At 40.1% G+C, this 259,493-nt stretch overlaps 3 protein-coding genes across 4 annotated transcripts; 1 reads left to right on the top strand and 2 right to left on the bottom strand.

The window, feature by feature from the left end:
• Positions 1-454: 454 nt before the first annotated feature.
• Positions 455-22,578, bottom strand: ecpas (Ecm29 proteasome adaptor and scaffold). Its single transcript, XM_059338610.1, has 49 exons — positions 22,426-22,578; positions 21,517-21,647; positions 21,125-21,241; positions 19,488-19,606; positions 19,178-19,327; positions 18,902-19,079; positions 18,541-18,680; positions 18,152-18,230; positions 17,918-18,037; positions 17,690-17,775; positions 17,525-17,600; positions 17,375-17,424; positions 17,213-17,279; positions 16,923-17,045; positions 15,730-15,833; positions 15,253-15,376; positions 15,073-15,153; positions 14,760-14,967; positions 14,354-14,445; positions 13,804-13,938; positions 13,525-13,696; positions 13,090-13,262; positions 12,828-12,929; positions 12,484-12,607; positions 11,706-11,851; positions 10,918-10,972; positions 10,632-10,746; positions 10,435-10,503; positions 10,203-10,320; positions 9,922-10,089; positions 9,715-9,794; positions 9,290-9,395; positions 9,006-9,053; positions 8,789-8,907; positions 8,362-8,512; positions 8,179-8,244; positions 7,970-8,059; positions 7,782-7,848; positions 7,608-7,699; positions 7,438-7,504; positions 6,450-6,647; positions 6,103-6,314; positions 5,982-6,025; positions 5,703-5,895; positions 5,443-5,590; positions 4,175-4,280; positions 3,958-4,046; positions 3,800-3,871; positions 455-1,448 (listed from the first exon to the last, which is right to left on the bottom strand). The coding sequence occupies exons 1-49, from the start codon at positions 22,445-22,447 to the stop codon at positions 1,309-1,311; spliced, it is 5,532 nt and encodes a 1,843-aa protein (XP_059194593.1). The 5' UTR covers positions 22,448-22,578; the 3' UTR covers positions 455-1,308.
• A 2,811-nt stretch (positions 22,579-25,389) lies between these two features.
• Positions 25,390-59,485, top strand: kdm4c (lysine (K)-specific demethylase 4C). Of its 2 annotated transcripts, none has more exons than XM_059338591.1 (22): positions 25,390-25,507; positions 27,727-27,892; positions 28,298-28,473; positions 29,775-29,889; positions 30,614-30,807; positions 34,911-34,960; positions 36,330-36,433; positions 36,708-36,845; positions 37,061-37,254; positions 37,550-37,782; positions 37,901-39,972; positions 40,634-40,745; positions 41,932-42,113; positions 42,845-43,082; positions 45,354-45,430; positions 45,910-45,965; positions 46,092-46,200; positions 52,536-52,730; positions 53,270-53,440; positions 56,750-56,869; positions 58,142-58,234; positions 58,380-59,485. In XM_059338591.1, exons 2-22 carry the CDS (start codon positions 27,749-27,751, stop codon positions 58,545-58,547), a joined length of 4,941 nt encoding a protein of 1,646 aa, XP_059194574.1. In that variant the 5' UTR covers positions 25,390-25,507; positions 27,727-27,748; the 3' UTR covers positions 58,548-59,485. The 2 variants fall into 2 exon arrangements, with proteins under 2 accessions (XP_059194574.1, XP_059194580.1); XM_059338597.1 differs by having other exon boundaries at positions 37,898-39,963.
• An 8,110-nt stretch (positions 59,486-67,595) lies between these two features.
• ptprdb (protein tyrosine phosphatase receptor type Db) lies at positions 67,596-243,849 on the bottom strand. The gene is made up of 44 exons (XM_059338579.1): positions 243,726-243,849; positions 243,445-243,557; positions 214,279-214,304; positions 197,419-197,494; positions 196,066-196,110; positions 146,661-146,810; positions 132,024-132,169; positions 128,862-129,003; positions 122,452-122,640; positions 121,166-121,174; positions 118,511-118,528; positions 116,752-116,862; positions 114,933-115,202; positions 113,743-113,852; positions 113,054-113,251; positions 112,612-112,737; positions 112,359-112,506; positions 112,091-112,236; positions 110,985-111,129; positions 109,754-110,056; positions 108,460-108,653; positions 106,773-106,799; positions 106,001-106,118; positions 105,090-105,677; positions 104,631-104,725; positions 103,123-103,379; positions 101,928-102,018; positions 100,779-101,003; positions 100,530-100,690; positions 98,964-98,975; positions 98,232-98,344; positions 96,651-96,692; positions 95,955-96,052; positions 93,238-93,361; positions 90,288-90,463; positions 86,116-86,235; positions 84,381-84,535; positions 82,442-82,727; positions 76,233-76,411; positions 74,475-74,601; positions 73,542-73,667; positions 73,305-73,459; positions 71,644-71,779; positions 67,596-70,980 (listed from the first exon to the last, which is right to left on the bottom strand). The coding sequence occupies exons 6-44, from the start codon at positions 146,743-146,745 to the stop codon at positions 70,912-70,914; spliced, it is 5,820 nt and encodes a 1,939-aa protein (XP_059194562.1). The 5' UTR covers positions 146,746-146,810; positions 196,066-196,110; positions 197,419-197,494; positions 214,279-214,304; positions 243,445-243,557; positions 243,726-243,849; the 3' UTR covers positions 67,596-70,911.
• Positions 243,850-259,493: the final 15,644 nt, after the last annotated feature.

Genomic DNA, 259,493 nt, shown 5'->3' with positions numbered 1-259,493 from the left:
AGAGCGCTACCTAGGGGCCGATCAATAAAACCTTCAAGGGTTATCCTCAGGAGGGCAAAACGGTAGGCGAAAATGGGAGTGGCCTATATCACGACATTCAGCACAACTCAGTGAACGCGTGGATATATGTTTATTGAATGTGTGATAAAGTATGTGGAAGTTATTAGCCTAAACGCACTTTCCTTTATTATAGCGCCACCTAGTGGTGGAAATTCAGGATGACAATAGATTATACATTTTTTCACCATGTCTGACTTATAAAGTTTCATGAGTTTTGGGGTATGTTCAGGCAGTGAAAAATGCGATCATTTGGGAAGAAGAAAAAAAATAATCATTAGAAATACAATAGGGACCTCACAGGTCGTTGCCTGCTCGGGCCCTAATTACAGCCTCTTTAGATAAAAACTCTTAAATAAAAATCATTCTGTATTAAGACACAAACAGCCACTTCTCCAAATCATCAAGGTAGTTTTATTTTATCAGGGACAAATTCAAACAACTATATCATCACTTTAAACTTAACAGCAGTATTTTTATTTTATTTTTTTATTCCCAAGACTTAACAAAATTGGCACTTTGCAAACAGGTGAAAGAAGATCATTTACTGTACAGCATACAGAGAGATATATCCCCAACACCTCAGCTCTTTTACCACGCCTTAGCAGCAGCGGTAAAACAGCGAGGAAGAGTCCACCCCCCTGAAAAGTGCAACTTTGAACGAAAGTCGACCGGGCAACCTTCTGCTGTTATGTTGTGATATTTAATAAGTAGGCAAACCCACAACAGTAGTAAAAGTCCCCATTTTGGGGCTATAGATATACAGCGTCCACAAACCCAACACATTGGTTTATATAGCATTTATTATTATGTTACTGTCCATTTAAATGAACCAAATAAAAGTTGACACGTTACAATAATAACCTCGCCCCTCACCACTTGTCACTGAGTTCAGGCTCAGAGCAAGTTGTGTCACTGTCGCCTCTGTTCAAGCTTCAAGGTTAAGCTTCGTCTGCCACACATGTGAATCAGTCTGTCAGCTTGAGTGGCTTCAAAACTCACAGGTAATAAGGATAAGTAATGCAATGACAGAAATTTGTGAAGAGAAGATAACTGCATTAAAGAGTTCAGACAGAGGAGTGTGTGATGTGTTTTGTTTGACTGATAAAGAAGTAAAATGAAATGATGCTCTCCTTTGTTGTACTCTGTTTGTGACTGTGTGTGTGTGTGTGTGTGTGTGTGTGCGTGTGTGTGCGTGTGTGTGCGTGTGTGTGCGTGTGTGTGCGTGTGTGTGTGTGCGTGTGCGTGTGTTCAGGGTTGACTCTGGATGTGTCTACGCAGCTCCTGGGCCTTGTCCCTCAGGTCAGGTCTGCTGTCGGACTGCAGTGTTGACAGGGATCGCTGCAGCTGCTCCCGGCTCTTCACAGACACACAGTCCCACTGTTCGCTCTCTGTCAACACGACACGGGGAACAAGATTATTTCATCAGTGTCACTTGGATTAAAGTGCAGCTCAGGCCGCATATTTCGGTCCAAACCTGACCCGAGACCAAGAGAGAACTAGCCGAACCCAAAAGGCATTTTGTCCTTTATGTTGGAAACGAACCTGAGCTTGAAGCAGTGTATGTGAGATGCAACTCAGAGTTTGTGTTCAAAAATAGAAACATAGAAAAATATAGAAAACATGTACTGATGCTCATTAGCTGGTTGTGTGTATGTCTGGGGGAGTGTTTATCATTTGAAAATGTTCTTAGAAATGACAAAATGTTGGACACAAAAATATGAAAAATATGTTGTCTTGTAATCATATGTGGGCTGGGTATTATAATACTTAAACAGTAAAAACTTACTTAATTCATTATATGTATTTATATATATGAAACCATTTGCACTGATATTTAGAGGAAAAAATTGGCAGAAATACAGTAGTGTTAAGTAGCAGTCCAATGTGACTAACCAGATTAATCCAGGTTTTTAGTATATTTTTTATTGCTACATGGCAAACAAGGTACCAGTAGGTGCAGTAGATTCTCAGAAAACCAACAAGACCCAGCATTCGTGATATGCACGCTCTTAAGGCTGTGCAATTGGGAAATAAGTTGAAAGGGGTGTGTTAAAAAAATAGCAGTGTGGCATTCAATCAGTGAAAAAACAGGTGTGAATCAGGTGGCCTCTATTTAAGGATGAAGCCAGCACTTGTTGATCATGCATTTCTCTTTGAAAGCCTGAGGAAAATGGGTCGTTCAAGACATTGTTCAGAAGAACAGCCTACTTTGATTAAAAAGTTGATTGGAGAGGGGAAAACTTCTAAAGAGGTGCAAACAATTATAGGCTGTTCAGCTAAAATGATCTCCAATGCTTTAAAATGGAGAGCAAAACCAGAGACATGTGGCAGAAAACGGCAGACAACCATCAAAATGGATGGAAGAATAAGCAGAATGTTAAAGGCTCAGCCAATGATCAGCTCCAGGATGATCAAAGACAGTCTGGAGTTACCTGTAAGTGCTGTGACAGTTAGAAGACATCTGTGTGAAGCTAATCTATTTACAAGAATCCCCCGCAAAGTCCCTCTCTTAACATTTACATTTAGTCATTTAGCATTTTATCCAAAGCGACTTACAGGAAGAATAAAAGCAAACAATGAAGGTATAGTGCAAAAAGTGCTATTAGTGCATCAATAAGTGCTAGTGACAAATTCTTTAAGGAGTAGAATTATCGTGTGGTGCTAGGAGAGAAGATGCTCTCTGAAGAGCTGGGTCTTCAGTAGTTTTTTTTAAAGGTAGAGAGGGACGCCCCTGCTCTGGTTGGAACTGGTAGTGTGTTCCACCAGCGGGGAACAAGAAATGCTAACAGTCTGGATTGCCTTGGACCAACGGGGGGTAGAGCCAGCTTGTGTCAAGTTAAAAAAAAGGTGTACTGAAGGGCCATGTGCAGAAGAGGTTACAATTTGCCAAAGAACACATCAACTGGCCTAAAGAGAAATGGAGGAACATTTTGTGGACTGATGAGAGTAAAATTGTTCTTTTTGGGTCCAAGGGCCGCAGACAGTTTGTGAGACGAAATACTTGAAGAGGTCATGTTGCCTTATGCTGAAGAGGACATGCCCTTAAAATGGGTGTTTCAACAAGACAATGACCCCAAACACACTAGTAAACCAGCAAAATCTTGGTTCCAAACCAACAACATTGATGTTATGGAGTGGACCTTAATCCAATTGAGAACTTATGGGGTGACATCAGAAATGCTGTTACTGAAGCAAAACCAAGAAATGTAAATGAATTGTGGAATGTTGTTAAAGAATCTTGGAGTGGAATAACAGCTGAAAGGTGCCACAAGTTGGTTGACTCCATGCCACACAGATGCGAAGCAGTTATAAAAAACTGTGGTCGTACAACTAAATATTAGTTTAGTGATTCACAGGATTGTGAAATCCTAGAAACAAAAAAGTTTGTACAAAATAGTTTTGTGTTTGTAAAGTCAACGGCAGACACTGCTATATTTTTGAACACACCCCTTTCAACTAATTGCCCAATTGCCTTAAGAGCATGCATATCATGAATGCTGGGTCTTGATGGTTTTCTGAGAATCTACTGCACCTACTGGTACCTTGTTTACCATGTAGCAATAAAAAAATATACTAAAAACCTGGATTAATCTGGTTTCTCCTGACGGGTTATATGTTACTATAAATCTGCCTAAGATTGTACAAATACATAGCATTGAAAATCCAGAAGAGCAACCCTGCCCTTTAAGAAAATGTTTTGCTTCATTTGTCAGTTACAACCAAAGAGAAATACACTTACCTCCAGTTCTCTTCACAATCAGATCCACAACAGACAGGGCCTCTGTCCTCACTGAGGAGTAACTTTTGTTTTCTGTATAAAAAAAACACAAACTTGGTGATAAAACTGAAGCATATTAGACTATGATTCAAAGTACACTGAAACGGCGAGGCTCTTACCTAAAGGGTAAGTGAGAGCAGCACAGGTCTCTGTGAGGATCTGTGACAATGCATTGAAGTCTTCACTGCCCTTCTCTAGCAGCAATAACCTACAGAGAGAAACAGCACACGTGTTTAGTCCAACTCTTATTATGAGCATTCTTTGATCAGCTTCATCAATTCAGGGTTACTTTCCAAAAACAAATTAAGGGAAATTGTTTGTTTATTTAGTCCTTACCCCTTGAAGTAAGCTTTCATGGACTGCAGAACACCCAGCTGGACTTTCCAGGTGCTCAGCTTGAGCTTGTCACACATCACACTGCACACCTCCACCTGGAAACGAGCTGCACACAGAGACAGTGATCACAGAACAATATTACATATATTGCATTACATAATTACATAACTATAACACTTCCAGGGATTAAGGCAAGAACAGATGGTGAGCCTGATCACAGACATGGTGTCTGAGAACCTAAAGACCTGAAACCGAGTCCTTGACAATAAAGTCGAGCCTTCGGGATGAAGCAACTTAATTTTTGTCAATATGGCAATTCTGCAAATTGCCGTATTTCATGGCAAAAAATTCAAACCTTGATCACCGGTCTTCACTGAGTAGGTTTGTCTCATTTCAGTTTATCGCAGTTCTATTTAGCGAATAACAAACAAGAACGTTTAAAGAACCACCATCTTTTGGGTATTATTTAGTGAAAAGTACCAGAGTGGGTGCAACATGCAAACAATATACACACATCTAAATGTAAGTATAAACTAGACAATGGGGAGAATATAATACGTAATAATCATACGTAATAAAATATGGATTTTATCCCTGACCAACCACCAAACAACATATTCTTTACAGTAGCTAAAAATCACTGTCGGTAACATAAACTACTACAATGTCTGAAAATGTAAAGAGTAGTTTTCTTTGCATCAGTTAACCCACCAATCCATTTTGGAGGAAGGCTGAATTTTTCTCTGGATTTGATTCATACAACAACATTAACTGAGGCAGTGTTAGACGAGCGACTCCTGTGTTCTGCAAAGTAAAATTACAGTTTTTGTCAATGGACTCTGTTGGCTTTGAAGAAAGCACAGTCAAGGGCTTCAGTTACACCTGTGTTACCTTCACAGAAGTTAAACAGAGATCTTTTTAAGCCTCAAACTTTGCTACATACTATTAAGATTTCTTAAGATTAAGGTTTAGATTTAGATTCCCTTATTCGTCCACGCTGGGGAAATTCAACCTCTGCATTTAACCCATCCTTTTTTGACACACTAGTGAACACACCATGCTTAGGAGCAATGGGCAGCACATTACTTAGGTTAGGTGCCTTGCTCAAGGGCATTTCAGTACTTGATCTGCCAGTCCTGAAATTCCTAACCTCTAGGCCACATACTGCCCTCGTTGTTGTAGGAATAACAATGCTATTACAATTACTATTTGTCTATATACACAAAATTCATTATGTCAAGTGTGGTCCAGTTGTGTTTGTTACTCACTCTGAGTCTGTGGGTTTCTGGGCCAAGCCTTTCCAAGAGTCTCAAAAGCACAGAGCAGAGCTTCTGTCTGCAGCTCTTTCTCCTTCACATCTCTGTCATCGTCATCAGCCAGTGACCTCTGTGATGCACCGCCCTTCTCTGGGCAGTTCTGTTGGACATCAGGAAGACAGATTGAACACAGTTCTCCATAAAAGCGATGTCTTCCAACATGGCGCTCTAATAACAAACAGGCAATATCAGAGAGAAGATGTGATTTTTACCTTCTTGATCAGAGGGAAAAGGATCTCAACCATGTCGCTGAAACGGTCCTCCTGGCTGCTGTGAAGCACGTCTCCGGCGCAGCGAAGAGCAGCCATTTTATACACCAGACTCTCCTTGCGACATTCCTTCAACACGACCTCCAGCACCTCGGGGATGCTGGGTTGGCCCGCACAAGGCTTCTTCAGCTCCGTGCTAAAAGCCAAAGAAATAATGGGAGCAATTAGGTATAAAAAAACAGCAAATTAAATTTATTGTAAAAGTTTTACAAGGAATCTCACCTGCATTTGGAAAGTACTGATCCAATGGCTTTCAATAGCTCCTCCTGAAACCAAAAAATACATTAATTAATAAAAAAACAAAACTCTTTTTTTTGCTGCTGTTTGTGTTGGTAGCTATTACCTTGCCGGCCCATGTGCGTCCGGAGAGTCCCTGCATTAAAGCTGTAAGCACCATGCCAAGGTGTGGTGCCACCAATGAGCCTGTCTGTTCCTTGGCAACGGTTGCCATGGCAGCTGCACCCTGAGCTTTCATCTTCCAGGACTGAGACTGCAGCGCCTTCTGTGTGATCGCGATCAGCTCCGTCATGTAGAGCCTGATACCTCCGAAGCTTCCTAGAATCAAAGAAAAGTTCAAAGAATAAAAGCTGATGTTTCCTCTATGACAAAATACATGCAGATGTTATGTTTGGACTGTGTTTTTAGTATATACCACATTCCGAAATGCACGTCAATGTAAGTGTTTCCTACCTGGGACATTCTCCTGCCACACCTCAGACCACAGCGTGGCATCATGGCTCTCTCCTTTCTCCTCATCAGGACCTGGTGCCTGATGCATACCCAGGAAGGCCAGCGGCAGAGCCACTCCTGCATGGCCCTTCAGTACATCTGGACTGTAGTGGCTGATGGCGTGCATGATCAACGCACATGATGACTTGTAAACAGGCTCTGGGACAGGGAGAGAGAGCGTTGAGAAAAGTGAGTAAAAAAAGTAATTGTTTGCTTTAACCCGCTGAACCACACAAATCTGCTGTCAGGATTGAAAAACATGTTTCCATTGTTTTCCTCATTTATCATAGCCAAAACTTTCAGACCTGTTAAAATTAAGGTTACCGTGAAATTTTCAAATTCTTTGAACAAATCTTGTGTGACGAATGCTTTCATCAAGAAAAACAACCAAATTGAAGCTTAAAATAGTGATATTTTATTCTACAGGTCATTGCTAAAAATACATTATTAAATCCTCGGCTCCAAATTGCAACTGTGAAGCCATGATTTACTCGAATGAGCTCAGTCAAGCGACAAAAATTTAGAGAAACTTCGACTGAACTGCAGGCTGTTTACACAGAGCAGAGAGGAGAGGACAAGAGAGGTTATAACTAGAGGTTGTAGAAATGTAGAAAGTTCAATATGTATAACATGTAGAGCCCACATTTTTTTCCATTATTGGTAACAGTTGTGGAAAGATGTTGTATGTTTAGAATCAGTCTCTAAAATTTTGTAAAATATATTATCAGAGAAACACATTTTTTAATGATTTATGCCATTTTAATTGTTTTAATGCACAGAGAACAATTTTATGCTCTCCCTAGTTCTATCCATAATTTTGCTTTTTTCACTTCAATTCAAAAACAAGGCCACAGTAAGTAAAAATGTGACAGGGGCGGTTTAGATTCAGTCAATGCATATAAAGAATAATTATATTTTGAGGAAAATAAAACATCTTCTGCTGTCTTACCTTCTTTCTCCAGGTACCAGCTGTTGAGCTTCAGTAGCAGTTTTTCTACACTGCTGTCTTTCGCGGTCTGTCGGGAAAAACAAACACAACAACCCATGCTTACTTAGCCACTGAGACCTCCCTATGGTGTAATTAATGTAATGAAAGTGCTTAACAGACGTGATGCTCACCCTGACCAGGTGTCCCAAAGCAAAGGCAAATGCTTTCTGTACTACAGAGCTTCTGTCATGGATACCATTCAACAGGGCGCTCATCAGTTTACCTGGAAACAACAAGATACCTTTGTTCACCTGAACCAAATAATAAACACATTACAGGAGCAGATGAGCATACTTGTGCTTTACCTGAGTGTGGAGTGAGGTCCTGGGGGCACTGCACTGTGAGTGAAACGATTACACTAGCACAGCCACCCTGTGTGGAAAAAGAAGACATACAGATCAACAGGCTGACCTGATACTGTCATACAATCTATTAATTAGTGACTGTGTGTTTTTGTGTGTGTGTGTGTGTGTGTGTGTGTGTGTGTGTGTACCTTAGTGCCCAAGCCAACTCCACTCTTGAGCAGCTCACAGAGCCTGGGAACCAGCTCTCCCAGCACAGAAACATCGAGGTGCTGCAGACACTGAGCACAGGGACACACAAGACGCATCCTTACAAAACAGACCTCAGACTGAATCGTATTTTCTCTCCTGTGATGTCTTAAAACTGAACCATTAGTTTTAGGACATTTTCTCTTCTTACCATGTTAACAGTCTCCATCATTGGAGAGGACTTGGCAGCACTCAGCCTGGCAGCGTCCATGGCACTCTACATAAGAAGAAATAAAAAAAAAAGTCATGACAATGTGAAGTCTAACCTGAGAGAAAACTTTCAGGCTTTGGTAACCAGATGCTGGGTGAGGACACGGTAGATGCCTGAGGTTACCTTTTCTTGCTCTGTGGCTCTGAGACTGAGGTAGTTGAGGACCTGGGGCTCCAGGGTGCTGAGGGCCTCCAGAAGGGCCGGGATCAAGCGGGCCGCATGAGGCTTTAGTCTGGCACCGGCCGTCTTACTAATCTTCACCAGGGTCTGGATACTGGAAGGGAATAGAAGAGATTGGGTCAGAGATAATAAGGCAGATCATGCTATGGCACAAAATTACGAGACAAGAAAAGAAAAAAGGCAAACAAAAAAGCCATACTGCTCAACATCATGACATGTTGGAAAACTCTCAATGCCTCAGTGATTATGATAATCTGGTGTAATGTTGCTGTGGTTGAACAACAGTAGGAAAAAATGGTTTTAACGATATGGTTATGCCCCGAAAAACACCCAGTTGGCCATCTCCCCCGACTTCTAAAATGTTGGTTACCTTAGTGTGCGGACCTCGGCCACATTGCTTACGATGCCTTTTTCCAGCAGGGTGGGTAACATTACGGCCACAGTTCTCTGGGCTGCAGAGCCGGTAGACTCACACATACGAGTACACACCTGGACAGAAAGTGAGACACACACTTGTACATGCATGTGTAAACACAAAAAATTACAAAGATATACACACAGGCCAATACTGTGACAAATAACTTTACCTTGCTGAGTGTCTTCAGTGTCAGGTCTGCAGCTTTCCTCACAGATTCCTGAAATGCAAGAATCAGTCAGAATAAAAAAAGAATGTAATCTGATCTAGTTTCAACATGTTTGTAGTTATTCTGCTGTGTGTGTGTGTCTTTGTGTGCGTGTTGTCTACTTTACATTGTAAGTCAATCCATAGTTTTTACAATGTTTCTCTGCAATGTGTTTAAACTATTAACAAATTCCATGTATTGCTGCTGGTGAATTAAAGCAACAATGAGTGTGATAATTTCCTGCTCACCTTGATGTCGTCAAGGACTCTGAACAGTGTCTCCCACATTTCTGCCAGGTGATCAATGAGGTCATCAGCTTGGCGGCCACGGATGAGGTCATTCAGAGCCAGGCAGCTGTGAGTTAAATGAATTTACTTTACATTATAGTGTAGGTCTCTAGCTGACATTCATTACAAAGTGTGCAATAGAAGAATTAATGGAACTGCTAGTTTACCACAATTACAATATTCTTGATGGTTACTATAATTTCCATACCAACAATAATTAAAAAAAAGTCAAATAAAGAAAAAAAACTAAGAAGAAATTGAGTATTTAGCATTCAGCACATTCAACTACCAGGCTAAATAAAATGTATAAAAGAAGAAAAGTGGATAATAGTAGTCTTACTAATCTTTAAGGAATTTGATGTTTTGTGTGTGTGTTGTTACTGTACCTGGACTCGCGTACTCTCCAGGTGTTACTGGTCAAGTTGGAAATGACATCCTGCAGGATCTCCTTAAGATACTTATCCACCTGCAGCACAAAAGAACAGTCCAACATGCTCCCATTACTTTTACACCAATTTTTGTTTATACATGCATTATTATTTGTGAGAATGCATTTGTGTGCATGTCTATGTTGCACAAGACTAAACTCCTACCAGGGTCTTATCAGTGACTAAGGCATCCCAGATGCTGGTCATGGCCTGACGAATGCTCAGGTTGGGGTCAAACTGGTAGCGGTACAGGCGGGGCACGAGCTGGGGCAGGAATGGAGCCAGCTGCTCCCCGGCCTTGGCTGCGATCATGTGGAAACCAAAAGCTGCTCCCTGAAAGGAGGAGAGGAGAGGTGGAAGGAAGGGTGAGACCACGACAGACAGTGAGGGGAAGTGGCATATGTGGCAGATGGGAAAGAAGATGAGGATGATGTAGAACATGATACCTTGCGGGAGTTCCACATGGCGTGATGATTTGCCAGGTTCATGAACTTGTAGACGAGATCCGGTTGGTTCAGGTCGCTGGCCAATGAGCAGAGCTCCTTGTATGTGGTCAGGCCATGACTGCCAGGAGATATAAATACAAGAAGGTCAATTTGTGCAAACAAATAGTGCATCTTAGTATTTTCATTACATTTTGAAAGCAAAAAAACATTTGATAGTCATGACATGACTTACCCATCAGGTGTTTTCCCCAAACCTTCTCCCTGGAACACCTCTGTATCTTCTGATACAGCATGTTTTATTCTGTTTGCAGGGATAAAGAACAATGTTCACATAATGAAAACATTTGACCTTTTTATTCTTCCCCTGCAGAAAGGACACTAAAACCTCCCATGGTTCTCTTGTTCCTCCTTTACTCAACCACCACTCACCTTTTTCCAGTCATGAGTGTTTCCACCAGTGTAGACACCAGTTCCTGCTGATCATCCTCTCCGCCCATCTCATAGACGAGACCCAGGCCTTTGGACGCCACATCCTGACTCAACTCTAGATAGATGGATGGATGAAGAAATGGGTAGGACAGAGAGCAAGGGGTGACGGTGTGTTTTGTAATGTTGCACTGATGCATTTAAAAAGCATTGACTGCTCTAAGTAATAAGCATATTACTCAGATTACAGTGACAGAAAGAGTAAAAGTAGACAGGAGTCTCTTCTTACCATCGGGGTCTGATAGAACAGAGATGAAAGCCACCTGAATCTCCTTCAAATTGGACTGTGGGAGTAAAGAAAAAATAATTAGCATTACAAACACAAATAATTTGACATATGCACACCAAGTCTAGGCAGTACTGTTTTGAGTAGGCTTTGGCTCCATGCAGGTAAAAATGATGTGTGGAGACCAAAAGAGTTGGAGTGCACTTGTCAAAAGCCTTTGCCTGTCGTCTGAGGACGATTGAACTTTTTATAAGCTTATTTTTAGGAAACATTTAACTGTATACATCATACTTGGGAAACAATGTGATTATAGACGTCGTCTCTCATATTCCTGCATCTAAAGTTGTTCATCAGATTGCAATGACTGGCCAATGTAGAGGAAGTCGTGGCCCGAATATCTGCTGGCGTCACCGGAAACCCCAAAATATTAGCCTTTGCCCCCAAAGCTACCAATAGCTGATGGGAGGTTATAGCTAAAGGAAATTAATATTTACAGATAAAAGATTTTGTAAGGATTTGTGACTGATGTGGGAAAAAATTAAAATACATAATAGCCTAAACTTGAGGCTAGATCTGACATTTTTTTAGGCTTGGTGTGCAAAGGTCTTAATTCCAGATGTTACATACCAAAAACAAGGGACAGTACAAATATTTGAAATCACAAAGACAAACTCCTCTTTACTTTCATCACTATATCAGGCTTGGAAAAGCAGTTAACCCTCTTGTTATCAGAGTTCCTTCTTTGAACTGTGACCCTGTTTCTCTCTAAATTAATTGCACAATACACCCACCGTGATTTCCTTGTGCTGGCTGAGTTTCTTGACCAGGGAAAGCAGCCATATGCAGGATGCCTGTCGCACATGAGGGTTCTGGCTGGGTACATACTTGGACAAGATGGATTTGAGGACCCAAGGAACCATGTCATTGTTTTTCACATCTAATAGGGAAAGTAAGAGAGTGGAAATATTGTTGAGGGGCAAAAATGAATATTTTGAGTTCCAATGAAGGACAAATTGAGCTGTAGATAAAATTACACATTTATTGTATAAAAATGAATGCTCGGGAAAAAAAACATTTTCAGATATCTCATTAATAGCTAGCAGAGCTGTAAGACAGAAAATATGCCTTTCATCATCATGCATTTTAATGTGACAGCTACTGCATAAGCAAGAGACAATCTTACTGTTCAATTGAAAAATAGCACTGTGGACAGTCAGTCTTAATACGTACTTGACAACCAAATAAAATTTGTGCAAACGTAGTTTGAAAAATGTCCTAATTCACTAGCTCGTTTGATGCAGATGTTTCACTCAAAATGTACTAACAATTCAAGTCAAGTCAATTTTATTTTTATAGCCCATTATCAGTATCACAAATCTGGTCGAAGGGGCTTTACAATGTGTACATGCTACCCTCTGTCCTAAGACCCTCGACTCAGATAAGGAACCCCCCTCAAGAACAACTGAGAAGGGATCCCTCTCCTTGTACAGACAGAAATGCAAATAATGTCCTGTGTAGGGAATGACTGACATAGCAAAATCTAACTACTACCAAACTAAAAATACTGACTGAGTGGTGGGCTGTACTGGTCCTCAGTGCAGGTCCATGGGTCTCTGGCAGCTCCAGAGCTGGTGCCTATTGCAACACTGGTTATTGCCTCTCCAACTGCAAACTGCAGCTCCACCTGTTTGGCCTGAAGAAAGAAAAATGGAACAATGTGAGAAATGTCTCATGTCACTAATGATCGCACCCCCCAACAGCTTCAAAAGAGGACCATGTCAATTAATGTTCATAAATCTGCCAATAACTGAAGGTTTGATACATCAGCTTGAGACATCTTGACTAACAATGCATGTTAAATAGGCTGTATTTGCTTTTCTGTCAATGCTACTGTCAGTGAGTATGATTTATACCTCTACAGAATCCATGAGACCCTGCAGCAGCTTCTTCTGGTGAGGGAAGTCTCCATCTCCTACTGGTAGGTAACCCAAGGTCTGGATCGATCGCTCCTTCATCTGGACCATGCACATAAACAGACAGATACAAACCCAATTATTAAAAGATATGAGTAACAAATCTTTAAGCTTGACATCTGATGCATCATAAATACAAACAGTTGTACTTGTCATCACTGAACAAAACATTACTTCCTCCTCTTGTGTATTTCATGGTTACCTTTGTGCTTTCCTTGCCAGAGGGGATGCGAGCCAGCAGGTTTTCCACGACTGCCAGTTTGGTGAAGCCTTCGCCGTCTGCAGGGATCAGCAGGGCGCCGTTACGGCCAATTTCTCCCAGAGCTATACAAGCTGCTACAGCCAGCAGTGCACTACTGCTGTCCAGGAAGGAACCTGGAGGGACACACACACAAATAGACAACCCATTTAGACAGGAATAATTTGTTTCATTTAATTAAAAGTTTGCTGGTGAATAAGAAATATATTGTGCCAGAAGAAGGAGATAAAGAACAATTTTCTTTTACATCTCCTCTTGATCTAGGCCAATAAATCAAGTTTTTATATCATTCATCATTTTATTGTACGCTAGCAGCTGCTATAGCAAATAAATGAAGTCTAAACTGCAGGAAATTGTTGCAAAAAGTCATTTTCATACCAATTGTCTTGGTGGCCATGGCAACAAGTTGATCATCTCCTTGGGTGGTTATGCTCATTTGCTGCCCCATGTCGGGCATAGAGTCCTCAGAGGCGACAGCTTTCTTCCTGCTCATGTACCTTCCCACCATGTAGCCGAGAGCCAAAACAGCCCCATGCTGAGTCTCTGGACTCTGTGGTTCAACAAAACCAATAAAACATTTACACAACATAATAGTGCACACTTTAGACTATAAAAAACAACACTTTTCAAGTGCTCAGAAGGGACAAAGTAGCATACATGGTTGTCTTTGGTGATTTTGAGCAGGTTGTGCACAGCCGTCTGCAGCTCGTTGCCAGTCATGGTGGAAACCACCACAGCATACAGCTGGGCTGCGAGCTCCCTCATGTCCTCTTTATTTGTGTTCATCAGGCTCTGGAGGAGAAAACATCTGTTATTACAGCTGAATGCACAGACAGCAGAGAAATGTGAATTAGGCTCAGGGCTTTATCACAGGACAGCTAAGTGACGGGGCTAATTGTTTAGTGGAGCTGATATTTGTCTCACTAATGAATTAGAGCAAAATAAATCTAAAATGCCTCCATCCTACATCTAAACAAACACATAAATAAAAGAGAAGGCCATGCCCTGTCTCACATCGTTAATGAAAGTAAATAATATTTTCTGTAATTGCCCTGTGATTCAAATCGGCTCCAACACTTGATGGGTTCATCCTCTGCTTTAATGAAAGTCAGGCCCGTAGTTTTTAGAAAATCCTTCTATCAAACAGACAAACAAACTGAACTTAAAAGATATATCCTCTTGGTGGAGGTAATACTGAAATACTCACTTTAATCCAGTCAATTTTATCAATAAATCTGGGAGCCAGTTTCTCCGGGCAGACGGACACCACCTCCAGTAGACAGTACATAACTGGGATTCCTGTTGAGATTAATAATGGAAGTGCAATTAATAACACAAACAGTATGTTCCCAATCAAGATTAGCAGGACAATCATTCTGTTTTTTTTCTCAATATAACATCATACAGATTAATATATAAAGAATATGTAGACAATATAACCAAATATATTACTTTTATTAGGGTCAATAAACACCAAAAGCTCAAATCTTTACCACTACATTGAACTTAATTCAAGACACGATTCTTGAATTAATATAAGTGTAAGACTTCTAAATGTTCTGTGAAACCCATCATAACTGGCCCAAAGGAAAGAGCATGTTACGTTCTCTCACCCCCAACAGCAGAGAGCAGCTGCTGCAGCAGATCCATGTAGACATAAACAGAGTTTGGTTCTGAACCCTTCGACTGAGACTCAGAGGACAGCAGCGTGTCGACGTAGCGTCCGATGGCTGGTGCATCATCCTGCATGTCTGCCAGGCGCATGGACATGGGTGTGACTCCGGCGCTGTGAGCTAAACACATCCTCAGGTAGAGCACGATCTGGGAAGATGGAGAAAAATCAGGTGTCCGCAGCAGAAAGTTCAATGTACTTTCCCAAAGATACAAACAACAGGTCACAACAGGCTCATCATGATTATTATTTACCTCCCCAAACGCAGATGGGTTGAAAGGAATAGCGGAGGTTCCAACAATGTACTTAGCTGGGGTTTTGATCCTCTGAGCCGCCTGACAAAATAGAGATTCATGATTTATTTTTAGCAAAAAAAGGGGTCAAAACTGTGTGTTTTGTCCACAGGAGAATGATAAACAAGCAGAGAGCCTCACCTTCTCCTGGACATAGGCCACCATGTCAGTAAAGGAGGGCATTGGCTTTGGTCCCTCCTTCTCAGAGATCTTGGTAGGAAAAGCTCTTAGCACCCTTTGGGCCTCCCCAGCCACCTCCTCCCTCCTAAAACACAGAAAACACACCCATTTTATCTACTGCAAAATGGTTCAAGGGAAACTTTGGTATTTTCAACATGGTTCCTCTTTTCACCTAATGGGGAAAGGAATTTTTAAAACTGGCCCAGTATTGAGCAAGAGTGCTGCAGCCGGCAGCTGCAAAACAGACACAAAACCATGGTACAATAAGGTCCAGGTTGAAAAGCACCAGCGTTTTCTCCACATTTGAACCATCTCACAAGTTATAAGTATCCCTTGGTGTATGATATAAAAAGTGCAATCCAGACTAACTAAAATGCTGATAGTGTGATCATCATTAATCTACCATTATGTAGAAGTTTTCTTTGTTTTAGGACTTACGGGTCTCCAGCTGCCAGCAGCAGCAAGTATCTTGATGGCACGTGATCTGGACCAAACACTGTGCTGGCAAACTTCATGGCCACCTGGCGAACTTGCACCTCCGGCTGCAACAAAAACAATAATCTTGAGCTCTTTATTTGCATGTGCCTACTTTTTATTAATACTATTTTTATTGTTTTTTCAATTTTATAAGCACAAACAAAAACAATTCAGACAACAAGGCACAAAACAAAACAAAAGAAGTCCCACCCCAAACTAACAGAGAGCGTTGGGCTATATATTTCTATTTTTACATAAGATAAGTAAGTAAATAAAAAGAGGACAGGAGACAGGTAAACAAAGAGCACATATATAAAATAAATTAAAGGACAGACAGTCCTCGTCTTCCAGGGACAAATGAAGAGTTACAGCTTCTGTAAGAAGAATGCAATGGTTCCCAGATCCTCCTGAACTTGTCCGATTTGTGATTAAGGTCATGAGTCAACTTCTCAAGAGGAATAAGAGCAGAAATCTGTGATATCCACATGTCGACTGTAGGGATCTGGGGAGTTGACCATCGCAGCAAGATACGTTTTTTTAGTCAATGACAAAAGATTTATCAACAAAGATTTGGTGTCCGTGCCCGAGAAATTGTCTGAAGTATGATTAAATAGATGGAAAGAAGGAGTCAACAAAAACTGTTTACCAGTGACCTCCTGGATTACAGAGCGAACCCCCTTCCAGAAAGTCTGGATGTGGTCACATGACCAAAACAAGTGGATAAATGTACCTTTGTGTATATTACATTTATAACAAAGGTTGGAGGTGTTAGGGAACATTCTCTGGAGGCGAACTGGCGTGTAATACGTTTGGTGAAAATGTTTTAAGTTCTGTTCATGTATAGAGATGGAAGTACATTTAGGAAAAATTCCGCTGCATATCTTATCCCAGTCTACAGAATTAAATGTCACCTCCAGTTCGCGCTCCCACAACAACCTCAGAGAGTCATAGCCTGAAGGATTAGAGTAAAGTAGCAAATAGAATAGAAAAAAAAGGAAAAAAAATAGATCTTGGATATCAGTCCTTTGGGAGATTTGGCCAGAACTATAGTGTTTTCCAGCTCTGACAGTCTGCATGTGCCTACTTAATATATCTGTCAACATTAATGTTGTTGTCCTTATAAACCAAATATCTATTTTCATGTGTAAACTCACCTTTCCAATGTATGCAGCCACCAGGGCCTCCATTAGGTTCAGCAGTGCCCCCTGTAGGTTGGCATAAGCTCCAACCATCATAGACAAAGCTTCCTGGATGGCAAGACGGACATCAGGCTCCTCCTGAAGATGTCAAAGAATTATGGAAATATCAGTATCAGATACACTATTTTGATCTTTTGATAATAGACGCAAAGAAAATAAATGTGGCGGTTTTCTTTAAATGTATTGTTATGTGCTGCGTTTTTATTGCATTTAATGTCAGATTTTTTAAAACATCTTTCACCTACCTTGCACATGGACTCAAAAAACTGCTGTACGAGTGCAATATCCTTTGTGAACAGCTGTGGCATTCGGCTAGAGGAGACAATATAAAACATAGAACATTTATGCATTATTAAATCCCACACCAAGCTGGCAATGTTGAAAGAAAAATAGTTATTTCTTTATACCTTGACAGCTTTCCAACAGCAGAGTAGGCAACACACAGTAACTTAGGATCCTGCAAAGACAAATGTTGTTTAGTAGGCTGTGAATATATCAAATGAAACCGTAAAAGCAGAAACTGCAGTTTAAATGTGTGTTTTCATGTGTAGATTCACCTCCTTGTATTCATTGATGAGCTTGGTGAGACCATTCAGCAGCATCAGTCCCAGAGGTTTATTAGTGTCGGGGCATCTGGAAAACACAAAAGACCAAATTATATTTTTCAATGTCGCTCAATAAAATTAAAAATGGGTGAGTCTAGAAAAAAAAACTTTTCTTACACCATGCAAATGTGATGGACAAACTGCAGAGTGAGAGACAGAAGTTTGTTGTTGGTGTTGGCTCCGAACAGACCATCATACACGACCTACGGAGGAAAGGAAAGGAAAGGAATGACTGTCAGAAACACCGGAGCGATTCCTTGGAAATTATTTCAGCCTATGCTAGGATTGCTTTGAAAAGAATGGAGAACACACAAACGTACCCACAAGCATTGACAAAGAGCCTACCTGGATGTTAGCTGGGAAGCACTCGGCAGCGAGGCGTGATCGAAGAAGATGTGGCAGGATCTTTAGTTTGACTCTTGTGCTTACTGGCTCATGCTTCAGCTCTTGCTTCACATTGCCTCCCTAGAGTACGTACAAAACAGTAATATATATAATTAATGTAAAAAAAACAACAACAACAACAACAACAACAACCTCCCGGGTGAAGTTTGAAAATGAAATGTTGAGTTTACAGACCTTTGTTTTAAGAGGAACATCACCAAGATACACCTTGTACATCTTGTTGATAATAAGAGGATTGTTCCAATCGATGATGCTGAAAAGTAATAGAAGAAGTACACAACCAATTACATTCATTTGTATTATTGCACAAACGTAAGACTGCATAAAACCCATATAATGAAATAAGAGATGTGCCAGGAGAGGTCAAGAAGTCTCAGGTTTACAAAAGACCTCCCCTGAACTTAAGGAGAAAAACAAACAATAACTGCAATGGGAAAATTGGATAGAAAAACAGAAAACTATAACTAATAGCTACTAACTAATAGCTAACATAATTCTAAAAAATAATTTATAACAAATAGTATACAAAATGAGTTACATGTAGGTAATTTTGTTTCACCTACCTCTGTTTGCTCTTCAGCTCCAGATCAGCTGCAGTGGCCACACTGTGTCGGGTATCACTTGATGCCACCACCAGGTGCACCACTGTCTCCACCTCTGGGACTTGCTTTGCTTCCATGAACTTTACTATGCCCAGCTTACACTGTTGAAAGAAAATAAAGAATGAAGCAATTCTAAACATTATGAAGCCCTTAAAATACAGAGGCACAGACATCAAAATGAGTTGAACATCTATTATCTTAGTTCAACTTTAGAGAGTGAGGAAAAGAGTCAAGCCTTTTCAAGAAAGCATAAACAAACATTTAACCTGCACAAACTGCCAAAAATACAGCACATACTCATCCTCCAGCTCAGTTACTTTACCTGCTCTAGCTGCTCAGCGCTCCACTGGGCCTCTCCAATCACCCTCTTGGCAGCATAGACACTCATCCCCGGGGGAGGTTGGGGGAGACCCTGGCCACCTGCACCCACTGCCCCCTCTGCAGAGCTTCCCTGGGAGGAGGAGGGAGCAGGGCGAGTCGGAGATTCATTCAGCACAAACCTAGAGGAGCCAGGAAAGGGAGAAGTCAATATTCCTGTTTAAATGCTTAGTGTTCTGAGGCCATCATACAATACCCAAAGCACACAGCATAAACTCACCCATAAGGCATCAGTAAAACATCCAACATGAACTCCAGCAGCAGCTGCACTGTCTTTGGCCTCTCAGTTAAGTTAAATGGAGTAGCAACCTTGGAAATGTCTGCAGGGTACTTCATATAGTAAAGAGTAGGGATCAGCAGGTGCATCAGGCTGAGAGATGAAAGAGAGAGCAAAGTGAAATCATAGTACAACAAGGAAGGAACAGAGGCAGGATCTGTATTTAACAAGTAAAAAACAGGCTTTTTTTACCTTGTGCATCTAAAGGTGTGTGTGTGTGTGTGTGTGTGTGTGTGTGTGTGTGTCTCCTCACCTGTCCTGCTGTGGCTGTGGTTTGCCTTCCATGGCAGTGAGAAGGGTCGGGGCCAGCTCGCACTGTTTTCCCACCTCCAGACGTGGGTAACCCATTTTGATGTAGATGATGGTGAAATTCTAAAAAATACATACATAGATTAAACAATAGTGGTGTCAACAATAATCGATTCGGCGATGCATCGCAATGCGGGGCATGCACGATTCAGCATCGATGCGGCAAAGTGCTATAATCGATTATGTTTATTTCCTGTCCTCCAGTGGAAATTTGTGGGGGACAGGGTGGGAATTTCACGACCCCACTCTCTTGCCTTGATGCCCTGTGAAAAAATGTTCAATTTACGGCCAAGGTGGCCTTTGCGCCCCTGTCAAAGTTCCAGTAAACACAACGCTAACCCGACCCACTCCCTGTCCTTAGAGACATGCGCATCAACACATGGCTCATTTGAATATTCAAATGAGCCATGTGTTGATGCTCAGCACAGGTAAGCTAGCGGGACAAGCTGTTTTGATATGTTGTGACTGAAGTATGTGGTAGTATTTGACAGAACTTAACATTTACGTTTTTATAGAAAGTACTATTGATAGGTAATTACCATTGTATTTGCCTATTTAAAGTTGACTCGTTAATGTTATATTTTTGTGTCATGAAAACTAGCGATAGCTAGCTAGTTGGGATATCGCTAACTTCTTCCCTACCTCAGGAACAAGGGGTCGACATTTAGCTAATGTAAATTTCACCTCAGCAGGTTCCTTTTTTATGGCAGGAGGAGGCATTTCTCTTTCCTTACTTTTAGATGAACTCAGGCAGGAGATTCATTTTGCCATCTTTTCAAAATATAGCCAATAAAATCTGTTGTTATTAGGCCTATCTGACTGCTTGTATTGCCTCATGACTGACCCTTGTTGTGTGCAGTATTATTGTGATGCATCGCAATGCATCGTAGAATCGAATTGAATCGAATCATTACCTGGTGAATCGTAACCGAATCAAATTGTGAGGGCAGTGCCAATGCACACCCCTATTAAACAATCACCACTGCTTAAACAAAATCAACATCTAAATTACTTACTTAAATATTAATATTTATTCCAAATGCTGGTGCTCCTTTTACATGTTATTAAAACCCAGATGAGGACAAGTATATATGATATAAGTTACTGTTACTAGCTATTAATTATCTCTTACCAGTCAACAGTTAATGGTCAAATGGTAAATGGTAAATGGACTGCACTTGTATAGCGCTTTTATCCAAAGCACTTTACACTACAGACTGCGCTCATTCACCCGTTCACACACACATTCATACTGGTGGCCAAGGCTGCCAGGGCACACTGGTGCCACCTGCCACCATTGGGAATTCATTCACACACCAATGAACGCAGCATCGGGAGCAATTTGGGGTTCAGTATCTTGCTCAAGGATACTTCAATATGTAGGCTGCCATGGTCAGGGATCGAACCACCAACCTTCCGATCAATTAAATAGTTACATAAGTAATAACTTTTTGCTTTTTTGTCTTAATAGGGATTGCATGTACCCAAAAGTTTTGAAAACGCTCAACTCCAGAATTGTATTATGAATGCATATTCGATTTATGGCTTCATAAGAACCACATTATAATATTTAATTCTTACCGTCACAAAGGAGGCAGCTGCAGGATCTTGGTACTGCACCAGCAAAGTTTCTACTGGTAGCTGTATCTTGGGCCTGCTTTTTATCCTCTTGTTCAAGTGGACCAACAACTCCATTACCTAGCAGAAGGAGGACAGATCATAAGTTGGAAAATCAGACTCACTGGCTAAAGAGAAAGATGCAAGCTCCTTACAAGCACCTTTGCCTCAGGAGGGCCGAGTCTGTAGCATGCAATGGATGTTTTATTAGTTTATCTTACGTTAAAAAAGGTTAATATTTAAGAGGGAGGTTCTGATGGTATTGGACTGCAATGTATTCAATTTTATCGAGTGTGGCTATGGAGCATGGTCATTGTAATCTCTTTAGGCACAGAGACAGACAACACCTATCTTACTTTCTTCCGCACCCCCTCCTGGACGCTGGAGAGTTTGAGGAGCACAGGGGGCAGGAACTTAGAGATAATATCCTGTAGCTGTTCATCTGTTTCTGCATGGCCCAGGCGGAGGAATACACGCTCCAGTTGATCTGTCAAAAAAAAAAAATTATCAACACCTTGATCAACCCATGACTAATTTTGTGAAAGAATAATTACTAAACATGGGACCTTTAAAGAAATCATTCTGCTATATTTAACTCGATGACAGCAGCTAAATGTCCATTCAAACATGGAAGGATAACCCAATGGGTGTGTGCAACCACATGCAATATCACTATGTGCGACCTTCAGGGGAGTAATGTAAAACACACCAAATCTTAACAGTGAACTAAAAACAGAAAGTCCTAGTTGTGCTGTGAGTCTCGTCCTGCCAGCTGCAGAGTTGGTGCAACCATCACCCAGCCCTGCCTTCTTTCTCTTAGCATGTTTCACCAACCAGCTAGCTACATCTACTGACAGACTATTAACGCGTTTCATTTCATTCTGACACCACATCTCTGGCTTCTAACAACCACTGACACTCTGCGTAGTTAACCCTGGCTGCTCTAAACATTCAAGTTGTGAATCTACGCCTTAAAAGTTTGATGAATGGAAATATATTAATAGCCTACGTGATAGATTCATTTTGACCATGACTGGGCAAACGGCCTCTCCTGACGTTAGCATTATAGCTAACTGAGTAGCTAGCAGCTAGCTAACCGCTCCTGCAACAGTTTTTAACAGAATGAAGCTTAATCGGTAGGCTACTTTAAATAAAAACTCCGATTTTTAGACAGAAGCAGCCCCGTTGCTCACAAATTTTTTTGACAGCCACAAATGCGGCATATTAAGAGATATTAGCCACTGATAACGCAGAGAGAAACTTACTGAGTTCATCCTGGGCAGCCATGTTTGCAGAAAGTCATTAGCGACCCGCACAGTTTACTGAGTGCCACTGCACCATAAACTGTATATGCACTCACTAGTGCCACTCCTTCATCATCCAGACACTAATACTGCCAACATTAAACCATCTGGAGTCACCAAAAGCACCAAAGCATGACTTCTTCATCACATCCAGACTAGAAAACAAAGCAGCGTGGCTGTAAACTCCATGAGGCCAGTTTCAGTTTGATGATGATATACCATTTATATACAGTCTATGTGATATACCAAGTAAAACTGGAGACAAGGTCAAATATATTTTGTATAAAATGATAGAACTGGATGTAACCCTCTTATATGTTATATTTGCAACTTTTGAAATTCTTTATTGAGCATGATAGTGTTTTGAAAGTTAAAAAAAGATTCAAAATCACATTTTATGTTGGACTAAAGGATTGAAAAAGACACACAATGACAAAAAAAGACACAAAATGACTAAAAACAGACACAAAAGACAAAATGACCAAAAAAGAGACACAAAATGACCAGAAAAGACACAAAATGAGAAGATAGAATGACCAAAAAAACACAGAAGACACAAAATGACAAAAAAAGACACAAAATGACTTACAAAGACACAAAAAGACATGAAAAGGATTAAAAATTTGACAAAATAGCCAAATACTCCATAGAGTTAATCACAATGTTTTGTTGTATGCATACATGTAACCAAGATTTGTATGTATGGCAGTCAGCCAGTGCCTAATTAAACATATTGACAGGTATGCATATGAATACGTGCTTGAGGACTTCATGACCACTACAATCATACACTATGCAATGTTTCTTTATATTTCATATTATTTATAATTTAATAACATGCTGCTGTAATCTATTGTTTTCTGGTATGTCATACTTAAACACACATATAAATATCATATGTACTTATATTTTTGACAATACAAATACTTCCCCATGTCAGGACCCAGCAGCTATAATCCTGTAATTTATGTATAATTTAGATTCTAAAGAATGCTATAGGGATTTAACAGTTTGATAATTTAAATGTGTATTAATTTGTGCAATAATAATTTAACTGTCCAATGCTCTAGTTTAATCTGGCTTTAATACTCATCTTGTACATATCATATATTGTACATTTTAACTAATATTATTTTTAAACTATTTCTGCATTTTAACTTATGATTTTAACATAAGTTAAAATTAGCATTATTATTTATTGACACTGTTGTCATATGTTGCATTTTTGAAACATGTATTTCTCATTCCTATTAAATATATATATATATATATATATATATATATATATATATATATTGTTGTTGTTGTTGTTGTTGTTGTTGTTGTTGTTGTTGTATATTAAATGCTGCTGCTACAGTTTCAGTATTGTTCATGCTGACTCACTGACACATTTTCATAACTAACTGATAAAATGGCACCGATAAAATAGGGTCATCATAAACACCTGTGCTTCTCCTACTGTCATACATCAAAACATCCTAAGGTGTAAGAAATTTTAATTTGAATATTCAAATTTGCTCATTAGGAATTTTTCCAATATTTCAATAAAATTAAACAAATCAATTGCTCTGTTTTATCAAAATTAATGAAGTTTGAATCCAAAGTTAACACATTAAGTGTATGTGCATTTTTTTTGCATTTATTATAGAGGGGGCAGTGTACAAAAAATAAAACAGATATTTGTTGTCTTGACAGCCTTTTTGTTAGTTGAATTAGAAAGTAGTTTCCCATATTACTCAAAATCAGCATAGCTAAATTTAAATTTATGAACAAAAGAAACGGCCAGGGCTCAATGCCAAAACAGGTGTAAGACTGAATACTGATGAAAGTTTTTGTTTATGTTTTTTTTTTTTACTTCTGCATGTAGTGACTGGAAGGGTAATACTTTGGCAGGACACCTCCTTCACATCACAATTGAGATGGAGCAGTACAGGTGAAATAATTATTATTCAAGACTCCAAGAATGAAATAATCATGATTTTTTTTAGAGTAAGCACTACACGGTTCCAATCTCAGCTGTGGAAACACTGGTATAGCTGTCTTTTTGTAAACCATTAATTTATCTAAGGTTATTTTTTAAACATGACCTTTTATAGTGACTTGTATGAAACTCATTTTATGTATTGTAATGTTTTGTTGTCTTTAATCTGGACCCTGAGTCTGAATAAAAAGTTTAATATATTTAAGAAATAAATGACTTAGGCAATTTTGTAACATGCCTTTGTGACTTAAGCAAGATATGGTAACACTTTATTTTGAAGGTGTCTACATTAGAGTCAGACAAGCCTGTCAGAAACATGACATGACAAGTATCATGAATGTTATTTCAAAGTGTCATTAATGTTCATGACACGTCCCATGTCATGTTTATGACACACTCATGTCACTCTTATGTAGACACCTTAGAGTAAAGTGTTACCAATATTAGTGTCAACAATAAAACAGTGATAAACTAAACTGATCACTAATCTCCCTCTAGCTCTTCTTTGCTGGGTTGTTATCTGATGCCTATGAATGTGGCAAATTGTCAAAGAAGTGATGATCTTAAAGGGGTAAAATCACATGATCTGATCAACTGAGGATGTAGCCGATTTTACCATAGGTGACCGGCGTCATGAGGAGATGATTTAGGCAAAAAAAATAAAAATAATTTTTGACAAAAAAATGACTTAAGCGATTATTTTAACAGTGTGACGATATATAGAATTTAAAAAACCGATTCCAGCATACAATAAAACAGTTTCATGCTGTAGATGCAGGTGCACTTTCCACCAGCATTGGCTGCGTCCCAGTTCGTGGACTCTCCTGCTGAGCCGCAGATCTCACAGTGCCTGGATGAGTCCACCACAGCACGGCTGCCTTCATCACAGACGCGCCGGTCAGCACGCTGTCACGGCGGAGCTGCAGGAGTAAAAGCGGACTGGGACGCGCTCTCTGTCTCTTCTGTGTGCAAGAAGCAGCAGTAGCAGCTGTCATGTGAATCAGCTGGACGAACGAGGAAGGGGATAAATAACAACACGACTCCGTCTTTTTCTAAAGCAAGGTAAAATACTATACACTTTTACGGAAACGACGTTTGATATAGTGAAAAAACAAGTGCCTGGTAGCCAGCTTTGAGCCACTTGAGCAGAAAGCGTTGAGCATTTGGTGACTCCTGTGCAGAATTAGCCAAGCTATCAACAGCTAACCATTAGCGCTGCCAACCAAATAAGTTGGGACGCGCTCCTGCCAGTGGGCATCTCGCACTGTGTGCTTTGTCATTGTTCGTCTGTGTGAAGCTAAACATGTATGATATGGAGAAATGATGTATACACTATTTTAATGTAAGACTGAATCATTTGTATTGCACAAAGTCACAGAGCGAAGTAGCTACGGGCCTGTCTGCAGCCACCTTGCGAGGGGCATTTAAACCCCATTGACTTGAGCGTTAAGAAGTTAGCTAATGTGGTAGCTAGGTTAGCTTGATAGCTAGCTGTGCTTTCCTTTCCCAACTGCTATCCTCAAGTGCTTTCGAGTCAGGTCTCATGAATGAATTATTCAATTTAACTCAAATACAGCCTAGCGGGTCTACCGTCTTAATATAAGTGAGCTAGTCGGCAGAGCTAGCAAGCGGCGCCTGTTGTTCAGCCATTACTTTGCATCATAACAAAACGTAGGCTAGTTGGCTTGTTAGCTGGCTGGGCAGACAACAAAGCTCAGTCAAGCAACAGACGCTCATGTAGTATTAAAAGCGAAACCGCAATTCCACTGAGATTTATTTGCCCTAGGGGTTAAACAGGTTTGTTTTAATTAATTATAGGCCGAATATGCCCGATTAAGATAATCCATGTTTTGAAATGCTTGTTTAACATGTGAACAAAGAGTAAGCCAGGGAACACATTGTGTCCAAACACTGAAGCTGAATTTATTCAAAACTTGTTACAGCCCTGTTACATAATCCGGTCGCACGCCATTATAATGTGGTTTGCAGTGAAGCAGCGTTGTGAAGAAATGTAAGGTTGAAAACCACAATAGCATCACCCGGGGTTGTGTGGTCCTTTGTCTGAATGCACAGTTAAGTCAGAGTTGGGAGTGGGATGGGTGGATGGGACAAAATCTGAAAAGGGGTTTTGGCATCAGGAAGGATCAAAGGACCAAATCGACATTTGTTGAATCTCTAGCTCCATCTAGTGGTGAACTTCTCACCATCACACAAATAAGCTGCTTTCTAGTGTAGTCAAACACCTGTAAATTACAACCTGTAAAAAATTGCATCTAGTGGCTATATATATTCCACTAGTTTGAAATTGTAATAGTATAATTCAATGCATCAATTAAAACATCACTGCAAAAGGTACATAACTATAAGGTGACATGGATGATTAGAAGTCGTTAGAAATGCTGGACACATGTAGAGTGTGAAATGGGTGCTGTAGATACAAATTAACCAACATTTTATTGAAATTGCAATATGGACTATTCAGAAGGCAGGAGACGCAGAACTTTTAATAGCAATATATGTATTAAAATTCCATTTTGAATTAAGTATTGTGGTGCTGCAAAGGTGTCCTGGCCTACAAATTGTATTCTACAGACCTAAGAAAAAACGAAAAAATGGTGCCGATCCTCACAAAAAAAAAAAAAAAAAAAAAAAAAAAAAAAATATATATATATATATATATATATATATATTACTATATTTTAATGAAAGAGTGACTGCATGATTTTTTTTTCAAAATCATGCAGCCCTAATGTGTACAGACCTTTTTTTTTTTAGATGGGTCTTGTTGTTATTGGATTTGATTCTGCTATAAATGTACTCAGCAGCCAAAAATAATTGGCAACCAACACAAACAGGTGACTCAGAAATGTATGATAAAATGTAGTAATACCAATTGAAGAAAATAATGGATAATATGAGAACATTATGTTTATATGAAGACACTAGATGAATCAATCCCCATCACATTAACACTTTAAACAAACAAAGGTTAAAAGCTTTTCAGATATAGTTACATTTGGACAGTAATCATTTCTTTTAGATTCTCTAGTTTTCCCATTTTCTGGTTAGTTATATATATAAAAAAATACATTACCTTTATTACAATTTACTATTTTCCCCCAGCACAACTAAAAAAGTAATGTATATGTTTTTGTGTGTGTGTGTGTGTGTTTTTTAATCTTTGCCAATATCTGTCGCCATAACAATTTACAAGCATGTTATAAAATATAAGTTGATGATGATGGAGCACATTTTAATTTTTTTTTTCTTTATTTCCCCAGGTAAATCTGGTAAGGTGGCAGGATGGCGGGAGCAGAGGTATTTACCCCTGCAAACCCCACCTGCAAGATTATGACCTTCAGGCCCACCATGGAGGAGTTCAAGGACTTCAACCAGTACCTGGTTTATATGGAGTCTCAGGGTGCACACCGTGCAGGCCTGGCTAAGGTAGGAAGCATTATTAATCTCAACTTGGACAAAGTTTCAAGTTCCTCACAAAAAAGTGTTTGTCTAGATCTGTGAGTGATGGACCTCATTATGCCCACCAGGTCCATGAGTCAAAGTTTTCTCTCCTGTGGGCAGACAGTTTGATGGCTGTTGCAGAGGCTGATTATGCATCATTTTGTACTAAAGACTGTTTAAGTCAGCAGATACAGACATTCAGACACATAATTTGACATATTTAAATACAATAAGTAATTGGCTATGTGCCCTTTTGGACACAGTGGGTTAACTGCTGCTGATTCCTAATGATGAAATAATAATGATGCAGTGTGGCCTAAAGTTACTAGATAACTCTATTCCTGTTTCATCTTTCAACAACAATCCTTTTCTCTTATGTTTGTCCCGCAGGTGATTCCTCCTAAGGGCTGGAAGCCCCGTCGTACCTATGACGACATAGATGATCTAATGATCGATGCTCCCATCCAGCAGATGATGGCTGGCCAATCAGGGCTCTTCACTCAATACAACATCCAGAAGAAGCCTCTTAACGTGCAGGAGTTCAGGAGATTGGCTAACAGTGACATGTGAGTTTTATTGAGTTATTTAATTTTTCCCCATCATTTTTCTCAATGATTATATTAGTGGGGAGGGAAAGTGCTTACTTTCACACAGTCTATACATTCTGGTGTTGACAGAATAAGGGCTCTAAGTTACGGCTGGTGAAAAGCAACGCACAGCACAGCGCAACTGTCATCACCAGTTTCAGACTGATGCAGTTGTCATTTTCACGACTGTTAGGGACAAATGTACTTGTGCCAGTCTGTGCTTCCATGTGCATGTTGGTCTTAAAATGAGATGGGGTCAGGCACATTGTTAGTGCAATGCTATCTTTGGACAGCAAGAAGCAAATGGCCAACAAAAACCTGGTGTAGAGTCAATGGTGCAGTATTTTCCTGTTATTTAAATGGTGCATAGGATTCACAACACACATAGGTTTGTTACACACATAGGAAAATGCAGAAGCGCTCCTTTCTCCTCATGTAGATCAGTGCATTTGCTCATATGCAGTAAAATGGAGCTGTTGATGGGACAGAGGATTGGGAGATGACTGTCTCCATGTAAATGATAATGCTCCAGGTGCAGGCTCACCTAACTTTTAAAGGGATAAAACAGTAATTGGTTTAATTCACATCATGCCCAGAACACACTTATGATTTAATTTTCGATTAAAATAAATACAAATAAAATATTTCTCCTTGCGCCTCAGTTGGTCGCCTAAATGTAGTTGTCCACAGGCTGCACAATTTACAATGTCAAAATATATATTAGTAGAATACAGAATAAGCTCTCGAAGAGGATTGATTACCTGACAAAGTGGCTGATGGAAATAGAGAGATACTTACCAACCGCATCAATATATGCGAGTCTGTTTTTATGTTGATTTATCATCTTGGATAGTCTGTTTCCAACGTAGCTGTTTAAATTAAAGTAAAAAAGTAAACAGTATTTTTAGATTTAGGGAGTTGTACTGCTGGTGTTGCTTGCATATTTGCCTTAAATAAAGAAAAAAATACCTTTTTATAAATAAACAGTATAAATATTTTTTTTATTGCTGATCTTACATAAACAAAAGAAAAAGAAGTCAGTAGGGAAGAAAATGAACGGCAGATTAGACAGTGGTTAATGTGTTAAGTGCCAAAGCTTCAAGTTTTTAAATCCTACATTTAACTGAAGATTGAGTTAGATGAGTGGTTTAAAAGTGCAAGAGTGGTATTTGCTCAGGGTATAACATTCATCTGATTATGTATCATGTGCTGAGGTTTTTATTGTAAATTGACAGATTTACACTTCACAGTACCAAATGTCTCGTGATTCTCCTCCACAGGTACTGTACACCCCGCTATCTGAATTATGAAGATCTTGAGAGGAAATATTGGAAGAACCTCACCTTTGTCTCTCCCATATATGGTGCTGATGTCAGTGGTAGCCTCTATGATGAGGTAGACGACTTTTCTTCTTTTGTTGATCTTTTTCTGTTTTTATACCTCTGTTTCCACACGTGTGTAAGAGCTATGTCTTAAGACACATTAAAGAATATAATTTAAACATTTAAAACTCAAACTTTTCTTGTTAGTTACATTATTCAGTAACACTTTAAGATTTCACATTTGTTTTGTGATTAAATTGTATAAGTTGTGCTTCTGTAGACATATAAATGACATCATAGCCACAACTTTATTAGTCGGAAAAGACAGACTCAAAAGTCTACGGAGCAACATTGTTTTTTGACACAATTAAAACACGTTTTGTACTGTAACTTTCACTTCAATAAACAGTTACAATGTACAGTTACCTTGGAGACATGTTTTAATTGGAGTTCATTACTTTATTTCCTGAATCTCCGTATGGTCACGGGTTCACTGTTTTTAATTGGCTCTGCCTGAAAAAGGAACAATGGAAAATGCTTTGGTGGACTTGACATAAACTTGCCTGAATCTAGCCGTTTGGCTTTAGGTTGGATTCATGCAATAAACTATTAAACGTATCACTTGTATTCTGCCCTAAGCTCTATTACGAGGTGGGGGATTTGACAGCTGGCCAACCTGATTCACAATGAGTTAAAATCTACTTTATGTAGCTGATCAAGATTGGATTTTAAAAAAAGATAAATAATACAAATTTGCAAGATTGGGTTTTGACATCCAGTTGTTTCTAATCTCCTAGGATGTGGAGGAGTGGAACATTGGCCACCTGAACTCGGTCCTGGATGTTATCGAGGAGGACTGTGGTGTATCCATCCAGGGGGTAAACACTCCATATCTTTACTTTGGCATGTGGAAGACAACCTTCTCCTGGCACACTGAAGATATGGACCTGTACAGCATCAACTACCTCCACTTTGGAGAGCCCAAGTCCTGGTTAGTGTGGGAGAGGGATTAAGCGGGTAGAAGCAATTTAATGTAATCCGGTACAATTCCACAAAATATAGACTGAAAAATTAAGGGCTGCCCCATCTTCCTCAATTAGTTGACCAGTTGTTCATTTTGGTCTTAGTTGAGTGAGTTTTTTTTAGTCAACAGACCCCATATCATAACACTCCAGCATCACACATGATTGGACACGCATACCAGTTGCAGAACGAATCAGAAGTATGCTTAAATACAGAAGAAAACTTTAATCACAGGAAGAGCTGTAATCTGTTTTGAACATGTCGTGTTGTGGTGTGGGCTGCCAACACTGAAAATATACTCATAAAAGTCTTTTATACATATACATTACATTATTATTGTATACATTTACATTTTTATACTTGCCTATGCACGAGTGACAAGTTATTATAATATCCCTTTTTAATGTCCCTTTTTTTTCAGCATGCACGCACATTGTCAGTGTTTGTGTATAAGTAATTGGTCTATAAGTTGTTTTTTTATGCCTTTTTTCATGGTGAATTACTTATTTATTTGCTAAACACAAGATTTAAAGTGGTGCTTTTGCATGTTTCTTTGTTTATCAACATCAACTAATCGATTACAAAATCTTATGAGTGTTAGTTGACTAAAAACTTCTTTTGTCAAGGACAACCCTAGAAAATAACTCCTAACACCTCTATGTTACAGTGGAAACTAACCGTAAAATCTTCGCAAAAGCATGCGTTGCAATAGTTACAACACTGGTTGTACCACCAGTGCCTTGTTTATGTTCACGTCCACTTACTTTTCTGAGGGTACTGATGAAGACCTTCGTAGCTATAACCACTGAAACGCTTGCATGTTAACCGCAGTGAACTGGATTTATTAGAGCTCCTATCTCTACTTTTTTGTGTTATCATGACTAACCATTTAACCCTTTAAAGGTTTTGGCTTTCTCAACAGAGCTGTCATTTTAAATAAAAAAAGTGCAGGCAAAAGAGCGATACAAGTACGCGTGTTTAGCCTACCATTAGCTTCTTCAGTATTTATATATGTGGTGCATATTTATGTAAAACATTAGGAATTGTTCCTTTTATTTGTGTAATCTGTGTTGTCACTATTCTTGTAAGGGCTGTGACTTATTTTTGATCCTGTCAATCATTCGGTGCGATATGTTAAGGAAATGCAGAGCAGGGTATGCAGTATAGTATGTGTGGGAAAGATATGCATATGGGGATTTGTGTCACTTTATGTGTCAAGGCTACAAATTCCACCGGTAGCACTCTCCATTCAAATCTTTTTCATGATTAAAGTGGATTTAAATGGTGAATAACATGTAATGCCCTCTTTCAATTAACACAGCTATTCTGTTGCAATTGGCCCTAGAGGTTTGTTCCCTTGGTGCGTAATTGCACACTGATGAGGTGGTTAACTGCAATAACTGACTATACTTCAGTCCAAATACAAGTGAGAATAGAAAAGGTAAAACATATGCATCAGCAAGGACATCATGGAGCAAGTGTTTATGTAGCTTTGTTAATCTCCAAGGGCATATGCATGTGATTAGATTTCTCTGAAGCTTTCATTCTTTTCTGTGCAGTGGAGCAAGGCAAAATTGAATATCTTAACCAGTCATCCATATGTTATACTTTGTTCCTGTAAAGTTACCTCAAACACGACAACACTAATTAACACCGTGAACTAGGTGCTTAGCAGAAGTGATTTCTTTAACTACTGCTACTACTGTCAGTTACACTCTCGTCATGTCTTCATTCCTTTGCAAGTAACGACTTGATGCTGTACACTGACAGCATGATTTTTTTTCTCTTTTACTGAGATGACTGAGGGATCGGGATGTGTTTGGGGGGATGAATCATAGGGATGAATGCAACATTGCCTTTTGGGGATGTGGTGTCCAAGGATTTTTTGTTGTTGTAGAATTTAGGGGCATATAGATGATAGAGTTACTGGATTTTCTCTGGAAAAAAAGGAAATTAATTTTGTTATGATTTATACGATAGTCTAGGATCATCTTCGATGGATAGTCTAACAAGTATACAGTGACTGCAAGAATAATTTACTAACTGAGCCAGATGGCAGATTTTAAGGCATAGCTTCAGTGTTTACATACTTTAACCCTATGAATCTCAAGCAGCCTGCTTTTAAGAAGAAAGGAGAAAACAAAAATGTCTTTTCTGCAGTATAACACACACTCACAGTAAAAAACAAAATTGATGCATTTTTTCGACAAATTGGAATCAAATGGGAAAATGTTGCGTTTAAAAAATTCAAGTGCCCACAACTGTAGCCTTTTAATGGAAAAAATGGGGCTACACATGCTTTTCATGTTGAACTATTTTAAAGTCCTAACAACCTTAACTTGGTCCCAATTTTCTTGTCCTCCCCTCTCTGACTAAAGTTCTGTCTGTCTACACAGGGCAAAGTTTGGCTGAAATTTTGTTTCATGACAAATGTTGGTCTCAGTCAAATCATTCATGACTTCCCAGTTGCTCTGAGGAGCGCCAAATTTGATGTTTTTTAAAGGATGTAGTTAGGGCAAATGGTTATTTTTGCTGAAACTTTAAACATGACCTGGAGAACAAAGTTGTTTTTTTTTTTTTTAATGAAATATCACTATTTGAAGCTTGGATCTGCTTAATATTCTTGATGTGTTTGCCATATATGAAATATTCAAGCACTGTTGGAAATTTAGAAGTCCAACATTAATTTATGTTTTCATCCTTTCTGGCTATGATGAATGGAGTAATTTTTTAAACCTTTTATTTCTAAAGTTGCTGAACTATCTAGTTTAAATTTCATAGATAAGGCTGTATTGCCTAGAGCAAAATGTACTGTGATATGATCCGCCACAGAAAATGTAATGCACAGGTCTAATTATTAAAGAGTTTGCATTCTTTAAGAGAGCTCAGTTTAGGGAGGTTCTTGTTAAAATAATAAAAGTGAAAGAAGGTGAAGAATGCAGGTAGATCAAAATGGAGTTTGCTTTTTATTTCTTTGTCAGCTCAGCTTGCTCCATTTCTCTCTCCTTCTTGCCCTGGAGGGAGTTATGCTCATTAGAGCAGTGAGCCCTGCAACCCCACAGGGATCAGTGTCACAGCCAGACAGTGACACACATATACGCAGAAACACAGACATGCACAGAAACACAGACGCGCGCACACACACACACGCTCACACACTCACACACTCACAAAGAGCAGCCTGATGATCCAAGTACCCACACACATGCATACCCTTATCATCTAACACACACACACACACACACACACACACACACACACACACTGGCGTACACTCTTTCATCTCGCTGCTATTTTGACATCTCGTCCCTGGAGGGGAGCGGCTTAAAGATGCACCTCTCTCACCTCGTCTCAATCCCCAACCCCCTCCAACTCCCCATGTCACCTCCACCTGAGGTTGCCTCTCCCTCTCATCCTGTCTCTCACTGCTCTGTTAAGCTGACAGGTGATATGACGATAGAAATGCCACAGACCTGAGGGCGGATGGTGCTAGTCAAATGGAATGCCTAGTCAATCCTTGAGGGAATTCTGTCACGCTCCCTAGGTTTCACACCGGGAACTTTTGGGAATTAGTTTAAATTCAGATTGCGTCAGCAGCGTGGCAGAAAATGCAAAAATAAAGTCAAATAGGATCTTTAACTCAACAGCAATCATTACTAGTTGTTTTGTTTCTATCAGAGATGGAATTAGGCTCCATATTTTGAAATACAGTATTGCAGAAATAAAGACCAAATACATTAGGGTTCTGAATGTTCAATGGTTAGCATTTGCCCAGAAATGATAATGGCAGGTAATAAGAGTAATCTTATCTGTAAATTTCAAAATACATTTAAAAAAAGTTAAATTTCTATCTTTTAATAAACAGTGCACTGCAGGAAAAGGCTCACCAGCCCTCTTACAATTATTCACGTATCCACCACTTGATGGCAGTCTTGAAATAGTTATAAAATTTGTCTGCAACTGTCAGTGTTTGCTATGGTGTAGGCATAATGAACACTACATGTTCAGTATTTCCCACACACAGTCAAAAATAATTCAGTCTGCACCATATCTATGTGTTGTCTCTAACAGGTATGCCATCCCCCCTGAGCACGGGAAGAGACTGGAGCGTCTGGCTACAGGTAAAAGAATAATTTATATTCTCTTTGTATTCTCCTTATAAATGGAGGCGGGAGAGGTAATTAAAAAAATATTAAATAACGACTGCACCATACAGAAGCACTAAACAACAAAGTAGAGCACATAATTTAAACTCAGCAATGAGAGGGCACCGGAGGTAACGGCAAAGCTAAAGAAGCAGCATGCTAATGAGCTCTGGCTACAAACATGCAGAAACTGCTCATAGTAGAAATGTAAATGGACAAAGACGCTTCATGTATTGACCATCCACTTTAGGAAAATCCATACTGTAAAGCATTAGTAGACTAAAGAACCTGTAATGCATATGATTACATTTACAACTAAATATTTGTTAATGTCAAATGGGTCTAGGATTACAATGCTGATAACGTCACTGGATAAATGAAAATCAAAAAACAGGAAGAGTTTGGTTTCGATTCTTCATTACGCCTCAGCAGAAGCAACACAGAACTATTAACTGAGATTGTCGGAGGCAATGCTGGATAAATATCATATATTTTGGTCCTGCTCTCTGGCTGCTTACTGGAAGAATATCCATCAGACATTAGACGACTTAATAAGAGTCACGTCCCTTTAAGATGCAAAGATAGAACCCTTATGATGAGTCTTCTGGCTCCATGTAAAAAAGGCCATAACTGTGGCTGGATATATGGTCACGGTGGAATAACTTATAACTTATTACCATTCCATACCAAACCACTCTGTTTGGTACTAGCAATTGATGCTTGTGATAAATGGCCAAATGGGAAGGAACTTCATTAAAAACCAAAACAAACCGCAAAAAATAGAAAATAGAAAAAAAGAAAAAAATGCGGAGAACTTAACCACAATTATAGCAACAGAAGAACATGCTTTTTTGTCACAGACCGCCAATTAACAAAGGCAAAATGATGAGATGGTAATCTGAAATGAATTTTAAACAATTTATAGTCGACAATTAATTTTAAGTCATTTATAAGAAAAACTCTCCTGGTTACATATTCTCTGATGAAACATTGCATTTTTTGTAGTATAAATATTGCATATAAAAAATAATCAGAAAGACGAAAATATTAAATATTTCTGCTTTATTTTATGATAACTTGTCATGGATATTTGTCATATCTATGTATGTTTTATATACACAATAATTGATTTATCTTTTTCATTATTTTATCTGTATTGTTGTAACACAATATAATAATATATGTACTGATAATCATCAGTTTCAGTTCTTATGAAAATAAAAAATATAACCGTAAGGTTGAAAATGTTATAACCACTTTAGGCTTTTTTTAATGTATGTTTTTTCCCCCCCTGCCTGTCTCACGCTCTATGTTAATGGTTTGTTTTTGTGCACATTTTTGTCAGGTTTCTTTCCCAACAGCTTCAAGGGGTGTGAGGCTTTTCTTCGTCACAAGATGACTCTAATCTCCCCTTCCATACTAAAGAAGTATGGCATTCCCTTTGATAAGGTAGGCTTTCAGCCCCTTTGAAAAATTACTCTTGTGTCCTCATCTTCTTGCCGTTTATTTATTTACCAAATTTCTGGAAATAGCAGAACATTAGCAGTACTCGTTTCGACTGATAGAAATAGAAATGGTAGAATTCTGCAGTGGCAGTTCTTGTTTTCTTTCACATGCTAATTTTTGAAAAACAGGACAGTTCAGTACTTTTTCACTCATCTTATAAACCAATCTTGACCCCTGTCTTTCTCCCTCCCTATCATCACCTATCAAACATTTCCAGATTACTCAGGAAGCTGGAGAGTTCATGATCACCTTCCCTTATGGCTACCATGCTGGTTTCAATCATGGCTTCAACTGTGCAGAGTCTACCAACTTCGCCACCCTTCGCTGGATAGACTATGGCAAAGTAGCCACACAGGTAACATTAATGTGAAAATGTTCCTGAAAACTGTGCACCACTTCATGTTTTTGGAAAGTCTTAACACAGATTTAAATACAGTCATTGTAAAAAGTCAGTCATACAGAACAAAACAGAACACAATATATTATAATTTATCCTTAAAAGTTACCACTTTTCACAATTTTCTAAAGCAGAGCCAGTATTTATCCTCCTCCTCTTCTGTCTTTCCCTAGTGCACATGTAGCAAGGACATGGTAAAGATATCCATGGAACCTTTTGTGAAACGTTTTCAACCTGACCGGTACGCTAACTGGATGGTGGGAAAAGATTCTGCACCTCCTGACCACTTACTTGCAACACCCAGCACAACACCGGAGCTGCAGAGCTGGTTGCAGAGCCGGCGCAAGAACAAACCTGCTAATAAAGGGTACTGATTTATATTTGGACAATGTTTCTTCTGTTTCCTATACTATGCTAGCTAATGGTGCTAATGGGGTTTCCACTTCGGTAATTGCTGCTCTATTATGGAGCTCTGCAGTGTTCAATGCATCAAAATCAAGGTTGTTGCTAAACACTGACTATCCCACAATGTGAAACAAATCATTTTTCAAACGCCAATGTCCCCTAAGTCACAAAATTCCACATTTGCGTTCATTGATTTTCAGTGTTAACTGTGATTTTGAGTTTGAATTTTATATGGTTGTCTCTCTCCATTCTCACAGCACCACGCACTCTCGTATGCGCTCGAAGCGTCTCAGAACCACAAAGGAGCCAATTGGCCTTGATGGCAGCTCAGCATTGCCCAGCAGCAAGAGGAAAGGCCTGGGTGGTCCACCTGGGCCCAAGGTGCGAAGGTCTGTGGCAGGGACAAGCTGTGAGGAAGAAGAGGAGAAAGAGAAGAAAAGGGAAGCAGAGTCAAAGCACAACCAAAGTCAGAACTCTGTTCAGCTTTCTGGTAAGACATGGTAGTTTGGTGTGCATGCCTATTTTATTATATTTTGAAGTTCTCTCAATAATTTTAAAGTCCTTGATTACTTGATTGTATATTATCTCTCTCCTCTTATCCTCAGCAGGTCCTTGCAGACAGATGTGTGTGGTCAAGGTAAACCGTGTAGAGAGTAACAGTTTGGGATTTTCAAACAAGGAGCCATCCCATAACTCTCACTGCAGCCCCATTCCCTCCCCTGCTTCACCAGTGAAGAATGACCTTAAGGCAGAGACGGACACTCATATTGACCCTCATTGCCTCTCAGGGTCAGGGGTCACTAGCAGGACTCCTGAAGGACTCAGACAATGTCCTGAAGCTACGCAGATGCATCCGGGAATTAATGAGCCAAGGTGTTGCTCCCCTGAACCACAAGACCTCTCAACTTCTCAGGACTGCTCTGTCAGTTTCCCTCCCCTGGAGGCCCATAACCTCAGCTCACCTTCCCACACAACAAGCACTTCTGCTGAGACTAAGATGAGCTTGTGCCCCTCCAACCGAGCTCAGACATCTAGTTCCTCATGTAGAGAAGGCACTTTAAGCCCAACACCAAACACTGACAGCAGCATGGACACGGGTACTGAGAAATACACTAATAACACTGCTAAAGCAGAGAAAATGGACACAGCTGTTGGTAGGGAACTTATCAATTCACACTCCACTACAGAAGCACTTTATAATCTCAAAACTGAGCCAGTAGAGGGGGATAGTTACACATCATGTGGCTCCTTCTCCCCTTCAGGACACAATTGCAGTTTGGAAAAAAACAGCACTGAGGAAAATCTTTTCCCTCCTCTGCTACAGAGGAATGCAGTGGATATGCCACAACTCACTCCAGAGCCAGCAGATAAGGATGGAATCTGCCCTTTGCCACCTGTACTGATCCAAGAGATGCCCTCCCTCACCCCGGCTGATGATGGGCTAAGCCACGCCCCAAAAGTTGGATTGTGCAGTCACCAGGTTGCGCCTGTGCTTCAGAGGGAGACGCCAACGGGCTCTCCGTCCTCAGCCAAACAGGAAGAGAGAGAAACTGACTTAATGATGTCAAAAGAACCTCTTACTGTAGAGCATGCCAACAAGTGGCATTTAGATTCTCCATATAATTGCGAAGGGTCTGCAGTGTCTGGCTTAGAAGGAAACACGGCTCATTTAACTACCACTGCTATGCACAAAATAACATCTGGTGGTGTCCATGAAATGCTAACAATGCCAGGAATTGCTGCAGAAAAGGTTCATACAAAGTTGGAAAATGTTGCTACCCGTCCGACTGATGCTTCTCCTCGCCAGCTAGTTCAGAGCTCTGCACCTCAAACAGAGCAGCAATACAGCTTAGCAGAGTTGGCAAGTAAAGATAACTCAAAGGACGCAGCTCAAAGGGACAATGTATTCAGTCTGAGCAGTGGCTGTCTTTTACCCGGCACCACAAACAATAATCCCCCAACCCCTTCCCCTCCATTATACACTCAAAGTGACTCAGCATTACAGCTCCAGCACCACACTACATTCTTTCCTTCACATTGCACTTCTGAGAATCCATACATGGATCCCAAACCTTTCTCCAGCAGCATCTGGAAAAACTTCACCTCCCAGGGTCCTGCAGTGCTCATCCAGAGTCTGCACCCAGAACTCCCTTCTGACTTCACCCATGACCCCCTCCCTTACACCATGTGGACTGAACCTCAGTGCAAAGAGGTCACAGACCTGGAGGACGCAGAGCAAGACCTCCGTGAGTCAGAGAACCAGGAAGAGGAAGGTGGGCCTCTCACCTGGGCCCAGCTCGAGCCCACCTCGCTGGTTTCAGTCGGTGCTGTTGAGCCGTTGGGGCTTTGTGGAGATTATGAGCTCCACAGAGGGGAAGCAGATGGGTCTGAAGCCCTTTCGTTGTGCAGGGAGCTGGGGAGACAAAGGGAGGCAGAGGAGAGTCTACACTCTGCTGTTTCCCCTCTCAGGATGGGAGGAGGAGAACAGGATGGGATGTCTGATATGGAAGAAGGGGGATCTGATGGCGAAGAGGCAGAGCAACAAAGTAGTGTCAAGGGAGAGAGCAGTAGTGACTCATCTGATGAGGAGGAAGAAGAAGAAGAAGAAGAGCAGGAGGAAAATGATACGAGTAACTGCGAGTGTGATGAATCAGGCCTGGAACCTGGGGAGGTTTGTGCCGTGAGTGCTTTTACACACAATCATACACATTCAAGGGTGAATTCACAAAAGGATTGCATGGCTTGTGGCAGCTAAATGAGCACACATAAGACAAATTCAAAAAGCACCCGCAAAATTGCTTTCTGTGCAAATGGGCAGTGCTAAATTTCTGAAAAATAAGGTAATTCTATTTAAATGATTACTCTAATAATTTCTGCTCTCACCTTTCCCAAACCTTACTTACATTTTTCCCTAACCTTTTTCTTCGGGTGGATGTCACTCTGGCTCTGGAGCTGACCCTCGTGGTGTCTGCAGCTGTCCGTACTTGCACGCTTGGTAGTATATTTGGGACTTCATCTCTCAACACAACAGACGCATTAGCTTCTAGTGCATTATAATGTCATATGGATGATTGCAATCAGATGCACAAAAAGGGCAAATTACACTCGGCTGATAAACTCAATTGGCATATTTGTGCTGTAATATCATTAGTTCAATATCTTTTGTGACACAACCTGAGATGATGGGGCAGATAGTGGTTGCAAGTCATATGCAATTCATGGTGCTATCAGTGGCCGCAGTCCATTCTTTGTGAATTTTCCCTCAGTCTTTTCACTCAAGTTTTGTACAAATACAAATTATTTGCACTCTAATGCCTTTCAATGGTGCATGTTCATGCCAGTACCCTGCCCTGTCAGTGAAGAGGACCGCTAAAAGCTGGCGACACCCACTCAGGAAACCTACTGCAAGGGCTGTACCCACTGCTGTCAAACAACAAGCTGTCAGTGATGATGGTGGGAACTCACTCACACACACTCAGTTCACACAGTTCACTGAAAGGTATTGTGAAGGTTATGCCTTAAAAAGACTCCAAAATTCAAATAGTGACACATGCTGTAAGCTAGCTGTAAACCAAGAGCCTTGCTCATTTCAATAAAAACCCAGGGACATTTCCTGTTGTGGTTGGTGCTCCATAGAGGGTGGCACCAGGCCAGAAACCATGATCCCTTGACTTGTGCTGCTTGCATTGCAGTGGACTAGAAAACAGTTGCTATAATTTTTTCCTATTTTGGAAACCAGAACCCGATTTTTAGCATGCTTACAAATCATGACACTTTCTCTGTTAAAGGTAGTTTAACTTGCAAGAAAATAGGGTCAGGAGGAATAAGATTGACTTTGTTATCTTAATACACAACATTTTAAAGAGTATGTAATGTCAGGTAACATTTGTATTCTCCCTCGGCGTAACTTTTTATAACCACTGAACCATTTCGCTCTGCGGTCCCTTCCTCCCATTCTCATTTTTCACATTTTATGTCCCCCCAAATGATTCGTCTGACGTCAATGCACACATAAACCAAACAGATTTAACTCTCAGGCCTACCACAGTAAAATGACCTAGTGATAGATACTCTATTTGTTTTCATGGTTTTAACAGGGTAGAAGGGAGGGCCCCTCAATTAAACACTACTAATGCACATATACACGCACAGTCACATTCATTATCTCCATGGTTGTGAAAAAGGATGAATAATTCAGCAGGCATTTTAGTTGTTTATCCCTGAGCTTGAAATGACCATGAAATGACCATCGCTGTGAGAAGCCTTTTTTTATGATGATGAGAGCTCTTAATCATTTTTGGGTAATTTTATAAACAGACAGGCTTCTATTCATCGTAAATGTTTTTGAAGTCACTGGAGGATATTGTCGCCACTGAGGATAGATTAGATCTGCCTTAGCAGCGAGTCTATTAATACTGCTGAAGTCAATTGTGAGAATGATGCGTACTATGTTTTTGATATTCAGGGCACACAATTGTTTCAGATTCGGAACTGTTTGTTAATTAACAAACTACCAGACAAGAGAGATGCATTCTGTATTGTTTGAATCATCATCTGGGCCATAGAAAAAAAAGAAGAAGCACCACTTGAATAGATAAGTAATTGCGAGGTTGTAAGGCTTTGTTTTGTCTCCACTTAGAGCCCCCTGAAGCAAGCCTGGCGGAGGAGGAGGAGCAGGAAATGGAGGCCTGGGCAAAGCCCCTCATCTACCTGTGGCAGAACAGGAAAAGCTGCTTCACAGCGGAGAGGGAGCACAATGCTCATGCAGCCACCATGCAGCCATACTGTGCTGTGTGCACACTCTTCATGCCCTATTATCAGGTAAAGCAGAGTTCAACAATAACAAATAACCAGTGTCATTTGGTGGATGCTTGATTCAAAAACACATTATGGTTTCATTACTGCCTATATGTGTTGAGCACATGCACTTTAAGATATGATTGTATCTCTTAGCTACTGAGCTGAAGATGCAGGAATCAATACTAGCAGATCACATTAAGTAAGACGCTTTGCTTTCGCTCCTTAAGCCCCACGGGATTTATTTCTGCCAGTGAGGCGGGGTGTTTTCAGTTTTACCTGTGCTTAGGGATGGGAATTGATCAGATGTTATTGATACCAGTGCAGAAAAAAGGAGGCCTCCACAGGTTTTCGGCGTCGGTGCAACTTTTTTATTATCTCTCTGTCTGAACACAGAATCGAAACTAGCATTCTTTTTCATTTGTGCTTTCTTAGTTAAAAAATTATGTAAAAAAATACATACTGGCATCAATAAAAGGAATTGATATGCTCAGAGGCATATGATTCTGATTGATTGGACAATTTGGAACCAGTCCTCAACTGTAAGTTATGAATAGAGCGATGATGGATGTCACACGGTTTTCCTGCAGCTTATTATTGTCTTATTACAGAACGAGCCCCTGGCTAAAAATTCCGTCCGGAACAAGAACTTTAATTATGAGGGAGTAGGGGAAATATTTTATTACCCACTTACCTCAGTTTTATTAAAAAAGTTCTTAAGAATAACAGGAAAATCATCTACATTTTTTTTTTAGGCTGAAGACAAAGCAGAGGACAATACACTTATTAAAGCTGAGGACACTTTCAAATCTCACACGGAGGATGGCAATCATCCCTGTCGAGGTCTGAGAAGGACCAAGCCCCTGGTCCCAGAGATCTGCTTTTCGTTCCGGGAGCAGAACTGCCCCCCAACTCCCACTAACCCTCTGCTGCAGGAAGATGGCACCTCTCCCCTGCTGTATTGCCAGGGCTGTTGCCTGCAAGTCCATGCAAGTACGTACGCACAAGAAAATCATGTAAATGTTTGTGTGAGAGAGAGCATGGCGCGTCCTGAGATTGATTCTGGTGTTTTTAGTTTCTGAACTCACAGCATCTACTTACCTCACCAAACCACATTGTTTGTTTCTACATGTTGTGCTTGTTTTTCTGATGTCATTGTAAGAGGGTCAGTGGGTTTGAGCTCTGACTCCGTCTCAATGTTCCACCCCCTCTCCGTTTCCCTTTCTCCCCCTCTCCCTGCGGTTTGGAGTATTTTATTTCCTTCGTCAGCCGAATGAGGGTGAATCCTCTGTCTTCACCACACATACTTCCTGTCCAAAAGCCCCAAGCCAACGGAACAAGGCTTCACACACACACTCTCAAAAACCCCCGGAGCCATTCTGTTCCACCGGACACACAGACACGATACGCCATTCACACACTTTAACAGCCATACGTCTCTTTCCAAATCCGTTCACATTTTGTCAATATCTTAAGCTTTCAGCTGGTCTTCTGCAGACACACACACATGCACACACTTTTTGAAAGTCTCACACACTGTCCCAAATCCGCAGCTTTGAAATGACATTGCTTTTCTGAGTCAGTTTCAATTCCTCATACTTTCCTGCCACTAGTGTTGATCCCACCTCATTTTTAACTCTGGAGGTTCTCGGTGTTATGTATTTACTGTGTGTGTATGTTTGTGTGCGTAACTGCTGTACACTGTAAGTAGTGCACATGAATTTCAAGGCCTTGTGTGAGTGTGTGGAGGTACAGTCGTGTGGGAGTAGGAGCTTTGAGTATATGTCATCCGACACTGATGAAAAAGCCACAAGTTTGGTTTCGAGAACCAACAATAAGTACAAGTTGATGTTGCTTTCCCCCCGTCCTGTTATTTGAACTTGGGAAAGGAAAGAGAGGTGCGCTTGGATTTTAAGTTTGGTTTTGGTGATGGATAGTGGGGAAAAAGAACGGAGACATGAACACGTATACAGACTTCAAGTGTTTCTTACGAAAACAAATCCCCCGCCCCCCTGGCTTATGTGTCTAAAACCTCTATGGATTTTAACCAGCTGTCAGCTTTGTAAAGAATCACATTTGTCTTACTTTTGAATTCAAACTGTTTTTTTTGGTGTTTGAGGCCACCAGCATTTATATCTTTATAAAACATTTCTGCTGTTCTGACACACCAAGGACCCGGACCAAAACTAAACAAAACAACAATATTTACTTAAGTGGCTGTTTCTTACTACTGTGTATGTTTGTGGTATCTGTCAGACAAGTCATTTGGGTTACAAAGGGCTAGCTGCACAAGTGTCTGAAAGGAAAGCACGCTGACACGCAACTGCAAGTCTGGCTGTCGTACAAAGAGCTCTTTGATAAACAGATGAACACACAAACAGATGCATTTATAAACAAAGATGCAAAGACATACCTCTTCCTCCTGCGTTTCTTGCTCAACCACAACAGTTACCGGCTTACACACACACACACACACACACACACACACACACACACACACCATAGAGCTCTCCATTTCCACTTAGTCTGCAATACTGTGTGTTTCTGCATGAAACAATACCGTTATTCTGTTAAAAATCTGTGGAAACAATGTGGATGTGGCATTTTATTCTGCTCTTTGTAACTGATTATAGACTTACAATCTGCTGTCATTGCTGCTGTTTTCTGCCAATGGATTGTTAAAACACTGCCGTCAGGTTAGAGTAAGTCAGTTTAGCAGTATTTGAGTCTTACATTTTTACATACAGTTATATCACAGTGATGAAAAATAACTTTACATTATTCTGTATAATTTAGAAATGTTTTGCTACTTTATACTTCTACTACACTACATTTTGGAGGCAAAACTCATACTTTCTACTCCACTACATTTATTTGCTAACTTTACTTAATAGTTATTTTTAAGATCAGATTATTATACATAATATAAATAAACTATAATTTGCTGCATAGCAGTATACAAAGTGATCAAAATTAGCTCCACCTTTGCCAGCTTCAACACTGAAGAGATGCACACATTAATGGAAATCCAGTAAAATAATATGTATTGTTAAGAAATTGCCCATTCTTCAAAATGAGTACTTTTACTTCTGGTACTTTAAGTATATTTTAATGTTAATACTTTTGTTCTTTTAATTAAGATTTTAAAGATAAAGATATTAAAGATTTTTAATACAGGAGCTTTACTTGTACTTTTACGAAATGCTTCTTCTTCTGTTTATATATTGTTCACCCCTAATTATCATCAATCGCTTCATCCTTTAGGTTGCTATGGTGTTGCTGCAGATGATGTCAGCGAACAGTGGTCGTGTGATCGCTGTTCAGAAGGAAGCTTTACGGCAGTAAGATGATGTCACTTTTCTTTAAACTGGTGTTTTTAGAATTGTAATTATAAGCACAATGATTTTGGGTGCAAGGCCGTTAGACAACAGCACAAATAAAAGAAGCAACATTTACACAATGACTATAAATATATTCAGAAGGACAAATATTTGATCCATGAGTTTTTGTCCTGATGATGGCCTTGCGAGATCCAATTGGAAACCTCGTCCTTCAAAATGAATGCTTGGTTTAGAGTCAATGTAATCTTAATAAATAGGCTTGATAGATGACTAAATGTGATTCATGTCCTCACCATTCCTTTCAAAAAGAAGTTGCTATGCGAGAACAGATTCTTTAACTGCATTTAGATTGAAAGTATCTATTTTGTGCTGAAAACTAAACTGCCTTTTTCACACATACATGCATAGGGATATTGGCAAGCAGATTAGAAATATCATCTTTTCACTTACTTACTTGTCTCTTTCTTATGTTTTCTCAGGAATGCTGTCTGTGTAACCTCCGAGGTGGAGCTCTAAAGAAAACCCAAAACGACAAGTGAGACTGGCTTTTGTTCTGTGATTAGCTCTGCATACTTATCTCTGATCTCCAGAGCTCAGATGAATGAATTGTCTGCGCGTCTTAATCATCCTAATGTATTAATTTGTTTGTGTATGTGTATAGATGGGCCCACATTATGTGTGCAGTAGCACTGCCAGAGGCGAGGTTCAGCGATGAAGCCAAGAGGAGTCCCATTGACACCAGTAGGATCCCCATGCAGCGATATAAACTGGTGAGGAGAGACGCACACATATATACACACATACACATACATACTGATGCAGTGCTGGAATTCCCCAGGTCCTTGAGGACTGGCTTGGTCTAATTAATGAAGTGTTCACAGTTCTAATTAACAATGTGAGACGAACATGCCCGCAATCAAAGCGAGATAATTAACCACTGGTGGGTGGGAGTGGGGGTTTGTGTATGTAGGGCTGTCTGTGTGCGGGTGTTTGTCTATACATGTGTGGCTGTGTATCTGTCTGCCTGTGTGTATCTGCATGCATTTGTGCATCTATTGTGTGTGTGTGTTTGCTTAATGAGAGAGCTGGAGTGTGTCTCAGCAGACCTGACATGCTGCCACTATAGTTAGCTCTGTGCTGCAGGCACCATGATAGCTCAGCAGAAAGCAAATTGTTGGAGAGGTACATCCCAATGCGAGATGGATAACAGAGACCAATGCTGCCTGTCCATTCACTGCCTACATTATTGTTACAGAAATCAGTATTGCATGTAAAGCAAGCTTGTATGGTTGATCAGGGCAGTGGGTGGGACTCTCTAAAACACAACTTGCATTACTATCAGATTACTTATTGTCCAAAGTTGTAAGTAAACACATAATTCATGTACAGTATGTGTTGTGTGTGATAATCAAGGTAATGTTAAGAAAAATGGGATAAAATGAGCATCAAATTTAAAGTAATCCGCAAATCTATTGCGTGTTATTCAAACTGTTTTATAGGCATGAATTCAATATAAAGATAATTTTGGGGGCTACAGTTTGTGGAAATCTTCAACTGTATTACATTTTACTAAAAGAAAAATTCTACTATTTATTCCGTGTTGCCACGGCAGGATATGGCTCTACTCGACTCAACTTTTTCTCTTTTTGTTTTTCCACTGATGATGGTACCCCCTCACTGTAGGCAGACTTCTAAGCTGACAAGCTCTCCTTGACAGCACTGCGTGAACCTGCTGTGACATCATCTTCAATGTGACACTCGCTGAATCCCAACCAAATATAGGAGCATTTGCACTTTGTCAATTGTGCAGCATAGTTTTGAGGGCTGCCATTTTTCAAAATCTGGGTCAAGTGATTAAAAAAAACCTTTAGTCCCTATCAGCACTATCCACAAGTTCAACTTCTTTCTAATGAAAAGCCAGAAAATGCTGTGGAAGTGCATTACTGGTCAACCCTCATTCACTACAGGTCTCTGGTGGTCTGTTGGTTTAAGGAGCAGTGTGTAGGATTTTATTGCATTTTGCAATGACACCCCTCCCTTTCCAAGCTATGGCAGAACCTATGGTGGCCTTCAGGTAATATAAGGATTCAAAAGCACCTCTCTAGAGTGAGTGTTTTTTTCATTGCAGTGCAACAAATTGGATTTCCTTCTTTCTTCCTGTTCCGGTCTCTCTGTAAAGCAAGTTAATTCAGCAAGGTCTACTAATAAACCCTCAACTCAGTGTATAAATGCTTCAACATTGGAACACCAATGTCATACTCCACCATAATGGAACCAACCAGTTGTGGTTCCAACATGAGTGCCTACCCAAAAATAGATGAAGGGATGCTACTGCACCAACTTTGAACGGGCCATTAACTTTGTGGACACAGTGACATTACTCACAGCACAGAGTATTTACAGGGATATGGTTCATATCTGCTCTCACCACATTGAAATTAGGCTCATTTGGATATGAAAGCACAGACCACAAAGTGTCAGTAATCATATCCACAGGCCAAAATCTGAACAAAAATTAAAATTATGGTCCGGACTGGAAAGGGCGAGAAGCTCATAAAAAGCCTGTGACATTACCTTAATGATGGCAAAAATGTTTCAGATCTTGTAATGATCTGAAAAAAATTGTGAAGAAACAGTGCTTCCTTTCTTCAGCTCTTCGATGCTGTTAAATTTCCCAGTGTCAATCTGAGTTTGACACCACAGATTACCCTCTATGTAGCTAAAAGCACATGTTTTGATAATTCAGTATATGCGGTTTCTTCCCTTGGAAGATGCATGTGACCTGAAGATACAGTACTTTTTTTTCACACATAATGATGACACAAAATCTTTGCTTTCTCCTGCCAATTTCTCAGTAATTAACATGCTGACACAAGCACTTTTTGGAAGGACGCATGCTTTAGTTGATGTTAAAACAGATGGGCCTCTTTTAAACAACCCCTTTGAGTTCTAAATGAAGATAAAAACATGAAAAACGGCACAGTATTCTAGAATAAATAAAAAGCCCCTTCACACATCCTGTAGTAGAAAAAAACCCCATTAGTGTTATGATGACATTGATTTTTAACGTAATTGACATTTAAATTGAGTGAGATTATGGGTGGTATACCTCTCTCTTTCATCCTCTTCATCATTTTGTACGTTCACTCCACAAGCCACGTGTTTGCATTGGACCCATTGCACCTGCAGCAGCCCAGCACATTCATAATTTACTATCACACGCACACAGGCGCACACACATACACATTCATTATTTACTGTGGGAATGTTCTTAACGCATGGCTCAACACAGGCACCCAAATACACCCTGGAGAAGTCACAGGAATGGGGAAAAGTGGGTTAGACTCGCATATGAAAACTCATACACATAAAAACTACACTGACATATTTAGATTACTTTGTTTTTACACAAATGTTTTTTCCACCAATAAATGTACATAAATGCTCATTTACACACACATGAACACGTCCCTTGACACGCACACACACAGGGTGTGTTGCGTGCCAGTCAGAATCTTGTCATGTTGGCCTCAATAGGTGGACGAGACAGTCAGGTCAGTTCATCAGCAGCACACTGTTGTCCATAATGGAGGAGCTGTGGGAAAAGGCTTTATGAAATGTAGGCCAAGTTAGTCACCAAGAAAAGCACAGAGTAAAAGTTCCTCATTTCAGAAATAGAGGAGTTGTGAAGCAAAAGAGGCTCCATTAATAAAAAAAGAGGATAAAGTTGCATATTTTCATAACCCATTTTAAATTAAGAATAGTCTTTTAGGGTTGAAAGAGGAGACTCTGAGAGTCTCTCAGTACACAATACTTCCTGATCCCCCACTGATATCTGAATTAAGTAGGCTAAGCTGATAATTGTAAAGGCGAAGCCAGCGCCACTGTTGAGGTTAAATTTAATTAATGCTGCCTAGGTTAAGTAATTAGATCAGCTATTGATTCTTCAAAGAAATGAACAAAGGGCACTTATTTCAGAGACTTAGCTGATAAGGACAGGGACTTTAAGAAAAGTTTTGTATTGGCACTGCAGCACCTTCTTATCCACCTATCAAATACTGCTCTCTCCTCTCCCTCCTATTTTATGTACCGGGAACTGAAACATCTTAAGGGTCCTTTTTAACCTTTCCATGCCTACCTTTTTTTTTTCTTCACATATTTGGCATACCAAAGTGGAAGAGCTTAAAACAGAAGAATGTAAGGCCGAAATACATGTTTAAGGCTTTTTATTTGAAAGGCTCGTTTAGCATGTGGCTTAAACACAACTTAAACTTCATCAATTCAAACGCGGCTCAAAAAGTTTTGGTCCACCTCTATACTACTGAGACATATTTACAAAATTATAACTAGGACATGTTTTATGCCAGAACTATCCAAATCACCACATGCCATCTACATCCTGTCAACCAAGATTATCAGACCTCTAGGTCTAACCTTATGCGAGTTTTTAGTCTGTAGTGTCACTGGTGTCCCTGAAGCTCACCAAAACTATAGACTGTGCATGAGTTATGGGGTAAATAAATGCAGCTTAAACTAATAGCCGGTGGGCAGCTGGGTTTTCTGAGGTTAATATTGAAGTATCTCCATACTTGCAAACATGCTGTTGAGAGTAGACCTCTCATGTTCTTCCATGGATAAGATAGTGATGACTTGTCATCTTTCTATAGGCTAGACTTCATATTTACATACCAGGTAATTCCCACTTGAGCTCACTTACCACTGAGGCACATCCACTAAGGAGTTTGTCTATATATAGGCATATTCTCTACCGGCATGTATGGATATTTCAGTATAGATTCACAGGAATTAGATTAATGAATAAATTACCTTCAAAGAGATGTGAAACCGCACTACAAGAGAGGGGAAGACGGGGCAGGGAAGCGAAGCGAAAAAGAGAGCATAGATGGATGTTGTATTAGGAGAAGAGTGGGGGAAATGGAGTGAGATGGGAGGGATGCGAAAAAGGGGTGAAAGAGGAATGCGAAGCGAGTAGGGCTATAATGGGAGGATGTCGTCATTCTTTCCCTTTAGTGGGAGAGCCTAGGATTTGTGGGAGAGAAGGAGAGGCGAGATGCCACAGCAGAGGAAATGGACTTGATGGGCTGTTTGGTGCAGAAAACCGAGGGATAGTCTTAAAAATTTTAGGTGCGAGTGTGTTTGTGCATGGATGCGTGGCAGTGTTTGTGTGTAGGGTGTGTGAGTGTGTGTGTATTACGTCCTTCATTGTGCACTTGTGTACCACTCAAAGACCTCAAATGGGGAAACAGAAAATACCACAACATAGACATTGCAACACTGGTTTGTTGTGGAAACCTCAAATGATGTCATCTGATTGGTCTTATTTGAGGGTTTCCTTGTATTGTAGCAGTGAAATAACATGTTTCTGTTGACTGTGTACAACAGGGTGTCTCTCCCTTGCCTCATTTTATTTTAATCTCTCGTATCTGTTTTGTTTACACCACCGTATCCAATAACAATGAGGAGATTTTACAGATGTGTTTATTTGGAGCACATGATGGTTTTGAATGATGTTCAAGATTCGTGAAATAACCGAGCGATGATTCACTTAGCGACCCTTTGTCTTGTTTTTCCTGAGCTCGTATTCAATTCGGATTTAAAAAATTTAATTTCACCCTGTTCCGAAGGCTACACTATAAGGTCAGGTTTTCTTCAATGCAATAAAAACACTAAATGACAGTCTTTTTAATGTTTTTTAGAGCAGAAAGTGACATTGGAATGAAGGAGAAGAAGTGAAAGAAGGTCTCATACTCAGTGTGGAGTTTTTTCAAACCTTTTTGTGAAACTATATTTTACATTCTCCACCTGTCCTAAATATATGCAAACAGCAAAGCAGACATCCGAGCTGTGTCCAAATTATATAATACATTCAACACCCAGAATACATTTAACATACCTGCATAATGAATGTGCTGCATTTTACATACTATACAATTCAGTGTGTAGAATGTATTATTCATCATTTATATCTAATCTTTTCATCACTAGCAGAATTTAATCATTACTTCAAAGAGATTTTCTCACCATTTACCATTGATAAACATTCATTGGAATCGGCCAACACAGCCTGTCTGTTTTCCTAATGTTTTTTCATCGTTGTTGAGAAAATATCCTTTAATTGAGTACATTTGCCTACCAAAATAGCACTTTTTAAAATGCTAATACAACATACTATATTTGTAGCGTTAAAGGATGAGGCTGGTTATATCCTATATTTTTCTCATTATCACCAAATCCAGTAAAAAGACCAAACCAATGAACCACACTGTTGAACTGACACATTCACACACTTCATTATGTTGAACATGGGCATTGTAGTTTGTTTTATTTCAGTAAAATATTCAACAAAGAACCATATGTGTATTAATGCACAGGTGAAAATAATCCCCAACAGACACTATTTACTCCCATTTGTGTAGCTTAGGTGTGAGCTCCAGTGCCCAGCTGTTAAAGTAAACTGCTTGGCCTTTATTTAAATGAAACTATATACTGTGACCTGGTTATGGTTTAAACAATGAACTGGGGGGAGTGCTAGTTTGACATTAAAAAAAGGAAAAGAGAGATTAAAGCGTGCTTCCTCCTTAAATAACTTGGACACAGCTAGTTGCTGTTTGTTATATGTTCCAATGCACCCATATAACAAAATTGCATCCTCAATTACATTTCAAGGGAAACTTATTTTCTCACAGATTACGGCCATAGTTTTAATCACACTGTTAATGTTGTGAATTGAAACAAAACTGGTTGGTTAGGTTTAGGAAAAGATCACCGTTTGGGCTAAACTAAGTATGTTTATGTAACGATTATGTAATGATTTGGCAACATTAGGCAACGATGGTTTAATACGGGACACAAAAAGTCCTGTTTTTATGTGTCCACTATGTGGACTTGTGGGCTTCTTGCCGGATTTGATTAGAAATGCATTTGTGATATGTCAACAACAAATGTAATCCAGGAGAAAATACATTTCCCTTAGAACGTAATAGACCTAAAGTTTCATTTTATGGGAAAGTAGTTTCTTAGGAGACCGGGCTGCCTCGTCAGTCAGTGTTTCGTGTTGACAGTTTGATCTGGTCTGTGTTTACAGAAGTGCATCTATTGTCGTAAGCGCTGTGCGGGGAAGCGGCAGGCAGGGGCTTGTATCCAGTGCTCATGTGGCCGGTGTCCCACCTCCTTTCATGTGACCTGTGCACATGCTGCCGGTGTAATCATGGAGCCTGATGATTGGCCGTATGTCGTGTCAATCACCTGCCATAGACATCAATCACGGAGTTCGTCAGCTGTAAGTTATAGGACAGTTTCCTGTAGCTGTTATGAACCAGGCTGTGCTCGGCTAGAATGGACATGGCAATGTGTTTGCACTTTGAGACAAATATGAAACTTTTTATGTAATTTGTAAAAGATAAATGGGCATAATTGGTTGTAGTGTAGACACCTTATGATTGGTGTTACTCTTACGCAGTGTAGTAGAAGTTGGCTTATGAATTTTGGTCACATTTTTGGTCACATTTTTTAAAATAAATGCAAGTAGAGTGAAAGGTGCAGTGGTGGTTCAGTGTAGCAGTATATAGATATGCATATTGAATTTTTCAGAGCTGTATTGAGGTGGTGGCTGAATGGCTGAAATTTCTGGACAATTAAAAACAAAACTATCTGTATTGCCACTTGATATAAAGGAAATATAAAGTTTGTTTTCTTGCAACTAAAATGAACAGTACTGCAGTAATCACTGATATAATGATGTAGCATCATAGGAGTTTTAACTTGTACTTGTATTAATTGTCATACAGTATTCTAATTGTTGCTTTCTGTCTATACCAGAAGCAGCGAGCGTGCCAAGCTTCCATCTCACTGGGCCAGACGGTGATCTCCAAACACAAGAACCTGCGCTACTACAGCTCAAAGGTCACGCAGATCACCTCCCAGATGTTCTACGAGGTCATGTTCGATGACGGCTCCTTCTCCAACGATACCTACCCCGAGGATATTGTGGTGAGAATATGTTTAATTAGAGACACGCTCAAGAGGTCACCACCCAGTTGTGTGAGGTCGCATCCGATCTTAAAACCCTCTCGTTTAAAAGTAGCTTCCCTTTTTTTTGAGGAGGATTATTGGTTCTCAAATGGTCATTGCATGAGGGATTACACATAAGCTTGTTTTAATATCTTACTGTAAGGTGAGCAGTTGCAATGTGATACTTTTTTCCAAACCTTTCTGCAATTAACGTGAAACAACATGGATTTCTGAAAAGGCCATTCAAATTAAAATAGAATATCATGGGATTGCTGAGTTGCCATGGTAGCAGCAAAATAATCACTGACATGATGAGTTGAAATTCATTGATTTGTTCAAGTGATTATGGTAATGACCAAGTCTCACTGGGTGAGCTTAACACTGCTAAAGAGAAGTAGCTGTGACAGACGCAACCACACACTTCTGTGTGTTGCTGTATTAGTGAGGACCTTCCTCGAATTTGCATTCAATCCAGAACCGCAGCTTTAATTGACCAAGTGTTCCTCAGATGTGCAGCAAAGTGTACGCCCCCCTTTTAATTCTTACTCAAAAACCCTTAAATTCAGTGATTAAATTAAATTATTTTTTATTTAGAGATTAATAGGATGTTATATTACACCAAAGTAATGATAAAATGACTCATCCATTTATCTGATAAAATTATAAAATCAAGCTGCACTATTTTTTCAGCAGTGGAATAGATCGTAAATAAGGTGTATTAGATGCAGGCTTACTTTGCCTTAGCTGGCTTAACAAAGTCTGAAGCTCCCATCAGAACGGAGCCCATAAAAGGGGGCGATTGGTGGGTCTGTTAACTCCACTACTACTACAAAATGGACTGATCCCTTTGTTGATAATTTCTGCCTATGAAAAGTTTTGAAATTTGAAATAAATGTTCCAGCAAATGGCAACTCAGTTGCTGCAAATAACGCAAGAGAGGAATGCAGAAAAATAATACATCTGGAAATGCATAACTTAGCCGTGCAGCATAGTAACCATGACTTTTCAGCCAGGATTTAAAAAACAAAAGCAACCTTGGTGATGTGTAAAACTTTGGCTTTAGGCTTAATATAGCTTGCTTACTCATTCATCTTGCTTTATGGTACTAATGTTTGGTCAACATTTTATAACCGTATCTGTTTTATAGGTTAATGTTTGGAAACATTTTTACCATCCAAATATAAAATCATAATTTTTGTTATGACTTTTTATAACATAAAAATAATAAAATAAATAAATAAATAACATCATTTTTTGATGCATTTAAAAATACACATCTCTGCGTCTTTCAGGGAAAACCTGCTGCATTTTACAGCATCTTGGACATCCTCATCCGTGTGGATTGTTCAGTCTTTTAGTGTGTATACAGTCCGTGAGAGAAACTGGACATCAGTCTTAAAAATGTGTGAAATGAGCTTGTATTGTTTGTCTTATGGTTCCCATATATACAGTAGTGTTCAATATAATAGCAGTCCAATGTGACTAACCAGATTAATCTAGGTTTTTAGTATATTTTTTATTGCTACATGGCAAACAAGGTACCAGTAGGTGCAGTTGATTCTCAGAAAACCATCAAGACCCAGCATTCATGATATGCACGCTCTTAAGGCTGTGCAATTGGGTAATTAGTTGAAAGTAGTGTGTTCAAAAATATAGCAGTGTCTGCCGTTGACTTTACAAACACAAAACTATTTTGTACAAACTTTTTTGTTTCTAGGATTTATCAATCCTGTGAATCACTAAACTAATATTTAGTTGAATGACCACAATTTTATAACTGCTTCACATCTGTGTGGCATGGAGTCAACCAACTTGTGGCACCTTTCAGCTGTTATTCCACTCCAAGGTTCTCTAACAACATTCCACAATTCATTTACATTTCTTGGTTTTGCTTCAGAAACAACATTTTTGATGTCACCCCACAATTTCTCAATTGGATTAAGGTCCACTCCATAACATCAATGTTGTTGGTTTGGAAACAAGATTTTACTAGTGTGTTTGGGGTCATTGTCTTGTTGAAACACCCATTTTAAGGGCATGTCCTCTTCAGCATAAGGCAACATGACCTCTTCAAGTATTTTGACATATGCAAACTGATCCATGATCCCTGGTATGGGCATGTTTCTCCTACTATGGTGTTGAGCCTATTTATCGCATATCATGATGCTTGCACCACCATGCTTCACTGTCTTTACTGTGTACTGAGGCTTGAATTCAGAGTTTGGGGCCCTTGGACCCCAAAAGAACAAATTTTCTCTCATCAGTCCACAAAATGTTCCTCCATTTCTCTTTAGGCCAGTTGATGTGTTCTTTGGCAAATTGTAACCTCTTCTGCACATGCCTTTTTTATAACAGAGGGACTTTGCGGGGGAATTTTGTAAATAGATTAGCTTCACACAGACGTCTTCTAACTGTCACAACACTTCCAGGTAACTCCAGACTGTCTTTGATCATCCTGGAGCTGATCATTGGCTGAGCCTTTGCCATTCTGCTTATTCTTCCATCCATTTTGATGGTTGTCTTCCGTTTTCTGCCATGTGTCTCTGGTTTTGCTCTCCATAAAAAAGCATTTAAAAAAAGCAAAAGCATTTAAAGCATTGGAGATCATTTTAGCTAAACAGCCTATAATTGTTTGCATCTCTTTAGAAGTTTTCCCCTCTCCAATCAACTTTTTGATCAAAGTACGCTGTTCTTCTGAACAATGTCTTGAACGACCCATTTTCCTCAGGCTTTCAAAGAGAAATGCATGATCAACAAGTGCTGGCTTAATCCTGAACTAGAGGCCAACTGATTCACACCTGTTTTTTCACAAAATTGATGACCTCACTGATTGAATGCCACACTGCTATATTTTTGAACACACCCCTTTCAACTTATTGCCCAATTGCACAGCCTTAAGAGCGTGCATATCATGAATGCTGGGTCTTGTTGGTTTTCTGAGAATCTACTGCACCTACTGGTACCTTGTTTGCCATGTAGCAATAAAAAATATACAAAAAACCTGGATTAATCTGGTTAGTCACATTGGACTGCTATTATTTTTAACACTACTGTATTAACATTAAACACTTATGTGTTTAAAAGGAGTTTTGAAATGATGGTGATTATGTTTGCACAGCAGAATTATATAACAATACTCAGCAGCAGGAAAAAAGACTGAATCAAGTCTAATCGCAACATTAACCTAATAAAAACTTTAAAGAGCTCTTTTCAACATCAATCTATTCACGTTTAATTATTTTTAAAGACATTTTGACACACACTCTCTTTATTTTCTTTTATCTTCAGAGCAGGGATTGTATGAACTTGGGTCCTCCTGAAGTGGGGGAAGCTGTTCAAGTGAAATGGCCTGACGGGCTGTTTTATGGTGCCAAATACCTGGGATCCAACGTATCCTACATGTATCAGGTATGTACTGCACTATAGACCTACACAATCGTGATAAACGTAGAAGAAATGATGACCTGTTTTTGATTTAATAGTTTTTCCGTGAATGTTGAATTAAATTGCAAGCTCAGTTATGGGTCCAAGCGAGGCAGCAGTAAACTGGTTGAACTCCCTCAACATCAGAAGCATCGTGACTCCTCTGACGTCGCTGCATCCCCAGGTCTACGTTTAGAGAGGGGGATAGCGAGAGAAACAAAGAGGACACTTGAGACAGAGATTGAGGGAGGTGCTGAAGTCAAGGTGACTAAAGAGGAGTGCAGATGAGATGGAAGATGATGGGAGGATGAAAAGAAAGATACATAAGAATCAAAAGCTATTCAGACACAGAGTGGAAGCAGATGGGAGGAGAAAAGGGAGATGGAGAGAGCGAGAAGAGGAGGATGAGAAGGAGGTGACAATCTGCATTATTCAAACTCACTGAAATATTCACCAAGCTAAGTCATGCGGCTTCCACTTAAAGCTTTATTTAGTTGAGCTGGGCGTCAACCATTAGTTATGCACAAATGCATCTGTGACGCACACACTCTGTTTCAGATGGGGCGAATTTTAGAAAGAAGCTGAACAAGAACTTTCCATTGTCAAGGTGTGTTTAGGAGTGAAATATTTTCAAGCTGTTTTACTTCAAGATCTGCACGGCAATCAAAAACTTTCATTTCTTTAGCAGAAAACATTTGTTTTGGAGAGGAGAGGTAACGAAAATAGCTTTTTAATTTTTTAAAATCAACCACATTGAAAAGTTTGTAAAGACTTACTGATGCATCGAGAGAGAGGTGTTTTTTGTTGTTGTTGTTTTTGATTAAATTGTTTCATGTTTATCTTCCTTTAAAAGAGACCTGACATGTAATTTTCTATTACCAACACAAAGATCACAGCCACATCTGTGACCGATGTTCAAGTCTTCCACTTTTAGGAGATTATGAACTGACTCCGTTGACAAAAAACAGTAATTTTACCTTAAAGAGCACAGGAGTTGCTGGTCTAGCGCTGCCTTTAAAACAGCCAAGCACAAAAAAAACCTGAACTGATCGAGGCAGTGGGAGACGAGCAACTCCTGTGTTCTTCAGAGTAGAATTACTATTTTTGTCGACTCCACTGCACAGAATTTCAACTATCCATTTAACTTTGTGTGTGTGTGTAAAAAAAAATAAAAAATAAGGCAAATTGTAAACCTATTTCAATAAATATGCTCAATTTCTGTAAATAACTGCTGAATACTTTTTCATGTGGTCTCAGGTGGAGTTTGAGGACGGGTCTCAGGTGCTGGCAAAAAGAGAAGATGTCTATACTTTAGATGAAGACCTGCCTAAAAAGGTGAAACGTAGACTTGTAAGTATTAGACTTACTGGGCAACATATTAACTGTAAACCATAAGTTTGATACTTTTTCATGGCATGAAAACTAAAACATTTTCTTGCCACCTGGAAGGCTTTCGTGTTTACTCATGCTGTTTTCTCATGTCTCGTTTTTCCAGTCCACAGCTTCAAGCATGCGTTTCCAGGACGCCTTCTTCACCACACAGGGGGAGAGGAAACGGCAGAGAACACCCAATTCACGCTTCCAGAAAGACTATGTGGCCCTGCCAGGCCTCCGTACAACTGCCAAAAGCACATGGGAGCAACGCAGCCACAAAGGGAAATGAAGTCATGGAGAAGGATCAATGACAAATGAATGCACTGAATTACCAGTGGATGTGGAGGCGAGGCTGTTTGTGTGCGAGTGTGTGTGTGAGAGTAGAGCGTGTGTGTGAGAGTATGCTTGTGTGTGTTTTGGATCTACCTCCATCTCAACTGTTCCCTGCAAATAGACAAGGGAATGGTGTGATTTGGGTTAGATGGATGTTACCTTGCGTGTGCTTGTACATTATACATCAGTGATTGGTGACTGTGACCGGCTGGAGAAGAGCTGGACAGCTGGACTTTCACAGACTGGGTTTACAGAGGGCCCTGCTGCCTCCGTTGCCTCGTGCTTTCACCTCCGTCAGGGAAAATAAACGTGACTTACATTTGTCACATTACCCTTTTTTGAAATAAATGACAAACTTTTTTTCTTTGTACAAAATTCAAAAAGTGAGATTTTTCTAAATAGCTTGCCTATGGTAGCTTTTTGGGGGGTCTGTTATTTCCAGTTTTGATTTTGAATATTTATGCACTTTGCTTGTAGTATTTTCCTCATGTCTTACTGTTGCTCCCGCATGTTAAACATTGTCTTTTAACTGCTCCTGCTGGAGTCCAATGACACTATAATGGCTTCCTCTCTGCATTTTCTTCATCCGTATGGATAAAAATATGTACATAATTTAATTTGACAGTAAAAAATGAATCTTTGCTGAATTTAAAAAAAGAAGAATTGACCATAGGTTAATCCCTTCCTAAGGTGAAAGGTTCAGACAGGAAGCCATGCCTTCGTGTTGGATTCTGTGCACTATTAACGTGAAATGCTACTGTTGCTCTGTTGAATGAAACACATTGTTGAAATTATTTAAAATTTGTATTTATTTTTGGCTTGCTATAGTTAAACTATTGCTAACTGCTGTAAGGAAAACAATAAAAAAATACATATTTGTCCTTTTTTTTATTAAATTGTCAAATTATTTTGAGTAGGAATGAAATTGGCAATTCCAGGTGCAGTGAAAAAGATGGTTTGTGACTCTTCAATGCATGGAAGGATGGTTCAGATATATTGAAGTGGGTTTATGAGGTATTTATCCAGGATCAGTAGATGGTGGTCTGCACGGCCCCAGTTTGCAGAAGCGGTGGAATGGGGGAAGAAGCAACATGTTGGCCACCAAAAAAAGGCCCCTCTACAAATTTTTTTGGACATCTCATAATATGGTGTTTTTCTGTATTTTCTGGTCATATTCTGCTATAATATGTATCAACAGACTATAATTGACCAATTTCTTGCATTTTTAGGCAATTTAAAATTTTGACAAACCATTTTTTGAGGGGGTCATTTTTGGACATCCCATAATATGGTGTTTTTTTTCACTATTTTTGGACAAACTATACTACTATATATAACACAAGAGTATAATTGGGCCATTTCTAGCAATTTTAGGCATTAAATGAGTCCATTTTTGACAAATCGACATACTATAGTATGACTTTTTTGATTCAGTTTTTGAACATCACTTAATATGGTGTATAATTGGGCCATTTCTAGCATTTTAAAATCCCATAAAAAGTAGTGTAGTATATCTATCATAGTATAGTTTGTTGTTCATAATATCATAGAAAAGGTGTAGTATTGTATATCGTTCAAAATCATTAAAAAAAAAGTCAGTACAGTATGATAAAATATCATTAAAAAACTGGTTGAACATCATTAAATGTGCTAAAAAAAAGTAATCATTTAGTATGCATCATACCAGAAGACCCTGCAGCACATAATGAATGCAGCTAGGGCCTCACTTCCCTCCCTTCTGGACATTGACACATTGATGCTACTTTGCCTTTAGAGAGAAGGAACTGAAGCTGTTATTTCTGCTTTCTTCAAGGCGACCAGACTCCATTGACAAAAACAATCATTTTACCTTGTACATGCCTTTGTCAATAGATCTGCACTCTCCCTTAAAATTTGGGAAATACAACAAAAACAAGCAGTACTGAACGGGCCCTCGCAGTACACGCGTGTCGGGGCATGCTGCCGTCAGGGTGTGTGCGTTACAGGGGCCAGTCTATACCACCCCTATGAATTTCATTGCCTTAAGTGTTATAGTGTGGCCACGGTACCAAATATGAAATTAGACTGCCACCACAGCGCCACCTCTAATCCTCATACAGTGTCTGAAGGAGGACTCTTAACTGATATGTATAAGTTAGAAGAGGCAGGTAGCAATGTATGTAACTATGTAACTTTATACTTCTACTCCACTACATTTTGAGGCAAATATTGTACTTTTTACTCCTCTACATTTAGCTGACAGCTTGAATTACATTTCAGGTCAAGATTTAAAATGAAAAACATGATACATTTAAAATTATTACCCATTTAATAAATTAAACCACTTAAAAGTTTATTAGGTAGTTAAAATGAGTGGAGTCATTTCACAGTGTGATATTAGTACTTTTACTAAAGTAAAGGATCTGAATGCTTCTTCCACCACTGTCATTTTTACTTCTTTAAATTTTTTTTAATTTTTAATTTTTGTATTATTTTTATTTTTTTATTATTATTTTTATTTATTTTTTTATTATTATTATTATTATTATTATTATTATTATTATTATTATTTTTTTTTATTTTTTTATTTTTTTTAATTTAATTTTTTTATTTATTTTTTTACTTTTTTACTTTTTTTTAAATTAAATTTTTAATTTTTAATTTTTTTTAATTTTTTTAAACATTTTTTAATTTTTTAAATTTTTTTAAATTTTATTTTCTGCGCAATGCGCAATGCGCAATGCGCATGCGCATGCGCATGCGCATGCGCGGCCCCTCTGCGCCTCTGCGCATGCGAGGCCCAACCGCGCTTCTGCGCATGCATGGCCCAAATACCCTTCTGCGCATGCACGGCCAAATACGCTTATGCGCATGCGCGGACCAACAACGCTTCTGCGCAGAAGCGTATTTAGACCGCGCATGCGCAGAAGCGTGGAAAGACCGCACATGCGCAGAAGCGTATTTGAGCCGCAGAAGCACAGAGGGGCTGCGCATGCGCATTACGCAGAAAATAAAATAAAAAAATAAATAATAATAATAATAAATACATTAATTAGTTAAAATTAAAATTAAAATTATACAAAAATAAAAATCTAAAAATTTAAAAAATTAAAACATTTTTAAAGAAGTAAAAATGACAGTGGTGGAAGAAGTATTCAGATCCTTTACTTCAGTAAAAGTACTAATACCACACTGTGAAATGACTCCACTCATTTTAACTATCTAATAAACTTTTAAGTGGTTTAATTTATTAAATGGGTAATAATTTTAAATGTATCATGTTTTTCATTTTAAATCTTGACCTGAAATGTAATTCAAGCTGTCAGCTAAATGTAGAGGAGTAAAAAGTACAATATTTGCCTCAAAATGTAGTGGAGTAGAAGTATAAAGTTACATAAAATGTACATAAAAGTACCTCAAAATTTTACTTTAAGTCCAGTACTTGAGTAAATGTACATAGTTACTTTCCACCATTGCTACCTGCCTCTTCTAAGTTATACATATCAGTTGAGAGTCCTCCTTCAGAAACTGTATGAGGATTAAACGGATAGTTTGTGCGTTATTATACAAAACTTGGTACAATTATTGTCAATGCCCTCCTGAGGATAACCCTTTAAGGTTTTATTGATCGGCCCCTAGGTGGCACTGTGGTGGCAGTCTAATTTCATATTTGGTACCGTGGCCACACTATAACACTTAAGGCAATGAAATTCATAGGGGTGGTATAGACTGGCCCCTGTAAAGCACACACCCCGACGGCAACCTCTCATTGAAAAATAAAAACTCAGTCAACCAAATAGTAAAGTGGTCTAGCAGACTGATTTGTGAGCCACAGCTCAACGTGGAGACCTTGTTCACAAAACAATTACAGCGCATTACTGGTTCAATTTTAAATGACAATTCCCATCCATTGCACACAGAGTTTCAGCACCTCCCCTCTGGGCATAGGTTTACAATCCCTAAGAGTAGAACAAAAAGACACAAAAACAGTTTTGTCCCTGCTATGCTTTGCACAGGTGTTTATTTATTGTTGCTTTTATGTATGTATTTACTATTTCTATATGCACATTTTAACCTTTATCTACGTTTTTGCAGCCTAAACATGTTTTATTTTATTTTGCTGTTTTATTTTGTTTATTTTTCTGTCTTCTTTTTTTTTTAATCATTCGAAATCATTCGAAATACAATAGGGACCTCGCAGGTCGTTGCCTGCTCGGGCCCTAATAATGCTAAACTTCTAGTAAATATATGGTTGGTTTGGTGTATTTATTGCAGGCTGCAGACAGTGTTCAAAAATTACCTTCAACAATGAGGTGCCTGAGCTGCATGTGCAGGTGAACGGCTGAAACACTGAAGAATATGGAGCAGAGTGTTCTCGGCAGATCCTGTGGAGCCTGGCAGGAACAGGCAGGAAGTGAAATCCAGGAGGTTTCTTAAGTGACCATGGCGAGGCTTCAGAATGCTTTGTACTCCCATGGAAACCACGACGGCCCGCTTCAGAGGGCTCTTTGTGATACCGAAGCCAAAGAAACAAAGAGACAAGTGATTCTCGATGAAAAAGCCGAGCAAACTCCGAGTTTCAAAACTTAAATTCCCAGAAAAGCAACTCCTTGACTTTCAGATGTTGCGTTGTGAACGTTGTCTTCAGTGTGGTGCAATGTAACAAAGTACATTTATTTGTACTTTGTACTCCACTGCATGTAGCAGATAGCTTTAGTTACTTTACAGATTAAGATTTTTATTTCCAATATATTAATAGTTTATTAAATGTTTTCTCAGAAATGTAACTACTCAGTATGTAGACTCACTAGACTAGTCTAGTGAGTAGAGCAAATATTACAAAGGTCACAGGGGACATTTTTTTAGTTACTTATATAAGTAACATTTTCAAGGACTTTTCATTTAATAGAGTAGCCTATTCTACAGTGTGATGATGTATTTCTATAGCAAAATAATACTTCTTCTCCGACTTAATTTAATACTAGTTTTGTGTTCACTGTCCTGAGAGACAAATATATTTTCCCTTGTGGGTTTGGACCTCATTTAACAAGAGGCTAGAAAGAGCTGCATTACTTTGCCCTAAATAATGTGGTTTGTTTTTGTTATTTAACGCCATCACAAAGGTCAATTTCATTCTAGAGCACCAACAACAAAGGGGTATATTTTCTGTGCACCATATGTTGCTGCATTGACACAGGATCATGATAAAAATATGACAGACAGCCAAATTGAGATGCTCATGGCTCTAAAGGACCGAGCAAATCTTATTCGAGCACCCTACACAGCCTAATAGAGGAAATGTTGAAGTTGTGAGAAGTGAGCGGATGACACAGCTCATGGCAAACACAACAGAGGCAGCAGAGCTTCAGAGGCTGCAACAGGGAGAAGACGACTGATCTGTAATGTTCAGCCCGAAGCCCAGAAGCAAGACGGCCTCTCTGCAGCCTGGTGGAGACGTTGGAAGATAATTCACACTGCTTCACAATGACAAGAAAGACATGAATGAGCAGGGCCCTTTCAGCCGCAACTCTCCACTCACTGCAGACTGTAGCCTCAATCTGTTTCCCAGCAAGGATTTAACAAGACTAAAAGTTTATAGCAATGCAAGGAAGCACTCTGAAGCTGGAACACTCATTACACTGCCAAAAAAAGTTGCTGAAAAATTGCTGGATGATGCTGGAATACAATCAGAGGCAATAGAGTTGCTATTTTTAGCAACATTATCTTTCTTATACTTAAATTAACAACACTGAAACTGCATTTTTACAGAAAGTAACAGTCCAGAGAGCTGCAGAGGAACATAATGTCATCAACTTTCAAATAAAGTAAACTTTCAAATCATTTTTATGCAATCCCAAACAAACTGCTGAAGGAAAGGTTGTCCCCATGAGGCATGCTTGCTTCTTTGATCAGAGGATTTGCCACAGCTGAGACAGCTCACAGGGGTTCCTCCCACACAGGAAGCTAGGTGGAGGAAGATTTGCAGAATGTGAGGTGTAGTTTGTCATAAAAATTTCTCAAAAATGTTATAGTATGTCATGAAAATGTAATAAAAAGTCATAGGATAGTATACCATAAAATGGCATGAAAAAGTCAGTACAGTCAGTAGTATCACGCTCAAAATATCATAAAAATATCGTATTATAGTATGTCGTTCAAAATCACATGAAAAGAAAATGTTATTCAAAATTATGTAAAAAAGTAATAGTATACTATACTATCATTCTTATCAATTGTCAAAGATGCCTGTTGAAGCTGGATGGAGACATTAATGGTTGTAAGCCATTAAACGGACGGACTGGACCTCTGAAATAATCCGAAATTGTCTGATATATATGTATTATTTATTACATATGTGATTGTCTAGAGCTATTGTTGACCTTAGATTCCTGCTCTAGTGTAGTAGTCATCACAGGTTGCAGCCACTCTGCTTTTAAATGTTGAGCTGTGTCTATGTATGAAATTACTAAATAGTATTTAAACAGTGAATGAAGAATGAAGGACAGTTTCTTTTACTTTTTCTGCTCTGACATCCAACGGAACGGCAAGACATTATTACCCCTAAAACTTCTCTGTTTTCCTCTGTTTCCTTATTGTTTTTATAGATTGCAACTGTTTCCCTCTGAGTTTTTTTGCCAGCAGTCTGTGCACACAACTGCCAGCTAAGTAGCCGATACGTTGGCCCCATATTGGTCTATAATTGACCCATTTTAAGCATTTTTAGGTATTTGAAAATTTGACAATTTTTGAACAAATTTGACATACCATAGTATGGCCTTTTTTTGAGGGGGTCATTTTTAGACGTCCCATAATATGGTGTTTTTTTCACACGCTATTTTTGGACTAACTACATGTATCACCAGAGTATAATTGGGCCATTTATAGTATTTTTAGGCTTTTTAAAATTTGATCATTTTTGACAAAAATCGACATACTATAGTTTGTTTTTTTCTGCGGCGTCATTTTTGGACATCTCATAATATGGTGTATTTCTGTCATTTCTGGACATATTATGCAGAGTACAACTGGGCCATTTTAAGCATTTTTAGGCATTTGAAAATTTCACCTCTTTATTTTTTTGAAGGGGTCATTTTTTGACATCCCATAACATGGTGTTTTTTTCACTATTTTGAGCAATCTATATGACCACATGTATCACCAGAGTATAATTGGGCCATTTCTAGCATTTTAAGGCATTTTTTAAAATTTGAGCATTTTTGACAAAAATTCAATGTCACATTATAGTATGACGTTCAAAATTTCATAAAAAAGTAATTTAATAGTATGTTGTTCAAAATCATAAAAAAGTCATAGTATAGTATGTGGTTCAAAATCATGTAAAAAAAAGTGGTTGTATGTCATTAAAAGTGCCATAAAATATACCATACCAGAAGACCCTGCAGCACATAATGAACGCAGCTGGGGCCTCACTTCCCTCCCTTCTGGACATTAACAACACCTGCCCGGCCCACAAAGCCACCCGCATTGCGAGTGGCCCCAGCCATCTCTCACACAGCCTCTTCAGTCTCCTGCCATCTGGGAGAAGTTACCGGAACCTCTGAGCCTGCTCCAACAGACTGGGTAACAGCTTTATACATCAGGCTGTCAGGATGCTGAGCTCTGTCCCTTTCTGCCTCCAAAAAGTCTGGACTGTAACCTAACCCATCCCACACAGCCACATAGCCACACAGCACTATACAAACACAAACACACAGCGACACTCAGCACTCACCACTCTGTGCAACACAACATAGGACTGCCGCTAATTACCCATCCTGTGGATGGCATTTTCTCTCTGTTCACACTATATTTGTTCTTTTTTGTGTATCAGTATGCTAGTATTTTAAACCATTGTTGTTTTGATTTTGATACTTGTATACAGCATTTCATTCCTCTATATGTCCAGTACATATGATAGAACTGACAATAAAGTTGACTTTGATTTTTCATAGCATTATTGGAAGTTTAAAAAAAAGATAATAAAAAAGGGATAGTATAGTGTCATAAAATGTCATAAAAAGTACAAATATAGTATGTCATAAAAAGATTCCATACAAATATTACAGTATAGTATGTCACAAAAATATCATAAAAGGACCACATGCTATAATATCTCACAACAAATTAACTGAAAATAAAGACTTCTCATAGTTTGCTTTCAAAAAGATTGCAAAAAATCACAATAAAGTATGCCATAAAAAATCAAAGCATACTATATCATAAAATCCTATAAATTAATATAGAATTATGTCCGTATGAGCATCATAACTGACACCAAAGTGAAGAGGGCTTACTTCTCATTGTGATGAATCTTCAGCAAGTTTAAGTCTCACCAAGTTATTTTTTTAACTTATAAATTACTGAATAACTGAGACCAATAACTGCCTGGAAGGCAAAAAGTCAACAAATGTAAGAATGCATGCTGAACTAAAGGAAACTCTACTTGGTTACAGTGGTTAAAACACAAACATGTTCCTTTCAAACAACACAAATACAATCCTTGGCCTAATGTCACGCTTATGAGTCATTTTAGTAGGAGCCATAAAAGAAGAAAACACTTCATTTGAGATGTTTGGAGTTTGTTTCTGTAGCATTACAACAGTTCACTTGAAAACAGAACACCGTATCTGCCCAAAATCACTAAAATCTTGACATTTCAAGCTGCTGTTTATATCTCTAAGTTATTTAAAAATGTAGTATTTTTTAAAAATCTATCATTTCACACTCACTTTTAGTGCACACATCAGCTAAATAAAATGTGTTTTTTGATTATTTTACACATAAAAAAAATATATAAAATGTAAATATATGACATATACAGTAATATATAATAATTAAATAAACAATTTAAAAAAAAACATATAAAAAGAAGATAGTAGGCTTAGCCTGGGAATTAAATACGACAGACCTGTAAAATAGTTTGTGTTAATTTAATGATTGATAAAACCCTAATGAGTGAAATAGGCGGGGCCATCACAGAATGCAGACTACAACAAACCGATGTACAAAACGACAGCAGTAGCAATTATTTCACTTGAGTTTATTTGTAACAAATGAAACTTGTGTCGACAGAGAACAGAAATCCATACAGACCTGTTTTTCGGTTTTCACACACTCCGAGAACCAATGTAAGAAAATAAAAAGCACTTGTTGACTCGGAGCAGAAAACAAACCAAAAAAAAAAGAAAAAAAAAAGTTTACATTTACAGACCAATTGGAGGCTATTGATCCAAGTAACACACCATATTTTCGTTTTATACAATTTATAAACTCCAGTTTTATCCATCTACATGATACATTGGGGGGTAAAATAGAACACTTTTTTGTGAAACTTGTCTTTTGTGGTACAACAAATCCACAATGTGATGTATTGCACATACTGCTGTGCCATAAACTGTGATTTCAGGTGCATCCTTTTATTATATCACTCTGTATATCTGATAGATTCTTATTCACTCTTTATCATTTATCTATTTATTTATGCATTTCAATTACTCTCTGTGTTTTGTGTTATTTACATATACACAACCATGTGAGCATTACAGGGTCCGTCTTTACTGAGTTCAAGTAAAACTCCTTTGGGAGGGGGGAGGGGCTATCAGATAATAGGATACTAGTATTAGTGCATAGTACAAAGAGAGAAAGTGCAAGTCTTCCCATAACAGGTACGACCAAAGGGGCATCTCAAAAGTGGTACCATGCATACAAAAACGACAACAGGGTTACTGTAAGATGGTGGAAATCTGTCAACGATCCCTTATATGGTCAAGCGTTAATGGAGATACAAAAGAAATAAATGATGATGTGTGTCATTGGAGACGTAGCACCTGAACTTCTCTCAGCTTTTGTCATTAAAGGAAAAATATGTAACCATAGAATTAATGAGGAACACAGATTGACATATTTTTAGGTGGAGGGCTTCAGGTGTGGTTGATTATTTTGCTTTTTCTCCCAAACTGACAAAGTTAGCCACTGCCGTTCAGCTTTATATAGATTCCTACATAGCTGAGTAAGTATGACTTGTCTGAGCCAGCTCACAGTCGGTGCCAAAGTCGCCAGTAGGGGCCAAAATGTCATGGCAGGCGAGCTGAAGTCTGAGTGAAAGAGTATATACACAAAGCTTGTGCAAGTGTCCCAGGAAAGAAAAGACGGAAAGCTTACTGTCGACATACAAACTTTTTTTCCCCTGTCCAAAAATGATCAGATCATCCTGCTAATAACCTACTTTGAAACCACATTTTTCTGTCTCATGTAAGACCTTTTTCTTTTTGATTAAAAGAGATATGATAATGTCGCTGCTGGGTTGAAATTGATGAGTATAACTATCCAGCCTACAGAGCCTTCCATACAAAAAATTTCACAGCCATAAACAGAACACACAAGATACTTTCACATACTATAACATAACAAAAAATCATATGCACAGACATTCGGTTTCACACGTACAAGCACACATACATAAAATACACAAAAAAACCTTTAAAGTAACTTTATCAAAATAGGCGTGTAATATAAGGCACTAGAAATCTAAAATCAAAATACTTATTAGATGCTGTTTGAAGTATGAGTTCGATCATTCGTCGGTTGCCGTGACTGACAGAAGGATGACATCATCTACTGGATTTGTGACATGATAAAAGATCTACTTCCTAAGAGGTCAGAGGTCGTCCCCCTCTGTTTGGACACGTTAAACGGTGGCGATATATCAAGCGTAACATCCTTGTGTCTGGAAAATGATGCACCATCATTATCATTATCATCATCATCATCATCACCATCATCATCATCATCGTAATGGCATATAACTGCAGTTAGTGACTTGACACAAAAATATATAATACATCTACTTATTGCACACTGAATCAGACAGAGAGAAAAGTCATAGGTGAGCATTCCAGTGAGAAAATTGTTCCTTCCCCGACCCCCTCCCCGTTTTCTACATCCCTTTCTTGCTCCCTGCTTGAGAAATCTTTGTGAAGCTTATTTGGACACATAAATATTTTTTTTTTTTCATACTTTGCTTTCTGTGCATACTCTCTGTAGTTCTATCTGGCTTTCTCTCAACCTGCACACAGAACAACTTGGCGAGATTATTCTCGGGGGCTTCGCGGTAGCAGCAGGGTTAATGCTGCACCTCCGTCGGCCCCTGGGAATTAAAAAAATGGCCGTCTTCTCTGACACCTCAGGCCAGATAGAAGTGAGGTTGAGAGTCCTGTGTGCATGCGAAACATTTGTGTGTTTTTTTTAAAACAGAGTGGGTAGAGAATACAGGAGAGTGACACTCAATGGTGGTGTTTTTCATAGATTTGTGAACATTTTCCACACTAGATTTGATTGTACACTTTAAAACAGTACCGTATCACTTTAAAAAAATCGCTACAGCTCATTGGATTACACAGAAGAAAAAAAATACAATTTTGCTTTTGTATGGTCAGTGGGGACAAGTCATAAATCTGTAAAAACAGAAAAAAACAGAACGTGCCATAAAGAATACCCAGTTTAAAAAAAAAATCAAGATAGTCTCATATCTATATTTTTTTTTCTAAAAAACTAAATGAATATTTTACTTTGTGGTATGCATGTTAAACCTCTCTCATGTTTCCCTTATCCTAAATCGTGAAGCATAAGGTTGAACTGGTGGTTTTTATTACTGTATGGTAGAAATATCTTCTTTTTCATTCACAAGAAACGAGAGTCTGTTTCCAAAACAAAACAGAAAAAAACACTTCTTTGTGTCTTTTTTTTGGGATGTGTGTTCTTTGTCTTTTTAATACTGTGCTCTGTGTTTTCAGTCTCCTGTTGGCAATTCTCTGGTGCTCAAAAGTCCCAGTTCTTTCAGTCCACGAGGCTTCCATAAGATGGATTTTGTAGACTCCTTCCTCAAGATAGAAAAAAATCTAAATTTCCTGTGACAGCTAAATACTGTAGCCGGGTCCTGTATTTAGGTTGGTGATGCTACACTGGTGGTGGACGAGGTGAAAGTTCCACACCCAAACAATGTAAAGCAATCTGGGTGCTCACAAAAGCACTGAAACGAATAAAAAAATCAATATTTGATCAAGTATTCTGATTGGAACAGTGGTTGAAGTTGCTTCTTCAGACTGACCAATGGGTGTGTTTGGGCTGAGGGTGGAAGGAAACACCCTTGTCAAGCAGGTTGCTATGGCTCAGTTAGAGGTGCTGTTTCTGGGTACGGGATAAGCCGATGGTCCCCCTTCACTTTGCAGGTGGTGGCGAAAATCTTCAAAGACACATTGCAGCCTAGTGCATTAATTCAGGTCGCATCTGACCAGAGAAGAGTGCACTAGGTGGGATGTGGCATGAGAGATGGCCACGCGGGTTTATGTTGCATAGTGATCAAAGCTTCCCAGGTACTCCAAACTGGCCCGGTAGCAGAACTGGTACTGGTCCTGGAGGAGAGGCGGAGAGAATACCAAGTCAGTAGCTGCGTTTCAATTGAAGTTGAATCACATTTTGAAATGTTGCATTAAAGAAAATGCGGATTAGGGACGTTTCCATCAACTAGTTTAGAGCAAATAAACAATGCTGCATTAACGTACTTTCACCAGAAGATGGTAGTGTAATGTGTTGCTGTAGGCTAATCCGTCAGTAAACAGTAGTAGAAGAAGAGATTGAGCAGGTGAGGAAAAGATAATGAAAAAAGAGGTTGCTCGTCGGACAACTTTGGCCACCCATGAGAAAAACATGTCTTCAGGAATTAGATTAAATTGGGCAACTTATAATTGTTCTTTCATGTCAGCTCGTCTTGACCGAAAGAACAGTTGTGAGTTAAATGTTTGCTATGGCAGAACTCAATCGGAAAAAGCGTTTCTATCTCCCGTTTAGTGCATTAACTATTTTTCAAAAAAGACATAAAACACCAAGCGAGCTTAAAAACTTTAATTCGTTTTTTAAAAGTTTTTTTTTTCAAATTTCCGTTACAAAGTTTCCGTCAAGCCTTTCTCATGCGAATCTTCAAAATGCATTGATGGAAACACGGCTAGTGACAGAGCAGATGAAACAAGTGATAACAGATAGAGCATGAGAGGCAGGCAGAATGAAAACAGGCTCACCTCTGTCTGAACGGTGGCAGGTCTCTGGGTGCGCAGCATCTTGACAGTCTGGAAGATGTCCACCACTCCCTCGTACCTCATCCTCTCCAGCACGATGCTGAGCGTGATGAACACACCGGTCCTCCCTACTCCAGCACTGTTGGCCGACAGGAGGAAACATATTTATATACTGGATATATTTAGAGCTCTAACACCTGTAGTCATGTATAAAAAACTGCCATGTTCACCATCATACATAGAAGCTTCTCTCACTGGCTATGCTAGCAGTGACCTGATTTTTTGCTTTCACATTGCAAAGATCAGACACTGTTTGTGCTATTGATGTATAAGCAGGAGAAATTAAATTGTTTTTGAACTTTAACAGAGACACATGCTAGTAGTGCCCCATGACCGTGTGGCCATGTGTTTCTCATGAGGCCAGTGTGTTCTGTAGTTCTGTTCAATGTGAATGCTGCATGTTTACATTACATATTTACATTACAAACACCAGCAGTGTGACAAAATGCTGAGCAGTGTATTCTGCCCCGAGTGCTATTCATCCAGTGTTTTCTGGTTGCCAAGAATTGAAAAATGTTCAACATTACCTCTTCAACTCAATTGAATATGTTCCAGCATTATTTTAAAGCAAATTTAAATAAATGTGTTTTTTTTACAGCATGCTTTATAGCTCCTATTCCTCTTAAGTGTACCTTAAAGTCACTTGGCATGATTCAACCTGTTAATTATTCACACCATCTGCTTTACCGTCCTACATTACTGAAGTCTGAAGAGATGCAATGCATTTTGGGGCGATTGTGTATATCCAGTAAGACATTTCTCACATACACAAAATCCACATACTATGTTTTTGAAACAAACTACATTTACATTTTACATCATACTTTGTATCAATGATATGTTAGTATGCAATTTTGTCCATGTTTATTTTTCAGGACCTGACAAAAACTTTTTGCATGTGTCAAAACATTTTAGTAGCCTGTTCACATCTACCCTATACTAACATAATATAAAATAAATTATATAAAACGTTTGTTGTGTGAATGTGTTTCATCAGGTGAATACAAGGCAAACTTATATAAACGGTGGCCCATAAAGTTGGAATAATTTTGTTTCCGGACACAATGCTCTGTTAATTGTGGTTTAATTTTCATTGTGTGTCATTGTTCATGTTTGGAATAGATTGACAATAAAGTTTTGAGATGATATACACTTTATCTGTCAAGAATAAATCACATTGTCACAATCAATTCATGGAAAGAGATAAAAAATATATTTTATTCCCACTTTATGAGCGACAGTGTATATACAGGCATGGAGAACATTATTATACCACCCTTTTTCTTCCATTTCTTGTTAATTTTAATGCCTGGTACAACTAAAGGTATATTTGATATCTAGCCATTTTCCATGGTTTTCTTGATAATAACCAAAATCATTTTCAAGAAAACCAGGAAAATGGCTAGATATCAGCTCTTAAATAGAACTCTTATGAGCTATTTTTGTTGTTATCATTATATTTGTCCAAACAAATGTACCTTTAGTTGTACCAGACATTAAAATGAACAATACATTTTTTATGACTGTATATGATTGCTAGATAAATATAATGAATGTTCCAATAAATGAAAAACAGAAGTGTTAGTAGGAGGAATGAGTCTTACCTGCAGTGCACAGTAATTGGCCCGTCCTGGCCAAACTGTTCTTTAGTTTTGTGCACCTGGCCAATGAAATCAATGAATCCCTCCCCTGACTTTGGCACTCCTTGCTCTGGCCAATCAGTGAACTGGAACTGACGAACTGTCCGCGATTGGCCGTCCTGGAGGAAGAGAATTCGTTTTGTTATTTTTTACAAATGATACCCTCTTTTTACACACTTAGTACACACAGCGATGACTCACCCTGGCATCAGTGACTTTAAACTCTCGGAGGATGTACTGGGGCATGTTGTACTCGGCCATGGGATCCACCACGAAGTACTGGTACCTGGCTGAGCGCTCGGCGGGCCAGTACTGGTGACATTTCTCCTGCAGGAGGACAGCACAGAGGCTTCTGTTCAGAGCTTTGCATTGACGGATTCAGTGCGTGAGGAGAACAATTTCTGCCTACTTTGTCATGAAAATTTCTTCCTGACTCAAATTAATTATTCACTTGAAGATAGTCATGTGGAAGATGAGATATAACTCACACCATTATCTCTTTCTCACTCCATCACTGTGTTGCTCCCATTTTCAACGCTTCATATACTGTTTTTAATAGCTAAGACTCATCATTTTTTTTTTTTTTTTTGATATTCGCAAAAAATAGCTACAAATTTAATCTTGCAAAAGGACAAAAGTTTATGAGAGTTCTCGGTTAATAGAGAGGGGGAACAGAATAATAGAGGACACGTTTAAAGGGGCTGCTAATCATGCTGCAGGTCAGGCAGTTAATTCATTTCCTTACATTAAAAACTTCAAATAATGATCCCTAAGAATAGTGATAATGTAAGTTTCAGTACGTTGTTGGGTAAAATTGATCATGGAATCACAAATCGCGATATTTGAATAATATTTTGAGTCGATATGTTTTCAAACTTTTGCTGCAGCTTATATCAAATAGTTTTTCTGTCTCTTTGTCTAGACTTTCCTTCTGAGGATTTGTACCCTTTGATTACACAATTTCTCAGTATTTTTTCTGGCACAGACTTTGAGCTTTGATCCTTACAATCACAAGATTTATGAGCCCTCACACCCGCGGAATTAGAGGTTTGATTCCAAGTAAAGCCAATCCATACTGACACATGTAACCTACATAGTTTACTTTATTACACAAGCGTGTGTTAGTATTCGTACCCGTCCCATTTCTCTCAGTTTGGTTAGCATGACGACGATGGTGGAGTTGTGTTCCCACAGCATCCTCCAGTAGTCCTCTGTGGTCTCAGCCAGCGGGCCTTGGGTTGCAATGTAGGCCTTCTGCTGCCTACAAAGACAAATAGAATTACTAGAGAGTTCACAATCTCTGTAAAGATCTGCATACAGTAGCTAAATGAACTAAACCTTAAGGGGAGACAATGCAGGTGAATAGGGTTATTTTCTTAACTTATAGATATCACCATGAAACCTCCCCAGTTTGTTACTTACATTAAGACTATATTTTTTTGTATTATAAGTTTTCTGAAATTGCATGTTTAGATTTGCAAATTAGGTGTTAACTCATTAAATATGCACCGATTTGCATATATATTTCCAGGACACAAATCTTAACATTGGATGAGGCAAATTTCAAAGTTATAATTTTTTTTTGTTGATATAAAAGTTTCAAAGATTTTTTCAGAGAAGGACATTTTGACCAGAAAATACTGTCAAAAGCCATAAAGCATCAATTTTTTACATTAAAATCTAATATAAATCAGGGTATGAATGATATATAGACAAACCTTACTGTAGAAACCTTTAGAATATAATTAGGAATAAAATTGTTCAGTTTGTTGCTGAAGGTGAGATTTATGGCTCAGAGTACAAGAAAAAAACTCATATTGAGAAAAAGGCCTTTAAAGGTTTCATACATTCTTAATGGAAATGACTATTCAAAGACAAAATATTGAATCTAAATCACAGCAACAACAATACAGAACATCTAAAACACATAATTTGTGCAGGAGAGTGGGAGCTCTCTGATGATGCCTGGGACTATGTTGGTTGTATTAGATGCTGCAGTAGAACGTTAACGTTTAGTGAATTTATGAGAAATCTACAAAATATACAATGCTTAACACATTTATCAGACCATCATAAAAAAGAGAAACCATAAATATTTTAGAAATCTTTCAAAAGCTTGTTTTAAACTAAAATTGTTATTGTTATTTATTTGCCAATTAACAAACTGAATTCTCCTTTTAAAACCCAAATTTGAGCCGCTCACCGGGCTTCTCTGAGAAGTCAGAAATAAATCAAAATAAATCACTAAAACTAATTTTTCTGTTCAGGAATGCAAGTAAATAATAAAACTTGACATCTTAATCAAGAAATAATAATGTGCTTTACTTTTTTTTACAGTTTTCTTTTGTAAAACAGTAAAATTTGAAAATTCATAGATAACAATAATAATTATATTTGAGCATTAAAAATATCATTTTGGTTAAAGAGTTTCTACATACAGGTGTATTAACCATTACAGAAACATAAAAAATGATTTTGGTAATAACTAATACTGTTAATTTAGGACAGCTGTAACACAAACTGGTGGTCTAATAAATGTGTTAAGAACGGTAGATAATATGGGAAAATAGTCAAAAACCTCAAAAATGTGTTTTTGCCTGTAGTGTCTCTCCTTAAACTTAAATGCACAGTCAAATCAAGTCTCAATCAAAACAGCAACAAAAGACGAACTAAGATAACACCAGGAAATAGCATGGGGTCATGGGAGTTGTATTTCTCTGTATTTAAACATTGTTGTAAACATTTGAGATAAAAAATGACATACAACAAAAAATATAACATTGGTCTAGTCTTTTTTAGACATTTAACGGCAGAAAAGTTTATATTACACCGTTTAATGCATTATGAAAAGATAAACATGCAAAATCACCGTTCTGGTAATTGTTTCCTGACCTGTATCCATCAATGAAGCTGGCGTTGATGTAGTCAGATCCCTCCACCCCTCTGATTGGCTGCAGACATACACGTGTGGTCTCGTAGGGCATGATGTTCACCAGGCGGTTCTTGAACTTGTTGCATGGCAGGTTGGCACTCACAAACCTCGATGTGTGGGCCTTGGCACTGGCCAGACGCTGGAACAGAAAAGAAATCAATACATTTTATAATATGACATTGACTGACGAATGAAGAAACTCTTACAGATACTTAAAAATGGGCCTTGGAAGTAGTGTGGGGGAGAGCAGACAAAACACAAAGGAAATGAAGAAAGGATGTAATGGAAAAAAAAAAGAAAAGATGGATTGAAGGAAGGGAGAAGAGTTCAGACAAATTCAAGGACCTTATTCAAATGTATTTAGCACAAGCCTTGGTTTTCCCCTGGCATCCTGGACAACTGAGATTAGAAAATCAGCTTGACTCGGCAGGCCAGGGGATATTCAGTCAGACAACTTCAATTGAATAAACAAAAGAGGGGCAACACAGGGGGACAAGGGCAGCGGTAAGGATTGGGAAAGGGGAACAACGTAATAAAAAGAAGGAGAGGAGGAAGAAGAAAATCAAGAGTCGGGGGGCAGGGAACCACAAGGCCCCACACTGTCTCTACGCACATATGTGAACCACAGTTGATCCTTCACCAGCAAGAAAAAAACCCTGGAACACACACATTCATATGGATACGTGCAGACAGACAGACACGAACACATACTGTACACTCTCTCTCACATTCAACCATTGGATGACATGGCTCTGAACGTAGGACAGAACAACAGATAACAGGCGGAGGGAAACCGCAGACTCTTGGGGGAAACAATGGGGTCTCATGAACTGAGCCCCGACCATCGGCGGCTACCGGAGCGCTGTGGGAGAAACAGCAGTACCTTATTTTCTTACAGACAGACCGAGCTGGAAAATCCCACACCGACCACAAGTTCACCAGTTCATTTAGTTACTCTGAAGCGAAGTTTCCCGTGCCAACGACAGTAATTCGTCTTGTGATTTGGTTTCAATCTGACTCGGTCTTATCAATAAAGTCTAGCACACGCAAAACTTTTTGTTGCTTTGATTCATGCCCTTTATTTTCTCCATCTGTTAAGCTTGGATAAAATCATGCCCTGTTGGCAACCTCTTTATACTCTCTGTGAAAGGAAACAAAAACAGTGTGCCTTACAGTAATAGGGTGTTGGATTACCAGAAGCTGCCAGAACAGCCTCATTTCTTTCTTTTTCTCACACACATGCTTCAACTTTCCTTCTTATTTGAGGGATGCGATGCTGCCTCTTTGTGAGATACTCCATCCTTTTTGATGTTTTGTTGATGAAGGTGGAAAGTGCCGTTTCTGTCCCGTAAGTGTTTGAATGAGATGAAATCTGGTGACTGGGACACCTCTGGCATATGTTTTACATCAATAGAAGGCTGAGCAAACAGTTCAGGGAGCGCTTGGTTCATTGTCATTCTGAGGAGACCGCTGCCATTAGGACAGGAATGCCGGAGCGTAGGATGAAGGAGATTGCTTAGAGTGGCTTTGTGTTTACTTTGCCCTCTGAGCGTCTGAGCAGACATAAGCCATTCCAGGAAAAAATTTAAGCCACCTGCTTTCAATATATACCTGTATGGCTGAATTCTCTTTTCACACAGCCAAACTAAACAGGTCTGCTGAAAAGTCATCTGGCAAGAGGTAAATATTGCAGTAAACAAGGCCAGAATTACAGCCTCACAGGTGTATGCCTCCATCCACCAGTCGAGTTGCAGTTTACATCCATGTCTGTCTACACTCATATACCTATGGAGTGAAGAATTTGAAGGAATGTAATAAAAGGTATTAAGTGTATTTTGTTTTTGTAAAATGAAAGTCATCACATGTATACTTCCAGTGAATAAGTTCCAGTGAGAAACATGCTCTGAGACTATTATAGTACAGAGGACTGATTGAAATATGAATGTTGCTGCAAAGAAGCTACACATTCTAAAATGTGAATGCTTCACACACATCTTCAACCTGGCACCACAGAAGATCAATATAATAACTGCAGTTTCAAGGTGGAAACCCAAGATAACTGTCACCAATTCAGCATTCGTACCAAAATGTGAAATATGGTCACAATCTCCACTTCTGTTCCTGAGTTATGGCATGGAATAATGGCCAGAAAGGTGGTTTTTGACCTTTGACCTTTTGGATATAAAATGTCAACACTGCATCATTTTATCTAATTAGATTTGTGTGAAGAAATAAATGACAAATTCATTCTTGACAAATGCCCCAGAAACTTTAGACTTTATAAAAAGTTGGTAATTTTATCATGAGAGTCTATATATATATATATATATATTTATATATATATATATATATAATGTAGTACTGTGCAAGAGACTTAGGCAGGTGTGTGAAAAATGCTGTAAAATAAAAATTTATTAACAAAAATGCAAAGTGAGTGAACAGAAGGAAAATCTAAATTAAATCAGTATTTGGTGTGACCACGCTTTGCCTTGAAACCGGCCTTTTTTCACACCTGCCTAAGACTTTTGCACAGTACTGTAGATATTTTATTTATATTTTTTTAGAAGCTCTTTTTATATTTATCATAACTGGCACTGACCAAGTTTCACTGTACATTTACAATGACAATAAAGGTATTCTATTCTATTCTATTCTATTCTATTCTATTCTATTCTATTCTATTCTACTATTTTCTATTGTATTCTATTCTAGCAGTTTTTCGGAAACTTAAACACTAGCTTTATTTTTCCAGCTCCGAATGTTGTCTATCGAAAAATGATGTTGAAAACATCTCAAGTGTGGTCACAGTGACCTTTAGCATTTGACCAAAAAAACTAAAATCAGTTCAAAGTCCAAGTTGAGATTTTTATTTTGCCAAATTTGCAGTAATTGCCTTCAGGCGTTTCTAAGATATTGCATTCACGAAGATGGAACTGACATGAGGTCACAGTGATCTTTTTACCACCAGAATATAATCATCCTTAATGGATGTTTGTGTCAAATTTGCAGAAATTCCCTCATGCTGTTCCTGAGACATTGGGTTCACAAGAAGAGACAGATGGACAACCCTAAAACATAATGCCTCTGGCCAAGGCATATTAAATAAAGCTAGAATAGAATGAAAATAACACCACTCAATAACTCTCCATTATGTACTCACTCTTCTTGTTTCTGTATTGATGCCTGTGTCCAGAGTTCTCACTTTGAATTCTGAACAGCTCTGTCTGAAAGAGGCCATATGACCTTTCCGTAGGATTTTTTTTATAAACTGCAACTTCCTGGCCTACATTATTTAGTCCTTCTGTGTATATCCATCAAAAGTCCAAAACTATGATGCTCTCTAAAACCCTCAGCAGCACTCTCTTACCTTGGATTCAAAGGTGCAATCCCATAATCCCCTTCAAATCCAACCATGCATCCTGAGTATATGAATCTCTCAGCGGGGGAGCTGTTAACAGCCCTGGGAAAGATGCTCAGTGACTATCAAGGTCAGGAAGTCCAGGTCCATACATACTGTATGTCCTTGTGGAAAAAGTTGAGAGAACCCTGTTCCTCTGAACATCTCCAGCAGCTCCAACAGATCTCCTCCAGGCTTAGCCTGTTTGCTGTTTTAAAGGTCAAGAGTTTAATCTGAATCTCAACCTTTAAGTCAATATGGTGCAGTGGTGGAAGGAGCATTCAGATCCCTTACTTAAGTAAAAGTATGAAAATTACTCCACTACAAGTTAAAGTCCTGCATTCAAAACTTACTTCAATAAATGTACAAAAGTATCAGCATCAAAATGTACTTAATAAAGTATCAAAAGTAAAAGTACTCGTTAATGGACCCAGTCATATTGTTTTATATATTGCAAATATATTATTAGACTATTATTATTAATGCATTTATGTAAGCAGCGTTTTACTGTCATCAAGGTGATGGTGCATTTTAACTACTTAATATACTGTTATGTGGTTTAATTTATAAATATAAGAAATCACTTTAAATTGATGATATTTTTTCATGTGGAACTTAATCTGAAAAGTAACTAAAGCTGGCAGCTAACTGTGTAAAAAGTACAATATTTGCCTCTAAAATGTAGTGAAATAAAGTAAGTAACATGTGGAAATTTGACTTGAGTACAGTATACTTAGTTAGATTCCACCACTGATATGGTGGAGGTACTCAGAGTCATGTTAAGTTCCAATATTTAACAGTTAAATGGGAAATGAGAAAACTTGTGTGATGCAGTATTAAGTTGCAGAACAGCTACTAAATGGAGCCTGAGGTGAAACCGTTTCATGAAAATCACTGACATTGTTTGATGTGGGGCGTTCCAGACATGCGAGACACAGAAATGTTTTCTGTTTTAACTGACTTTGAACTACAAACTATGTCACTGTGTATTTGTTCCAGCTAGTTTGGCAAATATGTGTTGTTCTTTAAAGCTTCTTTCATTTAATTTAATTGACTTTCCTGTTTATTTTCATTGGCCGTTTTACTACGCGATGCAAACTTAATTTTATAAGTTTGGGAAGTAAAATTATGGGATCGTTATGCAACCTCCTTTCTCTGTGTTGTTTTGTTCTTGAGCTGTACTTGGGCCATTTGACATTAAACATGTCACGAAGGCAATGTTTGACGAAAAAACATACTTTATAGAGTTCAACATTTGGGGAAATACCCTTATTCCCTTTCTTATGGTGAGTTCAATATGAAGCTTGTGCCAGCAGCCGGTTAGCATAGCTTAGCATAAAGACTGGAAGAGGGGAAACAGGTAGTCTGTAAATAAATCTGCCTACTAATGTCTCTAAAGCTCTCTTCTTAAAGCATGTGCAAGAATATTCCCTTTCCAGATAAGAGTAACTTCCTTCAGTCTCTGGCAACCTCATTTGACAAAAACACTCAAGAAATTGTTATTCACATAACATTTTACAAATAAACTAAACCAGATTTAAAGTATTAGTTAGTGAACTTAAAGGCACAATGTGTAGGATCTGTCTTTATGTGTTTGTAAACTCATGATTCATTCAAATTTGACAGGATCTCTGCAGATACAGACACAGCCTACGTTTCTGGTGATAAGTGATGACTGAGAGGGATTATTTTTGTATGTGTCTATACATGGACACATTTGGAAGAAATATCCTACTCATTCAGCCTTTCAGAGTTGTTGGTAGGCTGGTGGGTTAACTTTGGAAAAAGTTAAGCTAGCTGGTTTCTAGCTCCTGACAGCAGCTTCATACTGAACGGAAAAACACGATAGTGGCATTTTTTTTTCTCATACAACTTGGCAAGGCAATTCCAAGCTATTCCTTTTTTTCAAAAGATTTTTTTGGGCTTTATTGATAGAGACAGAGTGAAGGGGGAGACAGAGGGGAAGACATGCGGGAAAGGGCCGCACGCTTACGAGGACGAGGAAGTTGTAACCTTCGGGGCTGAAAAATGAAGCCAATGTGTAAGTTTCATAAACTGCAGTTTCTCAAATGGCCACTTGAGGCTGGCTCCAAAAATGAGTCAGTCACAATAGAGCTCTATGTTAAAATGCACAACTTTACAGCAGAAAAAAACACGTTTACACCCTGAAGGCAAAAACGGTTTTGAACTCTATAGCTAATTTCGTCATGCATGGGGTGTGCAATTTCATATAACTGACTAAAAATGATATTAAGGGTAAAAGTTGTGCATAATCAAGTGGCCACTTTGAGTAACAGGCAGGTGTCTTTTGTCGACAAATTGATTGTACTAAAAGACCCTCTCTATGTTACATTACATTTTGTTTTAATGGCCTGTTTTTCACTAGCAAGAATTAGCTTGAACATAGTTAACTATAGACTGTAATTGCACCGTGCAAACCAAGCTAGCAGCTAGTAATATGAGGCTCCACCCTCTTGTCAAAATCCAAAAAATCCAAGACGGCGACGGTCAAAATACCTATTTCGAGGCTTCAAAATTAGTCCACAAATCAATGGGCGATGTCACTGAATATCTACAGAATAAAATTCATAGATGTAGTAAAGCGGTGCCTGATGTCTGGCCTTCTGTATAGTGATGGGGAAGATAAAGGTAACTGTCCCTTTCAGAGACCAGTGAAGTGTCACATTACCATCATTCATTTGTTTTATGAACCATCATAAATCAGTCAGAGCTAGTTTTACAACCCTCAAGGACTTGGTGATTAGTCCTCACCTTGAACTCCAGCTCCATACCGGTCACATTCTCTCCTGGTTCAATCTGCGTCAGCCTCTGGATGTAGGAGTACAGGTTCCTCGCGGGGACTTCTGTGTTCCCGCAGGTCACAGCCTCCAGCAGTGCATCATGAATGAAGATGTACTGATCCTCTGTCTGGACCATGTAGTTCCTCTGGGAGCGCATCAGCGTCACATGGCCGTAGATGTCGATGGTCTTCTCGTGCTTGATTCGCTCCGCCATGGCGTCGATCACAATGAAGCAGCCTGTGCGGCCCACTCCAGCACTAGGGTGGAAAAAAAGGGAGAACAGATGTTGATGTGATATTCTCACATACTCTACAGGGGTATGAATTGTTGAGCAAACAATTTTTCCGAGTGTGTGCTGTGTCTTCAAACCTTGTACAAATCTGGCCCTGTTGCATATTGCAGAAGCTCTGACATACTGTGCCTAAATAAACTAAGTATCACAAAGATGCCAGCCAGCAATATTTCCAACAAAGGACGTAAAAATTGACATCAGCGATGAGTCAGCATCACCGTCTGACTGGCATTAGGAAGATATCCTCTCCTATCGACATACAATCCAGAAATATAATACATTTAGCTGCCCACCCAAACACTTCACATTTTTGCTGCGCTGGTACCTAAATGGTGAAACACCCTGACCAAGCAAGTTTCCGCAAGTGTATAAAAACCTTTTATATGGTTAAATTAATACCAGTGTGTATGTGCAGGTGTGTGTGCGTGCGAGCAAATGCGTGTGTTGTTCAGGTGGAATGAGATTCGGTCCATTGTTTGATACAGAGGCTGGTTGATATGTTAAGGCACATTATGATGGAGTCTTGCCGGGATAATTAAATTTGACTGATAATCCTGTTAGATACTCCATCTGACTGCTACGGAAGATTAGGAAGAGCTCCTCTGCTGCCAACCTTTTCACCCCCCTCCTCCCACCCTCGTCTCCCTGCCGCTTTATCTTCTCTCCAAGTACCCTTCCAACACTCTCACACCAGCCCCACCACTTTTTCACTCTCACGTTTTTTTTTAGAGTCCATTTTCTCCCCACCTTTCCTTTTCTTTAATTCATCATTTCCATTCACCGCGTCCTGGATTTGACCTCACCTTCTCTCTCATTCTGCACATATCTCCTCCTCTAACTCCCAGTCCCTCGCTAACTCTCCCTCTCAATCATTTCTCAATCCCCTTTTCTTCCCTTCCTTCCACCATCTTTATACCTCGCTAATTCTTCCTCCCGAGAGCTCCGTATTCCCTCTGCTACCCTCTATCTTCTCTCCTTCACTCCCCGGTAGGAGCAAACATCAACTTCATTCCAGCTCTGGAGCTCATCACTGTGCCAAGACTACAATGACAAGTTTCCAGAATCTTCCTCCAACCAACACATGAGCCTCCTGCTGCTCAGACAGACAGCAGCTCGTTTGAATATAAACTTATGAACCCAGATCTACCACCAGCTTAAACAGTAAACACTGAACACTGAAAGCTACTTATGGGAAAGAAGGTCAGCGTGGTGGCTGCCATTGTTGTAAAACCTTAGAGATGATAGCTGTTGTTTATGGAGGAATGTGGGTGTCTCAGCCAGTGAAGGTGGTTTGGGGTTTGCATAATGGCAGGTCAATCTCATTTGAGTTCAAGACCTTTGAATGATTTTCTACAAGTGCTCTTGGACTCTTGTTGATTTTCACAGTGTCCCAGCATTATAAAAATGATGTTGCCAAGTAAAACCCAAAATAACACATAAGTGTTTCATGCAATCACACAATCTTTTTGGTCAGGGACCACTGGATTGCTTCCCTTGGTGATTTTAGGAATTATTATTATTACGATAATTTTCTAAACTAAACCAATAGAAAACATGGATAATCACTGACAGACACACACACACACACACACACACACACACACACACACACACACACCTGCAATGGACGACCATGGGACCCGCATCAGGAGGGTTGCAGGCCTTGACCCTGCGTAGGAAGGCCAGGAAAGGGGTGGGGTGTTCAGGCACCCCATGGTCCGGCCAAGCAGTGAACTGAAAGTGACGAACTTCACGCTTCTCATTGGAGCCGCTCTGGAGAAGAAGACGGACATTAGAGTTAAAGCTGCTTTTACTCTTCCTTTTTGCTTTTGTTAGCAAACATATAGTGTCAAACCAAAAAGCCCAAAACCCACAAAGTGCATGTCTGGAAAGGGTGAGGTGGTTGGGGCGTGCTGATATATGATTGGGCAGGAGTACCAGGGGTGATTCCAGGCCTTTCTGCAGTCCCACTTTTCATGTAATACCACCTGTATTGACATTTTGTCCAATGTTTTCTATGCCAATTTCCAATGGTTGAAGTTCCTATACCCTGTGACTAGTTCTTGGTCGCCCCTGTGCCACCTCATTTCAAAAATCCTGGAAATGCCCTATTTCCGACTTCCCTGGCCTGTCTGTGACACCCAGCTTCAGGCCAATTTGTTCCCACTAAAGATGCAAATCTTCAAAAACAGGTTTAAAGATTTTTCCACATTAATTCCCTCAAACAGCTCGGAAACAATACTTAAACAGGATTAGATATATTTTTTTGACTGTCTTCCAGGCATGGATTCTTGCACTTTTGGTGGCCCAGTGAGTATTTAAAGCTGCCAGATTGGTGTATGTGGGACTGACTGAACAGCGCCCATGTTCCTGGTAATAATAACATCACAGAGAACAACAGAGTGGCTCACTGATGTGCTTTTAATAGTTTTTGGTCAACAATGGCGGTCTGTGGCACCGAAGAATAAACTGCAGTAGATCAGGCTTTGGCAACACGGCCAATACTTGTTAGTAGGATCAATTCATTGTTGGTTTTGGTGTTTTTCTGTGATTCGTTTACCACAAGAAAAATATAGAAAACCACCAGACTTATCCTTTGATAAGCCTGTTCACTCTCTCAATACACTGTGGGTTTATTGAACCTGACAGGTGGTCCATTTTAGGTGAGACAATAATCAATCAAAATGTGCCTTTTCAATTCAACTAATAACTCTAAGAAAAAATAGGTCACTATTATGAATGATGAATCCATTTAAATCTCATTTGAAGGGTCATGGAAGTAAAATGGAAGGAGTCTTTTTCTGTCTGTCTATGTCTGTCCTTTGACAGTGTTGAGTATGAGCTAATGAGATCAAGGAGATATATGTATTAGTAGTGTGTTGTGTGTATTTGGTGTATTATTTGGGAAACTTTTTAACTGTTACATGAAAAAATGTCATGCTGGGTACAACTCACTATCCTCATCTCTTGCTACAGTTCATTTAAGGACAGATGAAGAAAGACCAGAGATGTTACATTGTAGCAAGCTCAAACATTTCAAGCATCAGCGTTGCATTCTTCTGAATTTACACATTTATTCCAGGAAATAGCCCCGTCACAAACAGCTAATGAAGCATATAGTCTAGTACTGCATTGCATAGCATCCAGCTTCTAGTATTGAATGGCACTGCACTGAAATGTACAAAAAAATCTTCTGATCTTATGTGGTTGTTCATTGTGTAAGTGCATACTCATGTACAAACTGTGACATGGCTACGGTATCCAGCACAAACACACAAACTAGTATGCATAAATATTTCAACAGATCAATACACACACAACCCCATTACACATCACTGCACATGTCATGTTACCTTGTAAAGAGCGAAGGTCCTGACAGAGTAGGTGGCCAGCTCCACTGTGTCCAGCAGAGTGACCTGGATGAGGCCGTAGGTCTCTGTGCCCCGGGTTGGCCAGTACTGATCACACTTCACCTACAAGGGGAAGAGGGCAGAGGCTGTGAGAGATGCAGAGCAGTTTGTATATCTCTGCACACATTTTTGAGAAAGAAGAGAGAAAGAGACTTGGGTGGGTGCGCTCGTGTACAGAGGCAGAAGAAGGGTGTTGAAGCAGATCAGTGAGAGTTTTTGCAAAATTCAGACAGTTATGTTTGGAAAAAATGTGCATATAGTGACAACAACCCAGCGTGTGAAAGTGGTTTTAGTAAGTGAAGAGTGACAGAGAGAGAGAAAGAGAGAGAGAGTCCTGCTTATGGGGTGTGATCACACTTAAGTTGCGTTTTAAATGTAAGAAAACTGTGTGGCATGAAATTGCCATAGGTTGGTGGGCTCTCACAAAGCTCCACCACAGAGCTGGAAAAGCCAAGTTATACCTAAAGTTCAGCCTTCACATATTTGATGCTGTACATTGCCCTACATTCCAACCTCACAAATCTCTACAAAACTACACCCCACACACCAAATCCCAGCATCCCTGACCACCAAAAACACCTAGAATTCCCCTGTATAAAGCGGTCATATTTGTAGTTCTTCCACTCGGCCTGGAAGACCACAGAGGAGAGAGGAAAAAATCCCAGAGGAGGGGGAAAAAGGGGGAGGAGGAGGGCCTTGGCAGAATCAGGCCAAACCAAACGCTATGTGCTGATCCCTCCAGTCCTCACATCAAAGACAGCAGGGAGCTCAGCTCAGCTCGCTCTGCATTCCACTGCTCCAGACTGGGGATTATGCGTTTTGGCCCAGGACGTTCAGGCTGTAATTACAGCTTTTCAACTGTTGTTTTCCCACCAGACCTTGAGACACTGTGGGGACAGGAATGGTCGTCTATGTAGGGGGGCCAGACCCCTGCCAAAGACTTAAAAGGATGCTGGGTAAATACCTGGTTTGAAGACTATATTATCTATTGATATATTGGCTAACAGCTTAGCTGTGCCCTGCTCTTGTGTGGTTTGATTAGTGCTAAAAGGAAGAAGTCTGGCAATATTCCCACAGTGGGACCATCTGTGATCATCTGTGTTGTAAACACATAATGGCATAATGTTGAGAGGTGTTAAATGAGATTAAATCATTTTTCTCCAACAAGCAGCCCACTACTCCCTCTAATAGTAGATATGGAGGTAGTGGGCTGATAATAAACAGCTAAGTGTGTTCAAATAAACTGTTTCCACTGTAACATAATGTTGTCACTACTTTATTGAATTTAGAAAATATAAAGATACGTATTTATTCACAAACTAAAGATACATCATGTTTACGAGACAGTTAGAGCCTTCAGCTTATAATTAGGTTCTCTGCAGTCCTTCATTCTGTATCGACTCTGCAGCAGAACTACAGGATTTCTTTAAAGGCTACATCCTATCTTGCATAGCCAATAGACAGGAAAATAGAAAAACAGTTGTGGGCGTGATCATGCAAACTGTAGACACTAATGTGCACTGTTTCTGACCTGCAGTGGTTACAATAAAACCCATTTCAGACCAAGTTAACTATGAGTGCCTTGTGGTGAGTAGAAAACAATCCTGCACTCAATGCTATTGCACGGAAAAAAGAGGAGGGGAGGGGGAGGCAGCAGAAAAATAGGGGCATTGAATAGAGAAAAAAGGTAAGGAGAAAACCATGTGAGGTGAAGTTGCATTATAAAAAGGGGTTAGCAAAGGAGAGAAAGAGAGGTCTTGCCTTAGAGAAGAAATAAGAGGGCATCTGAGGGTCAAACAGACACAACAGAGACAGTTGGAAAAAGTTGAAAAGGAAACAGAGTTTTAACACAAGACACAGGTTAATAGGGAAAGAAGCACAGATGAGAGGAAAGGATCATTTTCTGAACAGGGCTCTGGACATAATTGGTTAGCACTTTATCATGATTCATACCTCAAGCCATTCGTGTTCATTTTATTGTAACATGACATTCTCATTACATTGAATTTTTACTCAAGTGCTTATTCTGTTAACAACGGCAAAATGCCTTGAAGCTAAATGATTTTCTAATTCATTAACTACCCCCCATTTAGCTGTTTTTGTAATTCCCCAAGGTCTTGCTCACAATTCTGCTTTATTCTATTTAACTTGGTCACCATAGTAATGATGAAGTATTTTGGTTTATTCTATAACCTATTTTCATAAATACATGGCATATCCGGGTCCATTCTCTCCTTGCCCGTCCTGTTCTGCTGATTCCAACTGGACTTTAAAACCCTGAGAATTGAACATCATGCCTGCCCTGCATTGTACCTCCTCACTGCTGTCAAACCAACCATATCCAATCTTATTCAACTCTAACCTGACTGTACTTTATTCTTCTCACTTTACTGTAATATAACCTTCAAAAACTTACCTATATTCTACTTAATCACATTCAACCTGACATACCTCTTTCACATCCAATCCTGGCCATTTATATCCCATTATCTTACAAACCTTCCAGTATTATATTCAATCCAGTTATATTCTACTAAACCAAGTCCTACTGGGTTGTCCAGTTGCATTTTGCGCTACATGTAACCACTGTCCTTCTGACATTTCCCCAATCATCTGAAATGCAGAATGCTGCAGGGATAGCAAATAAATAATGCACTTCATCTGCAGCATGTAGCCTACTTTCTCGTGTACACTTACATAGACCAAGGAAATGAAGGTCTACCACACTTGTTTAAAAAAACAAAACAAAACCATCTGTCAGGATTTGAAGCTTGTACTACTTCTTAGTTTTTGGCATTTATTGTAAAATATTTATTCTTGACAATAAAATCTAATCCATGTTGTCTTTACAGAATGTTTAACATTGCACCTTGCAAATATTGAGGGTCAAACGGACACCATAAATGGTCATGTCGCTCTCTTCAACTACTGCTTAGCTTACAATGTTTGTCCTGCATACCAAGACTGGTCTCATTCCCTCATTGTCAAATCGAACAAGCCACCCTTTAGTGTCTGTTTGAGATGCACAGCGCTTTCAATTAACTCCAATGTAAACCCATCAGTGGCAGTATTAGACGATTTACTAAAAAGAGTAAGAAAGACCGTGTGGAGCGTGGAGGAGGACGTGTTGGTTTGACGGCTCAAACTAGCGCACGACTTTCACCCAGGAGATCTATTTGTGACACCAAAAGTCAGTGTTGACGTATTTAAATTGACAACTTAAGTAACATAAAAAACCATGATCTTTTCCTGAACATAACTATGTTGTGGACATAATTCATCATGCTGTATTATTGACATGTATTCCCCTACTCAGCGATATATGCTTTGTGTCTTGTTCCGTGTAATAGGGATCCTATCTCTTTAAGGTTGCGCACCTTGATTGTTTATATCACATGTTGAGTTTGGTTATTGGGAGTGAATGAATAAAAGACACGCCGTTGCATTGCCAATGTGAGAAATTGTCTCTTAAACTTAATTTATCTCTATTTCCACACTGATGATCCTGACGTTTTTCTACTGGACGTGTTCCAGAGACATACCAAAGGTAATGTTTTTTTGGTCAAATTCTCAATGTTAACATGTTTTCTGTATTTCAAACTGTGACTGTAATGCAGCATGCTAGTTTTACACGCAGGGCTACCCAGTATGTTGCAAAGGTAAAGTCAAGGGGTCCAAGCATCCGTATGAGACCAGTTGGGAATGAGAACAGGTCGGCATACCCTCCCTTTTTTTTTTTTTTTTTTTTACATTAATTGACCGTACCCTACTACATGTACTATATACTTTACTCTATCCTTCACTTATGGCAATAAATTGTTTCCTCCCATATGATAACCTACACCATTTATGTCTTGTGTTCTGTGCAGCCTACAATCCTGTCTAAGCGTTTCCCCAAAAATGCTTCTAAATATTTCATCATGACATCCTAATATTAGCCCCTCTCCCAATGTGACCTATCCTATTCCCTTTTTTGCCTGATTCTATTTTATTCCCTCCTCTCCCCTTCTCTTCTCTCAAGCATCAGCCTTGTGTTCATTTAGCCTTGTGCTACTCTGCTACTCTGCTCTTGCTGCTCCCGAACTCCCATGTCAGTCCATCCCCCTTTTTCTTACCCGTGACTTCTCCTCCAGCTTGGTCATCATGATAATGTTGGCTGTGTGCTGCTCCCAGACCATCCTCCAGAAATCCCCGAAGGTCTCAGGAAGGGATCCCTGAGTGGCGATATAGGCATTCTGACGGCGGTAGCCATCAATATAGTTAGAGTTGATGTAGTCACTGCCTGGGACACCTGCATAATGAGGAAAAAGTGGAAGTTAGGGAGGATGGTATAAGAAAGATGGAAAGAGATGTGTGCAAGGTGAGGCAGAGAATGAATTGTGATGGATTGAAGTGGGAGAGAATAAACAGAGGGGAACAGGTGGGTGAAATAGATGCCACTGATGCTGAAATATGTGTCTCTACTGCATCACATGTATGATAAATCACATCAGGGTTGGATATTTCGGCACTGATCACATGGAAACATTTTCTTCGCAGATGAACCTGATTATTATTGTGATTCACAGGGAAATAATCTAATCTATATAGATTATTTAAAGTATACTGTCATGAAGCAGGTTTATGTCCCAGTAATAAAGGGTGGAGCTCATCTGAGGTCATGGCAGGGAGATTAATGTTTTCACATGGCCAAGCGTCCTTTGGTGTTGGATTGTTCAGCCGTCTTGTTTTATAATACATGCTAAGACGATCATGGGCCTAATCTGAGTATACTCTGGATGTGTCGCTTTGAATGGCAATATGACTGTAAGGCCGTCTCTGTGTAAGACTCGGCTGACACTGCTTGTCCTGGAAGGGATTGTGTGTGTGTGTGTGTGTGTGTGTGTGTGTGTGTGGTGTGTGTGTGTGTGTGTGTGTGTGTGTGTGTGTGTGATGTGAGAGACCATCTGTGTGTGTTTGATTTAGGATCAGTCCTGCTCATCTGGGGCCTAATACCATAATCCCAAAAATCACTGAGTCACAGCTCAAACATGCACACATACACCAAAACACCAAAGTACACACAGAGACATACACACAGACATGTACGCGTGCATTCAGCCGTGACCCGATTCTGCCGAAGTGGGACACAAAACTCCTTTTGAGTCGTCTGATAGCAGTTTAAATTTGAAAAGATAGAAGTCAAAGAGCAAACAGTAGAATGCCGACAGGAAGAAACTCCTGCAGCTCATTCTCTTCTAGCAGCAGCTTATTCTATGAACACGACTCATACAGTTGTAAACCCCGAGCCTCCATCACACACACAGACACACCACAGGCGTGCACACATTTAAAAGACGGAGGGGTGTTTACACAACTTATTTTAAATGGGATGGGGACAGACGGTAAGGAGAGCTCCTAACATATGTTTATCAACCTCAGTCTTTAAAAGACAGCTTGGCTAAATGCTTTGATGTGCTGCAACTTTATTGCAAGGGACTACAGCAGAAGCACTGTGCAGATAAAACACACACACACACACACACACACACACTCACACACACACACACACACACACACGCACACACATACACACACACATGCACACACGCAGTTCCAGTCACTTGGTGGCTACACTGGCTTGGCAGAGAGTGTGTGTTCATGCAGCATGTGTGGAGGAGACTGGGAGCAAAAGTGCATATCTGTGCTTGTGCACATCCTGGGCATGTGTTTTAAATATCTAGTAGAGAGAGAGGGCGAGAGAGAGAGAGTGTGTGTGTGTGTGTGTGCGCGCTCTTGTGTGTTTGGACATGCTCAAGAGTATATGTGTTTTCTAAGCTGAAAGAAAGACAGACAGCCAGGGCTCCAGGACAGGCGGGGGTGGAAGGGCTGCTCACACATGCTCTGCCCAGATAAGGCTCATCTGTTTGGGCTTGGCCTCCCACTGCCTCCCTCTCTCCACAGTGGAGCTGCCAGTTTCTCTGCCTCAGGTCTTTCCCAGCTGAGGTGGGTGAGTGTGCTTCAAAACGCACACTGAGAACAGGACTGAGACTATTTTTTCTTCTGATTTTAGACGGTTTTAAAAAGACAAAATCTAGTAAAATGGGCACAGCATGAAAATATATATGTAAATATGCTATTAACAAAGTGTGAGCCTAATGTATCTCCATAAGCATTAAAATGGTTAAATGGGAGACCATTTCAGTTGTGTGATGTGGTGAGACAGTGTGTAGAAACTGCACAGTTTGTGTAATTCCTGAAATGGTCATTTTTATGGCAGATGCAGGCACAGCCTTCTGTGTGTGTTGTGTGAGAATTGGCAGTGAAATGCATCTTTGGACTATTAATATCCCATCCGTCATGGATAGCAGCTCTCACACCCACCAATTTATACAGATTCACTCAAACACCATGGATGGATTACTGAACAGGTCTACCGGGCACAGGCTCAGGGGCCCAAAATGTCAGCCACCCGGCCTTCACCTGCAAAAAGCACTTAGGTCCTAAAAGCACCTGCGTCCAAAGGACTCAACTTAATCCATGGCACTTACTCATGTTTTTTTCTTGACTTCATCATTGCTTGTGTTTTGTGAACTCTCAAATGTATGTCGCTTTGGATAAAAACGTCTGCTAAATGACAGTGTAGAATTGTAGAAAAAAGTGGACAAAACAACTACAGACAAACACACAAATCAATTACAAAATGACTACAAAAAAGTGGCAAAACAACCCCAGACAAAAATTAACAACAAAAAGACCAAAACTATTACAAACCGACACAACATGACAGCAAAGAGACAAAAACAACAACAAACAGGGTAAACATCAACAGCATGTCTGTGCCCAGGGGCCCATTGACTCATAATCCACCCATGTCAAACACATGTATTTCTATTCTTGTGATAAAGAACAAATGATGAATCTAGTTGTCAAGCACTCCTCTGTTCCCAACCTTTTAAAGAAGTAACAGAAATGCCGTCACTTCCTTAATATATCCTGCCTGCCAAGTGAGTCCTCAAAAAATAGTAGTACAAGAGTGCTTAGAGACACACACACACACACAAACGCATTGGCAGCGTGTCTTACCCTCAATGCTGGAGAGTATGACCCTGGAGTGATCATAGGCAATGACGTTAGCATAGCGGTTCTTTGGTTTGTTGACCTCCAAGTTGGAGTTCTCCCATGTGAACTGCTGACCGGGGTCGATGGACTGCAAGATACAAGAGACAAGTTCAATGAACAAAGAGCAAACATCCAGAGAAAATAACCGAAAGAACCACTTCCAAACTCCGCTATGTTTGATCTTTTTTACTTCTGCCAAGGAGGTTCAGTTTTTCAGTTTGATGTCTTTGTTTGTCTGCTTTTCAAACAGGATCATGGAAAAACTACTGCCCAGATTTTTTGGTGATGGAAGGGTATAGCATGGGCCAAAGAGGAAGCCATTCCATTCTGCAGTGAATTTGAATCACAGGGTGGAAAGATGAATTATTTTTCAATATTTTTTGCAAGCAGGGCCAAGTGATATGACGAGATCTATGGTCACAACAATAAACATTTCTATGTAAATATTTTTGTACATCGTTACTATTGCAGTATCAATAAACCAAGGGCCAAACTTTGTTGCTGTCACTGTAAGATTTTGGTTGTAAGATGTGATAAAGACTAGAATTCTACAGTTAGGGAGAAAACTGTGGAGGAAGTGAAGCTTATGATCAGAGTAGTCACTCTTATGAGTCACATTCAGTTCACTTCTATTGTAAATTAAATTGTGAAAATGAACTACTCCTCATTTTTCTGGGGACCCTCTGGAACTTCCACAAGGACAAACCACTGATTTGTAAGTTGTGTTACGTTCTTATCTTTCACATTGGAGTGAAGTTGGAGCAAAACCTGAAAGAAGCTGTTTTACTGACATGGAGTATGGTGTAAACAAAAATAAGATTTAACATGTGGTTATTTATTGATAGATTTACCACCCAAACATGCTATATTGTGATATATATTGTTATGGAGATATGATATATTGGGATAGAATATTTTGGTTGTGACGCTCAGATTGAATTGCGAGTTAGGGCATTTGGTCTTAACTGAGGTTCTCCCAGTGTCCTTCTTGCCCTCTAACAGTATAATGCATATGCCATAAGCATTACCACTCAAAACTGAGTGTTGGCAAGGATGTTATTATTTGCCTCAAAATAGCATCTCGAAAAGCCAGCTTGAGCTTACAAGACTTGTCCAGTGTTGCTACAGCAAAACCTCCCCACTATAAACCACGTACAAATTGAAAATTAGCTATTGAACTTGGACCGAAATTTCGGCAAATATGATACGTGTTTCAAGAAACACCAGCGATGTAGGGACTTTTCCGCTCTTCACACAAAAAAAAAGAAAAAAGAAAAGAAACTAGCTACCAGAGAAAGATGATAAAAGCACAATAAATTCCTCTGGGAGAGAAAAGATGGTTGTGTTAGACCAACACATTAAGTTCCTGGAGGGTAATTACAGTGTAACCATCGCTGTTAGCTGGGAGAGGCAGACATGAGGTCATTATGGGGCTGTCAATGGAGAGGGACGAAGAAGAGAGAGCCAGGCCAATTTAGCAATTGTGAATATTTTACGACACATAATTATGGTTTGGTTGGGGGAAAAATGGACAGGAGTGGTACTGGTTGAGTGCATGCATGTATGTGTGTGTTTGAGACTGCTTTCCGCATGCTGCCCTACATCATGTGTGTCTGATTATTACACCGCAATCATTTCTGGCCTCTCTCTCTCTCTCTCTCTCTCTCTCTATCTCTCGCTCCCTCAATCCCTCCTCCATCCATCTCTCTCGTTTCCTCGTTAAGGGTTCAATACCGAACAAAGCACACAGTCATGCAGAGAGAATGTGGGGCTCAACAGAGTGGTTCCAACTCACACCACAATTACATACAGCTTCTCCCTCACTGTCTCTTCCACCCTCCTTTACCCTCTCTTCCAACGCTTTTCTCCCTAAAACATCCTTGCTCTGTTTTTCTACTCTTTGCATAATGTATCCTTGTCCTCCTCTATATACGTATCTCTGTCACACGCAATTTATCTCTCTTGTGGTAGCCAATTACAGCCTTATGTCTACTTCTTCACCCAGAGGCCACCGGTCTAAAATGATTTTTTTTTTTTGCGAGGAAAAGAAAACATTTTTACCCCTTTAATAGCTCTCTGTGGAGCTCATTGTAATGCTAGCACAGCATGTTGGGAAATATCTCTACTGATGTGTTTTTTTCTTATTTAGTGCCACAGTTCAGCACACCAAGTTCGGGCACATCGTTATCTACAAGTACATGGCTTTTTTGCTCCAAATTAACTGTGCTGCAAGTTGAAGGAAACTAATCAAGAAGGGGCTTTTTTGTAGAGAACACTTGCTTCCTGTATCTCTTGGTGAGTCTGCTCTCTGACGTGGACTCTTTATTTCCATCTATGTTGCTCCTCTTTCTCCACCAGAGCGTAGAAATAAGGGCTTGATAACCATCTGGCTGTAAGCAAACTCTCTTTGAGCTTGCAATTTCAATTTCCCTCTTGTATTTGTATAGATAACGACAAGACAGTGGAGGGAGGAAAATGTGCTTTATCTTGTATCGTTCTATGAAGACAAATCAAAACTGTGCGGACTACGTGAGGCTCAATCTACAGCGCTCGCTGCTGAAATTGAAACTGAGCTTAAAAAACATGTTGAGTCGACGATAACTATATGTGTGTGACTGCATCAAGACCAGATGAATTTCCCAAGTTAAAGATTTTCAGGGACAGATAATCAGCATTCTTACCTCGTACTCTTGAGAGAACTTGAGATTGTCATTTGCCTTGAGGCGCTCAGTGTGATCTGCCAGCTCAGAGATGGGGACGGGCGGGTGACTTGCCATGCCTGCCGAGCACAGAAATAGAAAAAGAGGCCATTTAGATACATGAACAACCAAAGTTTTTTGGAGGAAAATGTTAAAAGTGAGGATTCTCAGAGGTGGTGTTGTTTAGTGTTCTGTCCACAGTCAGCGGAGGAAGCAAATGGAGGTGTTTTTTTTTGTTAAGTGACCATTTTCTCTCCAGGCAGACAGAAAGAACAATGTGCATGTTCTGAAAGTTACTGAGGCACAATAACATGTCCTCAGAGTATATGCACACTGCTGGTGAAGACAAAAAAAGACTATGACACAGGCGGTTTAAAATTTAGCATGAAAAAAAGAAAAATTGTTTAAAAAAAATAGGAAAGTATTCCGGAGGCATTTTGATGAAATGTTGTCAATTCAAGCAGCTTCATCCTATATGGGATGGAAGGTTAGTTAGCATGAAAATGGGAAAGAAAGAAAAAGAAAGAAAGGAAATAGAAAAAGAAGGAAAGACAGAAAAAAGAAAGAAAGAAAAAAGACAGAATTGAAGAAAAGAAACAAAGATAATGAATGTGGTAAGAAAGAAAACAGTGACAGAAGAAAGAAGAGAAGATCTGTGGCGGACTAAGAACAACTAACTTGACAAACGGCGATAACCGCGGTACACTGATACACGGTAGGCTGAAAAGGGAAACAACACCAAAGTTAATCTTATAATTGCAACGTTTTCAAGAATCACACATCAAACTACACATTGTGTTTGTGCCTGTTAGGCTTGGGTGGTATCAGACATTACGTTATACCAGGGTCTTTAGAAAACCTGAAGGAAAAAAAAAATCATGAAAAATACAGACACTTCTTCTTGATCACGAGATAACGTACACAGTGCATGCCACCAGAGGTCAGTCTCTATTGGTGGAACAGAAAGTTTCTATCATTCTTCCAGCCAATTTAACATAAAACCATGCTAACTTCCCTCTAAGGAATGCCTCGACCCAGCGGCTGCTTTTACAGCTGTGTTAATGAAATTCCTGTTTTCAGGTCTGGCTAGCTAGATTGTCCATCCACTCTCCACCCAGCCAAACAAACTTCTAGCAACTGGAAGTGAAAGGAGTATGTAGTGTAAATTTACTACCTCTCTGAGTGGGAAAAGTGGATCAAAGACCAAGTCGAAGTTCCTTTTAGTTTTCTTTATTATCAAACATCAGAATACACTGCCTAGGTACAGTGGAGGAGAACTTTGTCAATTTCAAGGCTGCTGAAATAAGGTGTGTAAGGTGTTCTCTCTGACTTTTCTGTCTGTGTGTAAGATAATTTAATTCGAATGTTCTAGCCAATACGCAACGCATGTGCATGTTTTCCCGGGCACGAGCATGCTGCTAAGTCTACTTTTTAACCTTAAAAGGATACAACCTATACTTGTTTGTATTCAAAAATTCCAACGCCTCTACTGTCTGACAACTCCCAGATATTAAAGTTCAAAATTATGGTTTGAACCAGTTGTTACATGGAGACAAAAGGCAGAAGCAGAACTCTTATATTACAAGTAACATAAATTATACCATTTGTAGAATAAAATATACTACAAGTACAAGACTCTCACTTGCCACCAGCCCACTGTAGGGCTCACTTACATCACCAGTGTAGCCTGAAAGCTAGCTAACTAGCGGAAGGCTGTTAGCTAGCTTGCTTTCATGCTGCACTAGTTACAGAAAATGAGCTCAACAAAGTTGTCACTAAACTTGCAATAACAACTTGCTGTGACAAGAGAGTGTGTCAATTTTACAAATTTAAGCAGCAGGCTTGTCAGTTAGCTAGCTTAAGTCCTCTTTTGAAAGATAGTTGGCTCTGGGCAACGTTCATTAACATGTAGCCTAATAGCTGCGCTGCAGTGACACACACCTGGTTGAACGTTTTCCTATATTTCCAAGTATTTAAACTGCAATGTTTGCAAGTATGCTAACTGCTTATTAGACACACAACACTGTAGGCTGGACAATGCCATACCTGTTACAATGACGTCTGTCACCAGGAGCTCACTTTTTTATTATTTTATTTTTTTTACCAGCTTTATTATTTGTAGGCTATATTAATCTATTAATTTATTTCCAAAAGTCATATACTGTATGCCCCCATGAAATGTCTGTTCATATCACAATATGAAAAACTAGATACCGCCCAAGCCTAGTGCCTGTATGTGTACAAAGGTGTGTAGTTAACCTGGAGTCTGGAAGTTGATTCTGCGTAGCTCCACAGGATCAGTGGGATGGTGCGAAGACATGGCTTTGCTGCAGGGGAAACTGCCCTTCCTGCCTTCAGCCTCGGCCCTTTTCCTGGAATAACAGATCAACACACAGCAATTTACATGCACCTCATCCTGGTGAACTGAAACCTTTTACTGCATGAAAAAAAAGGCTAAATCTTTGAAAATGTGGGATTTGTAATCATTCGTATAACCTCAATTTTGGGGGGATTTGCGTTTAAGTAAATGGTCCAGAGAAATGTTACATTTCTGGGAAAAGCTGCATGAAATTGCTCCTTGGACATTTACAGGGATAGCTGTAATTTTCAGAAAATTTCTGTTTCAAATTGTAGCAGAGCTTTGGTTGACTGCTGGTTTAGTATTGCAGCTTTTTATATGTTAATGACTTTCTCTGACTCCCAGAGTTAAAGTGACATCTTTCTTTGCTTTTAAATGATCGTTTCATTAAAATCATTGATATGAACAAACTCATGCAGTGCAGTTGTCATTGCTCCCTACTCTGAGTACTTACAATTTGCTTTTATGCCTTATATCTTTATTCAGTGCACTGTAGGTTACTTTAAAATCATCAAAGAAACATCAAGGTAATTTGGACTCTGCTGGGATCTATTATGTGAAGCGTTCTTTGGCTTTTCAAGGAAAATACCCCTGCAGGACAGAGGGAATGGTAATAAGTAGTGTTTGTTTACCTGTCAGGTTTGCTGGATCCAAACAGGGAGAAGAGCAGATAAAAGGACAGACAAGGATGAATAACATTAGTGTCCAATGAAAAAAGGCAATGCTGAACTCATCGCTCTATCCCTCTCATTAAAACGATAAAACTTCTTATTACAATGTTGGATAAGTTAAATAGCCTCCTATAGATATAGAGATAAACAGTGGATATAAAGCTAAATTAAAGAATTGCATACACATCATCTCCCTGTACATTGTCTTACTGTGACATCTACTAAATAATAACATACATTGCCAAGTGCAACTCAGCCACAAGTGAGACATTAATGGCTGTGGATCACCACATTTAACACTCCAGGGCTTTTGAACTCTAGATGATTACCATCAAGGTTAATAATTTCGCAATGCCACATCAGTCACAGCAATTATTCATGTGCATTAACAAAGCTCCAGCCAGCAGAACAGATGATTATCATGAATAATGCTAATGCGAGATAATGTTATCTTCCCCTATCTGTTATTTTAGCAAATGCTAATTCCACAGTTTACAGAAAACACACAGTTGCATTTCTTTTTGAACTTGTGAGGTATACTTAGATGTGATTAGTAAACAAACAGATGTTGGGAAGTTAATGTTGTTGCTTGCAGCAGTACAGAAGAGCAACAAATATAACTTAATGTCAGTCCTGTAGGTTACATAAATAATGGAAATACATAATGAACCAGCTGGGCTTTGCTGCTTGGTTCTGGAGTTTTGCATTTAGTTAGGTCGAGGCTAAGTCTGAAATCTAGTTCCAGATTATTTTACCCTGAAAAAAGATGTTTTCAACTGAAGGCGTAATGTGAGGTAAAGATACTGTGTGAGGTGAGAGACAATTAAAGTACTTATCCTTAGCACCAGATTGCCAAGATGTGCATCAAAAAGTCAAGAGCCTTCTTTGAGTCATAACTCAGCCAAATCTAATCACACAGACATGCTACGCATATTGTTAGATTAAGTTTGATTTTCTCTTTTCAAGAAAGTAATATCATTATATCTAATCATTTTATTCCTTCATGAAACAGAAATGAATTTGAGTTTCTGACAACTCTGGAATTTCACTGCAACTCAGCATGTTTACTTCAGTAATACAGTTAAAGTTGTCTGTACATCCATTGGTGCATTGAAAACAGCTTATTCAGCATACTTACAATGTTGCCAACTTGAAAAAAAAAGGGCTCAAGACTGTTTCTCTTTTTTTGCTTGATTGTGGGATTATAGTTATAATTAAGGATTATGAATTGTGCGTACCTGTCTGAGAGATATCTTACATGATTTCTAGTTAATGACCGCAATATTTTGAGGTGAATACACAGAGAAGCAAGCAAAATTTGAAATGAAAATAACTAAATTCCTGTAGAGTATCTGTTGTCCTTCTGTATAGAAGTAAGCTGCCTTTCTAATTATTTTTATTTTTCTCAAATTCTTCAACGCTCTTGATCTTTCATCCCGTCTCTTCCTGACTTTGCTCTTTTTCTCACCTGTGTAATAGTTTATTAAACCTCTTTTTATCTGCCTGGCTGCATCACGCTGTCCTTACCTCTTGAAGAGGAGAATGGCAATGACAATGCAGACAATGAAGATGACCGCCAGCACGGGCCCCACCACCCACAACAGACCCTCTTCCTCGTCTACGATTGGCTGAGGATCCACATCCGATGAGGTCACGGGGTCAGAATAAGGGCTTGTGGCGAACATAGTCTGGAGGAGGACATGGTTTTATGCATTTAGACAGAACTGCATTTAGATGGTTAACTAACTGTAGGGGTGTGTTTGTGTTTTCACTCACATTCTCAGAGAGGTCGAGCAGTGCGAGCACAAACATAACATACTCGTGTCCGTTCAGCAGTGGACGGTTGCGGAAGTCACCATAGTTTCGCCCGTCACCTAGAGTGAACTCCACGGGGAGGGTCTTAAAGTGAGCAGAGACATAGGGCTTGGGATCTGATTGGCCGGCCTGTCTGCGGATGCGGAGGGCGCGACTGACACTGGTCCTGTTGATCTCTTTCAGGAGCTGAAAGGGAAGACAGAGAAGAGGGAGTAGGGTAAATATCATTGAAACAAAGGTTACAAGAAAAAAGAGATGAGACATGATAAAAAAAAATGGGGAATAATGCACAACTACTGGGCAGAAATTTAAATGACTATATGTAAAGTTTCAACAAAGTCGAACATCAAAGACAATCAGCTGGTGCCAAATTCTTGGACACAGTGAACGCAATGTAGTCATAGTTCTAAAATAAACATTTTTTCCCTGAAAAACAATCATTTGCTCAGTTTTTTGAGATTGTAATCCTTCATTTTTATAACCAAAAACTGCCCTGAAAAAGAAGGACAGTGTTGGTAATTTTACCTCAAACAAAAACCCTCATCAGTGAAGGGACAATGGGCTGTATAGAGCTTTATCACCTAAGCACAAATGTCTTCATCATCAACTGAATTGCTGCAGCATTTATCCACTGAGACAGTGGGCACCATAAAAACTCTATTGAAACTAATCTTGCACACATGAATGTGCTTTCAGAACAGCGTAATGAGGCGATGGAGTCTTTAGAAAAAGGCAGGAAGTGGAATTAGATGGGAAATGTAATGTGAAAGTATTGTTTGGATTGAACAGGCAATGGACGGCCAGGTTGTCTACCTTCACCTACCAAGACATAAATAGTCTTATACAACCAACAGAGGCAGAAAAAAACCCCAACGTGCCTGTAGACTCAGTAATATTGCCTATTTATGTGAGTTCAAAATTCAGTCGTTTAGGAATTAATTGGATTAATGGTAGCGCTTGGTCCATACATGGCCAAAAATATCCAACATGAAAAAGTACCTATGTCATAAAAAGTGTAAAAAATAGCCCTGTTCATCATCATAATTCCACAAGATCTTTATTATGACCGTATTTTTAAAAGCTATTTAGTAGAATAAGCTCCTGTGTCACCTCATCCAGGTTCATCTGGTCGGGCTCCTCCCAGGGATTCGAGAACTTCCCCCTCTGCTTCTGCAGTGGCACCACCACCACATAGTAACCCCTGAAAAAGTTGAAATAACAATTGAATTATATGATTAAAAATGAAAGAATAAAAACCTCTTTAAAAGAAGAAAATTCATATCTCGTCTGTTGTAAAATCAAAGCACATCTGGTGAGGAGTATTGCATGATTAATACAGTATATTGGGGCAGCAGCGGGAGCAGCAGCTGTGACACCACACTCTAAATCTGAACAGCGTGGTTGTTTTTGGAACAGAGGGCCATGTCTGAAGACACGTGTGAGACAAAAACAATAATACCACACTGGAGTAGGGGAATTTTTCAGAAGCAGTCAGACCATAAGCACCCGCCAAGCAATGAGGGCACAGACACCGAAATCATCCATGTGTCCTCAATAGATGACTCACTCCAGTGCTCCGTGCTTCCACTTAAGCATACGGTACTATTGAGTGCCGAGTGATACAGTAGAAAGTAGCTTATTTATGTCAGATGTGGGAAAGGGGGAATTTGTTGGAGCTCAGAAGCTAAAATAATGTCTGGTAGTTTTGCATTTAGAGAGGAGAGATAATTTTATCAGTGTAGAAATCTCCCAAAAACTAATCACATTTTTATAAAAACTTAAATTGGGTTTTATTATTGCCACCAAGTAATTTCAGTATCCAGTTTAGAACAGTTTGTGTTACTATCTTCAAAGCACCTATAATGAGAACGACTCTGAAATAGTAAATCGCTGTTTGGGACTCAAAGAACCTCCAAAGCACTTTTGATGTGACGGGACAAACTGGCTGTGAGAACATGCGAGCAGCAGTGGAGTGATTCAGGTTGTGCTTCAAGGCAGAAGGACTGCTTTCACTTGGTATCTATATTTGTTCTTGGTTAAAAAAAAAAGGCAGATGAGATTATCAGCTTTGTGCTTTCATTTGGCCTGTTGTGGGAGTTCTCAGACTTGCTTTGTTGCCAACTCGGAGAAATCCCTCCTGATCGACCAATAAATGAAAAGCAGCAGCAGGAGGAAGAAGTGAAATGAGAGTAAATCCTGTCCAGGTTACTATTGAAAATACTCACATCTAGTCATTACACTAAACTAAATTCTTTCCTTTCACTCTCTTCCATCTCTGTCACCTCTTCTCATCCATCATCACTACCTGACTTTGGCTGTGGTCTGCACAGTCGGCAGCTGCACTGTCACCATGCCATCTGCGTTGGTCTTTCCCACCACTGTGGGTTTGGTTTTCAGAATGTCTGGGGCGGTGGTGGCGGTGACGCGGTGCTGTAGACCCCCGGCGCTGTTGGCCCGATTGGTGAGCAGAAAGGAGTACTGGGTGTCTGGCTCCAAGCCAGTGATCAGCTTCTGAGTCTGCTTCCCGTCCACTTCAACAGACTGGCCCTTTCCGTACAGGATCTAGAGGGAGGTCACATAGTTTGAGAGATTAATTCAAATAGAACATCAGGTAAAAGCTTGGATGTATGGACAGAAATGGATACAGCTTTGGTGCCAGGGCCCCATTCATTCCTATGAAAGTGCTCAGTGGCACATGAACTTCAAAAAAGTTTGACTTAAAGGTTTAAGATCTTCAATGGCTCTTCTGCCTCTAGACTTTCCAAAGGTTATCAGATTCATTCATTCATTACCATTAACCGATTATCCGCATTCGGGTCGCGGGTCACTGGAGCCTATCCCAGCTGACATTGGGCGAGAGGCGGGGTACACCCTGGACAGGTCGCCAGACTATCGCAGGGCTGACATATAGACAGACAATCACACTCTCATTCACACCTACGGACAATTTAGAGTCACCAATTAAACCTAAGTGCATGTTTTTGGACTGTGGGAGGAAGCCGGAGAACCCGGTGAGAACCCATGCTGACACGGGGAGAACATGCAAACTCCACACAGAAGAGCCGCAGGCGGGAGGTGAACCGGTGACCCTCTAGCACTACACCACCGTGTAGCCCGGTTATCAAATTAAATTCTAAAAATAAAACGAGTCATTTCCTGGGGGTTGTTACACTCAAAAAATGTATCCACTGATTTCCACACGTCTCTTTCACAATGTAAGGGTATGGGGAAAAGTCTTTGGGCCCAAATGCATCATGTAACAGACCTGGAAGTTGATTTTAGACACCGTATACAGGCGTAATTGGCGTCATTTTCAAATAGTTCCCAATGCCTTTATTTCTAGGTGTTTATTTCACAAGCTTTAATTTGTTATTGCAGCTTTTCTATTGGTGTATTTATTATACTTTGAGTGCAAAGTTTCCATCGCTTGTAAACTAAACACCTCAATCTATTTTACATTAAAAGACTTCCTCAAAGCTACAAAATTAGTGCCAAAACAATACAAATAAAGGGAACAAAGCTTGTTCCAAAATGAGACTGGATCTGGGGTTTGCTTTCATATTTGTTGAGCCGGGCAAGACAACAACAATTTCTGCTTAGTATACCGAGCAGAGAAAAATTTGGCAACAAAAGAATAAATAAGGCTAAATAAATTAGGTTGAATTGGCGGTGTGAGTCATTGTGGAACAGGTAATGTCATTCTCACCCCTCCCCACACTTGCAATATTTATTTTTGCACCATTTGAGACCTAGCCTGATTGAACTTTGTTTTTATTCAACTACATTTAAATTATAAAATGCAAATCAACTCACAGTGAACGGCTGGGCAGGGTTTTTGTCTCGGATCTCCCAGGACAGCAGAACAGAGTTCTTCATGGCAGCCTTTACTCTGAAGTTGGTGGCAAAAACTAAAGTAGAAAAAATAAAACAATTGACCATGAATATGAATCCAGCTTCATTTAATCTCACTTTCCTTACCTGTGTATCATTCACTAGTACCAGTCTCAAGCTAGCTACCTGCTCTGATCAACACACAGTGAGTGTGACTGGACAGGGAAACTCGGCCAAGACTCTTACCTTGCTTTGGGAAAAGGACGTTGGTTCTAAGACTACAGTGACAAGACAACGAAAAAGGACACTTAGGATGTTGTCACCAGATGTGTGTGTGTGCATGTGGGACTTAGTGTGCACAATGTATGCACCAATGTGCTGTTAGGAAGCGTGTGTTGCATCCTGAGCAATGAAGATGGGTTGTCAGAAAGTGAATCCTACCTTGGTCCAGCCGCTGCGTCCTAAACTGGACACTGGGGCTGAACGGCCCGGGGCCGACAGCTGTGAACGCGCACAACCTGACATCATACACAGTATCGGCATTCAGACCCTCCAAGACAACACTGGACCCTGGAGCGGGCACCACAACTTCTGAGGCGTTCCCTCGACTGTTTATATCCTTGTACAGGACTGAGTACTTCATGATTTTCCCATTTTGCTCAATTAGCGGGACTGATTTCCAAGCCAGCCGGAGGGAGTCTGCAGAGGCCTCCTCTAACATAATATTTTCTGGGAATCCACTTGGAGCGTCCTCTAGAGTCGCCACCTCCTTTACAGCCTCCTCTCCGTAGCCCATTTTGTTACGGGAAGAGAGTCTGAACACGTAGTTGGCTCCCTTGTGGATGTCCTGGGCGGTGTAGCGGTTCTCCTTTGTGGGGAACTCCACCACCGTGAAGGGAAGGACGTCGATGCGGCCGAAGGTGAGGCGGTACCCCAGGAGCGGGGTGGGCGGGTTGGGAGGTGGGTACCACTGAAGCAGAGCAGTACCTGAATCAGTGGCAGTCACCGTCAGCTTTGGCTTCTCAGGCACTATGAGGAGGGGAACAGGGGGAGCAGGAGAGGGAACAAAATGATGAAAAGATAATTAGAGGATAATTGCAAAGCATATTATTCATAACCTCAAGCAAAACTGCAAAATATGATTAATATGGCACCAAATGACTTGCTTCTTTGTAGCATATCAAGGTGTGACAGAGTGAGACATTAACCAATTCAATGATTTAATGGCCTCTAATGATCATTAGTGATGCTTTAGTCTCAAAGATCATTACTAGTTATGTGTGTCTGTGTGTGTTTTTCTAGCTTTCTGTCTTTCTCTATGCTTGCGTAAGAGTAGATGCGTAAATACTTACGTGGTAAGGCGCTACAGACGGTAACGGGCTTGCTGCGAGCACCATCGCCCTTGGCAGTGTAAGCCCCCACGGATACAGAGTAGGAAGTATCTGCCTTCAGGTCTCCGAGAACCACCTCCTGCACAGCAACAAAAAGCATTGTCAGCTTCAAAAGGCAACTATTTCTGTGTGCCCTCAGGGTTCTTATTTAATAAAAAAGTCTGGGTCAAACTGGTCAAAAAGGTACAATCCTGTGCTTTGTGTCTGTAGCTGTGCAAACAGTTATTCACCTCTTTTCTTTTCTCAGGCCACGTTTTGAAGTGACTGAGCAGCTGATTATTGGAAGACAGCAAACTGGATACGGTTTGTGATTAAGTCAACAAAGCAACGATACCAAATTATCCCAACAGAGCTCCAAATTTGGTTTACTAGCAACAAAAAACGTCATTTAACTACACAGACACTCAAAACTCATTTAGAGTCTTCTCCATCTAAACAATAAAAACAACATTTTCTTCAATTCTGGGCCTGTGGAAGGCATAAATAATAAGGCTACTTTTCCCCACAAGTGACTCATATGATCAGTTATCTATGTGTTTTTCCAGAGTCTCTTATTAAAAAACCTGGAGAACACACTTTGCAGAAATGAAAAAGGGAATTCCTGTTGGGGTTTAAGCCCTCACTCTGGTCATAGGAGATTCTAAAGCTACAAGCTCATAAGTATGACTCATCTACTCTCTGTGCTCTGTTGTTATCACTATTAAATAATAGGATTAAAGAAGGGTTTACTCACATATTCAGTTGAGTCATCGTTTTCCCACTGAACAGCAGAAAAGAGAAAAAGGAGAGAAGGAAACAATTCTTAATATATGAACTTAGAGAATTCACATTCAAGCTAAATACAACATCGTTAAGTGCTGTAGAAGTATTAGTTTGAAATTATCAGAAGTAATTAGCACTTATAAATAGATTTAGGTCAATAACATATCCTAGACAGAAATCCAATAAAGATCAAAATGAAAATACACTTATTTGCTTTCTAGCCGAGAGTGAAATGATGAAATAGATATCGCTCTCGTGTGTGCATTAAATATGAAGCAAAACGGCCTTAAAAGCTGTTTGATCACACAAACGAGATATAATGTGTTAATGAGTGAGCTTAACAAGTGCTGGCAGGCAGATTTTGTTACCTTTGGACAGAATCAGGTTTCAGGTTTTTCTAAAAAAATTGTTTTATTCTAAGTAAAGCTAACCGTCTCCTTGATGAAGTTTCGTATTTAACCGTCTGAACCCCACAACCCCCCGGCAGGTTTGAAAAGGGTTGTTTTCTTTTTCTTTTTTTACTTCAGTTTTTTAAATTTCAGTCCTGGAATGAATCATGCGTGACAAATGCTTCTGTCTGTAAAACATCTGAGCATTAAATATTGATATTCCATCAAAATCACTTTACATTAACTCTACAAGACTCATTTCAGAGTTCACCAAATACATAGTGTTTGCACTAGATTCCTTTTTCCTTACACACTCCAAATAAATTAACAAACAAATTTAGCTCACATTATTTTCTTTTACATCATTTATGGCATTGCAACTAAATACATCTTTGTGTCCCCTTCTTTTAGCCATGATTTAGCCATTTCCATAGAGAAGCAGGACTATATATATATATATGGTGTTTATTGCACTGAAAAAACAAGCAGTGATAGGAGCGAAAAAACGCCTTGAAACTATCAGGGGTTCAGATGAAAATGGTATTGATCACTCTCAGCAAGAAGGTGAATAGGCATATTCCTGAAATGTCAAAATGCTTCCTTTGAGGACAGTTTCTCGTTAATCTATTAATTTATTTCGATTCAGTCATCATTCCTAATTACACGGTTACCCATAAAGTTGGAATAATTTTGTTTTTTGGACACAAACCTCTGTTAATTGTGGTTTGTGGAAGACATTTATAAATAATGTTTTGAGAAGATATACATTTTATCTGTCAATAATAAATCACATTGTCACAATCATTTATATATCCTTTATTTAACCAGGTAAAAAAGTCTCATTGAGATTTAAAAAATCTCTTTTACAAGAGAGACCTGGCCAAGAAAGAGGAAAGAGGAAAAAAACATATTTGATTTCAACTTTATGAGCAACCGTGTATTTCATAGAGGGAGTAGTTATGGAAGCTGTGACAGATTGTTGCATTATGTTTTGTGCAGACAAAGAATAAGAAAAGAAGACCTTGAAGGATACTTGTTTCATCTACAGTAATACGTTGATGGCCATATGCTGCCTCTCTCATGTATAAAATTTATCGAGGTAAATCCATGTGTTGAGAGAGCTCATCATTTCTTTATAGCTTTAAATTAACTGTGAACTTAGTATGATTAGAATAATTATTACTGTAATAATAAAATGGTGCTCAAATAAAATATGGGTTTTAATAGGCAATCATAAAAGAGTTTCATGACAGTGTGTGTTAGTGTTACCTGAGAGTCCTCTATGAGGATGTCCTTGATGAAGGGCTGACCCTGAGGTTCTCCGTAGTTCATCCTCACATAGTGGACTTGGTAGCCTCGGACCTGACCGTGCTGCCGTTCGGGTACCGGTGCTCGCCATTTCACCCTAACGGCTGAGGCGTTCACAGTCTCTGCCTCCACCCCTCGCGGAGGACCACTTGGAACTAAAAATGCATTTTGGGATAGAGTTCAAGGGTCACAGATGATGGACACTCAAACCTCTCAAGTAAAGGCCTTCACTTTTTCTAATCAAAAATATATTGGTTTCACGGGCAGATAAAAAAAAAAAAATACCCAAAAGCTGAAAAAATTTAAAAATACAACCCTCCAAAAAGTCTAAAACTGCTGTGATGTCAGGGAAAAAAGTCAAAATAGTAAAAAATGAGAGTGCTTGAGGAAAAACATGGAGGAAAAAAGCAGTGGAGGATAAGAAGCAAATGTAGAGAAAGATAAGAATGGCAGATAGAAAAGGATTGGTTGCCATGGGCAGATAAACAGTGGCAGGCAGTCAAAGAGAAAATACTGTTATCAAGAAAAACCTCACTACTGCCAAGAACTACACTTCTACCAAAAAGAAAAAATATTTATATATATACTGAAAAAAATGGAATGCCTCCAAAAACGAAGGAATTGGGAGTTTTAGATGTTAAGCATAAATATTAAAAATATTGCTGGAAAAATACAAATTACTCAAGACACAATAAATTGAGTTTAGAGCATTGAGTTAGCTTTGAGATCAAATAATTGGAAAGAAGTTGGAGGGGCAGTGAGAAAAGCCAAGGTGCGGAAAGGCCAAGGTACAGCCACAGCCAGAGGGTTTGTTTTGGGATTGTTAGTGGAGAATAAAGTGGGAAATCCCAACCATCGCATTTTCCCCAAAAAATAGGGGATTTTTTAAGAAAAGGGAAACAAGATGCTGGTAAAAAAAAAAAAACAGGATAAAAACAGCTTCTGGAGAAAAAAGGGTTGCTGTTGACAAGAGAGAAGCAGTGGTGAGGGAGCAGCAGGAGGAGATTTCCGGATGTTGGCGGTTTCTGGCGGTTATGAAGGAATAAAGGAGAGGTTTGGAGGGTCTGACAGTGGTTCTTTAATGCATCACCCATTTATATTGCAGCTCAAGGATAGACAAAATGCCTTTACAGACCAGAGGAAGAAACTTGCTGTTAGTTTAGGGTGCTTTGAGCTCATTAGCGCTATGTTAGTGCCATTGTTAGTGGGGCGGACCATCCTAAGACAGGCAGGGGGGTTTGTTTTAGGAACATACCATCTTCCTCGGTGCGGATAAGCAGCTGTAAACTCTCCGGTCCATCCCCAGCTTCCGTCTGCGCCCGTACTGTTATGCCATACTCAGTCCATTTCTCCAGGTTTTCCACGAGATACGGTGAACTTTCCGGAGGAATTCCGTCAATTCTTTTAGACATTTTGTTGCCCTCGGTAGTGGAGTACTGGATGGAGTATCCCGTTATGATGCCGTTCTGAAACTCCAGAGGAGGTGGAGCCCAACTTACCAGGACGCTGGTAGAACTGGGACTGGTGCATGTGATGTCCTGGGGAGGTGCTGAAGGAACTGATTGGCCAGTTTTTTGAGGAAGCACAGTAGGGGTTGTTTTGGGTAAATGTTATTTGGTTGTGTGTGCGAGTTGTAATTGGTGGGTGGAGAGGTGAAGGAGTGAGGTTTGCCGTGAAGGAATGGGGGATGAAATTGAGCAGACGAGAGACAGAGAACAAAAGACAAAAAAAAACATAAAATGAAAACAAAACACTGGAGAACAGAAAGCTCTTACGAAAAATGACCTCTGTGACTAGAAAGCAAGATGGCTGAACAGAGATACTGAATGATGGGCGTCAACTTCTGTTTGGTAGAAGTGCCTGATTAATGAGAACGAGTGGATGACTTAAAAGAGATGCAACACGAAAACACTGACTAGAGCTTTAACACACAAACATACCTGCCCATAACTTACTTGTCCTTACAGTCTACCCAAGCCTCTGTGATCCATGATGGAGCTCTTATCTCTATCTACCTTCTTACCTTGTTACAGACCTCAGATTGGTAGCCAACAAATAAACTATTGTAACTTTACTCTCAATCGCTACTATATTGGCTATGTGGGATTTAATTCTGATTATTATGACTAATTATTTATTTAGTAAAATATTTGTTGAAATATCAAATCTGAGGTCAGTTAAGGTCTGGATTCATGACGTCCCTTTGTGACAATGCAAAAAAGTAACTGCCAAATGTCTTATTGTCTAATTGTTTCTAATATACAGATCTATGATGGTCAAATCAAAGCATTTTTAATATATTTCTGGTTCAGTTTCTGCATCAGTTCTCATTTTTGCATTGTCTAAATAGAAATCTCTCTCTCTCTCTCTCTCTCTCTCTCTCTCTCTCTCTCTCTCTCTCTCTCTCTCTCTCTCTCTCTCTCATCCACACATGCATGCATGCACACACACACACACTCTGCAGTAGTATTTGTGGTTGGACCTACGCGTCTGTGGTGTGTCGATGGACACTTCATTGGTATATGCCCCAATCCCATGCTTGCTCCTGGCAGCCAGTTGGAAGGTGTAGGTGGAGAAAGGCTTCAGCTTCGTCAGCAGGTAGGAGTTGGTAGGCTCAAAGCTCACTTTCTTCTGAAAGGACATGAAGACAGTGGGACAGTGGAGGACGTAGGTGGTGAGAAAAAAAACTTCATATTAACAATTTCAACACGATTTCAAAAGAGCAACGTGTAAGGAACTGTTTTAGTTGATCTTCTGTTTGCCCATCCGTCTATTTATACATCTGTTCTTCATTTGCTATTATCAATCCATGAATAAACAGTGACCCCTTGGCATCATTTTTAAACCCTTTGCCAGGCAAAGAACCATATTTGGTAACTTCAGCGGACATCCAAATGGGGTTCCGATGCCTCTCTGTGAGGTCGTAAAACCACATAATATAATAGTTAGAATAATAAATAAATTGACCTTGATTTGCAACATGAGAATTAAACATTTTGAAAAAAGTCACAAGAAGAAGTCTTCCAATATCCCCCAATACCACTTGGTTGGGTGGAAATTTTCAGTTTCCAAGTATGGAAACGCCCTATTTGGGGTTACAACCCTGGTTACCCATTTAAGTCTCATTTTTCGGCGTGTTAGACTTATATAGAGCTCCCACCACGTTGAAATTTAACCTAAGCCTAAGGTTTAGGCAACAAAAGGTTAAGGTTAGGTTAAGGGAAATATTCTAATTTGGTTTAATACAAATTAATTTGTTATGTAGTTTATGTTCCGTACATAAGTACATTATGTAAGCACTGACGTAAATCACTTAAAATAAATAAATGTTAACTTTTGGTTTCACATGGGGCACAAATCGTGGTCTCCTGGGTAAAACTATGTGCTTGTTGGACTGACCCACCCAACCTGATCTTCTCCCTTAGCTGACTTTTCTGCTTCATACTATGTGACCTGCATGTGCAAAAGTGATACCAGAAGATTTAAGTGCGTGGAGCCTCATAGTTTGATAATTAGAACCACCCACCAAGCATCTGTACGTAATGAGTTTAGAGTGAAAATGCATTGACCAATCCTTCACCTCCAGTCTTACCTCCTCTGTGTCGTCAGCTCGTCGATAAACCAGTTCATATCCTGTGATCTGGTTGTCAGGGCCACCCTGGGGTGGGGCCACCCAGGACAACAGGATACTGGTCTCAGACTTGGCCTCACCCTTAAATTCTGAAGGCTGGGATGGAACTACAGAGGTGAGGAAAACAGGATTAGAAAAACCAAGTTAAGAGAGTTTCTGTCTTTTATTCCTGCAGATGATGAGTGTATGCATCTTCAGTACAGCATGATAGCTGACATCACTCTCTTACCTCCAGTCTTGGCTATAATTTGCAGGTCCTGGGACAGGGGTCCGTCTCCTACAGAGGTGAAGGCCAGCACTCTGATGTAATAAGTCTTGTTAGGAGTCAAACCCTGGATGGTGATGAAGTTGGCGCTGCGCACCATCTGCTTCTCCCACTGCACAACACACAACACAATGCATGAATACAAGTTGACTCACAGATGTTTTAGACACATGCAGGCAAGTTATCAGTCACCTGCGATTAATAAACAGATACACACCTGGTTAACTGGCAGCGTGTTGTCTGAGGTGTAGTAGACTCTGTAGCCCACCACCTGTCCGTTAGGCTCCTCTGGTTCATCCCAGTGGATGATTGCTGTTGTGGTGCTCAGCATACGACCTCTGACCTGCAGGGCAGACAAGAAAAACTTCAGCAAACCTGTGCTGGGATAAAATGTACAGAAATTTTACTGGAGAAAGTTTTCTTGAAGAAAGTTGCGTTATTATATTAAGAACCGAATGCAACTGTGAAAATTACACACAGAAAGCATCATTTATGTAACAGACTGTTAATCATGCACAGCTAATCATACAGTGCCGTATAACAACCAAGCTTGAGGTGAAGTTTTTGTAGAGAGAAACAATAATAATAGATTGAAACAGCAAAGTGGTTATTATACAGGAGTAAAATTGCATCTTTGCTTTGTTCAGTCAAACCCTGACCTGTCGAGGAGGCGAGGAGGGGGCCTGCTCGGCTGTGCGAGCCTCCACCACATCGCTGGAAGGGCCCTGGCCAATGGTGTTAACAGCCGCCACACGAAAGTCGTAGTGAGAGTACGGGCTGAGGCCGCCCACGCTGTAGCGCGTTGTGGCGATTCCATCAATCTCTTTATAGGGGTCCTCTGACCCTTTGGCACGGTGCTGGAGGAAACAAGAAGGAAGAAAAGGAAAAACATACTGATTTAAAGCAAAAACTTTTCGCACAAAGGAAGCTCTATGTATAGCTCTGTTTGACTATATATTCTGTATATGCATCTATTAAACAAACACCACGCTCTTATAAACCAATTATATATGAGACACCACATATCCTGACCTGCTTTCAGTGAAAGGAGTATTCAGTCACTGCTTCCGTGCAGCAGTTTGTGTTTCATTCTTAACATTTCATTCATTACTCCTTGTGGGCAGAGAGTACTCCAGACACCACATTTCATTTGAGCACTTTGGTGACTTTATTACTGTCAGGAGAGACAAGGAACTCTTTTATTTTGCAGCCCTACTTACTGATTTAAGCTGTTAATAACAGTTTATGTTCATATAAAATTCTAGTGCTGCTTAAGCCGCCTTAAGTTCTCTGTCCCGAGATCGTGTGTGCACATGCAGCAGTGCTCCTGTGTGTGTTAGTTACACACCTGTATGATATAGTAGGAGACCGGCTCAGGGTTGCCAGAGTCCCAGGTGAGTGTGATGCTCGTTGCGGTTCTCTCCGTCACCACAGGGGTACCAGGGGCCTTCGGCAGAGCTGAGAGACAGAGACAAAAAAAGAGATTTTACAAACTATCCCTTTATCATTAAGAAATCATTAGATAGAATCAGATTTATACCATCACTCTGGACTCATAAAACCAGAAAAACAACATCAAAACATTTGAATGACAAGATCAATATCTGTGAATTATACAATGAGCATGATCTCAACAAAATTACGAGAATTTAGACAAAAAATATAAACTTAATCAGATACAGTCAGCTCAACAAAATGTTAAATTAAATCAAAATTACACCATTTGTGTACAGGCAAAATTAAACGCAGAGTAGAGGGGAGAGGGGAGTAAAGTGGAGACTGCAGTCAGTTTTCTTAAAATAATTAATAAGTAATAATAGTAATAAATGTAAGATTGCATTGTCTTCCAAGAAAAAAATGAAATATTGAGATATGCTAGGGCTCATGTGGCTGAAATGCTGTAATAAAGCAAGCCGTGCTTCTGTGTATGACATTATTCATCATTATTTCAATACATATGATAATACATGTATTTTAAATAATAGAGAGTATTTTCATTCTTTTCTCTTTTTAATGCAATTACAAAGAAATTAAGAAATGAGTAACTATGATTTATTCTGTTTACTGTATAGACTACCACCATTTCTTTATGCATTTATAACAAAGTAATGATATACTATATTTATACAGTACAATACTTGTCTTACAACATAAGTTATTAATGTTAACATGAATATATTTATTTGTATTTTAATTAATTTAACCTTTATTCAACAGTACGTTTCCAGTTGAGATTCAATATCTCTATTTCAAGGGAGTCTGCAGCATAAGAAGTTTTACATTAAAGCACATATTTACACACACACATTTGCTCACTATTTTTATTTTATATTTCTTTTCCATCATTTTTTTTCTTCTCATTGAACAACACGAAGAAGAGCTACACTGTTTTGTCCTTTTAAAAATACTCTGCTCTCATGAAAAGCATGAGAAAGTCTCACTGGAGGCAAGGTCGAACCATCACTTCCTCTCCTGCTCACATGCTCTCCTCTCCTCACACATAAATAACGCTCCTCACATACATGCTAACAAACCCACCTTTCACAATAATCTGCGCCACCGCCTCGATCACGCCGAGCGTCGACATGGCGACGCAGGTGTAATTGTTTGACTGCCGCACGTCAGTCAGCTCCAGGACGTTGCGGCCGATGGGCATGTCATCCTCGGGCGTCAGGTCTTCCGCTCCCAGCATCCACTTCACGTACGGCATGGGGGAGCCCACCGCCACGCAGGTGATGTTGACGTTCCCTCCTGGCATGATCTCGCTGTCCGCTGGGGGGATGGAGAAGCGAGGGGGGACACGACGCACTGGACCAGACAGCGATGAAAGCAGGAAGGCAGGAGAAGAGAGGTGATTAGAAATTCATGAAGTGCACAGTGAGCTCAGTGTAGGATGATTATTTTTTTGTTTCCATGTGCTCTGAGATGAAGTTTTATGGCATTCAAAGAAGACTCCAAGCATTCACACAGTCTGGTACATCACCACGAGGGTGCATGTGATATCAAAATGTTTTATTCATGGTGTTTTTAGGTGTGCTCCATTAAATATTTTATGAACTGAAACACAAAAGATACTCACAAAAAAAACCTCACAGCAAACACACATGCACTCACAGGGGGAAAAAAAAAGAAGAGGAGCGCCGGGTACAGTATATCTCAAAAGAGTAAACTGTACAGGAAGGTTTAAACCTTCAGTACGGCACATAAAAAACAGCCGAAACACACAAACACAAATGGCAGTTTAATGGAAGAAAAGAAAATACTCAGGAGAGACTCAAAGAGCCACACAGTCGTTATTGTACCAACCTTCTCGCAGCTCTGCAGAGGGAGGGAGGACAGAGCATGGTGGGAGGAGGAGGAGGAGGAGAAAAAGGAGGAAAACAGAAAATATCAGAGAAGGAGACAGGAGACACAGAGAGAAAACAAGTTAGACAAAGGAGCATGGCAAGAGAGGTAACAGACAGAGGGAAAGCCGAAGAGAAACAGGAAGAAAGGAAGAAATGAGGAGAGCAAAAGAGAGAAAACAGAGTTCATAGATGGCCGATGTGTCGGTGAAAGCCTTCCTGTTTAAGGCAGCCTCCACAGCCGGCTGTCTCCATAGACCGCCTGTCAAACACTCACTGAGCAGCACTGCAAGATTTTACTGGCCCTGCAAGCACTGTTAGACGCACATGACTGCCTCTGTGCTGTTTGTGTGTGTCCGCGCACGTGTGTTTATGTGTTTTCTCTTAGTGTAGCGGAGACGTGAGCGTTTCTGTGTGTGCATCCAATCGTGTGTGTGTTTGTTTCGTATCCCTGGGAGCAATGTTGGAGTCAGAAAAGCATGCTACGCAGTTTAAAGCCTTTATTTATTTTTTTTATTTTCAGGGGTGGGCAGACAACAGAGCAAAAGGCCACGGGAATAAAAATGTCTGCAAGATTCAAACATTTCGATGGGAATGTGTATAGTGTGTGTGAGTGTGCGTTGAAGGAGACAGTGCCGGAGGAGGTGAGATGCCTGTCAGATTTTGGGCGAAACACAAGTCTTAACCAGACAATGATTTGCTTTTTCTCCGAGGTCTAAAGGCTAAGAAGGGAGGGCAAAGAGATTAATAGCCTGAGTGAAACATTCAGCCGAGGCCTGAGCTGATGTAAAGGAGCTCTCATTTTAAAAACCTTCCTGTTTTATGACTCTACAGCTAAGAATTATATAACACAGCAGGTTTAATAGCATCATATCACATTATTATGATGAGCGCGCAGAAGAATGCATGTATATCTTCTAAGAAAAGATGTCGCAGTCTGAACATCCATCACCAACCTCATATCTAAGCCCTCTAATTGGACCAACATTACTTACACTTTACCCCACTCTTACCTCTGACATAGAGGTTAGCCGGTGTGGAATAGCGTGTCCCATCGCTGTTGGTGGCAACACACTCATACTTCCCCTGGTCTGACTCCTCACTCATCTCTATCTGGAGGGCACCTGGATGGATGGAGGGAAGGAGAGAAAGAGTAGAAGATAGATAGAGGAGAGAGATAGAGTCACATAGAAAGATAGTGAGGAAGAAAGAGCAATTACACAACAGTGGAAGACATCAGATAATTGGGTCCATAAATACACCAACATAGAAATGGTAAGAACTGCATAAAGTGTAAATGAGTCTGAGAGAGTTTCCAGCAAAAACAAGCTGAACACAGGGCTAAAAAAGGGGAGCCAAATCTATTGGGAGAAATTAACAAGTTTCTACCACTGTCAGCAAGAATCTGCCCAAAAACAAGGGTCAGCTTCCTGATTTAGAAATGGGAAGGAAAAAAAGTAAATAAAAAATAGGACTGATACAAAGCCTAGAAAAACTGAGAATGCCGTCTCCATGCAAGGCAGAAACAAATAAACCAAGCAGCCAAAATGTGGAGAGATCCAGTCACCAGGACAGTGTTTTTAAAAAGCTCTTTGCTGAAAATTAAGATGCAGTTATATTAGGGAGCAAGTCATGTTTCAGTTTTCAAGGATAAAATGTGACAAAGATATTGCCATGGCAATAAGATATCCCCAACCCTTACGGATCCACCAATGGGATCAGGAGTGTGATGTCACTTTAAAACACACTCAATAAGGAGGTAAAGACATCAACCGACCTCCATCAAGGCCACAGATTGTTTTAAAAAAAGGAACGACATACGCAAAGCCTTGGGAAGGGACCGACGCTTTCTCGCTCCCTGAAAACAGAAAAACTGTCAAAAAAGTCAACCAGAGGTTCTTTAAAGATGGTGTGGTAAGGCAAAAAAGCGCCCAGAAAAACTTTATCAAAAAAGTGGTTGTTTGGGGCTTTTTATCAGCAATGAGAGAGAAAAGAGAAAGTAATGGTAAAAAATCATGGAGGAAATGTGTGTGTGCACGTTTGTGTGTTTATGTGTGCGTGAGCACGCTTATGTCTGCAAGTGTGTCTGAGTCTTTGCCATCTGGACTTTTCAGGCTGAGCGAATAACAGCTGGGAGGGAAAACAAAACTGGGACGTTTGATTGGGCAAATATAGACAAGGTAGAAGGAGAGGCCAGGTCAAGTTTAGTTCAAGACCCTCCCACAAAAAAAAGGAAAAAAAAAAAGAGAAAGAAAATCAGTTCACAAAAAATAATAAAAAAGCAAACTAATAGAGGTAAAAGTGATGCTTTGTCACCTCAAACTAAGCAACGAAGAAATAAACACAAATTGTAAACACGTCATGCTTTAGACTGAAGTAGATGTAAAAAATCTAAATGATGTTAAACTGAATACTGAATACAAAAGTGAGATCACAACATGGCGAGGAAGGAAGCGATGGATTCCTGTGTTATAGAGTGAACGTCGATGCTGAGATTGAAAAATGAACGGATGAAGAGAGGATGAAAGACGAGAAGAGGGGAGGTGATTAAAAGTCATAGTGTAATGAATTGTTTGCTCAATTCCAGTTTCCCCCCTCTTGCACCTACTGCAGATCTGAAGCAGCTGGATGACTTTTACCAATATGGAAGTCTCTTGGACTCAACATGTATTGATTAATCCACCCAGAGCTGCTTTTTCAGATCGAGTAGGAACCAGGGGGTTGAAAAGGAATCAGGCCACTGTGTCATGTTGGTCCTCCCAGCAGTCTTACCTCGTATGGGCGTGCCACCTGAGTGGGCAATGAATGCACGAGATTAGAGAAGGAGAAGAAGAAGAAAATGTTAGTACCACAGGAGGGGAAGGGGATAAGGAAGGGAGGGACTTGGGGGGGAGGTAACTTGGAAAGAATCAAATTAGAGAGGAAGACTCAAAATATAGATCCTTAAGAGAGTGAGAGGAAGAGAGAGGCATAAAAGAAAAAGACAGAATAAATAAAGACAGAATAAGCCTGAGAAGAGAAAGACAGAGACTAGATAGACAGAGTGACAGAGCTATAAGGAGATGGGTTATTGATTGACTTCATTGACTTGCAGCAGGGGCAGATGTGGCTGTGGGAGTAGGGTAGTGCACTCATCTGGGTCTCTAAGAGCTGGACTGGGACTCAGTACACTTAACTGCCCTGAGACTTAACCTGCACTTGTAGTCCACGTAATGTAATCCGGTTTGTAATATGCTCTGTGAATATATTTAATATCTGTTCCTAAAGGAAAAATCCACCCTCCAGTGCTTAAACTCTGTTAAAAAAAACCCTGGCAGTGTCCCTACATCACATTTGGATCGATTCTTTTATTGTTCTGCGTTCCTTCCAGCCACAGCCGAGTCTGACAGCAGGGACATTTTCAACAATCTAAAACATCAGCAGTAAATGTCAACTTGATGTCTGGGCCCCTTGGAATCAAAGAGCAAGGGTGTGTTTGTAGACTTTTAACTGACCATCAACCATCTTACATCGGGGGGTAAAAGAGGAATGAGGGGACTTAATGGACCAGAATGCAATACAGCCACGAGACATGTGTACCTTAAGAGGTCCAGGGCTGCAACTTACAATTTATTTCATTACTGATTGATGTGCAAGGCTTTTTTTTTTGGGATAATCAATTGATAAATTAGCTGAAAATGTCAGATAAATGCCCATCTAAATGAACCTGAAAGTGATGTCTTCAAATGTCTTGTAGTTCAGTTTACAACTGTGAAAAACTAAAATAAACTAAAATTCTCACATCTCAGAAGCTAGAATCAGAGAATGAATTATGATTTAAACAATTAATTGACTATTTAAATGTTAATGATGGTAATTTATCTTCTAACACTTGACTAATCAAATAAATGACTGATTGTTTCAGCTGTTAAGAGGCAAGTGGTTGATCACACACACACACTAGATACACATGCTGTTTACATCCCAGCCCTATTCTCTCTGACATTACAAAGCATTCTGGGAAATTAGGGAAATCACTAAATGTAAATAATGAAACACACATTACAGCACTTTGCTTTCATATAACAGTGAAGAAGTATTGAAGGGTGGTTTTTCTTTAACTGCTTTACTTGTCTACTCTCTATTACGGTGATGTTAAAAGCTACAGCTGTACCAAATAGTTGGCAGATTCAAAGCTTTTTAAAATTATTATAATGTTGGCATTCAAATTCTAAATGAACATTTGAATGCTGATCTATGGCTTGGCTATCAGATAATTGGCTTAGTACATCATTGCTTATATTTTGGGGCATATTTTCACATGTAACTCACTGAAATTAAGGTTGATTTCAAACAAAAGCAGAGTTGGTGATTGAACAGTGGAAAGACTATCCAAGTTTTATTTGGTTTCTGTTGAATTTGAAAAGTTTGTTTAAGATGAGTTAACAACATAATTAAGCAAGTCTTGATTTGGTATACAGAGAAAATTGAATTCAGCAAGAGTATGGTTGCATAATTGTGTTTACTAAGGAAAATAGGTGTATGAATATCTCCTTTATTGACATTTTTTGAGGTATTTTGTTAATTTCTTAGACTAAATAAACTAAAAGAGCTTGTGGACTCATCGGTAAATCTCCCAGCTGAAGGTCTAAAGGGAAGATGTCATAAAATATGACTAAAGACATTTAAATTTAAACTTGAAAACATCAATAGAAGCCTCAAACGTAAAATAAAAAGACATTCAGTACAGCCTTATTAAAAACTGCATGTGTCCATTCACTATCAGAGCAGTAATAACCAGGTTTGAGATAAACATACTACACTGAATATCACGTCTACAAGTCTAAAACCTGGTCGCCATTGATTTCCTCACAGTGGCTCCACCAGAGGCCTACCTAACAGCCATCCAGAGCTGATGGCTTATTGAGTGGTAACTCTATACAGCAGAGTGGAGAGAGTAAGTGGGTGAGTGAATGACAGAGTGAGTGAGTGAGTGAGTGAGTGAGGGGAAGAATTATTGAATAAGTGGAAAAGTAAATAGGTGAGTGTGAGGAGAAAGTTATTGTAGTTTTTTTGGGTGTGGAAAGGCTGCAGGTGCACAGGTGAGGGTGAGGCCAGCTACCTCTAAGGTGACAGATATATCTGTGAGTATATGTATGTATATATCATATATATATAGATATATGTGTAGATACATGTGTAGTTTGTAGCATCTATAGTATATTTCTTTATTTTTATGAAAATTATGTTTGGGTGCTTGTGATTATGTGTTTTTGTGTGTGAAATATATAATCTTTGTGTGTGACTGTTAGTAAAATGCATGCCATGCATTTTAATAACACCTCAACATTGTAAAGGTGAGCAGCAGCAGCGACAGTAGCAGAATTTGTGAACAGTATATAAGAAAGTGGACAGTGAGGGTGTGGGCCTCGGAACAGAAGCACTTACCAAAGGACTCTGTGGTTAAAAAGATACAAAGAGAAAAGAAACAGCATAGACATGGCATTACAATCGGACCATTGGTTACACAGAGGAGTTGAATTAGAAGAAACACCTTGAAAAAGCACTGGAACTCCAGAAAAAAAATCATGGATATCGATTAACTACACAGAACTTTGTGATTAAAAGAAGTGTAAAAGTATTTTATAATCATTACATAGTAGAAGCAAAGCTAACATGAAATATTTGACATTTTAAATTGTAACAGTTGTGTAAGTATTTCTAATTCTATATATTTTTTGTGAAAAACAGGTCAAAATGGGGGTCTGAGCGGGGCGTTGGGGATTAAGCCAGAAAAAAAAAACGGGGACAGAAGCAAAGAGGTTGTTATCCATAAAGAAGCCAGAGAGTTGGGTGTCCAATCACAAGAAAGGGATTTGGGGTCCACAGTTGGTCCCTGGAAGCAGAAAGGGGACTGAGGAGGGAGGGGACTTTGCTAACAAGTCGTGATTTTACACACTACTGTGGCTATTAAAAAGCTTGTTGAGATGGATTGAGTGGCTTGACTGGAAAATAATTTATTTTCTGTGTTTTTCCAAGTAATTTGTCTTTGAGTTTAACAAATTCTGTCAATGTATTTTCTCAAATAACATGGACGCAATGTCTGTGAGTCAATTTCACACCCACGCAAGACACACTTTCCATGAAATGAGGAAAAACAAAAGGTTATTTGTTTGTTTAGTCACAGCAGTGAGCCATCTTAGAGAGGACATTCCCTCAGCGCATGCCACCATCACCTGGGTTTACCTTGCAAATTCTGTCGGAGGAGAAAATTTGTTATGACTAGAGTCATCTTGTGCACTGATGCGTGCCGTTGCAAATAATTCATAACGTTTGTACTAAGTGAAAAATTAAACCCTTCGTGATGGTGAATTGCACGGGAAGACCTCAGAGTTTGGAGAAAAGCGGAGAAAAGTTGGGAGTTCACTGTTTAAGGCTTTAAAGAGTTGAGAAAAGTTGGCAACCACACACAGTCAACTCAGACCACAGCAGCGGAGAAACACAGCCAGTAACCACGGCAGGAGGAGTGCGGAACAGCAATAAGAAAAGGGGTGAACGAGGGCAAGAATAACAGACATTTTGTAGGAACAGAAAATAAAAAATGGGTTCGGGGGGAGTAGATATTGAAAGAGGATGATAAAAGCAAAGTGGAAGGGAAAGAAAAGCTTACGGTGGAAATAAAAACTTGGGGTTGAGGTGAAGGGAAAGAATGGAGGAATACAAGAATTGGTTACCTGAGCGGAGCTGCTTGATTCGTCCGTTGTTATTGGACGTGTTGACCGGCAGGAAATCCTTGAACCAGGTAATTTCTGGGTCAGGGTTGCCGCTAGCAGCACAGAGCATAGTGGCGGTCCGAGAACGCTCCACCACTTTCAGCTGGGGACCCATGTCTATGGTGGGGAACCCAGAGGGCAGCTGGTCCTCTGGAAAGATCAAAAACACAAGTCAAACAGAGCTGAAAAAACAAAGACACACCATCACCAGTCATTTTAAAACGCATTGATTTGAATGAATTTTTAACAGGATCTTTTATTATTTTTATCACTATATAAAGTGTTTAGTATAACAGCAGTTTTTCATAGAAGCAACTAAATCCTCTTCAGACCGATAGCTGATGGGTTCCGAAATTAAATAACATTTCGTAGGTGGATTTTGTTACTTTCAGACAAAACCAGGGTTCAGATCACACAAATCACTGACAAACAGATTAAAGAAAAAAATCTTTCCCACAGCACCACGTACCCTAAATGGACAATGACACATCATTTGCATCCTGTCGCCACATGTTTTACCTTTAAACTATTTATTATCTTTTTAGACTATTTATTACATGTGCAGTCTGAATGTCTTTATTTAAGCACCTTATATATGAGAGCACACGTAAATGCCATTGTATTTTTTTTTTAAATACAATGACAATAAAGGAAATCTTAAATTTGTTTCCACGTTTTCTCTCATCATAAAAGCTAAGCTAAGCTAGGCTAAGCTAACAGTGCTGGCTTTCCCTGCATATCGAACAGATAGATAGAGAGTGGTATCAGTCTCCCAATTTACTCTCAGTGAATTAAAATATTTTCCAAAATGTCAAACAATTCCATAAAGCCATCCCTCTGACATTTGACATGCACAACAAGTCAAAATATGAAGCCTCACACTTGAAGAGACACACCTTCAGCTCAGAATTGACACGGTGGAAAAGGCTTTAAGGAAAGCTGGCTGGTAAGTCAAATTTGGATTCAATTTAGAGGCCAAAAAATGTTTTGACTTGGCCTTGAGCCCAGTGGCAAGACTTTTAAGGAATACAAGGTCATGTAAGTAACATTTCATCCACCCCTGACAAACTATCTAACAAAAGCTCTAGGCGAAGGCTCTTGAATAAGAATCAATTGAAAATCGGATACTCTCTATTCTGCTGGGAGTAAGTAAAAGTTGAGCTACACTTTTTTGTCCCGCTCAGTCTATCGCACACAACCTTTTCACCCCTTTGCATGAATCAAATAGGCGAGTCAAATAAAGATGTGTCCACTGGGACTTGCACCCTTTTGGGATGGAAAATCAAATGTGAATTCAAAGACATCCGAGGCAATTAGATCAAACATGAAGAGTTGTTCCAATGTGAAAAAGGAAATCAAAGGCAGTAGGCCAACTTCATTCAACTGAAGTGGGAGATTTCAGGGAGAGGAGGGGACAATGCTTCGAGGAGGCGGGGGATCAAAGATAGCTGAACTCAGACAAACCGAGAATATGCTGTATTCACCCTTGGAATCAAATGGGTTCAGCGAAAATCACTTTTCTAAAAACAAATTCTTAACTTTGTTCAAGGCTGCACTTTGAAACTGCGAGGTAAAATGTCAGATTCATGAGTCATCTTTAATAAAGTGGATAAAGATAGACATAGTGAAAGAAGACAGATGAGCTAGGAGCATGGATTCCTGCACGTGTTTGTTTTTGATCTAGAACCCCCCCCCCCTTTTTGTTTTTTTATTTTTTTTACCCAGAATCCCATGTGACTTTATCCCTCTCAACCACACAGAGCCTCATTAACGGGAAATCCTAGCGCTGAACCTCGCCAAGGAGATGCTAATTCTGGTACTAGCCCATCGAACCATAGCCGACGGGTCGTGAGACATCGGCTTTGCAAGTGCGTGTGTGGCCTTTTAACAGCTTCGGTTTCAATCAATCACAGAGCCCGACAAATGGAAACATGGACATAATAAACCAAGAGAACAAGATGAGAAGGTGTTTGTGTGTACCAGTTTGTGTCTGTGTGGGCGGGTGGAGAAAAAAGGGCAAAAGTGCAGAAAAAAAGAGTGAACGAATTGCAATACAGTGAGACAAAGAAAGAGTGACAGAAAGGAAAACAGAGAGGGAGAGAGCAAGAGGAAAACAGACAGAAAGAGAGAGAGAGAGCACAAGGGACCCATACAGCATAACAATCCTGATTCTCTCTGCTTTCATTATGCAAACGCTTACTTCAAAGCCAGCCCCTTGTAGGCAGGAATAATGCATTCTATTTCATCTACCTGGGGTGGGACACTGCACTGAAGCATTGAGGACGCACAGTTATAATGCTAGTCCCTGAGATCATGCATCTTTCTCTGCCCCTCTTTTACAACCACTCACCCGTGCATGAAAAAGAAAGAAATGTGGATTTGTAGGTATGTGTGTGCAGGAATCTGGAAACGTAGGTAACTAGCACATATATTCCTGTGCAGACAAAAAGCTTTTTTTTTTTTCAAATTTAAAGCTGACAAGGTGTGAAGTGATATGTGAAAGTGTTTGAGGGCTGATCGAATCAGCTGATGCACACATACACACACACACGTTAACACACGCACATTACCAGCTCTCCGCCATCCATCAAGGGGACAGGTGTAAGCAACACCAAAGTGTGTTTAGGACAGAGCTGCTCCACTGTGTGTGTGCATGTGAGTGCAGCTGAACAGTTAAGTACCCCCTGAGGTCAGAGCAGATGCGTAACCCTACACTCCCTTGTTGACGGAGCCTTCCACACATCCCACTGTTTCATTTGGATGTGCTCCCACTTCTGTGTTTCCACTGCGAGAGATCCAGATAATTTCACAGCTCATAGAAAAGCCCAGTCTCACAATCATGGGAACTGCAGCTTGAACACTGTCCTCTTTATATGAGACCCAAAAATGAAATCCACACACATCGCTTGCCGGGTTTGTCATCTGTAAATCTGGAATATCGCTGGTCAAGTCTGGACGGACAATTCTGGGAACTAAAGCATGAGATTGGCTGCTGTGTCAGAAGCTCCAGTGTAATAACTGCACCTGCAAACAAACCTGTTTCTGTCATTCACAGCTGACTCGGGGGATAACCAGTATAAGTGATGGATGAAATAAAATTAACGCTTGGGATATACTGCAATCCAATACAACAGCTGTACTAACGCAAAACTGATTCCTACATGCTACATTTTTTGATGATTCACGTCCGTTTTGATTCATGAGACCACAGATTGTTTCCTTTCTGCACCTCATTAAGTTGTTTTGTAGGTCTCTTACATCGACATGCCCATAAAGGGATTGTTCTGGTTTTTTCAAGTGGGGTTAAGTGAGGTACTTATCCAGAGTCAGTGTGTTAGATGGAGGGCAGCACACCCTCACTTTGGAGGAGCAGGCAGGAGTGCCGACATGGAAGCTAAGCAATGTACTGCTATGGGAGAGGGCAGCAGCAAAACACATTTTATCAACCTTAAAAAAAATCAATACCAGTGTAAGCATTTGCTATATTTAGGATATTTTCACTACTTTACCTCGCCGACAGACAGCCCTGTTAAGTTTACATTGGCGGAGCTGAAACTGTCATTGATGCTCTCTTAAAAGCCACCAGACTCCTTCGAGAAAAAGTATAATTTGACATTGCAGAACACGGGAGTTAATGGCTTGGTGTTTAGTTTGTTTGGGGTAGTGATTGATTTTAGAACTTTGTCAGTCATTTCAATATAGTACGACATATTCTTTATGATGACTGGCAGTAATATATGGGATTATAATATGGGAAATATGATCAGATGGTTTTACAGTTTCAATCATTATAACCTGTCTTATTTTTTTGGTTTTGGCCATTAATCCTATCAGTTATAATAACTTCACGACAGAAACCTAGATACTTTTTGCAAAACTTACATGAAAGAGGCACAAAGGTGAACAGTCAAAGTATCATCCAAACTGTCAACTACAGTTTACAGTGCCTCTTTCTGGTTCCACTTTCACTTACATTAGCAGCATTTCAGCTGCACTAACTTTCTGTTTTATCTTCAAATTTAATGGTCTAGAAACTCTGGCCTCATCAGACTTCATTGTCGCCATGTTGAAGATATTAGCAAGTACTTTAACTGTAGAAAACACAAATCAGGACTGTCCTATAATGGAAATTTAAGAATGGAAATGAAAACTTTACAACTTTGTCTTTCCAATTTCCAACTTCAGTTTCTGGACCGAAGAAGACATTCAGATTAATTCAAACAGACGGCCAACCATGAATTATACAGTATCGGACTGTACACTGGATCCCAAAGCATATAATTGCTCTCAAGTTCATTATTATTTCAGCTATTGTCAATCACAGTCGTTTACTGGAAGCCAAGATTTCAATTAGCCTGGTTCTAATCCTCAGTAATTAAGCCGGCTGACCTTAACACCGGATCCCCCCCTGTCTGACAGTCAGTCAGTCAGTCACTGGAGCTGTGTCTTTACAGAGCCAGGGGAGACAGGGAGACATGACTGACAAGACACTGTGTGTGTGGGTGTATGTTGTGTGCATGTGGGTGTGTGTACTTTGCAACTGACATTTGGACTGACAGTATATCAGGGGCTATTAGCTGCTCCCAGGTGGCCTCTTATTCATTCACAACACAATGACTCCTCAGAGGAGAAGAAAGAAGCTAATCACTACATAAAGACTGACTGTCTTAGATTGAGGATATGTTTGTGTGTGTGTGTGTGTGTGTGTGTTTTTGGCCATGTATGCGCGCATGAGTGGTTACGTCCTCGATAAAGATTAGACACGAGCAGATAGCTTCCATCAAGGGAGGCAGGAAAAATCAAAAATAGATGCAGGGACACATAAGCAAGAGCACATACAGATGCACACACACACACACACACACACACACACACACACACACACACACACACACAAAGACAACCATGTGAGACAGGAAAAATTCTGGATGGATGGAGCGGAACAGCACAGAAGATGCAAAGAGTGGTCTGGTGTGAATAATTTAGAGGTTGCTGTGTAGTGGACCTAAGAGCATATGGAGAGACAGAGGGAGAGAGGGAGGAAAAAGTGTATAAAAACGTAGAGAGAATGGGGGAGAGTGAAAGAAAGCACAAGAGAGAATGAACTTGGGGAGACGAAAAACTCAGACAGACAAGGAGAGAAGAGAGTGGAGGGGAAGAACTGTAGACTATGTTATTACCCCTCAGAGACAAGAGAGAAAGAGAGAGACAAGACGGTAGAACAATGGGCTGCACGTCCTTTCCCCACGAGCATGTACTGTAAAGGCAGGCGATGTGATTATCCACACTTGAGCAGCTTCACTCACTAAGACACTCTTGAGCTTCAAACTACCGGTACATAATGTTCTCCTAATGGACTCCACTAACACTAACATCACTATCTGCATTAATGGACTCTTGCTAACACTAACAAAAGTATCTACCGCAGTGGACCCAGGCTTACACTTGCACATATATCTACATCTCCGAAAACATCCAACAAGCCTCCACTTCTTCTGCATAAATTGTTTTGATGTTGGAAGAACACCAACAGAGAAATATCACTTGAGACTCCACAATGTGTAAAAACCTGATTCCGACTGGATATTACCTTAAAGTACCCCGGCCGTAAGGATACGGATAAACTTTAATTTTTACCATCAGAATTTATGACGAGCCACAGGGCAGTTGGTGTTAAATCATTCTAGTTATTTGCAGTACTCCCTCTGGATGTAGATGCTAAATTCAAGCACAAACCTCTAGGTCTGAAAAGTGAAGCCCACGTGGAAGTGCCTTAAACCTGCATTTTTTCTAATGACCAGCAGGGGGCGACTCAATTTGCTGCAAAAAGAAGTCTGATTGTCTGCACCACTGTGCTGCCGGTGTTTCCAGTTCATCAAAGTTAAATGCAACATTATGACCACCTAGAAATGTCCTGTTTACTATTTGATTATAATAAAACAAACTCTAAGAAGTCGACTGTTCATTTTTGCACCTTGCTAAGCACTCTAGCTAGCTAGCACTAGTTTATAATCTAGCTCCAGCCATTCATTCATCAAAATTTGTTTTACTTTGGGCTCCAAAAAAACAAAAAGCAACGCCCAAAAACTAGGTTGGCAACGGCTAGAATGAACGTTTAAAAATGGTAGTCCATAAACCAATGATGTCATGTTGGCTATGTCACAGTCTAAGTCAGTCTAAGAAAATTACAGGGATGTTATTACATATAGGAAACATTAAAATGTGACTGCTTTAGTTACCATCATAGTCATGTATTTATTATGCGGACATGATTTATGTCCAGATACAATATTGTGATTTGTAATTTTTTCCACAGCACTTGATAAACTGTTTTTGACAGCTGAATGGAAACAATGTGTGTTTACACTGACCTCGTAGCACACTTAGTCGGGTGGAGGCAGTGATCTCTCCTGCAGAGTTGGAGGCGTGACATTCGTAAATCGCCTCGTCTCTAGGGGTCCTCAGTGGCTGGATCCTCAGGACCGAGCCAGACCCGTCGTCAAACTCTATTACCTGTTGGTGGGAATGATGTTAAAGCAGCCTTAATCAGTATAATATATGCATTAACAATGGCTCAAGATATGTAAAGTCAAAGTTGAGAGTCTTCGGTCCCCCTTTTAGCTCATTGTTTCAGTTTCACAACCTGCAGCTTTATTGTTTTGGTTTACTCTTAATGCTTTCACAAGTAATTTTTGCTGCTGCTTTTTTTTTTAAGCTGAAAAGCTTTAAAAACCAACTGCATATTACCTCCCCAGCACCAGCCAACACACTAAGTCAGCAAAGAGCTGGTGAACACTGTGGAGCATTTAGCAGCTACAGATCCAAATATTTCCCTCAGGAGTTAGTGGAGACCAAAAATGGAGCTTAAGGAGAGTGAAAAATAATTTCCCTTGCATAGCTTAGCTCAAATCATTTCACTTTTGGTACTAGGAGGAATGTCTGCACTTTGTCAGTTGTACATTGTACTGTGCGGTGCATTTTGCAGGATGACATTTTTTAAATCTGGGGCAAGCAAGTAGAAAAATTGCAGTTGCTACTGACATTAGCTTGGCTATTTAAAAATGGTAGGTTTGTGCAGACAGTATTGTGTTGCCCGAGTTTTGATTCTAATGACAATTCTCTTGACCAATCACTGTTCTGCAGTGTTTTAAATCGATCTTCTAGAATCGGCTCAGCTAACTTGGAACCTGAAACCTTAAATGAAAACTTAAATGATGATAATATGTTGTGTTCAGTAACTGCAGGTTTAAAGAAATTTCCTCCAAATTCATACAGGTTTATAACATTGCACTGTACTGCAGATAAAGTAGGGACATGTTTGTTTAAATGTTGAGCTGGAGCATTGGACCCTGCCTGGTGTTTGTGTTTAGTTTTAATTTTATCTTCAATACTGTTTGCAGCTCAGTGATAAACAGTAATGTTCAGAGACAAAAAAGCCTTTTCCTAGTTTTTAATTTGCTGAGGGAAGCTGAGGGGACGGAGCCCAGGAAGTACCAGAGCACTAAGTCAGGTTTAATCCATGGCCACAAAGCATACCTGGATCCATAGTGTAAAATCAATCACTACACACGTTTAAATAGATTTCAGCTAGGACCACATAAGCAGTCCACTGATGACTCAAAGTACATTTTCACTGAATTAAAACAATAGAGAAGTGATAGTTAGGATTTAATTTGCCCTTGATTATCTCTCATATCCTTTTTCATATTTAGGATATGTAACAACTTGATTTTTTTCTCAGAAATACTTGATTGTGCATTTGAAATGCTCTTTCATAAGTTTTAATACATGCACCTATTAGAGCAGGATTCCGAATTCTGAGAAAGTTTCCACTGACTTGAAATCCAATAAAAAGAAATCCCTCAACAACTCCTGACAATATACAGCAAGTAGTCTCTGAGTTTATATGGGGTGGATTAAAAATAAAATATCTCCCCGAGTGATTTAATCACAAACAGGAAGACACTAAGATGAACTTAAACCTGGGAGGAAACTCGACTTATTAAAGTGGAAAAGCACCCTGAGCTCAGAATGACACTGACTGGGGAGGAGAGAGGCTGGTTCAACATCTCCATCTCAGAGTGACGACTGAGGTGTGGAAATAAATCAAAGGTTAGAGCCTTCGGGAAACTAATAAGACTGATCATATAAGAATCTCATATACTGTAGCCCAAGGCATCATCTGACATATGAAAGAGTCGGCGCAGATAGAATTTCACACAGTTGTATAACCTTTGGAGTACAAATGAAGGAAAGCAGGTAAACTGATCAAATCCTTAACAGAACAATTTTTGCTTTATATGCAAACTGGTAATAGATGGTGTTCATGTATTCCTCTGCCCCTCCCTAAAACAAAACACAACACTCATTATTGACTTAAATGTCAACTTCCATTGTAATAAATACAGTGCCAACGATGAACCTTTCTCACAGCCGCCTTGTCATAAAAGAAAAGCACAGGTGTAACTAGTAACATTAATGATGGCTCACTTCCGTTTAAGCAATTTGAAGGAGTCAGTGTGCAAAATACCAAGACTCTGAAACGGCATAACCTCATATAGTTTAATTATTTATTAATCAGATTAATAATTTTGTGATTTAAAGATGAATTATTCTGTGAAAAAATTAACCAGAACCCAAGGTGAAGTCTTTAAATGTCTGCAAAAGTGTAAATGTTTTCAGTTTACTATCACCGTATGACTTATGAACATAAGACATTTTGGGAAAAAGACTTGTAGCTGTATTCAAATGCTCCTTGGACGGTTCAATTTGGGAAGTCGATCTTTGGACTTCTGTGTGTTTATGAGCTTTAAGTCATAATGTAAAAAAAAAAATGGACACAAAGAAGATGTATTGTATGATATTGCGTTGAAAGAAGGAAATGAAAGCTAAAATATGCCTATACCTATGCAATACATGAATTAATAGAAGATTTTTAGATCAACTCTACATTTACTTTTGTCCACCAATGTACTGTGTAATATAATGTCAACTCAGCAAGTTCTGTAGCAAAATGTTCACCTTATTATTTAAACGTATAATTAAGATATTTCTGACTGCTTATTAATTTCTTGAACAGAGTTTGATGAGATTTCTTTTATCTGTCTGTCAAATATAAAGCCACAGCCAGGATGTGCTTATATCAGTTTACCCATTACATCTTGTTTGTTTAATTAGTACAAAAAAAGGACAATTAATGAACAATTTATGGTTTTTATAGAACAGTTTTGAAATTTTCTTTCGATTTAATTTCCACACAAACCAGCTGCCATTTTTAGCTCTGCAGCCATTATTAATGCTGTGAGTTACACCTGTGTTTGACAAGTCAAAATGTGTGCTGTGAGGGGTGTAGCATATAACGGAAATCAAACAACGAGAACTGACAGCACTGACAAGTCTTCCTGCTTCATTCAGACACGCCTGTTTTACACAGCTGCTCCACACAGCTGTTGAACCTGAGACGTGGAAAAAGGTATTACGATCATAAAAAAAGACAGAGTTGAACTTTCTTCTTTAAAATGTCTGCTTCATACCTCAAATCTCTGGTTGCTGACTTTTTTGCCTTTCTTGTTCCAGACAATCTTGGGTTGGGGATCCCCCGTGGCCTGGCACACAAAGGAGGCCACTCCCCCCTGGACTCCTGTTTGATCTTCTGGGGTTCGTGTAAACCTGGGGGGTGCTGTATGGAGAGAAGTAGAGAAAAGTTTTATTGCTGTTTGTGTCAATGCTCTTACCATATGACAACCATTCACAATACCATTCCTACGATCATAAGACGTGCACCTACATGTATTCTCTGATGGATTATGTGTTTTTCTCAATGCACTCAGGCTCCAGATATCTACTTGATATATAACTGGAATACTTTATTCACACGTCTGTGGGTTTGAGGTCTCTGTTGTACTACAAAAGGAGTGTGTGAAAGGGGAATTCCAGATATGTGTGTGTGTGTGTGTGTGTGTGTGTGTGTGTGTGTGTGTGCATTTCAGGTGCAAAAGAGGACAATGATGCAGTCACTAGGATACATTGTTGAGCCCTGTGTGTGTGTGTGTGTGTGTGTGTGTGTGTAAATTCTTGGAGTACATGTGGTACGGTCTTTCAGTGTCACTGTGGGTGGCTTTGTGTCTGTGTGTATCTCTTCTTCTGTACACGTGTGTGCACGTTCCACCATGTTTTCCCTCTGTCCCTGTACCACCAAAGAAGCTTAATATTTCTGTGCCATAAAGGATTTATGAAGACTTACTCCTGACATGACCACTAAAGCCCCTCATTCCGGGGACGCCAACAATATCATAACCACAGCCTCCGCTGGATTGTGACATCACGACATCAAAAAGATTCGGCACGTCAGTCACGGCACGTCACCGCCAGCTCGCCTAATGGCATTCCAGCCAAACCAGAAAATCCCTACTTAAGGGCTTACCGCCAACCGCCCTGACAAAGGGAGAGAAATTGCTTTTTGCTGTTTAAAAGGAGGGAGGGAGAGAGGGAGAAAAGCTAAGCTTTTCAGAGAAGGAGAGAAAAAGAGAGAGAGCGTGTGTGTTAAAGGAGTGGGGAACAGAAGAGCGAGGGAGATAAAGGGAACGAGCGAGAGAGACAGATGGAGAGAGCGGGATGGGTAAGGAAGAGAGAGCATGAACAGCAGAAGTGGAGAGGGGAAGATGAGCAGGAGGCGGATACGAGAGAGAGCGAGTGAGAGAGAGAGAGAGAGCGAGAGAGAGAGAGAGAGAGAGAGAGAGAGAGAGAGAGAGAGAGAGAGAGAGAGGGTGAGATAAAAAAACAGTGAGAGCCAGAGAGAGAGAGCGAGCCAGATGTACTGGCAAACATGGTCCGAGAGCCCCAAGCTGCCCAATCACCTCTACACCTCACTGGCTCACGGCCAAATCTGCCTCAATGACTGAGTAGAACAGTGTGTGTGTGTGTGTGTGTGTGTGTGTGTGAGGGAGAGAGAATGTGTGTGCACTTTTGTTTCTCCTTACTTTCATCCTTGCACATGCCTTTATGTACATATTTAATACAGAAACTGTGCACATACTATATATATGAGTGTGGTTGTGTGATTTTATGTATATGTATTAGCACCAAAACATGCTGTGAGAGTTTTTTATTGTTATATTATTGTAACTTTGATATTTTGATGGTAACCTTTAACTATTTTCTAGTTAGGTGGGAATGATCACTTTTGCATCGTTATTAGTCATTTTAATTAAAAATTATACTAAAATAATCATGGTGTGATTTTTTTGTTAGGATTTGTACCAAACAAAGATATTTTATAAAGTCTCTAGAATATATTGCTCACAATACTTAATTCAGAATGGTATTTAAACATATATTTGAACTTAACTTTTACTATGATTTCCTAAAATGTAATTTATCATAGAACCCTACTGTTTTCTGATATCATTTAATCAGAGAAGCAGTTTTCAGATTAATAAAATCATCTAAGAATGAAATTAATAGTTAATTGCACTCTTGGTATGTAAAGTATATAATTGCATGCACACAATTTCGACATGCATGCCATGATACTGTACGTGTGTGCGTGATGCATGAGTGAGTGAGCAAATGTGCGTGTGCCCATCTGAGAGAGGGGAAAAAGAGAGAGGGAAACGGAAAGAATGAGAAGCGGGAGAATCGCTCTCTTAATCCTCTTGCTAATCTCTCCCCCACAAAACAAATGAAAAGTGTAAAGCCAGCAGAGCCATACTAAAAGGCACGGTAGATCTTTCAATTGCTTTTTTATCTTTCCCCCCTTCTCGTCATCTCTCTAGCCCGATCCCTCTCTTCATCTTCATATATCTCCTGTTTAATTGTCTTACGGTCTCTCTTTCTCATATTTTTGCCCCTTTATCTTTCTGCCCGCTCCTAATTCTGTGCCAGTGAATCACCCCCCCTTCACAGCTGCTCTCCTTGCTCCCTCTTTCATCCTCCTCCTTGTTACTCTTTCTCCATCTCCTCCTTCCATCTCTGGGGTGTTACATAAGTCTTCCTGTCACATTGACTGACTTAATGAGGAGGGGTGGGGTGGAATGGGGATGGGGGGGGTGCAACCGTATGCTCCACACTTCTCCCAACTCGCTCTCGCAATTCCTCTCCTCTCTTATTTTTTCTCCTCCCCTACACTTCATGGGCTCTCATCCATCCATCCCTTTCCCTTCCCTCGCTCCACCACTTTTCCTCCACATTTATCCTCCCTGTTTGCCTCATTTTCAATCCTCACTCCACTCCTCTGCTCTCTGTTTATGTTCCTAACTGTTGTGGTCTTTTGCCAAGATCATCAGGGTCTTTTTGGTCGTGCTGCTTGGTAGGATTAAGCACTGACATTTAGGCCAAGAAAGGGAGGGCTCAAGCTCGAAAGGGCAATTCAATATTTGTAGCTTTTTGGCGGAAGGAAGAGATGCCTGCAGGTTTATTATTTCATTGATATAGGATGAAAAAATAAGCTAGACTTTCACACAAGAACTTGTTCTAGCAGAAGCCATGTGCTCAGGCGCTCATGCATGTCGGCAGGCGCTCCTCTTTTCCCTCAATATGACCCAAGATGGAAGTGAAGGGAAACTACAGAGTGGGTCAGAGAGACTTAGTTGGAATTAGACAGTGCCAATCTATCCCCTCTTGGATGTGTGTGTGTGTTTGTGTGGGGTGGATGGAGGGTGGCCTACATAAAGGTCGCCATATAGTAGATCTGATCTACACAGCAGATGGCAGGGATTACAAAGACAGCTCCCCTCTCCGGACCACTTTCGAGTCGCGGCTGAAAACGTGTGATAAACTTTGATTTCAGGGTGAAAGATCGTCTTTATGTCGTGTCGAAGAAACTGAACTAGAATAAATGCATTTGGGTAGCGCAGAATGACGCCGACCTATAATAAAAACTTCACATAAATGGCTTTGACTTCTTCATAGACATATTGCAGATGTGTCCTCTGATATACAGGTAATAAGTGAACTGATTCTGCTCCGCTTCTCCTCCAACTGCTGCTTCTTTTTTTTGTTTTAATTTAGTGAACCGTGACAAATGCAACACCACTTCTGGATAGACTCTCCTTAAATGAACCTGGAAAGCTTAATGGGGCTATGGAGGTTCACTGGAGTAGCAGAAAAAGACAAATAGCAAGACTAAATGAAGCTAATGACACTTTGTAAGAGGCTACAGGGACATACTGTAGCTGGCAGATGCTGTCTTAACCTAGAGGGACACGGCGAGAGAGCTCGAGTTTGTAAGAACAGATGCTAGCACAAACCTTCAGGGAGTATGATTTACGAATATAGTGTATTAAGATGGGAAAATTGTATAAATCTAAGAATGGGAAGTACATATTTTTTGGAGGAAAACAGATGGAAGTAAGCACAAAGGATGCATGTCTCAGGTTGAAAAAAGTATAGTTCTAAAAGTGTGATAAAAAATGGGCTGCTATACTTTTGTACCACACCGAAATGTATAAATATGAAACACACAATGAGTGTGTTTTATCCTATTATAATTAGAATCTGGTTTGACTTATTCTGTTCTCTGACCATCATATCCACTAAGTTAAATCATAATGAAACAAGACGCTTTTGTAGTTTATTCTGGGACACAGTGTGCTAGGTGATCTGAATTCCGACAGATCTTTTCCAAAACTCTGCAAAACATTGCAATTTAGGTGCCCTCAGGCCTCATATTGTGTGCCCTCAATCACTTAGCTAATCTGATAGGAAAAAGTATAAGGCAAACAGGCCTGTCTCAACAAAGCAAATCAACAAAAGCAACGGACTCTGCAGCACAAAATGGACCTACTCTGTCTGATACTGCCGTTATCAGTGTTACAAGCTCTGAGATGCTGGATTAACAGTGATGACAGTAATGGAATACATGGAACAGGATTATTTAAAACAAAGAAAGTATGTGTATCTGTATTCTGTTACAGCTTAAATTAGTGGTGTGTTAAATACAGTCTTTAAAAATTAAATAGAATGATATATTACTAAAGGGGTTACCTTATTACCTTTATTTGTTTATTTGCTGATTTGTATGTCTGTTTGTCAGCAGGATTATGGAAAAGCTACTCCCCCTATTTTCATAAAACTTGTGAAAGGGTGTAGCATGGGCAGAAGAAGACCAATTACATTTTGGAGCTGATCCAATTTTTTTTACGAGCATCCATCAAGTTTGTTTTTGTTTTATTTGCTCAAAAATGAAATTGAAGCACACAACGCCAGCCAGACTTTTACTATACACTTATTTGATCTTGGTGATTTTTAACAATATATATTTTAACCAAAGGATTTAAGTCATTGAATGTTTGCAGAATCAGAGAAACAAGCTGAACAAACATTAGCAGCAGCTCGGCCCCTTTGCTGGCGGCTGAACAGTGTCGGAGAAACACAGATTTTGATGTGAATCTGTTATTTTCCCAGTGTTTTTACAGGTTTAAATCACCATGTCTGTTTGTTTTAGAGAGAAAGAAACCTAATTCTGCTCCTGGTAAAAACCTCTGGAACGTTTGGATCTTAAAGTTATCAGAGAAACAAGCTGAGCAAACACGAGGCAGGAACATGCCGAACAGCATCACAGAGATTTTTTTCAAAAGTGAAACTGCTTTATTCAGTGTTTTTACTGGTTTTAATCACCTCTAGAGTCTGTTTGTTTTAGAGAGGAGGAGACCTCTGCTGACACTTAGGCCCCAGATAAAAACCACACGTATGCTGTGATGGCATTGGTCACCTTTGTTGCTGTCTTGATTGAAAGATCACTTGCAGCAGAATATGTCATATTGTAATTTGATTTGAGTAATCTAATGGAATACGTTACAAATTAAATTTTAAGCCATGTAATCAGTAGTTTTTAATGTAACCCTCTCACCACTGTGGATTACCAACCAAGTCGAATATCACAGATAAGAATATAGATTAAGTAAGCTTTATTGTAGTTTTAGCAAAAAGAAGCAGATGTTAACGATAGCTAATCCTGCATGTGTGTGTGTGTGTGTGTGTGTTTCAGCTGAATGCTTGGCTAAATGGTTATTGAACTTCCTGATCAGATATCAGGGGCAGTCCCCTCGGACACAGAGGATCATGGCTGTTTCTGAGTCTGTTTGGACATGTGTTCATGTGCATGAATAGCTTTTGTAGGTATTCTTGTCTGCATATTGGAAGCGTTGATCACATCTGAAAAGGCTGCCCTGGATGTTGGTACAACTTGCCAAGCATCTGTGTGTGCGCCTCAAATTTCCCTCTGTGTGTGTGTGTGCGTGTGTGTGTGCTCATGTCCATAGTTAGGCACGTAATGAGTAATTTACAGCCCTTGCCAGGGAAAGATCCAACTGCACAGTGTTATATGTGGTGGTGGGCGGTAAGCTGATGACTCTCTGAATGAGGACTGAGTCAGGCTTGTCAGACAAGTTGAGGAACGAGGCCAATATCGAGGCCTTGAGCCAGGGCCGTGATAGTCAGCCTCGAGTGTGGGTGGGCAGCTGGCCAGAACCATAACTTAAAACACATTAACATCAAACAGACACATTAAGAGCAAATTATCAGCTGCTCGCTTTCGTCGTGGCAATGAAATTGGATTGCTGAGGCCAATAAACACGGAGAGACAGCTATCATCCTTCTGCAGCACATATAAGTGTTAATTGGCAAACATTTGTTAAAATGGGCCATTTCAACCGAGAAAAATTAAATTACACACAATAAAGTGCCATAACTTTTGATAAAACTTCACATTAAATATAAAATGTTATTCAAGTTTCATAAAGTTTGAGTGCCCATCTGTGTCAGTGTCAAAACTGAATCTGGAGTATTAGATTATTTATTTCAATGACACTGTTTTATTCTCATATCAAAATCGCACACTTACGGCTTCTTTGCATGCATAGATCTGCAGCTGCTCAGGCGACTTCCAGCTGACGTCACCAAGCATCACTGTTACAATGATGCAATAGCAAAAGAATCAAATGCACTTTTACTGCTGATAGTAATGCATGTCCAATTAGCGTGCCACTTACCCACCATGGCAGCCCCAGGGTCTGGCCAGTGCCGAGTTAATCAGGGTTAATTTGTTAGAAACACAAGGGGAGGAATTAATCAAATGGGGTCTTCTTTTATACACAGATCATTAGAAACACATGGGCTACCCACTGGGTGCACAACTTTACTAGGTCAGGGCTGGCTTCCCATAAAGATGAACAGAGGGTTTTCTCAGTGCTGGTCGCAGCGGATTATTCACGGACCACTGCCCTGCTAAGTTAGAGCTAAGCTGATGCTATCCAGGCCTCTTCACAGACGGGTGCACCTGCTAAGCTAATGCTAAGCTAACGCCAGTCAGATTCTGTTAGTCACAGATGGGCGCACAGCTATGCTAGCTGCTAATAGCCTCGCTCCTGTGAGGTTGGCGACGCAGCACACTGAGCAGCAGCAGAACGGCTTCATTCTCTCTCTCATCAGCACAGACTTTCCCTCTCTCTTATCTGCCTCACTCATGGATTTACTTTTATAGATAATGTAAATCCGTGAGTGAGGCACACTTATTGAGGGAGTCCAACTGAGCTGAACTTTGCCACAACTGAGCAGGGGTCTTCGACATTTTTCAGGCCAAGGACCGCTTAGCCGCTTTTTTCCCTTTTTCAGAGACTATAGCGGGCTCAGATTTAAGGCTATACAGATACTGATATCTGAACAAACAGAAGACTTAAGGGTCCAAAGGTCTTGGTGTATTTGTGTAATATTCTGGAGGGTTTTTTGACCATTTTTAACCATTCTTGATATTAAAATAATGGCCTAATTCAGCAGCATATGTGTGTAACAATTAGTATCAGCCCAAAAATTGCTGCAACAACTTATAGGACATAATTGAGTATGGGTATGGACTTCAGAAGGCCCTAAATGAATGGTCCGAGCCCTTATACACCTTAATGGGTTAAATTAATTGATTAATTAAGTAATTTTTATTAAAATTTTTGACCGGAACTTGACACTTCTATGTAGCATCTACTGTTGACCTGCTATCTCCCCCTAAAAATCCACTGCCCACTACCCACAATTCTCAATAAAAGGGGGCAAAATTAAATAAAAGAATAATAATTGACTGACCCTGATTGAAAAGTTATAAGACAACCAATTGTGACTCCCAAGCATGTTCATACACTTGATAATTAGCCAATATGTTTCAATAATTAATCTTTAGTGGACTGGTGTTATTAATGATAGGCTACCTCTATAGCCAGTACTGGCAATAAACAGTTAAATAATAACATAACTGTGACTGCCATTTTAATTATGTGTATATTACTTCTGAAAATGTTTGTGATGTGACCCATTTCTGTCACTTTCTATGCAGAGATATTTGCACCAGAGTTGATGGAAAGAGGTCGTCAAGCATTTAAATTAGCCGCTTTATTTTTAAGGTTTAATGTCATATTCCGGATGAGCATGAGCCGACACATCCTCTGAGAGCTGAATTTTAATACAATGCAATAAATTATTCCAGAAAGCATACCATGACTTATTTAGATAACGACTGAAATGATTTTTGTTGATAAGTGGCATGTTAATTAAGAATAAGGAAAATAATTTCAGCACAATTAGAGTTATGCTTGTTTCTTGTGTTCTTTACTCAACATCACTGTAGACTTTTCTGCAGTGTCACTGCACATTTAATTCCTCTTATTTTTAAATAAACAACTGTCTAACCACATTAACCCTCTCAGAGTCTTCAGGGTAAAAAAATGACCTGTTTATTAATTTAACAGCCGAGAAAACTTCCTAAATTATTCTTTTTTCCCCCAGCAGAATATTTGATGACATTTCCTGGCCTGACCCTAGTATTAATAATTCTTTTTTTTTTTTCAAATACAAAATGAGGAAAAATATTGTCTTTGCGTCCGCTCCTGCATCCCCAAAACTCGGATGTTGTATCTCATTTGTTAAATATTTAAGAGCTGTTTCCCACTTAAACAAACTAGATAAAATGTGTTGATTAATGTATAAAGTTTTTGCTTTAACTTATCATGAGTTGATTGTCTTAAATTAACTGTTTCCTGTGAACACTGAAGTGTGTTTTAAAGAGCCACTATGTACGTAACCAGCAGTAATTGACTCACAAGTGACTCCAAAAATAAAGCTAGCGCGTCACTATCACACGCTGAGCTGTGACAAAGCATCGCTACCTGACAATAACAGTTCCACTTGGCAATGCTATGGGGGGAAGTTATCTGTTTGTTTCCACTTTAATTATTTTGGGCCAGGGTAGCTGTTCTCCCCATTCTCAGTCTGCTAAGCTAAGCTAACCTGCTGCTGGCTCCAGCTTCAAACTGAATGGACAGTTTTAAGAATGGTATCAATCTGCTTAACCATATAAATGAACTGCACAAAGAGCATATTTCCCAAATTGTTGAGGTATTAATAAAGAGATCACTGATGTGGCCGAACAAGGAGTTACCTTGTTAGCTTGTGAAAAACACTTTTTTGCTTTTTGCATAAAGTTAATACATTGCTTGTTTACTGCATAAAGTACATGTTCTATATTTTTTTTGTGGTTTGAATGTATTTTGTGTTTAAAATTAGAGTTTTTACTATTTTTGCTTTTACTGCTATATTTGAGGTTCTCCACATTAACATAGTCTTATCATAACATGTATTCTTACCAGTAGCAGCTCAGAACCAGATAATTTACTGCATTTTATAGAACGATGAAATTAATATTGAGCAGAATTTAGTTCAGAGTATTGGTCCAGCCCTCCACAACCTTCACAGTATCTCATTTGGCCCCTTGGGAAAATTAATTGCCCACCCCTGGTCTATAGTGTTACATGTGAGGCAGCATTTTTAAAGTATCTAATTGTTTTCCATGCATACAAAAAACGGTCAAATTAGATGGTAGAAAAGAAATGCAGAAATGATCTTCAAGACTTGACCAGTGTGTTGACCACCAGAGGCCTTTTAGTCATTTGATCATCATTCCCCAGCCCACAGGAGAAATCAGCCAGAGCCTCCATCAGGGTCTAAACTGCCCAGAGCAGATGTTGACATTTTGTACCCTGGTTATGGGGAATAATGTCAACCAAGATCTTGCTTTTTCTTTGCACTTCCAGCGAGTCAGGCAATACCAATCAATCACAGAAAAGAAACGCAATCCATCCAAGAAAATAACTGCTTGATTCGGTTTCACACCCTTAACTAATCCCCCGGGGCGGGAACCTTTAACCTTTGTGACCTGCCTCTTCATCTGGTGCCAGTGAATCCTGACGGAGCCTCATCCATCAGCAACAAGGAGCCACGGAGCTCGCACGAAACCAGATACTTATTGCAATCTAATCTCTTGTCTACTCTAAGCACTACATGTGCTTACATACATATACATATAAAACAGACAACCGCAAACATGCTTACAGGGACTCACAAACACACATAAACCCTGACTGATATGTCAAGTCACAAATCTTTTCGACACATGTACTGTATTACAGCGTCTCTGCCTACTTAAGTATGTTAAAAGTGATGAGTAGATTTATTTACATCGCCCAAAATCACTCATCACAAATCTTCCTCAAAGGACATTATAATTTCTACAGCCCACAACACTTTATACTGCATCCTTAGAAATGATGGTGTCTTTCTAAAGTATCATCATTTGTAGTGTCCATAAGAGCAAGACACAGACTCTATAGTTGTTTCGCTTTTTGTTGCTGTTTTGAGTGTCTGTAGATGTTACGCATCTATTTGGTTTTTTGTCACTTTGTTATTTTAAGTCTCATTTTGTCCTTTTTGTAGCTGATGTGTGTGTCTTTGTAGCTGTTTCATGCTTCTTTGTAGCCTTTTTGAATCTCTTTGTAGTTGCTCTTTGTTTCTGTAATTATTTTGTGTCTCACTGTGGTTATTTTGCCCATTTTTATAGTCATCGGGAGTCTCTTTGTGTTTCTCTGACGTGGTTTTGTATTTCTTTGTAGTGTTTGTGTGTCTCTTTGAAGCTGATTTGTATCTCTTTGTAGTTATGTTATGTTTCTGTGTGGTATTTTGGTTGTTATGTGTCTCTCCCACTAGGCACGTTCAATAATACATCCATCAAGATGAAAAAGAAGCTATATTGTGTGTATGGATTTGTGGCTTTTGACAAGATATAGTGCGCAATTCAACTGGCTCTAAATGTACTACAACTCAACGCTTTTGTTTTATGTGGTAATGAAACATTTGCTGATGTAATATGAAAAGTGAAATCTAAACTGAAACCAGCTTGGACCTTTGAACTTAGAACCTGAGGGAAAGCTGAATGAAATACTTGCAGGTAACCAAAGAAGGCTCCTGTCTAAGCACCCTGTGTTCAGTGCCTCACTCATGGGCTCCCAAAGTAAGCAAAAGTGCTGTCATTTTGGGAGACTGACTCAACCACCTTTCAGATTCCAGTCACCCTCAAGTGTCATGTGAGTGCTGGCTATATGGCTGAATGTTGACAAGTCAATCAGTCACCACATTCTGTCCTTCCAATGTTCTGCTCAGGTCTAATATGTCATGTGTGAAAATGTCATATTTTGAGTGACTGAGAAAAACTTATTTCTAATGATGTCTTTGTATATGTGTGTGTGTGTTTGGGTGTGTGTGTGTGCGTGTTTACATCAAGCTGAGTGGAGAAGATGAAGCTGGAAATGTGCAGCTTTTACGACACTCAAATGATGTTTCACATTACCAAGAGCCTCCCTAGGCAGAATCCTAAACCACTCTTGCTTGGTTTTAAAAATGTACAGTCTGCTTACTTAAGCACTGGGTTGCAACTCAGCATTGCTTCCCCTACTGTAGCATCTGAAACACACACACACACACACACACACACACACACACACAAGGAGTTGTATATCAGCTGGAATTTTTATTGTTACATCCGAGCTGCGAGGAGAAGGACGACAGCTTGTTGGTTTTGGGGCAAACGAGGGTCAGCAGAAAGAACCCTGTTGTTGCATTGTTTCCCGTCGCCCTGAATGACACGCCGAGAGATGCATTCTCTCGCACAGGGCATCTCCCTGCGTACATGGAGCGGTGGCCCAGTTTGCGACGGGATCAGGGCATTACTCTTAATCCACCAGATAGATGTCATATGCACGCACGCGCACACAAACACACTGAGGAACAAAAATGGTGGCGGAGAGAGAGATGGAGTGAATAGAGGGAGTAAAAGAGGCATTTATATTAAAAAAAATCACACACGCGAAGCTGAGTGTGCTTGTATTGTTAAACCAGCGCTTGTGTGCAGAATGCACATATGGTGCGGTGTCATGCAAGGTTTCCAACCATGCACATGGGATACGGTTCCATCTGATTGCATCTTAATACCCTCGCTCCACTAGTGTGTATATGGGTGTAAGTTGTGCAGCAAGCTTGTGTGCTGATGGTGTCAAAGTTTAAGAAAAACTGACGCCTCTGTCCAGACATAGGCTAAAATGTGGCCTCTATTTTGTAAAACCCAATTATGCTTAAAATATATTCCATTCGTTTGGCACTAAGTTTGAGTGAAGATAAGCGCAGCTGAAAGCAATTTTTTCAGAGTGCATTTAACATTTCAAAACATGAAGACACGCGACGAGCAACAAAGATGTCAGTGTCCCAGCAGCCGCTGTTTGAATCCTCAACATTCAAATCTCTGAGTCCCCACTGTTGATATTAAAAGAGGCATTGTACGTCATACACAATGAGATAAAAAGAGAAAAGAACAGCCTTTCCTCCCTTTCCCCCCCTCAAGCTTTCTGTCCCTCCTTTCTCACCAGATTATATGGATGTGCTGAGAAAAGGCAGAGAGCGAGCGAGAAAAGAGCAATGGAGAAAGTCACAGCGAATGAGACGAGGGCACGGGCGAATATGGACAGATGAGACAAAGTACGAATCCTTTTCCACCCTCTGTGTGTCTGTGCTGCTCCCCTAACCGCCACAGTGGAAGTCTGGGAGCATCATCGTTTTGATGGATGACTGGGCCTTTACGGGACGACCCTGGAACTTACACAGGGGACAAGAGGGCAGGAGGCTGAAAGGAAAACAAGAGTGGTTTGTGGATGTGTGTGCTTTTACTCGGCGCTGTGTGATGGTGTACTTTTAAAGCATTGCAGGAGTGGGATGGCTGCCTCAAGCCTGTGTGTGTGTGTGTGTGTGTGTGTGTGTGTTAAAGCGTGGCAGTGATATATGTTCAGCGTCGTACAACCGCAAGCTTGGAGCTACGCTGCATTTTCCTGACTGTGCCGAAACATGCTGCATGTTTTGTCTGGTTTACAAACATATTTTTTTTTTACCATCATAACATATGACACATATTGCTATTTTTAAAGCAAATATGCAAATCAAAATTCTACAAGAGACCATTATTACTGAGGTCTCTGGCAGCCTAGCGCCCAGATGTTTAACAGTCTGTATGGTGAGCTTGAATGACCTCCTCCTCTGTCTCTTCCATTATTCTCTTTCAGTCTATCCCATCTTTAGTCCTCCCACACTCCCCTTCTGTCTTCATATCTTTTATCCTTAGTCTCTCCCCAAATCAGGCGGTTTCATCAGCGCTGCTGTGAGATTCAAAGCCGCATTTGTCAACCTGACAAATTGGCAGAGAAGTCATGCCTGGCCAAGGCTTTCTCTTACTCAGGTTGAAACCCACACCACAGTAAGTGTGTTCACACGCGCACCAGTAACCCAGTAACAATCAGGTTTTTGGAGTATCTCATTCACTAGTTCTTATGTTTAAATCATATCCTGGTTTTAGAAACCTGGATAAACTCTTACTGTATCTATTAGGTTTTGGGAAAGCTGTAAATGTCGTCAGCTTTAGTCATACTGCATTTAACCATAAAATAGATAACGTCTACATGCTGAAAAAAGACTGGCACTGGTTTAATGGGGAATAAACTGATTATTGCTTGTTACTGTTGTCTTCCATTATGATAGGTTGTATGATGATGATATAAAAGATGTGTCCAGAAAGCCAGACACAAAAAGGGAAAGACGTCACGGTTGATCAGAAAACTGGATAATGCCACAATGTCTGATACAGGGAGCTGGTTCTACTGGGGTATATTGAATATGTGAGTATTAGCTTGTTTTTAATTCTTTCGCCTTAAAGGACCAGTGTCGAGGGTTTAGGGGGATCTAATGGCAGAAGAATTACTTTATAATCAACTGACACTGAGAATTGTTGTGTTTTCGTTAGCTTAGGATGAGCCCTTCATATCTACATAGGAAGTCCACCGTGTTGCATTGCCAGAGCGAGCTGTACCCATGATGCTCTATGAGGTGTAACAGTTAATAGTGTGTACATGAACTACTAATAAATAGGACCGTAGATTTCAAGAGCTTCCACTGGACCCTGCACTTCCTTGGCAGCAATGTACCGAGCAAATAATGAAGTTGATCAGATGAATGGTTGTCGAGAAAATGGAAGGAAAGAAGGATTTCTTCCATTTTTGTTAGATTGTAAAGATCCAGCAGTTAATAGAGAAAACAATCAACAGATTAATCCGTAATGAAAATAATCAGCAGTTGCAGCTGTGATTAAAACCAGCATACGACTCATAACCAGAATACTAATGTGCATTTCCCTGAGAAATACATCGGACTAGCCACAATCAGACACACACACACACACACACACACACACACACACACACACACACACACACACACACACACACACACACACAGACACACACACACACACACAGACACACACACACACACAAATGGTATGAACACAATCGCACAAGCAGAGGAAAAATTATCTGATTTGCCATATGTGGTCTGTCTATCCATGCCAAGTAATACTGGGATGGACAAAAACAGCTGGCCTGATATCAAACCTGCCTCCCAACACACACATAGAGACAAACACACACGCATGCACACAAACGCACGTACGTACACACGCACGCACGCACGCACACACACACACACACACACACACACACACACACACACACACACACACACACACACAGTCAGGATGTGATATTAGGAGTATAGTGGTTTGTAAGACAGAATCAGGTCATTACAACCCTGCATGTGCTTGTGTACACGTGCATTCAAAATTAATTTACTATGGATAATGTATAAGTTATGAATGTGTAAATATGTATGTGAAAAATGTAACTGTTTCCCTTTGTGCACCCCTATACATGTGGTTAGTTTTGTGTGTGAGAATATAAGTATATGGGTCTGACAGGACTTACAGTCGGCATCAGCGAGGAAGAGGAAGCTGAGGAGGAGCAGGCCGGGACTGGCAGAGTGCATCATGGGATATGTCGACACATGCATGCTGTATCCACCGTGAGCTCACTGCCTCACTGTACAACAGGACGATAGAAACAGGCCCTCACAACCTGCAGAGAGGGAGAGAATGGAGGTGAAAAAAGAAAAAGCAGTCATTAGACTTGTTCCAAAGTCCAAATTAAGCGAGTTTTAGATATTATATAGTCTGTGCGCACACGCACACACATACACATACACACACACACACACACGCACACACACACACACACACACACACACACACACACGCACACACACATACACGCACACACACACACACACACACACACACACACACACACACACACACACACACACACACACACACACAAGACTTGAAGTGTGTGAGTTCCCTCTAGGCCTTACACTCCAGTTATGCAGCTGCCTCTCCTCTTCTCGCTTCATTAGGACCATACACTCATTGCCGGAGGTGTGTTTTGGTGTGTGTGCGTTTCTGTGTGTGTGTGTGTGGCTTTGAGAGAGTTCACAAAGAAGCTGATGAATTTCAACTTATGGCAAACATTCAGCATTGGAACATCAGTCGGCTTTTAAAGTTCATTTTTCCTCTCCAAAGTAAGCAACGGCCTCGTTTTTTCTTTAGTTTTTGTCCGTTTCACGATCTACAAAGCAGACTTCAATACCGGATTTCTTCCAAATGTACGTCAAATGGGCACGATTTCATATTGATGAAAAGGAATGAATAGCTTTAACATGGAGGGGTGGAAGGATGGAGTGAGGGATTGATGGATGATGGGGAGATTAAAGTGGGAGGAGACTGATCTGCTGGCTACGCAGCACACAGTGTTGGTTCAACACACAGCTCAATGTCTCTATCCTTTCATCCTTACCTCACTTCCACTCTCAGACTCTCTCTGTCTCATCTCTTTTTACTTTTTTGCTTGTTTTTAGTTTCCTTTGCCTTTTCACACACACTCTCTCTCTGTCTCTGCCTGTCTCTCTGTCTGTCTAGCTGTCTCTCTGCCATCTGCAGCGCTTGGTGTGAGTGTCTGGCATCAGAAGAGACAGGCGTCAGTCTGTGTCAGAAATCTCACAGCTCAAATCACATGGCACAATGAGACATGGCAGATCACTGCTGCTGTCCAGAAACTGACAGTGTTGAGTGAGAGATGCTGAAAGTGATCGGAGCTAAAAGAGAGAGCTGAAACTAAGATGTGTAGCATGCATTTTTGCATGAATGAATGTGGTTCAGGCTTGCACTGCATGTGCATGCATATGGACTAGGTCATCCATATGTTGATGCCTCTGCATGTGCATGCATGTGTATATTACTGCTGACTGCATGTTCCTGCACTGAATTGCTTCTGCAGTATATATACTCGTGTGTGTTCGTATGTGCATGCTTGCTGCTGTGTGTTTGAGGGCTTTCCAAAACTGGACAGAGTCATCAGCAGCGGCAGCAGCAGTCTTAATCCCCTCCACTCCTGAACAAGCCATCTGATTAAAAAAAGACAAGGGGGGCAGGGGTAGAAGAACGCTGGAACCCAGAGCTCTCTGCATCCCTGCAGCCAAGGCAGCAAACAACTAAACCCACACTGGATTTTCCACTTGGTTTGGTCTGAAACAATTGCTTTGGGATAACCTAGATCTCTCCATGCACAAATTAAGTCCCCTGCACTGTGATTTACACTACTACAGTAGATATGGGAACTCAGCATTACAGTGTGAAAAGGCATTAGATTCAAGCACCCTGTGTATCTACCCACCAACCAAGGGAGTTTTACTTTATTTAGTTTGGGATATTAAATCACATTTCCATTTAAACTTTACTTTCCAAAGGACCATTAGCATTAATTGTTTAATTAAACATTCTTAAAATAAAAAAATAAAATTGAACTTTTTGTTTTTCAGAGGGATTTAATTAAACATATTCTTTGTTTGAATTAGAAATACTAATCAAGTTTAAAATGCAAACTGTGAAAACACTCTGTTCTCGCCATCGGGATGCAGCGACACCGACTCAAATAGCTGGATCGGGTATTGGCCCATCTATCGTTCTATGTTTATGTACAAATAACATTTTATACTGTAATTTTAATTTAAAGTTTTGACCAATTTGTAGCAGCATTTTAAACTTGCTTTAATTACAACGCTTGAATTGTATTCCTGTTCATTTTGATTGTTAATTTATTTTAATAATATATAACAATTCAGTAAATATATGTCCATGTATTTATTTGTTACGTTTTGTGAGGAAAGTTACCTGATATTGCCTTCCACATATTAGAAGATACAAGATCAGTTCCATTCAGTGAGAAATTGAGCTTTTTAATGAAACACTTTTATTATCTGGGTTGAAAAAGTTGGATTGGTGCATCCCTAATTTGTGCTGCAAAATATCAAAAGCCTTATTAAAGGTGGATCTCTGCTGAGAAAAAGGGGATGTGTCTTGGTGTGTGTCTGCGTGTGTGTGTGTTGTGTGCGGCCACTAATCACTATGGCTGATTCAATGTCACTGGAAAAGCCTGCATTATTTAGTATCTCACTTCACAGCATGTCACGTTAATTAAAGAGCTAAGATAACGGAGAGAGAGAAGGAGGAGGGAGGGAGATGAAAAGAGAGAGGGAGAGAGATGAGAAAAAGGTGTGTGGAGGGAGGAGAAATGAAGTAGGGTGGTAAACAGAGCTATGAAACGGAGAAGAAAAGAGACGTGGGATGGAAAGAAGACAAAAAGGCGATAACCTGAGCCACACACACACACACGCACGGCCAGGTAGTCACCAGATTGTAATCTGGGTGGCTGTTGTTCCTAGTATTACCTAAGGCCTAACAGAAAGCCTCCCTCGGTGCCTGAGCTTCTGCCGCTGCTGTGGATCACAGTCGGCTTTAAACCATTCACTTACATTAGTCCCTATCACTCAATTATACACCGTCTGTCTGGCCGGCCCTGCAGCGATCAGTCACACTTATCTCTGGGATAGCTTCTGACAGAACAAAGACTGACTCAAAGAGTGACATACTGGGTTATGTTTTTTCACAAGACAGACAGAAGGACGCAAGAGGAGGGGGGAGAAGATGAGGAGAGGAGAGAAAGACAGAAAATAAGCTTTTGTTACCAGTAATGGAACAGTTACCTGCTCCCTTTACCCCCTATTCATCATCTGTATACTAATAACACATTATAATGTAATAAAAATGATGAGAGTTCATTAATTCCATGGTTTATATTATTTCAACTGTATAATGTTATATTGTCATTCATTATCTCTTCAGAATCTTTGCTTAGAATTACTATGTGATTCCAAAAGGAAAACAGTGATTCTTAGTTTCAGGTGATTAATGAATTGATAGTTATTAATATTGTAATACTTTAAATCATACCCACTGGACCTTTAAGTTTTTGACAACTGCATCAATTAACATATCTGACTACAACTTTTAGAGTGCTACAAATCATTGATTAATACTATACTGTTTTAAAACGCTGAATAGGAGGTTCAAATTAAGTGTTACCGTAATAGTTGCTGGAAAATGTGCCAACTTGTAAAAAATATAGTAAGATATCCCCCTAATGGGTAGAGCAAATGTAATAACTCTCGTGCTTTCATCGGAAATAAAGCTTTAAATATATCCCTCATGCTTAAAACCGCCAGTTGCATCATCAACAGGCAACCAAAAAAAGCAATATTAATCAGAAGTTGTTTTTGCATTCACTGGCTGTTTATTGGATTAACAGCTTTATATTTATTTCCGTCCCATTTAGAGAGTCATTTTGTAACACTTTTTTCCCCTGTTATTACATTATCTGGTAGTTATTACATCATCAATTGCCACAGAGCCGCAGACATAAAACAATTTATTAAGAGAGGGAGCGGAAAAGTTGTGAGAAGAGGAAGCAGAAGTGAAGAAGAAGAAGAAAATTAAAGGAGAGAATAAGATCCTAAAAATGGAAAGAAAAGAAAAAGAAAGTGTGGGTGGATGATGACAGAGAGAGGAGGGTAGACTACAAAGCGAAGGCGTAGTACAGCTGGAAGGGACGTGGAGAAAGATAGAGACAAAGACAAAAGACAGATCCTAAAAAGCATAGCTTAAGGCAAACCGTGTGCCATGGAAAAAGAACACTGAGTATCCTAATTTGATTTGATATTCCCAAAGCTGAGCCACCAAATGCAATTAGACATACTAATTAACTTATTCTATTTGCCCTGTTGAAACAGTGGCAGACTGACAGAAATGTCAATGCAGCGACGATTTGTATTTGTTGCATCACAGCACTGCATGAAAAAACAAGATAAGCTGACTGGAAAAAGCAAAGTTCGCGTCCTTTTCCTTTTCCATTAAAGGATAGTGATCAGCTCAAGTCATAAAAATTAAAGTTAAATTTCAGGGTCGGATCCCAAAGGCAAAAGAGTTTAGAGACAAAGAACTGAACGTGGCTGTCTCAAACAAAACCACAAACTGTACATATCATGCACCTTTTTAACCGAAAACAGAGCGGGCTGACCGACCAATTTTACAGAGCTGCACTAAGAGGAGTTCAGTAGAGTAGCAGAGAAAGCAGGTTTCAGAGACCCAGATGAATCAAACAACACTAGATATGTAATGCCGGTAAGGGAAGTTAGGTTCCATGTTAAGGTCTAATGCAACACAAAGGGAGAGGCACCTGTGTCTTTGAATTTGGGGTGATCTGTACCTTGAAATTGTGAAGGAATAAAGAGGCTTGCATCCTTGTGTCCTACTCCTAGTCCACAAGACTCCTAATTTTTGTCCTTGTCCATTTTTCAGTCATAGTCTTGACTATTAATGCTCATAATCAGTTATCACCGCTTATTTGAACTTGGGCCACGCAGGGCTGGAGCCGGTCCCAGCTGACATTGAGGATACACGGGGTACACCCTGGACAGGACGCCAGACACTCTCATGCTCTCATTCACTCCTACGGGCAATTTAGAGTCACCAATTAAACCTAAGCTGCATGTCTTTGGACTGTGGGAGGAAGCCGGAGAGAAGCCAAGCTGACAGAGGGAAGAAGGATTCGAACCTGTGAGTGCCAACCACTGCACCACAGTGTAGCCCCCTCTAGAGAATAACAGATAAACACATAAGACCCAGTCATTTTCTGCTTAACTTGCAACCAAATTTAAATTTCCCCATGTGGTTCAATGCAGGACATCACAAAAACTATCCAATGAGTCAGTCCACAGGGTGCCACATTTGCTTTTAAAATGGCAGGTGTGAAATCTTGTCTTGGTCTCACAACATGTTTGATGTCTTTTTTTAAGAGCCACTAGTGCCACAACTCTATTGCCATCAAGTCCCATTTCTGAGAGTGCTGTCTGCTCCTCAGTGTTTTTTGTAAGGCAGCCTCATAAAGGCAACGTTAAACTGTGTTTTTACAAACGTGACTAACATGCACCTTAAATTCTTCTGATCTCAGCCTTTCCTCTGTCTCAGTCGACATGGTTTCAACTACAAAACTTTGATTATCAATTTGCGCAACCAAAGAAGTTTAAGATGCCACCGTGTCACTCACAGAAGAATCTGAAAAACACTCGCAGCAGATAGATAACAAGCGGTATGGAAATAAGACTTGCAAAAATGCCAGAAAAATAAACAAAACAGCACAACAAACAAAACATAGCTAGAAAAATATGGCTTGAAGGGAGAGGGTTTGTTTGATGTATATGACTACTAAGCACATGTGCGTGCGCGCGCACACACACACACACACACACACACAATCCTGCACACACTGATTACCAGTGATCTGTCATCTCCCCTGCTGCACACAAACAGACTCAAACAGACTCCAGGAAGAACCCCTGAGCTTGTTTTCAAAAGAAACGTTGATCTTTAAAGGCACACAACCCAGTGTCTTTGTCTGTGGGGACGGCAGCAGTTGATGACATCATGCTATGACAGAGATTTTAATTCCGCCTGTATCGGGTGACTCAACTACTTTTAGCACCCAAGAACACCTACTGTATGCACGTACTGTACTCTGTGTGTGGACGGAGAGAGAATGCTCCACTAAACCTCTTTCATTTTCATGTGAGTCAGAAGCTGGTATTGTGTGGGTGTGGAGAGGCTACCACTTTACATACATCAGCTGTATTTTCCACGGATTCATATGTATATCTATTCACATGTAACAATTTTCCATTCAGGAATAAAAGGGCCTGTCAAAGCTGGGGTTTTTTTTCCCAATGGCTTTCACCTTATCTGTGCATGACACGTTAGGTATTGCTGTTGGGCTGGAATAATGCCTCTTTGGAGATGCATCTAAGCATCTCTGCACACCTGCACAGAGAAGGATGTTATATGTCGTCTAACTGAAGGTCGCAGAGGCTTGCAGAAGAGCTGACGTGCACACTTCAGATCATGAATGCCCTGTGCACTTTACCCTATACACAGACCAGAGAAGCATGTTTCAGCATTTACCATTAAACAGCTAAGCCACTGTACTTGATTAAGGAAAGAGCTTGGTAAAATAATTCTAACTGTTCTATAGTGGTAAGCACTTTCGCCTAACAGCAAGAGGATCACAGGCTCGAATGCGGCTTTTTGGCGCTTCTGTGTGTTTGCATGTTCTCCCTGTGTCAGTGTGGGGAATTAAGTGTCAACTTTACATTAGTTGATTCAGGAAATAATGGGAAATGTATGGATTCATGGAACACTTTAAACAAAAAACAGTCTTTATAGTCTTGCTTAGGGGAAGGTATCAAGTATTTTTAAGTCAATAGACTCAAGTCCAGGTTAAGTCATGAGTCATTGGTTGTTAAAGTTAAAGCCCTAGTCAACTTTGACACATGTCAGACTCTTCATGTGACTCATGTTCACATCTCTGCTTTACCAGAGCTGCAGATGTCAGATTCGACACTTAGACTCCAGCTGGACTTACAAAAATCAGAGTTGTGACTTCACTTGGACTCAAACTAAATAACTTAAAATAGCTCTGATCAATGCTACATTATCTCCTAAAATTGGCTCTCAGAGTAATTCGGCCAGCATGAGTTTCTCCCGCAGAAACACAAGCAGCAGATACATGTAAAGCAGTAGTTTTTATGAATGGACACCGAAGGAGAATGGGCTGCTACATCAACTGCTGGATAAAAGCCTAGTGATCGCTTAACTTCTCCTATAAAGCTGTGACAACAAATGGCCAAAGAGTAGTTTTTTCACAAGGAGACGGAGTCCCAAAAACTCTGAGTAGTCATTTGAGTCGGGCTTTCAGGACACTGGCAGAAACAAGAAATCAATAAGACAAACTGAGAGGAGAGGAAGGGAAAATGTGATTGATTGAGATGAGGATTTAGGCTGTCTGTCTGTACTCAACTTATCACTTCCTCCGGTTCCCCAAACACTCTGTCCTCCCTCCCTCCCTTCCACCTTCATTTATGCCTTCGTTCAGCCTGACTCCCTCTCTCCCTCTGCCTTTTCTTTTTCCTCTCACCAACCAATTCCTCTCACTTTCCATTTCACTGTCTTTCTTCCTATCTCTAAAGGCCCAAACAAACTTATATTTCTCCTTTGTGCTTGTGGTCTCACCTATATCTCATTTCTCTCTTAGAAGAACTGGAATGCCAATCAAATATCCTTTTTTGGGGGTTATTATATTTCTGTGTATGCAAAATAGGAATTCCACAAATTCATTATACCATAGCAAAGGTCTATTTATATTAGATTGTGAGTCCAGCTTCCAATTGCACCCGGAATACATAATTTATTTCGAATTTAAAGTTTACTTTGGAGGAATTACTCGCTTTCTCTTTTGTATTTCCTTGATGTTTGAATAAAACCTTTTCAGTTGGTCCTTTCAAAAACAAGTTCCATCCTCAGCGGCTTCCAGCAGCTTCATGAAAGCGACCTGGTCCCAGCACATGAAAGATGAAAATCCACATTGTTAAGACATTGTTGAATAATGGACAGACCTTGACAACAACAGCACTTCTGAGGCTGCCTCGATGGATGATGTCGAATAGACATTTATATATCACAGTAAACATTGTTATTGTTGATGTAACAGATGAGGACAACCCAAAGACAACGCGTTTGCATCAATTTATTTCAGCAGCTGTAAGGTTGATAAATACTCTGTTTCTTTTCTTGGCCTCAGCAGACACAAGCACAATAATAACACATCCCACCAGCACCACAGACTGCCCGTGGACTGTTGCCTTCAGGCAGGCAATTTGATCGCATCAATAGCCGTCAGAGCGGAGAGCCGCGATGCCTGATTGTCAGCTACACAAAAAGTACAAATCCCTCCCACTACTGCTTTCCACCTGTCACCAATCATTTCACCTTTCGCTCTGACGTCCTCTGACGAAGCAGCTGAAGTGTTCAAAACACCTGGACCTTTTTAACGTCTCTATTAGCAGCCAGGATTTCATCAGCATTTAGCCAGTGGGTGGTTCCAGCTTTGCCATTCTGATGATAAAGTGTCCCAGATAACAGAGCTGAAGTGCAGGCTGAAAAAAAGGGTAAAGTGTGCACTAAGCAGAGTGCTGAATGTGGCCAATCGAAGGGTTAAGCCAGCTGTGACTAACAGGCCCACGCTGGGCCTCTATTGGACCATCTCTGGCAGCCATCCATGATATTGAGAGAGCAAGAGAGAGACAGAAAGAGAGAGCGAGGGAGGTAGACGAAGAGGAGTGGGGTGAAGTTGAGTGGATTAGCAAGAGGTGGGGGGATGACAACATGTAATTACCTATTTACCCAGCCTTTAGTGGAAAACCTCATCGAAGGCTAATTGAGCGGTGCATTAGTGAGAGGGTCGTAAAGATAGCAGCAGGACTGCAGAGGGAGGGATGGAGGGAGGAAGTGAGAGGAAGATGAGATATGAGCACCAGCTGAGGGGCAAGAGGTTAAAGAGAGAGAGAGAGATTGAGGCTGAATGGTGCAGCAAGAATGAATGGCTGAGAGGAAGAAGAAGGAGAAAGTGAAGTAATGTTGCCAAATGTGTGGCGATTTTATGCCTGTCACTGTAACTGGAGCTCTGATGTGAGCTATTTAAAGAAGCAAAGTAGCAATATCTCAATCAAGTTTTACTGAGTGCAAATAAGCATCAGAAGTAAAAATGTTCTTCAAACATTTAAAGGTCCCATCTATCTATAAAAGCAAGAAACGTTTGTGTGTGTGTGTGTGTGTGTGTGTATGTGTGTCTAGGGCATATCTCGCTGACCATTAGTCATGATTTCGTATGTAGGAACCTGTTTCCGATTGGACGCCTTTTAGGGGAGTTCCGCCCCATTGTGTGATAGGCCTACACCTGGTCAGTAACCCAATTCCCTCTGGATTTCCACGCCTGACTCATCTATCTTTCGGAGTTTTAAAGTGCGCTACAAGGTTCGATTTTCCAATAATACTCGAATAGTTTCCAGTGAATATCAATGTTCAATGTATATGTGCTGGATGGTGTGTGTACCTTATGAAAAGTAAGTGTTTTAAGGAGTTGCAGACGTTGTAGTGGTCTGCATAGCCACAATATATGAAACACAATAGTTATCAATCAATCTACACATTCCACAACACACCTTATAACCCTTACTCACATCATTCACATCCATCTGTTTGTGCTGCATGTAAACTTATTCCCACCTATATCTGTGCCTGTATATGTCTAATGAAGTTGAATGATTAAGTTTCTTTTTCTTAAAATAACTATTTCTGTGTCTCTTTATATCTCAATGTACCTCCATGTATTACCCAATATAAACTTTGTATATTAACACTACGCAAGAATATTACACCCCATTGTATTGCATCACACTTCCACACACAACCTCATTTGGCCATAATTGAAAAATCTACTTAATCTCCCACGATATGAATACATACTTCCTACGGGCACTGCACTAGTAATACAAAAATCTACTTAATCTCCCACTATACGAATACATATGGACACTGCACTAGTATTGTTAAAATTATGATTTTTCTTTGTCATAAAGGAGTCTAGGTGCCATTTAAACACAGAGAAAGTCAAAAGGCAAGTTTGTGATGTCACAACTTTGCTATATATAGGTAGAAAGTGTCGCTACAGTGCTGGGCAGCCTTTCCCCGGCTGCAATGATGGTGCAGAGATGCTAAGAGCACGGATGCAGAAAAAATGGAAACACTGACCAATCAGAGCAGACTGGGCTTAAAGAGACTGGTGATAAAACTGAGTATTTTAGAGGGTGAAAACTAGTACATTCAGACAAATTGTAGGAGAAAATATAACGTGATTTTTGGACATTAAAGCAGCAGAAACATGTTCCACTACAAACCCAAAACACAAGTGTAAACCTGAAAATTTGCACTATATGTCTCCTTTAAGTAATTTTTCACCAACAAATTATTTCCAGCTTCTTAAAGGTGGCAGGTTGATCAGACAAAAAAGCATTTTGAACATGTCCCATTTGGCCCTAAAACATTGTAATGGGAATTTTTGACTTTTTTCTGACGGATTACACAACAAATACTTAATTTATTAATCATGTAAAAAAACTAGCAGATTAATCGAGGATACCGAAAAGAACCATAAATTGCAGCTTAGGAATGTTCCCTTTCACAGTACTAAGTTATTGATGTGTTAAAGTTTAAGGAGTATCTTAACGCTCTAAGTGGTCCAGGTGGCTCTGCTTTATGTCTCTCCAGCAATTTGAACTATGGAAGTGCATCATATTTTATGAGCTTATTTTATGCTTTGCAAGTAAAATTTGAATCAGCAAAGTAACTCCTACCTACAGGCATCAAATAAATATAAATGGGATGAAGAATATTCTCTCTGCACTGTAGTGCATTAACAATACTTCATTAAATGGACAGATTTGAGTAAAATAACAGTACATTACAACTGCACTTGACTTTATCTACCTATTCCAGACTTGTCCATGTATATTTGCTCTTCTCATTGTGGCCATGATATACCGTACCTCCAGCGGTGTACAGTAGAGAGCCGTTAGTGCTCGGGGGGAAGTGGCACATTGGAGGCAGTCATCTCTGTAATGTGTTTTAGTACATGGATGGATGAAGGGAGGGATAGATCTATGGATGGATGAGCCTGCAGTATGGTTATGGTGACTGCTGTGACATGCTACACATAGTACTGTAGGCAACCAAGGCTGGACACACATCAGGACACACATGTGGGCTGACACAGGTACACAGACACACAGACAAACAGACACACAGACACAGAGACAAACAGACACACACACACACACACATGCACACACCTATCTAGCTGGCTGGGTGACCTCCACAAGCAGGTGGAATACAGCAGTAATAATTTACAGGCCTTGAGCGGCTCTCACATCAAATAAAATATGGATTTCCTCTAGACTAGAAGCAGGTTAAACCTTCAATAACTGGACTTTTTTTATCCACACTGTGCTCTAGTTATTACAACCCATCTCCCACATCCTCTTCTATTATATACTATCCAGACTGGGGGTTCAATAGGTTGTGGTTTTTCAGTGTAGAATAGGCAGTGCAGCCCTACCTCCTCCACTCTTTGAGCGTTAAATGTGCATTTACCGGAGCTCTTCAGTAAGAAGCAAGCATGCATCCATTCACATAATCAGCCACACAGCATCTAGGGATGACTGCGTGAACTTCCTGTTAGATGAGGGGGATAAGGAGGAGGAACCACGTAGCAGTTCATGAACTCTGCTTCATGCATGCATTGAATTCCACGGTGAACCGCAAGTCAAGAAATTGCCTTCCTATTGTGAAAGAAAAAGACTTTCCTCTCCAATGAGCATTAAAGTGACTGCTGACTTATGCCGGATAAAGAAGAGAGCCACATGAATGTAAGAAGCCACTCTTCCTCCACACCTCCTTCAAGGTGATTTGACGTGCTGGGGACAAATTAAAGCAAGCAAAGACTCATCTCTCCCTTTCATCTATTCAGATACAAGCTGAAAGAAAAACCCTGAAGGAGATCAACATCTACAGATAGGTGCAAAAGTAAGACATTTTTGTAGCTGGTTTTGACAAGTCGACTAAAGCATAAAGAATAACAATAACACCACTTTGAAGGTCAAAGGGGAGGCGGTGGACAAGTCCAAAAATACATTTCTTGATCAATCTTCTCCAATGTCATGTTACAACGGCTGAAAGAGAAGGATGGGGTTACACAACCTTTTTTCCTCAGATTGATTTTGGCCGGCAGAGGAGTGGGAGTACATGAGAATGACTCAAAATAACATGCAGGGAAATGCAAAGATGTGAACACTATACATGGATTTCTGAATGACTGTAATGTTTTTTGCAGTGCATAGCAACAGAATCCTTGCCAAGTCTATAATCAACCATAACTATTATAATTAGGAAGGCAACATGTGCCTGAAACTAGATTAAATCTTGCATATGGCGCCACAATTTAGAGTGGGGAAGTCTTCTAAGAAGCACAGCTAAATGCTTGTTTGTCCAAATGGAAATGCTTAACTAGATGTCTATATAAGCAGAGAAATATATGCTAAATACATACAAGATAATGAGCCTTGAGCTGCGATAAACACTTTGTCACATACATTCACGAGGATGTCACAGATGCCATCTCCTCTGGCTTTCAGCGGGAATACATGAACATTACTGTGTCATTTTCACATATATCCACATTCTGCCGAGAGTACAGTGTACATAAAAGCTTATATTTTCCAGCGGTGGTTACTCTGGATGGATTATGAAGTTGTGTGACTTGGATGGACGGAGGTCTAACGATGGCAGGCGGAGAGAAAAGAGACAGAAAGAAAGACAAGGTCTCATCCCTCCAAGTTAAAAAGAGAGACAGGAGAGAAAGAGAGAGAGAGAGAAAAGAGAGCAAGAGCAAAACCCACATCCCCTCTGGCTCAGTAATTAAGACTGGGGACAATAAATATGTAATGGGGGCTTTTTCCACCAAGTGCGGCTGCCTCTCCTTCTTGGAGATGGGACCGCAGGGAGACAGGCCCAGGAAGAACGACTAAGTACACTGGCCATTAAAAATGGATGCAAGGAACAGCGGCCCTGACTGGCCCCGTCGACCAACCACCCAGAATGTTGTGATGGAAGTTGCCGTGGTTACAGGGCTCCCAAATGGTCCTTGGTTGTCAGGGTGAATCAAATCAGACATCCGAGCACCAGAGCCAGCGCCTCCACCCTTCCTAGGCTCGCTGCCGCTGGGGGCACCACAACTCAATGATGTCATTGAGGAAGGAAGTTTTGGACCTGCAGTGTGTATATGTGTGGTTTTAAGACGTGTGTGCGTGTGTTAAAAGAAGAGAGAGAGTGTGAGAGAGGGTGAGCAAGACAGGCTAGCAGAAGAAGAGATGGAGAGACTGACATGATTTCCCAAAACAGCCTCCTAAAAAAGTTCTGGTAGTGACTATCAGAGCTCCATCTGTCTTGATGGGATCCAGCATGTTATATAACAGCACGGTTGCTTATTTGAGTTCCATTAGTGAGACTACTGTAGCGTCAAACAGATTTGAATCAGGGATGTACGTTACTGCAAATGTATTGAGGGACTATTCAGAGAAAGTGAAACTGAAAGAAAAGGAAGGATATTTTCAGAATACTTTGTGCAAAGAACTTTTCTTTGCTTAACTTTACTTATTAATTTTCAGGTGGAGAGGTAGATGAGGAGATTGGTACCACTTGATACCACATTCAATATACGGCTTCAGCCAGCAACTGGTTCTCTGAGCTCAGCAGTAAGACTGGAAACAGGCAACAAAATCTCACCAATTAATACATATATATGACTTGCTTTAACCATATATTAATGACAGTGTTATAATGCTGTCTATTAGCTTGGAGCGGAAAATTCCTGGAGCTTCCCGCAGATGGCCTGACAACTGCGCTCAGCCATGAAATAGTTTGGCATTGGTGGAAAGTGTCACTACATTGCCATTATGGTCATTCCCCAGCTGCAAGATGCTGAGAGCCTAGATGCAGAAGACCCACAATAACTGACCAATCAGAGAAGACTTTCAAGCTTAAGAGACTTAAAGAGACAGGCGCTAAAATTGAGCGTTTCAGACATTTTGACAGTATGACAAAAATAAGGTGTTTTTCAAACATTAAAGCATGTAAACATGTTCTAGAAGAAAATCAAAATACAACTATGAACCTGAAAGAGGGGATACAATTTATATACAATATTTATACTGAATATTTTAAGACTGTATTATTGTTTTTATTATTACTGCCGTAAATCACATCTTACTGAAATGAAATAGCTTGTTTTGGTCTAATATAGCATGCATATTTTCTTAACCACATCCTGTGTTTTTTACTGTGTGATATCAGTTGGACTTACAGTGATGCAGCTAATTGGGAAGCAGCTTTGTACAAGTCCGTTGCTATAGCTATCAAATAATGAGAACAACTTGCAGTATTTCCCTCTGAAATATGGTGAAGTATAAAGTATAAACTAGAAAAACAAGTACCTCAAAATTGTACTTTAAAGTTTTAGTTAAAGTAAATGCACTTCATGAAAACTGCAAGATAGAGCAAAGTGAACTTGAGCAATAACTAGAGAAAGAGAACAGTGTATGATGTGCGATGGCGTGCATGCATACAGTTTGGACCATATGTTCATGTGTTACCCTCTGTGTGTGTGTCAGATTGATGTGTGGGCCTCAGAGGACAGAGGCCCTGTATGGTGCTCTATACATTATAATAGATAGCGACAGCATTGCAGAGCTTGTGGTACAGTAGAAGGGACCGGGGGGCCATGGAGAGAATACTGAGGAGGAGAGGGTGTACCATGGGGAGCTTTCCCTCACATACACACTCTGATATGTGACATGCAGTGTGCACCAACATGCACTAAACCCATGTTCTTAGTTGGCCATAACAGGAAGCAATACTTCCTTGATGATGAAGACTGACATAAATGTTGCATGGTAGTACCTTGCAGCTTCATGTTTGATAAATGGACACACACACGCTAGAGAAAGAGTGGCTGCTGTCTCTCAAAGCATATCCTCGTTTCTATGTGTCACTGATGCTCCTAATGACGTCATCGATCATGATACAGCGCCATCGGAGGGGATTTAGGAGTCAGGGGTCAGGGAGAAAGCTATAGGCTGAATGAGACCAGCACTAAAACTCTGAACATGCACTGTAAATACTCTCCACTGCATAAACTGTTACCACAGAAGGTCAATGAACAGCTACATCGCTTCGGCTGCTTGAGCCTTGCATCACTTTCGGAATTGATTTCAGGGTTAGCTTAAGAAAAAAAAACAAAAAACGCTTATCTATTGAAGTTGCATCCAATAATGTGCTGAATCTGAGGATATAATTTGATACTCTGACATTGGGCGTACTTTCACTGCCAGTGCTTGTTTTCTCAGGGTTAGAGATGAGGGAGAACTTCATAACATGCAGCATCTGTATCCAGTCATTTTAGAATGCCGTACCTCGGGGCAAGCGTCAGCTGTTTGATGTGCTGCTCATGGTCATACTGTATAGGTTCAAAATACAAATTTCTGCAGAACTGTTTCCAAAGCCACAGAAATGCAAGAGACTGAAATATATCTGAATGTTAACAAATCAAAGCCTCTTACAGCATGTATGTCATATCACTGTAATCTATTACATGCAAAAGATTAGTAGACTGTATGACATTAATGAACAATTGAGCTTAAGCAATGCAAGTCTATTGCATCCATTACATTTTATGTTTCTCTTCACGGGATTAGCAATGCATTCATGTGACTACATTAAAAACAATACCACTCTCTTCAATATGGTAAATATAATGTTGTGTGTCCTGGGCAGCTGGAAAAAAAAAGATGTTCACTCATAAACAGTGAGAGACTGAAGTAAAACACTTATTAACACATATTTTATTAGAGTAGGAGGAGGTCACACACTTGTGATTCTGAAGCAGTCTTATGATTTTAGTTTAATGAATTACATTTTTGCATATCTTGCCTTTTTTAAAATCAATTAGAGTGGCACTTAAGACAACGCAAATCTCCGCCAAGGCCGATGGTGCATTCACATGCTCCTAGGATGGTCCAGCTTCCCAAGATGGAAAGTGGTTCTTCTGACTCTGGTGTGTTCATGAGCTTTAAGTAGTAATGTAGGAACAACATGGACGTGTCAAAGAAGGTGTGATGTATGTACAAAGAAGAGCAAAGGAAACAGATCAGCTGAGCCATGAAATATGTTCAAGGAGTTGATTTTTTCCTATTATTCGAACATTGCATTGCTTAAGGTTAAGCTTTAATTTAGAGACCTTTCTGGTGTTTTCACGGTCATTTCGAATAAGATCGCCACCACCAGTGTAGGTATAATACATATAACATTACATATAACAATCTATGAGTGAAATTTAATTTATGTTCATGGAGATTTACATGTCTAATTACAATAACAAAGTAAATCTGATGAGAGAAAGCAGTAAGAACGCTTGGGCGACACTCAGGCGACGATCTTTAAAGTACATCTTTATTTTTACTGTACTGTATTTTATTGTGAAGGACAGAGTGTGTGTTGATATCGATGGTTGATAATGATGTTATTTATTTGGCTTAGGGGTGGGCGATATGGCCCTAAAAGATTATCACGATATTTCAGAGTATTATCGCGATAACGATATTCTTGACGATATCAAAAATACTGAAAAATATATAGAAAATTATTTTGTAGTCCATATAAATAAATAAAAATTGTACAACAAAATAAAAATCAATCATAAATCTAAATGTAGTGTAAATTGCAAATCTCAACAGTTGCCAAATACAAAAAAATTACTTACTTGAGTATTAGCGAATAATAATAAAAAAATAACCTTCTAGGGGGTCTGGGGGCCCCCTGGGAGAAAATTTTGTACATTTTATAGTACAATGTGATCAATCTCGTCCACTTTGAGAGCTAAATGTGAGCAAACACCTCACAAACACATCATTGCCTATTTTAATTAATTATTGTAAAGGAGAATAAAGGTTCTTCTATGTTTTATTTAAGGCATCTTATTTTGACAGTCTTCTTGTAATTTCTGTGGTGGATTCTGTGCTCTTATTTTAAAAGCTGCATTTGTGAAGCGACAGGAACTAATAGTAGCTTTTTGTGATTAAAACAACTTTAATTGTTAGCTAATGTTAGCTCGCGGCTAACGAACGGCACAATGCAACAGTGTGTTTGGACCGTTTGGACCTCTGACAGGACATGTTGACAGTATTTAGATCGGCACACACAGACGCAGAGAGAGAGAGAGAGAGGGGACGGGACTGATACATTACAGACAGGTAGGTGCTTGTTTTGAAGCGCAGTGGGAGGGCAGCTCCGTATATTCAGTGTGCGTGTGTGAATGCGTGCGCATGTCTTGGAGGAGGACAGAGAGGTGGGTCGGGGTTTAGACTGACTGACGGGTGACAGACACTCTGCTGAGCAGAGACGCAACGCAAAATAACTTAATGTTATGAATAGTGTAGATATACTTTAAGTAGCTTGAACTGTGACGTTAGAGCAGCACAAGAGACTCTGGCGGGCCGCCAAGGTCTAGGTAATTAATAGGAAATCCTTACGCCACTTTGTCAAGAAGTAGGGCATGTTGCCAATATCGTGATATGCATTTTTTTTACCCATAAAAAAAATATACCGGTATTATCGTGAACGATACGATATGGCACACCCCTAATTTGGCTTACCCAGAAACATCCAATTTCCCCCGATAAAAGCCCCCATTGTTTTACAGCGAGGAGATCCAAGTGTCCAACTTGGGATACAGTTAGCGCACAGCTAATTCACTGGCGTTAGAGTCCTTTTGCCGACTCTGGTAAACCCGAGGCTAATGTACACGGTAAAAACAATATACAGTTCGAAAGATAAGAAGTTAGACTTTAGTTTCACACCATTTAAGTAATTGGAAGCATAACATGATCACTTATATACGTAGTTAATGTGACATTTTGATAGAATCTTAGCCAAACGGGGCCCGATTTGGGATACAGTTACGCTATGTGTGATTTGGAACCCCCTCAAATATTTAATGGGTTCTTTCTTGGCCCATGCTACACATTTCCACAATTTTTTTTCAATTAAAATCAGGCTGGTAGTTTTTTTATAGTCCTGCTGACAAACAAACAAACTAAATGGGAAAAAACACAACAAAAACTTCCTTGGCAGAGTAAAATATAGTTATAATCTTTGCTCAGCAAATGAGCAAATAAGTTCAACATCAACATAAATCTAAATGACGAAAACAATCCCGTCAGAAGCAAAAGGTTTCATTTCTTGGGCCAAATGTGTTGTTTGGAGTATTTCCATTTTCCCAATGGGGAAAAAAAGCCTAATTTGAATGATCTGGCATCACCTTGGCACCGCTGTATGTAACTGTGTAATGAACTCTCATAAAAATAAAATTAAACAAATAATATTATTATATCCATTTAATTCTCAGAAGATAACCCAATTTCTAATAGTCACATTGCCAATTTTTCTCCTTACATTTTCTGGTGGAGGAATTGTAAGGACATAGAAAGAGCATACATTGCAAGAGCCTATAAAAGGTGTTCACTCACTCCGAAGGTTTTTCTTTCAAAGAAATGTGGTTTTATGTGTAGTGCACTTCTCTTCTATAGTCCCTCTTCATAAAGACCAAACTCATCTTCACTCCTCTTTTTCACCCTCCTTGGAAGTACACCAGAATGAAAAATGCCTCTTATATAACACAACACAAACTTGCCTCGGATAAACACTAATATATATAAAAAAACAAGAGTCATAATCATAAAGGGACATAATGATCTAATCTGTCACTTCCTCAAAGTCTGATAGGCCAATACATCAGCACATGGAGAGTAATCTATCACGGAGCAGCGGCAGGTTATGGCAGTGTGCTGATGGATCGGAGCTGTGGGTAGAGAGGATGACTGAGTTGCCCTTGTCGGAGTTATGAAAAGGAGAGGGGAAAGGAGAGGGATGGGTGGAGGGGGGGAGAAGGGGGGTGCAACGAGACCAAAATGTGTTCCGAACAGAGTCGTTTGTCACGCTTTGTCATCGAGGGACATCAAGGCAGTAAACAGCCTGTGTGTACATACAGTAGAAAGTGTGTGAGATTGCTTGGCTGTATATGTGACAGTGTGTAATGAGTGTTAATTATCGCACTGACTGCTCACTAGGAAATAAGTACTACTTATATAGGAAACCCCCCACATTGTATAAAGTGAATCTGTGTGTGTGTGTGTGTGTGTGTGTGTGTGTGTGTGTGTGTGCTTGAATTCCCATTCAGGCGTATGTATGTGTTGTGGAATCCAAAGCATTTGACCCCAATCTGTGTCTCTGCATTATTTATAGTCCAATGCCAGCTTTCCCTTTGTTTGTTTTTTCAGGCCTGTCTGAGGAATCAAAGTGTGGGAAAAAGGAGGAGATACAATATGGAAGAGCATTCCAGAAAAGAGCACTTTTCTGAACAAGCTGTTTTCCCTCTCTGTCTCTCTCACTCTCTATGGGTAAACACAACAAATCACATCAAAAGCATTACGCCTAATTGATTGCTTTGGACCTTCCTATGGTTTCCCCAAAGGGGTTTAAACAGATCGGAATATATAGTCGGTGCAGACGAGCTGCGGACGAGTGCAGGATTTCTCTGAGAGAGCGCGCGCTGCACCGCTGTACACACCAGTAAATGCACTTTACAGTCCCTTCTCTCTTTATATCTAGCGTACACACACACACACACACACACACACACACACACACAGACACACACACACACACACACACACACACACACACACACACACACACACACAGTCCCGCTCCCTGGGCCTAGCTGGCAGGGCAACAGTGTGTATCCTCAGAGACCTGCTGGGCCAAATCAATGGCAGCCAGCAGCCTTCCACAATGAGCGCCACCATTTTACTGGCTGCCACCCAGCGCAGCAGAGAGGCAGCTAAATAGTCTGTGAGGAGAGCCGAGCGGCACGGCTAGGCTGCTTACAATGAGCACACGCAACAACAGGAAAAAATATCACTGTGTTGCAGCGTGTGTGTGTGTGTGTGCTGGGTAGCCAATTTGTTTAGCAAGCTTTATGTATGCTGCTTGTGTGGTTGTGTGTACTCGTGTGCATGCATGAGTTGGGCAGTCCATTTGGGGTAAGCGAGCTTATCATAAACTGACTCACTCGTGTGTGTGTGTTGCCCGTGTGAGCTGATGCCAATATGGAGGTTTGTTGAATTCCAATCAGAAAGATGTAGCTTTGCAATTCTCATTCGGATGATTGTTCTCTTTCATGTGGTCTAGCGGGCGGCATACGTTAAGCTCGCCTGCAAATAAATCACCCCCCTCCCCTCCCCTCCCACACACATGAACACAAACACTTTATCTGTCATTATGTCTCTCTTTCTCAAACACACACACACATGCTGCTGGCATGGAAGCCCGGTTTCTAATCGGTGAATCAGCATATCAGCCAAGAAATGTCAGATTACGTTATAATCCTGCGTTTTAGTGCCTTTAACTCCCTACACATATATGTGCATGTCATGGTTTTGACACTGGCCTATTATGTCTGCCTTCCTGCAAAAAGGGAGGCAACACAGATGCCTGCACACAAACACACACACACACACACACACACACACTCACACACACACACACACACACACACACACATTCCCACACAAACAACCACTGTCGTGCACACTGACGTGCACACACTCACTGGGGAGCACAGACAGTTTGGGGGTCAAAAGGTGACGGAGCTGTGCAGAGGGAAGGGGATCAATCTGTGCTGTGACTGAATTCTGAACCTGACTTAAGTATCGCTGTGCTCCAATAAAAACACACATACACACACACACACACACACACACACACACACACACACACTGCTAAAACAACTGAAGGCCAATTAAATTTATATAATGAACTTATTTGATGACCAGAAGCTGCTTAATAAGCTCTCTCTGTTTCGCCAGCAATGTCTCACATAAAAGCAAGACTTTGTTATAATACATTAATTAAATGTTCAATGTTTCAGGGTTTGAACAGGAACATAAAGAGTTGGTGCTGCTGTAAAGGAATTTGTTTTGTGTCTTCATAAAGCCAAATTAATTTTTTAATCCTGGCAGCACAATTCCTTCTTCCTTCATGTATGTGCTTTAATTTGCCATTTACTTATTTTCTTACTTCACCAGATGCAATCATGATTTGCATTAATAAATTACAAGGAAGACACAGAAAAGCACAACACTATCCTCAGTGTTTAGTTATATGCTGCATAGATGGTAAGAAGTACATAAAAAAAAACACTGGCTCCATTGAAAAATACTCCACAGTTTATTGACTTTTAAGCCGAGACAGGAGCAGAGCCCCCTCTGTAACTCTAGAAGACAACCTTGTTATTTTCAATAAACCTATTACAGGAGCTTCTTATGAAAGGCACGGGGAAGGCCGGCAGTTGGTTAGGTGTCTCTTTGCTTTGGCCGGGAGATTCAGAGGATGCACAGGGAAAATGATGCCAATCTCTACACCAGGGGATGTATTAAATGACCGGTCTAATTTAATATTGCAATATTGAGAGACTTGCTAAGGCACTTCCTGTGTCTAAAGGCCGTCCAGGAATGGAGTAGTTGGGGAATTGCAGAGTAAGGGGTTTGGGATACATTAGAGAGGAAAGGAAGTGATTTCATAGTGCGTGTTTACAAGGTGAAGGATGGGCGCAGTATGATTATGCAAAGACTGTCTGCTGGTATGTTTGTATCTAATACATTGCCGTGTCTTATGGTATTAGTGCTCCTGTTATGTTTATTGTATTCACTGTGACACCATATCACATTACGACCACGTTTCCCTGCAGGGATGAACGAGGTTTATGACTACACGTGTTCCAAGAGACACAATCGTGTTCAGACCTGCATCTGAACCGTACTATACTGTAAGGATAACTGAACGGGCCTTCTAGGCACAGGTCCAGGGGCCCAAGGGGTAAAGGGTCCCCTGGACCACAGCTTCTGTTGACATTTCTTGACGGAAAGTCAATCAAACAACCACAATGAGACTCTAAACGCAACAAAGAGAAACAAAGACACACAATATGACTAAAACGCACCACAAAATGACTTTAAAGGAACCCTAAATTGCAACAAGCAGACACAAAATGACTTCAAAGACATACAAAATGGCAAGAAAAGGATGTAAAATGGTTACAAACAGACACAAAATGACTGCTAAGAGACTCAAAATGACTACATAGAGACACAAAATGGCTATAAACAGGCACAACATAACTATTTAGAGACACAAAATGAGTACAAAGAGACACAACATGGCAACAAACAGCCAAAATGACTGCTAAGACATTCAAAATGACGACCAAATTGCAAAAACAAGAGGAGAGTTGCTTTAAAAGAGATGTGTTACATCTCTTTCAGAATACCCCCATGTAAAGCTGGCTAAATTTGTATACACATCTGTTTCATCCCTCTGTCCAGACTAAAATTGCCCTTTTTCTTCCCCCCAAAACTAACTTTTTTTCAAAAACAGTGTGTAAATCCAAAAAATTCTGACTTGGTGTTGAAAAATTAGACAGCTTAATGTAAATGTAGTTGTCATTCCGGGTGTCTTGCAGGGGTGAGGGGGCTTTTACATGTTAGTGCCCAGGGGGCCCACTGTCTCCTAATCCACCCATGGTTGCACCCTTCACATAGACACTCAGCCACATGCGCAGTCTCAAAGTCAAATAAATCCTACACATAGACTGAATCCACCAGATAAAGCAGGACATTTCAGGTCAGGTTTGTAAATTTGCATTCAAGCCCGTGGCATCCTGTCTTCTGAGGACAGAGCATGTCTAGTAATTTCAAATGTTTGGTGCTTGTAAAGAGATTATTCATTCACACACACACACACACACACACACACACACGTATGTACACATGCACAGGAACGGTCACACACAGACGCACATGCCCTCACAAATGCAGACACGGCACACTAATAGTCACATTCCCCAAACCGTAAAACCTCAGCGGAGGTCAGTGCTCAGTGAGATCGTTACATACATAAAGTCCTTGCAAAATCAAGACTAATAGTAAAGGCTGGAGAAAAAAAACTACCCACACACGCGGACGCACACAGATCACACATCATTTAATCCCAGGTGCCTTAGGGAGTCTGAGGGAAATGGGGAGGCAGAACATAATTCCTGAACAGGAACAACAAGAAATGGGATTTGTCTTGGACTCTCAGCCCCCCAGAGAGAAGGACAGGGGAAACGAATAACAACAGGATGAAGGATGAATGAAGGGACAAAAGAGAAAGCTCAGCTCAACAGTCTTATCCTGATTCAATTGGCAAAAACAAACAAAACACACAATCAAAGTCATTAATTACAACTCAAACAGTGGTGAGGGCTAATCCTGGACAGCCAGCAAAAATGGGATCTAAGAGAGGCTAATAGAATTAATGTGTCGGGAGCCATTTTGAGGCGTCCAGGTCCTGCTTGGATCTGGGGAGGTTGTGCGACTGGGCCAAGGACTGACAGCTTTGCCATGGCGGGGACTGGCGGAGGTAAAGAATCCCACAGAGGACGCAGAGCAAACACTCTGTACTCGTATAATGGACTGGAACATTCCTCACTTTAGCTGAAGTATGAATCCATGAAATGTTCATATAAATGTCTGTTTTGCTACTCCGTCGCTGATTGATATAACACGATAGTGACTCATTCTGGGTTCACACAAAAGGGTTGTACATTTGTTGTTCTTAACACCTGGAGGTGGGGAGCTCTTTCCAAGAAAATTCTCTGGCTTGTGTAGTCATACAGCTTTCTCCTGAAGCAGCAAAAGGTGGTGAGAACAGTAAGCATGGGCAGTGATAGCTACAATACCAGATGGTTAAAAAATTAAGCCAATGCAGAAGTGCTGCAGTTCCTTGAATGACCACTTGCGGCTGGCTCCAAAAGTGAGTCAAGCCCCCTAGACCCCCATGTTTACAGCCTGGAACACAAAAACGGTTTTGTTACAACCGTAGAGGGAGCCCATTTCCATTGAACTCACCTGTTTAAATTATATTATGGCCTAAAGTTACGCATAATTAAGGGCATGGCCACTTTCACTGAGACGTTGGTGGTGTCACAAATGGCGTTTTTCAGCAACCAGGCTTCATTTTGGCCACCTCAACTCAGTCACGCTCCGCCTCTTTGCCCATTTTTGGATTAGCCATGAACTGGGAGTCAGGCTCTGTTAATAAGGCCAGGACAACCAGATCCGGCACACTGAGCTTAATTTTGGCTCTTCAGAAATTATGGGTGACATCACAGAGACTATGTCCATATTTTATACAGTCTATGATCTGAACCACAGCTTTCTTTAAGAGAGAAGAGCTTCTTACAGTGTTTGACTGACATGTAATCTTTGGGAAAATACCACAGCAGTGACCGCTTAGCGCCAAAGATGTTGCCAAAAGCAAAAAAAAAAAAGAGAAGATGAAGAAAAAACAAATATTTGAGTGACTGCCAATTTAAGTGACTAAAGTTACATATTCTGTCAGTTCAAAAACTGGAGCAAACACTGTCTGAGAGCCCTATCTTTGGATCTGAACGCTGTAGGAAAAAAAGCAACCCATGACAGCAATTTCACAGACATCAACTGAGCTTCGCAGCTGCGTCGATGGGGCAATGATTAAAGGAGTGAATAATAAGATGTAATGCAAACACATGTCACACAGACGCCACTGTATAGAGCCGGGACGAGATAAGAGAGGATATGAGAGGAGAGGGCAAAGCCAAAACTAAAGGAAATTAAAATGAATAAATTATCAAACAAATAAACAGCTTTTGAAAGCGGAGAGAGGACAGAGAACCTAGGACAGAGAGGGGGCATAGGAAAACGGCTGTAAACAGCAGCTAAATCCTCTGGCAGAGAGAAAGAAGTGATGTGGAAGTCCTGCAGCCGTGCCACTAAGCCCCCGCTGCAGATTAAACTGTATAGTAGTAAGGAGGGGTAGGGAGGCGAGAGACAGATAGAAGGAGAGGAAGAGAAAGAGAGAGCAGGAGAAAAAGCTGCAGAGGGAAAATAAGGCTTTGTGGTCTGGCACCAGTTTCGCTATGTCAAACCATCATGCGTGCCATGGGGATAGAAGACGGGGGAGATGGGAGCGAAGCAAAGGGTGAGAAAGAGAGACAGGGAGAAGACGTTAATTGTAGTAGGAGGACAGGGGAGAGAAGACAAAGACGTGGAGAGTGAGCGAAGAAAGTGAGTAGGAAGAGGAGGGAAACACTTCAGCTTTGACTGAGGAAGGCTCAACGCGCTTGGCTCAGATTGTGTGTCTGTGTGTGTGTGTGTGTGTGTGTGTGTGTGTACGTTTGTGTAAGTGTGGTTGGAAAATGGAATTGTTGTGGTTGTGCCTGGCTCCTTCAGAGTGTCTCCCTCTGATTGGAACATGGGGGGGAGGGATCGCCCCAACCACAACCCCTCTGTCTCTCCTTCTATCTATTTATCTCTCACTTTTCTGAATATCTTCTATTTTTGTCTGCTCCTCATTACACGTACCCCGTATCTTATGCCTCCTCCATGAAAAAGCCAACACACACACAAACTATACAGCACATGTAATAAATATGGAAATTTGATGCCATGTCTCTGTTGTAGAATAGTAAGCAGAACACTGCTAAAAATGTCTGTGAGCAAAAATGTTTGCTTGCTATGTAGTGTCTGCCACTACAACACTTTGATAAAACAAAAATCAAAAATAACAAAGAAAGAAAACAACGAAGCAGTTTTGTTGTTGGGGGAAAAAGAGAAAGACGGTGACGGAGAGAAAGGCAGCTACAGGAGACACAGAGAAAACAAACCTGCCTGAGTGGAGAACAGATGAAGTGAGGGAAGTCTTAAGTTAAATTTTTAATATCTCGCCATATGCTCCTCTCCACAGGTGAAGGCTTTTTTTTGCTATTAATTACCAATTCACAGCCTGTATGTGGGTGTGAATACGTGATGGATGGATGAAAACAGAGGGGAAGAAAGAGACGGGTGAGTGGCGAAGGAGGAAAAGGCAGCGACGGACAAAAGAAAGTGATAATAAGGCGTAACGTGAACAAACAGATCAAACAGAGAGATGACATGCTATTGATTTGAGGCTGAGTTTGTGGAGAGGTATGGGAAAGTGAGAGCAGGGGGCAATCTAGAAGTCAGACAGAGAAAAGGACAGGAAGGCTGAGACACGGGTGAACTGACGGACAGATGATAGGGACGAGCCGAGATAGATTGGAAGCTGTCCCCTCCGACTGCCAGGTAAATCAATAGCATCGCTGTGCCTCCTCCGCTCCTCTCAGCTGCTCGTCCACCTCCTCCACTCCTCTCGGATACACATCCTATCACTTTTGCAAGCAGCCACGCAGCTGGATGCTGGCTAACTGTGGCTGAAGCAGGAGCCTCCCGCCTGCCCACTCTGACTGTTACAGCCTGTTTTCACCACAAGCCCGTCTCTCAAAATAGCCTCTTTGAAAACCTTTGCATATGCAGTTTGATTCTTGATAAGTATATAGCTCTTCAATTACGATTGTTGCAGTGGATAAAAAACTGTGCTTAGTTTCTCCTCTGTGTCAAACATCCAAATGAAATGTGTGACGCAGAGGCAAAGAGAGCTTTTGAACATGCCAGGGTTGTGGAGGTTACAAGGTTTGAAGGGCATGTTTTCTTTAGAAAGTTGCAAAAATGCCACCATTTATCAGAAAATATTAACAGAAATAATATGATTTTCACATTTCCAACCTGCCCTTGAAAAAACTATGTGTAAGGAATGTTTTAGTTAGGATTTTTTTTAGCCTACAATAGTGATATTTTATCAAAATTGTTTTATTCTACATGTCTCATTTTAAGTTTCATCAAAAACCTTAAGAAAATAGGTTGAGCTCCTCTATGAGACTGGGAAGCCTTGAAAAAGTTACAGGACAAAAACATCAGTTAATCTTGGGCTTAACTGCAGGTTGTAGAAAATCAAATACTTACATTTAAAAAAGATTTGGAGCCCCCCATTTTTTCCATATGTTGTAAAGATTCATTTTTTTACGATTTCAAATACATTATCAAATAAATTCAACTTGCCTGTTTCTTTTTGAAAAATCTTTATAGTATTGTTAGATATTTTTTTATGGTCTACCTACTTCTAGCCATGAGTGTGCTAGTTTCTATAGAGGTGAATGAGATATGTATTGCCATAAGAAATGAGGCCACAGTGTGTAAAATGTGACAGGAGTAAAAAAACAAACAAACAAAGAATGTTAAACTGTTTGGAATTTACAGAGTTAAACAGCAAACTTGTCTTTTTTATTTTGACAATGTGTTTTTTTCTTGGCCGAGTTCTTTGTTTGCAGTGGGAAAAGTTGACCTGCTCATGTCTTCCTGCTTTAGACTCCATTGGCCTGGTCTGTGGGAACCAAAGGCGCAGTCACTATAATTACCAACCCAACTCATAACATCCCTGACCTTAACATCACCTCTCCCAACCTGACCCGGCCCTCAGGGCAATGACATGGACATTTCCAACATATATTCATACAGGCGCAGGCACAGCGCTATGCATTGGTGCATACGGACATGCAGAAATGCGCTGACAAACATGAAGTACACACACATACACACACACACGCACACACACATGCGCGCACACACAGCTGGCTCTGCAGACACTGGCATCCATCACATCTTGTGAAACTTAATCTCTCTGAGAGGAGGAACAGCTGCAGTGGCACGCATGTACATGCACACACACGTGCACGTGTGCACACACACCGCACATTAACACAGTGGAAGATCAGTTGGGGTAAAGCACTTGTTCATCCACAGACTGGCATGTGACAAGGCACCTCTGACCTGAGAGCAGCAGGCTATGGTCGTAAAACAGGTTGCAGTCCACTTGCCTGATGTGCCCCAACACATCTACAGAGTGCAGCAGAAGGAGCTCTCATAATAATATATATATATATTTACATTGAATACTTGTTTCCTAAACATTATGCATTGGTGTTTTAGAAGATACGTAATTAATTGATCATTTATTTGCTTTACCATCAGCATCTAAAATGGACAGATTTGCAAAAAAAAAAAAAGAAGAAGCACCATCTGGGCACTGTCACACATACACCAAATTAATAGTGAATAAATTAGCGAATTTTGTTCACTTACATTCTCTGTGACGTTAGGGGCGAATAAAAGATTCACATCATGTTTAACATTGGTAAACTTTGTTTGGCGAGGTCAAAGCCTCAATCAATAGCAAAGAAGGGCGTGTGATTGACCCCACTTGGCTGCCATTGGTGTCCCATCCTGCACTGCCCACATCCACAGGAATAGGTGTTTAAAATACAAAATATGAGTAACTGTATTCACTTACAGTTCCAGTTTAAATTAGTGGTATTCTGAATACAGTCATTGCATTTCAAAATATACAGTCGCCCATACAGTTTAAATAATTCTGTATTCAGACCCAACCCTGCTAATTGTGGTTTCATTTTCATTGTGATATGTTTGGAAGAGATTGATTAATAAAGCTTTGAGAAGATATACACCTTATCTGTCAATAATAAATCACATTGTCACAATAATTTCATGGAAAGAGGTAAAAAGTATTTTATTCCAACTTTATGCAATTACTTGAACCAAAGAGTTTACAAGGAACCGAGGTATTACATCCACCAAGGAGGTTATGTTTTTGCTTTAGTTTGTTAGCAGGATTACAGAAAAAGTATGTGTTTAATTCAATTTAAAGTTAAAGTGTAGCATGAGCCAAGGATGAACCCATTAAATTTTGGAGCGGATCCGAACCACAAGGCAGATACACCAATTATTTTTCAGAAAAGGGCATGCCGTTGGTGGAGGTCTGCGCTCTCTGAGTGCCCTTCTAGTTTGCTTTTGTTTTATTTGCTCTGAAATACAGATACGAAGTTACCAGGAACAGATTTTTCTGGTACCTGACACATGACAATGGCAAAGGAGGTCCACAGCCAGGACTCTGTCAGGACTCACAGTCAGGTGATTTTGGCATTAAAATAGAACACCTAGACAAATCAGCTCAGTAAGATGATTTTGAAGTATTTCGAAAGTAATCCAAAATATTTAGAATATGTTACTGAATTTGAGTAATCTCATGTCATGCATTACAACTAATATATTAGGACATGTATTCAGTAATCTGTAGTGGAATATGTTTCAAAAGTAACCTTGGCAACACTGCATATTCAGTGAATATGGGCAATGGTCACTAACATTTAAATACAATGTCACATCAATCATTTGGTTGTTAAAGTAACCACTGCATAGATGTTTCAATCAGGAGACAGAACATGCACTATATGGCTCCCGCTGTGCAGCCTTTTCATAGCAACACTTCATATGGACTAAAGCACTTAGCAGAGTAACTGCATGCATACACTGAAAAGGGAAGATCAGACACATGAAGGTCCTACTCTCACTCTTGTTCTATCTATACACACACACACACACACACACACACACACACACAAACATATATCTCACATCCTTAAACCTAATTGCTGTAAAAGTACTTGCATGATTGATTTGTAAGCTAGTGAGGTCTGTAATGCTGCCATAGACAGTGTTTGAGCAAGACTGCTGACTACTGCCAAACACACACACACACACACACACACACACACAGCCATCAGCACATTACAGCACATTACAGTCATTGAGTTATGCAGCGGCATACATCTCACAGGTGAAAGTCGATCATGATAAACTGGAAAATCAGTCAAAAGATTTCTAATAACATGTCTCAAATGTGTCCAAATGGATTGGATGCAGGCTGGTAAGAGTGAAACCCACAGACAGAAATCCACCCATATAATCCACTGTGGCCTATTGGAGTCTAAAGTGTTCATGCAGATTTGCATAAATTCACAGACAGCCCACTCACAAAAACCAGGTTGAACTGACTGACAGCCACTAACAAATCCTATCGCTTTGTGTCTGCGTACACCTTTAAACGTCCATTCAGTGTTGCTCTGTGCCGGTGGCATCGGTTCAGTCGTGAGAAAATACCTCTGAGCATGTTTTGAGGGTGGTGGGGGTGGAGGGGGAGCACCAAACCCCAGTGCAAAAACCAAGCGGTTTACAGCCTCCTTAATCTCTCATCAGCATTAAAAAAAAACTCATTTCAAGAGCTGTCCTGTAGTGAAAAGAACTGTAATAACCTCACAGCCAATCTGGGGGAGGATGCAATAACAACAACTAAACTGTATTTACTGTATGTTCATATGACACCACAGGAAATAAAGAGCTGGGAGACAGTCGTGTAAGCCTCAATACAAATAACATCATGACGGCGTGGCAGATTATAATAAACACCATTGATTAGGCTAAATTAAGATCAATATCAACTCACTGTTGGCTGCCACAGACAAGTCTTAAATATGACAGACATATCACAGTGATTTTTTGCACGAATTCAAAGGCAAGGCGACCACCTGAAACACCACTAAAACAACTAACAGGACAACAGAGGCAGATATTAGGTGTCAGTCATATGTGTTAAAGGACTGACAGGCACACACACACACACATACACATGTGAAGGGATAAGCGCAGATGCTGTATAGGCGCTTTGCTCTTGCATACATGATCATATGAAGTTAACGCTCTGCTGTGCGCGTCAACAATAACAAAAAAACTACAGAAAAAATGCAAAGGAGACGCGCTCACCATATCAGCATCCTGAGCCCGGCGCCGTCGTTTTGGAAAAACTCGCAGTCTGAATAGATTCAAGCTCTCCGTCCGTCGTCTGCCTGTAACATCCACCGTGGCTGCAGCCGCTCTGCCCAAATAATCCAGCACCGTGCGTCTGTTTCTCTCTCTCTCTCTCTCTCTCTCTCTCTCTCTCTCTCTCTCTCTCTCTCTCTCTTCTCTCTCTCTCGCTCCAATAATTTCCTACCCGGTGAGTATCCGACTCGGTAAGGTAGCTGCTAAATCCTCCCGGTGAGGTGGCTGGAGTGAAGTTGGGGCAGATTTAAAGCCGCAGACGCCGCGCGTAATCCCTGCGACGTTATTTTGGGGAGTCCATAACGTGGTGTGGAGCGATCCGGAGTCGCCAAAAAGGGCTCTCCGGTTTTTTCTTTGTCATCACTCCCTCGCCCGGTAAGAGATGAAATCGTCCCGGTAGACGAGTGGAGACGAGGCCGGATGGATCAATAAGGAGTGTAATGTCAATCCTAAAACATTTGGTCACATTCATTTTTAATAATTTATGAAATCAACTAAAAATATGTAGTTTCAGTTGTTTGAATAATATTCCATAAACAAGATAAGCCACTGCAGTTTATATATATATATATATTCCAATATATATATATATATATATATATATATATATATATATATATATATATATAAAGACAAAATCTTAAATTTACTCTTATTATAGGACCTGATATACAACTAAAATCTCTATAATTATGTGTTATAACTTAATTAATGCTATCACTGACATGAACATTAATATTCATACTTTTTCATAACTAATACATTATCCAGTCATGCTCTGCTTGGAGTGAGATCTGACTTTTTATGTCTCATTTTAAATTGATTTTTATCTTTATTTATTTTTATTTATTGATTTATATATATATTATTCATTTAGCTTTCTCACATCATTTAATTATCCTGTTGCCATTTGTGTCTTGTGTCAAATGTTTTAATTGATGTTATTTGTTACAATAACTGTTCCAATTGTTCTTACATAGTATTACTTTTGTATACGGCCCCTTGGCAACAAGAAGGTTCTCAAGGGGTTATTCCTAATGAAGAATTTCCAAATAAACTCAATTTCAGATTAAATCTCTGTTGATTTTTTTTCCAACAGACTAAAGGGCTCTTTGGGGGTGATGTGGGTTTTGGAGATTAGGAAAGGGGCAATCACTGGCACAGTTAATTCAAGGAGACAAGTGAAGTAGATCTTATCTCCAGTGAGGAGCAGCTCTTTGATAAACTTGTGTATTGCCTGGACATTTCATGTAATTTAAGTCAGCAGTTTCCAAATCGTGGTCAGATGAAAGAAGAAGGAATTCAAGGTGTAAGTTTCCACAAAGAAGAAATATTTCACAACTGTTGTAGAATGGATGTAAGAAATATTTTCTCAATCTGGAAGTTCCTCCCTTCCCAGATGGACGCCTCGGAACGCTCAGGCCGCACTATGTATGTGATTGTGTTAGCTTTGCGTGTGTGTATTTGCACTACAAACTGAGTTGGCTCTACGTTATTAGTTTTGTTGAAATTTGATACGTTACATCATGTACATCGCATTACATTGCAAGAAAGCATTCCAATTAAGGTAGTTTTGTCAAATCAGGCTGTTCTCATTCCCTGTTCGAACTAAAAATAAGTAAGGCCCTTTATTTCATATACACTGTTGCTCATAAAGTTGGAATAAAATATTTTGTCTTGTCTTTTATTCTGTCAGACAAATTTATTCATGCATTCATTTCCCCTGGGTAATTGGGACATATAATGTGATCACTGAGGGTTGTGGAGGATTGTAGAGGATTGTGTTTCAAAATATAATTTTTCAAACTTTATGGGCAACAGTGTATAAGCTGCATAATCACGAGTCAGGAGGTGAAGCTTATTACAACACATATTGACATTTGTTGACATAGTCATCATGACAGGAGCAAAGGAGGAAGTAAGATGACGTAGTATAAAGTGTGATAAAGTCCGTCTAGGGCAAGAAGATTAATCTACTACATGACAAGCCCTAAAAATTATTGCAGATTGTTGTTGTTTGGTTAGGTATAAGCGCCAAAAACACCATGAATTTAAAAAAAAACAACTAACATATCGGAAGTTATCTCAGGGGTGTGTGATGGCTGTTGCGCTTCTGCCTCTGCAGGATTGCGATATTAGTGATTATCGGCGTATGAGAGCAGTGCAGAGCAGTGCGAGTGGAAGTCAGATCCTCTAACATGCCTGACTGGTTATACCACAACCATTTGTTGTCAACAAGGAAGAGAGAAGCTCTGATTAAACTGTATGTATGTATATGTGTAAAAAAGAAAATGTCAGGACTGCCTGTTTGTGAACCGACAAAGAGACAGGAAGTCAGAAGAAGACGGAGAAAAGTGGAGCTGACAGGCTCTAACGCTAATTTTCAGCCTTTGAGCACATGCTTGCACCACCCAGACACACTCACCTGCACACAGACTTATCTGGGTGTGCTGACCTAGAACACCAAACACAATCAGTGGTGCAGCAGATTCCCATCAGCGCAATGTAAATGAGATGGAGAAGCGTAAACGTGCTTTTGTTGCAGAAACTCCTCAGCTCAGTGGGTGCAAGAAAACACAACCTCAGGCTGGGGACACACATGCACACAGATGCAAGACACACACACTTGAGACAGATGTGTATGCCCGTACATACACGATGGGGTTGTGCACACACTCACAGTGACACACACAGACACTAAAAAGATAATAACTCAGCACATAAGAGATAAGGGGTTTGCTATCGAGATAACTTCACTGGCTAAAATAGAATCTAGGGCTGTATTTGATGGGCCTCGTGACATAGCATCACTCTGCACACACACACACACACACACACACACACACACACACACACTTGCACAATGCACAAAGCTCTGTTGTGTTCCAACATTTCAGAGGTTGTATATCTCCAACGAACACTCTATGTTGCAAATTGCCCTGCATATGATGTTGTTTTTGTTTTGTGGCTTCACACCCCAGCGCTCTCTCACTGTCGACACGCATCTACTCTCGCAGCTCTCGATTAAATATTCAAGTGATCCACTGATAAATATGGATGGATATATGGGTTCAATATTCAATGCGTGTGTATGCATGGATGCTTGCCGTATGTGAAAACACATGACTGTCCACACACATGTTAACTCGGGTTCACACACTCGCCGCAGGCGTGCTACGTTGTGCTGTCAACCTACTAATTTATCAGTTTTCAATGTTTTTTAAGTCATGCATGAACTCTGTCGTTCCTCAGCACACTTTACGAACGCTAACCCAGCGCAACACATCAGTGTTTTCTAAGCCTGCATAAAGACACAAATTTTGGCTGGAGACGTTTAAACTGTGTCTCCACTCTATTGAAGATATCGTCTGCAACAGGGTTAGGCTTAACAAAATACCCCAGGCTGTAGAACTGGAATTTAAAAAAAAATTAAGAGTAGATGCTTTTCATAGAAAATGTCCTGCTCACTTACGGATTTAATCCTGTGATCCACAGATATTAAGTCATATGCTTTACATATAACACTGCCAGCAATATGTGGGTTTTGAATGGTCTAAAAATAGGATAAGTGTGACTGATAAAAAAAAAGTAAATTCCTTTGTTTTCCAACCTATGGGCAAGTCATTTTACATAGAGAATGGTGAACACTGGAAATTATTTTGCATCTGTAGCAGTTAACGTAGCTGAACAAACATCTAATTAGGTCAACATCATTAAGTCACAATTCAAGTATAGAAAATCCTGCCTTAGTTGACACAATCAAAGAATCTCACAGATGCTTCCTTACATATAATATTGTGACGATTAAAAGAGAGACTTTTTCCCTTGGTTTTCTCATTTTAAAAGGTTCAAACAGTATATGCTAAGTAACCTGTGAAGTGGACTTTGGCCTGATGGTGGCACTAGAGGGATTGTTGAACATTTCCTAGTTACAGTACAATAAGGGCTTGTGTATGTGACCAACAGACCCAAACTTTGTTGGAAAATTGGGTTGATGGGATACTGGATAAATTGTAGTTACTGTATAACTTGGGCTGACTGCTGTCAAAATAACAGGGGATCTCTTCTGCAATGGATATTTAACAGATCATAACTGGAGAAGCACAATAACACTAATGATGGCTCCATTCCATTTAGGTGTGTCAGGAGCCTGTGGCAGTGAGTCAGCTTGCACAATGCTACAGCCCTGAAAGTGGAACACCTTCTATAAAGTTAATGGATAGCAACCAAGTGTTTTCCCTAAGTTTGTGGAAGACTTAGGTGCACACATTTTGGTGGGTGGTTTGGGGGTGCACTCTGAGTTGCATATTGCATAGCGTTTTTTTTTTTCCAATAAGCAATTTAACATTATTTCGTTTATCTGGTTAAAAAATATTTGGAAAAGCAGATTATAAATAGGCAAAACCCTGAAAAGGGCTTAAAAACAAAACTTTAAAAAGTCCACTGGAGACCAACTGCAACCATTAGAAAAAAAGTAACTTAGATTGATTTTGCACTCATTTGTCTCAGGTGCAAAAATGGCTTGGGTTCTGTGTGCAAGTGTTATAATGATGAGGAGAAACGCTTCATCATTTCATGTGTCTGACAGGTCAAAGGCGTCTGCTATGAGTAAAATGTATTTCTCGACAAGTCCTGCAAACCATACAACAACAACAATAAGGTCCGTAATAAGCTCCAGTACAAATGGACCGTTCTTTACTGGCAAGGGGCTTAAAGAAAAGATAAAGAAAAAGTGTATTTCTAAGCAAAAGGGATTGTAGCATGGGGGCTGTACAATAGATACAAACATTCTCTGCAATTATAACCAACATATACTTATGTCATGCTATATATTCTTAGACAATTGTGGCTTATACAACATACTCAAGGTTTAACCTTCAAATGTTCTCGTCAATGACTATCTAGTTACCTTAACGTTTTTCTTTCTAGTCTATTCTACAAGAACATTTGAACTGAATATATCAGTTGATTAATCGATAAGGCTAAATCAGCAACAATATGATGATTGATGCATCATTTAAGCCATTTTTAATATAATAATGTCAAACCGAACAGATTGTAGACTTTCAAAAGCTAATATTGTTTAATAGTTATTCTTGTCTTCCATGATAGTAAATGATTAATTCAGCTGAGGCTTTGGGGGAAATGTGATGAGCATTTTTTTTTACTGTTTTGTGACATTTTTATCCAAACATTTAGTCAATTAATCAAGAAAATAATTAGCAGTCTAATAATAATGAAAATAATTCGTATTTGCAGCCCAAAAAAGCCTTATGTTGTCCTTACATGATCTCATATAGATAGAATATCAGGTTTTTCTGATTTTTGAAAAACTACAGAAATGATCATTAAGAACATTCATTCGTTATCTTTAACCGCTTATCCGCACTTGGGTCGTGGAGGGCTGGAGCCAATCCCAGCTGACATTGGGCGAGAGGTCACCAGACTACCACCGGGCAGACATATAGAGACAGACAATCACGCTCTCATTCACACCTATGGGCAATTAAACCTAAAGTCTCCAATTAAACCTAAGTGCATGTTGTTGGACTGTGGGAGGAAGCTGGAGTACCCGGAGTACCACTACACCACCGTGTAGCCCTCATTAACAACAAACTAACCAAAAACTGTTTTAAAACACAAAAGAACTTAGCACACGGCTCTGTGTTTCTTCACCTTGAAAGTTCAGCTCCTGACTTACGAGAGGGGTGCAGAGCGGCGGCCCATTAAAGCCATGACATTTTAATAATTGCCTCTAATCTCAGCATCATAGAGAGCCAACGCGCCTCCCACTTGCATCGATATACACACACAGGCCTTAATCATTGATGCTTAATGATTAATGCCCTGCACATACGCTTGACCCCCCCTAATCTCCCTCCCACTAACGCTTAACCCCGTACACACATAATGTACACAGAAAAACATTCCTCGAGCTTCAAAGATTGATGACTTTATGATGGACACATACACCCTTTCTCTTAGTGGCTATGGAAAATATTGCTGTGTAAATGTGCTTTGGCTGCACACATACATAGATGTATTACATGCACACACACCCAAACACACACCACATCATTATCCCTTCCTTTAGGCACTGACTTGGCTTTTGCCAGTTCTCCAGTCATTTGTTTTCTACACAGACATGTGATTGCTGCAGTGAGCTGCTAACCATTAGTGGCTTGGCTGCTATTAGAGATGGCACCTTCCCTAGTTGCACCTGGACAATTACAACCTTAATTTTATAGAGGGAGACACTAATGTAGCTAACAAGGAGAGCACAAACAGTCAGGGGGATGTCAGGGGAGAGGCCGCGGGTTGTTTTATTATACCTATATCTTACGTCTGTCGTCAAATATCTGGATTACACGAGGATAAACATGGATAACAACATTCCTGATTCGCTCCACATCTAACCTTCCTTTTACGATTTTTTCCCTTTTCAGGTGTTAAAGTGATTGAGTCTTTCTGTTGTAAACATGTTGATCTGGCCCTGACAATAGCGATCCTCCTCTGGCTTAGCCGCAATAAAAAAAAGGTAATTCTGAGCTTTTGGCAGTGTGAATTGATCAATTTAATGTGTGTATAAAATGTGTTTTTATCTACATATAGCTGCAAAAAAATCTCCATTGCTTGAATTGATTTTGACAAACACGAAACAGATGAGTTCAGCCGGGCTGAATTATATGTTATAGGCCCAGAATGTTAAGCAGCATTACAAAGAAACACTCAGGGAACATGCTGTGATATGCACTTTAATCATGCACAGGAGACAGATCCGCTGTGTTCCACAAAAAGGCAGGAGTGTGTGTGCACGGATGTTAGTGTGCCGAGTCAGAGAGAGTGAAAATGAGGGAGTGACGGGTAAAAAGAAAGAAAGAACACGAGAATGAGCAGCCTAGCAGTCCTAAAGAAGCTTTTATTGAACACTAAGAGGGGAATATAGAATGATGAACATCCAGCCTGCTCTTTTCACATAGAGGAAATTGCATTTGGGAATATTGAGCTGGTTGGTATGATGAAGTACACAACTCCTCCTCCACACATGCATGCAAAACATGCACGTTTTTATGGTAGCGCGTATTAGCAAGACAGAAAAGATCATATTTACAGAGTCAAAGCTACACACGCGTATCACACGCACACACACAGGATCTCATTTAGTCTGTGTGCACTGGTTGGATGAGCACTCCCTACTATTGAAAGAGCGGAAATGAGAATCGGTGCAAACAGGGGGAGAGAGAGAAAAGAACGGGGAAAAACAGCGAGAGAAGAGGAAGTGGCAGAGATAGAGAGACAGAATACAAGAATAAATGAGGGAATGATAAAGGCAAAGAATGAAAAAGCACAGAGGGAGAGAGTGTGTTAATGAGAAGGAGACATCCTCTACTTGCTCTGTGGCTATTATTTTAAAGGCTGTTGCTGATGCGGCTACAATTCATCCCGGCGTGAAAGAACACATCAGGATTATTTTCCGGGGAAAAAAAGAGAGGAAATGATCAGTTTGGAGCAGTTGGAGTCAACAGGTTCCATACAAATGGCGAGCAGACAGACCATTAACCAGGGCTGCTGACTCCATCAAAATGAGTGACGAATGACAAGCTAAGCAGCTATCACATTAGTGGAGAACAGCAAGGCTGCATTGTGTGGGGTTGTGGATCCTTCAGGCGGGTGCATAAACCGAGAGAATGTAAAATGAGAAGCACTGAGTGGTAATTTGTCCAAAACAAGGTCATTTTATCGAGGTTATACCTGTGTGCAAGCCTAGTATGACAGTGTATCTGTGCATAGAGTTAAAGTATACACACATTTTGCTTCAGTCAAATGTTCGACAGCGGTGGACCTTCATAATACATGCACAGAGACACACACAGACACACAGACATCTATATACTAATGTCACTTTTGGGGAGCCTTACCCTTACCCTAACCTTAACTTACCCTTACCAATAATCCAAAAATCAGCTTTGTACCAATTGGGGACATGATTGTGTCCCTAATTGGACAAGCATCCCAAATTAATTAGCACACACACACACACACACTTTTTGGGACATATAGTCCATAGACTTAAATATTAATTTCCCTAACCACTACTTGCCTTTTCCTGAACAGCTGAAACTTTTTTTCCCAATTGCGGAGACAGCATTTGTCCCCAATAGGACAAGCCGTCCCCAATTAATTCAGTTAAATTCATTTCAATTCAATTTTATTTATATAGTCCAGAATCACAAATCACAGATTTGCCCCAAAGGGCTTTACAGACTGTACATGGTACAACGCCCTCTGTCCTTCGACCCTCACATCAATTAACTGGTCTTTAGTTTGAAATGTGTACTCAAAAGAGTCAGAGGTTAGGATCACACACACAAACCTTTACTAATGTCACCTTTCAACATTACATTCACTTCCATTAATTTCCTGGAGCCTTACCTTAACCCTAACCACTACTGACATAAGCTAACCTAACCCTTATCTTAACCACTGATCCCCCCCCCCCCTAATTGGGGACATATTTTTAGCCGTCCTCAATTAACTGTTTTTTCAGTGAAATGTGTCCCCAAAGATGACTAAAGTCAGGATTACACACACACACACACACACACAAGCACACACACGGATGCATACAGTACAGGTGGATAGCTTATCTTTGTTTACTTAAATGCAACAATGACGAGGATATAAACTACAAAGAGAGCTGTCAGTTATATACCCTATGCGCTTGACTAGCAATTACTTCTATACACACGGAGCAACAAAGGCAGACAGCGAAATAAAACACAATCAGTGCAACACACACATTCAGGTACTCATGCTTGCGCACACACCCAAGCAAACACACACGGGTCATGGAGAAGTGGCTGTCACTGTGATTGGTTCCTGCTGCCGAGGGCGAACCCACAATAGCCAATTATCTGTCATTATACACCACAGCAGCTCTCGCGGTCTGGATGCCTCTCCATGTGTCTGTGTGTGCGCGCATGTGTGTGTATGTGTGTGTCATAGTGGGAGAGATTGGCAAATTGCTGGTTATATATTTCAGCATACTGAAAGAAAAGAGTAGAAATGTAGAGGAGGTGGAGGAGGGGGAGGAGGAGGAGGAGGGTGAGGGGGAGAGTTTGAGGAGGCCGGGCAGAAATATGCAGAGTGAATATAAAAGGAAGCGAAGGAGAGATTGATGATTATATTTGACAGTTGTAGAGAAGATGGGATCACGGGGAGCCACAGACCTCCAGTGAGCTGCGTGCTGATGACAGATGTCTGGTGACCAAGACATGCCTGATGCAGCAGGGCTGAAGCGGAGATGGCCACAGATTGAGGCGCTCAGTCGGTATGTGACTCGCGCTCCATCATGTATGATGAGTGTGTGACCAAGCTGCAGCCAGACTTTAAAACATTATATGAAAAAGTCTAGCATGACATTATCAGTTAGTATTTTATCTTTCAGTTAGAACACACAGGAGGGCCCAAATACTGCAACATATCCGCTCCGATTCACAGCAGTGCATTGCTTTCAACGACTGGGCAATTTGTTCAAATTAACAAGGCGGGTGCTGGAGAGGTGAACTGTTGCCTCTCATTTTCTCATAATGGCATGTATGTGTTCACCGCATTCAGCTTTTACGACATGGGTTATGGTTAGTTAGAAAGTACTGTAGCCTATATGGATGCTAATGTGACCACAGTGATGGCAGAAAGCTCATTTGACGATTAGAGGTGGATATTTAACTTTTTTTTTAGTGAATTTGTTTTCGTCGAGAGAAACTTGAATAGTAATAAAAAAGAAGAAAAAATTATGGCAGCCATTAAAATTTGGAATCCTCAAAGGTGTAATGTGTAACATATGTCAAGATTTTTTGTTTAAAAATAAACATTATCAACAGAATGTGAAGACGTAACTGTGTCATGTCATGTCAAAGACCTTTATGAAATGTGTTGAAAAGATATCTACTGAAATTAGCATGCTATCCAGCTAGCCCTAGCTAGTCCTGTCCTTGTGCCTCAAGGGGTGGTAGTGAGTCACTTTAGCATCCAGTCTGCCCTCAGAGAGGATGAAAAATTAGACGGCGCTACACCGTTAACAGTACCACAGTTAGCTGCTTTACACCTAAAACTAAGATAAAAATTAGGACCTAGACCTAAATTGAGATTCTGCGTTTGAAAGCCTTTTGTATTGGACTGGTCTCTTGAGAGTTTACCATCCTTGCAGAGATGTGAGAGAAAGCCAGTCTGGATCCAGGCTAGGCTAAGAGAGGCCCCACATAAACCTATAAAGCATCTTTCTTGGCAACGCCCGCTCTCTTGTCATCTAGCTGGATGACATGAGATTGTGGTTTATTAATCACCTCACAGAAAGCTGTTTTGCTGTGATACTTGAAACCTTGTTACACTAAAACATCTCAACTTAGCTTAGCCATAAGGCTAGCAGACCCCAAACCTAACTGTGCATCGCATCTGCCTGTGGCTCATTAATGCAGAATATCAGTTCAGGTGTAAGTCTTCATTTCAGTTTGGAAAATTTTCTATACATTTCTTCGAGCATTGCAAGCTTGATTGTTTATCATTGTAATGCTGAGCATGCAGCAATAACATACACATCGCCCCTTTTCATTATTGCTTAAATTCTACTGTCCTCTAACTATCTGCTTTTTAAAACGAGTGCCTAGAATCCCTTGATTTGACTATGATTTAAACTTCACCTCATCACAATGACTGCAAACTCTGAATGGCACATTTTATCAACTTGACATTTCAAAGTTTGATCAAGCTTTTATTATCCACTCAATGAGATTTTTTTGTGTGCAGTGTAATTTAGTGAAATAACGTTTTGGTGTTCAAGAGGTCACTCCACCCTAATCATTTGTCCAGGCTTTGAATTATCCACCTCTGAGGTTTCTGCAGCCACGGTCATAGAATGTAGATAAATGGGATTTTAACCAAGCTGCTCAAAGCATTTGAAAATTACTTTTGAAAAACTCAGCAGTAATAAATTATTGTAGAAACAATATGCCAGCTACAGAGGCTAACCTAAAGACCTCCCATGTGAATAGCTTTCATTTAATCTGCTTTCCACCAAAGAAATAGTCTCAATAAAACTGTTAACAGCACAAAAATGTCAGGTTTCTGTTCAATATTTAACATCGACATTTTTCAGATGCCTCAAATCCACAGCACATAGAAGTGAAAATATGTGGTTACCACGAGATACCAATACTTGTAAATGAGAAAACATCTTTACTGTTTTACCTGCAAGACAATCCACAATCCCCCCCTTTGTTGTCCCCTCACCCCAACTAAAGTTAATCTTAATTAACCTGTCTGTCAAAGTGAAAGGTAATTTTTAGTCTTCCTTGTTTTCTGTCTGAGTGGAGTCAATCTCAGTAGAGCCTTTGGGATGTAATCTATCTGCTATCAGTCACCTCAGCTGTATTTTACTGATGATGTTCTTGCTGGTGTTATATAGATGGACCTTTGTCCATGCTCTAGGGATGGGACTATCAGTCTGTTGATCCACTTTTGTCTAGATTGAAATTGTTGTTGAGATCTTTCAGTTTGTATAAAAACTACTTGATAGATTAATATTAAATTTTAGCACGGACATGCATGGTCCCCAGAGGAGAATTCCTACTGACTTTAGGGATCCTGTTACTTTTTCTTTCGGGCCACCATGAGTTTGCTTAGAGCGACTATATAATTTGTGAAATCTCTCCACAACTGCATTGAGATTCGATACACACATCCATTTCCTCTTCAGGATAAATTCCAACAACTTTGGTTAACCCTCAATTCACACTAAACAACTTTCAAAGTCATTTGATTAGGCTGTATTGGACTTGTAGATGTTGCAGAGATGGGAACACAGACAGACCCAGGGCTCAGCACAATTTTCCATTAGTGTCCTTTTGTCCTTGCAAAGATAAAAAAAAAAAAGTCTCTACAAACTCACGTGTATTAACACCAGTGCTGGAGGCGTTTTATTAATGTGCATCACCTGAGTTTTGGAGGTGATGATGTTGAGGCCTGTTTGCTTGGCAAAATGTCAAGGTTGTCTTTTATTGTATGTTATGGTAGATTAGATTCTGGATATAAGACAGGAAAAAATTCAAGCTCACAATTTTACACCTCATTGGAGTTCTGTAGGTCATTCAGAAGGAAATTGAAATTCATGAACATGATAAAAAAGAAAAAGTTTTGATGATAAAATGAAATCTCGGTAGCTTTCAGGCCTCGTCATTGCACTTCAGTAATTGATTGCCTAAGCTTCTATGTTTCCCTATTGAGCTGTCTTCCTATTTAAGCTTGAATAGTGCTCAATCATGACGCATGAACCTAAGTCATCATACCATCCACCTCAGAATAAATCCATCCTACTGTACACATCCAGCATGTGTGTGTGTGTGTGTGTGTGTGTCTATGAAGTGTAGCACTGATCTGTCTCTGCCTGTTTTACAGTTATGCTTCTATAATCCCCATCATAATCCACTGCCTGTATGTGAATCCTGTGTGTGTGTGTGTGTGTGTGTGTTGTCTCTTTATGTCTGTGTATATGTGAGGCATGGTATTTAAGCTTTTGGCTTTCAGAGGGCCTCTCTTTCCCACGCCTTCCACACTATATGTAATACCATAGATAGCCCTCCAGTCATCCACTCCTCTCCATCGAACCACTCAACACAATGGCCTGGACAGAATCACTCTGCACTCCGCTGTCAATATCTCCATTACCATTTCAGTCAACAGAATAAACACAGTGAAAATTGAATGGTTATGGGTAATATTACTTTTAAATGAGCTGATGAAATGGGTTCAGCGATGATAGGAGATAGGGCAGAGAGTGGTTGAGATGGAGAGAGGTGATTATGTCGGTGCAACTAAAGGATAGAAAAGCAGAGCAGCAAATCAAAATCACTTTCCTCACAATCTTCCTTCTTTTGTCTTTGTCATATCCTTATTTTTAATGGGTTTTTTCTTTTTGATTTATTGCCTTGAGGATAGTTAGCTGGCTCCAAGTCTAGAATTATCAGCTAAAATTGCCATCTTATGACAAACATGCATATCCCCTTTTCACAAAACACATTTTGATTGTGGCTCAGTTGTCTCTATCCTCTAAAGTGGGATGTTTATCTTCTAATCTAACTAAAATGGAAAGATGCTCTGTCTGTCTGCATGTGTATGTGTATGTCCTCTGATTTTCTCAACAACCATGTGATCACACTTGGCGGTTGTATAACTGAGGATCCAAGAAAGTGTAGTGTTGAGTGCGAGCTCTTGAGGTCTAGGGGGACATATTTATTAGTAGTTCGTTATGAAAACAATGTGTAGTGTGTTGAGAGGGAACCACTATTCACTGTTGCAACGCCAAATGGCATACTGGGTTCAGCTCATGTCACTTACAGTACATTCAAGAACGGATGAAGAAAGAGAGACCAGAGAGCAGTGTTCACACTTCACCACAGCTGGCTCAAAGTTCAGTTCAAGCAGATTAAAATAAAAAACTTTACATTCATCATTCAATTTAAATTTTGAACTAATCCAACATTATTTTCTTAGTGTTTCAACTTGATGTTTCATTTTAAATTTGTTGCCGATGTGGCTGACATTCGGAACTGTTCAGACCTGACGGGTCCAAGTTTTAACATTGAGTAACCATGTTAACTGGTAACTTTAAGATGAAAGTGTCCACGGTTGCTTGCAACAGTTAGATAAATGGGTGCCGTTGATAAAAAACACAAATGAGCATGTCTTTCAAATTGATTAAAGTGAAATAAAAGGCTTTTTCAAGCACACTTACATGCCATTACTACATGCAGCTGATTAACCAGTTACACTCATTAATCAGTAACACCGGCCATTTTTTTTGATGAGGAAACTATGGGAGGGAACACTATTCAACAAGGGAACAAACTCTGACACAACATTGGCATGCTGGGTGCCGTCAATCACATTGTGATCGCTGTTGTTAAATCAGCAACGCTCACATTCTTGTTCAAAACAAAGCATTCAGTTCACCATTCACCAAAAAATATGAGGATGTTCAATATACATACTCTTTTAGTGTGTTCATGCACAACAAGGCCGGAGGGAACGGAGATACTTCATTGTAGAAAACTACAAAATAGCAAGCATTTATGATGTAACTTTTGCAATGAACACTTTAATTCCTGGAAATAGTTTGGTCTCAAATAGCTAGGTGTTAGCGAATGACGTGTTTACTCTAGCATTGCTGGGGGCCGCAACTATGTCAAGGCAGATGTATTGCTCAGGACCCAAGAAAGTGCAGTGTTGGGTGTGAAGTTGTTTGGATGAGCGAATCTCAAGAAAAGTGCAAGCAGCATTTCCTGAGGCCAAGCAATCAGCCTGTTCAGAACAGGCACATTTTGAACAGGCGCTGCACTAGTTAGTTTTAATTTGGTTGTTTTTCTTTACATGGAACTGTGGTTCCAACCTAGGGGTCAGGACCCTACAAGAGGTTGCAAGATAAACATGACGGGTCATGAGATAATTAAAAGGAAGGATAGGAAAGCTGGAGAAAACATATTTCTGCTACTTAAATTTGTGCTCATTTTTCAGACTATGCTTTAATCATTTTTGTGAATTTCTTGATTATTTTAGCTTTTAAGGCCTTTAAGAAAAATATTAAAAATAAAGAAACTGGAAACCATATGCAATTCATGCCAAAGGATCACATGAAACCATTCCTTCATTCAGCTATAAAGGTGGGGCACTACTATCATAGAGTTTTGACATATTTTCTGCACATTTTAATGCCTTTACTGGAAAGCAGACAGTAGAGAGGGATGGCAAATGAGGGGAAAGAGAAATGGAAAAGAGGTCTCCAGTTGGACTCAAACCAGAGACATCAGAATTGCCTGGTCAGTGGCTTAAACCCAGAGGTCACCATGACGCCCCATCGAGTCTGTTTCAACAACACAGTCCTTTTGATGTGGCCGAAAGAGCAGATACACTGTAACGCTAAAGAAAAAAAGAGACATACAAGAAATGTATGTGATTGAAAGAAAGAAAGAAAGAAAGAAAGTGAAAGAAAGAAAGAAATAAAGAAAGAAAGAAAGAAAGGAAGAAAGAGATCCTGTAGAAATGGCTGGTTCTCCTAAGTGTTTAAGAACGGTGCTTGATAATGAATAGAGAGAGGAGTAAGAGGTTGATGAGTGGGACCCTCTGCAATGATAATCCCATTAGCACTGTACTGCATGTTAAGCTCTCCCCTAATGACTGATGTGTGTGTATGTGTGCATGTGCGTCACATGTGTAAGTGTGAACGTGTGTGTGGCTGAGTCCTACTCGGACCATCCTAATTATCAGACGTGACTCACGTGAGGGTAATTACAGCATCTGAGACAGTGGGAACAAGGCTACGAATGACCCAGAAGTCTACGGGCTAATGAAGCGATAAGACACACACACACACACACACACACACACACACACACACACACACGCTCTCTTTCTCTCTGTGTGAGGTGAGAGCGAGTCACAGAGAGAAAGGGACAGAGTGGGAGAAAGAAGAGACAGCTAAAACGACAGAAAGAGGAACAATGTTTCCCTCAGACTGCATTAGAGAGAGTAGAGAGATTTGGGAGGAGCTGTCAAGAGACGCTCTGTCAGGCGGCTTCAAGCTCAGCCCTCTTCCTAGTATGAACTAATCTGGCTGCTCTCTGTTCTCTGTCATATCTGGCCACAGCTCCACAGCACTGTGGTCCGCTTCCACAGGAGCGGATTAAGGCTCGGCTACCCGAGACTAAATTCTCTATTGAAGAATCATCTAGGTGTAATCCCTGTGTGAAGCCAGCCCTGTATGGTACAGCGCATTATATCTCACACCATGACTATTATACACAGCAGGCTGCACACTCAGGAGATACAGGACACAGACAAGCATGAGGGTAGTTTGCTGTCTACTGGCAGCGCAGCCGCAGGGTTGCTTTAAATTGTTACATAAAATGAGATCGGTTCACTTAAGGTGGTCCCCCCGGGTGCACATCAACTAATTCAGGGCTCTGATGGGATGTTTTTCACCTCTGTGATTAGAATATTTAAATTTTAATACACCCTGTCACATATTTCTTTAATAATCCCGTCGTCTAGTTTTCCGCATTTGCATTTGCATTTGCATTTTCTATTTGATTCTTTTTTTCTGTTGAATTGTGAAGAAAAAAGAAGATATATCACAAAAGTATGGCCTTCCCACACACACACACACACACACACACACACAAACACACAATTAATATGAAAAAAAATCTATATACTGTATTCCAATAATACCAAAATTATACAATGTTTCCAAGAAGCATATACATCAACTTTCACAAAAAATATAAAAATAAAAATGAAATAAAGAACAGTATAACAGCTTTCCTTTATGATAGATACAGGCTTTAATTCAGTTACCAGAAAACATGCTATATTGTAATATAAACTGCTGTCAGAACTGCCTTAATTCTTCCTAGCATAGATTCAACAAGGTGCTGGAAACATTCCTCTGACATTTTAGTCCATATTGACATGATAGCATCACAAAATGTGCCAAAAAATATCCCCCACAGCGTTACACCACCACGGCCAGACAGAACTGTTACTACAAGGCAGGATGGCTCCATGCTTTGATGTTGTTGGCACCAAAACCTGACCTTACTATCTGAATGTTGCAGCACAAATTGAGACTAGAGAAGGTTTTGTGTGAAAATCCCAGTAGATCAGCAGCTTCTTAAATACTCAGACCAGCCCGCCTGGCACCAACAACCATACCACGTTCAGAGTCACTTAAATCATCTTTCTTCACCATTCTGATGCTCGGTTTGAACTTCAGCAAGTCGTCTTGACCATGAAGATTTTAGTCATATCACTCAGCCATACAGGAATACACCAACAAGAGTGGTGAACTGTCTTGTTGTTTGTCTGTTTTTATCAGATGTCCATATTGGAGGGTAGACAACTATTCGTGTATGGATCAAAAGGCCTGGTCTACACTTATACAAATATTATATTTTTATTTTCGTCCACCTACAGTACTGTGCAAAAATCTTAGGCAGGTGTGGAAAACTGCGGTAAAATAAGATTGCTTTCAAAAATAGAAATATTAATAGTTTATTTCTTATCAGTTAACAAAATGCAAAGTGAGTGAACAGAAGAAAAATCTAAATCAAATCAATATTTAGTGTGACCACCCTTCAAACCAGCATCAATTCTTCTCTGCATTTTTTCCATCTAGAACCTAAGATGCCCTATCTGTCCTGTTGTGATGATCTATATTTGATACAGTTCCTTCGTCAGTGTCATGATAAAATTCTGTTGTTTTCATTATCAGTTACATTCACTCAGTCACAGTGTGTCACCAATTAAGTTTTTAGTGCCGCAGCAATCCCTGGGCTGACGTTGCCTCACATAATTAATATTCAAAGCTCCACACACTGAATTATCCTCACTTTAACTTTGGTAAAACAAAGCACTGGTATTAGATCAGTGCTCTGTATTGGCAAATATCCAAAGTTAAGGTTTTTGTATCAGGGGTGAAAACAAGATGAATCGCATCGCTGCACCCCCAACACAAACAAGTCGAAAGAGTTCAAACCTTTGCCTACATACGGTGCGGCTTGTGACCCCTAAAAATGGAGCTCTTTAGAGGCCTGAGAATGTTAAACTGTCACGTAGTTCACAAAAGACAAGGCAAAAGGCTGTTAATCATCTCAGGGCCCCTCTGGTTTATCGTGCAACCCCTCCTGGGGGTCTTGACCCTCAGGCTGATAAGCACTTCATTGGAACGCAGGCAAACTGAACTTGATCTTTGTTCTTGAAGCTGCATGGTGTTTAAAAGCAAACCATTTCACAGTCCCTGCGCTCACAAAGGCAGAGGGCATTTCTCTTGCTTGTACCAGTTTGTACAACAGCTCCATTGACGCGGCAATTTAAGTGATAAGTGATTCGAAGTGCTCAACTCGTGGTGTTGGTCTGTGAGGCAGAGCAGGTTACCCTCAGCCCACGCTCCAGCCATCACAAGATCCCTGTCTCTGTGACTCCTACACACACTGAGCGTGCTCGTGTGTGTGTGTGTGTATGTGTGTGTGTGTGTGTGTATATACATGATTGACTGTGTATTTGACTGCGTTATCTTGATCAAATTCCCAGTTACACAGACAAGTGTCTCTCCAATGCTGTGCTCTTTGTAGAAACACACAAACATTAAACGTCACACAAGTGCACCCACTCACGCGCACGCACACACGCACGCTCGCACACACACACACACACACACACACACACACACACACACACACACACACACAAAGGCCGGAGGCACCAAGCTCTTCATTTCCTATTCCACCCCCTCTCCTCGTCCTCGGCACCCTCATATTCCACTCTGGCCTCCCCAACACTCAACCCACAGTCACTATAGCAACCTCACACAGAGCTACTGGCAGCCAGAGGGCTAATCATGTCGTTACAACATCTGTCAGAAAACAGAGATACACACCCTTAAACATTTATACAACTGCTTATACCCCCAGCAGCACATGGACCCAGATGTCCAAGCATCCATCCTCACAAACAGATAGGAAGGCATGCATCTTTACATAATGCTCACAGGCATATGTTCATTAGCACACACATGTGCACACAAATAAGGTCACGTCAAAGACTTACCTTTGCCCATGGTTCATCCTGGAACATGAAGTTTAAAAGTGGGAGCTGAAATAGAACGAGACAAGATTTTTCATGTGAGTTTAAAATAGTCTGCACTCTTGATCTATCCACAGAAATATACCATATTGATTGCTTTTTCCATTGTTTTTCTTGGCCAGGGAGAGTCATTTGCTTGACAAGCTGTCCTGGATGAGACAGAGAGATAAATGAAGGGAGGCCTACACTGCTATTTGCTGGTAAAAATGGGCCTATCAAGTCTGCTACAGAAACATGCCTGCTGGGTATGTTGCTCTGCTGCCACCTGTAGACCAGACCAGGAACTCCACCTAAAGTCTCAGGACAGTGACCTCAGAACATCCAAAACAAACTCTTTAACATGGGAAAGCAGGACCTGAGAAAAGGGTTTTAGCTGAGTTGTGCAAACTAAGTTATTGCTGCACTACATAGTCGTAGACGTGCAGTGTTTCCACATGCTGTCTGATTCCAAATCAATCCCCTGGATAACATCTTACTTCCTTCAGCGTACAGTACATGCGACTCCCAGTGAAGCGCGCCGCTCGCCTCAGTATACTTCGTGCATCATCTAACAATACTTTCAAAGAGTTTGATGAAATCTATTTTTGTTTTTTGAAGTTTGCAGAGGCTTGCTACCAAAATGAGTCACACACACACACACACACACACACACACACACACACACACAAACTTAACTCAAAAACTCCAACCGGCCTCAGAAAAGGAAAGTGCCACTCAGAGTAACACACACACACAGCCTACGTGCAGCCCCTGCATCTTTTAACAAACCGAAGAGGGTTGAGCGAATACTTTATATTTAGAATGGTGACGCTATGCGAACTTGAGCGCTAACATGAGAGGAAAGCTCAGCGATGCGTTGGAGAGCTGCATATTCAATAATGTATCAGAGGCAGCGTTTTAAAAACAGCTGGGGATCGCCGCTCTGTCTTGTCCTGTCTGCCTGTCTGTCTCTTTGCATGTCTTTCTTCTTGTCTGTCCACTGCGACGGCAGCAGATTTGCCACTCCTGTGGGGGAGCTGATGTTTGGTTAAACTTTCATCCTGTCGACAGTGTCTTCACTCGCTCTTCTCTGTCCCCCAGGATGAGTCTCTCTCTGAGCTTCCTGCGCTCTAATTTTCTGTAGCAACATTCCACCCCTTTCTCTTCCTTTTTTGTACTCCCTCTCTGTGTCTTCCTCAGTGGACATGGCACAACCCTTTTAGCAGCATAAATCATACACCAATCTGGCCTAGAACAAATCTGCTTTTGACAGCAAGGGAGGGAAATATATGTGTGTGCGAGCGATTTCTGAAGGTCATTTTCATCCTCAGTACTTACCTGTTTCAGTACACAGGTCCACTGTGCTGCTTCATCCTTGAGGAATGAAAGAGTAAGAAATCTCCCCAGAATTCTCCTGCGAGAGAGAAGAAGAGATACAGAGGGGAGTAAACAGGGATGGGGAAGGGAAGGAGAGAGGAAAGGTGCGAAAGGGATTAGGAACAGAGCCTTAGCCTTTCAGAACTCAATGCTCTTAGAGCCACTTCTGGGTTTCGGCTAACTTCTCTGTGTCTTTGCACTGGTGTGTGTGTGTGTGTGTGTGTGTGTGTGTGTGTGTGTGCTTTTGTGCAATAATTAGAAGTTTTAATCTGAATGCTATGACATGAACACAATTAATGTGCAATAATTGTTCCAAAAAGCATGACAGGTCAAACGGACAGCCCCGGCTCAACTCCTGTACTGGGGGCTTTTAAGGCTTTTAAGGCTTCCATGCCAGCTACTTACAAGCTGTGCAGGCTGTGAGGGGGATGAGGGGCTGAAAAAGCCGGAGTGGTAAAAAAGCATACAGCACCTCAGTATAAATATACACTCTGACAGATCAAAGGGGTTGTATTAGGACATGTGTGAGTACTAGTACAGAGGTGTTTGCAAAGACAGAATGTACATGCACACACATCCAGATGTTACTCTTCTGTGTTTTGTGACTGCAGTGACCCTGCACTGTTATCCAGAATTCTTCTGCCATCTATGGCAGTGCAGCAGAGCGCACCAAGTCACAGCAAAAATAGGAATCACTTCACTGGTGGAGTGAAATCAGGATGGGTCTCAAAGGATCATGGGCAGTTGCACAGCTATTTTTTGCTATGAATTACGTCCTCTGATGAACTTTGAGACCTTAGACAAATAACCCTCTGCAGCAGTGCTGTGAATCAGACAGTTAAGTATGTAAATATCCAGTCCAAGCAGTTTTAACATACTCTGATTCTTGTTTGTAAGCCTCCAGTTATAATATAAGACACTTGCCAGCAGGCTCTGACAGGTAACAGGCAGAGATGATAACTTAAGAGGGAATGAGATGACAGCATGTATACTGTGACAATATTAATATGGTTTGAGTGATTCTGGAGCAAGGTGCCATAACAAAGAGTCACCACTAGTCTGTGCTGTTACACCACTCCTGTGTTTGTGCCGCTGACCGACTTACTAAATAAGGGCAGAGACAATGATGGCAGAATACATTAACTGCAGGATCTGATGGTGTAAAGATCATGAGTTATTTAATTACAAATGAAAACTGGCACACATGTCATTACTGTTATGTTCCTTGACCTCTTAACACCCAGTGTTTTTAGGTCATAGCTGCTCACATTTGCCATAATGTCACATAATGTAATCAGAAGCCCTTCAAGAGAAATGTGCGTCTGAGACAGATTTGAGCGCTTGCATATATGCACACTGTGGAAAATGTATGTGCACTAAGTGTGAAAACTAGTTCACACTTTATTTTCAGTCGGTGACACATTCCTCCCCTTGGATTCCTCTCCACTTGCACCATGTTTCCTCTGTAACGATCTGACAATGGCTGGTGAAATCAGTTGGGTGGGGGGATTATTATAAGCATCGGTTACCCTCTATTGCAGGCGCCAGTTTTCCTCTCCATCATGTTGTTTTCCTGTTGGGTTTCAGTGCTCCCTAGTTGGAAACCACCTTGTTAGTGAGGATGTGCCTCACCTGTGCTGGCCCAGCAGAAGTAATTAAAGCCTCGGCAGCCTCGGCAGAGGAAGAGGCTCGGAACTAGATCATTTGGAAAGCTCATGTTGGCGCAAGCAATTTCAGTTTACAGGTCTTGCACAATAAGCTACGACAAGTTATGTTTATCCTATTTTTGGTGGACACGGCATTTCTGTAGTATTCCCCGATTTTTTGTGGTAAAGTGGCACCCATGGTGAGAGTCTGTCTGCAAACCCTTTTAGTTGCTTTGAATCTCTGTGAGGACTCCCATGGGAGCACTTCAGAGCAGCCTTTGAATCCTTTTCATGTCGATGGCTGAAGCGACTATTCGGTGAGTCAAAATGTTGATAGTAATTTAAAGGGAATTCAACTCCAGTTGTTCCGTCTGGACATCACCTTAAGGGTTTCTGCCGGGGGTGTAAATGATTCAGGGCACATAATTTAGGTCACTAAAGTGCTTTCACATACCCTTTTCACTCCATGAACCAAACTATTTCTGCACTGATCTGCACAGCAATGGCCCACATAATTTTTTGATGTCTAACCCTAACCAGGGCAGCTCACTGGAACTCAGTTTACTTTGGTTTGGCTTCACTCAGCATGTGTGAAACACTCTTCTTAGGGTTCTGTCAACTGGACTCAACATCAAGGCAAGTGGGTAAGCAGGGCATCAGAGTGGGCATCAGAGGGCCATCTCTTAAGCCCTACTTTGAATGTAGTGTCACAGCAGGGCCATGCATAACACTGACATGATTACCTACAAACTTCATCTCCAGACACAACCCGCCTTAAGCTGCTCTGTCTCTTTTCATGGTGGCTGTTAAGTGTTTCAAGATCATATGCTCATCAGCAGTGTAATTTTTCTAGAGAAAATATATTTGATTTTGTAAACATGTTTACTCTTTCGAGGTGTGTGTGCAGCACTGATCAAAGTCTGCCCAGAATGTTAAGGAGGTTCTTGCAGGTCAAGTTGGCAGCAGGGACCCTCAGAGCGACATGACACAGTTTTGCGTAAACAACTTGAACTTGTTTACGACTTGTGCATGTGTGTGTGTCTAACACTTAAAAGTCTACACAGAGGGATAGGCATCTTCTCTGCCCCCGCATGGATGATGACGCATTTTGAGAGGGTCCATGGTGCACAAATGCTTGCATAATTCAACCGAGCCTTCAAGAGTGACCCGCCGCTCTTGAACCTCTTAAGACAGAAAATAAGTCAACCGTGGAAGGAAGATTATTAAATAACAGTTATGGTCTCTGTGTTCTCTTTCAACAAGTTGCACATGAGATGGAAAGAGAACAGGGATACATAGAAGAGACGCACATCGTATCGAAATTCAATCCTAATCCTAAAATACCTAAGAATTTGGCTCCTCTTAAAACCTAAAGTAGGGTTAGTAGAGCTTCATCTGGCATGTTGAATTAAGTCAGATTACAATGCTCCAGTGTGCATTCATGTTTTGATTTAACATACCAAATGCAACTGAATTTACCAAATCATTTGCCTCTATCGGCATTCTCGAGCAGACGTTTATCCATAAACAGAACGAGAATAATGAGAGAAATATTTTGACTTCATTTTGACTTTATTTAAGGTTGAATTAGGCTTAAGAGACTGGAGTGAGGAGTTTCCTCTTAGATCTTTGAATTAAATAATACAGCGATTCAGAATTTAAAGCAGCACTTGACAATATTTTTTAGCAATAATGGAAAAAAATGAATTTGTGTAATGTGGAAGGTGTCACAAGTAGGAAGAAACCCACCAAGAATAATCACCAACTGCAGTTCCTCTCAGCACTACAGAGCATTTTATTATCATTCTGATCATTGCTATGGTTTCAAAGCCTGCAACTTTACTGTTGCAGTAAAACTCATATCTTTTAACTTCAATCAACCTTGTGTACAGCAACAGCAGACAGCTGTTTCCAGATTTTTCAGATAAACCCACTGTACACTTTGTGCCCAGCACAATATGGCAGAGTAAGCAACTAGCTGGTGATCAGTGCAGCAGCGTGGAGACCAAACACTGCTAAATGCAAAGTGAATATCTAACTAAGTCCCTGGTCACACCAAGATGGGTCTCTGGAAACATGTCGCCAGCACAACCATTGTTTTAAGGTAGGTAGGGATTTGCATGAAGGTTTGAATAAGGTCAATTTTTTTCACCACTCAGTGTCACCCTTGGTCCACTGTACCACGTCCCTCCTGTGTTGATGCCAGTAGATGAATACAGCTGAGAGGTTAACATTAGCAGTAATTAATTACAATGAAATGTATAATTATAGACAAGGTCACCCCTTTATTCAAATATGAATCAGCAAACACTTGCATGGAGTTGCGTGAGCAGCCAGGTGAATGTCTCTGGTGTGTATAATGGAGTTAGCAATACCAAAAAACAGACTGGCTAGCTAGCTAGCTGCTGGGTGTGTAAAAAGGCAACTGTATGCTAAGTAAACAGTTTGTCCCAAAGTGGCCATAAATAATGACAAATGCAGGTTTAAATGCACCACAACGGTTCAAGCAGTCCAGTGTTGTGGTGCTGCAAGTTGGACAGCTTGGAAGAGATGGATTTAAAAGTGAATGGTCAGAATTGATTCAGCAGTGGGAGAAACTTGACTTCTGGGTCAAGCTCTGTCCTAGACATACAACAATGCAACTAGATGGCATCTTTATGTCAGACACTTTATGTCCACCCATGTCCTTCAAACTCTGCATCCCCATTTTGTCACACAGGCCTTAAAACTTTAAAGTTTCACTCCAGAAACTTTTCAAAGTATGTAAAACTACTTTACTATGCTTAATATTTAGCTTAACATCGTTTTCGTACATAAAAAAAGTGGATCTGGCCTCTGCCTCACCTACCACCACTGCTCAAGCTAGGTTGACTGGTAAAAGAGCAGAGCAGACCAGAGCTCAGTGGCAATCTCTCATCAAAAGTTTTGCCATCTGAGATTCAGCCATACATGTCTGAGCCTCCCGATTAATCGACTAGTCAGTCATCACGAAATCGCCAACTAGCAGACACATCAGAATGGTACGTGTAGCTGCCACCTTTATCTTGTAAGCTAGTAGCTGGCAGTGACACAGTGTTAGTGGTTGTGAAATAATCCAATAATATCGGATATTAAGCCCTTTACATACTCCACAAGAACAGAGAAATTTTTTCTTGTTCTCAACGTGGCAAGAAGAAGAAAAAAGTTCTTTCTGGCCAGTACATTTCATACTTCACGAGAAACTCCACTGCAAAACTCCTGGGAAGTCGTCATTGGACCCTCTCACTGAAGCACATGGCTAATTCAAATTCACCAATCCAACAATAGTTCTTTGACACCACACAAGAACAAAGTTCTGCCCAGATGATGTGTCAAGAACAGAGACATGTGTTCTCTCTCCTGCAAGGACAAAATGACATCATCCTGTTCTTGCATCCCCTGGGAGAGAGAACAAATGTCTATTTTATAGTATGTATTAGCCATTACAGTGTGCTTTCCCTCTTTGTATTGACAAGTCTGCTCTGTTGGAGGTTTCATGTCTCTTTTACGACTTTGCGTTTTAGGTAGCAATTGGCTTTCATAGATGTGACCTGCCCAAATCTAGCTTTCCATCAGATCTCAGATTGTAGGGAAGCCCACAGACATCCCTCTTCAGGAGAGGAATGTGAAAACACCTCTCTAGTGACAAACTTTGCATACAAATCAGTATAGTCAAGATCAGACATTTAAGGAGACATAAACATTAGAAGTATAAATGTATGAGGAGAGGAGGACTTTACGGCGGCTGTGGCTCAGTTGGTAGAGCGCTCATCCACCGATCGGAAGTAACGAAGTATCCTTAGGCAAGATTCTGAAACCCAAATTTCTCCCGATGCTGCATTCATCGGTGTGTGAATAAATTCCTGTATGAATGTTTGTGTGAATGGGTGAATAAGTGTTGTCTGTAGCGTACAGTAGTTTGAGTGGTCTCGAAAACTAAATATGCGGTAATATAAAAAAAAAATATGCATAGTTATATCCTATCTGGGTCTGGTATGTGTTGTGTTGTGTGTGTGTTGTCTCCTCTATTTGTATCTTACCTATGTACTTGCATACAAGTACAGACCACTTACCATGTATAAAACGTTCTACTCTCTCTACAGTAACCCTTATAAAATCACGAGGGTTACTTAGGATTTTCAATCCCACAGAAGACAATATGCAACAATGTTTCAGGCGCACAAAATGAGTAAACTGACCTCCATGTGTAATATTATTGGATGTCCCTGAAGTTTCAAGGTTCCCTCTGTAAATCACATTAATGATTGTACGGATGTAATGGTCTGTTCCATTCTGTCTCTTGAGAGGCCAAAATCACTTCAAACTGCTACCACTGCTCCACAACAGCACGGCGAAAAAGGCTGAAGTTTAGGGAAGCAATTCTCTTCATGCTTACTGGAAGAAAGAAAAACTGCAGCAGAGGGTGGCTGCGAGCAATCTACAACACAGCAAATTCCATGTAATGACAGTGTAATGACGCAGCTTACACAAAGGGCACAAGCATCCCTGCTGTGAAACGGTGTCACGTCTTTGTGAAATAATCCTATATTTTCAAATTCTATTTAACACCACAATAGCGAGAAAATCACGATGACTGTTCTCTTGAGGAGCAGATGCTATTGTGTGCTTGGGGTGGCCCTGCAGTCATGGATATATGGTGACAATTGTGAATTATCATTTGGTAGGTGCAACAAATTACTCAGTGCTGTCCTACTTTTAAAGACATATTAGACGCTACTGTGCTCGAGGGCCAGGAGAACGAATGACTGAGAGAGCGAAAGAAGTGAAAGAAAGTGTCTACAACACAGAGGGAGAGCAAGAAAAATGAATGGGTGTTATGGAGTGAAGAAAAGTGAGGGAGATGAGGAGAATTATAGCAAATGAGAAAGGGCAAATGAGATATAAGAGGGAGGAAGAGCTTCTAAAGTGGAGAAACTCTGACAGAGCATTGCCCTGCTCCATCTGCTCAGCTATCATCTTTGAAAGGCAAAATTACACAGTACATCTAATTCCCTTGCACAGTTAACATCAAATTGTCTCAGTGCTAACATCCTAATTCTCTCACTGCTGGCGAAGACTATGCGTTCAGCTTTTCTCACTAAGAACCTGCAATGTTGTGGGTAAGAAACACCTGACATTTTCTCTCAGAGGCAGGCGAGGAGGCGCGTTAATTTAGGCAGATTAAACAGAGAGAGGTGGCTGCCTGTCACTGAGGTGGCGGCGGGTGAGACCAGCATGACCTGACACCTGCTTATTTCTTGCTTTTGACGAGGTCACAAATGTTAGGCTGATATTGGAATCCCACGAGTGCAGAATGGGAATGCTGGGGCAGAATTAGAATGGCCACGGAATGACTGCAACGGGTTTCCTAATGAAGCCTCTCAGTCCCTCAGCCAAAGTGACCCATTTTCACTTTCTCTCTCTCTTTTTCTTCCCCCCTCGCGCTGATACAGCTGCCCCAAATTCTTCACAGGGAAGGAATATGCATAAATTTAATTAAAATGGATAAAATTATTGGAATAGATTCTTATATTTCTGTCTCTGAACCATTAGTCCTTGGGTTTGCATGGACTCCAGCGGGTGAGAAGTCTGACGGGGTCAGCCTTCATTCTCCAGAGAAAATGTCACCACGGAGATGGTAAATTACAATAACACAAATGAACTTTCACTTTAAAGGACAAGAAAGGATTGAAACGATGTTTTAACTGTGTGTGTGTGTGTGTTTATGTGTGGTATCAAGACAATTAGTTTTTGTTTCTTTTCTTTTTTTGCAAAGTACCAATCCTTTCTTGGTTTTTGACTGAAATGATTTCCTGGTGGCTTTTCTGTGAGACTGTAAGACAATTAGGACTGCTCTTTTTTCCCATTTCGCTTAAAATGCAAATTGTTTTTAAACGCTCACCAGACTTCTTTGATTTGATTGTTCTGACACAATGGCAGTGTTTTAGGAAAATTAAAAGGATTTGGGAGGGTTTATGAAGTATAAGTGCGGGGACCGGTCCAAATTGCAAACCCTTGCAAGATAGCAGGGGATTTTGTTAAATATCTTGCAATTACAAAATTCCCTGAAGCGACTGATTATACAGCACTCAGACACCCACTATAAGTGTACAAGGTTGTTAGCTGAACATTAGATGATCTGTTTCCATGCTTTGAACAGAGTGGGTTTTTCCAGAGGTGCTTCTGAATATAAATCTGATCCTCCACTGGCGGAGTGAGCGAAGACGGAATATCAGCTCAGGACATCTGGTCCACATACTTGTTTTGTTGACTTTTCTTCCAATAAACTTTATTTTCTTTACCAGAATGGCGCAGTAACGCATTGCTTAAAGCTAGTATGCACTGGGGGCATCACAAATAAAAGCATGAAAATGCAAAATACTGGCCTGTGAATATTTCAAATCAAAACTAGTCAAACCCATAGTGATGCAAATTTGCACTTGAAATTTGCTATTGACCGAAAGCAGCATCTCGCAGTCCGTCTGTTGTTGTTTAGCCTAAGCAACTGTTAGCTATTTTAGCGAAATGCTATGAGTGTATTTGAGTGCCATCTGGTAAAGAGTCAGACCATTGGCTTTTATTATGAACTGTAAAAATAAGTGGGTCTGCCATGCACAGCCTTTGTAAAGGTTAATATAGTTTGCAGTCTTGGTTGGGAGCCTTCTTATTGTTTAAAAAAAAAAGAATCATCATAAGTATACTTATAGGGATTATATAGTTCCTTGCAATGTTATTGGTTAAAAAGCTCAGAAAAGGTCACCTCGTTCCAGAAAAAAATATGTCACGTTATATTTGAATCCTGTGGGAAGGTGCTCATTATGAACATCCATTTGAAAAAAAAAAATGTACGTGCAAATGAATACACAGAACATAGAATGCCCCCGCCTTGTAAAGGCCTTTAGTAACTGATTTCAGCAATTTTTGGTTTAGTCCTGCAAGGGACTGGAAAAAATCTGTAAAAAAAAAAAAAAATGACTGCAATGTGATGTGATAATGATATTAAAGGGAATTACTGTTTTTGAGTAATTATTCTAATTTTTATTTAAAAAAATATATATTAAAATGATACTGATCTGTGTTTTTTTTGTAACTATCCGTACCAAACAAAGATTTATTTTATTTTGTATTTGTTAAAATATGAATTATAGGCCTTAAGGTCTTGGAAGTTTGACCCGTTTTTTGCCGAAGCAAATATTTTGCCTCCTATGTTTTCAATATTGCATTAGTCCATTTTGCGATTTCGACACAATTCTGGTTAATTGTGCAGCCCTATCAGTAATAGCCATACAGTTACTCATCACAGTAACACTATGCTAGTTTTTGCTGTCTTAGTGGATGGAGGATTGATACCAGTTTGCTCTCTCTGCATTCAGTTGACAGACTGGTTTAGTAGCTATTAGTTAGCTTGAATGAGACTAGCTATTAGTTAGCTTGAATGAGACTCATTCCTCTGTTGCTCTGTTTACAGATTGTGTGTTCTTAGCTTTTCGGCAAAAGCCCATATTCAAGATTAACTGAGTTTTGATCTGAGTTGGAGGCTAACATAAGGCTGTTGATGGTAAGGAGGCTTTGAAATAGTTTAGAGGCACTTTTGACCGGCCTTGGCTGAATAATGAAAGTAATATGAGGCGTCATTTGCAATTAAATCATTTGTAAAGCAACTTTTTACTTTTTCAGTGCTGTTCTTCACTTTGAATCTCATAACTTTAAATATTGTCAACAGTCCGACACTTTGTTGTAAGCTGTTGGTTTTTCTGCACTGATGCCATTTTCTCTTCACATCAGGAAGCAGCGGCAGATTTCTCCTGTCATCGTTCCTCTGGCTGTATAAACGTGCGTGTGTGTGTGTGTGTGTGCATGTGTGTTTGTTTCTTCCCAAGCATCTGCCGTCATCCTGCTGGTGAAAAACGAGGTGCATATAAGTCATCCAGTGAGAGGTAGTCACTAATAGGATAGAGGCTGCTCCACAGGAATGAGCTATGGCCTTATTACCCACCCCACTTCCTTGCAGCCGGTGTCCTCCCGTAAAGCACAACAACACTGATCCTGTCCTCTCTCCTACACATGCTCCATCCATCCATCCATCCATCCATCCATCCATCCATCCATCCATCCATCCATCCATCCATCCATCCATCCATCCGTCCGTCCGTCCGTCCATCCATCCTTCCATCCATCCATCCATCCATCCATCCATCCATCCATCCATCCGTCCGTCAATCCGTCCGTCCATCCATCTGCTCTCTCCTTCTTACCCCCCATCTTTTCTTGGGACTTTTCCTCCCTCTAGCCTCTTCCCTTCCCCTCCCTCCTTCCCTCCACACTTCTTTTCTCTTTACCTCATTCGCTCCTTTGCTCCACACCCCCCGTCGCCTCCCCTTCCTTCTTTCTTCGCCACTTCCTTCTCTCCCCACCTCGAGCACCTGATTTCTACCCTGCATTAAAATAGCCTCTTCCGCACCTCTCCCCTCCGCATAGCACCTACCTGATTTACTCAGATCTCTTCTTTCCCCATATCTCCCCCCTCCTTCCGCTCTGCTGCGATCCTACCTCAACCTGACCCATCCCTCTCCTTCCCTTTCATTTCCTTTCCTTTCCTCTCCTCTCCATACTCTTCTAAACTTTCATCATACGCCTCTCCGCTTGATCTATTAATCTCTCTCTGTTCTCGCTCGGCCTTCCTTATCCCCTTGGCTCCTTTCCTCCCTTGCTCCCTCCCTCCCTCCCTCCATCCTTCTCACCCTATTTTCTCTACCTCTCCAAGCCTCAGCACCTGCTTCTGAAGCTGTCTAGACTGGCAATGAAATGAGGATGGAGCGAGGGAGGAGGTGGATGGGAGCAAAAAATAGGAGTTTAAGAGGAAAAAGAGACACTGAGGAGAGTGGGAGTAAGAAGAGGAGATGGGAGAGTTGTAGGAGAAAGATAAAGTGGATAGAAGAGTTGAGTGGATGACATGAAGGAGTGTAGAGATATTGTAAAAGGGTTCATGATCTGAAGTGGAGCTGTTCATTTTTAGAAGAAAAGAAGTCCCATTACTTCTTCTTGCTTCCTTTTGAGTTGTCAGTTTCGTTTTTTTTTTCCCGCTCTAAATTGTTTGGCATCTTCCAGAGAACACAACAGCAATCATTTTCTGTGGTTCACTGCTTCACACCCACTGAACACCTCTGTCCACTCATCTGTCATTTCATTTTTGAATTGCGCCCCATTTTTCAATGTGATAAACCGTCCCAATTCACACATTGTCTCAAAGTGAAGAAACGTGATCCAAAGAGACTTCGCCTGTTTCTTCCTGATGAACGACTTCATGAATGAATTTTTGTGGCGTGAGTCCCATCGCATTGTCAATATGGGTGGTGGGAGAGGTGGAGGGAGGCGGGAGGAAGTGCGGAAAAGAGAAAGAAATGAAGGCCTCAATCGAGTCGAGGAGGCAAACGAGGACAAACAGATGCTAGATTACATCTTTATATGACAGATACGCACACACACTCAGTTTGTTTGATGGTCTGCCTGTTTGTGTGGTTCAGAGTGTTATGTGTGTGTGCTTGACAGGAGGAGGTGTCCTATCTGTCTGTAACAGGATGTGATAATTAACCTTTCTCCTGCTGAGTGGAGCTATTAAAGCTAAGGCTTTAAATGAGTTTTATCACGACACAACACAGTACACAACTTAAGTTGTTTAGAGCTGTTGTACATATACAATGACACTATACACTGGTCCAGTTCATGCGGGGGTTAGTCTTCCTGTCCATGTCTATATTTATTTATATATCTAGCCAGCCATGAATTACTTAATAATTGGTTAAGGTGGAGCTAATTTTAACTGTTTTATATATTAGTAGTATTAGTGAGTAGTTCATTTAATAACACAGGTTTTCAAATTTTAAAGAACTAAGAGAAACTAAAGTACTTCACCTTGGTTGGACAATAAGCACTTCATAATAAATAGAATACTTGAGTAAGCATACTGTCCTTTGTGAACCGAGGCAAAGCTTTACTTGCACGAGTTTAACTGCAGGGCCAATTTTTTAAAATGTAGTTACTCGCATGAGACGCATCAGTGAAACAACAATGCCATCATCACCTGCGCCCAAAATTACCACTATTGCTGTTTCTATGTCACAAACCAAACAGTTTGTCAGGTTCTCTGCATTCTACATCATTGTACGCAAAATAAATAGATGTAGCTGTGATTTAATAGCAAAAACAGATTTTTAAAAAAGTGTGCCAAAATATCTACAACATGATTGCCAATTCATAAAAAAATCCCGTATTCATGCTTTGTCAGGTCTGTCCACGGGACAGACAATCAAATGATTAATAAAATGGTTGTTTTCAAACAGTGTTTTGACCAGTTAGGGGTATTCTGATTCTACATTTGCGTGTTGCCAAAATAAACACATTTGGCTAAGATTGAGTCGCAATATATATACACCAAATATGCCAAAAATAACTACAACATGATGTCAATGTGTATAAAGTCTTAATTCATGTTTTCTTAGGTCTGTGTGCAGGACAGCAAGCCAACAACCTGTTTTCTGAATGGAGCTTGGATCAATCAGAGCTATGCTGTGAAGAAAATGACCAACATTGATGTGAAATTCTCTCCCAAGTTGAAACTTTTCATTAAAGGAAACATGATGGAACATCACATTATGTAAGTGGTAATAAATGCACCTATTTTAACACAAACCAAGTGGGTTTTTTTTTTGCCTAAACATAACCAAACTGCGACTGTTTTACAATATTCACCACATGTTTCAAACACGGATCATTTCAAACTTTAAGTACTAATGGTTCAATTAGTACCCCTTCTGCTGGCTGCTACACAGGAGTGGAACATGTCCGTATACCTAAACGTTACGGTTGTCATTCTAAACACGTTAACATTGGGAAATGATTGCAGTTTCATTAAGTTTAGGCAACAATAATTGCTCAAGATAATAAAAAAGGGCATGGTTATGCATTAAAAAGATAATTAATACGTAACAAAAATGGACTTAACTGACGAAAGTGAGGTAGTTACATGAAGGTTGACGGACAGGAGTTACGTTACTTTAAATAAAATTAATTTTTGATTTCACACAGGACACCAACACCAGTTTGCTAAGTCAAGTCCAGTATTTGTTTGACCCACCCACCCTAAGTAGACCTAAACATTCTGTCCACTTCTTATCCTCACTTCCCCCTTTGCTTTTACACTCTGTAACATTACTTATACCTTTCTGTCCATAATTACTTGGCTACTTGAGGGTGCCACGAACTACAAACGTAAATATTGGTTCTTTTAAGCTGCTGTAAAAACTACATGTTTGGGTCATTTTGGGGGGGAAAGGCGGGCTCAGTTACCTTCCGCTACTGCTTACAAAGATGCATGTACACAGTAAAAGAAACAAAAGTCAGAGTCTCAAGTGGGAGCCAACGTGGCAGATGGGCCAGCAGTAGAGTAACATATGACTTTGTGGCCCCGAGTGAATCTCCAGTAGCAGCGGGCCAGCCAGACCTTCGCCACTAATGAGGCTCTACACACAGTCCCAACAGAGCCTACTCCAAACACTGGGAAGCAGACACACACAAGGAGGGACACAGACACTAAGATGTAGACACATGCCCTCATGTACACACACACTCTTGCAGACAAGCACACACATATGAGAGAAATGTAAAAAATCTGATGCACAACCTTGGGCACCAAACCAAGACACACTAAGGGGCACACAAGCATGGCATGTGTTTGGTTAAAAACCTTGTAGCTACAATTGTGGTGCTTTTTATGTCTTAACTTCTTTGGAGGATTGGCATCCCTCTCTACTCGTCCTCAGTTCTGAGGTAAGTGTGGGTGACTTGGACAAAATTCAGCAATAATTACAGTATCACAGCACTTTCTCAATGCTGATATGTGGCAGTATTTCTTCGGTTTAACAACCTCTTTGAGCCAAATGTCTTTTTTTATATTGTTTGCAAAAATATATTATGGTTATTTCAAATATTCACAGAGTTTTAAGTGATTACATAATCTTTCAAATTGTTTTGATGGCAAAAGTTTTTTGTTTGTAGAAGAATGAGACATTTTTGGGATAAGCATTGCAGTCCCTTGTTGTTTTTTAAGTCGTTAATTGGGTCCAGGAGTCCCCACAGTCAGAAATGTTTAACTGGGACACATGTAGTAGCCTAGGTGCTTAAATTAGGTGTTTTTCAGTTGTTCTGGATGATGAGCCTGCTCAAGATGAAGTTCAGTGCAGCTATGCTCTGGTCTATGTGAGGTTGTTAAACTATACCAAAAACTAACAAAAATATAGATTGTCCAGACTGGCAGCTGAAACAAATGTCACAGAATGCAAGCAAACTGTCAATCAAGCACAGAATGTTTACGCCCACACAGTCCAGCATCTAATCAGCCATATCAACTGCTATGAAATATAAAACTAACACTGTTAATTAAAGATGCGTTTCTGGAGAAAGACAGTTGTTGAGTCTCATTCCTAGGTAATCAAAAACTGGTATACCGGTGTTTGACAACTTAACTTTGACAACTTAAACGAGTTAAATGAGAAATATTAAGGTTTATACCATATCTTCAAATTCACAATAATTGTTAAAAAAAGTAACTATTTTTCATTACAACCAAAAAACAGTTGATTGAAGGAAAACTCTACATTTTGTTATTTGTTGAGTAATAAAGAGATATTATTTACTTGTATACTTGATATTTAGTCACATTTGGGACTCTGTGTATATCGGTGTGTAGGGACTTTAAAAACATTTTTCGGTAATATATAACTTCACCTATTTTATATTGTTAAGTAAAATATTTTAATTAAATTTGTTCAACAACAATCGTATAGAGAGTCTGAAGCAATTTTTAATTACAGTTCTGCTGTATTGAGGATCCATAGACAAAATTATACAAATTAGGGGTTATTAAATGTTTTTCACAGCATGTCAGATACTCAAACAACTGAATTTTGAAGCTGAACTATGCAGCATTTTCAACTTAATAAAACAGTTTAGAAATCATTGTGATGTTAATCCTCTGGGGTCTGTGATTGCATCGGCGTGATCAGATCATGCAATATTTTCAAAGCGCCATAAAAAAAAAAACCTCAAACACTCCAAATTACAGACTTGAAACTTTCATACATCTTTTGTCTAATGCTCCTCGTCATTTAAACCAAAGATATTGTAGTTTAAATCTGATAGTACAAAAATATTTATTCAAGCGTAAAAGTATGATGGGACGAGGCAGGCAGTGCATTTGACAAAATGGAAAAAGTGGTTGAATCAGCTAACACTATTAATATACATGTTTTTATGGGAATTTATTGTATTTAGTTGTATTATATTTGAATTTCACCTTTATGTGTTCATATTTGCAACCTACGTTTACATTTACAGGTCCAAATTGAGCATATTTGTGTTTTTTATTGTAATTAATAGTATACTTTTATTTCAGATTTAATGATTTTGGTGTATTTTTGGGCTCAGTATGTTAATAAAGTAGGTTAAAGTGAAAAAAAAAGTCAGATCATGGTGAAGTTGTGCTGGAAAAATGGATACCAAACATGGGTATAGTAAACATTTTGTATGTGGTATATAAAGGGCAAATAGGCTCAGACCCCAGAGGGTTAAAACCAGACTTGCAAGATCTGTACTTGTGTCCCGGTATTGGAGGATTGAAGAGTCTTGTGAGAAGTGAGAAAGCAAAACGCTTTATGGCAATTCTCTATACACACACGACACCCCTCAAGCTCTAGTTAGCCACGCGGGCTGGCTAACAGAACAAGCTGTTCAAGAGTGAATCTTGTCAGGGGTTCACGGAACACCAAGAGCAGCGGGAAGAGAATGGGGCCAAAACAGATGCTGACCTCGCAGTTCTGCTCATGAAATTCTAAGTACCACTTTGTTTTCTGCTTATTTCTTATCGTAGTGTTTGTAAATGTGTTTAACCCATTTCCATCGTCAGTCACTGGCTGGCTCTCACGCTAGCTCGAAAGCAAACGTGTTTGTTTTCAGTAGCAGCTGGGTTGCTATCAACTGTTGCATTGGGTTGTTGCTATCTGTGTGGCAAACTTGCCATAACGGAGGTTATGTATTTGTTCAGTGTCTCTTACATGGAAAAATTCCGAATTGACTTTGGGCCTTACGTTGCTACGTAGTAACCTCTGTTAATAATTCAGACCCTAGATGTTACTCTGCGGGCTCTGATGACAACAAATGCACATGGCACGGTGGTAGAAAGGGGGAGGGGTGCCACAAGTGAGGTTTTTTTAGGACAGTGTTCTGAAATATACACCCCAAAGCTGTAGGGGGAGCTCTGGGAGTTCCAAACTACCAAGTAGGCCTTTAAAATGAAACCATTTATAAACTAAAGACATTTGAAGATAAATAGTTCCAAGGCAAAAAAAGAAAAAAAAATATCTGACCATGCACACACTAATACGCTGCAGTCAGATATTACGCAAACATCCCAACCACAAGGTCAGGCCCAGTTGTATGGCACTGTAGCACATTTAATTTTCTTTTGAGAAGCATTGTGAGGCTGCTGATGTTATTACAGAGCACTGCAGTCTGAAAGTAATAAGTTTAAGAAATACTAAGGCTGAAACCTGTAAATCCACAAATAAACAATAACAGTGGCCTTTCCCGTTAAAAAACTATAGGCAGGTTTTTTGGCAGACAGACCCAGTTATGACTAACGGCTTATGACAGATGGATTCAGATGCAAGACAGCGCGGAAGAGGATTTACTGTATATTATTACTCTTTGCGTGTACTGTGCAGAATTACTACACAGCTCCCATGATATATCTTATTGATTTAAAGCATTTATTTAATGGAATGGTGTAAAAAATGTATCACACATGCTGTATAATCCCTATATATGGTGTCCTGTTGGCTGCTGATCAGTTCGGTGCATTTCTGATCATGGCTTTATCAGGGGAGTGCAGTGGGAGTGGTACCCAGAGTGTCTCTTTGTTATCTTAACACAATGTTATTGTGTTTCAGTGAGCAGGATCCTGAGCCAAATAAATTTTGAGGACGCAGATTGTTTCGTGATACACACACTGTGCCAAGTGCTGGTGGCATGCTGTGTTTATGGGTTGAAAATCAGAGGAAGAAAGTACAAGAGAAGGAAAACACAAAATGAGACTCTCTCTTACCTTAAGAAGCACTTCAACACGTCAAACTGTAAAGACGAGGAGCGAGAAAGGAAAGAGACAAGAGGAGAGAGGGAGGAACAAGAGGGAAAGAGAGGGAGAGAAAAAAGATTGAAATTAGATTACCATAGGGTGCAGTTACAGAACAACAACTTTCCAAGACACTTCACAGGAAAATGTGTGAGGTAAAACAAAAGAGACTTCAAAGTGCTAGAGTGGATTTCATCTCACAAGCAGGCCTGTTGTGCATTTGTCTGCAATATCTTTCCCTCTTCGCCCATTTAAGTATTACCATCACTATAGCACTATACAGGCCTTTAAGCACACTGAAATCAAACTCTTTAGGGATACCTTTATTGCAACTTTTCTATGATTACTCTAAATTAAATGCTTCATAGAACTAGAGAATAGAGAGAATAGAAGTGCCCCCCCCCCCCCCCCCCCCCCCCACACACACACACTCACACACACACATAAACAACATACATCTACCTAACCCCACACAGTAATGCATAAAATAACCCAGAACGCAATATATCAGGTGGCGTTATTAGCAATTAAAGCCTATTCAAAAACAGCAGGTATATTCAGTTTAGTATGATTGCAGTATGTAGGGTCGACAGGTGTATGCAACCCTTCAACGAAGTGAATTAGCATACATAAGCCAGTCTTATTAATTATGATATTAAGACCTTGTAATAAATATCAAGAATGTAATATGGCACTTAAATGCACCAAATCGAGTTTAGTTTTGATGTTCAATTTTACTCTACACAGTTTGTAGTATGTATGTATGTGATCTTTCTGTCGTTTTCAGACCCATTTAGATGAAACCATGTCTGCGTCTGTATGATAAAAGCTTCGCTGCAGCATTGAGTAACTTACTGTTTATTATACCACAAACTTGACAAGAATTAGTTAGCTAGCACAGCCGTCTATCCCTCTACGTCTTCTTTGTTGAGAGAACAGTGGATGGCAGACGACTGGCCAGTTAGCTACCCAACTTGCTACTTTCACCATGTATTCATATGACACTGGAGCCGAGCAAAGTTGTCACTCATCTGTCACAAGATTGTGTATGAATCATTTACTTTTTAAATTTAGCCGTGGATAGATGCTCAGCTGGCTAACACTACAGAAAATTAGCCCAAGTTGCAGACTACTTTGTTGGGAGGAGAGCAGCAGGAGCTCCCGAGACAAACAAGCTTGCTAGCTACCTGAACAGCCATATTAGCTAGGTACAACGTTGCCAACTCCTCAGTAAGGAAGGTAGTTATTGGCTGTCCTAAAAGTTGCTAAATGACGTCATCGATAATTTGCATAATTTACCATGTGCATGTTATTGTAATGGACGCTGTAGAGCGGAATAACGTTGTGGGGAAGACAAAAAGTGGGTTAACATCTCTAAGGGGTCAACATCTCCTGCTCTGACTGCAGCTGTGACAGACTGCTGCGGAGGGACTGTGCCGCTTGTGAGTGCTTTGGGAAGAGGGAGGCAGCACCTGCTGCTCGTTAAGAAGAGTAAGAACGAGTCTCCAAAAAGTCTCCAATAACGTCAGAAAAAGTTGCTTGATTTGTCGCTAGTCGCTTTACTGAAAAGTAGTTGCTAGAGGGGTCTGAAAAATCGCTAAATTTAACGACAAAGTCGCTAAGTTGGCAACACTGGCTAGGAAGCTGACTAGCCAGTTGTCTGTCTCCTGCCAGCAGCAGGGATGGAGGTGGAGGGAAAGCAGCATGCCGCTATATAGAAGATTGCAGTCAGTTGTAATCTTCTCTCGAACACTGTGTCTTGTAAAAAAAATTTTCTATTTGCACATGTCTATTTTATCTCGCACTGTAGAGCCCGAGTGACACAAACAAAATGACCTATTGCAAAATGCATGTAGATGACTTGAGCACAGTTTAGAGATTCACAATAGATCACTAAATTATAACCAGTCTGTGAAATCACTAATCTATTCTAGAGTAAAAATACATGAAATGATTATGATAATTTTTGGAAATTGAAGTCCAGCGGAGGTGGGTTTTGACAGCTTTTCCTGGAATGGGGACTACATCTACACAAGGAAGCAAAGCAGTTTCTGCTGCACTGAATACCATTTGACAGTTGCATCATTTAAAAACAAATCATAAAAGTGGCTGCTCATAAATCTGCTTTTGAGGGGGCTGTGTGAGAGAGAACTTACAGAGTTTAAATAAACAAACAAAGAAAAAATATTCTAGAAATAGCCCTCATGGATTTGCTGAATCCCTGGAACCTATACAATATTTATTCCTCCCCTTCCTTCTCGCTGCAGCTCCAGACTCTATCAGACCCCAGTAGAGCAGAGCAGGAAGTGGGAAGATTGTACTGGTTTGTTGGGTGTTTTTCTTCACTGTCTTCCCTTGCCAACCACTGACCTACTGTACTTCACGCTACGTTTCCCTGGCTGCAATACATGCGGCCTTGGAAGAAGACCGCGCAAACACCCTTGAGCTGCCAGTATACCCTGTCAGATGTGTTTGTCAGATGCTTGAATGCTTGCTTCTGAAACCCCCTCCCCCGAAACCTTTGTCCAACTATTTTGGTTACTTTCCAAAACTGACATTCATATCCACTTCATAATGTCATGTGGGCAGGTGAAAAAGGAGCCATGTTCTGAACTCTCTCCCCATCTCTCTTTTTATTTATTATTTCTATTTCCGTCACTTTTCATGTCAACAACCCAGCCGGGTCTCCTATAATTTACGTCCCCCTGCATTAAAACTGCATTGTCAATTACATTTCGAGGGAGGCATATTTTCTCCAGATTATATTTGTTCTTGACATTTTAGAAAAATCTAATCAAATTCTTCGGATCTCCACACAGGTTGGTAGGGTGGATGGAAACAAACACAGGGCTTTCACCCAGGTGGCACCTGTTCACATTTATACAGTCTCTGGTTCTCATCCAATAGTCAAAGCTGACTTATTTACGCAACACACATACTCATTTTAAGACCATGATCTTTTAATAAACCTCATCAGTATTTTTGCAGCTTAAACCGAACCTAACTACAACTGTTTTGCAATGTTAACCATGTGTTTAACCATGTAAAACTGTGGCTATAGTGTGGGAAAAAGTATAATCGAGAAAGCAGTTTTTGTTATCTGGGAAGATATATAGTTTAGAAAAACCATTAAAAAATTTGATTTTGAATATGGTCGGACAACACTTTGTACAAACTCCTTCTGACTGGACTGACCCGCACACACCCATTTCACACAGTGAGTTCACTGATCCCTGTCTGGCTTCTTCAAAACAAAAACCTAAAAAAGAGCAGGAAAATGTTTCAAAAAAATCAAAGTGCTTCCTAATTTGCAGATTCTACCTGCTGTCAGACATATTGTAAAGGTTGAGCTCACAACAGCTATGTTCTCTCTACGTGGTGTCTGAAAAGGTCACCAGGTACTATGTCGTTATTTTACTCTCTGTAAAACTTGGATATCCTACACTATAACTTGTGTTTAGGACTCTTAAAAGTACAAGCTCATAAAGACCATATGTTGGTACACAACAGTGCCAGGAGGTCGCTGCAGGGCAACCTGACATGTTTGTAGGGATGATTAAGGAATATTGTAACCATGTGGATTCAGAGGATTTGTTTGTTGCACGACTAGTTCTCACGGATATAATAAAGGAACACAAACACACAGCACATGTAGACACACCAGAAAGGGGAAAAATGGAATGAACGTGTTTACATCTTGTTTGAATCACAAATGCAATGGTTACTTTTTTTAATTACCTTCATCAAGGAGGTCATATTTTCTGTTCAGTTTGTTTGTTTGTCAATCTGTTTTTTTGACTACAGAAAAACTGCAGGTCCCATTTTAATGAAACTTGGTGGAAGATTTGGCATGGGCCAAGAAACTGCAGATTACATTGCAAAGCAGAAAGGGCATTCCCAGAGCCGAGACACACTTTGGTTAACATTGAGAGACAGGGCATTTGTGCTGCAATTATGTCGGAATAAAAGTTAATGTGTACAGTTAAAGTGGGCATTTATTTCTTTGTTCTTTGATTTCAATACTGGAACCAGTATTTTTAAACACTCAACACATCCTCTTTGCAATGTCCATGTTGCTTCCACATTAATACCTGAAGCCCACGAACACAACGAGAGTCGGAAGGACAACTTGGAATGAACTACAATCTTTCCTTGTCGGAGCCATTAAGTTCCATTATATCCGATAGAATTCAGACATCTGTAATTCCTGCATCTCGAACACCCTGCAACTCACACCAAAACAATTGGAGCACTTATTATCCCCAAAGTACGACAGAAAAGTTGTAAAAAAAAATTGAATTTTTTTTTTTGACACCAAAGAGATAGAACATCCAAAACGTTCTCACCCGCCAAACACAATTTGGTCTGAAGTATAAAGATACTTTAGTAAAACTATTTAGAAAAAATGTGCTGACACAAAACACTTTGTTACAATTACAAAGTGTTGAATTTTTTTTCAAAAGAGTGGCAGCCAAATGAGAGAAACTTGCATATCTGTGTCACCGTCTTTCACTGTAAAGTGGAGTTTCTTCGTAGGCGTATGACAATGTTAGCAGTGTTGTAGACATGGTATTGTATAATGAGATTTGCAGAAGTAATTATTCTTAAAAAATCTCACTAGGGTGCAATCGAAATGCACATACACCATTATCTATGTGTAAACATGTGTGACTTACACAAGATGGGAGATAAAGTCTGTAATTAACCTAAGAACAAACAACATGACACCATATCCATACACCCTAGACACAATCTGACACCCTTGAATGCACAAAGACATTTAAACGTACACACACACACACACACACACACACACACACACACACACAGACACACACACACAGAGCGATCAGAGTGTTTCATTAGAGAGGAGCAGATAGATTACCCTCCCGAAGGAGACATTGACCAAGAGGCCATTGATCTACTGAGCTAAACCAATCTGTGTGTGATGTTTGTGTGTGTGTGTGTGTGCGTGTGTGTGTGTGTGTGTGTGTGAGTGTGTGAGTGTGTGTGTGTGTCTGTGTGTGTGTGTGCATGTGTAAAGTAGCCTACTGATGGAGTCTTTAAGTTGTTAGAGTAAGCACAGTAAATCTAATCCTGTTGTGTTTAATGGAGAGAGAAAGAAACAGGCAGTTGACATATTCATTAGGTCCAATTACTCCGTCCAATCACTGCCATCTCACTCACTCTCACACACCAGAGAGAGTGAGAATCAGCAGTATTTATGTGTTGGCAAACCACAACGAGAAAAAGATTGATAGTACTGGAATGATAAATAAAAAACATATTTATTCCACTTACTGAATGACAACATGGTACATTTGGAGGCATCCATTATAATTTGATCTCATTCAACCCCGTCAGAGTAGTGAAGTGTAAATCAATCTGGCTTAAAGTGGAATTACTCAATTACACAGCCTTATTGATGATTTAATAAAGATCGTTGGACCCAGGGGTTTGTAATCATGACTTATGGTAATAATACAATGACACAGCCATATTTCCCATAACGAGCTCGTTGTAAACACTAACAATCACAGACAAAAACAAGAAGAATGCTATTACTGGTGGCATATTATTTGCCTGAGTGTGTGTTTGTGTGTGTGTGTGTGTGTGCTTGAATGTTTTCCAACTACATGTGTGGGACTTGTAATTAGCTCTGTAGCTTGTTCTCTTACATTGGATGTGAAGGTAATTGGGGCTTTTGGACACTCACTCTCAATCTCTGTCAGTATGAGAGTGTGAGAGTGTGAGTGTGTGTGTGTGTGTGTGTGTGTGTGTGTGTGTGTGTGTGTGTGTGTGTGTGTGTGTGTGAGTGTGTGTGTGTGTGTGTGTGTGTGTGTAGTGTCTGTATTCTGGAGAATGGCCAGACCATTACTGTGTGCTCAGCCTGCTCTAAAGCAGCTTGTGATTCATTAGTAATGAGTCCATTTGCAAACTAAATGAGTGTTTGAGTGGCCGAACGGCGCCGTGTGCAATGATTGTGTCCACTTACTCTACTCGCCCCTCACTATACTATTTAGTAATAAAGCATTTACAACACACTCACTCTCACACACACGCACCCATGTTGCAAATGTGAAAATGTCTGTGTGTGCCTGCTCAGCCAGCATGAGAAGCTCATGTGGACATAATGAAGTCAGTCAGTTGTGTCATTAATTACTGTTTTACACCTGCTCGTCTCAGCTAATTAAACCTGCTGACACAATCACAAGTACACACACACACACACACACACACACACACACACACACACACTTAGAACATGCACACTTTACACAAATACATGCACACAAAAACATATATTCTATCGCACTCACAAACTTCCAGACAAGTTTTTTTTTTTTTTTTTTTACACCAACGAGTCAAAAATACATTCTCATTTTCACTTTGAGGAAGGTGAGAAGGCACTGCTATGTAAAAAAAAAAAAAAATTTCGGGGATCTCTCTCCCTTTCTTGTTTCACATACAAACACATCTACACACACCTCCTTCTCCCTTTCTCACTCTGTCATTCTCCCGTCCTCACACTCCTCCATCCTTTCCTGTATGCATTCAGTTCCCACTGTCTATCTTGGTTAACTGTATGGTCTATTCTCTGCTTCACTCAAACCACACACACATACGCTATCTTGCGGTCTTTAAACTCTCTCTCAGTGTCTGCGTGTGAGACAGTGTGTGTGTGTGTGTGTGTGTGTGCGTGTGTGTGTGTGTGTGTGTTTGTCTCCTCCCAGCCCATTTTCTCAACAAAGGCCACAGCTGCTGCCGGTTTGCTGAATAAAAGATGACAGAGACATAATATCAGGAGATTACCAGCTAACGAAACAATGATTTTGTCCAATTTAAATAGCGACATCAGTTGCATCACAAGCACTTCGCATGTCAACTGTGATATGATAATGTTTGCTACCAAATGAAAACTGTTTTCATCTGCACAGAGAGACTCCCTGACTCTGTCTCTCTCCTCCTTTTGTTCTCTCACTCTCACTCCCAATCTCTCTCTCTTCCTCTCTTTCCACACACACATTTGCTCCGGCTCCCTCACCCATGCACACACACACACACACACGCACAAACAGAGCACGTAGAGCATATGGCTATTTCTCTCCTCTTTGAAGGGTTGCTTTGAAGCTATGGCACCCGTATCGATTGGCGCTCAGATGAGCTCGCTTCGCCAGAGCCCTGCGATTATCTGTCGCTTTATTTCAAACAGAGCGCAAGAGAGGGGGGCTTACACACCCATCACTCACTCACACTCTCACAGTCCGTTATACACTCATACATGAAGCGCACACAAACACGCGCGTCCACACACAAACGGGGATAATGAGATGAGCTTACACGCCGAATCCCGATACTTAAGGCAAGCTGCGCTTCAGAACTGACAAGTGAGTGGTGAATGTTAAAGAGAGTGAGGACATAGCGAGAGAAAGAGACTATTAAGTCTGGCAAAGTGATGAAACTTATGAGAAAATTTTTCCCCTACAGCTCTATTCTGATTTAAAAAAAAAAAAAAAAAAAAACATCTGTTCCTCCAAGGGCATTATAAAAGCCACTTTGTCAAAATGAACAGTTAAACTTAGAATGTAAAGTTCACATGCAAAATGTTGAGGTTTGCAGGGAGGTTTGTCAACTTTTTAAACATTTTTTTTTTACAAAAAAAAACACACCAAAAAAAGGGGATATCTCAATAAGAAAGGCTTGGACACTGTGGTTTGCTTTTGCAGACTGCAGCAGGGATTATTCAAAGAGGGAACTTCTGCTTAATGCCCATAGGAGTGAGAAAGAGAGCGAGCCAGGGTGACATGAAATGTTAATGGTCTGCCCAGAGCAGCAGAACTTCATAAAAGACTTGATTTAGAAACTACCAGTAGCTTTCAGGAACAATGAACATTGTCACATTGCACACAGGGCTGGAAACACACACACACACGCGCAACATGCCACTCATGCTTTGATTAAAACCTGGGGCTACAGTGCTGACTTGTTATTGGGAATAAAGATTTCTGAGTGTGTAATCCATGTGGTAAAGAGTATCACTCCTGGAAACAACAGGAAACACACACAAACATGGTACACAGCTGAATAAATACATAGGCATATTGTAACACCGTCAGAGCCAAAGGTTTTATAATTACAAACACTCACATGCTGCTCCAATCCTTATTGCTATTCCCTGTGTCAATCACATGCTTTACTCTAACGACTTATTGAACCAAGAATGGATATAATCATGAGCTCAGGGTTCAACAAGATATGTGTGTGTGACACTCCAGAGAGGGCAACACACACTTGGAGGGACTTAATGAGGCCACACACACACTAGGCACAACCACATGTGCACACAAACAAGACAGCAAATGTTTAACTGTGGTGTTAAATGTTGGAAATGATGTGAATGCTTGTTTATTCATGATGCTGAGGCAGGGCGATCACGAAGTTGACATTTAGCCCGTGTTCAGAGCTGCGCATCATCTGTCTGAAGATACTAGTGATCACCAGCAAATCACTCGCTGAGCTCTTTCCCAAGGTGAGAGCAGTGATCACCTCATACGCCAGAGACAGCACCGAAGATTAGCAAAGGTTATGCTCTGAAATATATATATATATATATATATATATATATATATATATATAAATATTTATATGTATGTATGTATTTTTAAACTTTCACTCCATATTGTCTAATGTTTATTTCATATATTTTCAGGTTTCATTTCATATTCTCAAACTTTCACTCAATACTCTTTAATGTGTATTCCATATTCTCAGGTTAAATTAACCATAAACTCAAACTCAAATTCTCTCTCTTCTCTCTCTGAAGTTTGAATATAAAGGAAAGGAAACCTGAGAATATGGAATAAACGTTAGAGAATATGGAGTGAAAGTTTGAGAATATGGAATAAAGTTTGAAAATATGGAATGAAACCTGAGAATATGAAATTAAAGTTTGAGAATATGGAATGAAGTTTGAATGTAAAGAACAAAACCTCAGAATATGGAATAAACATTAGAGAATATGGAGTGAAAGTTTGAGAATATGGGATACGTTTTGAAAATATGGAATAAACATTAGTGAATATAGAGTGAAAGTATGGGAATATGGAATGAAACCTGAGAATATGTACTGTACTGTATGTTGTGTACTTGTTTGTACCCGACATGTTGTGTATATTTATTATTTATTTTATTTTATTTATTTAGTTTTTATTTAAAAACTTAAAAAAAAAGAAAAAGCTCCTTTAGAGCCACAGGAGACTGGGCTGAGTACCCCAGAGGACTCTGTCTTTTATATGTAAAATTGGTGGAGTTTCCCTTTAAAGTCTGGCTGAGATCACATTCAGTCGTCCCTTTTTGTAGTCAGAAAATAACATCAATGTGTTCTCTTTAAATTTGACTTTTTCTTTTTCAGGAGTTTGGTCTGATGTAATGCTTGGAACACAGCTCATTGCATTGATTCTGGGATATTTTCCTGGGAACACTTAATGAAGTGGATTTTTCTCACAGCTGTTTCTTACTAAACACACTTTAGTGCCAGCCAAATGTGTAATATAATATATCACAGTATATACCTGTGTGCATACATGTTTTAGGTATGTTTGTAGCATGTGTGTGTTTGTGTGTGTGTGTGTGTGTGTGTGTGTAAGAACCATGTGTAACACTGTCAAAAATAAGGAAGTGACTGGCTTCTGAGCACCTGCCACCTATCTGGTTGTGAGCTCATGGTGTGCGTGTCAAAAGTGTGTATGTGTGTGAGTGTGTGCAAGAGCAAAGAGGTCTAGAGAGGTCGAGAGAGGGATGTCTGGGTGAGTTAGTTTATTAGCTGAAGTGGGAGGTTTATGTGCATAAGTGCACCTATGAGAGCCTGAAAGAAATGAAAATGTGTGTGTATGTGTGTGTGGGTTTGTGTGTGTGTGTGTGTGTGTGTGTGTGTGTGAATGAGTGAGTGAGAGAGAGAAAGAGTAAGGCAGAGGAGAGGGAGAGAGGGTGTGTGTGTGTGTGTGTGTTTGTGTGTGTGTGTGTGTGTGTGTGTGTGTGTGTGTGTGTGTGTGTGTGTGTGAGTGAGGTGTGTATTTGTGCACTCGTTAGGTTGGTATCCAACCATTGCAATCAGCGGTAATCCTGACTCAGCATCAATAATGACCCCATTAGTCACAGCCCCCTACTGGTGCACACACACAAACTTAAAACACACACACACACATACAGACCACCAGATGGACACTTCCTCTCATTAGCGTGCAAGTGTGTGTGCATGTGATATTTAAAAAAAAAGAAAAAAGAAAAAGACATGAAAGCTACACAGATACAACATGTAATGTAAGAACACATCACATCTCCTTCAATTAAAAGGAAGCTGCTTGGACAGATCCGTCGTCTTCACACCGCTGCCAATGCAGGTGTTAGGCTGCACTGATTAAAAAATGTGTAATATGTGTGATTTCAAAACTGTCATCGCAGCTCAAGTCTGCTTGGTGAATTTTGCGAAGGTCAGTGTTTGCGGCAAAATGTATCCAAGATGAGGATACAAGAGAAAACACTAGCTTCATTCAAATTAAAACCTTAACATTTATTTTTTTAAATGATCATGAATATAAATGCTTGTGTTTTAAAAAAAAATGTATAGCAGTACATTATGCAAAAAAAAAAAAAAATCCATCTCTCATTAAATATGCACACATTTGCCCTTTGGTTTGATTTTGTCATTCAAAAGATTGTTGAGTTGTTGATTATATGCATGCATAAAAGAAGGTTTTCACTTGACTTTCACACTGTAAGAAAGACAGATACAAAAAGGAAAGAAAAACAATAACATTTGTACCCTACAGTGTACCTGCAAGGACATGGAGATTTATATTCAAATATACAGCGATTTTAAGTTAAAATTCAAGCCATTATCTAATTGTGTGTTTGAACAGTCTTGCACTTAAGACATTAGTGTCTTGTTGGATTAAAAACAACTTTTCTTTCTGTCATTATTTTGAAGTATCCATGACATAGTAGGTAGGGCTGACCCAAATACAACTAAACTTTTAATGGTAATCAACATCCATCAACACATTTTTATTTATTGAAAAGCGATAAATGGAGCTCCTCCTGTATTTGTGCAACGAGCATTTGAAGAAGTTACTGTCAGAGCAAGGAAGAAACTGGAGGACTTTATCAAAGACAGGTTAAAACCAGATACTTTTGGAATCCAACCTCCCTCTCCCTGACTTTAATCATAAAAAATATTAGATAGTCTCCCAAAAATGTGTGACTTTATAATCTCATAGAATATTCATATTTTTTCTTGTAAAAGTATGATATTTTTCTGGTAAATTTACCACTTTAATCTCAAAGACTCAAAGAAGTTTTTTTCTCTGGATATTATGCCCTCCACCGGTTCCATAATTTCCCCCCTACGATGGCTCTAATGTGCTGTTGTACAAAGTTGAAATATTTAGGGAATTCAGAATTATTTTTTTTTTTTCTAATGCGTAAGTAATAATGAGAGCTCAGAACATACAGTACTGTAGAGGACACACTATTATGGACATTTATGAGTGCGTGCGTGTGTGTGTGTGAAAGAAAGAGTTTTTAAACATTTAAATGCAATTTAATATTCTATTTTTGATATTGCTTGTGTGCGGAAGTTTTGTAGCATGTACATAAATACAGAAACTAAATATATAGACAAACATACATACATGCACACACACACATTCAGATGTGAAAGAAAGCTTCAAGACGTATTGCTGACAGTGTAAAGGTCAAAGGTCATATGTCAAAGGTTAAGGTCCAGTCAGCAAAAGTGAACCCCACAGGAGACCTCCTCTGCGTGTGTGTGTCTGCTGTAAGTGTGTGTGTGTGTGTGTGTATGTGTGTGTGTGAGACCAACTCATGCGCACCATATTTCCTTTTTATGTAAGGATGTATGTGCCTATCACGAACCTCACAGTAGGTATGTCATGTATGTGTTTGTGTGAGTGTGTGTGTGTGTGTGTGTGTGTGTATTCTGTGCGTGTGACCCTGTGCCCTACATCCTGACAGGAAGAGCCAGTGGGCTAAGAGAGGAGCTCCGGACCCCGAGGTGTCAATCACAGATTCAGATTGACAGACGAGTTAGCTAGCGCTGCTCTCACATTCACCCACACACTCTCCCTCTCAGGACTGCACTCTGTCACTCTCTCAGGCTGGCTGTCTTTCACTCCCTCTTCCTGTCTCTGTCTCCTCTCTGTTTCCTCTCTGTCTCTGTTGCTTCACCCCCCCGAACCACCCTCCACTGTTTCTTTTTTTTTGTCCGTCTCACAGCCCATGTCTGTACATTCACATGCTGTTTGCAGTTTGTCAATTTCCCCCTCCTTCCCTCTCTAAGACACTCTGTCTGTCTCTCAGTTGGTCTCTCCTCTTTTTCTCTGACAGATGGGTGCCTCAAACCATCTCCGCTTCTGTTCTCTCTCAATACTCTAAAATTTTCAGATTTTTTTCTCCACAGCATATAACACAGCCATTCATGCATGCACACACATTCACCACGTCTTTGTAGGAGTTTAAATTGTTTCTGTCTGCCTGTCCTTGGGAGAACAATTATTAACGATTTTTTATTTACTTGTGAAATACATATATGCCGTGTATTGCAGGACAGACAACATACAATGAAGTCCTTTAAAAAAATTAAGTTACAGGTTAAGAAGTCAGCATTGCAAAAAAAATGTTTCCAATAGAGAATTTGTGCCGGATTCAGCATCTTCTGAAGAAAATGTCAGACTAGGGTCATAAATACTGTGAATAGCTGTAATTATATTGAATTTAAAGTTTAGTTAATATATAATATTGTATCGCTCACTTATCATTTGGCCCAGCAATTACTTTTTTTATTGGAACCATTGTGTAAGTCTTTACTGTATTTGGCAGTTAGAAGATCAAATTTTAATTAACTGAAAGTAAAATTATTTTAATTCCAACCAAAAACTTCAAGGTCAAATAAAAACTGATTGAAAGCAGAACTATTTTTCTTGCAAGCAAAAAACAAGTCAAGAGTGCTGGAGCTCCAAGTCAAAAAAGTAACAGCTCCATATTTTTGGGGAGACACTCCAAACTCATAAGTCTCCAAGTGGCGAGGCTTAATGCTCTGTTAAAATTTTCACCCATGTTACTTTGGGCAAATATGAATGTGGGATCATTTGTGTTAACTCAAGTTATTTTTCTCTCCACAGCTTCTCACCAACCATGGCAGAAATATACAGAAGAGGATTAGGGCCAGGTAAGAAAAAATAATGAGAGAAGGAAAAAAATATTCATTATGCACTTCGAGAAAAATGTTGAAATGATGAGAATAAATTCAACTTTTTGAGTTTGATAAAGTAACCTACAAGCTACAATCTGATTTTCTAATTTCCTAATATATACAGTATCTAAAAAATTCACATAAATGACATCAAAGCAGATTTTTTCAAGACAATAGTTGTAGTGGCCTAATACAAAGAATATCTCACTAATGTGTTGGGGGATGTTACACCCTACACCCTTAAATATTGTGGTCATTGCTCATTTTATGACATTAATGGAAAATAGGTTGTAGCTCGCAGTCTACCTAACTGTTTGGATAGATGATAGATGTGCCGTTTCTCTAAAACAATGTTCCTCTGATGACTTATTGACACGGGAACAACTAATCCGTGAAGAAAAAAGTTGACCTTATTCTCAACATTCCAACTTTATTCTCTTCATTTTGACTTTTTTCTTGAACTACATAATGAAAAAAAAATCCTCCTCTCATGATGTTTTTCTCCTACCTGGCCCCAATAACTAGTATAGCTGCTTTGTACAAGTCAGAAAAACCAAACACTGTCATTTCTAGGTTCATAACAACATCTGGTGAGACATGTATTTGCAATAGTTGAATCAGACGGATGTCAAAATAACAACATCATGATGACAATGAAAAAAGTCTAAATTGATGCTTTGTCAGGTCTCTGTGACTGACAACAAGCAAACAACTTTAAAAATGCTTTTTTTTATGAATGAAGTCTGGTAAGGAGAATGCCAGCGCTGATATGCTTTTGCTGCACGGCATCAGATTAATTTCTTTCCCAGAATTGAAACATTTGAACTCTTTAACTAGCATGAATTCACGTCTTTGCATTGAAGAGTTATCTTTGCAGTCCCCAAATAAATCTAAAATCTGAAAACAGATTTGCACAATTTCGGTATCAACTCTTCATTGCACACGGTTAACTCAGATCTGAATAATACCCATATTTATTATTTGTAATTTGACCATTATCATCATGAATCTGAAAAAAATAGCGTTCATTGTAAGCAGGAGCATTCTGAAGACAAGCCATGTTTTAATGACATGAGGTGTCCAGATTGTGCCGACATTTCTGCCAGCATTGCTGTCACTGACAGACTAACATAGTGTGAACCTGACTACCAGTCACAGAGTGTACAAGCCTGAAAATAAATTCATCCTGGTGTGATCACAGGGACGCATTTTAATACTAAAAGTCACTTTGCAGGACAGTCGCAGACACTGAAGTCATGACTATGTTTCTTATGCGTCTATGATTTGGTGCCCTGTGTTATGTAGCAACATGCTAATCCTGCCGTTTACCTCAGAAGCATCTAGACGGAGCAGCACATTATTGCTGACGTGATAACTTTGCAGAGTTGTAAAATCCTTCCTCAAAGGAGTATAAACTGCTGTGCAGTGTCTTGCTGTATGATAAGGCTTCAATCTGGACTTCCTATTTTGTATCTCATCTTCTCACCACTACCTGCAGCCACACGCCCACACCAGCTCAGCCCCTTGTGTTGTTTTGATGCAGGGCTATTTTTGACCCTACAGGATGTGGAGCAGTTGTGCTTCATGAGCAATTTCTTGGTAACACAGCTAATACAGAGAGTTGCACTCAAATCTGTACATGAAACATCTGAAAGCACATTATGTTTTAATGACTATTAATGTGGGAGTTGTATATGAAACTTGATCTTCAGATATTATTGATTAATATGTTGTTGCCTAGATGTATTTTAGTTTAGGTAACCAAGTAAGCCTCCACTGTATGGTGGATGAATACATATAGTGACACATTTTCCCACTTCTGTAAACATAGACTGTACAGCCCTAATACCACAAAAGTTGGGAAACTGTGTAAAACGTTAATACAAACAGAATGCATCAAATTCAGAATTCAGTATAAAAATTTACAAAAGCAAAAACTTATTTTCGGAAACGAAAGTTTATCTTTCCAACTTGGAATCAAAGAATAAAAGAAAGAAGTTTGGTTTTTAGCCTTCCATTTTAAAGCCTTGAGTTTTGCATTTTGGCTGTCAATATTTTTCTTTTTTTGGAGCCAGTAGAGGCCATTATTGGGTGAGTTTTTTCAGAGCTTGGGAGGAGAATACTAAGTAACAAACTAACTCTAGTGCTAGCTAGCTAGCTTGGTTAACAAGGTGTATCCATAATTCAAAATGAACAGCCAACTCCTTAGCAGGTTGTTTAGAACAAAACAACACTAGACATTTTTTGGGTGACCAAAATATTACAATTACCTTTGATGAACTGAAAACACTAAGAGGGAAATATGCAGTGTGCTGCGGTAGCGTACTGTCAGTCAGTAGCTTATAGCCGCGCTATAAGCATACACCGCGTAATCGTCTTATCTGTATATCAAATTAACATCATGCTGTATTGAAGAAGACTTTAAACTAGCGACTGTGGTCATAAAATCAAAAGTCAGAAGTAGGTAGGGCCTGCCGATTAAATTATAATTATCTTAGTATAATTTTCCGTGATAGAAATATAATAATAAGTTACAATAATTGAAATTGATTTAAATAAACAACCCATACACCAAAAGAGTGGGGCGCTAATCCATCTTAAACGCTAGTTACCCACCTGCCCATAAAGTTATTACAGGTATCAAATAGTGAAGTGGCACAAATGTATATAATAGCAGAAAATAGAAATACTCAAGTAAAGTGCAAATACCTCAAAATTGTACTAAAGTAGCCGATACAAAATTGTGAATGTACTTGTAATGTGAAGTACATTACTTCTTCATTACGTATTGCCAATTAAAAATAGTTTAAACCACAATTTTCTTAAAATGTCAGGAGCCAAAGCCTTTTAATATGAAATAAATCATTATTTGAAATGTATTACAATAATTATTACTGTAATTATCATTACCAACTGATACATTTTTTTAAAATCATGATCACATTTTGGCCATATCACCCAGGCCTAAAAGAAGGGTAATTTTCTCATAGACTTCTATACAATCAGACTTGTATTAACAGCCAATGGAGTCGGAAGAATGCAGGTTTAAGGCACTTTTGCATTGAATTCACTTTTTGGGTTGTCTACTATAGGCTAGTAAGGTTAAAACCAGTCATCTATATCTACAATCGTTTAAACACAAGCATATGTCATGTGAATTACAGGATAAAAATGACAGACAAGTAATGTGGGCGATTCGGTTCACTCTGATTTGGCTCCATTAGGGTGGACTCATGAAATGGACCAAACGCCTCAAAACTCATTGCTTCCTTTCACTGCTGATTATATAATAGTGACCTATAATGTTAGAATAACCTGAAAACAGCAATAAATGGATGGCCTTCACAAGCACGAGGAGCTTAAGAATAATGTCTGTGTGCTGTGAATATATGTTCTGCTGCCAAGGCAGTCTGCCTGGCCTTTGAAGATGTATGCGTGTGCTTCCTCTTGGGAGCCATTAACGAGTGTGAATGGTCTTCTAGTGGGTTAAACACATTCACAGTGACCCTTCAGCCGCGACTTTAACCCCTGATAAGACCCACAGCGCTTAACCATCGGGAGAGTCGGTTCGAAACAAGAATGTGAGATCAGCAAATCCCTGCATTTACAGAGGAACACAAATTGGTTTCTGGTCGATGCGAATGCACCTGGAACTGACGGCATTCATTCCATTTTTGTGTCTGTAGCTGTGTAAGTTTGTGTGTCTGTTTGGGTTTGGGTGAGAAAAGGAGGGAAAGTAAAAGAGAAAGGAGACTCGGTTATATCTGAGGAGAGAGCAATTCTGAAAACTATATTCAGAGACTGTTTTAAAAACATAGTGTAGCCTCTCTTTCTATTCTATACTCTGTTCACATTTTCTTACTCTATGTCATTCTATGCTCCCCTGCATAATCTTCTCTTTCTCATCCCTTCCTTTACCCTCATTCTCTGATTCCATTTCCTTCTCCTCTCTCCCTCCGTCATCTCCTTGTGTACTGCTCTATCTTCCATCTGCTTCTCCCTCCATCCTCCCCCCACCCCCACGCACCCCCGCACCCCCTTCATCGCTTTCCTTTCGTCTCGACACCTGACAGAGACAGGATCCAGCAGTAAATCTCCTAAAGCACAGTCATCCACCATCGTTCACACCACAAAGCTGGAGAGAGAGAGTGAGTGAAGAAAGACGGGGAGACGGGAGAGGGAGACACTGAGTGTTAGTTTGTCGGAGAGGAGAACAAAAGATACAAGATAACAAAAAGACAAACAGACACAAAATGGCCTGAGACGCAGGCGGTGGTGAGGGGTGAAACAGACACTGATGGAGGTGCTAAAAGAGTGATGGAAGGGAAGAGACAGTGAGGGGAGGGAGATAAAGACACAAGCTTTCACATTACTCACACACGGTAGTTCAACCACACACACACACACACATAATAGTGGCAGGATGAGCAACATGATGAAGATCCCCCCCTGAGCCAGAAGACATCCTTCCTGCCCCAGCAGAGTGGGACATGTTGGGAAGAACTTAAGAGGACCACCACTCGACGCCTCTCTTTAAGATACATGTGGTTGCATATATGTGTCAGCATGTACAGATATGCAAGTGTGAGCCAATGCAACAGCAGTGTCTTTCATATTTGCAGCTCATGTCTACGCTCATGCACGCAAATCACGCGCGAGTGTACACTTCGCATTCATTTGTCTGTATCTGTGTACTTGGGATTGTGTTTCCGTGTGTGGGTGTGTGTTTGTGTGTGTGTGACAGCGGGCTGGGCAGAGTGTCCATAGCCGGTGGTTTATGGCTGCTGAGGTCTGATTACATTGGTGCGACTGGAGGGGTGAGCAGACTGGTGGTTCTATCTGTCTTCTGTGTGGCTGACTGAACAGACACACTGCGAATGGAGATGGCTCAGCCAGAGACACTTGGCCTGCCTCCCGGAGATCTCGCAGGGATACAGCCACATAATGGATTCACACAAGAAAATGCACTCAATTCATACTTGATTTGCGACTTCCATGTCCGTCATTGAATTTGATGATTATTTAAGTTGAAAGTGTTACACCCCGGCATGTGCGGAGCTGAGAAATAAAAGGATGTGCTTTTCACATGTGTAAATTCATACACTAACACATTCATAATACTTGTGTCGATTGGAATAATGAATGTGTCGAGCGATCCCCCAAAAACCAAGTTAGAAAAAATCTTTTGATGTTACAATAATTCATCATTCTGCACTTATCAGACTGTTTTAGCGGGCTGCCAGTATTGTGAGAAGCTGCTAACTCCTGATTTATGCTGCTGATCCCAAAGAACATGACCTGAATGTATTTATTGGTTCAAATAAATTTCACAAGTCAGTCATATGGATGAGAACGCAATTCAGCTGAAATGCAATGGTCACCTTTCCTGTCCTATATACTGAATAAAGCCTCCAAAACTACTTTTCAAATAAGTACTTTACTAAACTACTATTCTATTCTATTCTATTCTATGTTTGTTTTTTATTATACCTTTGAGGCCTATCATGTCAATTTAAATGGTGGCAGATAGACAAAAACAGAATCTATTAGAAGTTTTTCTAGGTTAAATGTTATGATCATTTAACCCTTGTTTTTTTAGAGTGGCAAATAACTTTTCTGTTAAATTAATCTGCCAATGATTTTCTCAAGTTTCAATTTTTTCAAGTTTTCTCTATAAAATGTCTTGTTTTGTCCAACTAACTGTCCAAAATCCAATAATATTCAGTTGATAATTGAACAAGACTAAGAAAACCAGCAAATAATCACATTGGATGAGCTGAAACCAGAACATTTTGGCACTTCTTTTCCTTAAAAAAATAAAATAAAATCAACCTCATTGATTATATTTTCCTTTTTCAAATAAATATTTTCTCTGTATTTGTGTCTTTATTCTAGACTGCATTACTACATGAACAACATAGTTCCACAGCAATTTGCTCTTCAGAAAGACTTTCAGGAGTTTCTCATTTTTTAAATTAAATTATGGTTAATGTTGGTTTATTATAAGACAATCTTTGCAGCAGTTTGTAACTTCCTTCTTATCCTATTCAATATCGGAGCGTGAAGTTCTTTTAAACACTTTCACTCTGGTGAGAAAAAAAATGTCACAAGGACTGTCAGACTTACACTCTCTTAGCCAGGGTTTGCTGTACTGAAATGAAATGTTGGGAAGTGTTAAAGGTTGCGTAACATCCCATATCTGAAAAATACTCAGTTCCAACTGAATTGTCTGATTTTAATTATGCTTTAGACTGCTGATGTCGGGGTAGTTAGATGGGTACTTTTGTAGTCTGTTTTAAATTTGGCTGCAATAATGAAGCCTTACTGTGTTTGTTTTGAGGCAAAATCTTTTAATTCGCTACAACTGTGAAATCTTTTACAGCGTCAATCCGCGCGGCACTGGAGGCACTCATCCTGGGATCACAGATGAAAATTAGCTTGAAGCTTTATCTGCTGCAATAAATGCATTTTGCCTTGTCCTGGTTTACAATAAAAAAAATAAGTCAAAGTTAAAAAAAATGAATATCAGCTCATATATATATATATATATACTCATAAATTAGTATCAGCCTTAAAAATCCCATTTTTGTCTCATTCTGTTCCTTTCTAATTAAGTCAATTCTTTGCTCTAAAGAGAGTCTGATCTTTATATAGAATGAAGCAGTGTTTTAAGGTGCTCTTGCCTAATGATAACCACGGTGGATTTATATAATACACAGAGGGATAAGGCAGAGGTAGCATGCTTTATCTTGTGACTGTAAGTGTGCACTGGTAGGGAGCCCGCTGAGAGAGGGAGAAGTGACAGAGAGAGGAGGGAGGGAGGGAGGGGGAGAGGTGGGGTGGGGTGTACGGCAAAGAACAGGAGGCTAGATGTTGTTACATTTATTGAGAGGGAGCTAAGCCCTCTGTGCTATGGGAATTTGAAGAGGAAAGAGGAAGAAGAAGGGGACGGAGTGGAGGAGGGGGGGGGGGGGGGTGGCAGAAGGGTGTGAGCGAGAGAGCGACGCTGTGAAAGATGAGGAATAAGACGGAAAAGAAGAAAAATAAATAGACGTGAAACCCAGAACGATTTAGAGCGGGGGTGAAGGATGGAAAAGAGACAGCAACAGACAAGAGAAAGAGGTGGAGAGATGGACAGTGATGGATAGGTGTGCTGGGCAGTCCAGAGCACTGGATAAGGCACAGGGTTGCTCCCAAGTGAGTGCCGTGTATGGAATTACAGAGAACAATGTGGCGTAAAGCGATGAGGGGGTCTCAGATGCCTGATGCTCTTTCTGTTCACTTCCACTGTATTGGAAAGAATCACCCTCGGCCGGTCACTTTGGTGTGTGTTTTTGTTTAAGAGAGTGAAACACAGAGCGAAGAAAAAAAGACAAGTAGGGAGCAAAAGAGAGAAATAAGAGGAAGATAATGAGGGGGGAGTGCGTGTGCATTAGTGTGTGTGTGTGTGTGTGTGTGTATAACTGAGTGCACGTGAGTGTGTGTATCTGATTTCATGTGAATCCTAAATGTGGATGAAAACCAAGGCTTTAGGTTTTTAATCAGCCCCATCTGAGCGCTGTATGGGGACTCTGAGAAGCTTTCATGTAGAGTTTCTCTTTCTCTCATGCACACACACACACACACACACACACACACACACACAAACACACACAGCATCCCCTCATGCCTTCTGTTCTAAATTTACACCTAACATGAGAACAGGAGAACGGGGGAGGAGGCAAGGAGGAGCAAGGCTAGGTAAGGGAGCGAAGAAGTAGAGTGGAGGAAGAGAGGCAGGCAGAAGTATGGAGACAGTGGGTGGAGGTAGGAAGAGTGGAGAGAGAGAGAGTGCACAGGAAACAAGCACAGCAGAGGTGAAAGGAGTGCAGATAGTAATGAGAAAGAGGCAAAACTAAAAGAGGAAGAGAGGAGAGGAGCCAAATTTGATTTAGACAGCGGCCAAGAGAGATGGAGAGAGGGAGGGACGCGGAGAGTTAGATAGACAGGGAGAGAGGGAGGGAGGGAGAAGGACAGCGGTATATTAGTCAAGGTGTCCAGTCTATGTATTGCCTGCTGTGCAATACCACCCCTCTGATTTACTCTGCCGGGTGACTGATGAGAGGGAGGATGAGAAGGAGGGATGCAGGGATGAAGGGATGAGAGAGGAGGGAGGTCTCGCAACGAGCGTTTAGGCCAAATTAACGGCACCTCATAAATTAGACTAACAGCCAAAGTGGAGGGGCTGGAGGGGAGGGGCTGTGGGTGTGTGTGCGTCTATGTGTGTGCGTCAGTGTGTACACAAGTAAGTATGTGTTGTGCATGTATGTGAATGATGACATGTCAAGAGGGAACAATTTGAACCAGTGCAAACAGATTACTCTCTGATAAAGTAGCGATATCCAACCGCTCGCTCATACAAACACAATCTTCCCTTGATTACCGCACGTACTGGAGCGTTTGCTGCTGCATGATGTGCTCGTAAACTGAAGCAGCAGGAAGACTGCACACATTGATGATGCCCAATTTAAGCTGCCCACCTTTTTCGATCATGAAACACTTTTCCTTCCTTGCACAAAACTCAATTAATGTGAATAAGACATGTTTGCACGTTTGGAATTATCTAAATGCGAGCATGGCTAATGAAAATTACACTTAGTTACAACTACATTAAGTTTCTATGGGTGTGCTTTGGCAACTATTTAAAGGGACAGTTCACCGCAAAATCAAAAATACATGTTTTTTCTCCTACCTGTAGTGCTATTTATCAGTCTAGATTGTTTTGGTGTGAGTTGCAGAATGTTGGAGATATCGACCGCAGAGATGTCTGCCGTCTCTTATTATAATGGAACTAGATGGCACTCGGCTTGTGGTGCTCAAAGCACCAAAAAATAAATTTGAAAAAGTCAACAGCAGTGCCTCTTTTCAAAAATCATGTAGGAACTGCAACCGCAAACCGTTTTACCATGCAGGAGGAAGTGTGCAGCTACTCGTGGACGAGAGGCTTGTGGCAGTGTGAGATGTAAACATTAATGATGTCCTCTTTGGCTGAGCTGTAACATTTGCTGATCAGCTGAGCTGCACACTTCCTTCTGCCTGGTGATACAGTCGGTGGGTGTATTTCAGCGGTAAGAAGTTCCAACAAGAAACTGCTCACTACAGGGTCTGTGGATTATCATGAGTAACCAGGTCATGATTTCTGGAAAGAGACATTGCTGTTTTTCAAATGTATTTTTCTGGCACTTTGAGCACCACAAGCTGAGTGCCATCTAGTTCCATTATGTTTGAAAGGAGGCAGACATCTCTATGGGCGATATCTCCAACACTCAGCAACCTTACTCCTAAACAATATAGATTGAAATAGCACTACAAGTGAGAGAACAAATATGTCTTTTTGATATTTTGGGTCAACTGTCCTTTTAAGGTTAGGGGAAAATAATGGCCTTGGTTAAATGTTGAAAAAAGTGGCCACTGACTTGAGGCTGACTTAAGACAGCACGCATTGATTTTTTTCAATATTTAATCAATACCACAATCTCTCCCTCAGTTTGACCAAGTGGCCTAGTAGCCTAAACTTAACAGCATGTGGGACATGATCACAAATCCCAATTTCAAGTCCTGTATGTTCTGTATGCCCAGCCATCCACCCCAGCCTTCTCTCCTCCTCCCTCTCGCCTCTCTTTATGGATTGGAAAAAACACTAAATCTAATCCAGCCAGAATTACATTTCCTCCATTTGGCAAAGCAATTACAAGCATATAAACATGTTTTGTAGGAGACAGGGTTACTGGGTGAGAACTTTCAGTTTGCACAAGACTTCATACAAATTTCATTCTCTTTCCAGATAACTCTTAATGCATGTTTTCTGCTCCTGTTCCAACAACATGTAGCATAAATCCCCCCCCCCACCCCCCGTGAATGTTATTTATGTTACACCCTTTAAATTCTAAAGAAATGTTAACTCTGTCAGAAGTGCAGGCACTTGCCGATCGCTGTGTGATTACAGCAGTGCTTGACTGAGTGAGATACTAATACAAACACACACACAAACACACACACACTCACCCACCCACCCACACACCAATCTTGGCAGCGTAGAGTTGATGCTCAGAGTGATTAAAGTGGCGTGCCTCTGAGTGTGTCACCTGGGTGCAGCTGTATCTTAAATCAGGACAGTGGGGCTCAGATTGGGTATTGACTGGCCTGCAGAAGTCTCCATCCATCACGCTGAGAAACGATAGCACAGAGGCCGCCCTGATGTACCCATATACCACTGATGTTGCTCACTGGCTGGCTGAGGTGACGTAAGGTTAGGGTTATGGCATGGACTGATATTTATGTTGCATGGTAAGCAGGCCGGGAAGGAGGCGCGTCTCGTAGGCAGATGTGGACTGACAGGCAATACGTCTGTCGTCAAGATATGGATAAACACGCGTTCAGAAGCTAACACAAAGGCAGCCGCACCTGTGACAAACGCCAGCTGACAGACACATATGCTCAGACGCGCGGCTCTTATCGTAAGAAATAAGACTTCCTTTCCCGTCTCTGTCCTGTTGTCTCTCACTCTCAGTGATACACACACGGAGACACAAGCTCGCACACTCGCAGACTCGGTTCTGAGGGCCTGAACAGCATCTTTTGACTGTGTGCCTAATGATAATAAATGAGCCATCATGGGTTGGGAGGGAGGCACTAAGTCATCCCCTTCATCGACAGGAGGAAGACTGGGAGCCCCAAGGTCATCCCACTGTCAGCATCACTCTCCCTAACGACTCCTCTCGCTCACTCACATGCATGCATGTACGCAGACAAAGTGGCACAAAGTGTAACATTTCACACTCGTGCACACATGCGTATACACACACCAGAGACTACCGGGGGACAACCTGCTTCAAGATGTTTTTTTCTTTTAGATGAACCTTATTTTTTCGTTTTAAGACGTGTCGGTATCTGCCACTGTGAGATAATTTTCACATTTTGAAATATAACTCCGCTCCTGAACTTTTTCCTTCGCAGAGAAAGGTTATATTGAGGCCGCATGATGATCCCTTTAATTCAGCAGCTGCCGACCCTCTTTGGTCTGAAACCCTTTAAAAAGAAGCTATGTCTACATGCGCTTATGAAAGTATCACTGGTTATACATACAGGCAGCTCAAACAAAGATATTTTCTTTGTGTTTTGGGGGGCATGAAAAGTTAAAACAATCCAGAATTCACAATAAAAAGCATAGATTAGAGAAAGGTCAGAAACAATGCACTGAAGTTCTGCAGAAAGAATGTTTTTTTTTTGTTTTTGTTTTTCCCATATTCCCATCAGCTAATCCTATTGTAACCCCTTAGGCTGGAAACTAGTATTCTACTTTTTAGACAATTTTTCTAAAAAGAGGAGTAAACTCAGTGGAACCTATGATTTACCCCTGCCAAGCGGATCATGTTTTGTGCTCATGAGAGGTTTCTTTCAGTTTCTTTGTTTGTTTGTCAGGTGGATTATGAAAAACCTACTGGCCCAGTTTTTAGGAAACATGGCAGGTTGAAGCAGAACCCATTACATTTTGGAGCTGATCCGAATCAACAGGGGGGGCACAAATTAATTTTCACTTTCCCTAACATTAAGAGATTGATTGGCATGTGTGCTGCATTCATGCATTCATATTTCATGGCTTAACTGACCTGCTATTTTCTTTGCTCTTTGTTGTGATGCAAATACTAAAATCAGCTATCAACGTGCTTTAATAGCACTCTGACCAATAAATCACAGCGCATCTTCTTAGCAGCGTCTTAGACTTCCAAACTTGGGCAATGGGACCATATGACTGGCACCTGAATGCACCGCTGGCCATGATGGACATCTGTGCTCTCTCTCATTCTAGGTGGCATGCTTGTTACCGAAAACGTGAATTTTAATACAGAATCAACCCTGCACTTGTGTCCTGACCCTGCACAGTGTACAGAATATCCCCCAGCCAGCCTTTTCTCTTTAGCAAAACAGCACAAGATCAGATCAGCTGCAGAAGACAAGCATTGCATAACTGAAAAGTGTCTTTATAAACCCTGACCCTCGTGATTTCCGTCCCTCTCCCTAATGAGCTGCCATGCAATGTCATCTCTCAGAGGCACAGATCTGAATTCAAATCCGAAAAGGGGGGCCAAGTGAATTCCTCCAAGCCAAGAGACACAAAACCAACCAAACCACTGAGTGTTATTAATGCTGTACTAAAAATGTACGTTTGTGGGAGAGAGGAGGCATCAGAAGACGCGTTGGAGAAACGAACAGGAAGGTAGCGCTTTCACTTTCAACTGTGGGAATTCTTTTCACACACACACACACACATATATAGATTACACATGCACACATACATGCATGGGCACATACACACACACGCACAGGTTGCAAGTTTAGACTGGAGCTGTAGAAAGCTAATTTGCACCACACTGAAATGCATCTCAATTAAAGAGAAACACATCGAGGTGCCAGGGGAGGAGAGAAGAGAGAGATGTGAGAGAACGGGAGGGAGGAACGGGGTGTGAAACAGATAGTGTGTGAGAGTATGAGAGTAATAGAAAGAGGAGGGGGTGAGCTCAACTGTATTTGGCAAGGAAAGAAGAGAGGGAGAGAGAAAGAGAGCGGGAGAGAGAGAGAGAATGTTTTCATCTCCCTCTCTTGGAAAAACATCTCATTTTGGGATGAATCAGATTTAGAAAGGGTGTTAGGAGGTTGAGGCGCAGCTAAAATTCTAACTAACTTCAACCTCGTTATCACCAGCTCTTTGGTTTGGTGCCAGCTCACCAGGGCTGTCCCTGCTAGAACCGTGTGTCTGTGTGTGTGTGTGTGTGTCGGCACTCAGATATTTTTAAGCCCAAGGCCATGTACTGTATGACAGAATGGGTGGAAACGTCCAAGACACAATAAGGTTTTACCTAAGTGTGTAGGCAAGTGTGTATGCAGACCTGCATCAATGTGTTTTTGGTATTTTTAAAAATGTGTTGGACGCTTTGTTTGTCATGGTAGTCCATGATAAACACAAACTAGATAATGTGCGCAAGTACATTTGAGTGTGTATGTGCCTGTTATATGTGATTTAGTAACTGAGAGAACAAAAAAAAAAACGGAGGAAAGAAAAGAAAACACACACACACAATCTGTCACATGGAAAAATCAGGATTGGCTTTGTGTGCCGCTACCATTTTGCACGGACTGTCATGTTCTTAAGACTGTGATGATGCTGCCAGCCCACCATCTTAACAACAACACCAAATACAAGTCTAACCATTCTTTCATGCTGTCAAAAGATACTCAACTTGTCTGCTTCTTGCGAGAGAGCCCCTTAACCCGGTGTTTGCTTTTGCTCCAGTATAAGTCACATAGCTCTTAGAGTGAAGAGCATTCTGGGAAATCAAGTCCTTTTGATCTTATTCTGGTGTGAGACGTAGCGCTCTACTTCTGACTGCAGCACTGAAACACCATTATCAATATGATGTAATGCACCTAGCTGCCTACTTTATCCTTATCAGATGCTAATCAGATTATTAAGAGCCGGAGCAATCCTCTCATCATTATCATCATCTGAACTGCCATGAGCGACACCGTGTCAGCACGTCATCTGAGACAACATCATCTCATTTTCACCTGACAAAAAAACTGATGGGGGTCGCAAAGGCTACATGATTGGTTCATTGCTTGATGGCATGGCCATGTCTGCAATGATGGTCAAAATCTGACACATCTGTGTGAATCCCAGACCCAAAGCCATCTGAAGAGAATACAGGAGGTAAATTGAAGAGGGATGACACAGGATGCTCTGAGATTGCAATGCATTTTCTTTGAGAAATTGCTACATTTACCTTAAATGTAGCTGGAAACATGAGATAAATTCTAATTGTTCTATTATTGTTTCACAAGAAACTCACATTTTCAGGGCTTTTGCACATACTGGACTGCCTAAAAATCCATTCAATGTGAAATAAGACAACCCAGTCTGATTTCTGTATGGGGTGCCTGGACATTGGATTCAACAAGTCATTTAGATTTGGCTCCCCCTTCTGTCATATGCATGCTCATTAGAATATAATGCCCCCATGAGTATCCGAGTACCTCCACCCATAGCTTGAAAACTACCTTTGCATGGGTGCACCTTATTTTTCTTGCAAGCCAATCAGAGCAGACTGGGCTTTTCGTGAGGTGGATTTAAAGAGACAGGCACTAAAACTGAGCTTTTCAAATGCTCTTTGAACATAAAGCACGCAAACATAACACCTAACACCTAAAATACATGTATGAACCTGAAAATTAGCTTAATTTTTAATATCCTTTAAATATCCACAGCTCATCTGCTTTGTAGTGCATCGTTACTTCCTGTGCTCTCACCTGCAGCTTTTGGGTCACTTCAAAAAACTGAGCGGAGATACTGTACACTACAGTGGACCTTCAACTGTGGTCCGGTAATTTTCTTCTCATGCTACCTGAGTTATAAGCCACCTACATGAAGTTGTGATGTTGTTTGGTCAATCCTCTTAGCCTCCTCTTGTTTGTCTTGCAGTCGTGTAGCTAAGCTAAAATAAGCAGTGGCCTTCTTTCATATAAATCTCATGCTGGTGACAAGCATGTCAAAGCCAGAGAACCTACTGCGTATCAGTGAAGAGCCTGACAGCTAAATATATAAATATATAAGCTAAAAGAAAAACTGCTTACATGGGTTTTCCTCTTCCTCCAATACTTTGAGTTAGCATAATCTCTCTCTCTCCCTCCCTCTCTCTGTCCCTCTTTTCTTTTTGCTCACTTATTCTTTCCTTGCATACACATGACTGAGCAGAGCTGCCACACAGGCACACACACCAAAACACACACACACATTCCTGGGTACATGGCTCACAATGATGGCCCCATACTGTACATGGACAATAAAACACATCAGCAAACTACTCAGACAACCTCCATAGGCACTTTGTCATGTCCTCTGTGTCTTTATGGCTTCTCAATCTGCCCTTGATGACACCGCTTATGAGCCTTTAAGCGGCCCTCTGTTGTGCACGGGCTGACAGATCGAGTTGTCATTACATTAAGTAGGGACTCTCTATTAGTGCAAATGATGGCACATAACCAGATAATCGGCTGTGGACAGCAAGTGTGGCTATGTGGGAGGTGAGATGCTAACGGATGGTGTGTGGGAGAGTAATGTTTTATGTTGGAGGAAGTGTGATATCTCCATTATAGACAAGCTTAATTGATAAACAGGACAATAAAAGCAGCAAATGGCCCCATAGATTTGTGCCTACAGCACAGCCAGCAGTACTGTAGGATGTCACTATATATATAATGGGAATAAAGGCACTGACAATAATAGCATATCAAGTAGAGTCTTTAGAACAATATCAGACAATGTCATCATTGTGGAGAAATAAAAGACTAATAAAACCCTTCTCATAAAAGAAGGGAAGCAGCGCTTCCCTGAGGGATCCCTCAAATGTTTCTTTCTTCTCACACTCCTCACCTAATCTCTCCCCTACTCTCTCACCCCGTCCGACTCTATTTTACTCTCCTCGCCCTCCGTGATAAGAATACTGACAGATAATTGTCACAAATCGCCACGTTTAATTCCCGTGCATAATAAGCGCAAACTTCGCTGCCATGGGATAAAAAAATGTTTTTGAAAGCGAAGGAGCGAGCAGCTGCACTACCACGCTGCTCTTTTCAGCTCCGGGCATGGGCAAACAATTCATGAAACGCTTTTTTAAGTGTTTTACGGTGATCGTTTCAAAAGAAGACAAAAAGTGCCCGGGTCATTTTTAGACACACCCGTTTCAAACGAGCACAACAAAACATATGGAGTGTGCAAGAAAATGCAAAAATTGATTCAAAATGCAACAATACTATTTTGGCCAAAGTGTGCTCACCAGAATATCCGGATCAGAGCTCGGTGTACGGAGAATCCCGAGGAGTTTCCCTTGTCTTTCTTCGCCCCAAGTTGAAGACAGCGATCAGACGCGCTCCCACAGTCCCGACTGAACTGCAAAGAGAGAAAAAGGTAAGACCACACTGAGAGAAAAGCACGTCAGCCTATAGAGTCTCACATCCCGGGCGGCAATCGAGGTCAACCCCCCCTTCCCTCCAGCCCACCCACCCAAAAAGTACATCAATAATTACACACGTTTAGCACACTAATCCGGGACTGTACCTCTTAAACGAGCCGGAATGACCACCAGATAGTGTAAGAGACGGAAAAAGGACCGGGCTAGGCAGCGGCTGTCAGATTTGACTTCAAACTGATGCTGACGATGCGCACCGAGATAAGCTCCGGAGGAGAGAGGGAGAGGGAGAGAGAGAGAGAGAGAGAGAGAGAGAGAGAGAGAGAGATCAGAGGTGCAGTACTGAGAGACAGACTCAGAGAATTGAATTAAACAATCCACCACTTAAAAGTTGTTCAACTAGGTCAAGATATGAAACACAAAGCGCCTTGGCTGTGCATTACAAAAAATAAGTCACGTGAACTCAACAAAAGTCTTGATAGATAAATTATTCCCAATTTTACAGAAGCACTCATAAGGCATCTGAGGTGCATGTTTGGGGTTACAACACAATACTATGATACCAGTACAGTCGACGTGGCCTGAGGCTAACAGCCGCAAGGAAAGACTGTGGGGTCCTGCCACACACACACACACACACACACACACACACATACATACACACACACACACACACACACACACAGAAAGATTATTTATATTGTACAATCTGTCTTGCAAATATTGTAGGGTATCTACATGCATCATCAATAACAAAACTGAGAGAAAGAGAGAGACAGGGTGATAACTTCAAACTGCATAGTCCCATTTAAAGATATGACCTAGGACTTTTTGGCTCACAGCCAGGCTTACAGTACCTCAGGTGGTGGAGGCAGCTCAAGAGACTTGCAGCACTAGCAGTGTTTATCATCCATACATTAATTCAGTGAAAATCACTCGTCCAAGAGTCCTTCCCTATTTTGATAAATGTACTGCGACAAATTAATGAATGTTGAACACTTCCATGCACATGGCAGGGTTTTGTTTTTAAAAAGAAGTACTGGTCTTAAACAAAGACCACCCTTTCCAAACATCTTTGAAATTAATAAACTTATGGTCTATATAGTTATTTTTTTCTTCTTTTTTTAAATCTATAAATGCTGCCCTTACTAGGGTTTGTCATATTTTTTTTTTTTTAAAACATACTCCTGTTGTTATACAGTATTTATGTTCACTTAAATAAAGAGTTTTAATAAAACTACTTGTGACATGTCATATTTGGCTTTGACTTTGACTGAACATTTGCTCTCACTTTGTGATGTAAGTATCTGGATATATATGGTATGTCGATATTCAGCCTAAATATATTATAATGGAGCTGCGCTGCCCACAGCACACAACTTGGCGATATACAAAGTACTGAAACAAATCTGCGCTGACTATGGAACTTAAAGAGAGCGACGCTGTCCATATTACTGAAACGTCAGACAGAAAGACGCAAAACATTACAGTTTTGTCAGCCTGCTCACTTTTAATGGTTGTTTATACAACTACCAGCTTGCAACCCCCTTAGGGGTCGGGACCCCCAGGTTGAGAACCACTGGCTTAGGTAAAGGATATTCTAATAAAATTGATTATGAGACATCCACATCTCGGTGGTTTACCACCCTGGCTACACGCTTTCAATTACTTTTTAAAAGCTTTTAACACCTAAATGTATGGAAATACCTCGTACATAAGAACCTGTACAAAAGTCTACATGTATATGTACACGAGGATGACATATTCAGAAAAGTTTAACTCAAACATGGGCAGTAGAATAAAAAATACATGTCATTCTGACTCCCTCATCCAAATCACACAGTTGAAACTTTATTTATTTTTTTTAACAATGATAACAGGAGTTAAAAGCTACAAAAAATGTGTAGGTGTAATATTAAATTTTCAAACTGATTCTTTTTTGGTGTGAGGCAACAGTGGCAACCACAGTAGTATTTCATTTTACCAGTATTATTTTTTCTTTTATTTCCCTTTCATATTATACTTTCATATCAAAAATTCTGCAGGCAGAGGGTTTGTGTCCCATCTCCTGAATATCCTCTCTTTCATTAACTGCAATCTTGACGGCTTGGTGACTACTGCTCATAAAGTAAGAGTGGCAGGCTCCTGGACACTCTCCAGCAAGAGGACAAAAAGAGAAGGAATGAGAGGAAAGAGATAGGACAGGAAAGAGAGGAGAGAAGATGGATGGAGTGTGTAGAGAAAGGGCAGAGGTCAGGGTGAGATCCATGTCTGTCTCATGCTACCTTTGCTGTCCGCAGAGAGAATGAGAGAGGAGAAAGGAGGAGGAGGACGAAGAATAATTCCAAGTGCTGAATCTTTTCTTTTCATATCTCATTCCTGAGTCACCACTTCATCTGTCCACCTACCCCCTTCTCTTTTCCTCTCTCTCTCGCTCTCTCGCTCCCCCTCTATCTTCATCTTCTGTCTCTCTACCCCTCTCTCTCATCCATCCCTCCTTCCCTGCTCTGTCTCTCTATCTCTCTCTTTCTAGGAGCATCTCTTGTTTGTTCATGCACCCAAATGTCTGCAACATCCTGCTCTCTATTTACAGAGCATGTGGGATGAAATGTGTGTGTGTGTTTGTGTGTGTCAGCTTTGTACTTGTGTATCTCTGTGCATCGGTAGATGTATATGCATGTTGGTTCCTCCTGGTTTTGTGATATGTTGGAATATTGATCAATGCTTGCACTCTACTATTCTTTGTTTTTGTGTATTTAAATGTTAAAGGGACATTTCACTACACAATCAAAGTGCTCATTTCTCTGGATTAAGAGAAAATATTCCTACATTAAACTGCTCACTACAAGGTCTGTGGAAAATTTTGAGTAACCTTGTCATTCTTTCTAGAATTAACATAATTTTTGAGTTTTTCCAAATGATTTTTTTCGTTGAGCAGCACCACAAGCAGAGTGCCATAAAGCTCCACCAAATTCGAGTGAGGGCAGAATTCTTTTCAGCCATGTCAAAACAATCTAGGTTGATAAATAGAACAACAGGAAAGAGAAGAAATATGTATTTTCGATATTGGTGTGGCTGTCGCTAGATGAAAGAACGGTCACCCACTGATCGGTTGATGGTTCGATCCCTGACCATGGCAGTCTATGTGTCAAAGTATCATTGGGCAAGATACTGAATCCCAAATTGTGTGTGTGTGTGTGTGTGTGTGTGTGTGTGTGTGTAACCTTGACCACCAGTGTATGAATCTGTGTGAATGATGATCTGCAGTGTAAAAGCACTTTGAGTGGTGTATATGACTAGAGAAGCACTATACAAGTCCCTTTAACCATATGGAACTGTGTTAAACAGCAACAACAGTGTTAAAAGATACTTCCCTATATGTGAATCAATGAGTCAACTGGTCAGTTAGATAATTGGTTAATCAATCAGATCATTTTCATGTCTCCTGTCAAAGGGCAGACAGAGGAAGTCAAGAGGAAGGGCAGAAGTGCATATTATAAAGCTTTCACTTTCTGGATTTAAACTTTCAGACTTTCCTTGTGAAAGCTACGTTGGCTTCAGAGCGGTTTATTTAAGACACTCTGGGAATCAACACTTCAGTAGATTTAGGTCTAAACCTGGATTTCAAGGTGATGAATCTTATTGCTATGCACCTGCTGTTGTATCTGTATCCATCTGTCCATCTGTATTCGCTTTCATGATTCACCCAAAAAAATACGAGGAAGTTCTTTGTCCGTGTTTTTTTATGCAGGCTCTGCTCGGCTAGGCAGGCCTGTGCTTTAACTGTATGTATAACACAACTGCAGACCTTGGAGATCGGTAGACACTATTTTTAAAAATGGATAAAGTGGAGTTTTTACTTATGAGGTTACATGAAGTTGAATGTTGAATGGTGCATATTATAAAAAATATATATACATGCAGAACACATTGTAACACTGTTTTTTTCTGCTCTGTGTTGAATAGTCATTTTATAGTGGCTACTACTACTAATGGGGGTCACAGCATTGGTCAAAGAGCCAATGCCCTGTACAATAACATTAAATAACACCCATTGGGAAACTACTAAGGCTATATAGAAGCAAACTCTTCCTCCTTTTGTCTTAATTATCCATCCCCTGGGCTGTCATCATTAAGGCAAGCCAGACACTGGGACATATTTGGCATTATATTTTTAATGCTACAACAACCGGCTCAGCAAAAAAACCACCACAGATTATTCACAGCGTGTGTCTTGGCTCTGCTCCATATACTGTGACACATTATTATACTCTGTCTTCCCCTCCTCTTCCTCCTTCTTTTGCCCCCCCTCCTCATCTCCCCCCCTTCCTCTCCTCTCCTCTCACCTCCTCCCTTCCTTCATCCTCCCTTTCCCTCCTCAGATGCTTTTCTTGTCCTCTCCGGAATGAAAAAGGAAAGAACAAAGCACCTTCATACATGTTCTGTCGATTCGCTTACAAGGTCTGTATTGCCGTGTGTGTGCGCTTGTGCGAGTGGGGCTGACGGTGCATTGTATGTGTGCCAGTTGTTTGTGTGCCTCTCTCCGTGTGCAGCAGGAAATTCAAAAACTAGGCCATATCGACCACCCAGGGGTTTGAAAGCTCAGGGGGTACCAAAGCAACATGGTTTAAATAAGAAGAAAAAAAAATGTTTCAAACGCCATAAAGGGGGAAAAAAGACAACGCACAATCTCACGCACACAAGCACACATGCATACACACACAGACAGACAGACACCCCTCCCGTCTGGTACAACCCCTGGCTCACATTGTGTTCAAAGAGTAACATCAAGCACTTAATAACACACATCTAAATAAATCTTATCCAGCTTGATAAACATCCATGTTTCATTTATACGTGCCTCCTCCAGCTTGTGCTGGTGGCCAGCCTTTTTCCGATAGATTAGGGCTTCCCCTGCTGACAGCCCCGGAGCGATGAGCTGCAGACCTTGTCACTATCGATCCAGTTCAGAGCATAATGGATATGAATGGGATCAGCTCTGATTGGTTTTGAATTTTATCTCAGAGGTGGCGGTTTAACTCAACCTTTGACCACATCAGAGGATGGATGGGTCAAAGCAAAAAGTTGCAGATGTGTGTGCTGCGTGTGTGCTGCGTTTCAATACGAGTAGTACATGGTTACACTACTATGAGGAGCGAGTGATAATAAATTAATTTTCCAGCATAGATCATTTTCAGACTCTCGTATTTTAAAGTTTAAATGTTTGAGAAAGCAAAATAAACCACAAGACTATTCCTCTATACAGTGGTGTTCGTCTGTGTGCGAGAGGGTGAAGAGGGAGGTGGGATTTAAGTGTTTTTCTTTCAAGATGACTGGGACTATCAATAATGCCATTAATATTACCCCATATCCTCTTTTGCCACTACAGGTCATCACCTCCCCAACAGTGTCTCCATTTAGACATTGATTATGTCATTTCACTGTTGACCTTAGGACCTTAGGCTCCGACACAGCAGAAAATAGAACCCTAATGTAATCTCATACCATAAGGTCAAGTCACCCTGTTGTATATCGGAGGCTTAAGGAAATATTTATGATACTCTCAATTGAGGCAGGAGAGGCAGCAACTAAACACACTGAGTCATCTTGAAGATTGTGGCCTCTAAGCTTTTCCTGTGAAATACACTGTCAGTTATATAACACTTTGGTTCACCCCAGTGTCTACTATGCTTCTATGGTTACTGATTCACTATTTTTGAAAGATACTATCTGAAGAAACTTACATGTATTAATTGCTTTGTATTGCCAATGTGTAAATGGATTGTCACATAACTTAAAAACCGAAACCTTACCTGACTTCAGCACTAGCTTAGCTTAGAAATCAAGTCCCAGCTAACGTCAACAACATAGTGGCACCCACAACATAAATTCAACACAATGTCCATGTTAGCTGAAAAAAAGATTTTTTATCTAGTGAAGCCCTTCTGGCCAAAAAAGAATGTGGCTAACGTTGGGGGGGAATAGGGTCAACATCGACGGGTCATTTAATTTATTGAGGGACCTTTGTTTGGTTTTGGGGATTAAAACTGATCCTGAGCTGAGCTGACCATGAGCTTTTTTTCTATTGGACAGGTAAGCTAACATTCCTGCAAAGCATGTAACATAAAGCAATATTGTGGTTTTAGCTAGCTAATGTAAACGTTAGCTAGCTTGCTAATGTGGACAAGTTGCTAGCTAAGGTAGCTTGTGTATCAAAATACTGTCTAGAGTGGATAATGTCAGCTAATTCCCGGAGTAAATCTGGCTGGTAAATTGGCTATCTTGCTATTTGTAAAGGACTTTATATGTTGTTCAAACACGTCAATCAGTGTAATGTTCATGTATAAGTCACGCCACTGTTTTGGCAGGATGCTTGCTGATTACTACTGTAATGTAGTGTGACCACCAGAATGCTGACTCAGGTCATTTTAAATAGGTGCTACCTTTAAAGATGCAAGCTGTGAACTGTGGCTGCACAAAAATATATTAGTAGATGGAAATGACAGGTACAGTAGCTCTCAGACATAAGAAATGTTATACAGCAAGGCAAAGTTTGCATTGTCACACAGAAACATATAAAATATATATATAAAATATTTACTTTAGCTATTTAGCATCATAATTAGCTGGCTGGTAGGTAGCTAGCCTGTGTGGCTAAGTTGCCTGTTACCTGTCTACCTTTGTGCTGAAGTGGTTTGACGTCCTGTAATCCTTTTGAGTTCACTGCACTTTGAATATGGAAAAGTTGAACAAATAAGCCTTTCATAGGGAAGACAGTTTTACAAGTTACAGTAAAAAAAAGCATTATTTTTGTATTCAGTTATATTTTTATCTTATTAATCTTTGGAATGCTATTTTCTGAATGGCGACGCATATGCTTTGAGTAAGTTCAAGGTGATCTCCTGACTCACCAGTTTCTGTATTGGATTATTGAATGATTGAGTGTATATCATACAGTCTATGGTGCATATGGAAGTGTTGGGATGCTGCCCATATACCTGGTGAATGCCAGACAGACTTTTATGTTGTTATCAAATAAATATTTCAGCTGTAAGCAAGACGGTCTGCAGGTGTTCTTCTCATAGTTTATAAGTTACAGTAGGAAAAGCACAGATGTGAATAACAATATGAACGACGGCTGAATTCCACTTAGCTACGTCAGTTCACGGTCCATGTATTGTGCATGCTGGCTCACTGTCATACTGTCACGGCTTACTGGAACACTTGAATAGAACAGAGTAATCGTTAATTATATTGGTTCCACCTGTGCTTCGCGACAATAAGTCATGATGACGAAGCACATGTGGGGCAGCTCTGAATATAAAGTTTGGTTGTGGATTGGAGAGCCTGGTGCTTTGCTGTGGCTTTTTCCAGCAAACAGTACAAACAATCCAGCCAGCCTGCCAGTTCTGACTGCTTGAAGTTTAAGTAAAGCAGCTACTGATTTAACAGAGGAGTGAATGACTTTGAGCAGCTGTACTTGCAAACCCCTGCGGATATATTAATTATTTTGTGCAAAGAGCCAGTGAAATGTTACTGATTGCCACAGTTGGGAAAGTTACTATAGGGAAAAATGATTCATTACTAATTTCTTGTCTGTCACATTGAAGTAATTGCATTGCTCATTACTTTCCATATCATGGTAATGCTTACCTGTCATTTGTTTGACAGTCGTTGATTCTACTGGTGACATGCTCTACAATGCATTCTGCATTAGAAGTTTGTTATCGAACACAACATGCAGTGAGTTGGAAGAATGGTCCTGTTTTGTTAAGAACTTACTTGTCCAGGGTCCATGACCTGCCTCAAATGACAATTTAGTTGCCAAATACTCATCATGACATCATCCTTGTTTGTTTGCCATGTCTTTGTAGGAATAGTCAATTGAAATATGCTGGCAGAAATTAATCAAAAATTACATAAAAGTGGTTTTACATAATCATCCGATATCAGCGGTCTGTTTGGTGAAAGGGCTGAGCTTGCTGCAAGCCTCTTCATCTCTCTCTGTGTTACTTCCTGTGCACATGGTTAAAAACCTGTTCAGGCAATCTCACTATCAGTAATAGGATGAAGTTCTTTTTGCAGTAAATTTGATGACTACCAAGTTTACTAATCAAGCGCTTTAACAGATTGCATATTTGTTGAGCTTGCTGCTGGAGACAGGAGATTCTGGCCTGGACTCAACTTACACTCGTAATGGTGATATTCTTGTCTTTATGTGGCATCAAATCAAAAATAATAAAAAATCAGATCATCTAGCCTCTACTGCCACCTTGCACCTTCATCCCTACATGCATGCACACACACAGAGCAAAAAATGTTCTGAACACAACACTTTTTTTTTTGCAGTAACTGTTATTTGATTCTTGAAAATTAGGCCTATTGAAATACAGTACTCTTTCTCTAATGCTACTAATTACTTACTATTCGTGTTAGTCAACACCAGAAATACTAGTCTGTGAAACAATTAATTAAAATTATTATATTTTTATTAATGTACACATTTAAATAATGTATTTTGACATAATTTGCACGGAAATGTCATGTCTTTATAATCAAATGTTGCTTCATACAAAATTAGCATCCCATAGCAACTAATGTTAATAATCAGGCACATTTCCTAAGATTTATTTTCCTACAGAATATTGGTTTAAGTAAATGCTATTTGTGAACCTTCTTTTAATGAGTTGTTATCATGTTTTGTAGGATAACATGCAGTGTTCATACTGAAGGGTTCAAGTGCCACTTCAATGGCATTTAAAATATAATTTGGTTTTTGAAAAATGTGATCAACAATTTCAAGTGGCCCTTCACAATTTTAACCTTAGAAAAGCTCAATTCTGACTGCTTTCTTTTATAATTGCAAACCAATTTAAATCTTAACTTCAAATAAACATCAGGGAAATAGCCTTTACAAAATTCATGTAACTATTCATTTTCTGTAAATTGCCCTTTGGGTCATTTTCAATTTAGAGCCTTGAAGTCATTTTGCCTGGTTCATGTTTTTTTATACCCACAACAAGCCCCCTGGGACATTACCATAGTCAATTTCCACACCTGCCATGTTGTCAAAACAGCATAGATATTTGCAACATACTGAGATAGGTGTGCAGACATGGCTCACCAACCCCTGCCAAATTATAAAAAAACGTAACATAAAACTTTCTGCTACTGTATAAACAGCGAGTGGCTCAAACCCAGGAAGAGGTTTCAGAGAAAATGAATCATTCCTTCTCTGCAGAAGCAAACCACCATAGAAGAAAAATAGGAAAGAAATAACAGGAGAGGGAACAGATGAGCACGCTGGAGCCTGTCTCTGTGGCTTAAGATATTATGCATTAATTCTCCAAGGGCCTTGGGGTCCCAGTTTCCCATGTTAATTGATATCCCCATTAAAGAGATAAGTAGACTTGAGGAGGAAGAGAGGGCCAGGGAGCAGAGAAGTTACTGCAGGGTGTACTCAGAAAGAGAAAGGAGAGGAGGAGGAAGATGACAGGATGGCATGAGAAAGAAAGACCCCAGACAGAAGAGGGCAAACAATGCACCAGTTCGGGTTGGTTTTGGGCATAGGTGTGCAAGTGTCTCAGTTAACGTCTCAGTAAATACCGCACAATGTGTGTGTGTGTGTGTGTGTGTGTGTGTGTGTGTTTGAGAGACAGAGAGAAGGCCACAGTGAAAGAAAAGACAGAAAGAGAGTGTGCTTACTGGCTGACAGAGCTACTCTCACCTAGTTTGGGATGAGTCACAGTTCGCAGAGCCGTTAATTACGCCGACTGCTGAATCAAAACTCGGAGAATGAGAGCAGCTGTCTGCGCATTTACATATCACACAGCCTACATGGAGAGGAAGGGAGGGAGGCATGAAAGATAGAGAGAGACAGAAGTAGATAGAAGGGGAATTGATACCAAGGAAGGAAAAAAAAGAAAAGAAAACTGAAGAGGGACTAAAAAGGATTCAAAGAGAAACTCCGGGAGAAAATGCAAGGTAAAGAATCAGGGCAGGGAGAAAGGTAGTTGAAGGGAGTGTGAGGTGCAAAGAAAGACTGACAGATCTGAAGTGATTAGAGCAAAATGCTGTGACGATCACTTCATCTGCAGAGGCAGTCGTGGGATTTTGCCTTTATTTCTGCTTTTGATTCAGTCCCCAAATCTCTTGTTTTTGCATGATAAAGTCACAGATGAAGTTTTGAATATTTTTCAAGGCCCCCAAAAAAGTTTTTTCCTGACCAAGACCTGCTGTAACTACAAAACTAAAATACAGCCTTTTAGCATGTAGCTTCTAAATGACTTACCTAATTTCAGTCAATAACAATAACTAAACTGGTTTTCTCACCACAGTCCTAAAAGTGGCAGCCTTAAGGCCAGCTCTGACCAAAAGAACACTTGCTTTGATTTCAAAGTCACAAACAAGGAAAGCCATTAGCATACAGCTGCCAACAGGCTAGCCTGCAGCTGCACTTAAAGCCTTTACTTTCCTTCCAAAAATAAAGCAACAAAACAACGCAAGCAGCACAACACCAAACCGAGTGGCTGTTTTGCATTGGTTTACCACTTGAATACCAAATAGCCTGCATTAATACAAGTGGCTGTTATATATGTGTTGTCAAATAGAGCTATATCAAGTACTGTAAGAGTGATGTGATATGAATTACAAACATCAGCCCCTATAATAAAAGTTAAATATTTTACCTGTACTGCTGCAACCACAGACATGACTCCTGTCATTTATCCATCCGAAAATCATTTTTATATATTTTTAGCTATCCCAATTAAAAATTGTGTCCACTGATGAAAAAACTTAATTTTTAAAGCCACGTAGCCATGAATCATGTGAGCAGATGGATGGGAGTGTGGATGGCCCAAAAACGGCCAGGAGGCTTATGTTTGTGTCCCTTTTGTTGGAAGTTATGTCCGGAAATATTGTTTACCAAACCATCTTACAACATTTAACAACCTAAACTGTGACCATGAAGGGTTTTGAAGTAGTGATGGTCACATTTTAACAAAGCATTTAAAACAATGAATCTGACGAGTCACATTTCATAAGATATCATATGGTTCCATATTCATGGTCTCCCATAAAGTTTGAACAAAATATTTTTTACCTCTTTCCATGAAATGATCGTGACAATGTGATTTATTATTGACAGATAATGTGTATATCTTTTCAAAACTTTATTAATCAATCTCTTCGCAAACATCTCACAATGAAAATGAAACCACAATTAACAGAGGATTGTGTCTGAAAACAAAATTATTCCAACTCTATGGGAGGCTGTGTATCAGAATGCATTGCTCCATTTTGATTTATTAGTTATTTGTCTTTTTTTCTTTTGTTTTTGGTGCAATCCGGAGAATATCAATTACACTGGTGTTGCATAAGATATCTCAAACTGTCTTTTTTGTAAATCCTATACAGGATTTACAAAAATGACAGTTTGAGCACTTAAGAGAAAAATCAATCAAACTGGTATTTGTTTATTCATTTAAGGAGTTGCTTTTATCTGTTTTTGCAAATTAACTCTTCAGTTCCTTATAAATGACCATGATAAACAACGTTATAATCCTTCTGACAATTGTGTTTTGTTGAAACTGGTTCACATACCTCCTTGCTGTGGGGAGGTGATGAAAACACTCCGCTGATGCATGATGTGACATTTAGCTCACTGGTATGATCGCAATTCTTTATCCTTGAAATGACTTGTCATTTGTAAGTGTAAAACACGCTTTCTAACCGAGGGAGAAGGATGATAAAGAAAGTCAAAAATAGAAAAAGAATGGTAAAGACGTTGAAGGATAAGTAAATCACGTTCAAGTATTTCTCATGTTTTGAAGGAGAGCTGTGAGTCAGTGACGGCAGTTGTAATTTGCCGCTGGGAACAAATTTAATTGAGGTGATCTCCAACTCCAACTCAAATTTAAAATGCTGTCTCTGGGAACACTTTAAAATGAAGTTTATGATCTGCTCTCATCAAACAGAGTAGGTCACTGCTTTTTGGCCGCAGTGTTTACTGGGCGTGAGTGGAAGGCAGATGAGATAGTTGTGTCAATCACAAAGACTTCGTTCATGACAAGCAGGTGGCTGTGGTGACGGTGGTGGTGGTGGTGGTGGTGTGTGTGTGTGTGTGTGTGTGTTTGTGTGTGTGTGTGTGGACTCTAGTGAACAGTCTCTCTCAGTCTTAGTCATCACAGAAACGGCACTCAGCTGAGTTGGAGAGAAAGAAAAGGCCAGGACTCAATGTCAACAGACATGCAGCTTTAAAGCCTAATTGATATATTTCATACCACAATGAAACATTTTTTCTAAAGCACACAACAAGAGAAAAGACATACATAACAATCACATGCTTTTATGAATTTAAAAGCAAATATGGGATTATTATAACTGATGAATCAAAGTACAGCTATAAACTATTTACACAGCATGTTCTTCACCACTTATTTATAAGTAGCAATAAATATGTTTCCCATATTTAAGTCAGTCAAGTGTTGTGAACACGTTTTTCTTCATCACAAGGTGATGTTGGTGTTGACAGAGTTTTAAATGTGGGGTCTGGTATTTGCATATTCAAATGATCAGTTGTGAAGTCATCGCTCAAACTGTTAAGAAAACAGAAACATGATTCACTAAGTCACTAAAACTCACAGATGCCACCACACTGTTCTTGAGTGAGAACAAGCCAAACGACTCTAAAAACACACACATAATGAAAAAAAGAACATATTATAGAAAAAAAGAGACTCAGATTGGTTATTTTCTAATATACATTAGATTATATTATTAAAAAAGAACAGACTCTGGCTGCATTCACACCAAACAAGGCAATGCGTTGGAAAAAAAAAACAATCTTCCCATTCATTTGAATGTATGGGTAGTGTGTTAAGGGTGCGGCAGTGTTGAAAAACAGAATAAACATCTCAATGTCACTTACAGTAACCAATCATGTAACTGTCGATCAGACCGAACACAACACAACGAGTGTGACGTTATCTTTCATGCATCCTGGTTTGTTTGTTTTTTAACTGTGGATGTGGACAGACAATGACTTGTAGGACGAAGTATACTAGCAGCATGGCTAAATGCACCATGGGAACACAAAAAAAGCTCCCCCACACTAATCACTGCAACTCCTGATTTGGTGTGAATGCAGCCATATATACAGTTGTACAAGTATTGAGTACACAGTTCTGGAGTAAATGGTATTGAACATGTGGAATCATAATCATCATTAATCACAAACATTAACACACTCTTGGTCTACATTTATATTAAAACTAAACAATACAGTAATAACTTCCCACACCATGCCACCAGACAAATTAGGCCATAGCCACAATGCACATAATCTGGATTTTGGATCACACTTAAACAGTTGTGTTTAGACAAAAGCACATGGTATATGTACAAGAAAAGTCAACAGACTGGAGGCCAACTCAGAAGCCAGCGTGGCTTTGGTTTCCTCAACACATATTCAATAGAATTTCTTCATTGGATTTTGGAGTATTACAGAAATAAGCTCTGTGTCAAACAAAGTTCATCATCCTGAAAATCTTTCCGACTTGTGTTAACCACCTTCTTTTTATGACATCTAAACAAAAATCTGTTTGAGTACCCTTGAGTACACTTCATCACTGCAGCAGGGTACTGTAACCTCCAGTGATTAGTGTAATTGGAGAGTAATTGGAGATTTTTAGCTGCTTAAGTTGCTATTAAAAGTTTAATTTAACAGTTTGGGATATAAATGTATTTATTTCCTTTTTGAGAGTGAGATGTGAAGATTGTAGCACCCACACAATTATTATTTACATTTTTACCTATGTGTACATTATACAAAAAAGAGACAATGTGTGTGACCTTTGAGAGAGCTAGGCTAACTGTTTACACTTCCTTGTAACCTTTATGCTAAGATGCTAATTGCCTCCTGGCACCAGCTCCTAGCTCACAGACTTGGAGGGGTTATTGATCCTCTCATCTCAATCTTGGAGAGAAAACGAATATGGGTATTCTCCAAAGTATTCTTTTGACACATTATTCTTAATGTGATTATACTTTAAATTAAGAGCTGATCAAAGTTTTTTTTTTACTTTGAACTTCTAAGCCTATAGCGTCATGTTGCTGATATTTATACTGTATATTTAACACAATGTTTCAGTTTTCCAGTTCTTTGGATGTAGAGGAGAGGTGGGATGAACCCAGTGAGGAAAAAAGTGTAGGTGGCAATGCAATACACTTTAGAATTGTCCTCTTCTGATATATGGCCATGCAAAATGATTGCAATGATATCGGGGAGATAGCAGAGTACTGTAGCTACAAAGATAAGTGAAATGATTCTGAAAGCCTTCAGCTTTGCACTGTTCATATTGTTGCTCTCTTGGTTCCCTTCTCCTGGTCCAGCTTTTTTGAGTGCACAAAGTATCTTAACACAACAAAAGAACAGCACAAGAGACCAGAGGAAGGCCATGCCAAAACCTGTATAATAAATGGCTGGATATGGTACCCATACAAGGATTGTACAACACACCAGCACTGTCAGCCAAGCAATGACGGAACCAGCTACTCTGTATCTCAAGAGCTTGTACTTTAGGAATGTCACAGGATGTAGGACTGCCAAATAGCGCTCCAAGCAGACACAACTACTGAACAGTGGGCGCCCTGAAAAAAGAAATCCAAAGGAAAATCTGATAGTGTACGCGAAGAAGGTAGAAATTGCAGCATTGGATATTGTAGTTGTTATCACAATAAGCGGTAAGACATTTGCCATACAGATGATGGCAACTTCACAAACAGCCTGGTTAAAAAAAAAGATTTCTGCAGCTTTATCTCCTGATCCTGCTAATATTAGCCACATAACACACATATTGGCAGGTAGACCAAGAGCGATATTGAGTATGAGTGGAGCCTGGGCATCTGTACAGTGCATAAAAAAAGATAGAACTTCCGGTAGACTGTGGTTTCCATGCATCTTGTCATCGAGCTTCCCTATAAAAAGATTAAACATACTTTCAGAACATCTTCTAACTTTAGACTCCTGAAAAATCAATTCCCTCAGTGACTAACAAAACAAAGGAAATCAGATTCTTTAAATTTCTGGTAAGCAAACACCTTTAAAGGGGACCCATTATACTTATTTTCAGGTTCGTAATTGTATTTTGGGTTTCTACTCCTTTCATCCCACAATTCTTGGCAAGACCTTCAATATGTAGCATTCAAGTGCTAGGTCTGACCGGCCGTCCACGTTCACTCAATGTTCTTGTACCTGATTTGCAGCACTTTCTTCCATGAAATATCACCAATAAAAGCCTCTGAACCAAAAACTACACAATCAAACATGCTCCAGCAGGAGTCTGATTCTAAATTGAGGATTAAACGACATCAGCAAACAAGGTAACAACTTTCCCTGATGAATGAATGAATGTAAAAACTGCATCAACATGACTAGAACAGACAGAAATATATAGACACCTGACAAAAACTGACATCAGTTTGAGATGAGAGTAGAAAAAGTGTTCAGAACAATCAGAAATCTCAGGTTAAAAAAAAAGCAAAAGCATAATAGGTCCCCTTTAACCAATAAAACAAGGTCATTGAATTGCAGTAAACCAGTACTGCTGGCTAAAGCACTTTTAGAGAATGATTTTTGTTATACTAGGGTTTCAATATTCACACGATAAGCAGTTCAGTAAACTACAGCTTTAAAAAAAGTTTTAATTTAAAAGAAATCGTGAACCATCATCGGTACACTCTTAACAAATGCTTCTAGTCTGTGTGCATGTACAGTCATGCCTCCAGTGTAGCCTCAAACATCTCTGATCATTAGTTAAACCCCGTGAGCTGTACATATAGGATGTGCAAGCCAATTACGTAAATGCAGATTTAATAGTTTGTTACTGGTAAATTGTTATTGCAGAGCCGATAGC

This window comes from Centropristis striata, chromosome 1, assembly GCF_030273125.1.
Source record: "Centropristis striata isolate RG_2023a ecotype Rhode Island chromosome 1, C.striata_1.0, whole genome shotgun sequence".
In the NCBI taxonomy this organism is placed as follows: Eukaryota; Metazoa; Chordata; class Actinopteri; order Perciformes; family Serranidae; genus Centropristis; species Centropristis striata.
The sequence above is the reverse complement of the archived record's forward strand: the minus strand, read 5'-3'. Positions and strand labels throughout refer to the sequence as shown.

Excerpts from the sequence above, each read along its gene's own strand:
- ecpas (XM_059338610.1), bottom strand. The coding sequence starts at position 22,447 with ATGGCTGCCCAGGATGAACTCA. Across the intron at positions 8,908-9,005 it reads CACTGAAGACACTCAGCAAG|GTGTGTACTCGTATGTGTGA; the intron begins GTAAAGTTATTT and ends CTTTCTGTCCAG. Across the intron at positions 8,060-8,178 it reads TGATGGAGACTGTTAACATG|TGTCTGCAGCACCTCGATGT; the intron begins GTAAGAAGAGAA and ends CCCTGTGCTCAG.
- kdm4c (XM_059338591.1), top strand. The coding sequence starts at position 27,749 with ATGGCGGGAGCAGAGGTATTTACCCCTGCAAACCCCACCTGCAAGATT. Across the intron at positions 27,893-28,297 it reads ACCGTGCAGGCCTGGCTAAG|GTGATTCCTCCTAAGGGCTG; the intron begins GTAGGAAGCATT and ends TTTGTCCCGCAG. Across the intron at positions 42,114-42,844 it reads TCTTCATGCCCTATTATCAG|GCTGAAGACAAAGCAGAGGA; the intron begins GTAAAGCAGAGT and ends TTTTTTTTTTAG.
- ptprdb (XM_059338579.1), bottom strand. The coding sequence starts at position 146,745 with ATGCATGTGTCGACATATCCCATGATGCACTCTGCCAGTCCCGGCCTG. Across the intron at positions 113,252-113,742 it reads TCTCCTACTATATCATACAG|CACCGTGCCAAAGGGTCAGA; the intron begins GTGTGTAACTAA and ends TGTTTCCTCCAG. Across the intron at positions 112,738-113,053 it reads CCTCCTCGCCTCCTCGACAG|GTCAGAGGTCGTATGCTGAG; the intron begins GTCAGGGTTTGA and ends TCTGCCCTGCAG.